Source organism: Hemicordylus capensis, chromosome 5 (assembly GCF_027244095.1).
Source record: "Hemicordylus capensis ecotype Gifberg chromosome 5, rHemCap1.1.pri, whole genome shotgun sequence".
NCBI classification, from domain to species: Eukaryota; Metazoa; Chordata; class Lepidosauria; order Squamata; family Cordylidae; genus Hemicordylus; species Hemicordylus capensis.
Genome location: NC_069661.1, coordinates 246,912,181 through 247,200,538, shown reverse-complemented (window position 1 = coordinate 247,200,538; position 288,358 = coordinate 246,912,181). Strand labels below are relative to the sequence as shown.

General features: G+C 45.6%; 4 protein-coding genes, 1 long non-coding RNA gene and 1 other non-coding gene across 16 annotated transcripts; 3 read left to right on the top strand and 3 right to left on the bottom strand.

Moving 5' to 3' along the window:
• The first annotated feature begins 16,148 nt into the window (after positions 1-16,148).
• LOC128327835 (uncharacterized) lies at positions 16,149-18,221 on the top strand. 2 transcript variants are annotated; one of them, XR_008308816.1, is made up of 3 exons: positions 16,149-16,239; positions 16,771-16,911; positions 17,282-18,221. It is a non-coding gene; the product is annotated as an uncharacterized LOC128327835 (long non-coding RNA). The 2 variants fall into 2 exon arrangements; XR_008308815.1 differs by having other exon boundaries at positions 16,171-16,545.
• Positions 18,222-64,987: 46,766 nt separating this feature from the next.
• On the bottom strand, positions 64,988-79,724 carry KCNJ8 (potassium inwardly rectifying channel subfamily J member 8). 2 transcript variants are annotated; one of them, XM_053251649.1, is made up of 3 exons: positions 79,351-79,724; positions 72,619-73,103; positions 64,988-68,362 (listed from the first exon to the last, which is right to left on the bottom strand). In XM_053251649.1, the coding sequence occupies exons 2-3, from the start codon at positions 73,005-73,007 to the stop codon at positions 67,462-67,464; spliced, it is 1,290 nt and encodes a 429-aa protein (XP_053107624.1). In that variant the 5' UTR covers positions 73,008-73,103; positions 79,351-79,724; the 3' UTR covers positions 64,988-67,461. The 2 variants fall into 2 exon arrangements, with proteins under 2 accessions (XP_053107624.1, XP_053107625.1); XM_053251650.1 differs by lacking the exon at positions 79,351-79,724 and adding an exon at positions 77,395-77,426.
• Positions 79,725-95,411: 15,687 nt separating this feature from the next.
• Positions 95,412-204,173, bottom strand: ABCC9 (ATP binding cassette subfamily C member 9). Of its 8 annotated transcripts, XM_053257770.1 has the most exons (44): positions 204,113-204,171; positions 202,431-202,606; positions 201,762-201,879; positions 198,426-198,655; positions 192,310-192,476; positions 190,435-190,576; positions 189,664-189,785; positions 188,584-188,750; positions 182,494-182,736; positions 172,241-172,444; positions 170,059-170,217; positions 168,584-168,739; positions 163,752-163,886; positions 161,143-161,305; positions 158,371-158,411; positions 155,625-155,767; positions 153,728-153,836; positions 151,091-151,201; positions 150,361-150,433; positions 149,242-149,347; positions 146,471-146,509; positions 141,365-141,403; positions 138,544-138,642; positions 137,310-137,394; positions 135,254-135,334; positions 134,628-134,765; positions 131,985-132,110; positions 130,705-130,801; positions 129,284-129,534; positions 127,165-127,313; positions 126,320-126,389; positions 124,166-124,323; positions 123,216-123,308; positions 118,042-118,144; positions 113,909-114,010; positions 111,711-111,831; positions 109,018-109,148; positions 108,228-108,306; positions 103,282-103,390; positions 102,262-102,365; positions 99,621-99,754; positions 97,829-97,891; positions 97,101-97,279; positions 96,007-96,144 (listed from the first exon to the last, which is right to left on the bottom strand). In XM_053257770.1, exons 5-43 carry the CDS (start codon positions 192,452-192,454, stop codon positions 97,142-97,144), a joined length of 4,728 nt encoding a protein of 1,575 aa, XP_053113745.1. In that variant the 5' UTR covers positions 192,455-192,476; positions 198,426-198,655; positions 201,762-201,879; positions 202,431-202,606; positions 204,113-204,171; the 3' UTR covers positions 96,007-96,144; positions 97,101-97,141. The 8 variants fall into 8 exon arrangements, with proteins under 8 accessions (XP_053113746.1, XP_053113753.1, XP_053113745.1 ...); XM_053257771.1 differs by lacking the exon at positions 97,101-97,279 and having other exon boundaries at positions 95,412-96,144; positions 204,113-204,173; XM_053257775.1 differs by lacking the exon at positions 146,471-146,509 and having other exon boundaries at positions 204,113-204,170.
• Positions 204,174-215,167: 10,994 nt separating this feature from the next.
• CMAS (cytidine monophosphate N-acetylneuraminic acid synthetase) lies at positions 215,168-236,794 on the top strand. Of its 2 annotated transcripts, XM_053257346.1 has the most exons (10): positions 215,168-215,442; positions 219,063-219,205; positions 221,200-221,355; positions 222,241-222,374; positions 225,177-225,271; positions 227,285-227,456; positions 228,109-228,262; positions 230,131-230,297; positions 235,394-235,462; positions 235,630-236,794. In XM_053257346.1, exons 1-10 carry the CDS (start codon positions 215,225-215,227, stop codon positions 235,645-235,647), a joined length of 1,326 nt encoding a protein of 441 aa, XP_053113321.1. In that variant the 5' UTR covers positions 215,168-215,224; the 3' UTR covers positions 235,648-236,794. The 2 variants fall into 2 exon arrangements, with proteins under 2 accessions (XP_053113321.1, XP_053113322.1); XM_053257347.1 differs by lacking the exon at positions 235,394-235,462 and having other exon boundaries at positions 215,169-215,442.
• An 8,689-nt stretch (positions 236,795-245,483) lies between these two features.
• Positions 245,484-263,477, bottom strand: LOC128327668 (sulfotransferase 1C2-like). The gene is made up of 6 exons (XM_053256725.1): positions 263,333-263,477; positions 258,832-259,016; positions 254,983-255,109; positions 251,565-251,659; positions 249,354-249,540; positions 245,484-245,602 (listed from the first exon to the last, which is right to left on the bottom strand). The coding sequence occupies exons 1-6, from the start codon at positions 263,475-263,477 to the stop codon at positions 245,484-245,486; spliced, it is 858 nt and encodes a 285-aa protein (XP_053112700.1).
• LOC128328616 (U6atac minor spliceosomal RNA) lies at positions 247,767-247,896 on the top strand. Its single transcript, XR_008309338.1, has one exon. It is a non-coding gene; the product is annotated as a U6atac minor spliceosomal RNA (small nuclear RNA).
• Positions 263,478-288,358: the final 24,881 nt, after the last annotated feature.

The following is a 288,358-nucleotide window of genomic DNA, read 5'->3' as shown; positions in this document are numbered from 1 at the left end:
GCTCCTTGGAGGGAGAGCGGGATATAAAATGTATAAAAGTAAGAATAATAAAAATACATAAATAATAAATAAACGCTATGAGGCTGTTCACACAACAGTAATTTTTGGTTGTGTGGGAGCAAACAACTAGGAAGGAGGAGGGAGGAGTAATTGTGTGGGAGACATTTACTGGGTAGCAGAAGGCATCTAGGTAATTTTGGAGCTGGAACCTAAAGGCCTTTGGAGCGCCCCCCCCACTGCAAGTTAAGCCCCCTACACACACACACACACACACACACACACACCGTGACACACACAGTATTTTTAACACGTGGGTTCTTGAGGGCACAAACAGCAACTGAACTCACAAGAATGTAAGACTATAAAAAAGGTAAAGGTAAAGTTGTGCCATCGAGTCAGTGTTGACTCCTGGTGACCTTAGAGCCCTGTGGTTGTCTTTTGGTAGAATACAGGAGGGGTTTACCATTGCCATCTCCCGCGCAGTATGAGATGATGCCTTTCAGCATCTTCCTATATCGCTGCTGCCCGATATAGGTGTTTCCCACAGTCAGGGAAACATACTATTTATGCAAATATATATTAGCAAAAATATTTAAACTCTCAACTTAACATATTCCCATCTCAAAAATTTCTTTCAAATGTATTTTCTGCCCTCTGTCTCTAAAGCTGAGGTCACAGTCATGGTTTGAGTGTGCAGTGCAGGCAGATGGCATGGCGTTGTGTGGCTTACCACACCACCTGAGATGGACTAAAGAGGATTTAGGGTCCCTCAGAGGGAGTGAAGGCCTTGGACTTCTGCCCAGAAGTCCAGGGGCTAAGAGGTCTGGGCTGGGTAGGACAGCTTTTCCTCCTACCTTGGTGAAATGTTTGGTATGAAAGTTGGGTAGGATGGCCCTGTCCTACCCAGCTCCTGTCTCCCACACGATCACTGCTCCCTCCTCCGACCTAGTTCTTTGCTCCCACACACCCCAAAACTGGGAGTGCGCATAGCTCCCAAACCTGGGTAGGACACTTCTCCTACTCAGTTTTTGGTTGTGTAAGAGCATCTATAATTTATTAAATTAGTACAAATAGAAGAGATTTATTAGGATTTCAGGTGCCTGTCTTTTCATTTGCAGCGCATCACCCATGTCCATTGCCTACAAAATTATTCTGACCTAGGTGATTTTTTTCTCCCCAGGAGAATCACCTGGGAGGAGCAGTGGCTGGCAGCTGCGGTTTGCAAGCCCCATTGCCCCCATCTGTTGCTCAAATGTCCTCTCCATTGCCCCTTCATATCTGTCATTGTTTACAGAACATGAGGTTTAAGAGATGCCGGATGAGTTTTCCTTTTTCATTTGACTGCAATTATGGCTCCCCCTGCCTGGCCATTTATGCAGCTCTAAGTTTCCCTTCTAGGGCCTCCAAGTGGTCTGCAAACATCCAATTACTTTGATCGTTCCCGGTGGCCCTTAAGCTGTAGCTCTGCTGCCACAACCCAGAGCGAGAGGTATGGAAAAGTAAACCTGGATGACTGGCAAGCAGGAGGGAGAAAGAGTCATTCAAATGTCGGCTGAGACTCGTTTCGTCATTGGGTTTTTGCATGGTATGGATGGCCATGGTTACGTATTCCTCTCCACTTCCCTAAGCAGTGAGAAGTCCCGTGCCCTTGCTTTATTTTTTATGTATTTGGAATATTTCTAGCCCACCCTTCCAGCACACTCCTACTCAGGGCAACTTACAACAAATCAAAACAAAACAACAACATAAAAAAGTCAGATGAGAGAACCAGGGGCGTAGCAAGCCCCCTGACAGAGTGCGTTCCACCCATTACCCCCTGCCACTTGTTTGTGGGGGCTGGAGCTAACCCCGCCACACCACCCCCTGCCTTGCCGCCTGCCTCCTTCTCCCCCTGAAGCCACTGCTACTGCACTCCCTGTTGTTTGGGGACAAGCGGGGGAAGCCATGCATCGTCCGCGCTGGCAACGTGTCCCATCCAATCACTTACCTCCAAGAGTGGTGGGTGAGGGGGTGGGATGCACCCCCCGCTTGCCCTGAAACAGAAGGGAGTGCAGTGGTGGTGGTGGCGGTGGTGGGGGAGGCAGGAGGAGGAGGAGGAGGCAATAGCAAGTGGAGAAAGGAAGTGGCAGCTGCAGCAAGAGGAGGAGGATGGTGGCATTGGAGGCATTGGAGGCAGTGGCAAATGGCATGGCCTCGGTGGCTCCTGGGGATGTGGCGGCCCATGTTCACAGAGCCCATGTGAGCACCGGTGGCTATGCCCCTGGAGAAGCGAAAAAGGAGACAAAGTCTCACAGTGTTATTGAAGCCCAATGCGTTTCAGACTCAGAGGCCTTCTTCAGGGGTAATACGAAAATACAATTTTGAAGAAATTACAACTAAAGCCCTTCCTAGAGATGCCCCTGGAGAGAGCACTGATATCATCTTGATAATCTTGGTTTTATATACAGATACCTGTATACCAGGAGAGCACAGTGGAAGCAAACAGGCATTCCTGCCGCTGCCGCTGCCCAGAGAGCCTGCACAACAGAGAGAGAGACACACACACAGAGAGTCTGCACAACAACCCTCCTTCACCCCAAGGCTGAATCCCACTTCCAGCGCACAAAATGCAGTTCGAAATTTTGTATTCTTGCTTGCCTTGCCTTTCAGGGTCAAATGGGATGTAGCCAAAAGCATGGCTGTGTTTCTGTCTTTATTATTTTTAAGTAGCCATAAAGGGGTGTGTGTGTGGGCATCTGGATTGGAATCACAGCATGGGGGGGTGAGAGGAGTTTAACCTTTGGCCCATCTGTGTGGTCCTGATGAAAATCCCTCAGCTGCTATTTGTATCAGGAGGGAAACTGCAGTTGGTGCCCTGTGAAAGGTTGCCCTGTTCCAGATTGGGGGACCCCTCACAAGGCCACACCTCCCCTTTTTTAAGGAAGGAAGGCAAAAAAACAACAGTGGTTTTAATGTCACGTGTAGCTTGATTTGTGCAGAGGTGGGCTCTCCTTTGCCAGAGATTTTCATACAGAGGCCAGACAACCATGGGGTTCTGTAGCAGCTTTTTGCACTGGACTAGGTGGGTCCCCAGATGTTATTGGTCTTCAACTCCCATAATCCCCAACCAAAGGCCACTGGAATTATGGGAGCTGAAGTCCAATAACATCTGGGCACCCAACACACAGAATCCTTGGCCTAGGAGACCTCCACGGTGCCTTCCAACTCCAACACTTTATGATTCTATGACCCTTAAGCCTGATTCAGACATTATCGAAAAGCCCCACTGTAGCCATGTACAGTGAGGCAAAGTGGGAGGAAGTCCCACCCCTGTAGGGTCACTCACCCATATGCCTTACTGCTAGGGTTGCCATATTCTGGCTTTCCACATCCGGGTGCCTAATTTGCACATTATGTAAATTGGCTTGAAAATAATTTTGCATATGCAAATTAGCAGCTGAACTTTCCATTTGACTTGTATTTGCTCTGGATATCTACGGACAATAGTTGGGGAAGAAATCTTTGCCTGACCATTTTCCTTGACATATCAACAGCAGCAATAGAACAAAACAAAACAAATGCACAGCTTTTTAAATTAAGGCTGCAATTCTGTACACACTTATCTGAGAGAAGATCTGATTGAAACAATGGTGCTTACTTCTAAGTAGGCATACATTGAATGTAAAGCCAAGAAAGTCCTTAAACAATACAATACACAGCCTGGTAAGCAGACAGCAAAAGCAAACTATCCTCCCCTGCTGATAAAAAAACAAAGGCAACATTCCTCAGGGGATTACTGTACTTGTGAAAGTGAAATCCTCCCAGCTAGCCTCCTGTGCTATCACTCTTAATCCAAGTCCAGTGGTTGAGCAGAATAGTGACTTCACGTTTTGCTCTATAACTCCGATTCTAAAAGGGCTAGAGGTTAGCTTTTTTGTTGTTGTTTATTTAAATGAAAACTGAAATCCGGGCGAATCTGGGTGAGCTAAACAATCTGGGTGTGATGTTTAAAATCCTGGTTAAACCCAGAACTCTAGGGCTCATGGCAACTCTACCTACTGCTCACTGTTTCGATTGGACTTGTCTGAAAAGGGAAAATCCCTGCCCATTATGGCAGGCACATCCATGACTGACTGTGACTGCAGGACTTTTTAATAACATCTGAAGGCGGTTTTAGTCTCTGTCAATTTAAACCTCTCCCTCCCCTCCCCGCTCTCTCTCTCTCTCTCTCTCTCTCTCTCTCTCACACACACACACACACACACCAGCTACATTGCCTATTGGGGGACCATCAACAGTAAAGAAGAATCATTAACATGCTTTATCAGATTCCGACCGTTCATTCACAGTGATCACGTCACCCAAATGGGCAACAATCTTAAATCTGGACATGGAAGACTTATAGAGTTGCCTTCCTCTTTTCTTTGCCTGGATACAATTAGGCCATTATCTGTAAAAGTGTTTAATGCCCTTTAACTTCCCAGCTTTTGGTAAGGCCTAGATGGTGAATGAAAATCTGCAAATAGCTCAGAGGCTGGTTCCTGATCCTGATGCCTTGCCCAGAGAGTGAATTGTGATGTGGAAATGATGAATTGTCATTTTGGGTAGTGTTCTGCAGCTGTCTTGGAGCATTTTATGGGTTTTCTTGCCGATTCAAGGTTTTTTGGGGGGTGGAAATCGGTAGTGTGGCTGAATCTGTGGCTAAAAGTATGAGGATTAATTCTTGTACTTTTGGGGTGTGTCCAGTGAGTGCACCATGCTGGACCATTCTAACACGTGTGCTGTGTTATACAAATACAACGAGTATTTATATACCGCTTCTCAACAAAAGTTCCCAAATTACATACAGAAATTAATTAATTAATTAATTAATTAAGTTTTATTAAGTTTTAAAAGATGAAAGTTTGGGCAATATATGATGAATAAATAAATAAAATAAATGGCTGCCTGTCCCCAAAGGGCTCACAGTCTAAGAAACATAAGAAAGAAAGACACCAACAACAGCCACTGGAGGGATGCTGTGCTGGGGTTGGACAGGGCCAATTGCTCTCCCCCTGCTGAATAAAGAGAATCACCACTTTTAAAAAGGCACCTCCTTGCCCAGTTAGCAGGGGTTAAACCCTGCTGTTGATCTAGATGCTGCAAGGAAGAGGGGCACAGAGATACAGAGTGGATGGAGTGCTTGTAAACACCAAGTGAAGCCCTCAAATAAACAATTGCACAGCCAATTCATCACCAAACAGAGAAGATTGGTGTGTTTTTCCTTTTCACTTCCCCGTCACCTCCGCCCACTGAATTTCTACATAATGGAACACTTCTTGTGCCTTTGCATGGACAGCCCTAATCAAGCGACTGCAGCAAAGGAAGTTCTAAAGAATGGCAAAAGGTCCCAGACAATTCTAGGTGAATCATCTCAAAGCCTTCCTTTGTGTGGGGGGAAAAACAGATGAAATCATGAGAGTGCTTGGGGTTTTTAAAGGGCAGAACCTCGACAAATTGTTGGCTTCTTATCTGGCACCTGTCATGGCTCTGAGACCTTTCAGGCCCTCCATGCATCCCCCTCTCCCTGCTCCCATTTACAGTTCTCTGTGCTGTGTACATTTTCCACCATGGTATCAAAATGGTGTGCTGCTCTCCACCACTGGTGGCATCTGTGGAGGATGGCTTCAAACTGCATGCAGTGAATGTGGAAGGGTGTCTGCTGTGCGACTGCCAATAGACAGTCGAAAGTGTGAAGGGGAGACCCACATTGTTGAACTAGTGCTGACCAAATATTCACAAATATTTGCTCTTTGGTAGATTTACTCATTCTGAATGAGGCATTTCAAATTCAGCATTCAGAATTGCATTTCGAGTGTGAAATTAGCCTCCTTTGTTGGAAGTGAAGGACTATGCGCTGTCTCTTGTCTCAATGACACAGGGGGACAGACAAGTGAGTCAGAAGGCTAGAGAGGTCAAGACATTAGTCATCTCTTCTCTACTGCTTTGACAATATCCCTTTGATATGTAGATTGCTACTCTTAGGGACTTCCTTCCTTCCAGCCACTTCCTACTTCCCTTCCCTCTCTTTCCTTTCTTCTTCCTTGCAACATGCAAGCTCCTCTCTCCCTGCACCATGTGTGCAGAGATGCAGAATCCATCTGCATCCAGCTAGATAGATAGATTAGAGATCCTATCTGTTCACTTTCCTATCTAGAATGGAGTTCTCTAATAAATACTCCTTATATTGATTTGAAACTATGAACTGGCTCCAAGTTATTTTACACTCAGCATACACGCATGCCTCATCAAATTCCGCTGTGTTGTGCCTCTGTTTACTCTGCTATAATGAAAAAGGGTTTCTCTTACCAGAGAGAATTCCCAACACTTCAGAAGTTATTAAAAAGCCCCACCATAGTCATGTACAGTGGGGAGAAGGGGGAGGAAGTCCCACCCCTGCCGTGTCAATCAGCCATGTGCCACACCACTCATGGTTTCAATGGGGCTTGTCTGAAGAAGGAAAAGCCCTCCTTGTGATAGTGGGCACATCCGCTGTTTATTTATTTAAAATGCTTTAACAATAATATGTCTTTGGACATCTCTTGATTTTAGCAGGCTTCAAATTTGAAATCTCCTAAGCTCAAATGCTCTTTCCATAACATGTTAACTATCAAATGCTGTCAGATCAGATATTCATCCAAATAGAGTTTATTTCAGTCCATAAACCATAAAACAATAACAAACGGTTAGGATATCACAAGTTTAAAAACTAAGAATCATAACTCCCATCAAAATGTACAGCAGAGTTAAATTTCAAAATATACATAATTAACACAATATAAAATGGAATTAAACTTGATACAATTTGACCTCTCTCAAAATCTCTGTCATTCTTCTAATAGTTGCTACAAGAAACAGTTATTGTGTTGGGATCAGCAACACACAATCCCTGGATATGGACGGAGCACAGGATAAATAAAACGGGCTATAATAATCTTATACAAATTGCAGTACAGAAGGCTATGGGTTAAAGTTTCTATAGTACCACTTCTGTATGGTCAAACTCAAATGCCAAGGTAAACCTTTCAGTCGATTTTCCATAACATCAAAACATTTAGCCTGGCCAAAGAAAAGGATTTTTTTTACATGGGAATATTTAATATTGAATGCTAACTTGCAGGCTGTAAATCAGCCTTAGGCTGTAAGGTGAAGTGTGCCGTCAAGTAGGTGTCGACTCTTGGCGCCCACAGAGCCCTGTGGTTGTCTTTGGTAGAATACAGGAGGGGTTTACCATTGCCATCTCCGGCGCAGTATGAGATGATGCCTTTCAGCATCTTCCTATGTCGCTGCTGCCTGATATAGGTGTTTCCCATAGTCTGGGAAACATACCAGCGGGGATTCGAACTGGCAACCTCTGGCTTGATAATCAAGTCATTTCCCCGCTGTGCTATTAGGTGGCTTAGGCCAACATATATTGATGAACAGACCCCTCTTGCAGAAGCAATAGAGTTTTTAATATGATACTGAATACCACGGCATGTGTCACAACCTGACACATGCCTGAGCTGGAAACCTCCCAGAGCTGGAATCAGATGAGAGTTCTGCTTAACCAGACCAACCTGATTATGATGGTTCTCTGTCCCCAAAGGGCTCAGATACTGAAAAAACAGAAATTGGACGGACACCAACAACAACCACTGGAGGGATGCTGTGCTCAGGCTGAATGGGGACAGTTGCTCTGCCTCTGCCAAATGTAAGATAACTACCACTTTAAAGGTGGTAATCCCTCTTTGCTCAGTTAGCAGGGGTAACAGTAGACCATGCAGTCTTCCTGGCTATGCTGAGTTAATAGTATTGAGATAGGAATACTGTCAGATCAAAGATAAATGTCGCCGTCCGAACGTCTTGATTTGTGGCTTGCAAAATTTGGCAATCATTCCACACAATTGCCATCGCCTGCCCTCGTGATCATCTGAGAGATCTGTGCTGCTTTAAGCTTGCTTGTAGGTACTTCCTGTAATTTGCGCTGATATGTCCAAATGACTGTAATTTATTTGCACTTGCTACTTGTGTCAACTTCCTCTGTTTGCGTTATGGATTTAAACTGTGCTTGCCTACAGTTAAGAACAATAAACTAGAATGGCTGATGCATGGTGACCATCAAAGAAGCTCAAGAGGTTTTCAAAACTGTGTTCCAAAGAGCTGTAAAGTTCCTTGGAAGCTTATCAGAGCAGCCAGGGGCGGGAGCAGGCTTCTGCAAAAGATTGCCTTCCCTGAAGGAATAAATAAATCTAGATTGGTACCATCTGCAGTAGGAGGGCCTTCTCTGTGGCTGCCCGTCTTCTTTGGAACACCCTCCCCACCGCACCCCAGATTCATTCAGCCCCTTCCTTAGTGGCTTTCAAGATCCTTCCCAAGACCTAACTTTTTCGCCAGGCTTTTGCCCTTTGGTTTTTATTTTGTTTTTGGTTTTTTGTTTTAATTATTGTTATTGTTCACTGCTTAGAGTCTTTGCAGGAGGTGGTGTACAAGAAATGTTTAATAACTAACTAAATTAATATACCACTTTTCAACAAAAGTGTCCAAAGCAGTTTACATAGACAGACAGACAAACAAACAAACAAATAAATAAGGTCCCCTGTCCCCAAAGGACTCACAATCTAAGAAGAAACACAAGGCAGACACCAGCAACAGCCATCAGAGGGATGCTGGAAGCCTACCGGCAGGAGTTGAGGGCATGTCCTCCCTCTTGCTGTTACTCCCCTGGGCTCCCACCTCATGCACTTTGCTTTGATCAGAGATGCATCAGACAGAAATCCATCAGGGGCATCTCTCGGATGTGATTAGGGAAACTGCACCTGTTCAATGTCTGCCTGGATGCACCACTCCCCAGCCCAGTGTCCAACTGAAGGACCAAGGCAAAGTGTAGGTTCATGGAGCCTCATTTCTAAAGCCAGACTCAAATACCAGACTGTACCAGGTCTTTACAGCTTATATGGCATGGACGTGAAGATGGGCACCTTGACTTGCAATTCCTGTTCTTTTTAGAGCACAAGTGAAAATGTAAATCATCTTAACTCTTATCTTAAACTGAAGGTGGCTGGATTACAGAATTGTCTGCACTGCTTGGCAGCAGCTCTCCAAGGTTTCAGGGAGCAGCAGTCGTAGACTGGGTGGACCTTATTTCCAAATTACCCTAGGGTCAGGGGGTCAGGCTTATGTCATAGGTTTAGGCCCCTAGATCACGTGTTTCATCCATGTCGCTGTGCGGACACACCAGGTTTGATGTTTAATTGGGTGATGAGTGGCACGTGAGAGCAGTGGTAGTGGTTATATAGGAGAAGGGGAAAATTTGGAGGGCTAGCACTGTGCGGGGGAAACATGGAACAACCTAGGGCGTCTAAAATACCACTGAAGCCTGAGGGGCTCTCACTACCGATGGCTCCATCAAAATGGAAGCCTAGGAGGCAGCGCATCAGACAACGACAGTCAAGAAAACTGGCCTTTACTCCAATGGCTGTGAATTTTCGCCCAGAAGAAAAGACATGGTGGTCTGCCTATAGAAATCCTAAAGGGCAGAACCGAACTGCTAAGAAAAAGAGAAGGCCTAGGTTATTTTACTGTCAGGAACTCTGTTGCAAAGATGATCCAATTGATGCCCAATTGGTATGTGATTGCGGGAGTCAGAAAAACCAAGCATAGGCAGATCCAGGGTCAGGCAGGCAGGGCACCTGCCCTAGGCGCTACTCCCTGGGGGGCGCAAAAATGCCACTGACTGCCCTGCACCTGACCCCCGCCAGCTGCCCCCACAAAATTCTAGCTGCTTCGGGGACCCCGCTGCACAGCATTTTGGCTCTGGGTGTCGGCCGGCCGAGGCGCTACCTGCTGCCATGGCCAGACGGACCTGCTCCTCCTGTCCCAGCACTCACTCCCCACCCCCCGTGGACTGCACATCCCCACGTCTCACGTGACGTGGTCAAGATGGAAGCCTCCCCGCCGCTGCGGGAGTGTCTGCTGCCGTGCTCCTCTGCTTGGCTGCATGTGTGCCGCATGTGGGGAGGCTCAACAAGGATGGATGGAGGATCGAGCCTTGCCTTCTGAACAATCTTGCAAACTTCTCCCACTCCCAGCATCATCATTGCTTTTCAGACAGACTCACAACAATAAAGTGCAGCATCCAAGCAAGGTGTGTGTATTAGGTTTTTAAAACAACAACAATAGTGTTTTCTTTTAAATGGGGGTGGAGGGTTGAGGGAAACGGTTGGTTTCTTGGGGCTCAGGGGTGGAGGGGGGGCAGCGGGTGACCTCCCCACCAAGGTGTGTGTGTGTTATTATTATTTTAAAAAACAACAATGTTTTCTGTTAGGTTCATTTTTTAAGTTGGCTGGCTTCTTCTTGTGGCTCAGCTCAGGGCTGTCTCGGGGGCGGTGGGGGCAGCCCAACAGTTGGAGAGGCGACTGCTGCTGCGGCAGAGACCCTGCCCTGGCGTTTTCCCCGGAGCGAAGCAGGTCGGCTGGCGCGCCCGAGAGATTCTTTGTCTCCGGCCTGGCTAGGATGGGACTCTCTGGGACGGGTCATGCGGGACTCGAGGGAGGGGCGAGTGTGACTCACATGCGAGGCAGCGGCAGCAGCAGAGGATGACAAGGATGAGAAACAGCGCTTGGGAAGGGAAGTGAATCCCAGGCGTGGGGTGGGTGGGTGGGTGGGTAAGTAAATGCATTGCCCAGCCCCAGGCAGCCCAGGCAGACGCAACCGAACCTTTAGGGCTCTCTCTCTCTCTCTCTCTTGCGGTGTCTCCGGCTTCCCAAGTGCTGCTTCCCTTCCGGTGTGAGAGAGCGAGAGCACCCTAAGGGTTCGGGACCGGGTCTGTCTGGGCAGGGCAATGTATATTCTGTTGGAAGTGAAGGACTATGCGCTGTCTCTTGTCTCAGTGACATAGGAAGACAGACTAGTGAGTCAGGCTAGAGGGTCAAAACACTGGTCATCCCTTCTCTAATGCTCTGACACTATCCCTTTGATATGTAAATTGCTAATCTCAGGGACTTCCTTCCTTCCTTCCTTCCTGTCACTTCCTCTCCCCTTCTCCTCCCTTCCTTCTCCCTTGCAACATGCAAGCTCCTCTCTCCCTGCACCATGTGTGCAGAGATGCAGAATCCATCTGCATCCAGCTAGATAGATAGATAGATTAGAGATCGTATCTGTCCACTTTACTATCTAGAATGGAGCTCTCTAATAAATACTACTTATATTGATTTGAAACTGTGAACTGGCTCCAAGTTATTTTACTCTCAGCATACACGCATGCCTCATCAAATTCCACTGTGTTGTGCCTCTGTTTACTCTGCTATAATGAAAAGGGGTTTCTCTTACCAGAGAGAATTCCCAACATATTCCCCCCCACCCTCCGCCTGGGATTCGCCCCCAAGTGTGCTGTGCTTCTTCAGTCTCATCCTCCTCCTTGTCTTCCTGCTGCTGCGGCTGCAGCTGCTTGCTTCTTCTCCTCCGTCCTCCTCCTCCACTCCTCCTCCTCGGCTGGGCCAGCCGGGGGCCCAGCTCAGTTGCTCTTGGTGTGAGTGCATGCCATGTGACTCTCTCCTCACTTGCACCCCCTCCACCACCCCCGATGGCAGCAGTGTCTGCTTGCTGAGGCAGGCAGAAAGAAGCGATCAGGCGGGCACCCAGGCAGGCCAGCTCTGCCCAGGAGGGGCCCATCTCATTCGCATTCCCCCCACTCCACTGGAACATTTGGCAGGGAGAAAGGGGAAGGGGATCTATCTGGATCTGCACTGAAGAGGGATTCCTCTTCTTCCCTCCCCAAATATTTTTGGTGGAAACCTGGAAAGTAAGTGCTGAGGATGGTGTCCAAATCCTATTTAGGGGAAATGTGGTTTCCCTCCACACACCCACTTCAAAATACTGCCAATAATTAAGAGGCTGCTGGAATGAAACAAGGACTGGGAGAGGGAGAGGGAGAGGGAGAGAAAGGCACTGAGATTGGGGGCAGGGGAAAAGAGAGAGCGAGAGAGCATGTAGAAGAGTTAAAGCCCAAATGGGAACATAATCTCAAATGCAGCTTCTTAACTTTTTCGGCTTTGGAAGATTCCCTAACGCAAGAAAGGGGCTGCTTCCTGGACCTTTGATTACACTGGATCAGAGGCATCTTTTTAATTCCACAAAAAAGGCACCCAGTTCAGATGAAGAGCTGCCTTAGGTAACATGAGCAGGCTGGTTAACTAACTCCTCTGCCCCTTTCTCCATCAGTTAATCTAACTCAGGACTCTTTAAGATTCAGCAATAATGTCCTGTTGGATTACCTTGGTTGTTATTATTTTATGTACTGCTTTTCAACAAAAAGTTATCAAGCCAGTTTACATAGCAGAAAGAATAAATTCTTCCCCAATCTTTTGAACTAGGTAAGATTGTCATTCATTGCAAACAATTAACTTAAGTGCAAATGTAAACAGTTTAAGAACATGTGAATTCATAAATATTTTTAAACTAAACAGAAGCTCATTTTTTTTTAAAAAAAGATTAAAGATAAAAGGAAGATATCCTAAGGATGAGCGACCCTTGTGAAGCTTATACATATATTACAGCTTATGTTTAAGTTCAGTATTAATGAACTCCTACACACCAGTTGTAAATAATTTACTTGTAATAAATCCAGTTTTCTACAGAGGGACTTACATTCAGGTAATATGTTTAGATGGATTGTAAGATTATAGCACCTGGATTTCTTCTTGTCTAAACAAAGAGGGCTTAATCCAGACAAAGTTAAGCAATTTTAAGAAGCATTTGTTTCAAAGGCAGAGAATTAAGAACATGCTTAGTCACCTCACCATCCTAAATTTAAATAACTCAAAACTGCTTCATTTCGCCTAGACATAGTTTGTCCCTAATGCTGCGATGGGCACTTTTTAAATGCTGCATCCAAACATGTAGGATTCAGCATTCCACTAAGCTGACACACACAGAGAAAAACCACAACTTCAGAACAACCCAATCCTGTGCCTGTCTACTCAGAAGTAAGTGCCACTGGGTTCAGAGGGCTTACTTCCAAGTCAGGGAGAATAGAATTCTCCTTACAGTAGACAGTCACAACCCTATCAATGGCCTTACAGTAGACAGTCACAACCCTATCAATGGCTACTAGTCTGAGGGCTTTAGGCCACCTTCAGCCTCAGAGGCAAGGAAGGTGCAGCTATAATTTTCATGTAGTGCCATAATTTGTTAATTAAAAAGTTAACGAGCTTGGCTTGTATTTTTGAGCTGATATTATGGTAAAGTTATCTGAAAGATGGGTGTCAGATGTGGACAGGGGTGCAATTTCAGTGCTTGCCCCAGGCGCTATTTTCCCTAGATACGCCTCTGAGACCAAGGCTAGGATACTGCCTCGATAAGTGCTGTGATTGGGGTGATGAGTGGTCATCAGATAATGACAGTACAGACGGCAGTGCCATTACAAAGGCCATGAAGAAATTAGAATTGCAAATGGACACCAAGGAAGAGGAGGACAAGGAGAATCAGAGGGTAAGAGAACCTATTATTTTTATTTTGTGTTACATGTTGTAACAGAGATTTGAAAATGTGCACTTATCAACTGTTACATTGATAAGGTTTTTATTATTAGATGTGATTGTAAATCAGGGTATTGATTGCAAATGAGAAAGTGACCCTAAAGGGTCTGAAAGTATAGATTTATTCATTTATTTCTGGTCTGTTTCTTCAGGGGGATGAAGAGCTCAAGCTGGCTATGAAGAACCTGAACACTGATGATGAGAAGTTCAGTGATATTCATGTCATATGTGCCCCATTCAGTTGTATGATTGCTGAGGACTAAAAACATTGTCAAAATGTAATGGCAAAGACCATATACCCCTCTTCTCTATTGATTTTTTGGTGCTGTTGATGCTATCTGTAAAAACATGCTATGTATTTCATTTTCCTGAGAAAATGATTGCCTATGTAAAAAAAAGTAATTTCAACTATAGATAGTTTTGTATTTTCAAATAAAAAAAGCTATATGAACTAGCTATATCATTTGCTATTGGGGGTGGGGAGGTGGGGAAAAAAGAATGTAGAGTCTGGTTCAGATCAGGAAAATGAGCTTTCTACATTGGCATGAAGGGGTCATCTTCCCAGGACCCCCGTGACATGATGCATATCTATTATGACCCCAAAGGGATGGGGGGGGGAAGGTTCATTAGCCGTTCATATAATCAATCATTTAGGGGCTGGGGGAAACAAGGGGGGCATTTGAACCTAGAAGGCAAGGCAGCTTTGAACAACAAGCTCATATATCCCCCCCCCTTTGTTTTTGCTTGTGGGTTCAATAGCAGGTCAGACAGGGATGCATTCTTCTGAACTGAAGGAAAAGATTTGATTTTACTAATAAAGTTGATAATAACAGCAGAATATTTTTAGAGATGGGTCTTCTCTAAGTGTTGTTCAAACAAGAAGCCATAAATGTGGGGGAAACCGAAGAATGCTCAGTCAAAACCTATTTTATCATTGCAGAATTCATATTTTCTGCTATGTTTTTATACTATTAATTTTAGCACAAGCCGTTTTCAATAGCAAAGTGCTTTGTGAAAATCACAGCTTTATGCATGTGCTAAATGCATTTTCACTACTACAAGTAGCATTAACCTGAAGAAAAAGAAAAAGATTTTGTCAAAGATGGTTTTCACTTGTAGAATTATGTCTATAAGAATTCTTCCACTCACCAATCCTACTCTCCTTCCAGTAGGGGTACATTTACTCATCATTCCTGTCTGCTTCCCCAGGCAAGCTTTTTATTATTATTTAGGCCTGTTTCCACATATAAAACATAGCCATCAGCAACATTTGTTGGTTTGATTTTTAATGGATTCAGTGGTTAGCAGCAGAGGTCTAATATCTCCAAACTTCAGAAAAAGATCTGAAGACTATTCAATACCAGTATTTGCACAGGGGAAATCTGTGGAGCCTTTTTTTGTTTTCGAAGCAAAGTGTTTTTGAATATCACCATCCTTCTACAGATGATCAGATTAATTTTATTTTGGGGGTGAAATGAAGTATGTAACCATTTCCTGAACACACACATCAGTGACCACAGGCAGGAAAATTCAAACTCTAATTCGTATTCAGAAGAATATGAAGTGATGGAATGAATGTAGGAAAAACATTTTGAGATAAATTCCTTAGGCTGTCATGCCCTTAGGGGATTTTTCTCAGGGGCCTCTGTAGGTTAATGGGGGTCAAAAAATAAATAAATTTGAGACTGTCCAAATTTAAGACCGCCATGCACCATTAGGGGTAATTCCTCAGGGGGCCTCTGCAGGTCAAACGTTTGAGAGTGTCCGAAATTTGAGACTGTCCAAACAGACATCCCGTGATGTCATTTAAAACTACAGCTCCAAAAGCTGTATCTTAATTACTTGCTAAAGATCATAGAAGCCAGCGTGATCCCCAAATCTTCATTCTATCCCAGTTGTTGGTAAGTACATACCAATTTTTTCTCTTCAAAGCAGGATTGTGTGTGTAGAATTTCTCATTACAAATTTTGTAATGGCTCCTCACCTCACACCCCTCTTATTTTTCTATTCACAGACTACAAAATATGGACCCCACTCTGAATAATGTATCAGGTCTGTGATTAATTTTAACAAACAGTTTTAGTGTGGGGTTGGGGGAAAGGGAGAAAAATCTGCAGCACTAAAGACGTTTATCTTATCTTATCTTATCTTATCTTATTTTCAGATTATATTAATTCAGAATTAGAGGTGTTGGAAAAAATGCATCAAGGTATTTTGCATTTTAATAAAGTTATGTATACCATGTGCATGTCCAGATATTAAAATACATATTCCCTGCACAGTTTTATTCAGAAAAAGTTTTTTAAGGATGTACTTTGATGCCATCTAGTGTCCTTTTATGTGATGTGAAATTGAACAAGTACTTTATGTGTGTGTGTTTAGTGCAACTCAGGTTTAACTTATTTGCTCTGGATGCTGCCTCCACTCCCCCCAGGGGAGTGTGTGTGTGAGAACTGGGCATTCCTCAAATAGAATATGGATAGATTCCAGCCCTTTGTCATAATGCAGTTCTATGATTGGTGTTTCTTCTGTGTGTGTAGTGGCTAAAAATTGATAGGTTCAATTCACTGCCCTTTAGTCTAATGCTTTCTCAAGGTTGTGTTTTTTGTGGTCTCTGTGTGCGTGTGCGTGTGCGTGGTTGTGTGTCTTCCCCTTTTTTGTCAGAATGCAGTTCTGCTTCTATGAGTGTAGTGGCTCAAAATTGGTAGGTTCAATTCATTGCTCTTTTAGTTTAACTCTTTCTCAAGGTTGTGTTTTTGTATGGTGTGTGTGTGTGCATGCGCGCACGGGGTTGGGTGTCCTCCCCATTTTTTGTCAGAATGCAGGTCTGCTTCTGTGAGTGTAGTGGCTAAAATTGATAGGTTCAATTCACTGCTCTTTTAGTCTAACACTTTCTCAAGGTTGTGTTTTTTGTAGTCTGTGCGTGTATGTGTGCGCGCGTGGTTGTGTGTCTTCCCCTTTTTTTGTCACAATGCAGTTCTGCTTCTATGAGTGTGGTGGCTAAAAATGGGTAGGTTCAATTTACTGCTCCTTTAGTCTAACTCTTTCTCAAGGTTGTGCTTTTTGTGGGGTGTGTGTGTCTGTGTGTGCGTGCGCAATTGGGTGCCCTCCCATTTTTTGTCAGAATGCAGTTCTGCTTCTGTGAGTGTAGTGGCTAAACATTTTCAAACATACATAGAGAAAATGATATTATGTAATGCTGTATAACAATGCTTTTATCTGTTTTTAATTGTAGTGTACACTGATGACAGCCCACCACATCCAAAGCAATTCAAGAGGGCAAATTCAAAACCAGAAATACATACACCGGTCCCACCTGTGATCCTGAAACTTGAAAAGACTGCTGCAAAACTACACCCTTTTGGTACTGATATAGGTAAATTCCAATCATACATAGAACGTGATATTCTGAAATGTTTTAAGATGTGTTTTTCTGCTATCTCGTGCATGTTCCTTAAAACTATGTGAAGCATATATGATTCATATAACTTTTCAATAATGTGTGTGTGGTTGTGTGTCTTTCCCTTTTTTTGTCAGAATGCAGTTCTGCTTCTATGTGATTAGTGGCTAAAAATTGGTAGGTTCAATTCACTGCTCCTTTAGTCTAACTCTTTCTCAAGGTTGTGTTTTTTTGTGGGGTGTGTGTGTGTGATTTGCAGTCTTCTAGTGTAGTTAAAAAAACCCTACATGTACCACGTTTGTTATATACACATTTAATTATTTTCACTGTCTGTTTTTACTTCTAGGTCAAGCCTCGCATAACAATGATGATGAAACAAAACTCCCACAACCAAACAAGGGGAACACCTCGGAGCTCAAGGCTTCTGAACGTGTTGCAGGTCTGCGCAACTGTGCAGCCCAGATCCAAGCAGCCATAGAATGCTATGAGATTTTGGAAAATAATCTCAAAATGCTTACTAAGCGTAAAGAAGCGTTGGACAATTATTGCGAGCGTTTACTAGGTAAGCTATCGGGTTTGGATGAACTGCTGAGTTTTATTAAAAATAAGTTCCAGTATCCACGTGGTATTAATGTTATACCACAGGGTAGAGGTATGAATATATGTCACAAAGGTGGGGGCAGGAAATCAATACGCCCCTGGTTAAGAAGCCGGTATCTATATAGACGCATTAAAATGATTAAAAAGTGGCAAAAAGCCATGTCTAAACACTCAAATAAAAGGGTGGGGGGTGGAGTGCAAATATTTCACAACCACCCCCTGTAGAACCAGAGGCCGTAGAAGCGCCTGGTCTCCAACAGATGCTGGTCTCCAACAGATTGTGGTGGAAAATTCAGGTATCGTTCGAGATAACAGGCGCTGGAACCCTTGAAATGACAACTCTCAGAAAATCCTTGAGGGTTGTGTATGACAAGAGGGTGATTACAGAAGGCTTTAAAACTCTATCTTACAGTTTTTGAATGGATACCCATCAGCAACACCCCTTCTCTGCTATTCTAGCAGGGCCTAGTAACTGTGGCAACAGTTTTTTCATTAAAAATATGCTGGATAATGCTCATACGGTTCTCTCTGTTGTACCTGAAAATGTTGTTTGGTGCTACAACTGTTGGCAGCCCTTGTATAGAGCGCTTCTCTGTAAATACCCGTTTATTAAATTTTTAGAAGGTTTGCCTGAGAAACCTAATGATGATGAATTGTTACCCCCAAATAAAATAAACCTTCTTATATCTAATGATCTGATGCGTGATTCATGTGGAAACCTGGAGCTAGAAAAAGCTTTCACACAATATATTCAACATAGAAATCTGAGTATTATATTTATTACACAGAATATTTTCTGCCATGGGAAAAGTAACCGGACCATTAGTCTTAACACCAAATATATGGTACTTTTTAAAAATCCAAGGGATAAATTACAGATCGGGATCCTGGCACATCAAATGTGTACATTTACATAACATAATGTAAATGTAATGTAAACATTATGTACATTACATTTACATAAAAATATGTTAAATAAATAAATAAATAAATAAATAAATAAATAAATAAATAAATGTTTGCTGGAAATGCATGGTATTTTATGGAGGCCTATCAAGATGCTACTCAGAATCTTTACGGCTATCTGATGGTGGATTTAAACCCTGACACACCAGAATCTTAGAGGCTAAGAATGGGTCTTTTCCCACCTGATTGGCCAGTGGTGTACATTCTGAAAAAATCACAAACCGGTTACAAAAGGCACGGTCACTAGCCTTCTACACAATATTGATGCTGGACTTCTCAGGAAGGGGACATGTCTGGATGTGTAAGGAGAAACCTACCTCTTTTAAAACTCCTTATTATTAAGGCAACGCCGCATCGAATGATCTGATTGCCGCTATAGCGGAGATTGCCCTCAATACTTTAAAGGGTAACATACCCTTATCCCCTAAGCAACTCCGCATATTAAGAAAAAAGAGGAACGTAATCAGAAATCTCAGCAGTAGGACCATCTCTCTTGGGAGAAAAAGACTGCTGATGAAACAATCCGGGGGGTTTCTTGCCCAACTATTAAGCATTGCCATTCCTCTGGGCTTCTGACCAGTCGATAATAGAGTATGCTGAATAAACATCAGATGGAACAATTAAAAGGGGCGCCTCCAAAGAGGCAGACAAATGAGCAACTGCTGTACGTTCTCGAGATGCCAAGGTGATGAGCATTCTTCAAAGACCAGGTGTTATCAGAATACAAGAAAGCTAAGCTTTATGTTGCACTGCTTCAAAAATATCTAACTCATGTGAGACAGGGTGCCGCCGAGAAAGAAAAACTAAACTTATTTTTACCGCCTCCTGAGCAGACACCCACTGAAATACCTCTAATTTCTGATAAATCTGATGCTGTCTACCATGAAGTTCTAGACAGTATGTCCAATCGAGATAAGAATCAGGCTAGGACATTGTTGAATAAATTGAAGCCGATATACCGAAAATCCGGTTCTTTTGCTGGGTGTTTCACGCCAATTGACACACGACGCCAATCGACACACACACAGAGGAAAAGTGTAAACTGTTTACTTCTGCAGAAATGTAGGCAACTCGGGGTGAACCCAAATCGAGAGCAAAGTTACAGAATTGCAGGCAGCTATTTATACATTCTAAGTTCTTTGTTCTACATATCTATGACATAGCAATATATTGAAAGAAGACACTTTAGCAATTACATGCGTAGCTCAATCTCCATCTGCATCAAACAACTAGCAGTTGTTAACATCACATTGACATATGATGGTCCTAAGCGTTGGCTAATTTCTAGGATTTCAGTCATCAACAAGTCGTGGTCCTGCTCCTTCTGCTTTGTTCCCTGGCATTTGTTATTGTAATCTAGGGTGCCAGATGGTTTGCTATCTGCAAGGTTGTGGTTTGTTCTTACTCAAGTAAGAACAAACCAATAAAAACTCGAGTAAGTTCTTACTCGAGTAAGAACAAAGCAAGAAAAGAATGCATTTACATTCCTAAAGGTCAGGAAATGGGTGCAAGGGGAAAGGCAAGTGAAGGGCCCCATGTACTGGTTTCTGGAAGCGACTAGAAGCTACTAGAGGGTTCCAAAATGGCTGAGCTTCCAAAGCAGAAAGAACATGTTTCTTTGTGGGCACCTTCATATACCGGGGTGAGGCCATCAGTGGCTCTAACATGCTTGACATAGTCAAGGGGTCACACAGAGCAATTTGCTGTCTGCTAAACACACACCTAGCGGTTGGGATATTTTTTATGAAGGCCTTAGCTGAAGTAAATGTTCTGTCTTCTATACTGGGCAACCCCGCCAACAGGACAGTTTTAGACACCCTGAAGAACCCTGACAGCCCCGTTGGAGTTACACCATCACCATCCGCTTCTAAAAACATTTAACTGGCTATATATATATATAAAATTAAAGGGCACACTAGATCAGGCACCCCCTAGAAAGCAGACATCTTCTGCCCTGGAGCCACCAGCCCCAAGCCCACAGAAGAAGAGGGGACGCCGTGCCAGAACTAAACTCTGGTCAAGAAGGCTCAGGTGGCTTTAGCAATGGTGGGTTTGCTAAATGGGTCTGTTATTGTAAGTGCCCCCCGTGGCCAAGGCTGGCTCTTCTTCACCCCCTGAATCCTCCTTCTCCAGGTAGAGGTCTAGACCATCCCTGATAGTATATCACTCTGGGCTGGATTGAACACCAACATTTTGACTAGCTTCATTCTTAAGAGGAGATGATGATTTGGGTCAGAAGAAGAAAAAGCATACATATATTAAAAAATGAGTTTGTTGAGGCTCCCTTTGCTCTTTAGGTAGAGTGCGGAGGGATCCTTTCCAAGGGTGCGATCCCATGAGGATGCACGCTACACGTGAATGACGCAGTCACAACATGGGCAGAGTTGACTGTGTAAATCTTTCCCACATGATCAGCACTGAGTGGGAGGGAAGGGTGCTTCTCATGAAAGCAAGACCCACACAATTGCTCTGTCCAGGTGGTTGCATGAAACCCTTTGGTGAAGTTAAGAGAAAAGGGCAATATGTTTTTTAAGATAATTTTGGTTTGAATTCTTATAGAGTGTGTGTGGTGGTTAATTTAATTAGTTAGTTTAACTAATTTAAGGATTCATAATATTTTGAAATAATGGTAGATGTGAATTTTTCAATTTGTTGCATCGACTGGTAAAAATATGACCACAAGATGGCAGTAGGTGACCATTTCATTTCTCCATTAGTAAAATATTGACCCTAATTGCAGAATTAAAAAAGGATTGTGTACACAGTCATATGAGAACAACTCCCAAGTCATACAGCAGTTAGGGTTTTGAAATATTCTATTTCTACCATCACACAAACTGTTAAGGGGAACAGCGTGCAAAGTGTAACACAATGGCAACACACGATTGTGAGGGTCATCGGGGACCCTCTGCAATCACCTACAAAGAAAGGAATCAAAGGGTGCTACAACAATATCAAGTAAACCACCATCTTTCAAGTGATGCAGACTTTCCCTCAAGGAACTGCTCTACCATCTTGTTATAAGTGTGTGCATCTGCTTAGCATGCAGAAGAAAAAAGAAGGGGGGAAATTGTCCCAGCATCTTGGATCTGGCCGCTGGCTTCTCCTCCAAGTAGGGCTGGGAAATAGCCACCTGAAGCCCTGGAGAACCGCTGTCAGTTGGTGTAGACAATACTGAGTAAGATGGATCAATGGTCTGACTTGGTAAAAGGCAACTTCCTATGTTTGTAACATTTGGGTGGTTGCCACCAGCTTGTTTGGTGGCTACTCAAGACCAGGCCTTCTCTGTAGCTCCCCCAGGGTTCTGGAATGCACTCCGTATCAAAATAAGAGCTTGGTGTTTTTTAAAAGACCTTTAAGACACACCTGTTTTCTCAGGCTTTTAGTTAATTGGTTTAGTTAGTTAATCAGTTTTTTGTTAAAAAATTAACCTATTTATATACCGCTCAAAACCTATGTCGCTGGGCGGTTTACAATAAAACAGTACAAATTAAAATTTAAAACATTAAGATAATTTAAAATTTAACACAATTTTAAAAGCCTATGTGAACAAATGTGTCTTAACTGCTTCCTTAAAAGTTGTCGGAGATGGGGAGGCTCTTATCTCAGCAGGGAGTGCGTTCCAAAGCCTCGGGGCAGCAACGGAGAAGTGAGTAGCCACCAGAAGAGCCAGTGGCAATTGCAGACGAACCTCTCCAGGTGATCTCAATGGGCGGTGGGGCTCCAGGAGTTCTGCCAGATGGCAATTTTACTTTGGAAGGGCAGGTGTGCATCCCCATATCATAAAAATGATAGATAAATAAAGAAAACTTTGGCTGCCACTTTAAAAAGAACCTTTCTGTGTATGGTGTATATGTCTTCAGCAGCTAGGAAGCTGCAACCCACATTGGTTTTAGACCAACCTGTGGCCCTGTGCAGAAGTTTCAGGTGCATTCCACAGCACATTGGTATGGTGCCTATTAACGTGCAACTGTGTGCATGTTTTATTACTACCACCACCACCACCACTACTGTGAAGGTTTATAAACCGCTTTTCAGCAGAAGTTCTCAACATGATTTACAGAGGGGGAAAAACAAGAAGTAGGGTATCGGCATCTCTTCATGCAGTTGGGAGCATTTTAGGGTTGCTGACTGAGTGGAGAAGTGCTTATGCACGTCCACATGGACAAGCACACACAGTCTGCAGACGTGCTAAGCAACATGTGGGGGCGGGGCCTGCTGCCATGACATCCCTCCATGCGTTCATGCAATCTGATACACAGAGGAGAACCCAAATGTGTCATGAGAGCGTCTATGCAAGGACAAGGGCCTTCCAGTATTAATCTTGCTCAACAACGTCGGAAATGTCTTGTCTGCTTCCCAGTGACATCTTGCACGCTCACTGTCCATTTCAAGGCTTCCTTTTTAGCTTCGACATTATAAACACTGGGACAACTTGTTTAGACAAAAGTGCTTTCCAACCACACTCTGCGTGCACGGATGATTTAGCCTGAGTATATTTCTTTTTAAAGGGTGGAGGGGTGGGGGGTGGGGGAAGGCATCACAAGATGAAATTAGCCTTCTCTTTTTCTGCAGTTTGGAGTTGGGTTGAACACAGCATGTAAAGGAACAGGACTGGCAGTGGGTTATGGGGCTGGTCAGATGGTCCCTGATAGTCTGTGGAGTACTAGGATAGCCATTCTCAGGGCTGGATTCAGGACAAACGAAACACAGACTTCTTTGCACAACCCACCATTGATGTAAGGAACTCATTGCCACAGGACGTGTGGATGGCCACCGAGTTAAATGGCTTCAAGTCGGGGCTTATCCTCCAAATGCATGGAAGAGAAGTCTATCGGTGGCTATAAAGGTCAAGCTGCATGTTGTGTTAAGGCCATCATTAACAGATGGGTAGAACTCTAGAAATAAGCCAGATGTGCTCCTTTGATATGACAAGAACCAACAGAGACTCAATCTGGCTGCTAATAGCTATTTTTAGCACTCAAGTGGATCAAAGGGGTAATCTCTTAACCCCACACCCTGTGTGCTGCGGTCCTAAGCTGTATCGGGTCCTGCATGGTGGCTTTTTACATCAAAGTTGCCCTTCAGGTGTCAAGCTGCTCAATTAAGATGGGTTTAATATAAAATGTCATGTGGTGCCTAGTCATTATGGCTATATGGAACTTCCAGATTCAGAGGCAGTATACCTCTAAATACCAGTTGCCGGGGAGCAGTGGTCGGAGAGGACTATTGTCCACATGCACTGTTTATGGGCTTCCCTGAGGCATCTGGTGGGCCACCGTGGGAAACCGAATGCTCAAGCAGATTGACCTGTCGCCCGACCCAGGAGGGCTCTTATGACAGTAGGTCAGGGATCACACCAGTCTAGGCCTCCCTGAAGGTCCTGGTTATGGCAGGAAGCCGTTCCTAAATGCCGTTCCTAGCTTCTCAGCCCTACATCCTGTACTTTGCTGTGTTCTAGATGTCAGATGACCCCCAGTAAGTGTCACTCAAAGAGCCAAGATTTCCACAAGTTTATAAAACTTCTATTTTACTTCCAAGCAGTGTTCCCTCTAACAGGGACTCCCAGATGTTGTTCACCACAACTCCCAGCATCCCCAGCTGCAATGGCTTTTGGCTGGGGATTCTGGGAGTTGTAGTCAAGAACATCTGGGGAGTCCTGTTAGAGGGAACACTGCTTCCAAAGTATGCAGATAACTTACTCTTGGCAGGAAGCTGCAGATCATAGACCAGGAGATGAAGGATGTGAAATGTGGAAAGATGATTGCCAAGTGAAAAGACCTGCTGTGATTTTTTTCAAACACAAAAGCCCAACGTTACTCTTCTCTAACTACATAGACCCATCTTAGACAGTTTCTGTCACATGGCAGGACCTCTGGGAATCTGAACTAACCAGGACCAAAACTCCTTTTATTATTATTATTATTACATTTATATCCCGCTCTTCCTCCAAGGAGCCCAGAGCGGTGTACTACATACTTGAGTTTCTCTTTCACAACAACCCTGTGAAGTAGGTTAGGCTGAGAGAGAAGTGACTGGCCCAGAGTCACCCAGCTAGCATCATGGCTGAATGGGGATTTGAACTCGGGTCTCCCTGGTCCTAGTCCAGAACTCTAACCACTACACCAAGCTGGCTCCTTTTACAGGATTGATTGGCCAAGGAGAAAAACCCTCCTCTTCACACAGTCAGGTGCTTCTTCTGGGTAATCCTTTGACACGTAGACTAAAAATGCAAGACAACTATTGTGGTTAAGACCTAACAGACTAAGACTGTAGAGTTTATACCTTGCAAGCATTCTACACCTGTGATGCTCCTGCGGTGATACACGCTACATCAACATAACCTGTTCTCACCACTGAAACTGGTGAGGCAGGAGAGGGACAGCATGGGCACACAGTATGCAAATTAAAATATTTGCATAAAGTCCTTTACACACTCTGCTTCTACTAGCCATGTTAAGGAATGAGGCTAGGCAAGTAACTGAAGCCCTGCCCTTTCCATAACTGAAGCTCTTGCTCCTGGAATGGGACATTTCAGCTTCTAAGGCAGCAAGAGTCTCATGCTTTTCTTGGACTAGAGTAAAGAAAAGTGTTCTGTCGAGTCGATTTCGACTCCGAGCACCCACAGAGCCCTGTGGTTGTCTTTTGGTAGAATACAGGAGGGGTTTACCATTGCCTCCTCCCACGCAGTCTGAGATGATGCCTTTCAGCATCTTCCTATATCGCTGCTGCCCAATACAGGTGTTTCCCATGGTCTGGGAAACATACCAGCAGGGATTTGAACTGGTAACTTTCTCCTTGTTAGTCAAACATACCCACGCTGTGCTACAACTCCCATAACCCCCAGTCATAATGGCCTGTAGCCAGGGATAATGCGAGTTGTAGGCCAAAAGCTGAAGGAGGACTGCAGTTTGAGACTCCCTTTCTAAAGTTTGGCCAAGTATTGCCCTCTCAGGCCCCTCTGAGCATCTTATGGACTAGGAACTTGCATGTTTCATCAAATGGATGAAATTTCCATTTTGATTTTACCTCTGATGTGATTTATGCTAGTCCATGTGATGTACCTGTGATGCACAGGAAAACCACAGAGTCAACATAGATGGTAGAGGCTGCGATGTGCTATGCAAAAACCTGCTGCAATATAGTAGTTGCCTAGCTAGGCATTGGCATGGACCTTCAAAGGTAGGCACTGGTTCCAAATTCTAATTGCTCTGATTCCACCTGCCCAGTACCTCTTCTGTAAAAACTGTCTGGCTGCTGCAGTCCAATATCACATATCTCTGATTTGTTGTAGTATTCAGTTCAGCAGTATTCAATTGCCCATCAGCAGTATTCAACTGCCAAATGCACTTCACTGTGTAAGGCTGCAAGTGCAGGACCACGGAAAACCTAGATTTGTCAGTTTTGCAACTAGCCCTTGCAACTGTACTTTTATTAGCAGTTTACTGTGCAGTCATTAGCAAGTGAGAATATCTACTTCCGTGCTGTAAACCTTCACCTCCATATTTCTGCATATCAATCATCGACTAAAAGCATTTGAAAAGACCAGATTCTCCACCCCGCACCCCGGTCAGTTGACAGCTCTAGCTGTAACAGTGCCACTTTGCTAGGCCTGCTGCCCTCACTAAGCCTCTGAGCAAACTCGGTGGCGGCCCAAGGTATTGTGAGGCTCTGAACTGCCTCCCCCCATGCCCCTGGTGGGGGCCAGCCCCCTTTCAAAACAGACCACTGCAGGCTTTGTAAGTACATGGGGGGCAGGGAGGAGGGGAGGTTGCCAGCAGCCTCCTTTACAAGGGTGAGTGAGGAGAGGCACTCCCTGTGAGGCGTCTGAGGGTCAGATTGTTCCCAAAGAGCAGCTCTGATGTTGGGGTTGAGGGGTGTTTTGCTGCCCAGCTGGTGCCTGGATTATTTGCCACCAGAGGTGACCGCCTTGCCTTGCCTCATGAAAGGGCCGCCCCTGAGCAAATGGATACCTGGCTTTTCAGCTTCCATTTTAAAAACCTGCTTAATTTTTGTTGTTGGGGGCCCAGAGCCAATAATATCCTAGCATGTCTCTGGATTTTAATCACTGCCATTTATATTTCATGATTCCCGAAACCCATTTTGTACCCCTGTCTCTGTTGCACCCAGGACAGAATGCCCCTGGGCCGATCTCTTCTATATTCTCTCTAGAGTAAATTGTGGTCTATTTTTGTTGAAATCTTGGCTTCAGGCAGGCAGCCTCTGAAGTCACACTCCCCTGAGATTAATGGCACACTGGATTGACTTAGTCAGCCTCTCCAGTGCATGGAAATAGAATCCCAGTGTGTAGCCATCCCCACAAATTGATAAGGTGTTGAGCTAAGAGGACTCTCTTGCTTCTTGGCAGGCTGGGCTGAAGTGCTCCATCAGACTGGCTCGAAGAGGCCATCGGCACAAAACTCCATCTCCAAGCATCACCTAATTACGTTAAAGCAGACTTACAGGAAAGCGTTTGTTCATGATTCCTCTGTGCTGGAGGGCAGGGAAAAGGAAATGTGCCCTGTTTTTATGGCCAGGTGACTCCATGCAATGTATCTTTGCCCCAGAACACTTGCGACACAGCCAACCAGGAAGGTGGGGTTTTCCAGGGTACAAAATGTACTGCTTGCGTGACAGATGAGACATAACCAACTAGAAAAGGGGTTTGTAAAACTTCCAGAAAGAAGGGTTCCTGGCCATGGGTTCTTCACTGATGTCGGACTACAATGTCCATCATCCCCAGCTACAGCCATTGTGTCATGGGAGTTGTAGTCCAACATCATCTGGGGAACCAAAGTTGGGCACCCCTGATTTGGGATACCATTGGGGGGCAGGGCAAATCTGGGTCATCAGGAGCAGGGGGCAGATTTTGCTCCCACCCCAGTGCGATAGGGGCAGGATTGTGTCTGTCAGATCAAGTGCCTGATCTTGCCCCCTTCACCACCCTTAACAAAGGCCTGAGTGAGGCAAGGGAGGGCATCTGCTCTGATGGTCTGTCTGATGCCTTCTGCTAGTTCGAAAAGGACAATCCATAAACTTCATGGCGACGTTTCATCTGTGACTGTACTGTGGTCTAGGGCAGTATTTAAATTCCTAAAGCAGCGCTCCAGCCCCCTGGCATGCACTTGGAAACCTTTAATGGACTCTGTATAGTATACACAGACTCGATGCAGAGACTGAGGCAGGTAATTGTTTATGTAACTTTAGCTGGTAATTTCCAGAGTGTTTAATGCCTGGGGTTTCTCCCTGCTCTCTGTGGACACATTAATGTAGGTCTTTGTTTGAATGGCACATAGCAATCTCCCCTCTTAATTTACTTCCCCCAGCCATGGCACAGCGGGGAAGTAACTTGCCTGGGGAGCAAGAGGTTGCTGGTTCAAATCCCCTCTGGTATGCTTCCCAGATTATGGGAAACACCTATATCAGGCAGCAGTGATAGAGGAAGATGCTAAACGGCATCATCTCACACTGTACGGGAGGAGGCAATGGTCAACCCCTCCTGTATTCAACCAAAGGGCTCTGTGGTCGCCAGGAGTCAACACCGACTCGATGGCACAACTTAACCCCTGGTTCAGGTATAACTGAATGTCTTGAACTGGAAGCAGATAAACACGTCCTCTTAATCTCCTTTCTGCCTCTGCAATTCTTCCAACAAAGAGAGGATGGGGGACTCTACTGGCCTAAGGACCTCTGGATCGAGGCCCATGTAGCAGTGGACAATGCAGAAGAATGAAAGCGTGAGCACCCCCCAAACAGATTATTGGTACTGTCCACTTTTGATGCAGGGTCACTAGGGGTCAGGGTTTAGTTCTTGCTCTCACCCACCCATTCCAGAATGATAATGGACCTTATCAGTACAGAGGGCACCACTGACCATTGGCTTGCATGGTTCTCCATACATAAACTAGAGCTTTGGAAAAACAGAGGTCCCAACGAGAGGGGGGGGGGGCTTGCACATGTACAGTTGCAAGTATGCATGCACTTTTCAGGAACACATGCAGGTTGTCCCCCTACGTGTGTGCTCTGTTTTCATTTTTAAAGAAAGCTGCTAGACCATATGGTTATGTAGTAATGATGGAAAGTAGCTTGGACTGCCTGGTGGAATCTCAGATGCCAGACAAAAAATATCTTTGCCTGCTCTTATTCTTTTAACAGCAGTGGGATTTGCAGGAATCAGTAAGTGAAGCTCTGCCCCCAGGGGTGGCCCTTTCATGAGGCAAGGTAAAACAGTCACCTTGGGCAGCAGGTTGCTGGGGTTCAGTGGTGGGTTAATGGAGAGGCAGAGTAGGCATTTGCCTACGGTGGCAAAATTTGAGGGGTGGCAAACTTTACGCTCCTCAGATTTTGCCACACCTCCCAGTGGCTGCAGCAAGGGTCGAGGCGGGGGGGGGGGGCAATGTGCAAGCAGCCAGAAAGGGTGTGGCCAAGGGGAAAGAGCCCCCTTTTGCCCTTTAAAAAATGCCGCTGCTGGTGGCAGGATGGGGCACGGTGGATGCAGGAAGGGGCCCGAGGAAGGGTGAACTCCCACTTTTACCTTTTTAAGATGCCTCTGCGCAGAGGGGTGAGGGCAGCAGGTGCGGAGGAAGACCCAAAACGGGCTGCAGAGAAGCCCGTGCAGTCACCTGGGAGGAGGGGAACTGGGAGTTGATCACTGGCCTTGCTACCCCATCCCGACACACAGTGCTGTTTTAAAAGGTAAAGAGGGGAACTCTCTCCTCCTCGCTGCAGTCGCCACAGCTGTGCCCCATCCTGCTGCACAGCAGTGGTGTTTTTGTTTTCTAAGAAGGTGAAAGGGTGGCAAAAGCCTTTTTGCCTATGGGCAGCAAAAAGCTTAATCCACCCCTGCTGGGGTCCCAGCTGGGTGGCAAGACGCTCTCTGCCATTGCCACTGGAGCAGCTCTTCTTCAGGACAGACCTGATTAGGGATGTGCGAAAAGTTTCGGATACAAAACGTTTTGTACCCAAAACAGCCTGTTTCGGGTGTTTTGTAGACAAAACAAAACACCCATTTTCCAGAGCCAAAAGTTTTGTATACAAAACAATGTCCCTGTTTCGGCTACAAAACGTTTTGTTGTTTTGGACCTCCATTTTGTGGTGATCTCTGAGTCAGTCTCCATTTTGTGTTTGACATCTCTTTGAATTTTCCACCCTTCCAGCCTTCTGATCAGTGACCTAAATCATGGGCTGACATTCTGACAATTCCCTCCTTGTTCCCCATTGGCTCTTTTGCTTCTTCCCACTCTTTGCTGACCCCACATTGGCCAGGGGAAGGGTTGCTAACCTATGGGGTGCTGGGTTCTGTTGTTTCTGTGGTGTTCTGAGTGGAGATTCTCTGGTAGCATATGAGAGTGGATTCTTGTTTTTCACTGAAAATCTCATATGCTACCAGAGAATCTACAATGAACACCTCAGAAACAACAAAACCCAGTACCCCACAGGCTTGTGGGTATGGGGATGGTTGGCACCCTATGTGCACTACACAACCCCTCGCTCTGGGAAACCCCAGTGTCCCCCAAGTGGAATTATGGGGCTGCTGAAACCTCCATTATTCCCTATGGGAGGAATCTTAAAGACACGTAAACTTCAACAAATCACAAAAGATCAGCCCTTTGCCCAATTCCTTTGAAATAATTCTGGAAGTTTCCTTGCCCCCATTGGGCACTACCACCCACCACACTCTGCTCTGGGTCATCCCTTTCCCCTTGATTTGAAGCGATACATTTGCTGGAATCCCCATTATTCCCTATGGGAAAATTCTTAAAGATGTGTAAACTTAAAAAACATGTCACCAAAAAAATCAGCCCTTTGCCTAATTCCTTTGAAATTTGGGTGGTAGCTTCCACCCATTGGACGCTACCACCACCCACTCTTTTTGCCCTGGGACCCTTTTAAAAAATCCAAATCAATTCAGATTCGTATTCGGTAAATTTGGCTACAAAACAAAACAGGGCTGATTTGGATTCAGAAAATTTGGGTACAAAACAAAACGGGGATGTTTCAATTCGGATACAAATCAAAACAAGAAAATTCCAAAATGCACACCCCTAGACCTGATTCTTGTGAACTTTGCAAGGAGCACCACAAAGCATGCAAGAAATGTGAGGAGAGAAGAGGAGGCTCGTGGGAGGAGAGCTAGTCTTGTGGTAGCATGCATCAATTGTCCCCTTTGCTAAGCAGGGTCTGCCCTGGTGGCATATGAATGGGAGACTTGATGTGTGAGCACTGTAAGATATTCCCCTTAGGGGATGGAGCCATCGCTCAGTGGAAAAGCACCTGCATGCATGCTGAGAGAGACTCCTGCCTGCAACCTTGCAGAAGCCGCTGCCAGTCTGTGTAGACAACACTGAGCAAGATGGACAAATGGCCTGACCTGGCATATGGCAGCTTCTTATGTTCCTATGAGGCTGCTGGCCATCTTCCCTTCCTCCTGCCTCCCATGTCCTTTTCAAAGCTCGCAAGGGTCAGTTTTGAAAGAGGGCTGGTCCCCACCAGGGGTATGAAGCAAGGCAGCATTTTGGCACGGAAATACTTTGAGCCACTCCTGCTTTCACTGCATGGGGAGAAATGTTATCACCTGGTATTGTCCGCACAACAAGTGGCTGCTGTTGTCATTGTTTTATGTAAAGGGCCACACTGTTAAAGCCGGAGCTACAGTGGTTGGCTGAAAGATGGCAATCCAGCTGTTGAATAGTCCTCAGTGGCAGGGACTGGGAGCTGCAGTGAGCTACTTCCCACAGTTAGCATGAGGGATAACAAAAGAGCCTGTCTTAGAAAACACCCATAACTATAAATGGCCAATAAATGTGTCCTTTGGCCCAAACAATAACTCTGCCATATTTAATCAACCATCACAAAATTGCAATATTCCCATTAAGTTCTTTATAATGGAAATATTGTTTATCAGCTGAGGTCATTACTAATGGGAACACGTCCATAAATGGTCACCTTGATTTGCTGCCTTAAGGCTGTTGGTTCAGATTTTTCTTCCAGCTGATGGCCTGCAGAGATATGTGGGAGGTTTCAAAAATGTTCAAGGCAAAGCGGATTGTGGAAGCACTTTTCCCACTGCCTATGTGTGGCCAGTGTTGCAATTCATGGAGGGAACAGCAATGAGCAAAGAGATCAACCCAAAGGAAAGCAAATTGCGGAAGTACAAAACAAGAGGTTGCCAGGTTACTATCCAGGTACCATCTCCTGCATTGACCCGTTCACCTATTCTTGTCTCCTGCCTGTTGGAGGAAGCAGCATTCTTGCTTTGCCCATTGCAGGCAAAAAGACTTGGACTTACAAAGAGGAAACCTCTCAAAAATGAGGGGACTGTTAAAAAGGAAGCTGAAAGGGGAAGTCAGGAGGGTCAAATCACATTGGAACGGATTCAGAAACACAATAATAGAAGCTCAGTTGGAATGTATACCAAGAAAAAGGAAAGGTACCACCAGGTTCAGGAGGACTCCGGCAAGGCTAACAAGTAGAGTCAGGGAAGCTATAAAAGGGAAGAAAACTTCCTTCCGAAAATGGAAGTCCTGCCCAAATGACGAGAACAGAAAGGAAAATAAACCCTGGCAAAAGAAATGCAAGGAGACAATAAGGGATGCAAAAAGAGAGTGTGAAGAGCATCTATCTAGAAGTGTCAGGGGGAATAACAAAAACCTGCCAGGGAGGCAGTTAGATGATTAGGGCATGAAAGGGATTATTAAGGAGAATAAGGAGATTGTAGAGAAGCTGAATGAGTTCTCTGTATCTGCCTTCATGGCGGAGGATACTGACCATATACCTGCTCCAGAACTGAGCTTCTCAGGCTTGGAGGCTGAAGAACTGGGCCAATTTGAGGTGACGAGAGAGGATGTTTAAAACTCTCTTAAAAAACTAAGAATTAACAAATCTCCAGGGCCAGGTGGCATCCACCCAAGAGTTCTGAGGAATCTCAAATGTGAAATTGCTGCTCCGCTAGCAAAAAATCAGTTGAGCTTGCTGCTATGTGGAAGTGAGGGAACCGTTGGCTGGTAGGAAGACACTTCCCTGAACTGGCCATTTTCTAGTAAAGTAAAGTTGCACCGCCGAGTTGGTGTTGACTCCTGTTGACCACAGAGCCCTGTGGTTTTCTTTGGTAGAATACAGGAGGGGTTTACCATTGCCATCTCCCGTGCAGTCTAAGATGATGCCTTTCAGCATCTTCCTATATTGCTGCTGCCCGATATAAGTGTTTCCCATTGTCTGGGAAACATCTCCGCTAGAATTCAAACCAGCAACCTCTTGCTCCCTAGGCAAGTTACTTCCCTGCTGCACCATTAGGTGGCTCATCTTCTAGAGAGAGGATATTTCAAACAAACCCCTGCTTACTTGGCAAAGAGACACCTTTTTAGTGTGGTGATTCTCTTTATTTAGCAGGGGGAGAGTAACTGGCTCTATCCACCCCCAGCATAGTACTTCCAGTGACTGTTGCTGGTGTCTATCTTGTGTTTCTCTTTAGATTGTGAGCCCTTTGGGGACAGGGATCCATCTTATTATTTGGACAGGGATCCAAAGATGGACAGGGATCCATTTTTATTATTTCTCTGTGTAAACTGCCCTGAGCCACTTTTGGAAGGGTGGTATAGAAATCAAATGAATGAATGAATGAATGAATAAAATTTACTGTGTTTGTGATGAAAATGAGAGCCACCCCTTCTACTATCTTCAAATCTCCCAGACTAGAGTGATGCACAGGGAGAGGTTGCTCCTCCCCAATGGCAGTTGTGCCCCAAGACATTTTGGCACCTGAAGAAGGATCCCAAATGCCATGGAAGAGGGACAGGAAGTGGTAGATGAGGCAGGAAGAGGGGGAGACATTTCTAATGGTAAAGTTGAGCTTGGGCGCCTCTGCCCATAGAGTTGGGCTGGCTAGAGTGGTACTGGTGGTTCAGTGATGCTGCCAGTTACCGCAGAGGCGAGTGAGCAAATAGTATGGCTTCAAATCTGCAACTCTTTCAAATCTGCTGCTGGATGGGGACTCTCTCTTCACTTTGCTACATGGTAAGGCTTGCTATGTACAGAGGTGCTTCTTGTGTCTGGTTTCTTCTCCTTGCCAGTTGGATGCGTGCAGGGTAGGGATGTTCATGGAACCACGGAGGCGTGGTCCGGCACTGGGGGTCATGTAGCTTTAAGGGTGGTGGTGGTAGTACTTATTCCCCCCCCCCCGCCGCTCTTCTCCCTCCGGCGCTGGTGCTGTTAAAAATCTTCTTGGGGTGGCAGAGTTCCTCCACGCCGCCCCTGCCCCTGTCATTGTTCTTCAAAGCCCTCAATGGAGTATAGCTAGCGGCGTGCATGTGCCCTGCGCAGCACGCACGCACGTATCCGCTGCTGGCATGCGCGCATCGTGTTATGTCATATGGCGTGCGCGCACCAGCGGCGAAGACATGCACGCGCTGCACAGGGCGCATGCACGCCGCTAGCTGTACTCCATTGAATCCTATCTGATGAGCCAAGGACTTGACAATGTTCTGGAGGACATACAGAGACCCAGTGAGCAACAAATAGATGCAAGAAAGTTTTGAGAGTCTCAAAACAAGAAAGCTCTTGGAATCCTTGGGATGCATCAAAGTCCAAAATTATGAGTGCTGGACTAGGACCGGGGAGACTCGAGTTCAAATCCCTATTCAGCCATGAAACTAGCTGGGTGACTCTGGGCCAGTCACTTCTCTCTTAGCCTAGCCTACTTCACAGGGTTGTTGTGAAAGAGAAACTCAAGCATGTAGTACACCGCTCTGGGCTCCTTGGAGGAAGAGCGGGATATAAATGTAAAAATAATAATAATAAAATAATAATATACTCATTTTATGGGCATGGAATTGGCCAGTGCAGTTTGGAAAAGACTGGATGAGTTTTTTAATCGCAAGAGCCCCAGTGATACAGTCTTTTTCATTCAGAAGCTCTGCAACTTAAGGCTGAATGAAAGACAAAATCCCACTGAGCACATAAGATAAATCCAAGATCTGGGGAAACAGCTTAAAGACCTGGGGACAGATCTCAGTGAGGCTGCAATGGTGGGATTCATTCTAAACTCATTGCCTGAAAGCTATCAAGCCCTTAAATTGACAACTGAAGTTTCATCTTTAAATTTAAAATATATCTCTGTGTGCCTGGCTGCACATTTTCGTAGAAAGCAAGAAATGGCTTCTCTTCCTGGAGATCAAGTTACAGAGTCTCACTCAGAGAACACAGAACAAAGGTGCGTTGCGTTCAGTATAAAAGACCATTATTTGCTAATCATCCTGATAAGCCTGCAAAGGCTGCTGCTGGCAGAGACAAAGGAAAGACAGAGAGGGTTAAGATTCCTGATGCTAAAAGCCATCAGAATTCCTTACCAGGAAGAGATTCTCATAAACTGGAGTACATAAAGGGCAAACATGAGCTTAAAAGTTATAATACCACGATTGAGACAAATAAAAATGTATTCTGCATCAATTCTGGAGCAACAGAGAATCTTTTGAAAGATATTATTCTGTTTACAGAATTGGACAAAGATTACAAAGTCCTGATTTATCTCACAAATGGCAGAAAATCCCTTTCTGCTGAGGGGAGAGGTATTCCAGTAAAGCTTCCAGACAGACAATGTGTGGCTGTTACTACCAAGGATGCATTATTTGTGCCATCATCAGAGAATAATTTGATTTCTGTGAAATATGGAGTTTAAAAAGGATGCAGAGTTGAGTTCAAAAACAAGCATTGTTATATTACAAATGGAAGTGATTTTATTATTTATTTATTTATTACATTTATAAACCGCCCCATCCAGGGTCTCTGGGCGGTGTACAACAACTTTTAAAAAAGACATAAAACCCACAATTCAAAAACAATGCTAAAAACAATATAAAAACAATTCAAAAATGATTAAAACTATTTCAAACCAATTAAAATACTTTTAAAAACAACAACACTTTACAAGCCTTGGAAGGCCAGGCCAAATAAATAGGTTTTTAGGGCTCTCTTAAAGGCTGACAGCGAGCCTAAACTGCGGATATCTGCCAGGAATGCATTCCATAGACCAGGAGCAGCTACAGAAAAGGCCCAGTTCTGAGTTGCCACCAGATGTACCGGTGATTATGGCTGCAATTCTGAAAGAGAGTGGATTTTTTGAACTGGACTCTATAAATGAAAGAGCAAATCTAGCAATAGAGGTGCAATCACAAGTCATGTGACTTAATTTGGCACCAGTGCCTTGTGCATCATGATGTAAAAGCAATTCATGAGCTTGAGAAGGGGGAATTAATTAAATACTTTAAAGTACAGCCAGGCAGAGAAGCTGCATCCAGATGTGATTGTTGCCTTTGTGCTAAAGCTGTGAAGCCTACTTTTCATAAGAGAGATGAGAAGTCATAGCTCCCCCTACAGTTGTTTCATAATGACCTTTGTGGTCCATTGGACGATAGCAAAGATGGCAATCACTACATAGTCACATTTATAGATGATTTTACAAGATTTGCCTATACTCTGAGTGAGAAGAGTCAAGTGTTTCAGAAGTTTAAAGAGTATGTTTGCACTGGTCAGTAAAAAATTTGGAAGAAAACCTAGGAGACTAAGGTTGGACAATGGAAACAAGTACATGCCAAATGACATGAAAACATTCCTGAAGGACCAGGGGATTGAACATGAGACCACACCCCCATACTCACCAGAACTGAATGGCGTGGCAGAGAGGAAAAACTGATCTTTACTAGAAATGGCCAGATGCATGCTACAAGATGCAGGTTTGGCAAATAAGTTTTGAGGAGAAGCAGTGATGACTGCCAGCTACTTACAGAACAGATTGCCAACCAAAGCAGTAGAAAAGACACCATTTGAACTGTGGTTTGGATATAAGCCTAGCCTCAAGCATATCAGAGTATTTGGATGTGAAGTATATGCATATGTACCAAAAGCAGAGGCATATCTAGGGAAAATAGCGCCTAGGGCAAGCACTGAAATTGCGCCCCCTGTCCAAACATCTGACACCCATCTTTTAGATAACTTTACTATAATATCAGCTGAAAAATATAAGTCAAGCTCGTTAATCTTCTAATATTTCAAAAACTATTTAGCAGTGGACGTAGCCAGACCAAAAAATGCTGGAAAACTACAAATTTCAGTATGCTGGGGCTCAAGAAATACCCAAATACTATTTGGAGGTGTACTTGGAAAACTAAACAGAAGTGCCTGTCTAATTCTCTACTGTGCATTGTAGCATCACTATTACATCAGTTTTAAAAATAAATGGAGAATTTGGCTTTTCCCAGATACTCTGAAAATAATTAAAGGATATGCAGAGTAAACTGTGTCACTGCTTGGAATATATTCTAGTCTTTCAGAAAGACAGTTAAAATGAGAGAAAGAGAGCAAGAAACTCCCAGTGGGCCTTAATACTAAGGATTTCACACTGATTCAAAGACAAACTCACCATTAATAGCCATATTGTTAAGACACCACATTTAACTCACTTATCATAAGAAGCAAAGTAAGAGCAAATGAATACAATCCTAGCTCATAAGCTTCAGCTCAGTATTCACAAGCCCTGATTCTCTGTACATAGTGTCAAACTGAATATGTGTATAGTGACATATTATATTAAATTAATTTTTTAAAAACCTGTAGCCCCTTCGGGGGGCTTCCTATAGGCTGTGGGAGGGGGGCATCTGCAAAGGTTACCCCTCCCACTGCTGGCCTCTAGGGCCTCACAGAGACCATTTGAGCATGTGCTGTGGCCATTTTTTAAAATATTTTTTTTTTAATGGCTGCTGAAAACAAAATGGCCACCGTGCATGCTCAAATGGCCTCTGTGAGGCCTGGCATGGCCTAGGGCCTCACAGAGGCCATTTGAGCATGTGCAGTGGCCATTTTGTTTTTGGTGGTCATTTTGTTTTTTAAAAAATTAATTTTAAGAATTTGCGCCCCCCTTCAAGTGGCGCCTAGGGCACGTGACCTGCCTGCCCTACCCTAGATACGCCCCTGACCAAAAGCAAAGAGAAACAAGCTGAATTGCAGAAGAAAGAAAGAAGTACTCTGTGGATATGTTCTAGGAGGAAAAGGGTACAGAATCCTTAATGCTGAAATTGGTGATATTGAAATTTGCAGTGCTTTGTATTTTGATGAGAGACAAAGGCCAACCAAAGGGGAAGTTCCAGAAGTTGGACCAAGGATCCAGATGAGTCAGAAACCAGGTGAGCAGACTCTCATACACCTTATGCCAGCTAGTGAACCCAAACCAGAACCAGAGGCAGGTTCAGATGGGGTTGCACAGTCTGAGCCAGGTGCACAAGAGAAGGGGCTAGTCAAGTTGAAGTACTGCCCAACTGAAGAGATGGTGGCAGATGGACTGACCAAGCCTCTACCAAGAGATCAGTTCCAGATGCTTCATGATAAGATGGGAGTCATGAATTAGTGTGACAGGTGATGAGAAGGTGTATTGGAGATCCAGCTCCAGATGGCATCAACCTTTTGCACCAGTAACCCTAATGACCACTAGGGGCATTGGGAGTAGAGATAGATAGAGTCTCCTCCTCTTTCCTGTATCTCTGCCTCTATGACTCCTCTATGGATAGAATGTATATTCAGCTTCTGCCTCCTCTGCCTCTGCGCTAATCTGCTTCTGGATGTGTGTGTGGGTGTCTTAGTATCATGGTGCAAGCATGAGCTAATTGTGTAGGGCTTAGTCCCAGTAAGATGGTTTGGCTGGAGGGTGACTGCCTTCTCTCCCTCTTGCTTTCTGTGCTTTGTCGAAGCTGAACCTCCTTGTATTGGTGGCATAATGTATGCACGTATGCATAAATAAATAGTGTATCCAAGTTTTCCAGGAGGGTGAGGTAACATCACTTTGCGATTTAACAAACATTTGTAGTTGTTTTTGTCCTGATGTTAGTTGCATTTGATGCACTGTTAATTCTATCTATCTATCTATCTATCTATCTATCTATCTATCTATCTATCTATCAATCAAGCTTCTATACCACCCAAACTTTTGTCTCTGGGCAGTTAACATAAAACGATTAAAACACACACAAGAAGTTAAAACAATTTAACAATTTAAAATCAACCATAAAATTAGAAAAGACAATTTAAAAAAGCTGGGAATGCTTGGGTGAAAAGATGAGTTTTCAGATGTTTTTTAAAAATTGCCAGAGACAGGGAGGATTGTATCTTAATAGGGAGCGCATTTCACAATCTCGGAGCAGTAACCAAGAAAGCCTGTTTCTGTGTAGCCAACAGATGATTTGGTGGTAACTGGAAACTCCTTAGATGACCTCAATGGGCGGTATGGCTCATAGTGAAGGAGACACTCTCTTAAATACCTGGGCCTAAGCCATTTAGGGCTTAGGGTAAATACTAGCACTTTGTATTTTGCCCAGAAACCAATTGGCAGCCAGTGAAGCTCCATCAGCAAAGGAGTAATGTGGTCTCTCCGAGATGACCCAGAGGCCAACTTGGCTGCCGCATTCTGAACCAACTGGAGTTTCCGGACTATGTACAAAGGCAGCCCCACATAGAGCGCATTACAAAAGTCAAGTCTGGAGGTTATCAACAAATATACCACTGTTTTGAGGTCATTGATCTCAAGAAATGGGTGCAGCTGGTGTATCAGCCAAAGCTGATAGAAAGCACCCCTGGCCACTGCCTCAACCTGAGAAGTTAAGGAGAGGTGTGGATCCAGATTATGAGCCACTTTGAGCAAAATTGTTTGTGCAAATGCAATGCCGTATATATTAAAACCTAGCCTAATGTGTTGTTTTCAAGGACAGTGAATTGACTGTGGACTATCCCCTTAAGTACAACTCAGCCCCTAGATTCCCTCTTCTTTCTAGCCCCTTAAGCCTAAGATAAACCCTGCTGCAGGCCTGTGTTTCGAGTCCCACCAGGGAGCTGCATATAACCCTGCTTAATAAAGCTGTTAGTTACCAAACCCAGTGTGGAGCCACACAATAGTTAAGGTTCAACAGCCAGCACAGTTCATGGCATTTGTCTTTCTTTTCCTTTGGTTCACCAGACATGATGAGCCTTTTGCTAGCAGCAAATAAGAGAAAATGGGATACCCAATTCCTTTCCAGATTTCCTAATTCCTTCCCATGATCTACTATTTCCATGTTCATTGCATAAATACACTCGCACAGTTTTTAGTTAACACTGTGATGTTGACAGATGTATCAGATTCCTGGGTAGGATGTTAAAACCACTTGAATTCCCAAAGGTCCCTCAAAACTTAACAAAGGATCTGGTTCATGCTAGTTTCTCTTCGGAAGCTGGGAAACAACAAGCATGAGAAATTAGAGGAACTGAAATGAAGGGGAAATGGGATTTAATCCCCAGAGAGAGACAGAGGAAGATGTGATTCTTCAAGGCTCTCTTCTGTGATAAGAAGGTCTCAGGTCATGGTGGAGGATGAGGCTGTCTCCGAGGGGCCTAAAGGATGCTGTTTAGATTAGTCTCTTGGGGGTACCAGTTCCGCAGACTAGACTACTTCTTCTGCCTGCGCGTAAACCTATTAGACTGTAGTTTTTAGAGCTCCTTGCTGCAGAGGATTCTGTGCTATAGGGTGATGGCAGCCCCACTCAGAAGGGTAGAAAGCCTGAGCCACCTACATCTGCCACCAGTGTTCTCTCTAATAGGGATTCTCAGATGTTGTTGACTTCAACTCCCATAATCACCAGCCAAAGGCCATTGCAGCTGGGGATGCTGGGAGTTGTAGTGAACCAGGCCACAGTGGAGGGGGTGCAGAGAGCAGCCTGCTGGTTGCCAGGGTGCAGGGCTGCTTCTGTCCATAGAGTCCCAGATGTCCTTCGAAATGCACAGTTGTCTCGGAGCGCATGCACAGCTGGCCACCCTTGGTCTAAGACCGGACCGAGGAGAAGCACTCTGTGCAGCATGGCTGTGGAGCAGAGAGCTGAATGCATGAAGGAGGAGGAAAGCTAAGGGTGACATTCAGTGCCGTTCCCCTCAACACCGAGGCCTTGGGGACATGGTGAGGAGCAACTACCAGTAGAAGAATAGCAGCACCAGAAAAAAATTTGAGGAGGATACAGCAGGCGCAAAGTGCATGTAGGAGTGAGTGAGCACGCTGTGTCCTACATATTAGATATCTGAAACAGGTGGGGGAAACTACTAGTCTGAGGGATCACTTGCCCCCCTCTGGAGCTGCCCTTGCTGTAGAAACAGAATGGGGCAGGAAACCCTCTTTACAGAAGTTAAACCCATTCCTTATTGGGTCCTGCCCTAATCACACACTCTTGAAGACCAAAGACTGCGCAAGCCTTTCTTGTTTTCCACTTTACTCTCCCAGAATATCCCCTTGGAAGGGTGAATCTGCTCATATCAACAAGTGGATGGTAGCAGCCTACCCAGGACTCCTCACGGCTAGAAGAGCCATTTTGTATTTCCCAGCCCCCACCATATCGGGCAGCAGCGATATAGGAAGATGCTGAAAGGCATAATCTCATGCTGCACGCAGTAGTAATTGCGTAACCGCAATTACTGTAACCGAGATGGCAATAGTAAATCCCTCCTGTATTCTACCAAGAAAACCACAGGGCTCTGTGGTCACCAGGCGTCAACACCAACTCGACAGCACAACTTTACCTTTACCCCCTGCTTTGATCATTACACAGTGGCTGAGGTGGGATTTTTGTTGGAAGGAAACAAGAATGCTAGGGCAACCCTGAGTGACTGAGTGGGAAGAAAGATTCCTCACCCTTCTCGCCTGGCCTTTCCCCTCAATTTTAAGGGAGGGAAAGAGGGAGTGAGATTTTGCAAACAGATCAAAGCAAGCACACAGTGAGGTTGTGCACATGTCCTCAGCCACACGCTCCCCAGGGCTAGGGGGAAGGCAGGCACAGGTGAGCGGTGGCTGCGTTCCCTATGCCGTGCCACGCGCCGCCGCCCACACAAGCAGCAGTGCAGCAAAGGCAAATGCTGGGAGGAGGAGCACTTCCCCCTCCTGCATCCAAGGTGCCCCAGGGCATGAGTGCAGCGGCTGTTCTCATTAGAGCATCCAATGTGCTCAGTGCAGCCCCAGATCTCCTCCGGAAATGGCAGTAGGCTGTGGGGGAAAGTCATTTAACCCAGTGGTGATCACTTGGACAATTTCCAGCTGAGGTTAAGTGAACCATAAGTTCGCTTAACTTCGGCTAAACTCCAGGTTAAAAACTCAGGCTTGGCACAGGGCAGCACCAGGATCGGGCTTGATCCTGGCACTTCACATGCACAGCCTAGCCCAGGCCTTTCCCGCTCTTGGGAAACGACAGACAGTCAGGGTAGTGCTAGGAATAAGAGTATGCTCCCTAGGGGAGGAAAGAGTGTAAAGAACACCAAACCTGCAATGGAGGACACTGAAACCAGAATGTTAGCTTCAGGAGGAGATGGGAAGGAAGTCCAGCTTCAGTCACACAATGACCTGGGAATCGGATCAAGGCCACATGAAAGAGCAGAGACAATCCCATCCCACAACCCAGAATATTGGAAGTTCCAAGTAGAACTCAAGAGAATGGACATGGAAATGGAAAGAGAAAGACTAGCAGTGGAGCAGAGGAAAGCTGAGTTAGCCCATGAGGCTGAGATGGCACAGATTAATAAAGGGATTATTCCACAACCAACTGCCTCAGCAGCACTTGTCGGGGAGGAGGAAGCAATTTCCTGAAGATAAGGAAGGGGAAGAGGTGGATGCATATCTGGCCAATTTTGAAAGAACATGCATCAGTTGCAAAATACCTGAGCCTCCAGTCTCTTCGGGGGTGGGGTGGGGTTTTCAAATGTCACCACTGTCACCCTGTAATGATTTTTTTAAAAGGCGGGGAGTACAAAATCCCTCCTCTAGCTGTAAGGAGTCCCAGGTAGGCTGCACCATCCACTTTTAAAATAGCAGATTCACCCTAGGGAATATTCTGGGAGAGTAAAGTAGGAAACCTCTCCCTACAAGAAAGGCTTGAGCAGTCTTAAGAGCATGTGACTAGGGCAGGACCCAATAAGGAGTGACACTTGCTTGACAATATCGAAGCCATTTTGTAAACCGCCCAGAGCCATACGTTTTGGGCGGTATAAAAATGTCTTAATAAATAAATAATAAATAAATAAATAAATTTTATTGGTTTGATGCTAGAGCCGTTTGAGCAGAAAGGCTTTGCAAGGACTTCTGCCTCTTCCCAAGTTATTCCCCCTCATGTTGGCATAACCCCTGCTAACTTGGCAAAGAGGCACCTTTTAAGGTGGAGATTCTCTTTATTTAGCAGGGTGAGAGTAACTGGCCCTCTCCATCCCCAGCACAGGACCTCCAGTGACTGTTGCTGGTGTCTGTCATGTTTCTTTTTAGATTGTGAGCCCTTTGGGGACAGGGATCCATCTTATTTATTTATATATTATTCTGTGTAAACCGCCCGGAGCCATTTTTGGAAGGGCGGTATAGAAATTGAATAGATAAATAAATAAATAAATAAATAATGTTCCTTGAATGCGGAGAGAGGAAACTGGAGCACATTGATTAGCCTTGCCCTGCATGCTGACAGGCTTCCTAGCCACATCCCAGAGCATCTTCACACTCTGTTTGTCTACAGAGGGCAGTGCTGCTGACTATGTGGAGGCTTTCTCCATGTGATGTGAGCATGTCCCACAGTATATAACACTAACAAAGACGAGGGATGTGCACGGAACCAGCGGGGGGGGGGGCTCAAAGGTGGAGGGGGGATACCTTTGAGAGTGGGGGAGGGTGCTCTTATCCCTCCGTCCGTGTTTCCCCCACCAGCGCTGCAGTTTAAAAAGGTCCTGTGGGGCGGCAGCGTACCTCCCTGCTGCCCCATTGTCTCGTCGGACCGGAAGTGACTGGAAGTGCACCCGCCGTGTGCCTGCATGAGAGTGTGGAGTGCGCACGCACCCAGCACTTCCGGTCACTTCCGGTCTGACAAAGAACGGTGCGGCAGGGAGGTACGCTGCCGCCCCTCCGGACCCTTTTAAACTACAGCGCCAGCAGGGGGGAAATGTGACAAGTGCAAGGGTGTAACTATAATAGGGTGAGGGGAGACAGTTTTTAGGGGCCCACTGCCTTGGAGGGGCCCCCAGAAGCAAGTCACATGACTGACTCCCCCAGCCGCACACTCTTCAGGATGATGTTCTATTGTGGCACAAAGGTGTTTATATATATATATATATATATATATATATATATATATATATATATATATGCTTTTTGTTACCACTATTCAGTCTCATTTAAGATTTCTTTACTTCATGAGCTGCACTTCAGTGAGGGGGGGGGGGCCATTTTAAAATCTTGTCTCTGGGCCCACTCCAACCTTGCTATGCTCCTGGACGGGAGGGGTAGGAGCACCCTTCCCCACCCTTAAAGTTATCTCTCCACCTTTGAACCGGCTCGAATGCAGGTCCACGGAACTGGTTCGGCACTCCTAGAATGAAACGCTGAACGGTTCCGTGCACATCCCTCACAAAGACCCAGCTCTTTTATCTCATTTGTTGTCTTAGATGTGGCCCTTGGCCTGTTATGGACCATGAACTGGCTTCTTGCCCAATTGAAGTCGTAGCCAGCTCCCTCATCCTCACAGTTTCAGATGGTAGCCACCTAGAGCCAGCCTCGTGAAGGCCCGACAGGATGTTAGCCTAGCCCCACCCACCCCCATTGCCCCGAAGCTTCTGGAACATTCCTCACCCATCCCTGGCTGCTACATACCCTCCCTTACAGGAGAATAAAGGAGAATTATAGTCCCAACTATGAGTCCATTTGAGCCTAAACCAGGGCTGCACAACTTTGGCCCTCCTGCAGATGTTGGCCTACAATTTCCATAATCCCAGGCTATTGGCCACTGTGGCTCTTGATTATGGGAGTTGTAGTTCAAAAACAGCTGGGGGGGCCTAAGTTGAGCAGGCCTGGTCTAAACAGTGGGGGCCCTTTGCAAATTTTGGTCTTATGTTTTCTAGCTCTCATTTTCCTCTGAGAAACAGGAAGGCAGAATCTCTTTCCTGGAGTTAAGGAATCAAAAACACTTTTTGAATTCCTTCAATATCAACACCCCTCAGACCACTACCACCCCTGCTCCATTATTTAGTATTGTGCTTATTTATTTTCAAGGGGAGATTTTTGTGGTTGTTGACATCAACGGACCAACATGGATAATATGAAACATCTGTGAACTGCCTCACAGAAGTCCCCTATAGGTCATGGGAAAGCTTTATCTTCTTAAATGTAGACTGTCTCTCTCTATACAGTCTCACCCAGATGACAGAGGCCAGCCATGCCTGTTGTCCAGCCATGAATGCTTTCCCCCACGTCTCTGAGGAGCTTGGCCTTCGGTCCTCAAGCTGTTTCCTCCAGAGCATTCCCACTGCAGCATGGCCATAGGAGTTGGAGGTTTGCCACAGACATATGCCGTTTGATTTACACACTAAGAAAATTTCCCATCATGACAGGCCGCTGACACTGAGAAAACAAAAATGCTTCAGAATACTTAGTAATTAAGGGAAAGTATTCACTGATTTTTCTTTAAAGATACATCCCTCATGGCCAAAGGAAAAAGATGGATATCTGTCTCTCGAGAGCAGGCCGTTCAGATGACTCTGATCCCAGAACAACGGTTCTCACACTTGGTCACAGCGGTCCTCTCCACATTCAAAATGTTAAGAAAATAACTTTCTAATCTCAACTCCTCCCCTCCTGTCGTACGATGTTTAGTGCGTTCTGCTAATAACATTCACTCCTAGGACATAAGGTCTGTTTTGCTGGATTACCAAAGAACATCTAGTAGGTGGCCAGATTTGGCTTTTAAAAAGACAAATTCTGGCTTACGGCCCATTTGACTCACGAGTATACCCCTTAGGTTCTGGCAACCTTGTAATTTTTCTGGCTGAGGTCAGCAAGGAGACCCACATACAGCTTTCCTTTTGTTTCTCTTCAGATACATAGTCTGTATTATAGTAAATTACCAATATTAAATGCACTGCATTAAACACATGTATACACGACAGGAAAGCAGTATACACCAAAATGATATGTAGAAATAACTATTTGTAGAAATAACAAACAAAACTTTAATCGTCAAAAGGCCAGGTAGCCCTCCCAGAGGTACAGCTAGATAATTTTGGAGCCTGGATCTAATGAACTTACACCCCACATCCTGCACAAAATAAGCATATATACACCTCCCCACAAACCTACAGGTCTGGGCTAGAGTGTATTTGTGGGGGAAAGGACTACACAACCCCCAAAGGATTCATATACCTTCTTGATCATTCACTACAAGCTTACAGATCTGGGCCAGAGTCCATTTGCCAACAAACAAGGAAACAAAGAAAGAAACAAAGAAAGAAACAAACCAACAGACTACACAAGCCCCAATGGATTTACATAGCTTCTTGACTATTCACAAACTAACCAAGACACGTGTTCCTTGCTCCACAGTAGAAATACAAAACCGTCTAGGACATATAGTACATCCATAAAGGGTGGGTGGGGATTAAAACCACAACACATGCCCCTTGCTTCACAGTTCTAATGCAGACCTTTTGGATCACAAGCCAACTAAAAAATGGTATTTATTTATTTAGATGTAAAAGTTATTTCCATTTTCACATGTGAAGTACTCTATGGATAGAGATAACTCTTTATGGCAGCTTTACTGCATTGGGGGAAATCATTAAAAATAACAAGATTGACTGATTTTCTTGAAATAAAAATAGACAGGATCCTGCCAAATTGGACTACATATGTGTCTAATTTCAGAACTCTAAGCCCAGCAATTCTGGAAATATAAAGGATTGGGCAAAAATGGGGGATTATGTTGCACTTTTTTATGAAGGCAAAGGGCAGAATCCTTCACATGAGGGTGGAATTCTGGTCTGGGCAGGGGCTTCTGTTCCAGAGAGGTTTTTGCTCTGAAACAAGCCATTTATAGGACTTTCACTTTAGATGAAGGTTTTTTTAAATTCAAAAAATCATTAAAAATCAAATAATTGACTGATCCACTTCAAAATCAATACACAGAGTCCTGCAAAACAGTCCTACAGCTAAGCCCAGTTTCAGAACTCTAGGCCAAGCCATTCTGGAAATATAAAAGGGGATGAAAAGGGGAGGGGTGATATTTACTCTTTTTAATGAACGCAATGGTCAGATTTCTCCACATGGGGATGAAATGATGGTCCGGGGGAGGGGGGAGCCTTCAGTTCCAGATGTTTTTGCCATTTTATGCCACAAAATAAGCCACTTATAGGACTTTTTGGAAGCTTCCCTCAATTTTTTAAAAAACTAATTAAAAATCAATGGATTGACTGATCTGCTTCAAAATAAAGTCAAGATAACCTGTCCTACATCTGTGCCAAATTTCAAAACTCTTGGCCAAGCCATTCCATAAATAAAAATTGAGTATATTTTTTCTCTTGAGGAAATTCATGGGCCCCTCTAGGAGAGTGGGCACATGGACCTGGGCCCCCAAGTCCATGCCTAATGGTGCCCCTGAGCCCTCCCAAAATGTATACCTTAGGGCTTTACTCATTATATGCCCTGAAAGTTGCCAGAGAGTTTGCTTGCTTACTTACTGTTGGCATATACTACAAGCAGCTGCACAAAAGCTAGCAATGTCATGAGAAAAAAAAAAGAGTTTTGATCAGAAAGGAGTAGCTGGATGTAAACAACTACTGAATTTTACCTAAAAAATTGTAAAATTCACTTAAATCTTGTGACCCAGTAAAAAGAACAATGGAAGAGTGTGTGACCCATTTCTTCAACCTCCGAATCCTCACATGGGCACATTCAATTTGAGTATGGGATCTTCTGAAAATGACCCTCAAAGCCAAGAGGAGGTATCTCCTCAGTGTCTGATATTCAGCAATATATTTTTATTTCTCCCCTACTTCAAGACACTCAGAGAAACATTCATTGATCCACACTTGTTATCCTCATAACAACCCTGTGAGATTGGGCCCGTGGATTCATGTTAGACGTAACATGGTGGCCACTCTTTATCAATAAATTGTGACTGTGAATGATGGGAGTTGTAGTACAGCAACAGCAGGAGAGCTTGAGTTTGTCCACCCCTTACTGAACTCAGTTTGCTAAATAATCCTGAGGTTGCGGCTAGAATTCTGAAAACACAACCAGTCTCTAAATTTTATCTTATATTCTGGTGGACTGAAAAAAATCCAATGAGAGATACTGAATAAAAGAACAGCCCTGCTGGATCAGCCTGAAGGCCCATCTAGTCCAGCATCCTGTTTCACACAGTGGTCCACCAGATGCCTCTGAGAAGCCCACAGGCAAGAGGTGAAGGCATGCCCTCTCTCCTGCCGTTGCTCCCCTGCAACTGGTATCTAGAGGAACCTCTGAGGCTAGAGGTGGCCTATAGCCACCAGACTAGTAGCCATCGATAGACCTGTTTTCTGTGAATTTTGTCTAAGACCCTATCCTCTCCATAGTCTGTCACCCCTACTTTTGCAGCCAGGTTGTGGGGAAAAGAAATTTGGGTATTGTTGCTTCATGTGAGCTAAGGTAGGGTAGCATTCTCCTCTCATTCACATACTTTCCTTGTTAGAATTAGAACCCCTCACTCACTGCTTTGCATTTGAATGGGGTAAGCACAGGAGCAACAAATATGGCTACCACTGTCCCATCTAGTTTGGTCCTAAGGAAAAGGGCAAAAAGATTGCCATGAGTGACAGACCTGGAAGGAATGGCTCAAGAATGGATCCGTATATACAGGTGGCCCTTGTTATTTGCAAGGGTTATGTTGTCACCTATGGTCGCAAGTATGGAAATCACAAATAATGAAACTTTACCCCTATGGGAATCTAGGAATTAGATTCCTAACAAAAACCAAAAACCAAAACAAAAGAACCAAAAAAAGCAACAGGGGCAGACGTAAGAGGAGAAAAGCACGGCACCTTATTCCCCAGCTCTCCAACAATGTCCCCCAAACCCTGAAAATGGTCAAATTTTGGGTAAATATTCACACACACACCCAAAAGCTTCAAGAGCCACAAAATGACTCTCCGCTATAAAATGGAGGCCAGAAATGACATTGGAAGTCATTTCCGGCCACTCAAAACCATGGATAGGCAAATTTTGCCTATTTTGCTACCCATGGATAAAGGAACTGAATCTTTTAGACCCAACCACAGATACACGAAACTGCAATCCTCAAGTCTGCGGATAATGAGGGTCACATGATCTGACGAGCAGTTCAGTAACCCCATATACAGTGACAGCATTTGGTTGGCACCTTCTTGTACAGTTTTAAAAATATAAAATATACTTCATGCTACAGTGCTTTAAGATGTTGGTTTCCTTCTGCTTTGTAGATTCTAAGTCAGGTTTCTTCTGGGAGATATTATACAATTTAATTATGCGCACTCAGTTTGGATTTACACAGTTCCTTTCCCTGGTGATTACTGTCTCTCTTTGTTGTTAATCACAGGAGCTTTTTAAATAACCCAGAACATCCAGAGATACATTTGTGGTCTATACTGATGGAATAGCACATCTGTTATGCTCGTATGAAATTTTAATAATTTATATTCTGCTTTGAAAAAAGAGCCTGGGAAAGAAAATCACATTCACAGGATCCCTGAAAGGATACGTTGGGGGATAATTTAGCCTGAGTAATTTTCTCTTTATATTATTTTAAAAGAAAATCACTATCTCTACAGAGGGGAAAGAAATCACATAGGAGTAGAAGCCTTTTGATTTTTTCAGAGTTGGTCTCACTTCTACACAGGAGAGGTTTTCCAACTATATAAAATTCTTGCTAGGCAGATCCTGGTATATCTCCGCCCATGACCTTCACTCATAGAATCATAGAATTTTAGAATTTGAGGGTACCTTAGAGGTCTTCTAGTCCAACCCCCCTGCTCAGTGCAGTAAACTGATAAAACAATCCGTCTTTGGGAGCCACCAGTTCATCTGGTGGTGACCTGCGATAGGACCTTCTTTAGGTTGTGGAACGTGCCCCCCCGCATGGCCAGAGGTGTATCGAGGGAAAATAGCGCCTAGTGCAAGCATTGAAATTGTGCCCCCTATCCAAACATCTGACACCCATCTTTCAGATAATTTTCATAATATCAGCTGAAAAATACAAGTCAAGCTCGTTAATCTTATAATATTTCGAAAACTATTTAGCAGTGGACATAACCAGACCATAAAATTTTCAGTATGCTGGGGCTCATGAAATACCCAGATACTATGTGGAGGTGTACTTGGAAAACTAAATGCAAGTGCCTGTCTAATTCTCTACTATGCATTGTAGCATCACTATTACATACGTTTTAAAAATAAATAGAGAATTTGACATTTCCCAGATATTCTGAAAATAATTTAAAGGATATGCAGAGTAAACTATGTTACTGGTTGTAATATAGTTAAAATGACAGCAAGAGAGCAAGAAACTCCCAGTGGGCCTTAATACTAAGGATTTCACACTGATTCAAAGACAAACTCACCATTACTAGCCATATTATTAAGACATCACATTTAACTCACTTATCACAAGAAGCAAAGTAAGAGCAAATGAATACAATCCTAGCTCATAAGCTTCAGCTCAGTATTCACAAGCCCTGATTCTCTGTACATAGTGCCAAACGAAATATGTGCACAATGACACACACACACACACACACACACACACACACACACACACACATATATATAACCTGTAGCCCCTTCAGGGGGCTTCCTAAAGGCTGTGGGTGGGGGAGGTCTGCAAGGGTTCCTCCTCCCCCTACTGGCCTCTAAGGCCTCTCAGGGACCATTTGAGCATGTGTGGTGGCCATCTTTAAAATATTTTTTTTAAAAAATGGCCACTGAAAACAAAATGGCCACTGTGCATGCTCAAATGGCCTCTGCAAGGCCTGGCATGGCCTAGGGCCTCACAGAGGCCATTTGAGCATGCACGGTGGCCATTTTGTTTTCAGTGGCCATTTTAAATTTTTTTATAATTTTTAAAAATGGCGCCCCCTTCAAGTGGCACCCAGGACACGTGCCCTGCCTGCCCTACCCTAGATACACCCCTGCCCATGGCTATAAGAGGATTGTCTTCCTTGGAGGATTTCAGGAAAGCCTTAAAGACCCTTCTTTTTAGCCTGGTTTTAACAATATCTAGTTTTAACTGTGCTTTTAATCTGCTTTTAATTGATTTTTATTTTAATTGTTATGTATTTTTGATTTTAATCTAAACTGCCCTGAGTCACCTTTGGAAAGGCGGTATATAAATCATATACATATATAAATAAATAAAAATAAAATAAAGCATCCCTGGGAGATGGCTGTCCAGCCTGTGCTTGAAAACTTGCCGTGAAGGAGAGCCCACCGCTGCACCAGGCAGTCTATTCCACTATCAACCTGCTCTTACAGTTAGGAATTCTTCCCAATGTCTAGTCCAAATTTATCCCCTGATCCCTCAGAAGGTTCTGCCCCCCATCCCCTTGTGGTTATGCCACAGGTAAGGAGAGCTGGTCTTGTGGTAGCAAGCTTGACTTGTCCCCTTAACTAAGCAGGGTCTGCCCTGGTTGCATATGAATAGGAGACTTGATGTGTGAGCACTGGAAAAGATTCCCCTTAGGGAATGGGGCCACTCTGGGAAGAGCAGAAGGTTCCAAGTTCCCTCCCTGGCAACATCTCCAAGATAGGGCTGAGAGAGATTCCTGGCTGCAACCCTGGAGAAGCTGCTGCCAGTCTGTGTAAACAATTCTGAGCTAGATGGACCTATGGTCTGACTCAGTATATGGCAACTTTCTATGTTCCTATGCCTGGAACTACCTCCCCAAACACCTTCATGCTTCCACCTCTCTCACTTTCTCCAAATCCTTTCTCAAAACTCACTGGGCAGCCCCACACAACCTGCCACAAGTCAGCAAGCAAGGGAAATCTCTGGGGAAATGTTTGTAGCCAGCAGCATGTCCTCCTAGTGGGTGTGACACCTGAACCTGCCCAAATCCGGTTCCTGGGCCAGATTCCTGAGATTCACATTCATGCTTCCGAGATCCAACATCCAGCTTTATACGTAGGTTGTATGTGGTCAGAGGATCTTGGGGCATGTCAGGTGAATCTCGGTAATCCATTACAGGAACCGGACTTGGGCAGGTTCAGACATCATACTCCTGCTAAGTGTGCAAAGAGGCACCTTTTTAAAGTGGTGGCTCTTTTTATTTAGCAGGGGGAGAGCAACTGGCCCTATCCAACCCCAGCACAGCATCCCTCCAGTGGCTGTTGCTGCTGGTGTCTATTTTATATTTCTTTTTTAGATTGTGAGCCCTTTGGGGACAGGGGGGTGTTTTATTTATTTATTTATATCTGTCTAAGCTGCTTTGGGAACTTCTGTTTTAAAGCGGTATATAAATATTTGATGTATTCGATGTATTTGTTGTTTTCGTATACTCGCTTTATAGACAGGGATTTTATTTCGAATCCACTCCGGATTGGAGCGTGCCGGTCCACATATTATCTGGATTTACTTCAAAATCCCTGTGGGCTATCAGGGACCAGGACAGACAGGACTTTGTTTTTCCCTGAATGGAGGCTGTGCATTCTGGCTTATCGCGAAGTATGACTGGCTTTAAAAAATCCTGTCATTTCAGAGGCCTTTGGTGTGTGTGTGTGTGTGTGTGTGTGTGTGTGTGTGTGTGTGTGTGTGGTGGGGGGACGGACAACAGGGTTTCTGTTATGTCCTGCAGTTTCTCTGCTATGTGTGGGGTAGTCATATCAGTGAATTGGGGTTTTGCAAAACTCAATGAAGCAGAGTTTGACCGCTGTTTTGGGTATGGTCTGCTCTAAGTGATTTGCAATCGCAAGTGGTGGTGGTGGTGGTGGTGGTGTGTGTGTGTGTGTGTGTGTGAGAGAGAGAGAGAGAGTGTGTGTGTTGCAGATTGGTGATACTCTGTTGAGGGAGTCCAGAAGGGGGGGGGAAGGAGTAATTCCTGATTTAAACACAAGCACAAACTGCAAAATGTGTGTCTTCCTATGTTTTACATAGGCTTTAGATAGGCAGAATGGATGTAACCTGGGCCCTTTTTTGTCTGAGCTGATTCCATTAGGTGTGTGGGGGGGAACATGAGGTGATGAAGGCAGTCACTCACAGAGGCAAGGGTTAAGCGTCCTGCTGTTTGATCCCGCTTGGCAACTCATCATGTGTTCCTTCCACTCTTAGCTGTTAAACAAAAACACAAAAACAAAAGAACTCAACTCTCTCACCTCCTCTTCTGTGGTGTGATTTGTGATTGGTTGGAGGAAACACCTGGAGCAAGTAGGTGGGAAGGCACAAGAAAAAGATCTGCCAGGGAGTGTGGGGAGGAGCCAACAGCTACGTAAACTATACATCAATTCGAGCTATATGTCAATTCAATCCGCCGAATTAAACATCTTGCGAATTTATTGCAAAGCAGAGGGCTCTTCAGATACCCTGCGGCATGAAGTTCTGTGTGAATAACTCCCAGGAGCATGCACTACCAGTTATTGACATTTCCCTGAAATTTCCCCGCCTTACTGACTTGCGGGGATTGTGTGAAGCCAACCCTAGTTTCCATAAAGCCTTTGGCACAACCCCCAAGTCCCCATACCTCACAGTGACTAGGCTTAAAACTGCATAATTGAAATAAAGTTTGAGGGTGGAGGAGAATTGGCATAGAAAAATGGCAACGAAGTGGGAACATGACGGAGGCTTATAAAACCATGCGTCGTGTGGAGAAAGTGGACAGAGAAAGGTGTTTTTCTCCTTCACAAAATGAGACCTAGGAGTCATCCAGTGGACACAAGAACAGCCCTGCTGGATCAGACCCAAGGCCCATCCAGTCTAGGATCCTGTTTCACACAGTGGCCCACCAGATGCCTCTGAGAAGCCCACAGACAAGAGGTGTGGGCCTGCCCTCTCTCCTGCTGTTGCTCCCCTGCAACTGTTATTGAGAGACCAAACTGAATGGCAGGAGATTTACGATAGGCAAAAGGAAGTATTTCTTCAGTCACTGCATAATTAGCCTGTTTGGTGTAGGGGCTTGTGTCTCAGACTTGGGAGAGCTGAGTTCAAATCCCCACTCAGCCATGAAACTCATTAGGCAATCCTGAGCCCGCCATTCTCCATCAGCTTCACCTAACCTTGCAGAGTTGTTGGGACTGGGAGGATGAAATGTGGGGGGCGGGGGCATGTATGTTGCCCTGAGTTTCTTGGAAGAAGGTGGGGTTAAAATATGTTAATCCATGGAGCTTCCTACCACAAGATGTGATGGCCTCTAGCTTAGATAGCTTTAAAGGGGAACTAAACAAATTCATGGAGGACACGTCTTCCAGTGACTACTAGGCATTGTAGGTGTATGTTACTTCCAGTGTATGCATTTGAATATCAGTTGCAGGGGAGCAATGGTGAGTGGGATGGCATGCCTCCATAGGAACATAGGAAGCTGCCCTATACTGAGTCAGACCATTGGTCTATCTAGCTCAGTATTGTCTTCACAGACTGTCAGCAGCTTCTCCAAGGTTGCAGGCAGGAATCTCTCTTAGCCCTGTCTTGGAGAAGCCAAGGAGGGGACTTGGAACCTTCTGTTCTTCCCAGAGCGGCTCCATCCCCTGAGTGGAATCTCTTACAGTGCTCACACTTTGAGTCTCCCTTTCATATGGAGCCAGGGCAGACCCTGCTTAGCTAAGGGGACAAGTCATTCTTGCCACCACAAGACGTATCTGGAACTATCTGGTTGGCCACTGTGCAAAAGAGGATGTTGGGTTAGAAAGGCCCCGGCATGATCCAGCAAGGCTCTTCTTAGGAATACCTATATTTCTCCTGTTTCTTCCCGTCACTATCTCAATCTCTTTTCTCTGCTGTCTCCCCATGTCAAATTTTAGATTATTACTCCTTGGAGTTCACCCCAGGGTAGCTTGAGCATCTGTATATGCCCTCTCTGCTAGGGTCCTGGGAAATAAGAACAGCCTTTGAGTTTTGGATGGACTTGGTTGGCCAGAAGCCCAGTCAAGACTGAAGAAACTTTGCCACCTAACTCCAGCCATGCAGAGAACGTTCTTCTCTGGTTTACACTAGCACCCAGAAAATCCATTTTTCTTGTTGATTTAAAAATACACATGTGGCTCAGTGAAGATTAAGGAATTTACTGGTGTATTAACATATCTGTGCTGAAAATGGAGTAGGAAAGAATTTCCTAATATATACAACCATAAACCATTGGAAAAATGAAAACTTCAGTGCTGTTATTTTACAAATTAGCATAATTTAGATTAAAATACTTTGTGTGCACCCTGAGGATGGGCATGGAAAAAAATTAGTCTACCATAAATTACTGAATTTGAGCTGCTGGGATTAATCTCTCTTTAGGTCCTTTTTAGGAACAATTGTCTACAATGGAGCAGGCAGCAAAGTGTTTAATGATATTTATGGAATCATCTTTCAGAAAATAAACTTAGAATGTAAAAATGACCACCCAAGAGCCGTAGAGTGAATCAGGTGATCTAAGCAAATTTTGGACTCCACTCATAAGTCTTCTAATTCTGGCAAAGCTCTTAAGCTTAATTTCTAACAAGAAGTAGAGTATGTGAGGATAGCACACTCTTGGATCCAGAAGCCTCTATTTCCAGATATGTCTGCAGTTACTCTTGTACTCTGTACATGCTCAGGGATGCTCCTGCTGTGATCACAGACAGGACAGATGTTGTTCTTGTCTTTCCTCCTCCACAGAGCTAATAGCAGCATCAAGGTGGATGGGTTTTACATCAGGAAAGGGGCATGGGACGGGAGGAAAGGACTGAATAACCTCTCCCAGGCTCCACTTCCCCAATTTTGAGAGTCATGTGGGGCTGCTAAAAAAACAATCATGGGAGAGCCTAATCATGAATCTTCTCAGTGTCATGTCTAGATTGACTCTCAAAAGGATGCCGAGTTATATAGGATGTTGAGTTATATAGACTGCAGACACAACCCTCAAGGTAAGGTGCAACCCACAAGGACACTTAACAAACCTGGTCCTGACACAGAAGGGAGTTAAACAAGGATGCATCCTAGCCTCGCTCCTTTTCAACTTTTTCATCAATGACATGGTGAGACTTCTTAGTAGCCCAGACTTTCACACACACTCCAGCTGGTGGAGAGAAGCATCCCCTACCAGCTCTATGCCAATGATGCCACAGTTCTATCTAGGACACCGATAGGCCTCAGAAGAGCATTGGAGGCCCCAGCTCAGTAATACATAAATGATCAGCTAGAAATCAATTACCAAATAATTTGTTCTAGTAAGAACTAATCAGCCTACTTTCTTTTCTACATCTGGACTAAATTTGGTTCAAATCGAGGTCCACAAGTTAGACCTCTTGCACCTCAAATGTGCATATGTTCACCATCTTGGATTAGGTGGAGGTCATCATTACAAACTGCACCGTTGAGATGTCCCTGTGTGTCATGCACTACAGCTGTTCCAAATTTGGTTCAAATCAGTTAGACAGTCCTCAAGTTAGTGCACTTGCACCTCAAAGGTTTAGGTGTCTGCCATCTTGAATTGGGGTGGATGACATCGTCACAATCTTCGCTGTTTAGATGTCCCTGTGTCCCTACAGCTGTAGCAAATTTGATTCAAATCAGTTGAGTGGTTCACAAGTTACCTCATTTCCGCCTCAAAGGTTTATGGTTCCACCATCTTGAATAAGGGTGGATGACATCATCACAAACTACACCACGGAGGTGTCCCTGTGTGTCAATCACTACAACTATGCCTAAGGTAAAGGTAAAGTGTACTGTCAAGTTGATTTTGACTCCTGGCGCCCGCAGAGCCCTGTGGTTTTCTTGTGGTAGAATACAGGAGGGGTTTACCATTGCCTCCTCCCACACAGTATGAGATGATTTCTTTCAGCATCTTCCTATATCACTGCTGCCCGATATAGGTGTCCCCCATATTCTGGGAAACATACCAGCAGGGATTCGAACCAGCAACCTTCTGCTTGTTAATCAAGCATTTTCCTGCTGCGCCACTTAAGGTGACACAATTGTACCTAATTTGGTTCAAATCAGTTAGACAGTCTACAAGTTAGCCCACTTGCACCTCAAACGTTCATGTGTCCGCCATCTTGGATTGGGGTAGATGACATCATCACAAACTATGCCATTGAGGTGTCCCTATGTGTCCCTACAGCTGCAGCGAATTTGGTTCAAATCGGTTAAGTGGTTCACAAGTTAGCCCACTTGCACCTCAAAAGTTTACGCATCTGCCATCTTGACTCGGTGTGGATGACATCACCACAAACTATGCCATTGGGTGTCCCTGTGTGTCACTCACTGCAACTGTGCCTAATTTGGTTTAAATTGGTTAGACAGCCCACAAATTAGCCTGCTTGCACCTCAGATGTTCACGCATCTGCCATCTTGAATTGAAGTGGATGACATCACCACACATCACGCCATTTGGGCCTCCCTATGTGTCCCTACACCTGTAGCAAATTTGGTTCAAATCGGTTAGGTGATTCACAAGTTATCCTGCTTGCACCTCACGCATCCGCCTGCTTGCACAAGTTATCCTGCTTGCACCTTTACGCATCCGCCATCTTGGATTGGGGTAGATGACATCATCACAAACTACACCGTTGAGGTGTCCCTTTGTGTCCCTACAACTGTACCCGAGTTGGTTCATATTGGTCTAGGTGTCGCAAAGTTGATGGCAGCTGTGGGGGGGACATGGACATGCACACAGAATGCCAGGTGATCTCATAAGCCTACAGGAAAGTAGGTTAAAAAAACAAAGTTATGGCCTTCACCAGGAGACCCAAGACTCACCCCTGGCCACAAGATCAAGCAGGTCACCTGTTTCAAATATCTGGGAGTGGTCCTGCATGCCTCTGGCTCAAGAAAGGTCTACTGTGACCATGTCGCCCTCACTGCCCAGAGGACCTCCACCGCCATACTAAAATTCCTATGGACCAGAGGGGGACAATACATACCTGCCACCATCAAATTATTTGAGGCTAAGACACTGGCACAACTCCTCTAAGGGGCCCATTCTGCCCCCCCTCCAATCTTGTCCCTTTGGAGTGGGTGCAGTCCAAATTTCTGAGAGTGGCCTGCCCTTCAGGTCCCTTGCTATGTCTCAAATGCTGCCTTATGCTTGGAAACGGGCATGATTAAGCTTGAGGCTAGAGTGTGGCTGGTCAGTTCTGAACCTCTGGCTTAAGCTATCCCTCAGCCCTCGGGGTCTGGCCCCTCTGACCTTACAGGACAGTTTTCAATCTTCTTGGAAAAGGGTCATTTGGTCTAAATTGCTGCTCCTGGGCTTTTCTCCCCCTCTCCTACTTGCTATGGGCCATGATCAGGCGAAAACAGCCCGGCTGACCTAGGTAGGTTCCCAGTCTTCCTGTCCCTGGAAAGACTCAGGTACTCTGCCTCCCCCTACCCCCCACGTACCTGTCATAGCTAGAAACCCCAAGCCACAGAAGGATTTTTGTTCTTGTCTGCTGCCATGCCCTCTCCTCTTCTGTACTGGAAGGCAAATATAGAAAGATGGAAGAAGGGCTTTGCCCCTGTGGTCCTGAGGAGGTAGAAACCACAGAACATGTACTCCTCCTCTGCCCCTTTTACAGAGATGCTCGGGCTAAGCTTATCTCTCCGCTGCTTTGCAAGTATCCTGGCTGCCCAAACCATATCTATACCCAGTTGCTGTTTTCAGATGAAGTCCCGGCCCTCATGTTCAATACCACCAAGTTCTGCGTGGCAGCATGTAAGATCTGTCGGACTATGATGACCAGGCCTTTCCCTTCCATCAGCTCTGCAAAGATTTGAACTGCAATCTGTGCCACTGTTTTCTGGCGCTCCTATCTTAGATCCTTTGTTCTAAAGGTAAAGTGTGCCAGCGGGTCGGTGTAGACTCCTGGTGACCACAGAGCCCTGTGGTTGTCTTCGGTAGAATACAGGAGGGGTTTACCATTGCCATCTCCCACGCAGTATGAGATGATGCCTTTCAGCATTTTCCTATTTCGCTGCTGCCCGATATCAGTGTTTCCCATAGTCTGAGAAACATACCAATACCAGTAGGGATTCAAACCAGCAACCTCTGGCTTGCTAATCAAGCCAGACTTGTGTTTTGGGCAGTATACAAATGTGTTAAACAAACAAATAAATAAATAATCAAGTCATTTCCCTGCTGCGCCGTTAGGTGGCTAGAGATACTTTGTTCTAGTCACCATTTTTTCATTCTATATATTAGAATTTTAATAATCTCATAGCTCCCTGCAAGGGTAGCAGTTTTAAAGTATTATATAATAATATAATTGCTTTTAATATTAGAGTCATGTCATTTTATGGTTCCATATACTGATTTTATAATATTGTATTGGAGTTTTAGTAGTAGTTTTGTAGTTTTATTTATAACTTCAGAGTAGCATTTTTAAATTATTAATAGTTAATTATTAATTTTATAGAACAGTACATTGCAGTAATTATAGCTGATAGTAATTTTAATATAACATTTCATAATTTTTCTTATGACCATACCACTTCATAACTGCTTTTAATCATGCTCTGTTGTACTATCTTATGCTGGTCTTGGACCGTAATAAAGATGATTGATTGATTAGATTGATTGAGTTATACAGACCAAGAATTCCCAACCTTGGATCACCAAATGATGTTAAACTACTATGACTCATCTCCCTGAGCCACAATGGTCAAAGGCCCTTATGGCTGGGGATGATGGGAGTTGTAGTCCAATAACAATGGGGGACCCAAGGTTGAGAACCCCTGACATAGACTATCAGTCACACACACGACAATGATAATAGACTGCTTTGGGCGACATCTCCAACTGACACTGCTGAACCACTTGGGGAAGTATATGGGTGCATGTGTCTCCTTCTCACGGAGTGAGCTGTCCCTCTACCACATAATTGTTTGGAGCCAGACCTCCTGAAAGAGTGGTAGTATTGCACACTTTAAAGTAGTATTTAAATTGCGTAGTGAGGTGTGATTTGGACCATCCCCATGAGATTATGTGGCAATTTGGTGGTGCGCCAGGAGTGTGGTAGTATGCATGCATGTGTGTTTGTCATTGCATGTTAGGCATGCCCACCAAGCAGTAACATCTGAACCAGCTCCATGTCCTTTTAGATGCAGGAAAACCCTATTCATTCTCTGTTCTTAACTAATTACTCATCAGAGTGATTCATTTAGCCATCACAAAGAATTTGAAAATATTCACTGTACTCAAGAGGCCTATTTGGAACTAGTTAATTAATTACCAGTCATTGTAGTACGTCGTAGGAAGCTGCCTTATACCAAGTCAGACCTCTGGTCCATCTAGCTCAGGACTAGAGCTATGCTCGGAGAGGCACTCCAGCCCTCCTGCAGATGTTGGATGCAACTCCCATAATTTATTTATTTATCATAATCCCTGACCATTGGTTACTATGGCTGGGGATTATGGGAGTTGATGTTCAAAAAGAGCTGGAAGGCCAAAGTTGTGCAACCCTAGTCTGTGCTGATTGATGGTTGCTCTGTGGGGTTTAAGTGAGGGGTCCTTCCAAGCTAAACCTGGAGACTGCAGGGATTGAATCTGGGTCTTCCTACATACAAAGCAGGTGCTTTATCACTCGGCTATGGCCCATTCCATATTGCCATAGAGCATGCAAAGGTGGTATGACAGTGAAGAAGGTTCCGTTGACAATGAAGGAGGAAACTAACATTGACGATCTCATTATGAATACTTGATGTTTCCTTCCTAAATCCTCTTAGCTCTAGAAATACTGGCTGACATCCAGACTAATGCTGTGCGTGCACGATGAACAAAGTCATGCACGCTCAAGGAAATCACAGATGCGCACAGTTGCGCAATCCTTTGTATACTTGGTCGTCTTATGGAAGTGTTGTGTTTGGGCAGCAATCTTAGCAGAACATCATGCAGACAAAATAGCCCTTGTGGCTGGGAATGATGAGAGCTGTCGTCCAACAACATCTGGGAACCCCAGTTTGAGACCTCCTGTTGTGAGGGGTTGTCTATAAAGTATACCAGTTTTAAAGGCCTGTTTTTAACCTACCCACTGCATTGTGGGGACGATGGAACAAGGGGGGACGACCCTCTCTCGGCCTCCAGAGTCTGGGGGGGTGTCCTCCAAGAAACCCCCTCACCCTTGGTCAGGGCACCCCCTGCCCCATCCCACACCCAGTGGCGAACAAAGCACACACTGGCTGGGAGCATGAGGGGAGCCCCTCTCCTTCCTAGCCAGCGTTTCACTGAAATGCTGGCTGGCCTGTGGGGGGGGGGTTGCCCAGCCAGTCAGCGTTTCAATGGGAGGATGGGAGTGGGGCCGAACGGACACGCTGCCGAGCAGCGGCCATGACCCTGCATCTGACATCAGGGGGTGGGGCCAGTGAGCCCCTGCAGAAGTTTCCCCAGTCAGCCATTTGTTGAATTGCCTCTGCGTGGAGGCAGGGAAAGGAGCTCCCAATGAACCGTTTATTGGGGAACTCTGCAGGGGGGGACTGGCCCCGCCTCCGGTATTGACCACACCTGCAGCATCTGATGTCAGGTGCGGGGCGCATGGCTTGGGGCAAGTGGAGGTGAAATCAAAAGGGGGCAGGGGAGCTGCTGGCAGGACTTTGTCCTCAGGCCACACGCAAGCGACCCGACACCCTTGTACCCACTCCTGGCCCATTTTAAAGCAGTACCCAACCCCTTCTTTGTTACAACACCACTTTCACTCCACATTCTTGATGTAAGACATACTTTATTGAAAGTCCTCAGTGACTCAGTTCTGGGTGAAGAGAAAGACCTCAATGGGCCAACAAACGGTCAGCAGGTAAGCCTGTTTCTTCTTACTACATCCTCGCATCGCTGGTTAGAATCCCAAGTCCCACTGATTCCGCGCGAACATATGTCTACGTGACACAGACTGTACAGGTCAAGTTTCACACTCTCAACTTCAAACATAAATATGCATTTAACAAAGAAAGGAAGTGACAAAACTTTATTGAAGAAGATCATCTTTGTGAAACTGGGTGATTGGTAGCCCTGCATAAGATGCTGAGATTCTTAATATAATTCTCTAAGGGGCATTTTAATTTTTCATAATAGATGTATGGTTTTGAGTGGCTGCAGCTATGTGATCTCTGCTTGCAAACTTACCAGACTTCCACAAAATGAGGCTGTGAACTGCAGTATCTTGCTACAGAGCAAAGCTAGGTTTAGTTCATCCTGCCTACCCCACAGCTAATCATTACAGGAAGACGGTAAAATAACACACACATTCATAACAGCTTTGCTGGGACAGGCTAAAGGTCCTTCTGGCTCGGCATCCTACAGTGGCCATGCAGAGACTTCTGGGATGCCCACATCCCAAAACGTGACTAGATGCCGCAGGCTACTATCTCCTCACGTGGCTGTATGTACTCAGAGGCGCTCTTACCCCTAGACTTCAGGGCTGAAGTCCAAGGCCACTACACCCCTTGGGGCCCCCAAATCCATTTTAGTCTGTCCCAGGTGGTGTGGTTGCATTAAAATGTGTTCAGAATACTGTTTGTGTGGGTGGGTGAGGGCCTCCAAAAGCCTTCAGGTCCAGGCTCCAAAATTACCTAGGTGCACCTCTGTATGTACCATGTGGTTGGTTGACAAGTGGACATCTGGCACCCAGGGAAGGGGAAGGGATAGGTTACGTCTTCACACTTATTCAATCATTTATTTTAAATATTTCTACACTCTTTCGCCATCTGGCTTAGCAGTCATCAAGGTGTCTATCCGATTTTCCTAATACAATAAAATATAAAACAAGTTGAATCTAAATATTACTAAAAATAGGAAACAAAAAGAATTTGGTAAAGCCACAGTAGAATTAAATAGTAGGTACAGATAGCAGGAAAAACCGTTTTAAACAACTCACCGTCAAAAGCCCATGTAAACAAAACAGATTTAACTTGGTGCCCAAAGTAAAGAAAAGCAGATGCCAAGCAAGTTTCTTTAGGGAGGGCATTCCATAACCTGGGAGCCATTACATAAGAGGCCCTGCCAGGGCATTCAGAGCAGGGTCTGTTACAATGACCTCAGCAAATGGGCAGGTTCGTATGGGAGGAAGAGCCCACCCCCAGATATCCCAACTGACATCCAGACTAAGGCTACACTTAGTCTGGACAACAGACAAAGTTTTGCTAGTGCAAGAGAGCCACATAGCTGTGCAAAGTCACTGGGATATTTGAAATTGCACCTTTGAGCTCTTGCACAACCATTCCTTGCAAGACACACGAGGAATTGGTTTCACAGCAAGAGACATAAATCTGTTCAACACGGCCAGTTTCAGTTACACAAGAGAGTGCTAGTCGATCCTGTTGGAAGTGAAGGACTTTGCACTGTCTCATGTCTGACAGGGGGGGACAGATTAGTGAGTCAGAGGGCTAGAGGGGTCAAGACATTGGTCATCCCTTCTCTGCTGCTCTGACACTATCCCTTTGATATGTAGATTGCTACTCTCATGGACTTCCTTCCTGCCTGCCTCTTCCTCTTCCCTTTTTTCTTCTCCCTTGCAACACACACGCCCCTCTCTCCCTGCAACATGTGTGCAGAGATGCAGAAACCATCCCTCTGCATCCAGCTAGCTAGCTAGATTAGAGATCCTATCCCTCCACTTTCCTATCTAGAATGGAGTTCTCCAATAAAGACTCCTTATATTGCTTTGAAACTATGAACTGGCTCCAAGTTTCTTTTACTCTCAGCATACACGCATGCCTCGGCAGACTCCGCTGTGTTTTGCTTCTGGGCACTCTGCTGTAATAGAAGGGTATCTCTTACCAGAGAGAATTCCCAACAGATCCCAGCCTGCTGCCTGCCACATTCTGGACTAGTCAAAGTGCCCCAGCACTTTTCAGAGGCACCCTCATGTAGAGTGCACCACAGTAAAGCAATCCAGAGGCTACCAAGGCACAGATAACCATGGCAAGATCTTTGGTTCCTAGGAGGGATGTAGCTGGAGCACCAGCTGGAGTTGTTCAATGGTAGTGCTGGCAATTTGGGCTCCATATTCCGAAATCACTCTACTAGCACACCCAAGCTGTGAACGTGACAGAACTATGAAGCTGCCTTATCCTGGGCCCAGACCATCGGTTCTTCTAGCCCAGTATTCCCTACACAGATTGGCAGCAGTTCTTTAGAACTGCAGACAGGATTCTTTCTCAAACCTATCTAGACAAGCCAGGGAGTGGAGCCCCATTGATAACAGGCAAAACACTGTCAATCTACGTGTCTAACATCAGTACCTCCATCATGGTTGGACTGAGCTTCAGTGTATGGTCTTCTGTGTATTAATCTCAGATTCCCAGCCCTTGTGGCAGTGGGATGCCCCCTGCCCCAGGAGCTGTGAACACCTGTGCCAGGGCAGCGAATCCTGTTTTTTAGCTGTAGGCCACCTAGTTCCTGGGTTCCCTCTCTTTGCTGCATGAGGTCACTGTGACCAATACAAGGCAGACCAATACAGGGGAGGGGAGGGCTATGCATCTAGGAGCAAGCTCCATATTTAGTGGCTGCCACTTCCAGGTACAAAGCAAGAGGCACAGATCTGGGGCACTGCAGTCTCTCTCTCTGTGTGTGCCTGCAAGTGCTATAATCCGCTCGATTGCTTTCACTGCTGGAATCTAGGACGTTTTGTCCTACAATGGTAGCCTTCCACAGAACTCATGAGCAGCAGCCTGCTTACTTTCTCCGGTAAGTCAATGGCCTCCACTGAAGCATATGAGGGGGGATCACTAAATAAGGTGAATTTAGGTACAGCATCAAAACTGTTTATTCCAGAAACATAAACATGCAGTACAGTACTCAATTTTCAAATGTAACCACCTCCTATCTCTGTCTATCTCTATATTTCTCTAAGGCGTACCCATTGCTAATCCCACGTATGGCAGCTCTCGCGAGAGTTCATGAGAAGAAAACTGTGATGGTGTCAGGCGGGTGGTCGGGCAGGAGTGGGGGAGAAAATGGCAGTGGACAGGCAATGAAAACGGTGGCGGCAGCGGGAGAACTCGAGGTGCAGATGCTCTGCGCCCGGCCCAGCTAGTATAGTATATTTATCCAAGTGACTGACAAGCTTTTTGATTTCATCAGAGAAAGTATTTTTAGTAAAGAGCTTAGCAGCCAATTATGCACTGCATCACTGCATTTTGAACAGGCTGATAGTCTGGGTAGCTATTCCTCCTACCTTGCTTCCACACAATCACTTCTACCCAGGGTTTTCCTTCCTACCTTGCTTCCACACAACCAAAAACTGGGAGCACACAGAGCTCCCAAACCCAGGTAGAACACAGTTTTTGATTGTGTGAATGACCTCTGTATCTCTGCTGACGAGCAACTGAGATTTGTATGCATGTGGATGTTTTTGTATTTTGACCCCACTCGTTACCTACAAATCTACACTTGGCCAATTATTGCTAAGGCACCCGACTAGTCCTGGCTCCACCTCCACAGCTGCCCAGAATTGGCTCCACCTCTCGCTACCTGTGACCCCACCCAACACCTGCCCTGCCTAGCATCCCCACCCCACCCCTTAGTCCCAAGACCCACCAGCCGCCACTGAGTAGAAGGTAGCTTCATATGTTGTTATTTAGACAGTGGGAGAGCCGATGAGGGCACTGCCGCAGGGAGGGGGTGGTGAGAGGTACCTTTAAAATTAAATTAGAAGGAAGCATGTGCAGAGGCCAGGTGCACGCCAGAGCAGTGCCGTTGCTGCATGGGATGCTGAGCGGAGCCCTGCTGCATACAATTCTGGTCGCCACATCTAAAAAAAGGACATTGTAGAACTGGAAAAGGTGCAGAGGAGGGCAACCAAGATGATCAGGGGCCTAGAGCACCTTTCTTATGAGGCAAGGCTACAACATCTGGGGCTTTTTAGTTTAGAAAAAAGACGACTGTGGGGAAACATGATAGAGGTCTATAAAATCATGCATGGAGTGGAGAAAGTGGATAGAGAGAAATTCTTCTCCCTCTCGCATAACACTAGAACCAGGGGTCATCCCATGAAATTGATTGCCGGGAAATCTAGGACCAGCAAATGGAGGTACCTTTTTACACAATGCATAATCAGCTTGTGGAATTCTCTGCCACGAGATGTAGTGACACCCAACAACCTGGATGGCTTTAAGAGGGGTTTGGATAACTTCATGAAGGAGAGGTCTATCATCGGCTACTAGTCGGAGGGCTATAGGCCAGCTCCAGCCTCAGAGGCACGATGCCTCTCAATACCAGTTGCAGAGGAGCAACAACAGGAGAGGAGGAAGGCATGCACATGCCTGTGGGCTCTCCAGAGGCATCTGGTGGGCCACTGTGTAAAACAGGATGCTGGACTAGATGGGCCTCTTTGGGCCTGATCCAGCAGGGCTGTTTTTATGCTTGCGGCAGCTTGCAGTTGCCAGTGGTACCACTGGTAAGCACTTTCTGGTTTAATTTTAAAGGTACCTATTGCCATCCCACTCCAGTGCCACCGTCACAGGCTACTACTATGTTTAGAATATAGATACTGTTTTTCTTCAACAACAACAAGCTCAAAGTGGTTCACATGACAAAAGAAAGGAGAAGATGGTTCTTTTTCCAAAAAGGGCTCACAATCTAAGAAGAAATAGATCAGAGACCCCCAACCAAAGGAAGGGGTGTTATGTTATGCTGGCATGAATAGGGACAGTTGCTCTTGCTAAATTGTCTACTTGCTAAATCTGTTTCTTCACTTTGGATCACAGGTGAGGGCTTATGATTGAATGCTCGCTGATGGCAAGCAATTCTTACAATATGAGTGGTTCCACACGTACTGGCAAACGTTAGCTTTGCTGCTGAAGCTGGAGCCACAGATATGTGTGTGAGCCCGACTTCTGGCCGTGCAAGGGTGAAGCCAACATTGGTTGTGCCATGTGAACCTGCCAGCATCAGCCTCTTTCACCAGACTTACAGTCCAGAAGCCAACATCTGTCAGCAAGAGTTGGTTGGGTACAGATGTCAGCTCGGGAACCATAAGTAGGGCAAAAGAAACCAACATTGGTGAGACTTATCACTCCTTGCCACTGGATATTGGGCTTGCTGCTGAACTCAGGTTCAGCTTTTTTCATGTCATCTGAACCCACCCAAAGAAAACCACAATGTCAAGAAGCAAGTCTAATTCTCACTGAGGTGGTAAATCTGTTTCTGAGCTCTACCACTTCAGACAGTAGGTGGGAACTCCCAAAGCAGAATGCTCCCCATAAAAAAGAGATTCCTATACATAGAAATCAGAGAGAAGACTAGGCTACAACCCTTCTCCTTGACATCTAGTTTTCTATGTAGAAGAAATTTTGCGCATGGAGGAGGTGACATGTAAGCCCCACTGGCAGCATGTAGTACAGCCCAGAAAACAGATTTACCAGCTCTGAAAGAGCTAGACCTTAGTTACAGTGGCTGACATCCCGACTAACGTTGCACTTGCATGAGGATGTTGTGGTAGCACAAGACTGTTGCAGTTGTTAGTTGCAACTAGTGTTGTTTAACAAGGTGCACAACCTGTGGCATGCCTCATGTTTTGCAGGGAACTGTTGCACAATAGTACAATAGCACAAGAATGATAGAGTACAGTGCTTAAAAGCATTGTGATTTAGTTCAGCAATGCAACCTTCTTGTGCTAGTGCCACTTTATTGAACAAGTTGAGCAGCATTAGTCAGGATATCAGCCAGTGTGCTGGTTCACACAGACATTCAAATCTAGGTTTAATGTGGTTTACTGACATTAGCATGATTGTGTGAACTCACATCAAGGTGATTTATGGCCAAAGGTGACTCTGAGAGTCCTTCTTTGGTGTGGATTCACACAATCATGCTAATGTTGGTAACCCACATTAAGCCCAGATTTGAATGATTGTGTGAACAAGGCTATTGTGTGTCTATCTGCCTTGTCTTGGTTCTTTCATATAATAAATAGCCTCAGTTCCATTACTTTTACCACCAAGTTTACATGGGTTTTTTTAACGTGAATAAAAAACAACATTTTGATGTCTACAAAAGAGCTACAATTGAGACCTGTCATGTCTCCAGAGTGTTTTGGTTTCCTTCAGGCGTGACAAACTGGACTTTGGGCACTATGAAGGAAGAGTTGTTCCTCCTCATGGAGTTGCTCCTCCTCATGGAGTTGTTCCTCCTCATGGAATTCCGCTTCCGCAAGGAGTTCTGATGGGACAGCTCGCTTTTCTGGAGGGTCTGGATGAGGATGGAGGGCTTCTCATCCAGTTCCCTGGCGCTGCAGCGTGGAGCTGCTATTTTGCTAGTGTTGCCAAACTTTGAGTAGTCGACAGCATAGGCCCCTTCCTCTTCTGTTACAATGGGCACGAAGCGATGGCCCCAGAGGATCTCTTCGGATATGTAGGATGTTCTCGCTTGCGTGGTGATGCCAGTGGTTTCCACTACACCTTCAAGTATTACAATAATTTCTAGGTCTTGGTTGGCCAAGTCATTGGCAGAGATATCATAAAGAGGACTCCTTTTGTCGATGATGTGGCTTATGATTAGTGGAGCTACAAGGAAAACATTGTTGCTTTCAATGGGGTTGTCCACTGGAACGTCTAGCTGGTGGATAGGGATGACTTCTCCTTCAGGGGTTGTGGTCTTCCTTACCACCTGGATTCTCACTGAGGCACTGATGATCATGCTTTTTCTCAGGTCACCCACCCGGAACATGAAGCAAAGCCTGCCATTACGGACAGCAATTACTGCATTGCGGCTGAAGATCAGCGTCTCTGCTCTTCGGTGTGCCTGGGCAGTTTTCATAAAGATGCACCCAAGCATGACTGCATTGATAATCAAGCCCACAATGTTTTGGAGAATCAAGACAGTGATGGCAAAGGGACACTCTTCGGTCATCATTCTGCCTCCAAAACCAATGGTCACCTGGACCTCAATAGAGAAGAGGAAAGCAGAGGGAAAGGACCTGGGGAAGGGGGAAAAAGTTGCACACCATTGTAAGATTCCGAAGCATGATTGGCCAGTCAAGATATCCATTAGTGAAGCATGTGTGTGATAGGATGGAGGGTCAATGTACACAATCAGCATAATCAAGTGGTGAAGCTTTTCCTGAGACTATACCACCTTAGGGTGCAGAAGGTGTGAGGTGCTTGAATGCTCCTCTAAAAACCCCCACAAAAAAACAATCAAACCCACCCTCCCTCCTACCTTCCATGTAGAAATGTAACATGGCAGGAAGCAGACTAGGCAGAACCCCTTTCCCTGTCATCTTGATTGTCTAGGTGCATGGAGATTTTTTGGGCGGGGACTTCAAGCATTCAATCCTCCCCTTGCAGCCTGAAGTAATTTGTTCAGGAACAGCTTTAGCACTTGATCTGTTGACTGCATAAACTGGCCCCGATTCAGATATTAATAATCTAATGTGACCAGCAGCTCTGGGAATCACTACTCTCTACTAAAGTCCAGAACCTGCATCTGCAACTTTACTAATGCCCAAGATGTGTAGATCTTTCCCAAGAACTATCTGTGACCTGAAAAATATTCTGGAGCCCATGGATCTGAGCTGGGTGAGTACTGCAACCCCTACATTCCTGGGTCACATATCCACAGGTGCACCTCTATATTGTGGTGGACATCACCTCCAACTCTGATATTCAGGGCCAGTCCACACTGACAAGGATTCCCCATTCGCTCATCTGTGCTAATGTTGGGCATTTTGCTAGTACATGATTATCCACACAGATGTTTATTGGCCATACAAGTTGCATGTTGCCAAATTGTCTGGGGAGTTCACCTGTGAATTTATGCCCACAGAATTCCTGTGAAATCTGGTGTCTCATCCAGGAACCAAATTCTTTAGAATCTTAGTTTTCTTTAAAAAAGAGAAGAAAGAATCCCCCCCAGACCTCAATGTTGCGCGGGTATTTTTGAACTCATGTAGGTAAATCTATGAATGGCTCCATTGCTTAGAAGGCATGTATGTTCTTGAGCTGGCATACCTGCACACTGACCTCTTCACTGCGTTCTCCAATCAATACTTCCCCTATTGTGCCCTTTGTATAGAAATTCCACGTGTTGTATATGCACGTGCAAATAAATAAAAATGGTTTTTGGAATAAAGCTGGCAAAAAGTGGGAGGGGCATTGCAAAATAGCTGTCTACATCCATTTTATTTATATGTTCTGAGCACAGGAAAGAATTTAGGCTAAATTAGTCATGACTAAACACCACTGAAATACACAAGCCAAATTAATTATATCTGACTTGTCCCCCAATTTCAGTGGGGTTTAGTCGTAACTAACTTAGTCTGGATTTTGCCCACAGAGTTTGGGTCTTCATGGGACATAATTTGATCTACCCTTAAAATGAATCTCTTTGTCGATAAGAAATGTCTTGAAACTGTTTCAGGGATCAGTGGGAGCCACAGCACCAACCAGGCCTGCCAGGGCTTTCCCCCAAATGGTCTGCTCATTCCCTGATGGTCCACAGGCCATTCAGGGAATGAACAATGCTATTCTTGCCTTGTACACCACCCTCTGAGTCTGTGGATTGGGTGGCATATTCAATCTTTTAATAAATGAATGAATGAATGAATTCAACTGCCACTAGAGAAGGTTCCGGAAGCTGGGGAGAGGGAATGGTTCCTGCCTCCAGAGATTTCAGTATGGCCATTATGGCAGATTTGGTGGTACCACAAAAGGAGCAATCAACTTTGGTGGTCCCACAAGAGGAGTTATCTTAGAGAGTGCCTTCTTCTGCATGGTCCTCACTAGGGGTGTGCATTTTGGAATTTTCTTGTTGCGATTTGTATCCGAATCAAAACATCCCCGTTTTGTTTTGTACCCAAATTTTCTGAATCTGAATCAGCCCTGTTTTGTTTTTTAGCCAAATTTTCTGAATCCGAATCCGAATTGATTTGGATTTTTTTAAAGGGTCCCAGGGCAAAAAGAGTGGGTGGTGGTGGTAGTGTCCAATGGGTGGAAGCTACCACCCAAATTTCAAAGGAATTAGGCAAAGGGCTGATTTTTTTGGTGATATGTTTTTTAAGTTTACACATCTTTAAGAATTTTCCCATAGAGAATAATGGGGATTCCAGCAAATGTATCGCTTCAAATCAAGGGGAAAGGGATGACCCAGAGCAGAGTGTGGTGGGTGGTAGTGCCCAATGGGGGCAAGGAAACTTCCAGAATTATTTCAAAGGAATTGGGCAAAGGGCTGATCTTTTGTGATTTGTTGAAGTTTACGTGTCTTTAAGATTTCTCCCATAGGGAATAATGGAGGTTTCAGCAGCCCCATAATTCCACTTGGGGGGACACTGGGGTTGCCCAGAGCGAGGGGTTGTGTAGTGCACATAAGGTGCCAACCACCCCCATACCCACAAGCCTGTGGGGTACTGGGTTTTGTTGTTTCTGAGGTGTTCATTGTAGATTTTCTAGTAGCATATGAGATTTTCAGTGAAAAACAAGAATCCACTCTCATATGCTACCAGAGAATCTACACTCAGAACACCACAGAAACAACAGAACCCAGCACCCCATGGGTTAGTAACCCTTCCCCTGGCCAATGTGGGGTCAGTAAAGAGTGGGAAGAAGCAAAAGAGCCGATGGGGAACAAGGAGGGAATTGTCAGAATGTCAGCCCATGATTTAGGTCACTGATCAGAAGGCTGGAAGGGTGGGAAATTCAAAGAGATGTCAAACACAAAATGGAGACTGACTCAGACATCACCACAAAATGGAGGTCTGAAACAACAAAACGTTTTGTAGCCGAAACAGGGACGTTTTGTTTTGTATACAAAACTTTTGGATCTGGAAGTGGGTGTTTTGTTTTGTCTACAAAACACCCGAAACAGGCTGTTTTGGGTACAAAACATTTTGTATCCGAAACATTTCGCACATCCCTAGTCCTCACTGCACGTTAAGGTCATCTGAGAAGGTCTGTCTCCAGTTACCATCGGTTCATCTGGTGGCGACTCAGAGGTGGGCCTTCTCTGTAGCTGCTCCTGGGCTGTGGAATGCACTCCCGGCAGAAATCCGTAATTTGAGTTCATTACAGTCTTTCAGGAGAGCCCTTAAAAACTATCAGTTTGGCCTGGCCTTCCAGGGCTGTTTTAAATTGTTTTAAATGGTTTCCCTGGTTTCCCAGGGCTTTTAAAAGCTGTTTGAATGTTTAAATTGATTTTATTCTGTTTTTACAGTTTTGATTTTAATTGTTAACTGGTTTTAATTGTTTCTATCCTGTTGTAAACCGCCCTGAGCCTTTTTGGAAGGGCGGTATATAAATCAAATCAAATCAAATCAAATCAATATCAAAAGATGGGAGTTCTTCCCCTTAACAAGACTTTGCAGAGTGTCAGGCCCTATCTGAATGCCCTGGGGATGACAACGAGGAAGGATACTAGGAGAAAAGTGGAAATGCTGGGGAAAGGGTGAGTGCAATAATCCCTGCAGCTGTGCCGCCAGGAGATTACTGAGCTCACACAGAAAGGAGACGGAGCAAACAGGTGTGCTCACCTCTCCACTCTTAGCCCTCCACTCTGAGGACACAAGACGGCAAGAGCAGAGTCCTTACAGACTGTTTTTTCAAAATGGAAGTTGGGGTATGGAGGACAGAGAGGAAGTGATGCCAACACTACAAAAACTGGATGTTGGTGGCACTTGGCATTCTTTGTAGCCTCTAGAAACTCACAGTCTAAATCAGGAGTATCCATCTTCAGGCCTCCTACAAATGTTAGCCTATGACTCCCATCATCCCTGATAATTTACCAGTTATATTTCAACAACAGCTGGAGGGGCAAAAGTTGGACACTCCTGGTCTAGAGAGAGTGAGTGTCTCTCTCTCATCCTGGTAGTTCCAAGGAACTGAAAATGTGAACAAGGCTGATTTAGAAATCCCAACAGGTAGCAAGATTTTTGGGCTCTGTATTTTAGGGTCCGATTGTGTATGTTTTTTTTTAAAAAAAACCTTGTAATTAGATGTGTATTTTTATATTCCAATTTAATATTTTTATTGTGTAACTGTTTTATAGTCTTATGTTGTTTTACATGCTTTGTAAACTGCCTTAAGATTGTTTTAATGGAAGGCAGTATAAAAACACATCAATAAAATTAATTAATTAATTAATTAGGAATGAACACAGTAAATAAATAAATAAATAAATAAATAAGTGCTATAATTGGGTGCAACCAACATTTTTCCAAAGTGAAATTCAGCCACACTTTACCTGACACAGGTAATGCACGGCTTCCACTGATTGACATTTCCATCCACTGGGCACGCTTGGTCCGTGTCTCCAGGATACCTTTGGTCCATGTCTCCGTGAGCAAAAGCTACCAGCCACCACACCAAGGCGAAGAAGAGCCAGCTGCACAGGAAGGACGTGGTGAAGATCACCAGTGTGTGGCGCCACTTCAGGTCCACCAGGGTGGTGAAGATGTCTTGTAAGAAGCGCCCTTGCTCTCGGATGTTCTTGTGAGCCAAGTTGCAGGCCCCATTCTTGGCGATGAAGCGGGCTTTGCGCGGGCAGTCCCGTATGCGTGGCTTGCCCAGGTTCTCGGCAGCAATCCGTGCGAGAACATATTCTTCGGGGATAATGCTCTTCCTGGCCAACATCTTCCTCTCACCATAGTCCACAGTTCAACAGTAAAGGGGGAGTGGGGGAGAGCACAAAAGAAGAGCTCTCTCTTGTCTGTTTATGCTTTTCGAATCCTGAGGAAGGAAAGAAAAGGTTGAGTTTCCTCTTTTCTCATTCCCTTCCTGCCAAGAGTTATATGCCTAATTGGGGGGGGGGGCTAGAAAATATGATAAGTGTGTGACTGAAGCCTGCATGTGTATTTCTTTAAAATGTAAATAACAGCTGTGTGGGGTCCTGATCCAGATGGGGGCCGTGGTGGGGGCAAAGTCTTAAAGCTCCTCTTCTCCTGCCACATTCCTGATCGGATCAGAGCCCTCTGCTGCGGCTCTTCCCATTTAAAAACAACAAATATGCAGGCCTCTCAATTTGTGTAATTGTGTAATTTGGCCCAAGAGGAATCTTCGTAGAAGGATTGCCAGACGGGAGAATTGCCGCATGTGTGGGAATCAAGAACCTCTGTATTAGACCTTTTGCACTCTGGAGCTCAAATACATGAGAATTCAGGGTTGCTCATTATAGTACTAAATTCAAATGCATTTATTTTCATGAATGTGGTATACTCCTTGGGTTTTACCGTCAGTATTTCATTCTATTCTATTGCCCAGGTTTTTCTATACTGTTATATAGTCTATTGCCCAGGTTTTTCGATTCTATAATCTATTATATTCTATTGTCCAGGGTTTTAAAAAACAACTATTAATGTTTTTTTTAATTTTAACAATATGATAATGGTCCATAAGCAGCAAGAAATATTCCTCTACATCATCCTTCCTGCATACATGTCCCTCCTAACTGAGCAAGATGCACCCTTTAAAGTGGTGGTTCCCTTACATTTAGCAGGGGGAGAGCAACTGGCCCTATCTAACCCCAGCACAGCATCCTTCCAGTACTTCCTGGTGGTGTCTACTTTGTGTTTCTTTTTAAATTGTGAGCCCTCTGGGGACAGGGAGCCATTTTATTTATTTATTTTTCTTTGTAAACTACTTTGAGCACTTTTGTTGAAAAGCCTAGTGTGCAAATATTTGGAGAAGTAAATTTTCACTCTCTGATTCTCTTACTTCAAGAGTCTCTGATTGTCTTACTTCGTCCCCTGCTAACTGAGCAAAGAGGCACCTAATAATAATAATAATAATAATAATAATAATAATAATAATTCAATTTCTATAAACTTTTAATTAAAAGTTTTTAGAAGAAACTTTTTAGAAGAAAACTTTCTTTTAAACTTTGTTTATCAGGGGGAGAGCAACCAGCCCTATCCACCCTCAGCACAACATCCTCCAGTGGCTGCTAGTGGTGTCTATCTTATGTGTGTGTGTGTGTGTGTGTGTGTGTGTATATATATATATATATATATATATATATATATATATATATATATATTTACAATTGTGAGCCCTTTGGGGACAAGGAGCAATTTTATTTATGTATGTATTTATTTATTTATATGGAAACCGCTTTGAGAACTTTTGGTTGAAAAGCGGTATATAAATATTTGTCATATTCGTATTTAAGAAAGGTAACTTCCACCTTAACAATGATAGCAAGTAGTTTGAGATGACATTAAAACTGGGGTGTGTTAACACCCCCTTCTCTCCAATATATTTACATGCTAGCAATGGATGGTTCAGGTAATTGCTATACGACCTTGAAAACTCAGCATCCATGTCAGCTCAGGCATGGACTTAGGGCCTTGCAAAATATATGGGACATGTAGAGGATCTACACAGGTAAGTAAGAACATCTGAAGAATCCTACTGAGTCAAAGATATGTTGGCCGATACCCAGATGGACCTAATGGGTTGCTTGTGCAGTGACTCCGCACATGTACAATGGGAGAGAGTGAGTTTTGGTGATCTCCCTGTGGTGTTTTTGGTTAATCCATTCCTTGATCCAGGCCAGCTTTTGAATGGTGCTTTATAGTTACTTGCATTCCAGTCCTGGAGTAGAGGCGGGGCTAACAAACAGCCAGCAGCAAGAGCACTGAAGGCAGACTGCACTTGCCTTTCTGTAAATAATGTTTATTTCAGTAAACCACTAATATCCCTGATTCTACTCCACTGCCTTGTAGTTGCATACCACAACTCCTGCTCATACCACAACCCCTGCTAATTGAGCAAAGAGGCAACGTTTTAAGTGGTGATTCTCTTTATTTAGCAGGGGGAGAGCAAATGGCCCTATCCATCCCCAGCACAGCATCTCTCCAGTGGCTGTTGCTTCTCTCTCTCTTATGTTTCTTTTTTAGGTAGTGAGCCCTTTGGGGACAGGGAGCCATTTTATTTATTTACTGATGTCTATGTAAACCGGTTTGCGAACCTTTTGTTGAAAAGCGGTATATAAATATTTGTCGTATTCGTAACTCTTTCCTCTGGATTCTATACTCTCTTTCGCTCTGAAACTGACGGTGACTCTGCACAGCCTTCAGGGACATACTCACATGAGTCACTGTTGGCTTCAGAGGGAAGGGGAGGTCAACAGAAATTGCACTTCCTCTGTAGTGCATGCACAACATTAACAGCACAAGCACTTCATTAGTCTGGATGTTGGCCATCGTGTCCAGCATTCTGTTTCCCATAGAGACCAACCAGATGCATGTGGGCATGAACCCAGCTGCTGCTCCTCAGTGACTGGCATTCAATATCATATGATATTGATATCATATGATATCAATACATCAGCAGCATGGTGTAGTGGTTAGAGTGCTGGACTAGGACCGGGGAGACCCGAGTTCAAATCCCCATCCAGCCATGATACTTGCTAGGTGACTCTGGGCCAGTCACTTCTCTCTCAGCCTAATCTACTTCACAGGGTTGTTGTGAGGAGAAACTTAAGTTTGTAGTATCCCGCTCTGGGCTCCTTGGAGGAACAGTGGGATATAAAATGTATAATAATGTTGGCCTACAACTCCCATAATCCCTGGCTATTGGCCACTGTGTCTGGGGATTATGAGAGTTGTAGTCAAAGTTGAGCAGGCCTGTCATATGGCCTCTCTACATGGAGTTCCCATGAAGCCATCATGATTAATAGCAGTTGATTGACCTAGACCATAATTTTGTCTAATTTCTTTTTAAAACCATCTAAATCAGTGGGCATCTCCATACTTACAGCAAATGAATCCCACAAATTAATTATGCATTGTAAAGTGCTCCCCAGTAGCCTCTGTGTGGTTGCCATCACATTTCCATCAGCCTTAAGAAAGCCTAGCTCTCACTATGGTGAGAAACCTGTAGCTGGGCTGTACCGCTTTAGACCTGTGGGGGCTGCCTGATAAAATTGACATAGGGACATAGGAAGCTGCCATATACTGAGTCAGGCCATAGGTCCATCTAGCTCAGTATTGTCTACCCAGACTGGCAGTGGCTTCGCCAAGGTTGCAGGCAGGAGGAGTCTCTCTCAGCCTTATCTACAGATGCTGCCAAGGAGGGAACTTGGAACCTTCTACATGCAAGCAGTCAGGTGTGCTCCCATGAGCAGCCCCATCCCCTAAGGGGTATCTCTTACAGTGCTCACACATGGCGTCTCCCATTCAAATACAAACCAGGGTAGATCTTGCTTAGCAAAGGGGACAGCTCCTGCCTGTTACCACAAGACCAGCTCTCCTCCTCCATACAAAAGGTTATCTCACATTTAAAAAGTAGCCCATCACGGCAAAACATTCTAGCCTAGCCTTGGAATGCATTCAAACCACTCTAGAGCTGAAGATATTCCAAAGGTCATCTGCCCATATCATTCATTACAGTAGAATCTTCCATATAGAAAGATTTAAAATGGACCAGTTCACTTTAGAAATAAATTCAGAGGATCCTTCTTGAGCAAAACATGGCCATTTCTGTGGCTGCCGGATTGAGGGGAGTTGTAATCCCAACAGCTGTGGCCCCAGGTTTGAGAATTCTTGCTGTAAGGTATTTCAAGGGGAGCTAAAATGTGTCTCAACAGGGCTAGTGACATTCTCAGAAGGGTTGACACATTTCTTCATGGGACCCAGAAAACACATTTGTATGGGTTGGTATTCCAGTGGTCCTGGTCATAGCCTCTGTCTCTCACTATCAGCACTGGGTGTTCTAGTGGGAGTTTGGGACCAGTGATGAAACTCTTCTCCAAGCCATGAGAAAAGCTGACCAAACTAGGGATAGAATTGTGGCCGAATTTTCTCTAATATGAAATTCCCAGGCAAATGTGGAGGGAACAATTATGAAATTTCAAAGGAAATGAAACGAATATGATGACAAATATTTATATGCCGCTTTTCAACAAAAGTTCCCAAAGCAGAAACATTTGACAGATATCAGCAAACAACCACTAGACCTATGCTGTGCTGGGGATGGATAGGGCACAGGAAATGAAAAGCATTTAGACAAGACTACAGACATTTCTCTGGAGAACCTCTGCACATCCTCAGTTCACACCATCCAGATAAAAGCATCTCAGTACCAGAAGGCAGGATTGAGCATTTTGTGCCATGCAAGAATAAGGACGTGATCCATCAGGATGTTCTTCTGCAGAAGTCCTGTTGAAATGAATGGGAGTTTCTCAAAAGCACGGAAGTTTGGTAAAACCCCTAGACGTCTGCAGCAAGACTGCTAAACCCCAGAAGGGAGTAGAAAGCTAAATCATCCCAGTTTCTCCAACCAAACACTTTTGAACATCTTCCAAAGATTGTTTGGGTTCAATTAATCCTTTCTCATCTGATTTCCTTTTAAAAATAGAAGATTTCAAGAAACATATTTTAATCCAAAGGCGATGTGACAATATATGCAGTTGCTGAAATGTTTCTCAACTTTATATTTGTATATATATATTTCTGTACATAAACTATCCTTAATTCTCCCAGCATGGTTTAAGAAATGCTGTTGGATAAGGCCAGATCCGAGTGTTAGTACCCATGTTAGTGTCCCAAACAAGAAACATGGAGAAAGTGAGATGGAATATATCATTATTTGGAAAACTACTGTTTAAAATGCAGGATGTAAGCTTTTGCATCTCACAGGGCTCTTCTTCAGGTTGAAAATAGAAGCTGCTAATTCAAACATTCAGTAGTTAGAAAATGCTATCAGTGACAGACACTATCCCCACAAAGTAACATCTATTTTTTGTCAGAACAATGTCCAGTCTGATTAAACATCTCTGTGCGTGACTCAAAAAGCATGCTTTCAACATTTTAAACATTACATTTCCAAACAGTCTCATTTGCTCTAGGTCTCATGCTAATAAGGTGACAAATCATACAAATGCTCATCCTGACTGTTGAAGCATTAAATATTAATAAGAGTCAGAGTGGTGTAGCGGTTAGAGTGTTGGAGTACTGGACTAGGACTGGGAAGACCCGAGTTCAAATCGCCACTCAGCTATGATACTTGCTGGATGATTCTGGGCCAGTCACTTCTCTCTCAGCCTAACCTACTTCACAGGGTTGTTGTGAGGAGAAACCCAGGTATGTAGTACACTGCTCTGGGCTCCTTGGAGGAAGAGCGGGATATAAAAATGTAAAAATAAAATAAGATAATAAAATAATGAAGCATTAATTTCATTCTCAACTCAAACATCTGATGTAGAGAGGGCTATGGGGCTTGGAAAAAAGTGCTCTCTAGAAAAAGAAAGGAAGTCCACAGGCAGTTCTAGGGCTTAGTACAGGGTTTCATTTGAACAGTGGCACACAAGGGCTCAGTTCTGGAACCTCTTCAATACTACTACTACTACTACTACTACTACTATGGATATTTATATACCACCCTTCAACTAAAGTTCTTAAAGCGGTTTACATAGGAAAATAAATAATACATCAATAAGATACATAAATAAGATGATCCCCTGTCTCCAAAGGGCTAAAAAGAAACATAAGGTTGACACCAGCTACAGACACTGGAAGGATGCTGTGCTGGGGTTGGATAAGGCCAGTTGCTCTCCCCCTGCTCAATAAAGAGAATCAGCACTTTAAAAAGATGCCTCTTTGCTCTGTTAGCAGGGGTTTATTATTAGCTTGTGTTACTAAGAGTGCTCCGGAGCACGTGCAAAGTCCCTTTCTCTAGCCCTCAACTAAATATAGCCAACCCCACCTGAGACTAGCAGCAAATGCTTCCAGAGCTGAGGGTGTGACTTGCCAAGAGATCTGAGCCCTGGCTTCTCTCATTTCACAAACAAAGCACAGGCAACATTCCTTACAAGTTATTTTAGGGAGTGAGAACTTCTTGGTGGTGGGGAGGATCCCGAAAAGTTAAGGGCGAGCTACGACAGCTGCAAACACCTGGACTGGTTTGGTCAGGCTGCGGGAGGGCAGCCTTGGCCAAGAAAGTGCCGACAGACCCAAGAAGGAGAATGGAAACTTACAGCCTTTCCACGAGCACAGAAGCATGCTGCAGCCAGCATCAGCCCGGCCAAGTCCGTTGCGCTTCCATGACAGCTGAATTCCCGAGATGCAAAAAAGGCAACGGTGCAGCGGGACGGCTTAAGGCGCAGGTAGCTGATCTCTTGCTCCCCTCTGGGATCCCTGGACCACTCGGCCTCCGAGCTAGACGGGATGGTCAGAAACTGCTGGCAGAGCCATTATTCTGTATGCATTGGCCCAGGAGCCCGTGTTCGGCAAGGGGGAGGAGGGACCGAGGGTAGCAGAGGATAAAACAGCTCAGGGGAAGGCTGATTACGCTGTGTAGGGGAGTCGGGAGGAAAGAACCATCTCAAGAGCCACAGCTGCAGCAGCCAGAGATCCCTCCTCTTTCCTAGGCACAGAAATCTTTGCAAGGTTTTCCACATTTTCCTGAGTTTGGGGATGGGAGAGAGAAAGGAGGGGGAGGGACGCTGGCTAGAATCCAAGTCTCCTTTGACACAAAGGGAGGGAGCGAGCGAGATGCTCTTTCCCCTCCTTTTACTGTGAATGGAATCCCCTGATGCTTCACAGCAAAAGGGGACCTCCATTGTCAGGGTCCTGCAGGCAAGCTGGACCTACGATCGGCTGGTTTCCCTACGGAACAGAAGGCTGAGAGCCATGACCTTCGACCCTGCTTGGAGCACACCTCACCCTCGGAAGGGCTTGCCCCAAATTTGTTATTGCCTTCCCGTGTCTGCGCTGGGTGATGTGACGTGGGGCCTCTCAGAATTCCTTGCAGAGTCTCAGAAGATACTGGAATGCTACCCTTGCATCCTGGGTGGCTGAAAGTCATGTCCAAGTCTATTCCAGGACACCGATTCCCAGTCTTAAAAAAAAGAAAGAAAGCGTACCCCTTCTGTTGCAAATCTTAAGCTTAGGCACACAATCATAGAGATTGTGTGTGCGTGTACATGTGTGCACAAATTAAAAAGCTACAGTTAACAGACAGGCTACCACAGTCACTGGCTTACATCCAGATGAGGTTACTCATTAATAAACATGTTTTACTGAAGTTAATGGGGCAGATCTACTTGTCATATTCATTTCAATGGGAATGATTGATCAAGTGCTGTCAAGTTCGTGTCGACTCTTAGCGGCCACATAGATAGATAGATAGATAGATAGATAGATAGATAGATTCTCTCCCGGTCAATGGGAATACTCTGTGCTAATTTTCTGAAGCCTGTCGGTCAGGCTGAGGGGAGGGGGAGCTTCAGCACGTAGTCCGTCAATCAAGAGCAGAGGAGGTAAATCTTCACTTCAAGCCCTCGATCTGCAGATGGGCAACAAATAGCCAGGCTGCAGCATGGAGAGGCAGGAGAACTCGGAGTACTCCCTGGGAGCTCTTCAAGAACCCCTAGGAGTACTAGTACCCCCTGCTGGGAACCCCTTACCCAGGACATTGCAAAAGATTCTGGGATATGCCTCAAAGATTGCAAGATTGCCCGCAAATTATTCATACCAGTCAAAACCTTAATGTCAATGCAGTGGATCAGAGGTCATGTGAATGACATCATGGTCTGCTCAAATTCTGAGGCCAGAAGCAGATGTTACGATACACAAGCAGCTGCCACCCAAAATGGGAGCCACGTGTTTCACCCTCTTCCCATCTATGACATCCAGCTCAACATATCCATGCCCAGACAATACAACACGGTGCATTTTCTTGCTGATTCACGCCACAGGTTGCTGCTGACAGGGAGGCAGAGGACAGGGAAATGTGCCACATCATGGCCTTATTATGTTACAGAAAGTATAATCTGTGTACAACGTATGGGCATAACAATCGGTATGCACATTCGGGAAGTATGGAACTGGATCTATTGAACCTGGTTCGATTCGAACCGGCCCAGTTTTACTGGTTCAAACTCAACCCCACCCCCCCACAAAAGGGGTGCCAGTCCAAGTTCAAACCGAACTGACGCCAGTTAGAATGGAACTGGTTCAGCTGTTCAAGGGGTATGCTTGTAAAGGGGAGTCCGGTGAGGATTCCCCTTTACAAGCACAGGGGAACTCTGCCTTTAAAATACTTCTGAAGGTGGCTGGAGAGGCAGTGAGAGGCCACCTTACCACTAGTGGTAGCGGAGGCAGCAGCGGCGGCTCCTCTAAACTCCGGATTGGGTCCAGCACTCCCAGCAGCATGGCCTGGATCTAGACTCTGCATATGCACATGTGCAGAGGCTGGAACTGGGCTGTGCTACTGGGAGTGCCGGACCTGGTCCAGAGTTTAGAGGAGCTGCCGCCACCACTAGTGATAAGATGCCCTCTCACCACCCCCCTAGCTGCCTTTAGAAGTGTTTTAAAGGCAGGATCCCCCTTTGCTTGTAAAGGGGAATTCTCATCCGATACCCCTTTACAAGTATACCCCTCAAACCAAATGGAACCAGTTCCAAACTGATTCAACCTGGTTCAACCATCGAATTGAACTGGGGCCAGTTTGACTCAAACCGGCTCATGGACCTGCAGTTCGGTTCGAATTTGGTTCAAATCCAAACCGAACCGCTGGAATCGGTTCTGTACACACCCCTAATGCACATTCAGTTAATCATACATTATATTCAACACACTTACAGTTGTGTGCTATGTATCTGAACCCTACATTTGTGGGGACTTGTACCCAGGTTTACTTTTAAAGTGAACACGTGTACAGTCATTCACACAAAAGCATGTAAATGTGTATAGACATCTGTACGCATGCACAATGTAATGCCTGAATAGGACTTATGTTGTCTGCACACGAGTAAGTTGTACTCAACATTACAAAGGAGGTGTGGAGAGGAGGGTCCAAGTAGACTACAAGAGAAACAAGTGGGGCCAGTGGTTGGGGGGGGTATGGCTGGTATTGGGGGTCAGAATAGCTAAGCAGCTGCTGAGAGCCAAGATCCATCAGGAAGGTTCATCCTAATTCCTGATGACATCACTGCTCCCATAGTCTTTGTGTGATGGCATCAGAGCAACACCCTTGGGGTTTACCCAGATAGGAGGGAGCCCATGGAGAGTAATTTGTTGGGGCATCCTTGAAATCTGGAGCTGACTCTGCCATAGGGGTCCAATTCAGGCTGAAAGCCCATACCATGAAGAAAAGGTTGAAATCATAGTGTAGATCATGCTTGAGGATATTTATGCAAGCATCTCCCTGTATCCCGAGGGTCATGGATTTATTGGTTCCAGGTCATATGTGAGCCAATGTATTAGGTCTGTGTTCTCCACTGTGCATAGAAGAAGGAACATTAGATTCAAGGACAGGGGATATGTCTAAAGGGCTTTCGTCACTCAAACATAACTCCTATACATACAACCCATTTTGTCATATCTGGCTATAAAAGCAAATTAGACAACCAAAAACTCCTTACTTGTTGAATTAAGCAGCTTCAATAAAGGGAACTAAAAACAAGCAGAAAAGCTAAAGGATTCTAATCAATCCTTCCATTTTCCAAAACAGACAGGATATTGGGACAGGATGTGGCGGACGGGGGCATGGCAAAGTCTCAAGTTTATATTGTGCTCAGAAAAACAAGCTGCTTTGAATTTGATTTTAAGATTTGGCTCAGAGAACAGTTTACAGCAGCACCTATAGGTATACTGCAAGGCCCAGTTCAGGCCTCAATGGACAAATGTTATTTTCTTCTTTGTTCTTTTCTTCCTGAAGAATCTGCTAAGATGGTTGTTCCCTCTCTATCTAGGCTTTTTGTTGGTTTTGCTTTATCCCATAAAAATCATTACTCTGCATTCTGCGTTTTGTCTCCTATTTCTTGCCCATAAATATTACCATGTTTATCCTCCTATTTTTGCTTTTCATTGGCTCCCTTTCCCTTACCATGATCAATTTCAAATTTCACTACTTACTTTTAAATGCTTATATTCTGATGCTCTTTTAAATTTGTTCTTCTTTTTTCTCTTTATTGACCTCCAAGACGTCTACATTCTTCGAAACCAATCTCTTGGCTAGATCAAGGATTCTGCTTGCTGTCTCCTGCCTGCCTCCATTGTCTTTGGCAGTACCTTATCTTTGGAATTTACTACCTCCAGATGTTTGTTTGATTCTTCCACACTTTAACAGCACTTCAAGATACAGTTTTTCTCCCAGGCCTTCCCCAATAATGTCGGAATTTTACTTTTACTCCTCTCTTCCTCCACATTCTTTCCTTCCTTCATTTGTGATTTTCTATTTAGACTGCAAATTTGGGGGCAAGGATTTGTCACTGATAATTCTATTAATGTCCAGTGCTGCCGCCGCCTCCTCCTCCTCCTCGTCCTCCTCCTCTTCTTCTTCTTCTTCGAGTCCGCTCTGTAAAGGATTTCACTGGTGGATAAGACAACATCTACATAGTCCAGGAAGCTCACAAGCAGGGTATGGTGATGACTGACATCCTCTGTTATTAATTTCCAGAATCTGAAATTCAAAAATTCACTCATAGCCAGCAGCAGACAGGGGAACAAACACCTCTTCTCCACAGACACATGGTTCATCCCCACTCTCCATTGCTGGACCCTTGTGGTTACTTGAAAGAAAGTTCATTATTTTCATCAGTCAGTGGTTCACATCCTGACTAATGCTGCTGCTGAGAAGTTCCTGACTAATGCAGCACAGCAGCACCAGTAAATTTTGAGAACCTCCCCTTCAAATGGAAACCCTCTGTCCCACCCAAAAATATGTCCCCGAGGGCTGCACAATCCTCAGGGACATATTTTTGGGTGGCACAGAGGGCTTCTGGGAGAAGGTGAGTTTGTTGGAATTTGCCCCCTCTGCCCATGTGCGAGTGTTGGTGCTTCATTAGTTGAAAGCAGCAGCAGTACTAGTGTTCCTCCAAATACCAGCTGCAGGGGAGCAAAAGCAGGAGAGGGGGCATGCCTTCATCTCCTGGTTGGGTGGCTTCCCGGAGGCATCTGGTGGGCCACTGTGGGAAACAGGATGCTGGATTAGGTAGGCCTTGGGTCTGATCCATCAAGGCTCTTCTTATGTTCTTATCTCACATAGCACCAGTACTTCATTAGTCAGGGTGTCAGCAGAGAGCGAGCAAGCGAGCGAGAGCAATTCCCAATCAGCTCACGGCCAACTATCAGTGAGAGACTGGAGTGGGGGCAAACTGAAGCAGGATTATAGTTTATAAGCCCCCTTCCAAGCCACTTACCTTCAGTTCTCCCCTGTAGCCTCCTCCCTGCTCCTTTTGTGGGAGAGGATCCGTAGCACTCCCTCCCCACCAGATGCTTTTGACTCTTACCTGCTTTCCCAGGGGAAGAGCCTTTCTAGGCACACAAGTGACTTCCACCACAGTCTACCCTGCCCTGTTGCAGCAGCTACCCATCTAGCCTGTGCATAAGTGTCTGAGAAAGATAGGAGAATTCATGGTAGGGAAGAGGGGTGTAGTGACCAGCCTCCTCACCCTCTAGAGGGTTAACAGGAAGTGAACCCTTGTCTTGACTGACAGGCTGGTGGTTGAGGGCTCAATAAATCAGTCCACCAGGTGGGTGGGACTTGAGAGCCGCAGTGGGGAATTCTGGGAACAAGAAAGGAAGTCTTGAGAGTGTGGACTAGCCTGAAGTCTGTGCTGGGAGCATGGAGGAGGACATGCAGCAATGGAATTTGCTGCTGCTGCTGCAGGATGACTGTAGATCCTTGTAAGATAGGCTTGCAGGAGGCTTGATTCTCATCAGGAGTTCGGTGAGTTCAAGCACAGGAAGCCAGGGCTTTGGCTTCGGGAATTTAGTGTAAGGAAAAGCTTGTTTAGTCAGACTTCACGTCAGGAATTTATATTTCTTTGTGTGTGTTGCTTTGCATTTTCCTAAATATCTGTTCTTTGCAATGAAGTAACTAAGATTTCCAAGTGTGCCACCTTAGATCCAGCAAGATGTATTGAAGCATTCTTGTAACCAAGTTAAACATGTTTAAGTGTATCTATAAAGCTAAAAGCCTCAGGCGGAACTAGTCTGTTGTAATTATAATAAAAAGTATTTTCCCCACCCCCTGCTCTTTACTTTTTACAAGCCTCCAAGGGTTGGTTATTAACCCAGCAGGAGAAGGTGGAGCTAGAAGGGGGATTTCTCTGGTGCAAAACATGTCTCAATGAGAGCTTGGCCAAATTTACAATTAACTCCATGTGCAGGCAGACACCTGGGAGAACAATTGGATTTATACACTTGCTTGTTAGCAAGGAGGAAAAGGCGAATGGGGATCTTTGATCACTCCATTGCCCATTCAGAGTAGCCTGTAAAAGAGATCTGGTGGGAGCAGTAACCTACCAGAACCTCTGGGTTTGCCAGAATCTTTTTCTTAGCTTTCTGGGTTTTGAAAGGTAAGGATTTTTAATCATTTGTAGGTAGGTTCTTTGAGCACGCTGCAGAAATGACTCATTGATGATAGAAGTCGTTCCTGAGCTAGTTGACTGAGAAGGCTGCTAAGCTGGTTAAAACAGGTTCAGCTAGTTTATTCATTGACTGACCTGAGCCAGGAAAGGAAATTTCTACACGCTACGAGGTGGTACTTGGGAACAGAGGTGAGGGCATCTTTTTATAGGCTTGTTGGTTTTAGACTGGCTTATTTGAACATTATTATGGAAAAGAAAAAGTATTTACGCTTTTGAATTTTGGCGCTGGAGAAGACTTTTGAGGATACCATGGACAGCCAGGAAACCAAACAAATGGATCATAGAACAAATCAATCCAGAATCTTCACTCGAGGCACAAATGATCAGAATAAAACTATCATACTTTGGATATATTATGCGAACACTCAGCTCACTTGAGAAATCTATAATGCTGGGAAAAGTTGAAGGAAAGAGAAGAGGATGACCAGCAGCAAGGTGGATGGACTTGATGACGACAGCAATGAATGCACCACTGAGAGACCTTAAAGGCCAAGTTGGACAGATCATCCTGGAGAGAATCTATCTATGTGGTCACTAAGAGTCAACTCCTACTTGACAGCACTTAATCAAATTGAATGGCCTATTATATATTGAAATGTTGAATTTCTGCCTGCATGCAAGCATGGGCAGGGGAAATCCCACTTCTGGAGTGAAAGTGAAACAAGTCTTGCACAGGACAGCTCTAGGAAAAAAAATTGCCGGGGCGGGGGAACAGAAGGGGCAAAGTGCATTACTTGGCTGGCAAGCTTTGTCCTGCATGTTAAATTTCTGAAACAGAAAGGGAGGGGCGGGGGGGGCAGTGTTCCCTCTAAGGCATGCTCATGTGCACACACTCACACATTTTTTGATGTCCGCTCGGTTAATTTTAGATCCTGCTCAGGTGGGATCAGGAAGGCCTCACTCTGAATGCTTGTTTGCACACACTGCCTTGATACTGCTGCCCAGGACAGAACTCATTCCTCACACAGATGAAAAAAAAAAATAGAGATAACACTGGTGGGGGGATTATTTGTCTGAAGGGGCACTTGCCCCCATCCCCCTTGACACCCCCTGGAACTACCTTTGGTCTTGCCTGACTATTCACTAATTAGAAACATACACACATGCAAACTTAGGCACGCTGAATTGAAACTTAACTGCAGCAAAATCAATCGGACTTGCTTTAAAGAAAATATCTTTAGGCTGGGAGCATTAATGGGAAATCTACTGCTTTTTCTTCTTCAGAAATGTAACATGTGGGGCAAAGTTCATACCCCAGGAATAAGCTTTGCCTTTTCTGTGCTCAACACTTCCACATCCCCAGTATTTTTTCCTGTGACCCTTTCTGGATTCACTGTTCCTGAACATGGAGGCTCCATTCAGTTGCTGTTGCTAAAACAGCATTAATGCTAACCTGGTTTTCAGGGTTTTAATTGTTCTGATAGTTTGTTTTTTAAGATGTTTTTAAATTGGTGTTCATATGTATATTTCTGTTTTAATTGTTATTGGTTTTAATGGTTTCTGTTTTTAATTGTAAACCGCCCTGAGCCATTTCGGAAGGAGGTATAAAAATCAAATAAATAAATAAATAAATAAATAAATAAATAAATAAATAAAAGCTTCTAATGGATTCAGTCACAACTAAGTCTTATTTTGTGCCTTGCCATTAGTTGGGACTCACTCTTGCTGAATTGTGCCCAGCCTTCTTGTTTTATTCTGTGACAGTTGCTGGTGCAAAAAGGAAATAATAACAGGGATTGCTTTCATCTGAAGTGCATCACATTGCCTCCAGTTTGAAAGACTGCAGAACATTTACAGGAACCATTGGACTAATAAAAAAGTCCTTTACCTCATCAGCCTTTCTAGGAGCACCCCCTGAGAAATACGCAGTGGAAAAGGCAGAAATCATGCGCTCCAAACATCATTTCAAAACAAAACAAAGCTAATCAGTACGTAGCACTAAGCACGTGTTTGTGATGATTTCCCACACTGGTCTGAGTTGATGAAGTGCATAGTCCTGCCACTTGGCTTCTTCTGTTTAATGGAAACTTGCATTCTTGGAAATCTGATTTCGCTTCTCTCCTCCCTCCCTTCCCACACCAACGACCAGGGTTTTCTAAAAAGAAGGGCACACATTGCAGCTGCCGTATAGAACTATGTTTGGGAGAGCATAAAAATTGGCATAAAATAGATGAGATTCTCTGCTGACGTACTCATCTCATGTAAGAGCTACTAGTCACGACTGCTGTGTTGAACCTTCATGTACAGAGGCAGTGTACCTCTGAACACCAGATATTGGGGGACAAACAACAGAAGGAAGCTGTTTCAGGGGTGTAACTATAATAGGGCAAGGGGAGACAGTTGTCTGGGGGCCCACTGCCTTGGGGGGTCCCCAGAGGCAAGTCACATGACTGACTCCCCCAGCCACGCACCCGCCTAAAATCTTGTCTCTGGGCCCACTCCAACCTTGCTACGCCCCTGAGCTGTTTGCTTGTCTGTGAGTCCCCAAGGACATCTGGCTGATAGGTGGACTAGCTGATCCAAATCATTCTTGTGTTTTTAAAGAGTGTTAGTGCTAGCACACAGGGACAGAGTCTCTATATTATGAAAATGCTAGGGCTGGATCCTGTTGCTGTGATTTCCTGGAGCTTTCCCAGATGAGCAGCTTTACTGTGGCAGGAAGTACCTAAAATTCAGCCATTCTGAGCACTGCACCAAAGTGTTACTTTTTTACGACACGTTTAATGCACGAATCGGCAGGCGCACAGCTGAATAATGCCATTGGCTGTATGAATGGCGTCTTCTGTAAGTAGGTTCCCTGGCCTAAGTGTTCCCTGGCCAAACTCCCTCCCAGCCTAAGCCCCCTCTCCCCACACACGAGCAGGGCGGGAGCCCTGGGTGGCTGGATCAGTTGCCCACATGACTGCCGGCTCCATGACGGAGCCGGCGGGGGCTGGGGAGTTCGGGGGCCGCTAAGCCTCCGGAAGCTCCAGTATGCCCTGTGTGGGCATACTGGGGAGACCCCCGGAACCGGGAGGCTGCTTTTCAGCCTCCTTCCGGGGGTCTACCCGTGAGTAACCGTGCCGTGGAGCCGAGCTGTGGCTACTCACAATAATTTAAACAAACAAACAAACGGGTTTGCAGAGTGCTTGCTCCGCAAACCCGGTTTAAGGGGTGGGCTACTTGAGTGGGTTACCCACTCAAGAACCACCAGGCTTACAGCCGAGCCCAGTGGTTCTCACGACTGTAGAAAATCGGGCTAGCAAAGGCTAGCCCGATTTTCTACAATCGTGTGAATAGCCTCAATGACTACTATAGCAGGGGAGGGAAGGCTGCGGCATAGAGAGACTAGGTTGCCCAAGGCCAGCCAATGCATTCATGGAAGAGGCAAGATTTGAACCATGGACTCTTTGTAACTTAAGGCCTATTCAGACATTTTGTTGAACAGGTGTACGATCAAACTCTGTTCAGGCATTCAGAGAGAACACCATCAAACATGCTTACAGGGCTGGAAGTGGGACGGATGTCCCGCCCCCAGCCCATCAATCACTCTCCCGCCCCACCCTTCATGCTGAGAGCAGCGTTCATCTGAAGAGAGGAATGCTGTAAAGTGTGTCTGTCTCCGTCTCTGTGATCAGGGAGTCTGGGGCACCCCAGTCTCTGGATCGTGGAAATGGAGGCAGATATGCTTACAGGATCCTTTTCTTCTGATGAACGCTGCTCTCGGCATGAAGGGCAGGGCAGGGCAGGGCTTCTGACCTGCTTCCAGCTCTGCCCTGTGTGTTCGATGGCATTCTCTTTGAATGCCTGAACAGAGTTTGAGTGCACAGTATGCACAGGTACAGAACTGTACACAGGTACAGTTATTCACACATGATGTTGAACACAGGTACAGCACTGGCCTGGACCCAGGCTAACTGTTAACATGAATGCAGGCGCAAGCACTATTCGGAGGTTATTTAACAGTTGCTGTCTTTGTGCAGAGGCGCACCTAGGTACTTTTGGAGCCTGGACCTAAAGGCCTTTGAAACCCACCCCCACTGCAAATCAAGCATCATCATGCTCAGCCAGGTGACCACACCACCTGGGACAGACTACAGAGGATTCAGGGGCCCTCGGGGGCTGTGGAGGCCCTAGACCTCGGCCCCAAAGTCCAGAGGTAAGAGTGCCTCTGTTCTTGTGTACAGACCTTGGAAGCACACCGGAAATCCCACCCAGAGCATCACTCACTCATGGTTACAGGCATTCTTCTGAAGAGATGGATGCTGTAATTGTGACGGCAGGTATTTCGGTGATCTGCGGGCTATGCTTGTACCGGTGCAGTGATGTCATTAGATTTCAGCGTGGCTGGAAAAAGGAGCAGGATGGGTGACCGTGCAGCATGTGAGCAGCGTGAGTGGCAGGTGGCAGCCATGGGGACCATCCCAAATCTCACCCCCAGGTTGCCTGGCCTTGTGGTAGGAAGCAGAGGCAGAGCTACCGTTGTGCAAACAGGTTCAAAGAACCCGGGCCGCCAATGGGAAGGGCTGCTGAAGCCTGCGGGGTGGTGGTGGTGGCTCGGGCTCCGTAAGAGCCCCAAGCAAACTCCCACCGCCCAGGCTCTGGTGAACCCTGAGCCAGCTCTGCCCTGTCATTTCAGGCAGTGTTTGCTGCCTGAAAGCCTCTATTTCCCTTTCTCTCCCTCCATCAAAGATGTTGCTTGAGGGGCCGCCAGGCGGGGCCAGACCCAGTCTGCCATTTGGCTGGCTCTTTGCCTGGTAGCAAGCATGAATGGTCCCCTTTGCTAAGCAGGATCCACCCTGGTTTGTATTTGAATGGGAGACTACATTCAACTGTAAGATATTCCCCTTCTGGGATGGGGGCCGCTCTGGGAAGAGCATCTGCATGCTTGCATGCAGAAGGTACCAAGTTCCCTCCCTGGCATCTCCAAAATAGGGCTGAGAGAGGCTCCTGCCTGTAACCTTGGAGAAACCACTGCCAGTCTGTGTAGACCATACTGAGCTAGGTGGACCAATGGTCTGACTCAGTATAAGGCAGCTTTCTAAACGTCTATGTTCTAAGCGTCTATGTTCCTATGTAACATAGCAACTTCTGATTCCATTCTTAGTTAGCTTTGGGTACTGTAGTAGAAAGGCACTCTTAAAATACACAGATTTAAAAAGTAAGGTTAACTATCACTAGAACTGAATAGATTTTGCTATTGGTTAACTATATTTTGGAAAAAGTGTTTTAAACTACTTTTGTAATTCACTAACTTAAAAAAAAACAACTGCTCCCCCTCCCCATGGTTGAACTTTAAAGCACTTGGTTAAATAGGTCAAGCAAAACAGTCATTTGGAATGTAAGAGTGGACCTCTCTTCTACTCAGGCACTCTGCCCACACTATAGTGTCCGAGTTGAATTTTAAAGAAAAATGTTGTGAAGTAAAAGTGAAAAACAAGATGAAACGTGAGGCTATTTCAGGAAGAGGTTCGTTTTTACTTTTTATTATCGCTCACTATTTTTTACAGTATCACTCACAGATAGGATGTTCTAGGCACTGAGCGTATGGCACTGAGTTTAAAGCTAATGTGTAGAAATGCTAAAAGCAAAAAAATGTTCTCAAAGTAACCATCCCCCCCGCCCTCCCGCCAACAGCTTGTCCAGAACCTCACACCATCATGGTATGAGAATTAGGCCTGCAAAACTGAAAAGCCTTTCTACAACTGTTCTCTTTTTCGTGACTGATTTCGTATTTCTGTTGGTTTTATATGAAGCTTTAATGATTTAAACCATAGGTTTTAAATCATAGAGCTGGAGCTATGGGGAAAAGGTGGGTTTTATGTATTTATGTATTTTTACATTTATGTCCCGCTCTTTCTCCAAGGAGCCCAGAGCAGTGTACTACATACTTGGGTTTCTCCTCACAACAACCCTGTGAAGTAGGTTAGGCTGTGAGAGAAGTGACTGGCCCAGAGTCACCCAGCTAGTATCATGGCTGAATGGGGATTCGAACTCAGGTCCCCTCGGTCCTAGTCCAGCACTCTAACCACTGCACCACACTGGCTCATCCATCTCCTTTCCTTCTTAGCCTCTCAGAAATATGTCCTGGAGGGCATAAATGAAAGCAATTATTTTTGTTTGTAGTTAAAATACAGTAATTCCCAACAACAAAAGTAGTTAACTATGTTGTTGACTTTCTTTTTATAAAAGTAGTTGGCTGACATCTTGACTAAAGCTGCACACATGAAGCCAAAAGACTCATGTGTGCAGCAGATGTTGCTGCATCCTGAAGCACAGGTGGGGGAGTTTATGCCAATCTCTCCTTTGCATGGAAGTGTGATGTGCAACATGCAAATATATCCCCAAAGGGCTGCATGTTGCACAGAAGACTTCTGGGGGAGATTGGCAAAAATTGCCCACCCACACAGCAGCATCCATTCTTCAGAATTGGGACTGCCTTTGTAGCTGATGCAGAATGTGGCAACCAGACTGGTCACTGGGATAACCCCAAAACTCCATAGAACACTGATTTTAAAAGAATGGTACATAGGAACATAGGAAGCTGCCATATACTGAGTCAGACCATTGGTCCATCTAGCTCAGTATTGTCTTCACAGACTGGCAGCGGCTTCTCCAAGGTTGCAGGCAGGAATCCCTCTCAGCCCTATTTTGGAGGTGCCAGGGCTTCCGCTCTTCCCCTGAGGGGAATATCTTCCAGTGCTCACACTTCTAGTCTCCCATTCATATGCAACCAGGGTGGACCCTGCTTGGCTAATGGGACAAGTCATGCTTGCTACCACAAGGCCAGCTCTCCTCACCATTGGTACTGGCTGCCGATATGTTTCCAAGCAAAATACTAAGTGCTGGTTATTACCACTGCAGCTATTAGTGGCTTGGATCCAGGATATTTAAGAGAGTGCCTTTTTTGGTCATGAAGGCTGCCGCCTATAGAGATCTTCTGGTGAGGTACAGTTACAGTTGTAACTGGTTCGTTTGGTGGTGACTTGGGACTGGGCCTTCTATAGCTGCCCGAGGGTTTCGAAATGCACTCTTTGTCAAAATAAGAGCTTCTCCATCTCTGTCTGCCTTCTCCATCTTTTTACCCTGAAGAACACATCTGCTTTCTCAGGTTTCTCGTTAAAAACATGTTAAAACTTTAAAAATTGTTGTTTTCACTCTGTAAAACTGTTTTGTTTTTATGGTGGTTGCATTTAGTGTAGGAGCTCTCTAACACTCCAACCCACCCCTAAATGGTCATGTGAACAGGCGTTCTGTTTAACCATCCAACTGTCCTCCTTTCAACTTTACTCCTTGTATCCTTCACTGGCTTGGACTGAGCCATAGTTCTCATGCTGGCTTTTCATTTGTAAGAGTCAAGGTCCTCTTATCTGCTAGCAAATGCTAATCATAATTGACTCTGCTGCAGAGAATGACAGAGAGAGTGCAAAATCTTGGCAAAGGAGAGTCAGACTCATAAGAATGCTGCGGTTGAATTGCGGCAGTTGTTGGATGGGTTGTGGAAGACTGATTTCTCATTGTGCTTTTACACCATGTCTACTTTGGGGGCAGATCTCTGACTTGTGCTTTTCAAAAGGAAATTGGAGGATGGTGCTGCTTTCATTTTATGCCGAGGAGGCAATTTGTGACATGCACAACTTATGCCTATGGTTTTCAGTTGTGATTCTTGAGGTTATGAACTAGACGCCACTGTCAGGTGCTGTTGGGGCTAAAATCCGGAACCTAGATCTGTGCACAGATGCCCTGTGTGGTGAGTCATCTGGTCTATAGGTTGGAGCATCTAGAGAAGGGGTTCTCACACTCAGGTCACCTGCTGTTGTTGGGCTATAACTCCAAAAGGCTATTGTGGCTGGGGATTATGGGAGTTGTAGTCCAACAACATCTGGTAACCTAAGTTGGAGAACCTCTGCCTGAGGCAGTAAAGGGTTCTCAGGGACAAGAGCAGCTCCAGGTTGGCCATTGACCGTCCACACCAGGAAGGGCTATATAGACTTCCTGTTCAGGCTGGGATGTTTCTTTTTCTGACTAAAATGAAAAATATAAATGTTAATAAGTAATAAAAGCCCTTCTTCCCCGAAAGAAAGTTTTGTTTCTTTGAGGGAGAGGTGAACTGCCAAGGAAAGAAGGAAAGTCAAGATTCACAGATGGTTGAACAACCAGACCCAACTCATTAATGACTCCAAGTCATCCTGCAGGGAAGTATCAAGTAGAATGCCACAGGGCTCTGTCCTCAGCCCTGTGCTGTTCAACATTTTTGTAAATAACTTGGAGGAGGGAATAGTGGGGATGCTTATCACATTTGCAGATGACCTAACCCTGGGAAGTGGCAGGATTGCGAACAACTTAGAAGACAGAATCAAGATCCAGTCCAGTTGGGACAAACTTGAATAATGGGCCAAAACCAACACAATGAAGTTCAAAGGAAGCAAATGTAAGTCCTGCATTTGGAGGAGAAAAAAACCAGATGTATAGGTTTAGGCTGGGGGAGAGCTGGTCTTGTGGTAGCAAGCATGCCTTGTCCTCTTTGCTAAGCATGGGCTGCCCTGGTTGCATATCAATGAGAGACTAGAAGTGTGAACACTGTAAGATATTCCCCTTAGGGGATGGAGCCACTCTGGGGAAAGCAGAAGGTCCCAGGTTCCCTCCCTGGCATCTCCAAAATAGGGCTGAGAGAGCTTCCAGCCTGCAAAGTTGGAGAAGCCATTGCTAGTCTGCGTAGACAAAAGTTTGATGGACCAATGGTCTGAACATAAGAACAGCCCTGCTGGATCGGGCCCAAGGCCCTCTAGTCCAGTATCCTGTTTCACACAGTGATCCACCAGATGCCACTGGAAGCCTACAGCAGGAGTTGAGGGCATGCCCTCTCTCCTGCTATTATTCCCCTGCAACTCAGAGGCATCCTGCCTCTCACTCAGTATATGGCATCTTCCTATGTTCCTATGTCTTAATGGACAAGTTGACAATGAGCCAGCGGTGTGATGCAGCTGCTAAAAGAGCGAATGCAGTCTTAGGCTGCATCAGCACAAGCATAGTATCCAAATCATGAGAAGTAGTCATTCCACTCTGTTCTGTGCAGGTCAAACCTCAGTTGGGATACTATGTATAGTTCTGGGCCCTGCATTTTTAGAAGGACATTGAGAAACTGGAATGGATTCAGAGGAGGACAACAATGAGAGTGAGGGTCTGGAAACCAAGCCATAAGAGGAGCAGGTGCGGGAGCTGGGTATGTTCAGCCTGGAGAAGAGAAGACTAAACGAATATGTGATCTATCTTCAAATATCTGAAGAGCTATCTCAGAGAAGAAGGAGCAGACTTGTTCTCCATTGCTCCCAAGGGCAGGATTAGAACCGATGGGTTGAAATGACAAGGAAGCAAGTTCAGGCTAGACATTATGAAGAATTTCCTAACTGTAAGAGCTGTTTGACAGTGGAACAGTCTGCCTCATGGAGTAGTAGTTGGCTCTTCTTCAAGGGAGGTTTTCAAACAGAGGCTGGACAGCCACAAGTCAGGGATGCTGTAGCAGTTCCCTGTACTGAGCAGGGGGGTGGACTTGAAGACCTCCAAGGTCCCTTCCTACTCTGAACTTCGATGATTCTGGGTAGTGAGGCAGCTTGGAAAACAGGGGAGCTGAGCTGCTACAGAGTTCATGCCAAACACTCCAAAAAAAAACCTAAGCAAGATTCAAGAAGCTCAGTTTATTTGGGGACTAAAGAAGTGGGTGCTCGCCCCTCTCTCCTTAGGGGTACACGCCACTGAATATACAGAGACATACTTCTGATGAAACATGCCTAGGCTCAGGCTGCATGCCCTATTCTATTGCTTTCCACAGGAGGTAGTAGCAACCAACCTATCCTGAATTGCACCCATCCCTTTCCCCTTCCCCCAGATGGAAAGTCTTTATGGCCTTTATCCATCTGCGAATAACTCCATCCAGTATTTCCACTGCCATGCCAAATGCAGTAAATCCTTTTGCTCATCAGAATGGGAAATCTCAGCTCTTAATACGTCCAGAAAATGCCAACTCTCATTACGCCAAGGGACTGAATTGTTTAGGAAAACATACAGAGAGATTTTCTAAACTTTGGGGAAGAAGGATTTATTGCTTTGAAGCATACATAATAGGTTTTAATTTTTATAAAAGTTACAAATGCAAAAACTCCTTGGCAAAGTTTGCAGTGCCGCTACATTATATAGAAAAGCTTCTCTCTCTTTCTCTTTCTCTTTTAATATGTTGAAAAAACAGTTGTTAAAAAGTCAAGGAAAGAACATGCTCTTTCACATGTCAGCCCGAACAAAAGAGGCAAAGATGCCGTCTTCCTGAGCGAGGAGATTCTCGGGAGTATCGTATTCCAGAATGATCCCTCGTTTCATCACAATGACCAGGTCTGCAGTCAAGATGGTGTGGACCCGATGCTGCAATTAAAAAAGATGCTTACTTCTTCTGTTAATTATACCATGATCCTTCCTTCTAGAACCAAGTTTGGATGTTGTGTTCCAGGCTAAGGATTCAGTCCCTGAGACCAAGGGACATATTTTTAGGTGGGAACGGAAGGGGAGATCTTTTTCTTTAGTTTGGATCCTTAATCTGGAATGCAACCTGCTGCATCAGCACTTTCTTATGATGTCAGCCACTAAAAGCACATACAGTACAGTTAAATATGAATAAAACCAGTACAGGAGAGAAATTATCTCTCCAATCTCCATGGGAGAGGACTATCTTGGTCTGCTTGAAAAACATGGACAGAGAGGGAGACAAATGAGCATCCTGAGGAAGGCTCCAGGGCAATTGCGATACACAGGGGAAACTAAGCTGGCACCCAAAACATTGCTCCCTGTGCAGAGACTCATTAACTGATCTCAGATCTTGCAGGGAGGGCTATCTCCTTGAGACAACCACATCCTAAACCATTTAGGATTTTGTTCCAGGAGCTCTTTTTAAAAACACAACAACATACAACTTTCTGGATGAAATATGCCCCCCAATTTTAGTTCAGAAAAATCCCTGGCTGACATACTGCGCAACATTCCATCTGACATGTAGCAGAATGTGCACACAGCTGTGCAAGAACATTCATGCAAAATGCAAGAACTGCACAAATGCAGTTGTACACTGGATGAGCATTGGAACTCATCGCCACCCATTGCACAACGGTGTTGGCGCACAGCTTGCATTTTGTGAAAGTGTGCTCATGCAACTGTGCACATGTTCAGTTACAAGGCAGATGGAGTGTTGTGCAGCACATCAGCCACTAGCATTACCATCTGGAGTAATCAAGACTGCCAGTGTCCTAGGCAAAAAAAGATACCAAGACTGGCCACTCAGAGCTGGAACCAAGAAGAAAAGAAGATAGAGATAAAAGCAGAAATACCAGAAAGCTAGAATCTTGCAAGAGTCCTAGGGCAAGAGGATCTACTTGTTGGTCTTCACCAAAGTGGTGAAAAGGCCATCTGCCTTCAGGAGCAAATTGGCAGCAGTATCACATTCAACCAGGTCACCATCGGAAAGGACTAAGACAAGGTCTGCATCCAAGATTTGAGAGACCCGATGCTGGAAGGAAGGAAGGAAGGAAAGGAAGGAAGGACAAAAAGAAAAACAAGGAAGCTAAATATAAATGTATATTTTAGGTACATTTTTAGCTGAGAATTTGAGAGGAGGGAATCTCAGAGTCAGCATGAACATGATGCTCCATATAAGAATCTAGGAAAACTATATTTATTCTCCTCCAAGTTGGAAGTGTGCGAATCTCAAATCAGAAGTGTGTGAATCTCAGATGTTGAACCATCACATGTGATTATACTACCCACTTATAAATAGTTGGCTGCAGCTTTCCAGAGCATGTGCATGCATCAGTTCACATGGTATTAGGATAATCATAGGCAATGATCCACACACAGGATCTATTCTGCACAGCTTTCTGTGTGGTAGAGACTTCCTTGGATGGTTTCTGAGTCCTCTCAGAATTCTGGGAAATACCAGCCTATGATGTATGATTATTTCCTTTTATTCAGACTTGTTATCTATTTAAAACAAGGTGTGGGTTTTTTCCACCAACTAGGAAAATGTGGAAAGAGGTCCCCTGTAGAACCAGATACTTACCGCTATTATTACAACAGTGCGGTCTGCAAAGGCCGTCATCACAACCTTCTGCAAGATGTTTTCCTAGCAAAGAAGGCATGCAATGGTTATTCACTGGACAGCATACTGTGCCTTATGTCCTTTGAAGTATCTAAATGCCCAGGTCAGCAAATCTCAAATAACAGCTAGTTTCCAGAGCAACTTCCTGGTGGTAATTCAGGAAGATGCGTCCATGCCATAGAGAGCTTCCCTGCAACTGTTGTGCCCAGGTCAAGTGTGGGGAGAGTGAAATTCAGTGGTCTGCAGTGCACTGCCTCCAGAAGTCCCCTGTGTCACCTGAAAATATGTCCCTAAGGGCTGTGCAGCCCTCAGGGACAACATTTTGGGTGACACAGAGCATTTCTGGAGGCAGTGCAGACCACAGAAATTGGCTCCCCCTGTTGTGCGCCTGACACTGTACAGCTAGAGAAGCTTTCCATGGTGCAGACCCGTCCTCCTGGTGCACCACCAGTAGGCTGCTCTGGATGTCAGCCACTATGTTTAGGATCCACAAGGAAGGCTTAAGCCTCAAGCCAGGCACATAGCTATAGAGAGGGAAGGTAGTGCAGCAGTACATGGCCCTCTGTGCCCTCCTGCTCCAGCCCCCAATGGGCATGGGGTCTGCCTGCCTTTGCAGCCCTTACTAGCCATCTGCCTGCCCTCCCTGTCAGGCCACAATGCAGTCTAATAACATCCTATGTTCTTGTTGAGATGGGGCAGCATGCTTGTGCTAGTGCAATGAAATCATTAAATTGCATCACGGTCCAGCAAGTGGTGGCAGGATGAACGGCTGGGCAGCACAAATGGTGGGTGAGTGGCCAGGTGGTACGAGTGGCAGGTGGGTGGGGACTGCAAAGGCAGGCAATGGCGGGGGACACCTCAGATCTTGCTCCAGGGCTGTTCTCAGCATCCCTATGGCACTGCCCCAGGCTGATGGTAATGACTGCTAAAGAAGACAAACATTGGTTTCACTTTGAGATAGCAGTTTATTCCTACACATTGCAGCTCATATGCATGGCCATTTGTGAATGCAACCACGAGAGTAGAGTTCCATGCAATAAGTATTTTGGAAAATGCACATCCAAGCATTGTGGATGGATTCTGACCACACCAACACTACTTTCAGGGATTTGCATTGTCCTGGTGACAATTCAGCCTAGGAGCCATTCACACAAATTGATCACTCAGCTGCATCATGAGTGCCATCCTATGTAAGTCACTGTGTCTATGGATCAGGCATTCATTCATTCATTCATTCATTCATTCATTCATTCAAGAGATGGGCTGACAAAGACAAAATTCCATTAATGGCTTCCCTTAGCAAAATTATGGCGATGGGGAACCACAAGCCTGTTGAACCAGAGGACAGGAAGTGACTAGATAAGCCAAGGAGGTACTGTCTAAAGCAGGGATGGACAGCATTTCCAGTTCACAGATTAGCCCTCTTAGCTGCCATGGGGATGGACCCTCTCCTTTGGCCCTGAAGCCATCAGAGCAAAGAGCTGCTTCTACCCAGCAGACACCCTGTATGCAGTGACAGGGTGCCCCAGGGAGCAATAATGTGTTACCACTCCATGCTTGAGTGTTGGATATTAATGTAGAGTAATGGCCCACGCTTCCCTGCTTCCTGAACTGGGAGGGAAAATAAGTCCATTGAGTGTTTTGAAAGTCGCGGCTTGGAATAATATCTTAGGAAATGGGATCTTAGGAAATTTCTTGTTGCATAAGAAAAAGTTGAATGGGTGAGTCAGCAGGAAGTCAGTAGATTACTCACTGTGGCCATATCAATTGAGGCTGTGGCTTCATCCATGATGAGGATGCTGCTCTTCCGTACGAAGGCTCTGGCCAAGCAGAAGAGCTGTCTCTGGCCTACACTGAAGTTCTCTCCTCCTTCAGTTACCACAGCATCTGGACAAGAATTAGAGTCAGGAATTATAGTACGGAGAGGCTGGAAATGAGAGATAACAGGAGCAACTGGAGAACAATGAGAAAGATGAAGAACGCAAACAACCAGAATTATGGCTTGTTCCAGGGGTTGCCAGCCTTGGGCCCCCAGCTGTTGTTGGACTACAACTCCCATGATCTCTCAGCAACAATAGCCTATGGGAGTTGTAGTCCAGCAGCATCTAGGGACCCAAGGCTGGCAACCCCTGGCCTGGTCTATACACCATTGTACCCTGGCACCAAAGCAAAGGGGAGGGGCACTGGTCATGCAGTAGGGAGCCTGAATTTCCCCCTTTGCTAAGTAGAGTCTGCCCTGGTTTGTATTTGGATGGATGACTTCATGTGAGTGCTGTCAACTGTAAGAGAGTCCCCTCAGGGGATGGGCCTGTACTTCAGTGGTAGAGCAACTGCTTGCATGCAGAAGGTCCCAGGTTCAATCCCTGGCAGCATTTCCAGGTAGGGCTGGGAGAGACTCCTGCCTGAAACCTTGGAGAAGCCGCTGCCAGTCACTCTAGACAATACTGACCAAGATGGACCAATGGTCTAGCTCAGTCTAAGGCAGCTTCCTATGTTGAGATGTTTATTCTTCTATCAACTTGTATTGCACACTCTTTTGGCTTATCCACCCATTGAGGTTTTCCAAATGTGCACCTAAGACTTTTCAACTGTATATCTACAAATGGGATATGCAAATGAGACAAACAAGAAATCTGAAACACACGGATCATACACATACACTCGTCTGACTGCCAGGATCAACTACAGCTTGTCCGCCAACCAACAAGTAATTTCTATATGCTAGATCCTGCCATAAAATGTTTACTTTGTTGGTGTGCTGTATGATAGATCTCTTATCTGAATGCTGCATAATTGGTTGTGTCTATGTCTGACCTGTGATTGTAATAAAGTTATTCATTCAACTATGGCTTGTTAATGAGTATAAGTCACTAGGGATGTGCGAACTGGTTTGAATTCGAACCGGTTCGAATTCGAACCAGGGTGGTTTGAAGGTTCGAATTCGAACCGAACCAGCCATCAGGTTCGAGCTGCAGGTTCGGATTCGAACCGAACCGGGGGTGGTTTGATTCGAACCGGTTCAAACCGGTTCAGACATCCAAAAATTGGTAGGATGGTAGCTGGCACCCAGGGGTACCTGCCACCCAAACCCCAAAGCAATCGGACACTCGTACAATTTTTTTATGAATTTTTGAAAATTATTTTTTTCTCATAGGTATAATGGGATTCGAACCAGCCCATTATTCCCTATTTTGGAGCACCCATGGGTGCAAGCAACCACCCAAACCCTGAAGCAATTGGACAGTCACACGATTTTATATGAATATTTGAAATATTTTCAATTATTTTTCTCATAGAGTATAATGGGACCAGAACCAGCCCATATCCCCTATTTGGGAGCACCTAGGGGCACAAAAGCGGGGTAGGTGGTCTGAACCTGTCTGAACCGGTCCGAAACGGTTTGAATTCGAACCGAACCAGGGGCAGGTTCGAGCAAAACCAAAACCGAACCACCCCCTCCTGGTTCGAACCTGGTTCGAATTCGAACCAAACCAGGCTAACCGGTTTTGTGCACATTCCTATAAGTCACAGATCTGGAATTCCTGACACATCATAATGATGTTCTCACGACTGGCTCTACTCTGGCTAGAACAGCCCTATCTGGGTAGAGTCAGTCATGAGAAGCACTCGGAGATCGAGGCACTCCACAACCAAGTATCTTGGTATTTGTACCCAGCCTAATAGTAGGGTAGCAGGGTGCAAGCATTCCCTTCTACCCTCTCTCTGGTCATGAGAACACTCAGGCTGCCTGCAGCTCAAGTGTGCACAGAGCTGTTCTGCAAGTGTGCCTAGCACCAGGGGTATCCCTCAATGCACTGCGCTCCTGGCGCAGTGCACTGTGGGATGCTGGAGGACTTCCTCCCCTGGTTCCTGGCTCTGCTGCTCACTGCAGTGAGTAGCAGAGCTGTCTCACAAACCGTGGTTGTGTCTGGGGAGGAGCCTGCCTCCCTGGCTCCGAGAAGGAAGGTTGTGTGAACGACCATCATGTGTGGCAATGGTCATTGTGGTATCAAGCAGTCCAAGAATAGTTTTGCGTGCCAGCCCCATTTCAAAAGAGACCCCTGCAAACTTTGAAGTGGTGCTGAGGTGGGGAGGGAAGGTTGCCAGTAGGCTTCTTCTCTTCCCTCTTGTGCTTCTTGCAGGCTTAGTGAGCTGTGTGAGGAGAGGCACTCTTTGCTAAGCTCGCAAGGGTCAGATCTGTCCAAAGAACTGTTCTGATGGCGCTGGCAGGGACCATCTTGTTGCCTTCGGGCACCTCAATAATCCACTGCCTGAGGCAGCCACATTCCTTTGCCTCATGAAAGGATCACCTCTGCGAAGCAGACACACTTGCTTTTAACTGAACAGGGTGATGGAACTAAGTGAGTCTCCTCCAGTTGGTCTGATATACACACCTAAACCGCCTGGCAATGATTTGACCATGTTCTTCAGCTGGGCGATCTCCAGAGCTTCCCACAGCGTATCATCTGTACATTTGCACTCTGGATCCAGATTAAAGCTAAGAGAAGGAAGATTCACAAATGCTCAGTGATTGCTACTGAAGGTACTGTACATTCTTCTCTGGGGCAAATCCACTGTGAGTGTAGGAGCCCAGATAAATTCAGCCGAACTCCTTATTCAGAAAGAAAGGATCTGCTCAAGCAACAACAGGCACACAGACGTCCTTCTTGCTCCACCCACACTCCCCTGATCATTGGGAGATGCGAATGGATGAACCATGGAGAACACACGTTTCCTTGAATGTTGGGTCTTCCAGTTTCAGGTACCAATTCACTTGGTGTCAAAATGAGAGTTTTAGGGGTGCGGAAAGAAAGCGGAGGAGGGTGTGCTTGGTTAGTGAGCGTGTCTCTCTGCTTGGTAAGCACACGGGTGGTTTAGTGTGTCCGCTCTCAACTTTTGATTGCATGGGAGCAAATGACTAGGTAGGAGGAATGGGATGGGGGGAGGGAGTGATCATGAGAGAAGAGCTGCGTAGGATGGCCCTGTCCTTTCCAGCTCTTGTACCCGCATTTTAACAAGTGGGAGCCCAGGCCCTCCTCCTACCTAGTTGTTTGGTCACACACAATTGGAAATCAGCTTTAGGACACAGCTCCTAAAGCTGGGGAGGATGCTTGACCTACTCAGTCAACCGTGTGGACCACCCTACTGATTCCATGCACAGTGGTCAGGCCTGGAAGTAGGGGCATGTTGAATGTGTGCTTTATTTATTGTATTGATTGACTGATTGTTAAATTTGTATACCGCCTTTCATTAAAATAATCCCAAGGTGCTTAGCAGCACTCGAGGAGAATTGGATGGGTTTTGTTCATTATGTCAACAACATTTGAAAACACCTACTATATAACATTCTGGACTTACAGCCCTGCAGGTGAAATGCCCAGCCTGGTGAGCTCGGAAAGGAAACGGGCACCTACCGAATGGAGCCGCTGAACAATATGGGGTCCTGAAGAATTATGGAGAGCCTGGAGCGCAGCGTGTGGAGGGGCAGCTTTGAAATGTCGATCCCATCGATCACAATCCTTCCTGTTTGAAATGACGGAGAGCAAAGTGGGTGAGAGGCACCATGAGGCAGGCAGAGTGCACAAAACAATACGTGAGCATCAGGAAACATGGCAGAGGCCCAGTAACAAAACAACCCCAAAGAGGATATACTGTTGGCAATATCGTGGCCGAGTTAGATGAAACAGGGCGGCATTCACGTCTCTGTCTTGTTTGTGTATCATGTGTGGGCAGGATTTACCAGTTAAAGGAACACATGGGAGAGGGAAACTGGACCTTCCCGCCCTCCTTGTGCTGTACTTCTCTGCAGTCAGTTGCTCTTGCTGTATTTATATTATTATTATCGTATTTATATTATTTATTTATTTGTGACATTTTAATACCGCCTTTCTGCCTTGACAAAGGCACCCAAAGCGGTTTACGATATGAAAAGGAGCAAATTACAGAAGATTAAAAGGTCTGTGCAACTTCAGCCTTCTTGCAGGTGTTGAGCTACAACTCCCATAATACCTGACTATTGGCAATTGCAGCTTGGGATGATGGGAGTTGTAGTTCAAAACAGCTGGAGGGAAGAAGTTGTGCCATCCTGCTCTAGCTGCTTTTCTCTCTCCCTGTCTCATGCCTGGTAGTAGGAAACTACATTGGGGCCATGGGGACAGAGGGTGAGTTCTATTTAAATTCAGATTGGCTTGAAAAGAAGTCAAGCTATTTCCAATTTGGAGGGGGTGGGGTGGAGAAGTAGTTCAGTTTATTTTTGAGCCAATGCGATCTGATCTGGGGAGAGCTCACCCACCACTGGTTTGGCATATACAAATATTGTTCTTCAGAGTTCAAGGCCAACAACTTTCATGATCAACCAAAAATCTGTCGTCAGAGCTCAGCTCTGCAATGAATCAGCTAAAAACTTGCAGCCCTGGTGAGTGTATCAGAAACAAAAAACAAACAAGAAGGGAATGGAGCATTTAAAAAGGAAGAACTGATTTAAAAAGGAAGAGCACAAGGGCATGCGGCACCAGTCCCAATCCTTGCTCAGCCAAAAGAGAAGGCATCTCGGTAATGATTCAGCCCATGTCAAAATGGAATTATTGACTGATGAAACCCCATTTGGTTTTCTCTTCCACCCTCCTTTGTTCTTCCCATAAAGGAAATATTTTGATTCCATGGTGCATGATTAACGATGCCACTGAAGGGATAATTTATGACGTGTTGGACACGAGAGCAGAGAAAGAGCAGCGGCTAATGTAGCTGTCATTATCTGAGGCTGATCTAACTCAGCCATGCAGTAGGATCTGGCCCTTTTGTCTTCCCGTCTGTTTCACCTCTTCAGTTTGGATGGATGGCTGTGTAAGCCTGTAGCCCCGAGAAGAGACACATTGGCAATGAATACATGTTCAGCAGTAGTCGAGGAGATTAGGTTCTAAGATGGAAAACAGCTGCAAATGAGCCTGGATGGGGAAACAGGCAGAACTTCCTAAGTCAGGGCTGTAGGCAGCAAAAGTGGGAGGTTTAGCAGGGCCCTGGCGGCAGGGCTGGATGATCCATTGGGCACAATAGGCACAGTGTCCAGGGCCTACAAAGCTCCCGATGAAAAATCTCAGATGACTCAAAACATGAGAAAATAAAACTGCTAAATCAAGCTTAATTATTTGCTTTAATTGAATTACTCCAACAGCATAACAAAACAGTACAATATAGAGTGTTGGATAACTGCATTAAGTTTAAATGGTATTAGATCTGACTTTAGTCATAGCATTAGCTAAAACTGTAAGAGTGCAAACTTGAAATATGGAACATATTAGGTAGCAGTGTGTGAAATGGTCCGACTGGTTCAAGTCAAACCAGTCTGGTTTGACTAGTCTGAGTTCAAACCGGCCCGGCCCCGATTCGAACAGAACCGGTCCGAACCAGTCCGAGACAATGCTTGCAAAGGGGAATCCGCTGAGGATTCCCCTTTACAAGCAAAGAGGGATTCCCAAAGGGCAGTGGGGGGGTGGGGGGTGAGAGGGGAACTTACTTTCTTGGTGGTGGGAGCTCCTCTAAACCCTACCTGCCTCCCCAATAGCAGCCCAGGCTGACAGCTGTGGCTTGGTCCGGGCCTCTGTGACCTCAACCTTTGCCTGTGGGCCACTGTGTGAAACAGGATGCTGGACTACACAGGCCTTGGGCCTGACCCAGCAGGGCTGTTCTTATGTTCTTATCTTGGGAGCCGATGATTATGCGAGTGCCAAGGGCTTACAAAGGCTTTAATCTGGCCTCACCTTGTGGGCTACCATAGATGCCAGGGAGGTTGCAGTTGCCTTGTGGGGCTACAAATTGTGCAGCAATTTTCTCCATAACTGATGTGGTAATTATTTGTGCTGTTTATTTGTTAAAACTATTTGTTAGCTGTCTTTCCAGTGTAAGAGAACAAATAAATCCAGTGGCTGATATTTAGACTAACAGAGCACTGGTGCTACAGGGGAGGGTCAATTTTTGCCAATCTCCCCTTCCCCCTGAAGTGCATTCTGTTTCCCAAAAGTATGTTGTCGGGCTCTCAGTAACATATTTGCTGGAGGGAACAGTGTTGGTAGTGGGGGAGAATGGTAAAAACCAGCCCTCCCCTTTGGCACTAGTGCCATGTTAGTCTGGATGTCAGCCAATTAAAAATAATTCAATGATAAAAACAATTCAATAGACAATAAAAATCAAAAGAACAACTCTAGTAAAACAGCCAAAGCAGCAGCTGTACCAAGGCCAACGAGAAAGGAAGATTTGCAGTCCCTCCCGAAGCCTAATAGAGAGCAGGAACTGCAGACCACAGAGGGGAGCTCACTCCAGAGCTTATGGGCAATTGGTGGTCATGTGTTCGCAAAGATCAAGGTAGGAGGAGGGGAGAATGAACGTGTGGGAGCTGGGAGCTGGGTAGCACAGGCACACCCAGCCCACATTCTGTCTCCAGCATTTTATCGAGAGTGAACAAAAAGCTGTTCTACCCAGCTCCCGGGTCCTCCCCCCCCCAAAAAAATGCTCTCCCTACCCATACCTTGATCTTTGCAAACTCATGACCACTGATCAGGCACATGCCTGGTTTTCCTGCCCTGGCTGGGTACTTCTCTGATCCTGTTTAGGGTAGTGAGAAGAGCCCTACTATTTTGCAAGGAAATAGAACCCAAATCAAGGCATGGGAAGCTGATCAAAGCTGGAATGGGGGACTGTGTTAGGAGAGGCACTCTTTGGCCCCATTTGCAGGTAATGGAAAACCAGAGTTGGAGGGGCCTAAGGTTGAATTTGTTGTATGTTTGAACGCATGAAACCATGGTTTGGACACTAAAGCGAACCGAGGTTTCCTTCCCCAGCCTCGAATTTGAGCCTTAGTTTTGAAGTGAGTTTCACCACTCGTGCCTGAGGTTCCAGTCCTTTCCTGTTATGTTCAAACACTAGGTGCTGCATCAGCCGGAGTTGAGGGAGGAAGCTCCTCTCTTGCTCCAGCTCTGATTAGCTGCTGGGATTGTCCTTCATTCCAGAAGGAAGCCTGTGTAGCTAGTTCCCCCTCCTCTCTGCAGTCTCCCTGACTGCTGAGAGCGTCCTGCCAGTTAGGTCTGAATGCGGACAGGTGACTAGGGGTGTGCATGGAACTGCCAAACTGCGGTCCGGCACTGAGGTGGCGGTTACTTTAAGAGCGGGGGAGGGTTTTCTTACCCCTCCCGCCGCTTTCCCGCTCTGGCTCCCGTAATTGTAGTAGTAATCGGAGCGGCAGGATACCTCCCTGCCACCTCTTTCGCTCTTCAAACCAAGCAGGAGTCCTGTGCGTGCGCTCGCACTTCACAGAGACCTCCCTGCCACCCCTTCGCCCATCCGCTCTTCAAAGGCAAGCAGGAGTCCTGTGTGTGCGCGCACACTTCACAGAGACCTCCCTGCCGCCCCTTTGCCCTTTCGCTATTCAAAGCTCCCTAGCTTTGAATAGCGGAAGGGGCGGCAGGGAGGTCTCTGTGAAGTGCGCGCACACGCACAGGACTCCTGCTTGCCTTTGAAGAGCGGATGGGCGAAGGGGTGGCAGAGAGGTCTCTGTGAAGTGCGAGCGCACGCACAGGACTCCTGCTTGGTTTGAAGAGCGAAAGAGGCGGCAGGGAGGTATCCTGCCGCCCCGATTACTACTACAATTACGGGGGCCAGAGCGGGAAAGCGGCGGGAGGGGTAAGTAAACCGTCCCCCGCTCTTAAACCAACCCCCCCACCCGAACCGAACCGCCCAGGGCCGGACCAGACCGGACCGGTTCGGAGGCCTTTACTATGGCTTCCGGACCGGTCTGGGCACATCCCTACAGGTAACCACATGGGAGTGGAGGAAGGATGGCAGATCCATGGGTCCATTGGACTACGGTTTCATGTTATGTGCGAATGCAACCTTTGTGACATGTGAGACCCAGGTTATGAGAGACTTGAAAGATAAGCACCAATACTTTGAATTAAATCCAAATTAAATTCAAATAATTTGAATTAAATCCAAAGCATACCGGCAGCCACTACAAATTGAATAAAATATGATGGCTCCAGTCCTAATGGACTCCTCGCTTGTGCAAGGCTATTATGCTAGCTTCTTGTGCTAAGTCGGGAACTTGAAATCCAGACTAGTGTTGCACCAGTGCTAACAGGTTTGCACATCTGCAAGAAGATGTACAATCTGTAGCAGACCTCATATGTTCTGCAGGGAATTTAGGGCCAAATAGTTCAAAAATGCAGATCTGAAAATACTCATAATTTAACACAGCTATGTGAACTTCTTGCACTAGTACAACTTTATTGCACTAGTACAAGCACAGAATTAGGATATTATCCCATTTCATCACATATATCGACCAACAAAAACACTTCTAGCTCCTTACCATCAAATATGTCCACCATTCTGAAGAAAGCCAAAGACAACGATGATTTGCCACTGCCAGTGCGACCACAGATCCCTACCTGCAAAATAAGATCCATGGTGGGATTATTATTTTTAGCATTTGGTGCAGGGGAGAGCCCAATGGGGACATTCCAGAACTTGGAATTTTTAACTAGAGACAGAGAGAGCCATTTCACATAGACTGAGTCTGATGATGAGTTGGACCAATAAAGTGGCAGGAGAATCAGCTGTCAGACAGAGGTCAAAATTAATGGTAAGCTTTGTTGAAGATGGGCAGAGAGAAAGTGGGGGAGCAGGGATGCCCCCCCCATACCAAGTCACAACAGTTCATACTATGGGTGGGGCTATGTTTGTGTGCAAATGGCATTAGATGGGGGGGCGGGCAGCTTCTTTAGAGCCGGTGCTCTGTGCCGCCCAGCAGCCCCAATGGCGGGGAATCGCCTCCACCACTCACCTGGCTCCCACACGAGGATCACCGAGGGGCATGCTGCCCGAACAGGAAGCTGGGGGCGAGCAGCGGAGGAGCAGGTATGGACCTGCTCTCCTCCCTTATAAAGGTCCCAGGGATGTGTTACGAATCGCTCTTTGAATCGTGATTCATGCACATCCCTATTCAGTTTCCCAAATCCACCCACTATAGAAATGCTGGCCTGCTTAAAACAGATGTTGGTGTCTTTTTAATACCATGTCATCTGCTATAATTAATTATCCTTCATTTTCTTCAGGGTAAGAAAGCCTATATGAGAGTGAAATGGTTAAGCTTATGGAACCTTCTGCCCTGGTTTGATGTAAGCTTTGACATGCTTGAGAACTGGCTTCAGGTTGTTTTCATATCGGACACACAGATCCTCAATCTTGATTTCCCCTTCTTGTGGCCAGTCCTTGGGGACCTGAGAGACGTCTGGAATAAAGGAGATGAAAGTAAGTGTCTGTGGCCTTGTTCACACAAACAGTATGCAGTAGCAACCTTCTTTCATTCCCTGGTTTGTTTACATGACTGAAGCATTGGTCTGAATCCAAGATGAGGAATGGTGAGGCTATGAGTTCCCTGGTTACTTACAGGCTCTTGACTTGGTGACATTTCTTCCCATGAGAAAGTGACGGTATCACCATTTTCAAATCAATGTGTGGCTTCTCAGACCACCATGTGGTTGCAGGGAATTCTCATCTCCACATCATTGCTCCATTACAATGACATTGTTGGTTCACAAGGATTGTCCACACATTTCAATGAATGTGTGTACAGGAGGGAGAAAGTTTGCACCCACTGATCCTGCCCATGTTCCTGATATGCATTCCGCATAGCTTCTGAAAGGGTGGACACCTGTACAAACGATGTGCACGTAGGCTTTGAATTCACTGATGGGGACGCTGCCCTTTCCAGGGACCTCTATTATGTAGGCAGAGTGCATCTATGTGTTGTACGCACATACGCTTTCAGAAGGCATGCTGAATGTGCAACTTGGATGAGCCTGAGGCTTAACCTTCTTCCCTATCTACATACGTTGGTTATAATGCATGTTTTAGTCATTGTGAAGAATCACAAGACCATCATTATGGGAATACAGAGGAAGATGGAAAAATGAGATTTCCCTGCAGTCAACACAGTGAGCTGAAAATGATCTGGGGCACATAAGAAGTGGTATTGCAAAGCCCCTTTGAACAACCATATAAGCAATTGATGTCTGGTCCAAAGAATGGTCTGTACAGACATATGATGTTCTGAAGCTAAGCACATTTGGCCTTATAAGTACCTAGATGGGAGGCCCACTGAGCACTATGTGCAGTTTGCCCCGAGGTTTATGAAGAAGAGCAGCATATAACTAAATGAGCCCATCCACACAACTGGGTGGGCAGATGGAGGGGGGGAAGGCAGGGTTCAACCTACTTCCCCCAGACAAGCACTCCGGATCCTTCTACAACCTGTGATGCCAGCAGCAGCACAGATGACTATCTGCACTGCTCCTGGCAGCGTGGAGCAACAGAGGCCAGGACGTCTTCCCAGCATATCCGCATATCCCACAAGGCACCGCGCAATGAATGGTATGCCTTGGAGGATTCTCTCTAGGCACCTGTCTCTATGTATCCTCGGCTCCACGGAGCCGAGAAGACGCACAAGCCTGGCAGCTGGGTCAAGGTAGCACTTGCTCCTTTAACCGCGGCTAAGAGCTGGACTTGGAAGCGGGGTTAGGCTGAGCAGGAGTGACGGGAACCGCATGGATCCTGGTGCTCCACATGACCAGCCTAGCCGGACTAGGCTTCCATAGCCTGGGCTAGGCTGCTCATGAGTATAGCCTCAATAGATTTTAAAATAAAGTCAATCACTCACTCACTCACTCACTCACTCACTTAATCAATCAATCTTTATTACAGTCCCAGACCAGCACAAGAATAAAAGCATACAAGGGCATGAATTTGTGGCCTCTAAAGCAACTCCAGTTATGCTTGATTGTGAAAAGAGCCCTTAGTAATCTTATCTGCAGTTATCATCTTCATAACGTTAGTCATGTTAGAATTTCCCCTCCTCTGTTTTCAGGTTCCAGTGGAAGAAAAAGAGAAAGTCTCTGGAAAATTATATTAGTTTCAGCTACTGGGAGGATGGATGATGTTAACTGGCTGCACCAATACAGGCCCAGCTCATACTAACAGCTTGTTTGCTCTGTGCAGGACTCCCCCCACCCCCAGCAAGCAGTCTTGCAATCTCTGACCCACAGTCAAATGTGGTTCAGGCCAGGCACAGATTTATCATCTCATCTGCTGTCTGTGAGAACTAAGTCTTAACATGTGCAAGTTCAAATGAAGACAGGACAGCCAGGTTGGTAGGGAAGACTGTTGTTATCCCTTTCCAGGATGATCTGGGAGGTATGCAAATGTTGGACAGCTCCAAGGGAGAAGGGTTCAGGACCTCAGATAGCTCTAAGAGAGCTGGATACTACAGCTAATGATGCACCAGCAGACATTAGAGCTGACTGCTTCTTTTTATAGCTGTTATCCAGGTAGAATGGACTGGCCCTTCCCCTTCTCCGAAGAAGGCTCTGTAGTTTAAATGGGTCTTGCCCAGTTTTCAAAGCATTCGCTCCAGAGGCACTAGGGGATTCCTATTTGAGGTGGCAGATCCTTGAGGGACTCGTGAGAGAATGAAGGCAGGGCCAGGTCCTCAGGTCATAGCAGGTGCTGCCTCTGGTCCTTCTGGTTCTCCTGATGAGGGGTCTTGATGGTGCGGGGTTGCTCTCACTCATAAGGTCTTCCCACCCTGTCTCATCCCTTGTCCTTCTCATCCCCCCAGTTGGGAGGGCTGTAGCAGAGCACAGGACTGACCTCCAAGGTTCTTTCCAACTAACATTCTATGTTTGTTTCTATGCTCTTGTTAATAAAACGGAGAGACAGTAAGCACTAAAGATTATTTTTTTAAAACAAATAACACATGCACTGTGCTGTTAAAAAACTGATTCCTGTATCATACCCATGGTGCCGTCATAGTTCTCGGACTCCATGCTGAGAAAACTGTTCACTTTCTTCACTGCACCCATTTGTACCTCCAGGTCTGCTAGATTTCTCACCACCCAGTTCAAATAGTTTGTGATCTGCAATATAACATAAAAAGAATGAATGGCATCCTTTGTAGCTGCTCCTGGGGATGGAAATTGGTTGCTGATTGGGCAGTATCATTCATTCATTTGTCACGATTGTCACTTCCGAAAGATTGCCGTAAACCATGTATGTTATCTTGATTCAGGAGTTACTTTCCCCAAAAATAAACAAGATCTTTGTATCCTTGTGAACTGGGAAAAATAGTGGCTCTATTTAGCAAAGGGAAGAGCAACCACCCCTATTTGGGCCAGCATAGCATCTTTCCAGTGGTTGTTGCTGGTGTCTCCTTTGTGTATGTGTGCATGCATGTGTGCTCATTGTATCTGTGTGTCCTGTATATATTCATTTAATAAAATATTATTTTATTGATGATGATGATGATGATGATGATGATGAGTTCTTTTTTAAGGATGCTTCCAACATTCTCTGAAAATTTCATTTGAATTTCCCCCTGGATTTTGGAGTTGTTTATTATCTGGTCCTTTCCCCCCAAAATTACTTAGGGATTCCCTATTGCTCCATCTTTATATTGAACTGCACCCAGAGCATTGTGTATGTGATCAGCTGTGATTTTCAGTTCCTTCATTTAATTTGTGCCTTTTGCCCATTCTTCATTTACAAAGCGCATCTGTGCTTTGATGAAACACTGCAGACTGCTGCCCCCACCTCTTCAATTTGATTGCACATATGGTTATAACAAGTGTCTTCTTCAGTGTTTTAGCAATATGCAGGAGCATACGGGGAAGGACAACTGGTCTTGCAAGCATGAATTGTCCCCTTTGCTAAGTAGGGCTCATCCTTGTTTGCATTTGGATGGGTGACGCCATGCAAGCGCTGCCTGCTGTAAGATATTACCCCCTAGGAGATGGGGCTGTAGTTCAGTGGTAGAGCATCTGTTTTGCATGCATAAGATGCCAGGTTCACTCTCTGGCATCTCCAGGTAGCTTGGAAAGACTCCTGCATAAATCCATGGGGAGCCACTGCCAGTCAGTGTAGACAATGGTTGTATTAGCTTGAAACACGGAACCGTGTTTCCACTCCCCACTCCACCCCCGCGCTTCTGTCCGAATTCGGATGTAATGGAGAGCAGGATCTCTGCAGTCAGGGAGACTGCAGAGAGAAGGGGGACCTGGCTGTGCGGGCTTCCTTCTTGTATGAAGGACAGCCCACACAGCCAATCACAGCTAGAGTGAGGGAGGAGCTTCCTCCATCAACTCCCGTTACAGGGAATGTAGGCTGCAATTCTGCATTTGCACTTAACGCAGGCTGTGTTCAACTTCAGGTTGGGGTGGTGAAACTCACTACAATTCGACGGTACAAATTGGAGTTTGGAGAGCGAAACCTCGGGTTGCTCTGTGCAGGACTGGAGTTTGGATGGGGTGTCCTGCATTTGGGCGTTCAGGTTTGGCAACCTCTCCTCTTCCAACTCTGGTTTTGTGTTACGTGTGAATGTGGCCAATACTGAGCTAGATGGACCAAGAGTCTGACTCAGTACAGGGCAGCTGCCTATGTTTACATTTGCATGCCAGCAAAATGCCATCAGTACAGCAGTACAATGTGTAAGATATAAATTTAAAAATGTGCCCCATGGTGCAAACCAGGGCTGTGAATCTGAGAAGGGTAAATGCCCCTGATGTGCACAGCACCCTGACGACCTTGTATGCACTTTTGTCTTTCTCTCCCTGGGAGCACTCAGGGCCTGGGAATCTTTGGGACCTTTTTGTTTTGTTTGAATTTGGCTCATAAAAACCTGAAGCCACTCCAAGTTGTTCTGAACTCCCTCAGCCCTGGCATGAATCCATGACTTACAAGATTATTTCTCTCAATATCGTGAAAGTTGTGGAGGGAACCATGCATTCTGGGTCCTTAACAGTGGCCGTGAACCCAGCGCATTCAAAAGGCAGCATCTACTGGGAAATTCCCCTGTGCCAACCCTAGCAAAATGAATGGGAGAGGTCTAAGAGCACTGCTGGGCTCTTGGGTCGCTCCTAGTCATTCTGATGCAGTTTGTGCATGGGAACGTCTTGGCAGATTGTGCCCAGGGACCTTAAGCTTTGTCTCAGTACTTACCGTCAAGGCATAGAGGAGACCCAAGCCCACGAGGCCAGAAGTGGACCCTTGAGAAATGGAGGCCACAGCCGCCGTGAGAACAATGAAAGCGCCCAAATAATCCTGAAAAGAGGGGGAAAGGGGGAGGCGAAGTTTATGCATATGGAAAAACAAAACAGGTCAATACCAATAACACACAGCAGAGCCCATACATAAAGTGCACCGGGTGGCTTCATGTGACTGCTGGTAAGTCAGTAAGTAGGTAACATGCAGGTAAAATGTCAGGAACCTGGAGCATGTGCTCCCAATGGATGTGATATCGGAACCCACTCAAGTTGGGTGCTCCAGGCTCTGTCATCCACTGGTCACTGAGTTGAAGTTCAGTGTAGGAACTTGGGAAGATGTTGGTCAGGAAGCCAGTGCAGGAACTGGACTGGACTTGGCAGGGCGGGGGAGGGAGGACTTCACTGGCAATGGCATTCTTGACAGCCACCAGCTGCCATTCTCCTCGACACTTCCCCTCTGGTTTATTGATTATTCACTTATTTAAAATTTCTAGATCCCTCCCCTCCAGTGCAATATGGCTCAGAGCAGCTTACAAAAATCAGCTGATTGACACTACGTAGCACCAATGAGAAGGGGATTGTGGTGGGGAAATGGCATCTACCTGGGAGAAAATCGCAACCACCAGATAGGAGCATGGTGACGGCCAAAACAGTGAGCAGAAGGCACTTTAGTGAAATCTTTCACCCTCCCTGCTAGACGGGGTGAATTTCAACCAGTTTTAAACACAGAATGTTCAATACAGCCCTCTCTTGTATGGCAAGTGTGCTCTGCGTCTGCTTCTTCCATGCAGATCACCCTGGCCTGCTATCATTGGGCACCCATCTGCAAACATCTGGCTACCAGAGAACAGAGCCTTCGTGATTGCAGAGCCTCAAGTTTGTAATTCCCTGCTGCTTCCTGTGTACCTGCCAAAGATTCATGAACTTTTATGTGCCAGGTAAAGATGACCTTGCTTTCCCAGGCATTTAATTGCCTTAAAAGCGTGTTTAGTGCTCTGATGGATTTAATGGAGTTGCTGCTGATTTAAGTGTTAACTGCTGTTTCATTATTGTACCTTCAAATGTGATTTTAAATGGTGATTGTTGTAATTTAAGATGTGCATGCCACTTTGGTGGTCTTCTTCAGAAATTTAAAGGTGAGACAAACCTATTCCAAATAAGTACTTAAAACAGTGCCTGACATCCAGACTAATGCTGTGCTAGCATGAGGAGGTTGGGCTGACGAGTTCCACTAAGAACGTGCATGCATTTTCCCAACATATAATCTTTATTATGGTATTGACTAGTTTGAGGATTATCTTGAATGGTTTTTACTCATTTATTTAGTTGTAATAATTTTCTTCTAAATTATAGAGTTTTATAGAGAGGAGAGTTTATTATTATAGAGAGGAGAATATTAAAATTTTCTTTTAAAAAGAAGAGCTGGTCTTGTGGTAACAAGCATGACTTGTCCCCTTAGTGAAGCAGGGTCAGCCCTGGTTGCATATGAATGGGTGACTTGATGTGTGAGCATTGTAAGATATTCTCCTTAGGGGATGGAGCCGCTCTGCAGAAGGTTCCAAGTTCCCTCCCTGGCAGCATCTCCAAGATAGGGCTGAGAGAGATTCCTGCCTGCAACCTTGGAGGAGCCGCTGCCAATCTGTGAAGACATTACTAAGCTAGATAGACCAATGGTCTGACTCAGTATATGGCAGCTTCTTATGTTCCTAAAGGGAAAAAATAAGTAAGTGAAGTCACTGGCTGACATCCAGACTAATGCTGCACTAGTCTGTGCAGAATTGCATTAGAAAGCGAATGCAAAACTAATACAGGGATGTTTCAGTAGCTAAGGCTACTAAGGTGGAGGCTTGCATTCCCAGGCAGAAGCTCGCATTCCATTGCATCCTCTGGCATATAGGAAGTTTGCATGCAAAAGAAGTCTGCATGCAAAAGAAGTCTATGTGCATATCGTGTTAACCAGCCTTGTATATCCCAATGTTACGTTTTCAAGACTCTTCAGATATGGGAATGCCAGTACCTGCCACCGTGCCAGAGTGATGAGGCAGGGGGTGGGGTTGTGACCCCATCACATGAGGCAGGCATGGGTGCCACATTGCCCCCCCTTCCACGTGACAGGGGTCAACCAATGAGGGAAGGAGGCGGGCCGATTGGGCTCCGGCAGCCTCCATTCTGGGCAGTTGCTCTGCAGCTTGGCACCCTCCTACCCACGCTGTACTCAGTGAGGGATAGCCGGTCGCCTGCAGGGGCCAAGTCGGAATTTTTTGGGTTCCACCGGATGGGCACTAGGTGTGTCCTTTTTTTTTTTGGCCTACTTTTTACTGGGTACTTTGGGTTTGGGTCATTGGTAGGCACTGAAGGTAACTGGTCCCTTGGCGGGAGAGTGCGGGTGTTGGGTAGGTAGACTGATTAACGGTGTTCGGCTGGAGGGCCATTTGGGGTGAGGGGGGCCAAGGAACAGCCCTTCAGGGTCTTTGTGGCCTGTGGGGTTGGGAATGGCCCCCGCTCTGGGGGTGGGTGGGTTGGCTCGACTCTCCAGCTCAGAGCTTTGGCAGCTTGAGTTCAGGGTGGGACGGGTTGGAAGTCAGGATCTGGTGTCTGACCGGATCAGTACCTGGCCCAGCGCCCTGGTGTGGGATGGCCCTCCCTAGGAGGTGGTCCTACATGGGAGGAGTACCTGCACTCTGGTTAGTTAGGTATTTTGCTGCAGTTCTTATTCTGCTGTGCATTAATAAAGTGGCCCTATTTTACTCCAACTAAGCATGTCCTTTCTTCACTGGGGCGGGGGATGCAATCACTTGCGAATGTAATCATATGATGGGGAAGTATACCATGTGAATCAGCCTGCAAAGACAGGATGTTAGGTTGTGGACAGCCCTGAACAGCTCAGCTGAATATGACCATTGAAGTAAAAGTGCCTCTGTGTGTGTGTGTGTGTGTGTGTGTGTGTGTGTGTGTGTGTGTGCGCGCGCTTTTGAGAGAGAGGGGGAGGGAGGGAGGGAGGGAAGGAGAGAGAGAAAGAGAGAGCTTATCTCCTCTAATTTGGCAGCATGTTATCAGTTCACTATACAGGGTTTTTTAATTCCCAAGATAACGCAAAGACAAAACAATCTTGACATCCAGCATTGATAGAGCACCAATTATAACTTTATTTAGTAAGTTCAAGATGCAAAAAACTTCCTCTGGAATTATGAAGAGCATAGGTCTGGAATGCATAATGAAAGCTGAGGATACCATTGGCTTCTCCTCATGGTCTGAGCCTTTCTGTTAGGGCCAGACAGAAAGCCTCTTCTTTCTGTAGCACATATTCTTTTTTAAAGATTTAAATAGCTGCCACAAAGGTGATCAGGACTGGGACCATGGGAAGGGGCATTTCACCCTTTCCCCTTGTGCTACAATCCAAACAAAAATGGCCCCTCCAGAAGTTATTCGCTCCAAGAGGGAAGCCCCCATTGGGATTTTTAACTTTCTAGTTTCTGTGGCTTTATTATGGTATTTTATTGTTTATCAATGTTGTGAGCCTCCTAAAGGGCTCTAGGAGGCCCCATACACCAGAGGTTCTCAAATCCCCAGATGTTGTGGGACTACAACACCCATTATCCCCTTTTGGGAACAACATCTGGGGACCCAACTTTGAGATCCCTGCTTTAGGTTATATACTGTGGCATGTTTAGCCCTGTCCAGGAAAAGGAGAGAGCAGGCTTCACCCAGGATGTGACACTGAGTGGATGGGGAAGTGCTGGTGCCTGGGTGCTCAGGCTGTGGGGCCCCTCCCCATAGCCTAGGCCCCTTTCTATTTTGAAGTTCTCGCTACAGGCCTGCAACCCACACTTGGGCAATGTGTGCTGCTGGGATCATTCCTGAACAAGAGTGACGCTAGCAGCAGCAAGTGAAGACATTTCTGAGCTTCTCCAAGGAAACCTTATACAGGAACAGCACTGGGCTATTTTAAGGTACAATGTACATGAAACTCCTGTGTTTCATTGCCAGATGTGTCCCGGCTATAATTCTTCACCCGGCATCCTGCACTGAGCAAAGTAACTGTTTGGTTCTACAATTTCGAAACCACGGCGGAGACTAAGCCGTACGTACCGTTCTGACCTCCAGCCATCTGTTGGCAGCTGAGAGAAACAAGTATGCGATATTGTTTGTGTCCGTCAGTTCCAGCATACGCTGCTTAAATCTGGCTTCGTGCCTGCAGATGAGGAAACGATGCTTGCGTTAACAACGTATGTGACTCATAATTCAGTGTGAGAGGAGAGGGAGCCCTTGGATTGGAAAAGGTTAAAGCAGCGTTCTCAAACGTGGGCCCCCAGAGGCTGTTGGACTGCAAGTCTCATCATTTGGCCGTTGTGGCAGGGGATGATGGGAGTTGTGGTCCAACACCATCTGGGGAATCAAGCTGAGGACCCCTGAGTTAAAGGCTACTGCTCACCCTACTACTCACCCTACTCAATGCTCATGTCTATTTTTTTTAAAAAGACATTTATACCACCTCATCTAATAGCTCCGTGCAATTTACAATCAATCAATAGTGCTGGCTGTTGCTAACTGAGCAAAAAGGCACCTTTTAAAAGTGGTAGGTTTTTTTATTGAGCAGGGGGAGAGCAACTGGCCCTATCCATCCCCAGCACAGCATCCCTCCCGTGGCTGTTGCTGGTGTCTATCTTATGTTTCTTTCTTAGATGGTGAGCCCTTTGGCGACAGGGAGCCATTTTTATTTAATTATTTATATTTATGTATACCACTTTGGGAACTTTTGTTGAAAAGTGGTATATAAATATTTGTCATATTAGTATTTTTTTTGAAAAGCTGTATATAAAATATTTATCATATTTGTATTGATAAAACGAAATCCCAACGTTTCATGCTGATTATTCTTGCCTCGGGACAGGTGAATGGTTTGGAGAAGAATCCAGGATGGTCTCACCTTCCAGCCTGCAACCCAGCAGACCGGCTATATCCATATTCTTTGTCAAATATCTGGCGAGCTTCCCACTCCTGACCTAGAGCATGGCTGATCAACCTTGGCCCTCCTGTAGGTGTTTGACTCTGACTCCCATCATGCCTTGCTGTGATGGATGATAGGGTGATGGATGTCAGGGTACAGACACAGACCAAACCCAACTGATTTCGAATCCCCCATTCAGCCATGAAATTCACTGGGTGACTCTGGGCCAGTCATGTATCCCTCAGCCTAACCTACCTCCCAGGGTTGTTGTGAGGATAAAAATAACCATGCATACCACTCTGAGCTCCTCGGAGGAGGAGCGGGATATAAGTGTAAAAATAAAAAACCCAGAGCATGGGAGGAGTCAGCTTTCCTATTTCAGCCAAAACATCATACATGATCCTCGGACACCAACGGCCCCATTTTGATGTGTTTCTCTGCTCTGCATGCTGGACGACCATGGTTCAACCAGAGCCAGGCATTCCATAACGATCATGCCTCCTCCCTCCCAACACCAGCCCAGATGCACACATTTCTCCTTTAGGGGAAAGGGGGGTGGGGGGGAGATGACCCTGCTTCAGCTTGGACTGCTGCGTTGCGGCTGCTGTTGCTGCAGCAGCAGTGATGTTTAGAAGCCTGTAAATATTGGCAGGAGGACCAGTGCGTTGTTTAAACGTCAGGGTTGTGCTCCTGGGCTAGTGGAAACAGACGAACGCCTCTCTGCTGGTTTATTATACACTGCAAGAATACAGTACTTGTGGCTTGTTTTTGTTTAATTTATTTTGTTTTGCTTTTCGTGACTATTTGACACGTCAGAATGGTTTTTTCTAATAAGCAGGGATAAGGCCTGAACCCCTCTAGTTTGGGGGTTCACATAAAAGGCTCATCCTATGGGGAAGGGCCATATCTTAATGATAGGACCATGCAGAACGTCCTGGATGTTCAGTCTGCGGCAGTTCCAAGTAAGGCTGGGAAAGACCCTAGTCTGAAACCATGGAGAGGTGCCCCAAGTCAAAGACAAGAGCACTGACCTAGGCGGACCGATGGGGCAGCTCCATAGATTTCATATATGTTCTCATCCATCCCCACCATCTGCAGAATGGGAATGCCAATGACGTCCTACCTCATAGGGGTGTTTGAGGACAATCTTAACAATAACCCACTTCTCTTTGAGGGAGACCCACATCACATTCAGAGAACTATGGATCTTGCTCGGGCCGTCTCAGTTGCTGAACGGGCCCACCCACATTTGTGCATCTCCTTATTGCTAAAGCAGATATATTTACAGACGTCTCGACTTCACTGCACCCAAGTACAGCAACAAATGAATAGGGCTAATGGGAGACAATACATATGTATGTGTGCTAGTGACGGGGTGAACTTCTGCAGCCAGTTCATAACTGGGCTCAGGAAACTTGTTATAACCGCCCCCCCACACACACACACAAATTCAGGAGACAACTTGGCTTATTTTGAGCAAATTTCTGAGCCCCACCCCACCCCAAATCAAATCCTGATTGGAATGTACCAGTCCACATATTTGCTGGATTTAATCTAACCTCCCTGTGGGCTATCAGGGACTAAGACAGACAGGACTTTGATTTGCCCCGAAAAGGGGCTGCAAATTCTGGCTTAGCCTGAGTTATGTCCGGTGTTTAAAAATCCTCTATTTCCAGCAGCTTTTTAAAAACAACAACAACAACTCCGGGGCTTCTGCTTTCTCTGAAGGTGTTGATGGAGGTGCTGATAACTGTGCAAATGGTTGATCTAATCCCTCGAATTAAAATGCCTCAAATCTGCTGCGAAGCAGATTCGTTCTTAAGATACCCCGAGGCATAGAGCCATGTGTGAAAATCTTCCTGGAGAGGCTGCCAGGACTGAAGCTGTGATCTTCTGCATACAAAACAGATGCTCTTCCACTGAACTACAGCCCCATTATCCTCGGGCAGGTTCCAGAGGTCAAAGGAGGGAGAGAAAGTTCCCTCTACCAATGCTGGAGCAGCAAGGAATGGAAGTGGGCAGGTGAGAGAGGGGCAGGAAGGAATTAGATTGGATTAAAAACTAGCTTGGATTAAAATCCAAGCTGGAAAAGAACATCTTAATAATGTGTACCTCTAATTTGAGGCTAGCATTATGAGTGGAGGGTCATATCTCTAAGACAAGAAGTATGATATCTGCAACATTCCCCATGTACACAAAGGGCAACGAAGCCTCTGTTGTACAACTTTCAACTCAGTTTTAAATGATTGCCTGTCTCCAGCCTTGGACCGTTTCTCTTTGGCAGCTTCTCTTTTCTTCCCCCAACCTCCCCGCCCCACATCAATGGAAACTCTGACACACTCAATATGCCTCTTTTCATCCCCATCCAGCTCATCTTCCACACAGTCTTAGACTTTTATCCTGTCAGATGACGAACAAAAAGGTCACTGAAATCCCAGTCTAACTGGACTGTACTACTTTGAGGTTAACTCAGTTGAGGGAGTTCAATACCACTTGATGGGTACATAACGAACTCAGAACAAAGGGTACAACTAGCAGGCTAATCCAGTAAACTTTAAATTTTGAACAAAATCCTGATGGGGAAAAATGATGTTCACTGCTCAGGACACAGCTGTCGTATCAGGCAAAGCTGATAGAAAGCACCTCTGGCCAATGACTCAATCTGAGACACCAGAGAGACGTTTGGATCCAGAAGTACTCCTAGGCTGCGTACCTGTTCCTCCTGGGGGAGAACTGGCAGATCAAAATTGTCTCTCAGGTTCCTACCCTGCACAATAAGTACCTCTGCCTTGTTTTTTTTTTTTAAAATAACTTTTTATTTAATTTTTCACAACATAAGATACACACACGCACACACAAAAAGAAAAGGGGGGGAGAAAGAAAAACACACACACACACAAAAGATAAGAGGACTTCCATCTCATCATTAGAACAAGTATCAGTTACAATACCCAAGTCTTGCCTGTAATTTAATCATTCCCCCCCCCCTTTAAATTGTATGAACGTCAGCTCTAGGGTATTTTAAAAACATTTTTGTTACCATGCAAAAGCCTGATAGAAATCCATAAGTACCTCTGTCTTAACTGGATTCCATCTCAGTTTATCCAGCCCATCACCGCCTCCAGGGCGCTTTCCAGATTAGACCCTGCAACAAAGTCACGATGTATCTCCGAAGTGTACTTCCATACTTCCTGTGCTGTGACACTGCAGTCCCTACACTGACAGCAGGGTGCTGTTCAAATTTCGGATGCCTTTTTTTGGATTTAATCGCTGCTATTTATTACTATAACATTGTATGTCCGGCATAAAAAGGTTGCTGTATTTTCCAGTTGTTAGTTTTCACGAGATTGCTCCCCCTGTTGGGCGCTTTGCTATTTACGTTTTGAATGCAATTTTCCCAAACTGAAGCATTTTGCCACTGTTGAGCGGTTAATCTGGAAAGCGCCCAGGCAGACATTTAGGGAAGTTATGCCTTCTGCTGATGATGTGGACATAGAGAAATAGATTTGGGTGTCATCAGCATACTGATAATACCCTGCACCAAATCTCATGTCTCTCCCGGCGCTTTTATGTAAATGTTAAAGAGTACTGGAGACAGTACGGAGCCCTGCGGGGCACCATATAAAAGTTTGAGTTTTTAGGGAACAACAGTCTCTGAGCAACACCATCTGGAATCTGCCTGAGAGGTAGGAGCAGAACCACAGAAAAGCAGTGCCTCCCACTCCCAACAACCCTCTCAGACAGACCAGAAGGATACTACGATCCATAGTACCAAAAGGCTCTGAGGCATCCAAAAGGACCAACAGAGTTACACCCTCTATGTCAGTTCCCCATTGGAGATAATCCATCAGGCCGACCAAGGCAGTCTCCACCCATAGCCCACCCAAAAGCCAGTCTGAAATGGGTATAGATGACAAGTTTCCAGCAAGACTGTCTGGAGTTGGGAGGCCACAAAAACACTGTATACACAAACATATACAAATTTAAATGCTACAGTCATGAGAAAGGCTACTCAGGTTTCTGGCTTACGTCTATACTAAGTTACTCATGTACTCCCACTGAAATTAATGGGACAAGTAAATGTGTGGTATTATTAAAATTAATAAGTAGTAAGTGGTCTTATAAGTGGTCTAATAAGCAGTAAGTGGTCTTATGAAAATTAATGGGACAAGTAAACTTATCCCATTAATTGTAATAAGACCACTTATAAGCAGCTTAATCTGGATGTAAGCCAGTCACTGGAGTAGCCTGTCTCAGATTTAAGTGATGCAGTTAGGGAGACATTAATTTAAAAGGGAAGTCCATATTTACAAACCTGAACGCCCTGATGGTGGTGAGGCCTTCTGCGGTTTCAGAAAAGTGGCAGAGAAGCGGCAGCTGGGTGCTGTCATCAAGCTCCTGAAGGTCCCTGACCCCAAGGAAAGAAGGCAAGAGATAAATTGGCTTCTGAGGGCCGGACTAGAACCAAGGGGTTGAAATTACAAGTAAGCAGTTTAGGCTAGCCATTAGGAAGAATTTCTCCATGGTAAGAGTTGTTGGACAGGGGAACAGCCCGCCATATGCAATAGTAGGCTCTCTGGCACCAGAGGTTTTCAAGCAGAGGCTGGGCAGACATCCGTCGGGGATGCTGGAGCAGTTTTCTGCATGGAGCAGGAGGCTGAGCATTGGAGAAGACTTCACAGATCCCTTCCTGGATGGCTTTAAGAGGGGCTTGGATAACTTCATGGAGGAGGGGTCTATCAACAGCTACTAGTCGGAGGGCTATAGGCCACCTCCAGCCTCCGAGGCAGGATGCCTCTGAATACCAGTAGCAGGGGAGTATCAGCAGGAGAGAGGCCATGCCCTCAGCATTCAGCAGCATCTGCTGGGCCACTGTGTGAAACAGGATGCTGGACTAGATGGGCCTTGGGCCTGATCCAGCAGGTCTGTTCTTATGTTCTTACATTCTATTATCTGAAGTAGCAAAAACTGGACCATAAAAGAAAACAGCAGCAGAGGACAAAGAAAGTCAACTCAACACACATGTTAATGTCATGCATTTGCTTTCCTTAAACATAGAAACCGATGATAGCTATTAGCATTGCTAATAGCAATGGATTTATAATGGAATACACTGAGAGCCATGGGTTAGAAAGAAATTTGGCACACCAATATATATATATGCAGTATATATATATAGATATAGATATAGATATAGATATAGATATAGATATAGATATAGATATAGATATAGATTTATAGATTTATATATATTTAAATACCTACTTGGATGCAACTCGAAAGTATTTCTGGATGAAATAAAAGGCTATCCCAAGGGGCACTAGAGCGACAAGAAATGGCGGAGTGGCGTAGGAAATCATCCCAATGGCAGACAGACAGAGTAAGATAGATCGCGAGAGGGACTCCAAAGTCGGAGGGATATGCTGTGCCAAAGATAAAAAAAAATGTTGTATGAGGCCAATGTTCTAATCCAGGGGTTCTCAAACTTGGGCTCCCCAGATGTTGTTGGACTATAACTTGCTGATGATGATGAAGATGAAGATGATGGTGATGATAGTTGTAATCCAACATCTGAGAACTCAAGTTTGAGAATCCCTGTTCTAATCATTACAAGTGAGCATGTATTCATTATTTTATACTACTCATAGCCTGCATTCCTTTCATGAGGAAACCCAGATGTGTAACAGGATTCCTAGGCATTCTCCCATCCAGAGACAGGCCTGCAATCGCTTCAGCAAGGTTGCTGTGCTATGTCCCTGGAATCCCCAAAATTCTGGAAAATATAAACTGTCCCAAGCGTATGTGTGTGAATGTACTTTTTCACCATAGTTTCCTTACCTTGCATCCACTTTAAAAATGCTAACCACGATTATTATGATAACAATGTTATTAAAATAATAACGTTATTAAGATTATTATGATAACAATGTTATTAAGATAATAACGTTATTAAGACAATTATGCTGAGATATCCCACTCTTTAGGGATTCCACCTTTATGCTTGCAGCCAGTGGATGATTGTTTGTATAAAATATGCATATATCCTTTTGCAGGACCAAGGCAGATGACATAGTAATAAAGCAATTACTGTATGCTAGCTGGGCTGGGCGCAGAACATCTGCGCTTCCAGCTGGCACACCCACTGCCTTTTTCTCCCTGCACCCCGCCGGCTTGCCCAGCTTTCTGGCTGGCCAGCCAGCCTGCATCTTGCCCCCCCTCCACTTTTTGGCTGGCGGGCCGGCCAGCCCACTTCTCCTCCCCTCCCGGCACTTTCTGCTAATGGACCGGCTGGAGAGCCCACCAACTTCTCCCGCCCACCTGCCAACTCCCAGCAAACCGCCTCATCCCTGCGGCCAGGCTGGGCCGGGCCGGGCCAGCCCGCCACCGCCTCCTGCTCCCGCTGGCCGCCATCATTATTTTCTCTCCTGCTGCTGTTGCTATCCTATCCGGCAGCTGCTTGTGAACTCTTGCGAGAGCTGCCATGCATGGGATTAACAATGAGTACGTTGAAGAGAATTAAATATGTAGACAGAACTACAGTGAAAACAACAATCAATTTAAACACTGGCCGGCATCCAAATTGACATAGCTCTGGTGCTCAAATGCTGTGCATGTGCTATGGGGAGACATAATTTTTTGCTCCCCCCTTCCCTATGAGGCTGACTGTGACCCCTGAAAATATGTCCCTGAGGGTCATACAGCCCTCAGGGACATTGCGGGTGGGGATCACAATAGACTTCAGAGGGGAGGAGGAAGATAGATGAAAATCACTCCTCTTCCATAGTGCACATGCAGCACTGGCAGCATCAGTGCTTTGTTAGTCTGGATATCAGCACATTCAGTCCATTGAACTATCAGAAAATTGCAATTTAGAGCAGCCCTCCTTTAAACACTTGGTGGGAGAGGTATATTCCCTAAACAGGGTGCTACCATGGAAAATATTTTCTTCCTAGTTACCACCAGCATTCCCTCTAACAGGGATTCCCAGTTGTTGTTGACTATAACTCCCATAGTTCCCAGGTCTATTTTGAGATAATGCATGACAGATCTGATGCAAAATTAAACAGACTCCCCACCCCCACTCCCCAGTATTGAGGGGTATGTCACTTTGAAGGTGAACCAGCTCCACTCACATTTAAAACCTGGGCTGAACCATGGGGAATTAAAATGGATCTAGACACTTAGCGTGGACATGATCGGAGTGTTAGTCTTGCACAATCCTCCTCTACGGACCTCCATTCATAGAATGTTTAACGTTGCACGTCACTTCAGTACTGTTACATGCAGGCCCTCCCAAGAACCTGTGATGCCATTACAATTTCCATTCTGCATATGGGGAACATATCTGGAAATATGGTCCCAAAGGATACCATTTACTGGTTGAGGTTATTCTGAAAAAGATGAGACCAATTTGCTCACCTGATCAATAATGTTTGTATCAGCAGAAAAACGGTTGAGAATCAGTCCCACAGGTGTAGTATCAAAGAATCTGTTTGATGAAAGCAAACATAGAAAAGACTATAGTTATCCTTCTGCCTCCTGAACTATGTGTGTGAACCACGCCCTCCTTCCCTTATGCCCATGAAATCCCAGGCTTAGAACCAGGGAGGAGAGCTGGTAGTGAGTATGAAGTCTCCCTTTTGCTAAGCAGCATCTGCCCTCGTTTACATTTGGATGGGCGACTACATGTGAGCGTCCTCTGCTGCAAGATATTCCCTTAGGGGATGGGAACCATAGCCCAGTGGCCGGAGTGGAGGGAGGCTGGCGGCGGCCCAGGTTCTGCCGCCACCACAGCCCCCCTTGCCCCACCCCCTGCATCTGCCACACGCCCCATTCGGGAGCTAAACCACGCCTCCCGCATCTGATGTCTTTGAACCTGGTTGCCCAATGGTGGCTCCACCCCTGCTCAGAGGTAGAGCATCTGCTTTCATGTAGAAGGTTCCAGGTTCAATCCCTGACATCTCCAGATAGGGCTGGGGGGGACTCCTGCCTGAAACCTTTAAGAGTTGCTGCTAGTCAGTTTAGACAATACTGAGCTAGATGGACCAATGGTTTGACTCAGGATAAAGCAGCTTCCTAACGTTTGTCCAAGTGAGCAGAGAGTGCAAGAGATTGAACAATTTGGAGCATCTGCTCAGTTATCTCAGCTTCTTGGGTATGTGCAACTTTGTTTGTTAATTTGGATGTCAGCCAGTAATCATAATCATAGCAATAACCCCATTTGTCCTATGGGTACATTTGCAAAGTAACTCATGTCATGGTACCTAATTGGCCCGAGGATGATCTTGTTGAGGAGATTGTGGTGAAGGTTCTTAGCTGCTGTGAGTCCCATCCATTCAACAGTCAGGGATGTGACGAGGCAAAGGACAATCCCTGCGCCGCTAAGGATGCTGAACACTGCCACGTAACAAGTCTATTAAAACAAAGGAGAAAAAGCAATTTTCTAATCCTGGGAAGGAATACAATTTTCCTTTAATTATAAGTTGTTCTCAAAGACATCCTGACATCAACAATACAGACCAGCTGGTGGGTCATAGTTCCAAAAGACTTCTGTTTTAATACTCTATGCACTTCCTATTTGAATTAATTGGATGTTTTTATAGCCCTATTGGGAAAAATGAAGTTTGTGACCTCTGACTGTTTTGTTAGCTGCTATGTACATCTGAAGGAACACCACTGAACTTCAAAACCGGATTATAACTTTAGTACGGGAATCTCTCTGAGGAGGAGGGAAATTCACTCAAACGTTTGGATTTCAAATTTGCATGTTAAATTTCTACAATATTTATGGGGAGACCAGAAACCCAGAGCTTAAAATCTGAATTCTGAACATGAGATCTGAGTTTTGAGTGTATTTTATTCAGATTCCTGTCCCATGCTGTGTCTTTAGAAGAGGGGAAACTTTGTACAAATCTTCCCCACTCCTGTAAACTATGTCCTAGATTGCAGCCCACTCACTTATACCACTGGATTCAATGCTCCATAGGTTTCAAAACAATCACACTTGATCCAGTGTGGGAGACACTGAGAATGGAATCAACCCCTCTCTCAAGACAAGAAGCAAGTTTAAGCCACCCGTCCAGCAATCACACCCCAACTGTACCGTCACTTTCTCCTACATCAGTGAATGGCAGCTAGCCGCAGAATCTTTATGGTGATTGTTTTTAGACAGGGTAGCCGACCTGAGACACTCCAGATGTTGGACTACAGTTCCCATCAACCACTATGCAATGTGGCAGGGGATGATGGGAGTTGTAGTCCAACAGCAGCAGGAGAGACTCAGGTTGACCAAGCCAGCCGTTAGGCTTTGGAAACCTCTCTGGATAGTTTCAGAAATCTATGGCCTGGTTCACATAACCATCCAAACCCAGGTTTAAGGAGATCTACCAACATTAGCATGATTGTGTGAACCTACACCAACAGGGGAATCTCAGGCCGAAATGGGCTGAGAACGGGGGAAGAGCTGAGGGGGAGAGAAGGGGGGGTGCTCTGCACCTGGGTCAGCTAGTTATAAAATATTTTCTTTTGGAATTATGAATAAAATATTTAAGAAAAGGTGTTCAGATATATTCATATAAGTAAAGGTGTTCTAGCCTTTACTCTCCCAAGCTTCTTGCTTGCTTCAGATTCCTCTATCTTCTGCAGCATATGAAAGAAATTGGTCTCTGTTTGGAAATACACCAGATCAAGAAATAAACTAATGTGAAAAGGCATCTAGGCAATTCCATTTTCACAAGTCATTAAGATGATAAAAATGAAGGATCAGAAGAATCAGAAACTGCTGACAGTGATAGCTCAGAAAACGAGACTGATTAGACAGTTTCATGTGGCAAAATTGTATTCAATAAGTCTTTCTCCCGCTTTTTTGTCTTTTTCTGATTCTTGACACTGGAGAAAACTGTCTAGAATGCATAATGACAAACTATGTTTTACTATAGTGTAATGGAGTTCAGCAGAGTGTAGCCCATTGGTAACAAAAATTAAGCAGCATTTTAAAAGTAAATTACTACATTAGCACTAATTGTCTGAATAAACTATTCTTCTAAATGTTATATACCAAACATGATCAATGTTATGAGCAAAGCAGCTTATACATAATAAATGTTATACTGCTAAAGAAACAAAGTGACTTTAGATCTGTAAATGATGCAAAAAAAAGTATTGCATATATTTCAAGTTTCTCCAAATCTTCCATCCTGCCCCCCCCAAACTGTGTGTGTGCGTGTGCGCGTGTGTGTGCATGCGTGTAGGGAACAACAACAGAAAACCCTGAGTTTGTTTCATGATATCAAAATTTCTGGAAATTTTACATCTCTACTCTGGACGTCAGCTATTGTTTTGTTTGTTTACAGTTCATGCTTTAACCTTAAAACTCTGGCCTACCTTTCTGTCAAATGCATCTCCTATGGAACACATGGTCGCATTTTTGTCCATCGATGTCCACTGTGCCAGCCAATAATCAATGCCGACCATGACCGAATGCTTCAAGAGTTTAGAGAAGATCATAAGAAAGAGCAGGAGAAACCCCCCTGAGGTGAGATATCGCCAGCAGGTCTTCCATGGCATCTTTGTCCTGAATCGCATGACGGTCGACATGTTATCATCTTCATCTTCATCTTCCTCCTCTTCTTCCTCTGATAGGTCACAAATTTATCTTAGTTGGCTAATCTGCCTTCCATGTCTTAGCTGCAAGTAATTCCCACAACATGGGAAGGGTTTTGTCCTGCATATACTTGGATATTCCCCAAACCGATCCAATTATTATGATATTTAAAAGCTGGTTGTGCTGGTATACTCCTCACTTCATCCACTGTTAATTTGTATGTGTAAAAGGGCTGTCCCAGATATAACACCACAGAAAGAACTTTCCTATAACTTTCAACATAAGAGGCTTGTTCACACAACCTGAAATGGGGTTGGAGGAGCACCCAGACACAAGTTAAAGGAGCAGGCTGTGCTCCTGATCGGTGGTCATGTGAACTCAAAGATTAGAGGAGGAGGAGTGGGGAAGAGTGGTCATGTGGAAGGCGGGAGCTAGAGAGGATGGGCCAACCCACATTATATCCCCAGCATTTTACCAAGGGTGGATGAAAAGATGTTCTACCCAGCTCCTACCTCCTGTAAAATAACTCTCCTCTCCTTCTACCTTGATCTTTGAGTTCATATGACTGCTGATTGGGAGTGAGTCCAACTCTTCAACCTTGGCTGAGGGCTCCTCTGATCCTGCTTTGGGTTGTGTAGACAAGCTTACTGCTTTTATTTATTTAGTATGTATTTATTTATCATATTTTTATACCACCTGATATGTAGATCTCCAGACAGTGTACAAAATTTAACACACAATAGAAAATATTTTTTAAAAGATGAAAAACAATCTCATAAAATAAACAGGTTATTAAAATTAAATTTCCAGTTAAAAGCCTGTGAAAAGTGGTGCATCTTGAGAGTCTTCCTAAAAACAAACGGAGAATGAGGCTCTTATGTCAACAGGGAGCATAGTCCAAAGCCCCGGGGATGCCACAGAGAAGGCCCAGCTTTAATGGAGTCAGATCACACATTCAGCTGCCATCATCCCCTGCACTGTGCTCAAAGTTGTATCGAACTCAATACATGTACATGAGTGTGTAACTAGGCCTTACAGTGATGCCTAAGTAGGTACATGTATTCTCTCTGCATTATAATTTTCATTTCAGTATTGGCTGACTTGAGGTTCCTTTGAATGGTTCTAATTCATTTATATAATTGTAATAATTTCTCTTTTAAAAAATAAATTTTAAAATGAGTCATTTGTTTATTTTTATTACCTTCATCCTCATCCTCCAGCTGTAATTTGGATTCTCTTGGATACATTGCTCTTCGGAGAGTCTTTCTTTCCAGAGTGGTCTGGTCAGCTTCCATATCCTGCCATCAAGGTTTTAAATAGGTTATTTTTGGTGCAAGGAGCCAGATAATCCAGTTAATCAAGATAATCCAGTGGTCGAAAACAGAGTGCTGCACCATCTAGCTCAGTATTAACTACACTGACTGGCAGCAACTCTCCAAGGTTCAGTCTGTCCCAGTCCTACCTGGAGAAGCTACCAGGACTTGAACCTGGAACCTTCTGCATGCAAAGCAGGTGCTCTACCACTGAGCTACAATCCCATCCCCTAAGGGGGATATCATACTGGAGACAAAGCTCACATGCAGTCATCCATCCAAATGCAAACTAAGGTGGACCCTGCTTAGCAAAGGGGGCAATTCATGCTTGTTACTGCAAGACTGGCTGGCTGTCTACCCCAAAGGGGTTAAAAGAGAAGAAAATGGAGGGAACAGGGTTTGAGGGTAGCTGATTGCCCAGCAAGGGGAGCGAGTATATAATGGATTAGAGGAAGGAATGAAAATTAGTGGCTGATATCCTGACTAATGACGAGTGCATTCAGTCCCCGCAAAACCTGTACAAATGCTGTGGTCTTGCTTCAGCAGCCTGATCACTCACTATGGGGTGGGGGGTGAGTGATTTTCACAGATCTCCTCTTCCCCTGGAAGTGCTTTGTACTACTTGGAAATATGTCCCTGAGGGATGCATGGCCCTCAGGGACATATTTATGGAAGGCACAGAGTGCTTCTGAGGAAAGGGGGATTAGCTAAAATCCACCCCCACACTCGAGCGCCTGTGCTTGCTGAAGTGTGAATGCTGCTGCTTCTGCTCACATCCTTTTTTTGGTGGCAAGCATGCTAGTTACACATGATGTTGGGTAATAATAATAATAACCACAACACACACACACACAAAATCCTAGGGTGTCAAGACTGATGGGAGAGAAGGGCTGGAATGGAGAGGCTACATTTCCAGAATGGAGGGCCTAAAAATGAAAAGGCTTGAGTGTGATTAGCCAATAGGTTAACCTGCTGCTGCATAGAGGTGACCTCTGGCTAGCAATCTGGTTATGCGTGAAGCAGTCCTGAATCCCATAACTCTATGGCAAAAAGAAAAGTAACTCAACCGAGAGCTCCCCTTGAGGAGAGACCCATTCACCTCATGAAATGATGCACAAAATATCAACTGCTCAGGTGACTTGCCTGCACTGCTATTGTTTGCAGATACCTTTTCTAATTCCTGGTCTTGACGATTCATTAGGGTCTTCCAATGTTCATACAGCTCAACATCATTTGTCTGGATGTCCTTCAGGGTCCCTTCTCTAAGCACAGTTCCATCCTTCATGGCAATGATCTAGGAAGGAGGAGAAAGAAGGGAGCTATTTCATAATTGCACAAAGTTACTCACTCCTTGGCAATTAGGTGAAAACATGCTATCAGTGAGTTTCCCACGATCCAGAATCAAAGCTTTATTGCAAAACGAAAAATGAGTGAAGTGGTATCCAAATATGTATTGTGTATTGTGTGCCCTTTCCTTATCTGGACTGTGCTAGGAATGCTAAAAATCAGCATTATTTCCTATCAAAATAAAAGTGATCTTTAACTATTAATAGTAATAATAATCTGTGCATGGGCTATATATATATACGTATGTATATATGTATGTACGTACAGTATGTATGTATGTATATATGTATTGTTCAATTTATATACTGCCTTTCATAAAACCTATCCCAAGGGGGTTTACAAAAATCAATACAATAAAATTCCATAGAACTACATTAAAATCAACTGAGACCATAAAAACATACAAACATAAAATATGAAAATATATAAAAGCAGGGTGTGTTAAAGCACATCCTACCACTGAAGTGGTGGTGGTTGTGCCGTCAAGTCAGTGTTGACTCCTGGCACCCACAGAGCCCTGTGGTTGTCTTTGGTAGAATACAGGAAGGGTTTACCATTGCCATCTCCCGCGCAGAATGAGATAATGCCTTTCAGCATCTTTCTGGCATCGCTGCTGCTGGAAAAAGGAGTTCCCAATATTTTGGGAAACACACCAGCGGGGATTCAAACCAACAACCACCTGCTCTCTAGACAGGTTACTTCCCCACTGCACCATTCCACACCCTAAAACCAGCAGTTGACATCCTAACGCTGTGCTTGTGCAAGGATATTGTGCAAGTGCGAGGTGGTTTTGCTAGTTAGTTGCACTAAGTCTGGCGCTTGTGTTCCAGATTAGTGTTGTGCTAATACAAGCATGTCACGAGGTGTGCAACCCGTGGCAACCTCCGATGTGTTCCGATCATTTTAATAGCGCAAGACTGCAATTCCAAAAATCCGACGGTGTGGCACAGCTTGTGCTACTGTAATTAGTGGCCTTCAAAATGGTTCAAGGGCTGGGGGCAAATCAGGATATACGGGGCCTCCTTAACATTTCCAGCTGCCTGCTCACTGCGTGCCTCGGCCATGGCTCACTGCCTCTGCCCCCTCCCCCAACACGGGCCTGCTTCCAAGTACGCATTTTGAAGGCGGCAATCCCATATATACCTTTATTCCCTTTCTCCCCTCTCCCCTCAAGAAAAGGTGGGGGGAGAGGGGAAAGGCCAGGCGCCAACTGGCTGAGCAAGCTGCAAGCGAGCAAAGCTCTCTCTGTATCCTCTCCAGCCAGCCAGGGGCTGCTGTGCATTGCTGGGGGACCAGGTAGGGAAGGGATGCGGTGGGGCACATGCAGGGCCATTCATCACCCTGACTCTTAGCCAGGTGGCAGAAGGGAGAAGGGACTGGGTGCAGCCTGAGAGGCAAAAGAGGTGGGCTCTCTCCACCACGGACTAAGAGGCATCCCCCCGATTCAACATGTTGCTGACCCCCCTGCCTGCCATGCGTCTCTGAGGCACCGGACTCTTTCTCTTGTGCCAGGGAACAACAAGAGGGTGGAGATCGGAAGCGAGTCGCAGCTGGATGGGAGCGAGAAGCTTGAAATCTATTTCCGCAGGAGCGTGCAGAAGAAGGAAGCTCGCAGAAATGGGGCTCTCTTCTGGTAAGGGAGGCAAGGAGTGATGGGATGGGCTGGCTGCGAACTCTCGGCTATGGCGCACTGGCAGTCCTGTGGCTCCTGAGTGAAAGTGAAGCCCGAGAGCAGCAAATAAACATGAACAACCATTCCAAATCAAAACAAACTGCTCCGGCGGCTACATGTGCAACACTCCAGAGCAATGCGTGACTCTGAGGGGAGCCTCTGGGAAGCCCTGTGCAAAGCAAGCTCCCCACTGAGGGCTGGGGGAAAGTTTCAAAATTTCTCAAACGTTTCTTTGCAAAAGGCTCCCGGGAGGGTGAGTGAGGGGCGCTGGGAGGAAGGAAGAGGAGAAAGAGGAGGAGGAGGCAGGCGCAGAAGGCCTAGTTGTAGAGATGGATGCAGGGCAAGCGGGAGGGGTGAGCGGCTCCTCCCCCTGCCAACCAGCCCCAAGCACATATCCTGGCGGCTAAGTGTCAAGGCAGCTGAGCGAGCAGCTACTCAGAATCGGTGCTCACAGGACCACAGCAGCTACCACCATAGGGCCCCTCCAAATGCAGGGCCTGGGGTGATTGCACCAGTCGCCCTGCCCTAGGGACGGGCCTGTTTATAGGTAATAACCATCACTTTGTATTTCACTTGGAACATATCCGCAGCCAGTGCAGTTCTTTTAAAATCAGTGACACATGATGCAGCCATCTTGCTTAAACTACGCAGGTGTGGGTTTGGTCCTTGTGTGAATGGAAGATCACCTGGAAATCCCTGTGCCTTGAAGTCTATCATGGGAGCAAGGCAGGATATACACATGCAATAATAAATACATTTTTGTAATCAACCCAAGAGTGGGTATCTTCTTACCCAGTCAGCATGTGGCAGGTATTGCAACTTATGAGTCACTAATACGAGCGTTCTTTTATCATCCTTGAGAAATTTCAGGATACCTTCTTGCATGAGGTGATCACTCAGATGAATATCCAAAGCAGAAAATGGGTCATCCTGAAATGATGCAGAAGGGGAACAGATAAACTAGATTAGAGCTTCTCAAAATGGGGTCCCCAGATGTTGGACTACAGTTCCCATCATCCGCAGCCACAATGGCCAGAGCCCTATTGATATCAATGGGACAAGTTAATTATGACTAATGTGTCCTATTCATTTCAATTGAATTAGTCATGAGTAACTTAGCCTGGACATCAGCAAAAGAATCTTGTGGCACCTTAGCAACTAACACATTTATTACAGCATAAGCTTTCATGGACTAGTTCACTTCATTACATGGATGAAACCAAAAATGAAACCAATATTCAACTTCCAACAGAGAAACCCAATCCTAGATACTGAAATGCCAGTATCCAAGGCTGTAATCTCTTTCAGAGAATTCCAGGCTGGGTTTTGAATATGAAGTTCCTTTCAGCCCCAGTTCACAGCTGGCAACTTGAATACACAAGATTGCATGGTTTGTGTTTTTAAGATGCAGAGCTTACCAGGAAGACGATGTTGGTGTTTTGGTAGAGGGCTCGGGCGACGCAGATGCGTTGACGTTGGCCTCCGCTCAAGTTAATTCCCTAATGTGTATAATAGACCATAAATATAAGCCTCTTCAATAAACACAGTGATGTTTGCACTGGCAAGACTTTGAAAAATGGCTGCTTTTTAAAGACTACCCCAAAATAAAACATTTCAAAAATTTATAAAACAACGTGTTGCAATAAATGTTAGGATTGTTGGTAGCTGGGCCTGGAGAGAGCCCAGGGGTGGCCTGTTTGTGAGGCAAGGTGAAGAGGTCCCTTCAGCCAGTGGATTTCTGGGAAGCTGGCAGGACTATTGCCATTAGAACAGCTCTTCAAGATGAATCACCCTTGCAGGCTTTGCACTCCTTAAAAAGCACACAGGAAGCACAAGGAAAGAAGGGGAGGCCTCTGACAGCTTCCCCTCCTCCCAGCCTTCATGTCACTTTCAAAGTTTGCAAGAGTCAGTTTTGAAAGGGGCCTGGCTGGCCCCCCACCAAGGTCAGGGGGCAACATTTGGTACCTTCCCTTCAGGCACTGCAATAGCTTGAGCCACCCCTGAGAGTGCCTGAACCATCTCCGAAAGAAAATGTATCTCAGTCACCAAATCGGGAAGGAAATATGCCAGATAACTTGTATGCAATAAATACTACCCTTTTGCAAAACACATACTTTGCTGTCTTGGCAAGTTGCCTCAGCATCTGCCCTCAGCCCTGAAACGACAAATGAGGCATGACCCAAAACTGCCTGAGGAAGCCTCTAAGTGCCTGGGTCCAGCGGATCCTTTGGCCAGGACAACCAGAGCAGGGGAGGCCATGACAAAACGAGGGGACCGGTGGCAGTCACAGTTAGAAGCAATGGGAGTAAGACCTGTAAATTAGCCTGCCCTAGCAGGTGGACCACAAACAAGACAAAAAGGAGTTCTAGGGATTAAGGAGGCTCCTATAAAGGAAGCAGGCAACCTGGGCTGAGGTCAACACAGAAAAAAGCTGTATTCATGGGTCTACTGAGATCAGGTGTTGGGGTTCCCAATGCCCAAATATATTGCCTTATCCCTCCCCGACTGCCAACTCTGCTGACTCACTCATGGGGCTGCTTCTGACAACCACCACATCTTCAGCTGTGAATGGCAGCTATCCAGAATTGCCAGAAGAAGCACCGAAGCCACCAAGAACATTCGGACAAGCACACAGGATTGCTAGGGCAACCCAACAAAATACTGTGGAGGCAGAACCCAGGGAGCTTTGCGCGAGCAGAGGTAGCAGAAGCTCTTGTGTGGACACAAGGTGAAAGAAGGGTATATTAGAATGGGAGGCGGAAGAGGACAAGGAGGAGAAGCACCTGGGCAGCAGATGGCTGGGCTCAGAACCAGCCAGACAGCCAGATGAAGGGGCCCCACAGGGGGGACCGCAGGGCCATAGGTCAGTGGTAGAGCATCTGCTTTGCATGCATTTCCACTTAGGATTGGGAAAGATTCCTGCCTGAAACCTTGGCGAGCAGCTGCCAGTCAGTGTAGATAATAGTGAGCTATTACTTACTTACTTAATAAATTTGTATACCACCCACTACCGAAGTCTCTAGGCAGTTTACATCATAAAACAAACCAAGAATAAAACAAACCAAGAATCTAACAGTTAAAACATTAAAAAGATCAAATTAAAATACCCATAAAAACACACCAACTAACTAAAAAGCTTGGCTGAAGAGATGTGTCTTAAGTTGTTCTCTAAATGTTAACAGGGACAGAGCAGCTCTAATCTCTGCATCTATTCTATTACCTAATCTCTAATCATTCCACACTCCCGGAGCAACTACAGAGAAAGCATGAGCTGGTGGCACCTTCAGACAAACCTCCCCTGAGCTAGATGGACCAAGGGTATAAGGCAGCTTATTTTCCCATGAGGAAGAGGACAAGGGTCAACCTGTGAGGCCTCTGGAAGATGGACAGAAGGGGTCAAGGGAGGGAGATAAATAGGGCAAACCCAGGATCCTGACACCGGGTCATAATAATAATTTCTCATTCTTTCCTTACCCTTTCTCCAATTTCCGTCTGATCCCCAAACGGCAAGAGGTCAATATCAGGTTGCAGAGAACATGCATCTGTGACAGCTTTGTACCTGCCAAAAGAATATGGAAAATGACTTGATGCAAAATTGTATTGGGTCCTACTGAGTGGCTGGCCAACAAAAAAAGTCATTTCACTAAACACACATACACACAACCATAACTTGCTTCAAATTCTGATGCTTTTTTTTTGTTTTTACACAAAACATCCTGAAAACTAGCCCAAAGCTGCCCCCACCTCCCACAATAGCATCAGATTTCCTGAGATGTTCCTGAGATGTCACATTCACACTGGGTCACACTTGAGACCCAGGTCCAAGAGCACTCCCAAGCTCTGAACCTGTTCTTTCGGGAGGAGTGTAACCTCATCCAGAATGACCCCCAACAATAAGCATCTTCATTTTGCTTGGATTCAGCCACAGTTTATCACCCCTCATCCAGCCCATTACTGCCTGTAGGCAGACATTTAAGGGGCAAATGCAATTTCCCGATATCAATGACAACAGATATCAATGACAACAGAAATAGATTTGGGAGTCATCAACATATTGATAACAACCAGCACCAAATCCTGTCATGACCTCTCACCCAGCAGTTTCATGTAGATGTTAAAAAGCATTGGAGACAGAATGGAGCCCTGAGAGACTCCATATAGCAGTTCCGATTTTGAAGAGCAACGGTCACCAAGTGCCACCATCTGAAATCTACCTGAGACATGGGGTGGAACCACCGTAAAACAGTGCCTATTATCCCCAAATCCCTCAGGCAATCCAGAAGGATACCATGGTTGATGGTATTGAAAGCTGCTGAGAGATCCAAAAGAACCAGCAGAGTCACACTCCCTCTGTAAATTCCCTGGCAAAGGTAATCTATCAGGCCAACCCAAGCTGTCTCAACCTGATAGCCTGCCTAAAGCCAGTTTGATTTGGGTCTAGATAATCATATAACAAGGAACATGGGGCAGGATGCCACTTACAGGGGACAAGTGGACAATCAGGGGTGGGAGGGATTGTTGCTCTTCTCAATCAATCAGCTTTATTATGGTCAACCACCAGCATAGGATTGTTGCTGTTTTTGTGATAAAAATCCCCTTTGTAGAGTTCTGTGGATTTCCCCCTCTCATGTCTTGTAGCCTTGCCTGTGAGAGGCGTGAGAAGTCTGAGGGTTTTGGCTGTTTGAAGTATAAGGGAATTGATCATTACCTCTGTTTATTAAATGGACTCCCAAAGATTATGTTTTCCTCCACGGTAGCATTCAGAAGCCAGGGCTTCTGGGCTGCATACGCCACTGAGTATCGGTTCCTGATGGAAGATATAAATGTAAATACATCAGATGCAATGGGCAGGCAGCATATTTTGGACAGCGTTTAGCAACTGTGCATTGAAATTGGCAAAGAGGCACACAAAAGAACAGCAGCTGTTATTGTAATTAGAGGGAAGGTGGGAACCTTTAAAGGAAAAAGGTTGCATTAGAAGAGCACCCACTCTCTGCCGTGGTGTGTGTGGTGTCTGTGTATATATGATAAATTTCAGGTTGAAAGGTGTATTACTTCTGCCCTATTCCAACTTCTCTTCACATAAGTCAAGTTGATGTGTAGGTGTCTAACCATGCTAACTGCTGAGACAAAATAGGCTGGTTCACACTGTTATAATTAGGGAAGGACAGAGTGGTCCCCTATCCTAGTTCAGGAGCTGTGCATGTTCCCATTTTGTGATCATGTGGCAAGGGAAACAGCAAAGTCAGAAGGGGAACAACCACTCCTCTGGGAGAGAGGAACTGGATCATACAGTGGCAACTTACCCAACACATTACCAAGGTAAGAGGAAATGCTGTCCGACTTTGCTCCCCTCTCCCAGATGATCACTTTGTCCCCCTCCGGCCTTGCTTTTCCCCCACACATAAGACACTTGTCCTACCCTAATTGTTATCATGTGAACTGCCTTAAAGGATGCCTTCCCCAGCTGCCTATATATTGCTGCATGAGATCATATTTCTAAGAAAACTGACAAATACATTTTGATGGATTGCCATTAGAGCTTGAATGAATTTCCTGCCCCAAAGTCCTCAAAATTCCCCTTTGCAAATGATGCAAATTTGCAAATTTTTCCAGCTGTTTATTAGTCACCAGCACCAGACAGGTCACCAGCCAGACTTACTAGATATGCCAATATGTTTAAAGCATTTGAATTTTGACGTTTACGAGGTCACTTTCAAAATGCAATTTTGAATTCAAAATTTCAAAGCTTGCATGGTGAATGTGGAAAATTCATAGCATGTTTGAATATGTGCAGATATTCAGATCAGCTCTAATGACCATTTATGTTCTTGACAGTACTGCTTCAGCTGACTAGACTCTCTTGATAAAAAGAGATATGGGTGCTGGGTAACAGTGAGTGCTGGTTAGAAATGGTGGACATCAACCCACAAGTTTTCAGATTTTAGAAGTTTAGAAGACACAAAAATGTGTTGAACTATGTTAATAATTTCTTTTAAGTTATCTGTCTATTAACACAGTGGTTCCCAGTCATTACCATCTGTCCTATGCTATTAGAGAGGAAATGAAATTTCATCTGAGTTCAATCAATGTCTTCATTTTAATTGCTGGGATTTTGATTGAAATAAAATGAACCATGAATCTCCAGCTAAACTCAAAGTCCATCAAAGGAAGCTAGGTTTTGTTATTTTGAATACTGACATCCACAATTCAAACCGGGTTATTGAAATTTGAGACTTCTATCAAAATTTAAAAGCAAACATTCCAAAAATTAGTGTTGCAAAAAAGAAAATCTGAAGCATTAGAATTGATGGACTCAAATGGTTCATATTGAAATTTCATTTCAGCTCTCCTTCAGCCTTTTCCCCCCATTTCTTTACTTTCCCCAGTGATCAGTGCATGCAAGTCAAAAGCATTCAAGGGTTACCCTAGTTGCCAGAGTAAACTCATAATGAGTTTCAATGACAAGAAACTATGATGAGCTTTCATTTTCTTTCAGTCCCCTGATCACTAGATGATTTCTTTCATATTGGAACCTCCAGTCCATACCAGGCCTTGGGACAACCCAAGATAAAAGGCAGATAATAAGACCAAAGGTGGACCAATACTTACAAATCAATGGACCCTTAAGACACACCTGTTTTCCCAGGCTTTTAATTAAAACTAATTTTAAACTGTTTAATTGTTTTATTCTGTGAAATTGTTTTAATGGCTCTGTCTGTGAATTGTTCTTATTGTTTTTATGTGAAAGTGTTTTAATGGTTTTTATTTTCTTTTTATATTGTAATTTGGATTGTGTACACTGCCTAGAGAGTTATATATCAGGTGGTATGTTAATTAATTAATTAATTAATTAATTGTGAGGTGGTAGCAACACTGATAGCTGTAAACACACTAGGACCCAATTCAGACAGTTACAAGCTATTGAGTGTCTTAGGAAGGAACACCCCTTTCCTTCCCCACCCAGATCATTTATTATTATTAATTTAATGTATGCCACAGCTTTCTTTCATTATGGAATTCAAGGTGGGGTATTTAAGGCACCCAATTAGCCTATGGGAAGGTGCTACACCATATGCCTACAGGCCATGCCATGGGAGATATGATGTGTGTGTTTCACATGGAATTCTGATTTGCACAACTCTTCCTTCTCAAGAAAGAGAGAACAAAATGCCATGAAATGGGTCTTCACATCATATGGGCAATCATGTCAGATGTAACAAGAACTTCATGGTGTATGAAAAAGGGGTCCGTCTGATGCCCCACCCCATGAAGTTGCTGGTTGGCCTGGTAATGAACTGACTAGGCATTAAACACATTATGGGAAATGATCGGAAATGTACCTGATCAGGGGTTCAGAATTTAGATGTATAAGTCCACCTCCCAAAAGACTGGAAACCACTATGTTGAAGAAATCTACCAGTTAATAAAGTCTAGTACAATATTGTAACTGTGGAAAGGAAACAAGGCATTGATTGATTGTAGAGTATAAAAGGTAGAGATCAAAGAAAAAGATTTAAGAATAATACCTCCGACTTGCTTCAAAAGAAGACTCAGTTTCATTTACACTGCAAGTTATGGTAAACAATATTTAGTGTTCAGGAAATAAATAACAGCAAGTAGATGAGAAAACGTCACATACAAGGAGGGATATTCAAAAATTAAAAATAAAGCAAAATCCTGATATTGAATCGTAGGAGGAATTGCAGGTAACTGAAACTTAGTCAGTTGTAGCTGTACAGGACATTGATGGGCATTCTGACAATTTTGTGCAGCCTTACTTGTGGAACAGTTCCTAATTCCTAGTACAACTGCGACCAGCATGGTGCCTATAGGGTTGGCACCTGTCTTTTTGTAGCGTCCCATAAGATTTGGTTGTATGCAATAAACTTTGAGTCCCATCACCCCTATATTCCAGTTGCTGACATCTAGGCTAACACTATGCAGGTACAGCATGCTGAGTTCCAGATTACTGCTGTGTCACAAAAATATGTCCACAAAGGTCACGCAACCCTCAGGGACATATTTTTGTGATGTGTAGTGGGTTTCAGAGGGAAGGGCAATTGGTGAAAAACATTCCTTCCCCTGTTTGTGTGGCACTGCAGTGATAGTCTGGAACTCAGCACGCTGCACCCTCACAGTGCTAGTCTGGATGTTAGCCATTTCTTTTTGTGAGATTATAAGCTTGATCTTCAGCTCTAACAGGTTGCTTACGAACATGACTGCTACCATTTATGCCCAGCTGTGAATCTGGTTTTGTGACTGATGTCTTCAACTTATTTCAAGGCCTCTCGCCACATTCTTGAGCAGTTTGGGAAATTAACTCATCATAAACCTTCTGCAATAATTTCTCCTTTTCAGTCTTCACAACGTACCAAATCCCTTACAGGACATGTAAAAAGCATATACGTGCAAACAGCAATAATGATATGGGTGACTTCATAGCTTAATTTTAATGAAAGACAGAATGCATCACCACAACAAGCAATGGCTTGGGCAGCCAAAGAGATGAAACTCTGCCTGGTCAATAGAAGCACAGAGGAGGGGGACAAAGCTGCAGTATTAATTAATTCACTATTGCATGGATATGGACACTTTCCCTTAAATCTCAGACGCGTGAGACAAAATTGTAAAATGAAGGAAGAAGGATCGTCAGCTAAGCAAAACATGCAAGTCATGAAAATATAAACCATTAATAAATAATTGAGTCCTGTTAATACTGGAGTCAGGTTTTTAGTATCCACTAGATATATGATGGGATGCACTGTACTACAGGTTCATTATAGCTTTGGCCATTTCTCAGACACAGGAATTTGCTTCCCCAGTTTACTAGAAGATGTATGGAGAAAAGGATGTCCCCCCCGGAAAAGAAGAGATTCTTTCCTGCCCAACTTAGCCAGTTCCCCATTCAGCAGAGAATTCCAAAAGTCAGGACTAATCTGGTGCCAACAAATCCTTGCCTTCACAGAAGCACTGGAGCATGCACACAGCCATCCTCTCCGTTGAACTGAATGAAGGCCTCTTGTGCAAGAGCTCTCGTTTTAGAATGCAGGGTGCAACCTGGAGAACCACTGAAGGGAAAACCATAGACCAGCAGCAGCATTTGCACCGTGGTGGCCCCTTCTAATACAGGAGTCTTGTAGAGGCAGTCTTTACAGTGTCTTTTCTGCATTGCTGTGATGGGGAGTGTGCTGCCTCAATAGCATCATGGGTTTAGAAAGCATTCAGAGGAGAGAACCAAGTTATTAGTGCCTTAGTTTTGCTAGCAGTCTGTGTCCCCTCTATGAGCGTTTCTTAACCTGTGCTATCATGTTAGCCAAGAGCCAGTTCAGAGGACTTACGGAACCGTGGGTCCAGTGGAACAGCAGTTCCCTGCCTCCGCTCCCCCCGTTCTTCAGTCTGAGTTCAGACTGACTGCAGTCAGTGAGACTGCAGAGAGGTGGGGGAGCTGGGTGTGTGGGCTTCCTTATGTCCTGAAGGACAGCCCATGCAGCCAATAGGGATGTGCGAACCAGTTCGGATCCGAACCGGGGCGGTTCGGTGGTTCAGATCCGAACCGAACCAGCCCTCAGGTGTGGGCTGCAGGTTTGGATCTGAACTGAACCAATAGGGATGTGCGAACCAGTTCGGATCCGAACCAAGCCAGCCCTCAGGTTTGGGCTGCAGGTTTGGATCCGAACCGAACCGGGGGTTGTTCGGTTTGGACCAGTTCAGATGCCCAAAAATTGGTAGGATGGTAGCTGGCACCCAGGGATACCTGTCACCCAAACCCCAAAGCAATCGGACACTCATACGGTTTTTTTAATGAATTTTTGAAAATTATTTTTATTTTTTTATCATAGGATATAATGGGACTCGAACCAGGCCATTATTCCTTATTGTGGAGCACCCATGGGTGCCAAGAACCATGCAAACCCTGAAGCAATCAGACACCCCTATGATTTTTTATGAATATTTGAAATATTTTTAATTATTTTTCTCATTGAGTATAATGGGACCCAAACCAGTCCATATCCCCTATTGTGGAGCACCTAGGGGCACAAAAGCGGGGTGGGTGGTAGACATACAGGGCTGCCTACCACCCAAAAAATCCCAAGGCAATTGGACACTCCTCTGATTATTGGTGAATTGTTAAAGTATTTTTGAATTCCTCATAGAGAATAATTAGGATTGCAGCAAATGTATAGATTCACGTCAGGGGGAAAGGGGTGTCGTAGAGTGGAGTGTGGTGGCTGGTAGTTCCTAGGGTGGGCAAGGAAGCTATCAGAATTACTTGAAAGGAATTGGGCAAAGGTGTGATTTTTAAGTGATTTTTGAAGTTTACGCGTCTTTAAGGTTTTTCTCCATAAAGAAGCATGGAGGTGTCAGCAAATGTGTAGCTTCACGTCGGGGGCAAAGGGGTGGCCTAGAGCAGTGTGGGGTTGGTGGTAGTGCCAGGTAGGGGCAAGGAAGCTACCTGAATTTTTTCAAAGGATTTGGGCAGAGGGCTGATTTTTGGTTAATTGTTGAAGTTTAATTAATTGTTGAAGGTTAACTGTTGAGTGTGGATTCTATGATAGCAAATGAGATTTTCAATGAGACACCATGAATCCACTCTAATATGCTATCATAGAATCCACACTCAATGTCTCAGAAACAACAGAACCCTGTACCCCATGGGTTAGAAAGCCATGGTGGTGGTTGGCACCCTATGTGCACTACACCACCACTTGCTCTGGACCACCCCAGCAGCCCCCAAGTGCACTTATGGGGCTGCTAAAAGCTCCATTATAACTTATTATGAGGAAAAACCTTAAAGACGCGTAAACTTCAACAATTAACCAAAAATCAGCCCTCTGCCCAAATCCTTTGAAAAAATTCAGGTAGCTTCCTTGCCCCTACCTGGCACTACCACCAACCCCACACTGCTCTAGGCCACCCCTTTGCCCCCAACGTGAAGCTACACATTTGCTGACACCTCCATGCTTCTTTATGGAGAAAAACCTTAAAGACGCGTAAACTTCAAAAATCACTTAAAAATCACACCTTTGCCCAATTCCTTTCAAGTAATTCTGATAGCTTCCTTGCCCACCCTAGGAACTACCAGCCACCACACTCCACTCTACGACACCCCTTTCCCCCTGACGTGAAGCTATACATTTGCTGCAATCCTAATTATTCTCTATGAGGAATTCAAAAATATTTAACAATTCACCAATAATCAGAGGAGTGTCCAATTGCCTTGGGATTTTTTGGGTGGTAGGCAGCCCTGTATGTCTACCACCCACCCCACTTTTGTGCCCCTAGGTGCTCCACAATAGGGGATATGGACTGGTTTGGGTCCCATTATACTCAATGAGAAAAATAATTAAAAATATTTCAAATATTCATAAAAAATCATAGGGGTGTCTGATTGCTTCAGGTTTTGCATGGCTGTTGGCACCCATGGGTGCGCCACAATAAGGAATAATGGCCTGGTTCAAGTCCCATTATATCCTATGATAAAAAAATAAAAATAATTTTCAAAAATTCATTAAAAAAACCGTACGAGTGTCCGATTGCTTTGGGGTTTGGGTGACAGGTATCCCTGGGTACCTGCTACCATCCAACCAATTTTTGGTCATCCAAACCAGTCCGAACCGGTTCGGATCCGAACCGAACCTGGGGGTGGTTCGAACAAAACCAAAACCGAACCACCCCCTCCTGGTTCGGACCCGGTTCTGATCCGAACCGAATCGGGCGAACCGGTTTTGTGCACATCCCTAGCAGCCAATAGGAGCCAGAGTGAGGGAGGAGCTCCCTCCCTCAACTTCTGTTTGAGTCAAGGCAAATTGAAATCATTGGATCGGACGTAACAGAGGCACCCCTGAAATGCAGTTATTGGCAGCATAACTCAATATAAGCCAAAGGTAACAACTGAAGTTAGGGGAGGGAACCCGTGGGTCCATTTTTTTTAATTTGGAATTCCCAGTTCAAACATTCAGGTTTGGGAACCGGAGGTGAAGGGAACTCTTACTGTTATGTCTGAACCAGCCTCAAGGGTATCAGATTGTGTGGGCAGAAATCCACCAGTCAAGCCTGCCTAGCAATAGATGCACAGAGGACTGATTAGAAGGTCTTTCCCACAGTACAAAAGATCATATGAGAGAAGCCCATAACAAGGCTCCTTGCTATACCAGCATTTTTTAACCAAGAACTAGAGTAATGCTGGCATAGGACTGAGCCTCATTGGAGAGGCACCTCCCATGATTTTGGATGCATCTGCAATGCAAATGCAATGCCAGAAGTCACCCCTGGAGTAAGGGCTTGAAGATCTTACCTTAAATGAATATGGGTGGTAACATCCAGCTTTTGTGAAAAAGTAGTGTTTATATTTGAAACAAAATAATTGCACATATAATTATTATAATAAAATATCTAAGGAAGTAAAAAGGACTCCACGGTATTGTTCTGAAATGCTACAAAATATGCATTAATCTTTCTGATGTTGCTGGCCTGTTTTCTAAACTTCATCTCTCCCTTTGCTTGCCTCTAAAAGATCAGTGGGCATTCAACTCAAGCATGCAGAACGATGTAGTAAGGGAATGATGGGAAAAATTAGAACCTTGATTATTATGTCAGGAAACTAAAGCCAACAGGGTTGAATTGAGTAATACCTGAGGTATTCTCCTTCAATCGCCTCTCTGTCAGACAGTCTGAAATTATCAGCAAAACACAACCACATTCATTTGTGCTGGTTATAATACAACTAGTTTGGGAAAAACCGGGGTTCTGAGGAATAATTGTACAGGGCGGCATCACATGACATAGTAAAAGCTAAAGCACTGGAGTTCGGCAGTGAGCCAAACTTGCAGTTTGGAGTATGTGTGTGTGTGTCAATATCCCGACATAATGCAGATTCCCCTTTGCTGCATTAGTTCAGATGTTATGTTGTGTGAATCTGCCAATGTCAGCATATTCCATCTGACTTTCAGTTCCAGAACTGGCATGTGTAATGGACTTCAACTCATAGGCCTCATTCACACGTAACAGGAAACCAGAGTAGAAGGAGCCAGAGGTTGCCAAACCTGAATGTCCAAAATGCATGAAACTCCGGACCCATACAAAAAGCAACCTGAGGTTTTCAGCTTTCTGTTGCACTGATGCAAGAGGGCACACTTGCACAACCTGTGGCATGCCTCCTGCCATGAAACCACCTACCTCAGTCATGTTGCAGGGAATGATGCAAAGATATCTGCTATCCTTGTTGCACAAACACAACACTTGCACAAGCAAGTCAAGACCACAAGAAATTGATCAACTTTGAGCATCTGCTCAGCTCTGTGACCTTCTTGTGTGGGGGCAGCTTTGTTTTGCTGCATTAGTTCAGCGTCAGACTGGTAGGGGTATGCATGGTACTGATTCCAGTGGTTTGGTTCGAATTCAACTGAATTTGAATCCAGTCTGCAAGCCGGTTCAAATTGGTGTTCAAACTGGGCCGGACCAGTTTGGAAGTGGTTTAATCTGGTTCAAGGGGTATGCTTGCAAAGGGGAACCCAGTGAGGATTCCCCTTTACAAGCAAAGGGGGGAACCCTGTCTTTAAAATACTTCTAATGGCAGCTGGGGGGGGAGCAGTGAGAGGGCACCTTACCAACAGCATTGTTGGCTCCTCTAAACGCTGGACCAGGTCTGGCACCTAGTTCCTGCCTCCATGCATGCACTGAGGCCATTTGTGTGACCTCCACACATTCATGGAGGCCATTTGTGTGGAGGTCAGGACTGGGCTGCACTGCTGGGAGTGCTGGACCTGGTCTGGAGTTTAGAAGAGTTGCTGCCCGCACGCCAAGCTGCCATTAGAAGTATTTTAAAGGCAGGGTCCCCCCCTCTGCTTATAAAGGGGAATCCTCGAAGTATACTCCTCAAACTGTTGAACGGGTTTTGAACTGGTTAGATTCAAACCAGGGTTGGTTGAGTCTGAACTCGGATTGGCACCCCTTTAGGGAGGGCTGGTCTGGTTCGACTTCAAACCTTTCTAACCAGCACAGTTTGAATTGAACCAGGTTCAAATCAAACCAGTTCTGCACATCCAGTCTGGAGGCTGACCACTGAAAATACGAGAACATATTTAATCATGGGAGACCAGGAGTTCAGGGAAAGTAGGGCTGGACTGACGATATTTTTCAGCTCTTGTGATCTCCAAACTGCTGTTTACATGTTTCCAGGACTAACACATATTTTACACACATTATGTCATAACTTGTTCATTAACTGCAGACAAGCATTGTGGTCATGAAAATGAGATGCAGACTTGAACAGCTGCATGCAGCAATATCAAGAAGTTGAGCTGTGGCCATCTCACACAAAATACATGTCATATTTATCTCTTGATGCAAAGTCCCCCCCCCCCACTCTTGATACCAGCTGTGGGGAGTTTGTCTGAATCTACAAAGGCTGCACATTGCCTAGATGCTATCAACTGCCTAGTAATTACAGTAATTACACACACAAACCCATTTATAATTGTTCATATTTTGGATCTCTGTCCAAAGAAAACTTTGGCATAATCTATCCCCTCTTGCATGTGCAGCTTGTGTTTGTGTGGATGCTGAGCCCCCTTTCTCTGCCAATCCTCTGCTGGGTATGCATCAGGGGTGGAGCTATAATTGGGCGGATGTGTTCTAAGAACATGAACTACCCTCTCGCCTCCTCCCTGCCCTCTCGCACTGGCCAGCTGGCCATTCCTGCTGCTGCCTGCCCACTTCCCACTTATCTGCCACCTTCTTGCCAGCAGCACTGCCTCTCGCCGCCTGCTCTACCACTCTGCTTCACGCCAGCTCCCCACAAGACATGCCACAGAATAATTTGTCCTCTTCTCCCCTCCAAGAACCAATTCAACCAACGTGTGAAGTGCACCACAGAGGAATCTTCCTCCCCTCACCCATATGGACCCTTCTCTTCCTCTCTGTCTGGTGCTCCACCAGACCCCTCTGCTCATCCCTACCACCACACACGGCCCTTTCCCTCTGCCCCTTCTCTCCATCCAGACCTTTCTTCCCTGTGCCCCCTTAACCTCCTTTTTACTTTGTGGTGACGGTGCTACCGCTGTTCTTTGGTCACTGGCCTCCCCACTCTCCCTGCCTTTTGAAAAGGCAGGTGGTGGGGAACTGAGAGACAGAAACTGTGGACTCACAGAAGACAAGAAGAGCGGGGAAATTATTGGCATCAGGGCAGGCAGGGCAATTAGAGACGCAGTGAGGCGGTGGCGGCTGGGGGAGGGGCAGCTGAGGTGCCCCCTCATCTACTCTGCCCCTTGAGGTTACTGTCTCACCATGACTCATGTCTCACTAGTGGGTCAGCCTTTGTGACTGCTCTGTAAGTATACTGGACCTAAAACAGAGTTCCCATCCCACGTTTCAGGAAACTATTTTCAAACCACTCAGAACTTACCGGCTCCAACGAACTTTGCCTTCCAGGTTTTGCATCTCACCGAGGATAGCAAGAAGGAGAGAAGATTTACCACAGCCAACTTGACCCACAATCATGGTCATTTGGCCTACAAAAGAACAAGACTAAAGTTAGACCCAAACCCATTCCCTAGAATGGAAAGCTGATGGTTAATTTGATTGTCATCATATCTATGACGAATGAATTCTTGCATATATGAGTTATGGGAGGGAGGGCAAAGAAGCACCTTTTTAACATGGTGATTCTCTTTATTTAGCAGGGGGAGAATAACTGTCCCTGTCCACACACACCCCAGCACAGTACCTCCAGTGACTGTTGTGCGTGTCTATCTTATGTTTCTTTTTAGACAGTGAGCCCTTTGGGGACAGGGAGCCGTCTTATCTATGTATATATTTCTCTAAGGCATATCTGTCACTAATCCCATGCATGGCAGCTCCTGTGAGCGTTAGTGAGCAAGCTCCCGGCAGGGGGAGATGAAAGCGGCAGTGCCGGCGGACAGGATTGTGGGCGAGGCAGGAAACAAAATGGCGGTGGGGGAAAAGAAAATGGCGGCAGCAGGCAGGCAGAGGAAGAAAATGGCGGCAGCAGTGGGAAGGCAGGGAAGCAAATGGCAGCAGCAGGCAGGGAAAGAAAATGGCGGTGGTGGGCAGCGGGGAGAACTGTAGGCATAGATGCTCTGCGCCCGGCCCAGTTCGTTTATTTATTATTTCTCTATGTAAACCACTTTGGATACATTTGTTGAAAAGTAGTATATAAATTGTTGTTGGAGGGAGGGAGGGCTGAATACAATATGAGCGTGATCCCCCCCCCCCCACAAGCTTTAAGACGCATCCAGTTCTTTTTAGATTGTGAGACATTTGGGTCAGGGAGACATTTTAGTTATATAGTTATCTCTATGTAACCCACTTTGGTAACTTTTGTTGAAAAGCGGTATATAAATATTCATTGTATCCGTATTTCAGCACAAGAGATTTTAAAATGTGCTTATCTTTTATTGACATCAATGCAACATAAAAGTTCATAACTTTAGCCTTTTATTAAAATAATTGTTTTATAATCCACTTATATATTTTTGTTTCTTTTGATGGTTATTAATCGTACCTGTTGGGATTCGAATATCAATATTGGATAATGTAGCTAAACCACTTCCCCATGAAAAGTATCCATTGGTTACCTGAAATATGGAAAGGCATATGTTAGAACCGGAATCATCTCTGTGGACAGTGTTCCACAACTGGGGCACTGCCACAGAACAGACCCTCCTAGGCAGGTTGCTGCTTGCCCAAATTCCAAAGGTTGGAAGACCTGGCGCATTGCCTAACTGGCCCTTTTAATTTCAATAGGACTACTTGGAGCAAATTTCCTTATGTAGCCATTGTGTTCTGCACCACCTGAAGTTTCAGAGCAACCTTCAAAGATAGCCCCATGCAGAAATCTATAGTTGTTGAGAAGGCATGGATAACTCTGGCCAGGCTATCTGACTCAAGAAAGGGTCACAAAAGGTTACCAGTCTTAGCTGGTAAAAGATGCTTCCTGCCACAGACACCACTTGGACCTCCAAAGACAGCATTGGTTCCAACAGCACTTCCAACCTGTTAAACTGCTCTTAAAGGTGGAGTGCAGCTCTATCCAGAACAGGATAAACTCCACCCCCCTGTTTAAGTAAACCATACACCCACAGTAGTATTGAATTTCAGAATGTAATCAGTTCATGAAACCAATTAATAAATTAATAGCCAGGCTTAAAAATAGTCAATTATCCGTAATAAGTCTTTTTAAAAAATGCACTTAAACCTGATTGTGTGGCTAGTCTGATTAAAATATAACACACCCTAATGGCACAATCATCAAAGCCCATGTGGCGGGTTGGGACCCTCAGGGTCTGCTCACAGGTGTCCAGCTGATATCTCAAGGGCTGCTTCCGGTTTATGGCTTTGGAATGCTAAATACGTCAACAGCAAGGGAGAAGTAAGAACAGAAATGTTATTTCCTGAAAAATTGTGGAATAAAGTATGCATCAGTTTCAAAATCTATATATGCTTTCCTTAGGAATGAGCAGACACCCACTCTTCACTTCCATCTAATTTGTTATTAATCTGAGAAAACTGGATTAATTATCTAGATTTGCAGTAGCCATGAGAAAACAATTCTTGTTATCCTGGATTCATTATGAATTAATGCTTTGGGGACATTCCTGATGATATCACTGGATGCTCAAAATGATCCTGAGGTCTCCCTGCAACCCATGTCCTGCCTGATGTGGATCAGGTCCTCCTCCACCCTACTGCCAACCAGTGGTCCCTCTAACAGGGATTCCCAGACGTTGTTGACTACAACTCCCATAATCCCCAAGCAAAAGCCATTGCAGCTGGGGATTCTGGGAGTTGTAGTCAACAACAGCTGGGAGTCCCTGGAACACTGCTGCCAACCCCCATTTAATTCAGGGCACCAAGAAGTTGTGAATGCTTCTACATGTGGGTGATGTAGCTGAACATTGTGGGAGTTGTAGTTTGGAAGTAAGGCAGGGCAGGACAGCCCTTCTGCCAATGGTAAAAACTTCTACCCTTCCAGGAAAACAATCCTGTGCACAAACTCCACTCACTCCTCGCAAACCTCCTAAGATGCCCTGTTACTATGGCCACAGTAATCTCCTGGGAGCAGAAGCTAAAATACATATAAGGGCTATCTAGAAAGGGATGGGTACCGAAGATGGCAGGTAGCTAGTACAGGGAACCCATTACTTCTGAAGAAACGGGGATTTCTTGGATTCTATGGGGTTGCTTCAGCAACTACTGGGTCCCTCTGGGAGATACCAGTGCAACATTGCAAGATGGATGGGTGGAAGAAATGAACCCTACCTCAGCCATTTGCTGCAAATGGTCAGAGGTCCCCAACTGAATGTATTGCCCAACATCTTGACTATTGCACAGGTGAGTTCCACTACATCAAGAGCTTGCACTCCTGACCAGTGTTGTGCTACTAGCACAGGAGACGAGAGCTGGTCTTGTGGTAGCAAGCATGACTTGTCCCCATAGCTAAGCAGGGTCTGCTCTGGTTGCATATGAATGGGAGACTTGATGTGTGAGCACTGCAAGATATTCCCCTCAGAGGATGAAGCCGCTCTGGGAAGAGCAGAAGGTTTCAAGTTCCCTCCCTGGCTTCTCCAAGATAGGGCTGAGAGAGATTCCTGCCTGCAACCTTGGAGAAGTCGCTGCCAGTCTGTGAAGACAATACTGAGTTAGATAGACCAATAGTCTGACTCAGTATATGGCAGTTTCCTAAATTCCTATGTTCCTAGTGTTCTTCATTGTATGGTCCTGGGGCCAGTGGTGGCTCCCATCAACCCTACAATAAGTGCAACTTCTCAGCTAACTGTTTATTGGGCCTGTGTGACGCTTCAGCCAAAGCTGGATACTCAGCACAGTCCCCCCGGCACCCATTCCCTCTGGCGACCATTCTCACCAATGCTTTGCCCAGTGCCAGCCGAGTTCCTTTAAGGGAAATAGAGCCCTCTTGAGCCCCTGCACTGTCTTGGAAAGCATGCACAGAGTACTGGGAAGTGCTTTCCCCATAGAGCTCTTAAGTGAGGGAGCTATTTCTCTTAAAGGGCCCTCCCAGCACTGAGAAAAGCACAGTACTGTATGGAGGTCATCACAGTGAGAAACAGTACGAGCACTGAAGGTTTGTTGCTGAAGTGGTTCCCACTTGAAAAACAGCGAAGATCACTGAACTAACATATTGTTGGTATGCTAGTTTAGGGTCATAGCACAAGGATGTTGCACAAATTTGAGACTAGGCCTTGCAGGCAGAAGATGTTGACAAGTTGCGCAACAGCCATTGCTCAAGACTTTTCCACTACACTCATTATACAATCTTATAGCATAACTTTGTACATCTCCCAGAGAAGATCTTCCACTATCATATTTATATATACCTCTCTGTATAAAATCTCTGGGATGTTTACAATTAAAACCCAAGAACTAAAACCTAAAATCATTTAAAACCAATTAAAATAACTATCAATAAAACTAGAAAACCTTTAAAACACTTTCAACATCATAAACATTTTATACAGGTTTTCAAACTTTTAAATAGAGATATATTATTTTTATACTCAATAATAATTGTACTTTTAACTTGTATTTTAATTGTGCCTTGTTTTAATTATATTGTAGACTGCTCACTATTTAAATATTATTTTAAATTATTATTTAATAATAAATTATTAATTTATTTAATGATTATTCCTATGAAAAGCACTATAGAAATGGAACCATAAACAAACAAATTAAAAGCTTGATAAAATCAGTGCATTTTCAAATATTCAACTATGCAATCTTCTTGAGCCAGTGAAACCTTGCCCTTCACACAAGCACTTCCTTAGTATGTCGGCCAGTTACCTGACCGTCAGTGTGCTGAGAGCATAGTCTTATGTTTGATGGTTCTTTTTAAAAGAAGAGACTCTTACAAGTCCGGCGTGCTTCTTACAAGACTCATACGCTAAGGCACTGTCACCGTTCCTCCAGCTGTCATCTCCAATCTCATCACTTATGAGAAATTCATTTAATTTTTGAACACTAGAAATAAAGACAGAGACCAGGTGTCACCATACATAACCCACTGGGACAGTATTGCTGAATAGTCATTAAAACACTTCCATGGCATCATCATCATCGTCATCATCGTCACTATTATTACACTTCCATGGCATCTGTTAGAGCCCATAGTTCTGATCCTACAAACTTCAGTCTCTTGTGACCAAAGATCTCAAGACAAACAGCTTATGATGAAGTATAACTGTTCCTGGACCATCCCACTTCAGATTGCCGGTGGAAGGAGGAAATCACATCACTGAATGCTCCCAAATGAGAAAAAAAAAGATGGCCTTAGGCAAATCATTCCCTCCCAGCCTCAGCTTCAATATGGGAATGCATATTAATATGGGGATGCCATCATTCTTGTATTGGGAGTTGTAATCCAGCAGCCTGGGGACTCAAGGCTGAGAACCCTTGTGTTACAGCATTGTTATAAGTCTTGCCATGAGATAATTAATGTGAAATATTTTGAGCTCTCAAACATGTTGTACAAATGTTAATCATTATCAGACCAAAAGTCCATGGAGTCCAGTATCCTGCTTTCCGCAGCAGCCAACCAGACACCTCTGGGAAGCTGACAAGCAGGGGATGGAGGCAATAGCCCCCCCCCTTTGGTTGCTCCTAAAGGTAAAAGGCAAAGTGTGCCAGCGAGTCGGTGTCGACTCCTGGAGACTACAGAGCCCTGTGGTTGTCTTTGGTAGAATACAGGAGAGGTTTACCATTGACATCTCCTGCATAGTTTCAGCATCTTTCTATATCGCTGTTGCCGATAAAGGTGTTTTCCTGACTATATTTTCCAAATATACCAGCGGGGATTCAAACTGGCAGTCTCTGGCTTGCTAGTCAAGTCATTTCCCCACTGCACCATTAGGTGGCTTTGGTTGCTCCTAGCAAGTGGTATTCAGTGACAGACTCTGCCTAACCATGGAGTTTCCATCAGGCCATCATGGCTCATATTCAATGATAGACCTTCCCTTTTTAACTTTGTCTAATACTCTTTTAATAAGTATTTAATAAGATACTTAATAAGAGTATTTGTCTAATATTACTGGGAACAGCCTATATTCTGCAACAATATCTATAATAATAACAGCAACAATCTTGATAACAAAATTCTGGCATCCCAGGTCCTTGGGAAGGACTCAATGTCTGGATAAAACAAGCCAGTCAATAACACCTGACTGTGTAAACAAAAATTAATATTAGTATTTGTCTAATACTCTTTTAATAAGAGCCATAAAGACCCATCTTTTTAGCCTGACTTTTAATTATATTTAGTTTTAATGTTATCTAGTTTTAATTGTAATTTTAATTTTTAACTGGTTTTTTATTTTAATTGTTAATTGATTTTAATTGTTTTTATTCGAATGTAAACCGCCCTGAGCCACCTTGAGAAGGGTGGCATATAAATCAAATTAAATTTTCAAAAAATAAAACAAGAAAAGGGGTGCATGACAACCAGGGATTTTCAGCTCCGAGTTGTTGTTTCTACAGACCTGCAGGAATTCTTTAGTAGGCTGCAACTGTGCATTCAGGACTGGAATGAGAGTCATTGATAGCAAACCACAAAATGTTCCTCCCTCAGTGCAGCAAAGCTACTCCTCAGAATGATGGGATTTCACAGACAAAAAGGCAGGATGGTGATCATAGGTGGATGATCACCCACCCCGACCACCAATGATAATAGGTGGATGGTGACCATAGGCGGATTACCGCATAGGCAACAGAGGCCTGACAAATTCTTATTTTATTACACACGAAGGTACATACCTTATGAAGGCCTTGACAGCGAATCGAACCACAGTGGAGAGCAGGAAGAGTGGAGTGACCAGGATGTGGAACAGGGAGAGTGAAGCAAAGGCTTGGGCTGTTGTGAGTTGTTTAGATTCAATATATGTGTAGGTCAAAAAGGTCTGTCGAATCAGAAAAAGAGGAGGTTGTTAGAAGAAATGTTACTTTGGACAGGACAAGACGATCTTCCTGTCTGCAGGCAGCAAAATGCGGGGCACATTCAGGTAATTTTCAAGGGAAAGCAAGTAGAAGGAAAACGAAGACAAAACATGGGGTCCTTAGTGCCAGTGGTGGAATGGAAAACTACATAGGAAAACAGGAAGCTGCCCTATACCAAGTCTGACCACTGGTCTAACTAGCTTAGTATTGTTTTCACAGACTGGCAGCGACTTCTCCAAGGCTGCAGGCAGGAATCTCTCTCAGCCCTATCTTGGAGACGTTGCTAGGGAGGGAACTTGGAACCTTCTGCTCTTCTCAGAATGGCTCCATCCCCTGAGGGGAATCTCTTCCGGTGCTCACACTTCTAGTCTCCCAGTTCATATGCAACCAGGGCCGACCCTGCTTAGCTAAGGGGACAAGTCATGCTTGATAGCACAAGACCAGCTCTCCTCTCCAAAGCTAGCCGCTGCCATTTTGTTTCCCACAAGTCACCTGGAAATTTTTGTTTATTTATTTATATTTATATAGCACCCTTCTAAGACCCTAAGACCCGGGTGGTTAACAACAAGATGAAAATGCAATAAAAACTTTAAAAGAGCATACAACTAAAAGTTTATAAAGAGCTCACTGGCCAAAAACCTGGAGAAAATGGACAGTCTTTACATTCCTCCTAAAGGCTGGGAGAGATGAAGCCATGCAGGTCTCCACTGAGAGCAAGTTCCACAGTTTGGGGGCAACAAGTGAGAAAGCCCTGTCCCATCCTTGATGCCCATCCTTATTTTGTGTCGAATGTTCTCACAGGAGGACGTCTTTCGACACAACTCTAGTTTCCTCGTAAGTAAGTTGCACTGTGATCAGTGGTGCTCCCTTCTGGCTAAATGTGCATAACTGTGCAGCATTCAGTGGGGTCTGAGTGCTGGTCTCAGCACACACTATGGCCTATGCACACTGGCCTATGCACCCTGCAAGATTAAGTGACAGAATGCTGAGATGGCAGAAATGACTCAACCATTTCAGTCTTTGCCCATGTTAAAAGAAACCCCACCTCCCAGCCCAATTGCAATAGAAAACAGGCACATTAGGGTGAGAATTCCTGGTCCATCCCTCTACCAGCTATGTTATTTTTCTATTTGCAGGGAGCTTTTAATGTATTAGAGGAATGGCTAAAGGCCTTTGTGGCTGGGGATTATAGGAGTTGAAGTTCGACAACATCTGGGGACCTCAGTTTGAGAAACCCTGTAGCATTGAGACTCCCTGCAAACAGAAAGATAACATAGCTGGTAGAGGGATGGGCTAGAACAGGGGTTCCCAATCTGTGATCCTCCAGATGTTGCTGAACTACGTCCCATCATCCCCAGCTACAATTTATTGTGGTTCAGCAACATCTGGAGGACTGCCAGTTGGGAACCCCTGGGCTAGAATTTCTCACTCTAGTCTGCTAGGTTTCTATTTGCCAGGATGTATTTTTTTTTAATTTGGGGAATAATTCAATGATGTTTCCCCTGCCTGAAGTCTCTCTGTCCAACCCCAGCACAGCATACTTCTGGTTGTTGCTGCTGGTGTCTACCTTATGTTATGAGCCCTTTTGGGACAAGAAACCATTTTATTAACTATTATTTTTCTATGTAAACTGCTTTGGGCACTTTTGTTGAAAAGAGGTATATTAATATGGGTAGAGTAGAATGGGATGGCCCATTCTCTCACCTCCGCATTCTACCCTCTCATTCCCATCTGACTCTGTTGCATGTGTATACCCAGCTTAGGGCAATAGAATGATATGGAATGAGGTGACCAAGTCCTGAATTGTACCAGGACCTTCATTCAAACTTCATTCTGTCAGGTACATCACATTTTGAATGCTCCCCTATGTAAAGAAAGTAAACACAAGGCCAAAACCCTAATTCACTGCTTGCAGAAAACTTGTACGCAGGGAGCAGCCTGGATTTGAATTTTTCTCTATGGGCTTAGAAATAGTTTTTAAAAATCCAAGGAACGGTTTACATGGGGAAAACATTCAAAACAGCACACAATTCCTGCAGTCCCAAGCAGGGGTGCAGCTATAATTGAGCAGATGGATTCAAAGAACCCGGGCCCCCAGTGCCTGAGGGGCCCCCAACTCCACCCCTCCCTATTTCTTAATTATCTCCTTCACTCCAAGGGGCTGCCGAAGAGAGGGGTGAACATGGGCCTTCTCTCCCCTAGCTATGCCCAGGGGCGGATTACACCTTTCCCCACCCATAGGTGGCCAAGGATTTGTCGTCCCCATCCAGCAATGCAGTGGGGGCTTTTAGAAGAAAAAGGGGGGATTTTCCCCTCACCCTCAAAGAGAGGTAGAAAAATTTAAGGGGCAGCAAAATTCACCACTCCTCAGATTTTGCTCCCGCAGGCAAGTGCCTACTTTGCCTCTCCTTAAATCCACCACTGACTATGCCCCTGGTCCCAAGTGGTGTCCACTCCACCACTTCAGAAGTCCTCATTCTGTTGTAAGTACAGATCCAGTTGAAGATTTCATTTCATGCAAACAGGCAAAAATTTAAAAAGTCTCTGTGTTGGGTGGAATTCTTACCGCAAGCACAGCTGCAATTGGTATCGCTGCATTCATAAAAACTGTGGGAATAAGTACAGTCATTAACACACGTACGCATCAAAGTTCAGCCTATGGCATTCAAAGTTCAACCTATGGAATAAAAGAGGGGACTGCTATGAACTTTGCCCCTGACCGTACTGTATTTCCTGCCCATAATCAAAACACCAGACAACTCCTACAGGCAACAAATTTACTGTTTTTCATGTCAGACAAAAACATGCTTGGAAATATTATGGTTTGTGTATTTTATGAAGTTAGGAAATGTATTCCCCAAAGAACTCTAGGATTGTATTCTACAGTTAAATGTTCTTGTTTTTATGAGGAGGGATGATTATTGAAAATGCTGGGATTACATGAATAAAAGTTTATTGTTGTAACCACAGGTCATAATACACATATTAAAATATAATAAACCTGGGGTTTCATGTCACAGATCAGTGTAAGTTGTAGGGTTGGTTTGCTTTTTAAATCCCTTGTTCATATGACGTTTATTGACATTGTCTCTGTAATTGTTAGTGTAAACTAAACTATGCTACCAAATTTAATTCGGAAGCACAGATAATTAGGTGTACAGTTGTTGTCACACTTGTCCTGGAGTATGAGAAAAGCAAAAAGAAGGGTCAGAATATAATTTTTATTGGACCATATTTATAGAGAGATCACCCGGCATTCTGTGTGTGTGTCCGTGTGTCCTTGTGTTCATTCATGTGTCGTCCCCCCGCCCATCAACTTCGCAATGCCAGAACCAATATGAACCAAACCAGATACCGTTGTAGGGACATATAGGGACATCTCAATGGCATAGTTTGTGATGATGTCATCCACCCCGATCCAAGATGACAGTTGCATAAACTTTTGAGGCACAAGTGGGCTAACTTGTGAACCACCTAATCGATTTAAACCAAATTTGCTACAGCTTTATGGACAGATGGGGATGCCCAAATGGTGTAGTTTGTGATTATGTCATCCACCCCAATCCAAGATGGTAGACATGTGAACTTTTGAGGTGCAAGTACACGAAGTTGAAGACTGTCTAACTGATCTGAATCAAATTTGGTACAGTTGTACTGAGTGCCACACAGGGACACCTCAGTGGTGTTGTCTGTAATGATGTCATCCACCCCAATCCAAGATGGCAGAGACATGAACATTTGAGGTGCAAGAGATCTAACTTGTTGACCTCTATTTGAACCAAATTTAGTCCAGTTGTAGAGACAGTGAAAAGAAAGTAGGCTGATTAGTTCTTACTAGAACAACTTGTTCTTAATCAAGTTACATAACTTGCAAGTTAAACAGAGTTTTGTCCCATCTTAGGGGAAGGAGGAGGAGGAGGAGGAAGATTATATTCTTTTTATCATGTTATGTATTTTAACCTGTGATTTTTAATTTTAAAATTTGTACATCACCTAGAGATTTTCATATCAGGCAGTATAAAAATATGATTAATTGATTGATTGATTGATTGATTGATTGATAAATAAATAAATAAATAAATAAATAAATAAAATGATGATGATGATAGGAGATGTTGGAAACTCGTTATTTGGGGAATGTGATGTACTTTATATAATCCTTCTGCCAAAATTGTGAACAGATAGGGTGTTGCATCTGAGAAGAGCCAGGGACTGAGAACAATTTAAAAATGAAACTACCTTATGCTGAATCAGGTCATTATTCAGTCCAGCTTAGCATTGTTTATTCTGGTTAATAGCAGCTTTTTAGGGTTTCAGTTAAAGGTCCTTCCTAGACTTTTCTAGGGATGTCAGCCTTTGAACCTGGGTCCTACTTTGTGCAAAGCAGGTGCTTTACCACTGAGCTGAGAACACAGGAAGCTGCCTTAGACTGTGTAGGGACCATTGGTCCATCTAGCTCCCATAATCTGGGGGCCCTGGGTTGAGAACCCATTGTAGACTGTGACCAATAAATGGATGCCAGGGTGGGTTTATGCAGTTAAGAACGTAAGAAGACCTTTGCTGGATCAAGCCCAAGGCCTATCTAGTCTGGTTTCCCACAGTGACCCACCAAATGCCTCTTTGAAGCCCACAAGCAGGGGACAAAGGAATGCCTTCTCTCCTGCTGTTGCTCCCCTGCACCTGGTATTCAGAGGCATCCTGCCTCTAAACCTGGAGGCAGCCTATAGCCATCAAGACTAGTAACCATTGATAGACCTGTCCTCCAAGAATTTGCCCAAGCTTATATCAAAGCCATCCAAGCTGGTGGTTGTCACTGTGTCCTGTGGCAAAGAATTCCATAGATTAATTGTGAATTGTGTGAAAAAGTACCTCCTTTGTTCTAAATTTCAGTCAGTTTCATGGGATGACCCCTGATTCTAGTGCTGTGAGAGAGGGAGAAAAATGTCTCTTTCCACTTTCTTCATGCCAGGCATAATTTTATAAATCTCTTTCACATATCTTCTTAGATGAATAGGTCAGGGCTATGCATACAGGAACAGGCTGAGTTATCAATGGTTTCCCTTCTAGGCACAAAGCAACATGCCATAGTGGCTGGGGATGATGGGAGTTGTAGTCCAACAACATCTAGGGACCCAAGATTGGGACCCCCTAACTTAGATCTTCAGGCGTGGCCCTTTCTTGACCTGCACTTAAAAGGGGTAGGATCTTAGATTATATCCATAGATACGGCATAACTAAAATTGACAGCTGTGGTTCTAATAACACATTCTTGATCTTTGACTCTGATTGCAAGGCCTACCACCCAACTTCCCACATGATGGAGAGTACAATGACTTACTGGAAAGAGAAGTGTAAAGTGCAAAGGTTTTGAGGCTGATGAGCTCCTTCATTCTCGTTTCCTCCACATTTCTACAGAAGATGTGCTCCCAAGCATACAACTTCAACAGTTTGATGCCTTTTAGTATTTCATTGGTTTTCTTCAGCCTCTCTGTAGAATAATCCTTGCCATTACAGGAAAATGAACAAAGAAAGAGAAAATAAATTGCACTTTAAATTTTTTTGCAAAAAGTGTTTAAAAAAGAAGATGCTATTTCTCCATATATATTATTAATTTCTCTATATACTACTTTTGTAATAGCAGTTGCTTCTACGTGGTTATGAAATGAGTTTGGGTGCTGATGCAAACAGTCTTCTTATGATTTAAGATAGTGAGATTATTCTCACGGGCACCCTAACCCACGCTAAGGACGCCAGCCTGGGTTAGGCTGCGCATGGAAACCACTGGGATCGGGCCCGATCCCGACGGGGCAGCACTACCGAGCCCTGCTTTGTAGCCCAGCTTACAGCCAGGGTTAAGGGATCAACCAAGCCCTTAACAACAGGCTCTGTAATCATGTGTTCGCTGGGTCTATGTTTAGTCTCAGAGGACAGAGAGACAGGCACCCAATTCTACTTTCGAACACAACACTGCCGAATGCAAACCTCAGGTAGGGGCAGTCCAAGGGTTCAAATTGGAATTTGGGAAGGGAAACCTTGGGTCACTTTTCTGATGGAACCGCAGTTGCACACATTCGGACATACAAGAGATTCAACCTCGGGTTCCTTCACCTCCAGTTTCCCGTTACATGGGAATGTGGCCATAGAATCATCTCTCCAGTGTGCAAGACATGCTCAGCCATTGGGTAGCAGCATGTTTTAGGACCTTTCTGACTGTTTAATCACAAAATGAAATGTCTTCCCAAGTTCTTTTCTTTTGGTGCTTTTCCCCAAAATTATAATAGTTATGGATGAAAAATCATGTGGGTCAACTGAAAGAGCCTTTGCCCCATGTTTTGCTGCTCGATGAGTTAAATGGCGTGGACAGCCAACACTATAAATCTTTCCATCAGTTCATGTCTTCTGTAGAAGCCTCGGGACTCCATTGTACTTCCCAATCATTGTAGAGGCGTTGTCTGAGGCAAAAGCAACACAGTTCTCTAGGCTGAGTCCTGAATCAGAGATACATTTTTCAATGGCTGCTGCAATATTTCCAGCATCTGCATGGTTTACTGTGGGCATATCCAGAAAGTGAGTCCTAACTAATCCTTCTGAATCCTCAAAGGTGATAAGTATTGGAAAGAACTTGTTGTCCTTGTCAGAACTGCCATCTGTACTCAGGGAAAAGTATGTCTTTAACTAGTATGTGTAAGCCCGTTGTAATAACGGGCTCTAGTGGGGGGGCGGTTCCCGCTGCCGCCTCGGGCGCACTCCTTGGGCCGACACCTCCGCCGCCGCCTCGGGCGCCCTCTCCGCCCGCCGTTTCTTGTGGCGGCGGCCGCCGCCATCGGAGCCAGTCGCCCCGCCACGGCCACCGCCTCCTTGGCCCGCACTCCTTTGGCCGAGGCCGCGGCTCCGCCGCCGCCTCGGCCGCACTCTCCGCCCGCCGCTTCTGCTCCTTCTGGTCTCCCGTGGCGGCGGCCACCGCCATCGGGGCCAGTCGCCCACCGGCGGCCGGGTCCAACATGGCCGCCCATCTCCGCGCATGCCCAGAACGGGCGAAAAAGACACGGGCGGCACAGACGCACGCCCAAGGCTTTTATGGGTAAGGATTCACCTGAAGGTAATAATTGCTTTTGGATGGCACCTATGCTCTCTTTTCCAATACAGTGGATAAGCGGACTGGATTTTGTGCATCCACATGCATAGTTCTTAGCTATTTCATGGACTGGAAACATTCTGCCTACCAGTTTACTGAAAGTGTCATTCACAGCAAATGGCAAATTATGTTGCAGTAGAAACCCCTGGAAAAGTAGTTTTGCCTTCACTGTCTTGTCTTTCACTGGGTTGTGTAGATTGGACCGAGTGCTCATTAGTGCTTGGGAGGACTTTAAGCTCTTTTGACTTTCTCATTTGTCCTGTGCTTCACAGTTGCTATATGCAGTTTTACATCATGAATCACACCATGGGATACTGAGAAGTCACAGGCACAAAAAGCATAAGTGCTCCCTTTCCTAGGATGGCTTTATGAATCCCCTGCCATCTGAAGAATATGACAAACTGAATGTGGTTTCATGGTGGTTTTGCTTTGAATTCTCTGTAGGCATTCTGGTGTTTGGAGGGTCTTCAAAATAAACTGGAAGAGTATTTTTCCAATCAATGTGGATAAAGATTGGAAGATTGTCTGAATGTCAACATTTGGGTTTGTCAGCAATGCAAATGCCAGTGAAGCAGCCAATGTCAGCAGTAAGGTTTTTCTAATGTCATTGCCAATGTTTTTAATAAATGAAATTATTTAAATGCAAAATAATTGTATTTAAATTACTCTGGTTGATACCAATGACCATTGAATGAGCCTAAACAGGGAGGTAAGCAACACATGCAATAACAGACAACAGCTGGGAACAGAACTCCAGATTCCATTCCAGTTGTCTGCTCTAACTACAGGCGACATGTATGGGAACAACTTACAAGCGTGCTCTTCTGAGCTTCTGCCAACTTTGTTGCTATGAAATACTGTATTGGAGCCAGCAGGACAATAACAGCAGCTCCAACCAGGGCACTTCGGTCAAGTAAATAGTAGAGCAGGATCACTCCCATGATGATCTGCAAAAAGAGGGGAGGAATTCAGAAACTTAGGAGTGTTTGGTTCCATATTTCAGTGCATAAATCTGTATAGAAAGTGGTGATCAAAGGAGTAGGTTCATATTTTAGGGTTTGTACCCCAATGGAGATGCTAATTCAAAATATGCATGCAGTCCATTTAACTGCGAAGGGTATCACGTATTTTAAACAACAACAACAATAAATAAATCCCCTTATGTGCAACCATCGATGATGAAAATTATGATGATGATCATGATCATTATATTAGGGACACAATTTAGTCAAAGTTGTCTTTAAATCACCTTAATCACAAAGTTGTTTTAAAATCACATTAACCTCACAGAGTAGGACGCTGTGTGTTTTCAGAGAGAGAAATAAAGGTTGTTAAAGCTGAGGAATCCTCTATGGTGACGCCCTATGGAACTCATTACAGTATTGTTTTAATGTATTATATTGGTTCAACTTTGTGAAGGGAAGGGAAGGGAAGGGAAGCATTTGCTTAAATGTATCTGATTGGAATCAGTTGTTGACATAAGGAAGGAAATTACAGGTGGACCCCATTATCCATGGGGGTTCTGTTCCTGCAGATTTCCATGTGTAATCAAACTGTAGATAACGGAGCATTAAGACAATGTGAATGGGGGAGTTAGGTTTCCATAAAAATAAAAAAAGTACCCTACCACTCTCCCCAGGTCTCCAGCTCTACCCCCACCAAAGTCCCCAATCCCCCATTTTCCTGTGAAAAATCATGGCAATTTTTTTTTAAGTGCCACAAAATGGCTCCCTTTCCCAAAATTGTGGCTGGAAATTACCTCAGAGGTCACTGTCATCCAGTGAAACTCAGTTTCGTGTCATCCAGTAAAATCCAACAGCACTTAAGTTTGGTTGGATGGTATCCTAGATCTTTATGCTGGCCCAAATAAAAAGTTCAGCAGATATGTGGAACTTGACCCTTTCCCAAATATGCCGTGATTGGGTGTCAATTACCCGGCCATGAATACTTGGAACTGCAGATGTCAGATGTTCACAAATGGAGAGGTTCACTTGTGCTCAAAGTAGTGCCATTGAAATTAATGGCAATGCCTACTTGTCCTTTTAATTTCAGTGGAACTACTTTCTTCCTCATGTCATCCAGTGAAACTCAACAGTGCTTAACTTTGGCAGGATGGTGTCCTAGATCTTTATCTTGGACAAAATCAAAAGTTCAGTAACCAATGTAAAAACCAGTGCTAATAAATATTCACGAATACCCCTAACTACAAGGTCTTAAACATTTGAGGAGTTATGTCGCAAACATAAAACAGCCCTCTACTCCTGTCCTTTTGGAACAACAAAGAGAAAGAGGGATTAAATACAGACACCCATCTCCTGACTATACCAATCAATCCTACTGCTCCATGGCCTAGTTTTCTGTGCAGATATACCTTGTGGGCTATACTACTTCGTATTGCTGGTGGAGTCCCAAATGATTCATAACAACAACAACAAAATCCCTACTTTTAGAAATCTGCATATCAAGGAGAAGTCAGGTCTAAAACTGTTCTCCCAGACATTTAGATTTCTATACAAAAGTTTTTTTAAAAAGCACGAAGCAGCCTACAAACTGAAATGGTACAGCCCAGACACACATTTATCTCCCCAGTGAGAAATATATCTCCTTTTAACTGGGCAAAGGGGCACCTTTTGAAATGGTGGTTCTCTTGTATTTAGAAGGAGGAGAATAACTGGCCCTATCCAACCCCACATCTTTCCCAATGGCTGTTACTGGTGTCTACCTTGTGTTTATTTTTAGATTGTAAACCCTTTGGGGACAGGGAACCATCTTATTCTTTTTTTTTTTTTTAAGGATGTGCATGAAGTGTTTTGGTGGGGTGGGGAGCGGGACATTTAAGGACGAGTAAAGCAGGTCCTTACCAGCTCCTCTGCTGCCTCGCCACTTTTCCTGCTGCAGCAGCCTGCACGTAGCACCAGGACACATCATCATGACCACACACATGGCTGCTGCACATGTATGGTGGGCATGTGCACCCCGGTGCCATGTGCAGGCTACTGCATCAGCACAGCAGCCATGCGTGGACTTCTGAACGGTACAGCGCCACAGCAGGAAAAGCGGTGGAGCAGTGGAGGAGCAGGTAAGGACCTGCTCAGCATGGTGTAGTGGTTAGAGTGCTGGACTAGGACCGGGTAGACCCGGGTTCAAATCCCCTTTCAGCCATGATACTTGCTGGGTGACTCTGGGCCAGTCGCTTCTCTTACCCGCTCTTGGAGCAGCACCCCACACACACAACGAACCGACGGAACCAGCCGCCTTTTGAATTGTTTCAGACGGAGGCCCATAAAGGGCCTCTGAACTGGTTCCATGCACATCCCTAATCTAAAATGGCAGAGGGAGCATGATTTAACACATTAAAAAGTGGCAGGGCCTGCTCTGACCAGTATAACCCACCCTCCAAAGTCCTTCTCCCATCCCCAAGCTGAAAAAAAGCACCTGAGAAAGAGGCTAAAGAAAGAAAGACCAGTGATGGGGAGGGTTCAGCACCTCACCTCCAACCTTAAATCCCACCCAGTCTGCTATTCATCTGATTGGTGCAGAACTCTGAAGGCAGATTAGGCCAAAGGCTATGTCCTGTTAGGTAATGTTAGAATGCCCATCATCTCTATACCAGTGTACATTGTGACCCTTTTAAGTATGTCTTCTGGGTTGTAAACTGCCCAGAGACGTAGGTTTTGGGCGGTATAAACATATGTAAAATAAAATAAAATAAAAATAAAATAAAATAAAATAAAAATCTACTTCACAGGGTTGTTGTGAGGAGAAACTTAACTATGTACACCACTCTGGGCTCCTTGGAGGAAGAGTAGGATATAAATGTAAAATAAAAATAAATACATAAATAATAAAATTGAAGGTCCTATTCCTCTCCCCACCAAAATGATTCGGTGGGCTATGACAAAGCAATTTGGTGTGTCCCTACTGAACATGCTGAATTGTTTCATGCACATCCCTATTCCCCACCCTCATTTAAACTAATTGAGAACCTTTTTAAAAAAGCGGTATATAAATAACAACAACAACAGCTGACTTCCTAGGGAAGCATCCACACACTAGGAAGACTACCCAGTGCTATGGAGCACTTTCTTAGCTGTGCAGCATTGGTGGGGTGTGATTGCGTGGATCTTCTCTGCTCTCTCTGGAACTGCCCTGTGCCACGCCACATATCTCCCTGAGGGCCACACAGCCCTCAGGGAATATTTTTAGGTGGTGCAGGGTTATTTCCAAAGGAAGCAGAGATTTGAGGGGGGGGGGAACTCTCATCCTCTGCGCTCTGTGCTGCGGTACTTTGGAAACTCTCTGCTATGTGGGTGCATCTTCCTGGCACATAGACGTGTTCTCAGTCAGAAGGATGTCAGATGATGATGATGATGATAGTGGCTGACATCCTGAGTCAGGATTCCTGACAAAATTACTCAACACGTCCCACCGTGGGACCCCCGTTGAGTAATTTCATCAGGATGTTAGCCAGTAATAATAACTAGGCCTGCTGCTCATTCACAGGACATAAGAACATAAGAACAGCCCTGCTGGATCAGGCCCAAGGCCCATCTAGTCCAGCATCCTGTTTCGCACAGTGGCACACCAGATGCCGCTGGAAGCCACAGGCAGGAGTTGTGGGCATGCCCTCCCTCCTGCTGTTACTCCCCTGCAACTGGTACTCAGAGGCATCCTGCCTTTGAGGCTGGAGGTGGCCCACAGCCCTCCAACTAGTAGCCATTGATAGACCTCTCCTCCTACAGGACAGCCTTCCTATGTCCTGTAAGCCATATCCTCTTTCTCACCATGCCCAGGCCTGGCAAAGTGAGGAAGGATTGTGCTAGGCAAAGATGAAGATGAGTCACGGGGACCTGAAGCCCAAGCCAAGGCTGGAAGGCCAAGCAGGAGAGGCAGGCAGAATCAGGAACAGGGAACAAGGTGAATCAGGAGCAAAGCCTGGACCAACGGCCAAAGTGAAGGCTGGAGCAGGAACTTAGGAGCCGGCCTACAGAGGAACACCCAAAGCAGAACTGTTGACAGGGTGAAGAACAGGCTGCAGATTCTGAGTTTATACAGGGAACTGGAGCTCCACTTCTCCCTGAAGCTGAGATGAATACACAGCTGTGACAAACACCTGAGCTGGTCTTCCTCCCTTCTGAGTAGGCCCATTGGGAGAGAAGTCCCCTCCTAGGCTGTTAGATGGACATTTTGCCTCTAATGGTGGACCTCCGCCCTGGCTTGATATCACCTCTGCATCTGAGGTCACGCGGGCAATGGTGGGGGTTCTGAGGGTAGATCAGGGAGCCACCTGGGGGCACAGGGTCACCCATGTTCCCAGATTTTTTCAAAAGGGCTTTAGTGGCCAAGGTGAGCTCCAGCAGGGACTATGGTTCCTGGGGCCTCCTCTCAGTGTCAGGGCCTAGCTGGGGTTTCCTAAGTCAATCCATCCAGCCTACTTTTGTCTATCCTGACAAGCGGTTCTTCATGTCAAATTGTAGAATGGTGCCAGGGACTGAGCTTGTGAAGCAGGTGCTCTACCATGAACTAGTGGTTTTCCTTACAGGCCCATGGTGCTTTAGATTCAGTAATGTATGCTTTGTAACCCCCCCCCCGCCCCCAATCTATTTTGTCTTCCAAGAATTCGGCCCTTACTTCGATGCTCTACCTGAACGGGCATAGCCCATAGGTTGGGGCACAGGAACAAGAACCACATGAGTTGATTTGTTTCTATGGCAACCAGGTTATTGATCTGTCCCAAGGTCATTTCTCCCATGGATAAGTTGGAGGTGGAGAGCCTCAGCATTTTATTGTAGATCATTGCCTGGGAAAACACACAAAATGTCATGGAACAAAATATATTTCAGAGATATCTGGCATAGCAAAAGCCTAGTCCAACACAACAGAGCCTTTCTTTCTTTCTTTCTTTCTTTCTTTCTTTCTTTCTTTCTTTCTTTCTTTCTTTCTTTCACATATTTATACCCTGCACCTCCAGTACACTACTGCTCGGGTGCAGGGGAGGGGGGGGCTCACAACACTAATAAAATAGATACAATGTAAAATAAAAGATTAATAAAGTTAAACAAGCTAAAAGACCAGGTTAAAACCACATTTAAAACTACATTTTTTAAAGAAAAGTTTAAATGATTAATAAAAAGCTAAAAACTGAGGACTATAAAAACTAAATAACCTACCAGATAGCAGCAGCAGATAAATCATTAAAAAGCCTCTTTAAAAAGATGTGTTTCAATTGTATTTTAAAAACACTGAAGGAGGAATCATCTTGCTAACTACCATGGTACACTAACTCAAAGAATATATACACAAACACCAGCTAGCTACAATTTAGCAATCACTAGGAATACAAAACACAGACATCATTTGCTATGTGAAAGAACTTAATTCCATAACTCTATAGGGTCACTCTTTTCTGCAGCCCTGTAGAATCAACACAATTTCCAGTCATTCCAATTACCAGTAGGAAATTTGTCCCATGTCACTGTGGTCATTTTAAAGCTTGTTCTTTAGGGCTTATGGTTGTTGCTGAGTTCTGAAAGTGTTCTGGATTCGGTCTGCACAGTCTATTTGTGCCTGCAAAATGAAACTTAACACAAGGGTGGCTCCAGGGGTAGAGATGGCCAAACACACTCTCAGACAAATAGTTTGCCCCCCACCTGCCCACCATTTCTGTTTCAGAACTCTAATGTGTGGGACACAGGTTGCCCACCCATAAATGCACTTTGCTCCTTCTGTGCCCCCACTGACTGGTCATATGACAATGTCACTGCAGTTGTTTTCTGACCAGCTTAGTAGAGTTTGAGGCTCTTCACACAATCAGTGTGAAGAGCCGTAAGGGGGGTTGTGGGGAGAGCGAGCTTAGCCCGCTTTCCCCACAGATGATCCCCTGAGGGGAATATCTTATAGTGCTCACACACGTAGTCTCCCATTCAAACGCAAGCCAGAGTGGACCTTGCTTAGCAAAGGAGACAATCCATGCTTGCTACCACAAGACCGTCTCTCCTTCCATAAGTTACTCCTGTCATTTCTTTAAAGAAATAACTTAGCTGAAGTTTGAATGATATTAAGCCCTTATCAAGAGATTTCACACAGCATGTACGCCAATTAAGTAATTATTGTATTCACCAGTAAAGCTCCTCGTAGGTTGATGCCTGTTTCTATGGTAACATAATAGGAGGCCTGAAGAAATGTCCTCTGCAGGATGAGGGCCAAGAAGAGGAGAACTGCCAGGACGTAAGAAGTTTTGAGGAAGTCACTCGAGGTGAGGTATGGCTCTGTGGAATTCTTTTGAACAACAACAGCAAAATAATGTTAGGGAGCTTTTGTAGACAAAATGTGAATAAACCACTGCACCCTTTACTAAGAAAGCTGCACCCTTGTATGGTATAAATTTTATGTAAAATGTTAAAAAAATTAAATACTGTTAGAAAGGATACAAACATCATAGGAAGCTGTGTTGCTCCAACAGAAAAGAAATCCAAAAGCCACATCAGCCAGGGAACACTTTGATTAGGACTAGCTAAAATGTCACACAGGAGATTTTGAGCTCTTCAGAACTTGAAAATCTGCCTGCTATTTTGTGACATTTTAACTGGGTCCTAATAAGGGTATTTCCCTACTGTGGCTTTTGGATATATTTATTTAGGGTTAAAAATAAATAAATAGCCGAAGACGAATTGTGGACTCTCTGACCAATGTTTGACTTACTGTTTTTAAAATGAATATACCATTATCTGTTCGGACCATCAGAAGATCTTCACATCCTATACACAAGTATGCAATCAGCAAGAATCTACATTTTGAGCTCAGTAAGTACTTCAGTGTGAAGAGTTGTTTGTTCCAAGTCTCCTCAGTCTAATGGTCAGTCTTGAAGTAATCACAGCTGCTATGTTTGTTTAATTATGTGTCTGCTCAGTTTACATCTCAAGGAGGTAAAGGTATAATTTTAATAGCAGAAGGAACACAAAGACATTGCTCCAATTATGAGAAAAGGGTAGGGGGCCCTTAATGAAATCCATTCATTCCTGCCGCAAACTCCTTTCACTTTTTGCTAAACCACACTCTCTAGTTGCTTTCTAAAAACAATAGCTAAGTGGCCCAGTGCTAAAGGAGATTGAAAATCAGGCCATTTTATTTGCTCCAGTGGACTAAACTGAATGATGGAAAAATGTGTAGCTTGAAAACAAACACACATGGGGATGGACTCCCTGTAATTTGAGCCCTGCATATTGGTGAGGGGAGCTGAAACCTGTCCCTTCCTTGCTTTTCCCCTCAGTAGACCAGTTCCAACAACACTACTGTCCACTGACACCATTTAGAAAATGGAGCCAGCTGTTGGAGGATCTTGACAGCTGCTACACAAAATTTAGCAAGTACTGACTCCTGCAGTGCTGGGGGAACCTATTCTTGGGCTGGCAATTTCTCAAGAGTCCCCTTTGAGTCAGAGGATGAATGCAGGGCTCTGTTCTTGGGTCACAGTGGGGATCCTGGCTCTTGTTCTCCTGGTCTAGGGCATCCCAGCAGTGTGGGGTCATCTAGGGTCTGGGTCATAGAACTTTCCCATTCTATCTCATCCCCTGAGCTATCCACTTCATTTTTCAATGCGGGTGGGGGGCGGATCTAGGGTCATGACACTGCTCTATTCTCTTCAGGAAAGGACAGTGTTCTCATTGCAAAAAATGAGTGAGGCTTAGTTCACACACACCTTTACATGTTTCTTGGTGTCCTGAAAAGAATTTGATTTGTTCCCTCTGTTTATATTTTATGAACTCTAATACAGTTGATTACAGGCACAGTTTCAAACTACAGTAGTTTCTGTCTCCTATAAAGCTGGCAAAATCACAGAATACTCCCTCTCCCATAACACTAGAACCAGGGGTCATCCCATGAAATTGATTGCCGGGAAATCTAAGACCAACAAACGGAAGTACTTTTTCACACAACACATAATCCACTTGTGGAATTCTCTGCCACAAGACGTGGTGACAGCCAACAACCTGGATGGCTTTAAGAAGGGTTTGGATAACTTCATGGAGGAGAGGTCTATCAACGGCTACTAGTCAGAGGGCTGTGGGCCACCTCCAGCCCCAAAGGCAAGATGCCTCTGAGTACCAGTTGCAGGGGAGTAACAGCAGGAGAGAGGGGATACCCTGGAGTAGATGGGCCTTGGGCCTGATCCAGCAGACCTGTTCTTATGTTCTTATGTACTCCTAGATGCATCCACATAGAGAGAGAGACCAAGACAGAAAGAAATGCAAATACATCATCCATTGCCACCAAGTTAGAGCTGCTGTCATTGCTAACTTACCAGGTTATTGATGTTTGGGCTGTAGCCGGTATGGTTATCATTGGAGAAACTATGAACAATGCCAGAAATGCAGAGTGGTCCAGCAAACCCCAGAAGGTCGGCCAAGTAGCGGAAGGTGCTGCTGAGAAGGATAGGCCGCCCAAAAGCACTGTACATGGCTAGCCAAATGGAAGGGACACGATTTGGATGGTCAGCCACTTTTTTCTGGGGAAAGAAAGTAAAAAAGTAGTCATCGATATGGGTAAATGAGTTTTTAGTTTTTATAGTTCTCGGTTTTTAGCTTTTTATTAAGAACTTTTAATTTGAAACTTTTTTTAAAATGTAATTTTAAATGTGGTTTTAGCCTGGTCTTCAGAGGCGTATCTAGGGTAGGGCAGGCAGGGTACATGCCCCGGGCACCACTTGAAGGGGGCACCATTTTCTAAAATTAATTTTTTAAAAAAATTGCTGCTGAAAACAAAATGGCCACCACGGATGCTCACATGTTAGACAACAACTCCCATAATCCCTGGTTACTGGCCACTGTGAAGGGGATGATGGGATTTGTAGTTCAACAACAGCTGAAGGGCCGAAGTTGTGCAGCCCTGGCCTAATGTGTGAAGATTACGATAAATTTGAGAATCCTGCATAAGTGAAGCAGGGATGTGTGAATCGATTCGAATTCAAATGGATTCAGCTCAAATCTGGCCTACTTGAACTATTTAAATTTGAACTGAATCACCCCTAAAAAGTGCAATTTGATTCAAATTCAAATTGAATCAGCCAGATTTGAGTGTTAATCGGTTTGAATAATATTGATGACCATTTGGGGGCATTTTTGTCACTATATTTGGCCTAATGTGGAGCTGCACAACCTTGGCCCTCCTACACGTTAGACGCCAACTCCCATAATCCCTGGTTATTAGCCACTGTGAAGGCGACTTTTAAAAATCATTTGGCCTGGTTGGCCAAAAAGGTGCTAAAATAGGTTGAATCAATTCAAATTAGAATCAAATCGGCCTGTTTCAGGCCAATTCAAATTGAATCAGCCAGTTTCTATTTGAATTAGAATCGAATTGAAAATTCAATTCATGCACATCCCAAAAATGAAGTATGTAGGAATTTCAAAGGCGACAAAAATAATTTGTATGTAAGATGAGCAAAAAAAATAGATATGTGCATGCCTAACTGGGATTAAGACTAACACTGCAGTCAGGCGCTTAGCAAGGTTGAAGTAGGCCCTACTACTAAAAGTGAAGATGGTCCCCTGTCCCTTGCCTTTCAGAGAGGCATGAGGGGGAGAGCACCCAGCCAGTGAGTGCTCTCCCTCAAGGGCCCAGGGACATTTGTCCCCTCCTTGTTCAATTGTAGGTATGCCCCAGTGGCAATCTTAAACACACCTACAAAGGTGTAAACCCCTCTGAACACAGTGGGATTTACTGCTGTGTAAACATGTCCAGGATTGCAACATTAATTGATTAATGTACAGTTCATATCTATCCACTGGCCAAGAACTAATGTTATTTAGTGGTCTGGATGCTGGGTTTGGATGTGGGAAGTCAAGCTCAAATCTCCATTCAGGCTATCTTCTTGCAGGGTTACTGGGAGCATAAAATGAGAGAACTTCACATATGCAACCTTGAACTTTTTGGAGGGAGGATAGAATAATACATCTATCTAATAAGGAGGGATTATTCCACTGATCAAATTAGTTTTAACTGATGATCAATAAACTAATTAAATCTGCATAAATGTGAATGTAGCTGAAACAAGACCTTTGAAGGAACACTTCCTTTGGTTTTAGATGGTGCTGCTGATCTATGTTGCAGCAATGTAGAAGAGGCATGTACTCCAGGATGAGAATGAGGGGGAAATGTTTCTTTTTATATATACTTAAAAAGAGACATCCCCTCTCCGCTCATTCTCATCCTAGAGTACATGTATTGAAAGCTAGTTTTTATAAGTATTTATATTAAAAATAGTGGCTGACATCCTGACTAAATTTACACATTTACACTTAAATTTAGATAAAATCCTGTTGAAATTTAGTAGTTGTTTAGAGTAACCCGAGTAATACTTTTGAGAAAATTAGTTTGAATGCCAGCCAATTAACCTTTTTTAATGTAATGCCTGATTAATTGGAAATACACTTTAGTTAGCTATTAAAAGCTTTAAATGCATCTAACCAAATAATTGATTACAGGTAGCAATCCTACTAATAAATATCAATCAACAGCTACATATTCAAAAGGAAATCTGCACAAGCTGTTGGTGACTGTATTTTGTCTGAGAATAGTCTTAATTCAAATTTTGTCTCCTTTACGCATTCATTTAATAGTCATTTTATTAACTTCACAAAAATAAATGTATACCATTTATGTATTCAAGATTTCTCAGTTGAATATGTCTGTTTCTGTGCTTATTTATTTGTTTGTTTGCTTGTTGTCCAAGTATTTATTTGTTTATTTAAAATATACCTTGCCCCTCAAGTCCACTACTGTTCGGGCCGGCTCACAACATTAATACAATAGATACAGTGTAAAATTAAATACTAATACAATTAAACAAGTTAAAAGACCAGCAGAGGCGTATCTAGGGAAAATAGCGCCTAGGGCAAGCACTGAAATTGCACCCCCTGTCCAAACATCTGACACCCATCTTTCAAATAACTTTACCATAATAACAGCTCAAAAATACAAGTCAAGCTAGTTAATCTTTTAATATTTCAAAAACTATTTAGCAGTGGACGTAGCCAGACCAAAAAAATGCTGGAAAACTACAAATTTCAGGATGCTGGGGCTCATGAAATACCCCAAAACTATGTGGAGGTATACTTGCAAAACTAAACAGAAGTGTCTGTCTAATTCTCTACTATGCATCGTTGCATCACTATTACATAAATTTTAAAAATAAATGGAGAATTTGACTTTTCCTAGATACTCTGAAAATAATTAAAGGATATGCAGAGTAAACTGTGTCACTGCTTGGAATATATTCTAGTATTTCAGAAAGACAGTTAAAATGAGAGAAAGAGAGCAAGAAACTCCCAGTGGGCCTTAATACTAAGGATTTCACACTGATTCAAAGACAAACTCACCATTAATAGCCATATTATTAAGACATCACATTTAACTCACTTATCACAAGAAGCAAAGTAAGAGCAAATCCTAGCTCCTAGATACAATCCTAGCTCATATGTTTCAGCTCAGTATTCACAAGCCCTGATTCTCTATACATAGTGCCAAACTAAATATGTGTATACAGTGATATATTATATTAAATTAATTATTTTTAACCTGTAGCCCCTTTGAGGGGCTTCCTAAAGGCCGTGGGGGGTATGCAAAGGTTTCCCCTCCCCCTGCTGGCCTCTAGGGCCTCACAGGGACCATTTGAGCACGTGCAGTGGCCATTTTTTTTAAAAAAGTTTTTTTTAATGGCCACTGAAAACAAAATGGCCACTGTGCATGCTCAAATGGCCTCTGCATGTACTGGCATGGCCTAGGGCCTCACAGAGGCCATTTGAAGGGTGATTAATCACCTGGTGTTCCAGTCTGCCATGCTTTGTGTAATAGTTAACAAAGTTGTGGCCCTTTTCTTCCATACTAAGTCTATGTGTTTTCTTGAGCTGGGGTCTGGGGACAATGTTTAATTTTTGTTTTAAAATGTTTTTAAATTGTTAGTTGTTGTTTTATTGTTTTTAATTTGTTTGAGCTTTTTATTGTTTTATAAGTTGTTTTAATTGTAAACCGCCCTGAGCCATTTTGGAAGGGCGGTATATAAATCAAATAAATAAATAAATAAATAAATAAATAAATAAAGTGCAGGGGTTATGGGAGTTGCTGTTTAACATGTGCAGCCCTGCATTAGGCCAAATATAGTGACAATTTAGAAAAATGTACACCACTAATGACATACACACATTGGCTAACACCATAACAAAGCACACCTAAGTAAGCAGCAACTATGGGGACACAACAGGACCTCCCCCTCCCCCAGCCTTCCACATTCCTCCACAATGGAGCAAGTGGACACTTCTTTCAGAGGGTTCTCCTGAGTACCTAAAGCGCTCTTTCACCATGGAAACATGTCACTGATGCTTCTGTGAGAGAGGGCTTCAGGCCAGACCATTGGTCCATGTAGCTCAGTACTGCCCACACTGACTGGCAGCAGTTCTCCAGGGTTTCAGGCAGGAGTGGTTTCTAGCCCCACCCGTAGATGGCTGGGATTGAATCTGAGACCTCCTATTAAACTCAACCCCTCCTGCTGTACAGATGACTGTAAATCATCGAAACACAACAGGTTATTGTAACCTTTAAAATGATGCAAGATAATTAAAAAACACAAGAGAGGGAGTCAAGGCTTTGACAATATTCATCTTGATTTTTGAATAATAACCACCTCACTTCTCAAATATCTACAAAGTGGAGAGAAAGTCTATTTTTGGTCTCCCTTCTCTTCCCGATTTGCAAATGTTTGACTTGGCCATTATTGCTGTTTTCCATCATTTTTGTATTCATTTGTTTTTACTGGGAGTTAAAAGGGATTTTCAATATCTCCTCTAAACAACTTTGACAGTTATTTTAGGACCATTGCCATATAATGGTTTCCAAAGATACCTTTCATCACAAATACTATGCATTGAAATATTACAGACCTTTGCAATAGCAATAGCACTTACATTTATATACCGCTCTATAGCTGGAAGCTCTCTAAGTGGTTTACAATGATTTAGCATATTGCCCCCCAACATTCTGGGTACTCATTTTACCGACCTCAGAAGGATGGAAGGTTGAGTCAACCTTGAGCCCCTGGTCAGGATCGAACTTGTAACCACCTGGTTACAGGGCGGCAGTTTTACCACTGCACCACCAGTGGTAAACTTTTTCACCTCTGAGTCTTCACACACACCCCTTAAGAAACTATCTCCATTATTACACTATCTCCATTTTCTTTCTTTCTTTCTTTCTCTTTCTTTCTTTCTTTCTTGATGAGATCACCTGGCTGTGTGTGTCCATCCCTATCAACTTCACAATTCCTAAACCAATATGAACTGAATTGGGTACAGCTGTAGGAACACATAGGGACACCTCAACGGTGTAGTTTGTGATGATGTCATCCACCCTGATTCAAGAGGGCAGAAGTGTGAACGTCTGAGGCACAAGTGGGCTAACTTATGAACCACCTAACCTATTTGAACCAAATTTGCTACAGCTGTAGGGATAGTGAATGGAAAGTAGGAAGATTACTTCTTACCAGAACCTCTTGTTCATTTATAACCGAACAAAATCATAGTATCAGCAATTCAATACTATACAACAGTAAAAATAATTTCCTAACACCTGCCCCCCCCCCAAAAATCTCTAAAACAAAAGCCGAACAAAAGAACACCAAAAATCTTTAGTGAAATTAATATCAGACTGGACCTACAAAACATCGTCAGCATTCTAAACACAGGGCTTTCATAATAAATATCACTAAAAGGATTAACAACAGAAGCTGCCAGGGATTCCAAACTTTTTCTCCCCAGATGTCATTTTACTAGAACCCGCATCATTCCATTCAACAGAAACACTGTGGCTGAGGATGATGGGAGTTGTAGTCCAACAGCATCTGCCCACGTAGCCCAGTGCTGTCTAGTTTGACAGGTTTTCCAGGGTCCCAGACAGAAATCCATTTCCCAGCACCAAAGAAGAAGCCAAAGATCGAACCTGGGACTTTGAGCATGCAAAGCCTGTCCTCTGCCAGTGAGCTTATGACTCCTTCCCAGAACAGCCATGGGGAAATTATCTCAAGACATTGTGCACTGACAAATACTATCAGCTTCTGTCAGTGTATTTCACTAAAGTGTGATAAAAAGCTTTGGGAAAGAACAAAATCCTATAGTCTGCATTGGGACAGGAAGCACTCAAGGCCGCAGGAACAGTTCGGCTTCATCCTGCTCCTCTCAGGAACCTTACACATAATTCCTACAAATAGGTCTACAGTACCACCAGCATAAACAATGACATAAGCAGCAAGTCCTTCATGATACTCTTGATACTGGGTATCCTCATGATACCCAGAGGTGGAGTATCATGAGCTGCATTTTCTAAAATCAGCTGATGGTTCCTTTTTTGAGCTGGAAATGGCAGAGATTACATAAGAATATAGGAAGCTGCCATATATTGAGTCAGACCATTGGTCTATCTAGCTCAGTTTTGTCTTCACAGACTGGCAGCAGCTTCTCCAGGGTTGCAGGCAGGAATCCCTCTCAGCTCTATCTTGGAGAAGCCAGGGAGGGAACTTGGAACCTTCTGCTCTTCCCAGAGCGTCTTCATCCCCTAAGGGAATCTCTTCCAGTGCTCACATATCAAGTCTCCCATTCAAATGCAACCAGGTCAGTCCCTGCTTAGCTAAGGGGACAAGTCATGCTTGCAACAACAAGACCAGCTCTCCTCTTGTGTTTGGGACTTTCCCCACCCAGGGTGTGTGTTCTGCCTCTGAGTGTGTTCTGCCTCCTCCTCTGAAGTGAAGTTGGAAGCAGCCATGTTCTCTCCCCACAGTCACTTCATAACATATATTTTGTCATTACTTTAGACAAGGGTGTCAGATATAATGCTCTTTCAATATAACACCCTTTACAGGTCCTTGATGCTGTCCATGGCAACCCTACCACACTTCACATGAATGACGGAATAAGCTTCATGGCTTGGAAGCAGCTGCCCTTACAAATGGAAAGTGACCCACTCACAAATGGGCGGAAATGCAAATGACTGGGAGGTGCTAGCAAGAGATGTTTGGGCAGCTAGGAGGATTTTGCAAAGCAAACAGTGGCCCAGAAGCAGGAGACGTGGGCCTAATTCTCACAGAGGTAGTAAACCTTTGCCTGGGCTGTACCTCTTCAGCCTTCCTCAGTGGGGGGAATCTCAAGATGGAATGCTCCTCCATCTGTTTGTGAAGACAGCATCCATCTGTATATTTAATTCTCTTAGCTGGCATGCGTGTCCTGGATTTGGCAGCGGAATTCTAGCAACACGTTGTGAGAGTTCTGCCGCTGAAGGGTGAGAGCAGGGGCGTAACTAAGGTAGGGCAGGTAGGGCACGTGCCCTGGGCGCCACTTGGTGGAGGGCACCAAAAAGTGCTGTCACCAAAATCTATTTTTAGCAATAGCTATGATAGGCAGGCCGCTGCAGCACTAGCAGCAGCAGCCGTGACCGCACGGCGCCAGCGGCGCCTCTCTCCCCCAGCGGCGAGTGCCAGCCTGGGCGCCGCCGCCTGCATAGAGACCTGCTCGGACAAAAATTTAATTGTTCTGTTTGGAGTGGCGCGGCGCTCCTCCCCCAGCGTGGGCTCCAGCGGCACCCTCACTGCTTGCCACGGACCTCCTTGTGGCACTCCTCCCCAGTCCCCAACCACCTCCACTCGCGCATGCACGAGTTTACCTCCTGCTCTCGTCGCCTCTCGCACACACATGCATTTATGAGGCGGCGGCGAGAGCGAGAGCATCTTGCTGCTTGGCTGCTGGGGCTCCCGCAGACTTCAGGGCCCAAGAGAACCAGAAACCAGAGAGACTGAGTCTGAGAGACATCATCAGGAAGGACCACTTCAATAAAGTGTGCAACGGAGGACAACAAGGTGTGTGTGTGTGGTTTTTTGTTTTAAATTATTATAATAATTTTAAATTTTCATTTAACTGAACTGGCTGGGTGGGTGGTGGTGCAGCCGGGGAGTGGGGGGCGGGCGGCAGCAGCGGGTGGCCACGGCAGCAGCGGCACGTGGCCCACGATGCTGGGCAGGTTGTTGGGCCGGGCCGGCTGCGGCAGCTCAATCCACGCCATCGTGCTGGCTGCGGGTCCAGGACTGGAGGCAGAGAGCCCTCCCCCCTCTGGCTGCCCTTTCCCTGGGTGTGTGGCACCGCCGCAGGTGCCGCACGCTCAAGCTTGCCGCCGCTACCTGGCCAGCCCAGCGGCCCGCCACCAGACGGAGTCGTGTCTGGCTGCTGCTGGTGGGAGCGACCACCAAGGTCGCACGCGCAGTTAATAGATTGAACTGTGCAGGTGTGCCTCGCAGTTGGGAAGCGACGCCGGGCCGGACGGCAGGCTTCGGCGTCGCTCTGTTCTCGGCCATTCCGCCGCCACAGCTGCCGCGGTCGGCGGCTAAACGGGGGGCTAAAGTTGGGGGCTAAAGGCCTCGGCGTCGCTCTGACTGTTCTCGGCCATTCCGCCGCCGCCACTGCCGTGGTCCAGTGGGCGGCTAAACGGGGGGCTAAAGTTGTGTCCAGTGTGAGTCTGCATAACTGGGATCCTCCTGTCCTTGATTGCAACTTGCAGAGTCTGAATAGGTTAAAGGCAACAACCACCCCACATGCTTTTTAGCATTTCTTTGCTGGGGGGGCGGAGGGCGTAATTTCAGTGCTTGCCCTGGGTGCCGTTTTCCCTAGTTACGCCTCTGGGTGAGAGTTGCGGCCTTGCAGGCAAGAAAAAATGACAGCGTGCGGTATCGGTGGCGGGCTGCAAAACAGCCTGAGGAGGTGGGCTCGGCTGGCCGCTGGGAGGCGGCGGGATGGCCTGGCCAAGTCAGGCCATCCTGGGAAAGGACAAGCCGGCGGCACAGCCTGGCCTGGCTGCCGGGAGTGGGAGCGGGAGGCGGCGGCGGCAGGAAGGCCGGAGAAGGTGCTGGCGAGAGGGGTGAGTGGGAAACAGGTGACAGCATGAAGCCTTGGGCTTCCGTTGGAGGCCGGGGTGGAAGGGAAATGGGCGGTTGGACTTTGCTGCCCAGGAGGAGGTTCCCTGTTTGCCACCCACTGAGGTAGATGCACAGTGTGGTGGGGGGGGAGGAGAGGAACAGAAGGGGAGGGAGGACAAGAGAAAGGGGAGCAGGAGGGAGGGGGCATGGGGAGGGAGGACAAGAGAGTGTGGGGCGGGAGGGGGGCAAGAGGGAGGGAGAGAGGGGCAGGAGGGAGGGGGAGAAAGGTAGGAGGGGGCAGGGGCAAGAGAGAGGGGAGCGGGAGGGAGGGGCAGGGGGAGGGACAACAAGAGAGTGTGGGGCAGGAGGGGGAGGGAGGCAAGAGAGAGTGGAGGGGAGGGAGGGCAAGAAAGTTTGGGGCAAGAGGGAGGGGGAGGAGGGAGGGCAAGAGAGTGTGGAGCAGAGAGAGTGAGGCAGAAGGGAGGGGAAGGGAGGGCAAGAGAGAGTGGGGCAGGAGGGAACAGCCGTCCCCCAAAAGCGCACAGATGTTCTGTGCGGGTAGGCTAGTATAAAGTTAAATCAACATCTTTCATGTCTATAGGTTTCAAACTTTCTGCCTTCAGGGAACAATTTCCACATCGACCTACTTCCACATCTACCAACTCACTACTGAGCATTGCAGGGGATTCTGGGGCATATTCTAAGCAACTATTCAGTTCATTCCCTGAAGCCTCTGGGCATCAACTTTGCCAGCCTCTCTTGGCCTCAACTTGGCTCTACAATATTGGCCCTCCACCTGTTGTTGGACTACAACTCTCATCATCTCTGGCCACAGTAGCCAATAGACAGAGATGATGGGAGTTGTAATCCAACTAGCTGAAGTTGTGCAGCCCTGCACTATATAAACTGAGCTTGAAGAGGAGGATGTGAGAAAACTATTTTATTATTCATATCAGTGTCTCTAAAGGTCTTCTGTATGAATAATAAAATCATTTTCTGGCATTCTTTGGCCTTTTCTTTCTCCTACATGAACTGGGAAAGCATTCTAGCACATGACCATATCCCCTGGAGATGTGCATTGCAGGAGAAGATTGAAAGTGGCGCACAAACAATGTTTCAGGAATGTTTGTCAACCTGTACTGGCCTTTTCACTGAGGAATCTCTGATATGCTTCCAAGGAAGTCTAAACTGATAACCAAAACATTTCGGTGAATGGTGAAGACCTGGTTCACACAGTTGTTTGAATCTAGGCTTGATGGGGTTACTGCCATTAGCATGATTGTGTGAACCCATGCCAAAGTGGTTTATAGCCCGAGATGAATCTGAGATTCCTGCTTTGGCATGGGATCACACAATCACACTAATGGTGGTAATTCACATTAAACCTAGGTTTAAATGAATGGGTGAATGAGGCCATAACAAACTAAATAATTATCCATTTGTTACTTTGCAAGTGCCCCCTCCCCCCACCCCCATGATCCAACTGAGGCAGAGTTGCTTACTCTACCTAATGGTAGGGCTGGCTTTAAAGGAAGAATACTGTTCCCTGGAGTACACTGAGAAAATCATAGCTGTGTGTTACCAGAAAGAGCACCAACATAGGCAAGTACCTTTTGCTCCTCGTAGGCATCTTTCAAGCAGACGTAGTTTGTAAGGGCTCGCATTGCTATCGGTAGCTTTCCAATCACTTTCAGGTCAATTGGTTTCTTGTGAGCAGTGATGATAAGCGTGTTCATCCACCAGTACGTTGCCTTGGAGAGCAAATTGACGAAGGGCTGAAGAAACCGTACGCCCAGATCTTGAAGGTCCTCAGGAGGTTTTACTTTTTGAGGGTTTGTAAAAAATACATATCTCTGGGAACAAAATAGCATGGGACAATTTCAATAGCATGTGATGGGGTTCCTGGGCCCCCTTGAAACACATGACCTTCTGTTAAACAACTACTCCTTTTATACCTTAGTTACTTGTCCAATTAATTCTTTTTTGGCTCTTGGCTCTTGTTTGGAGGAGAACTTAAGAACTGCATTGCTGGATCAGACCAAAGTTCCATCTGTCTTAGCAATGGCATCACATTACATAGGGACATGGGGAGCTGCCTTATACTGAGTCAGAACATTGGTCCATCTAGCTCAGGATTGTCTACACAGACTGGCAGAAGCTCTCCAACATTACAGGCAGGAGTCTTTACCAGCCTTTCTCGGAGATGTCAGGGATTAAACCTGGGACCTTCTGCATCAAAGCATGCAGATGCTCCTCCACTGGCCTATGGCCCCATCCCCTAAGGGGAATATCGTACAATGCTCACACCTGTACTCTCCCATCCAAATGCAAACCAAGGCAGACCCTGCTTTGCAAGGGGGACAATCCAAGCTCGTTGTCGCAAGACCAGCTCTCCTTCTCTGTCCTTCTCAACAGTGACCAGACAGATGCCTCCAAGAAACCCTCAGGACAGGTATAGCGTGATAAGTCCCACTGCCTGTGATGTGACCCTATCTGATCATGAGAGGTATAGTGCGAGTGGAATTTCTAACTACCAGGTTTTGTATTTCTACTCTCCATTTACATCTAGCATGCACACTGTTGCACCAGAACCTGAATATTTCTGAGTGCTGCCCATGCTCCAGAAGCACTCATTGAGAATGGTGACTGCTCACCCTCAGCAATCTTCCTGAGAGGACTTTCCAGTCTTCCTGGGCACTCCCAGAGTGTGGAGAGAGAGCACTTCGAACTCTTAGCCCTCTTCCTCAACTGCGCATGTGCTAGAGGAGTGGGGGAGTTGCCCAGTGGTTCCCTCTATCTGCTCACGGGAGCTTGGAGCACATAGGCTTTCTTAGCCAGGATGTCAGTCACTTGAACAAATAGTCATCAAAAACATCTATTGTGTATATGATTGGTAATGGCGGGGGTGGGGGCTTTTGTTTATCCTGAGCCTAGCACCAAAAAGTTTCATTGGATGTGCCTGAGCTCTAGTGTTTTTTTGAGAGGCATTTGGTCCCAAGACATGGGCTGAGGATATATGAGGCAGTCGCTTTGCTGAAGCTAAGCCGGTCTAGGTCTGCTCAGTGCCTGGATGGGAAACCACCTGGGAATTCCATGGAAGCCGCCTTGAGTTCCATGATGGAAGAAAGGAGGGATATAAATATAATAAATGAATACTCAAGTCCTATTCTCATCTTCATATCCATGCTGGCTAAATACATGGGGAGGGAGAGCAGGATAGCGCCCATTGGCACCGCTCCCAAACTCCTCGCAGTCAGTAGAAGGTGTGCTGAGGGCTCTGTGTGCAGACAGCTATGCAGGTTCCCATTTTGTGGCTGTGGGCTTGTAAAAAGCAAGGCAGGAAGCAGGGAAAGTGATTGTCTGCAAAGCTCCCGCTGGTTCGGAAGAGGGCTCCGTCCTACCAGCGGATGTACCCAACTGTTTAATGACAGTGCTCTAGAACAGCATTGTTTCCCTTCAGGATAACCCAAAGACAACATATAACGCTGATTTTAAAAGAACTGCACTGGATGCCGATATATCTCTGAGTGAAATAGTGCTGGTTATTATCTATAAAGCCCTTAATGGCTTGGATCCAGGGTATTTAAGAGAGCGCCTCATAGGAATATAGGAACATAGGAAGCTGCAATATACAGAGTCAGACCATTGGTCCATCTCACTCAGTGTTGTCTACACAGACTGGCTGCAGTTTCTCCAAGGTTGCAGGCAGGAATCTCTCTCAGCCCTATCTTGGAGATGCCTGGGAGGGAACTTGGAACCTTCTGCTCTTCCCACAGCGGCTGCTCCATCCCCTAAGGGGAATATCTTCCAGTGCTCACACTTCTAGTCTCCCTTTCATATGCAACCAGGGCAGACCCTGCTTAGCTAAGGGGACAAGTCATGCTTGCTTCCACAAGACCAGTCTCCTTTGTCATGAACCCTGCTGCCCATTAAAATCATCTTGGGAGGTCTGGTTATGGTGACCACTGGCTCATTTGATGGCTACTTGGACCTTCTCTGTGGCTACCCCAGAGCTCTGGAATACATCAGGGTTTCATCTATCTATCTATCTATCTATCTATCTTTCAGATTTGTAAACTGCCACAAACCTCCATCTCTGGGTGGTTTACAACATAAAATAAATTAAAAATGAAGCCTGTAAAACAATTTAAAACCACAGTCAATTTTAAAAGCTTGGGTGAAAAAAAGATGGGGAGGCTCTTATTTCAGCAGGGAGAGCATTCCAGAGTCTCAGAGCAGCAACAGAGATGGCCCATCCCTGTGTAGCCACCAAACGAGACGGTTTAATTTAAAATTAAATTAACTTAAAGTGGTCTGTTTAATATCAACATTGTTTTAGTCATGTTATCCTGTTTTATACTTCTTGTATTTTAACATATACACTAGGGATGTGCGAGTCGATTCAGATACAAATCTAGCTGATTCGGGTGATTCGGAGACAAAACGAATCACCCCTGTGGTCCATTGGCTAGATTCGGGTACAAACCGAATTGCAGCTGATTCAATTCGGCTGATTCAAATCCTCATAAGGATTCATTGAGTGAAAGTTATTATAAACCAAAGAATCCGAACACTTAAAAAATAGTGACCACACATTTTGCTCCATAACTCCACTTCTATAAGGGCTAGAGCTTAGCTTTTTAAAAAAATGAAAGCTGGGTATCTGGGGAAATTAATAGGACAGATCCAAAACCCGAATCAATTCGATTCAGATCAGTCACGATTCGGATAGGAATCGAATTTGGGGTGATTCGGACAGAGGCGTATCTAGGGAAAATAGCGCCTAGGGCAAACACTGAAATTGTGCCCCCTGTCCAAGCATCTGACACCCATCTTTCAGATAACTTTACCATAATATCAGCTGAAAAATACAAATCAGGCTCGTTAATCTTTTAATATTTCAAAAAATATTTTAGCAGTGGACTTAGCCAGACCAAAAAATGCTGGAAAACTACAAATTTCAGTATGCTGGGGCTCATGAAATACCCAAATACTATGTGGAGGTGTACTTGGAAAACTAAACAGAAGTGCCTGTCTAATTCTCTACTATGTATTGTAGCATCACCATTACATAAGTTTTAAAAATAAATGGAGAATTTGACTTTTCCCAGATACTCTGTAAATAATTAAAGGATATGCAGAGTAAACTGTGTCACTGCTTGGAATATATTCTAGTCTTTCAGAAAGACCGTTAAAATGAGAGAAAGAGAGCAAGAAACTCCCAGTGGGCCTTAATATTAAGGATTTCACACTGATTCAAAGACAAATTCACCATTAATATCCATATTAGCAAGACATCACATTTAACTCACTTATCACAAGAAGCAAAGTAAGAGCAAATGAATACAATCCTAGATCATATGTTTCAGCTCAGTATTCACAAGCCCTGATTCTCTGTACATAGTGCCAATCTGAATATGTGTACAGTGACTTATGTTATATATTATTATTATTTTACCTGTAGCCCCTTCGGGGGGCTTCCTAAAGGCTGGGGGGTTGCAAAGGTTCCTCCTCCCCCCACTGGCCTCTAGGGCCTCGCAGGGACCATTTGAGCATGTGCAGTGGACATTTTTAAAAATCTTTTTTTAAAAAATGGCCACTGAAAACAAAATGGCCACCGTGCATGCTCAAATGGCCTCTGCAAGGCCTGGCATGACCTAGGGCCTCACAGAGGCCATTTGAGCATGCACGGTGGCCATTTTGTTTTTGGCAGCCATTTTTTTAAAAAAAATAATTTTTCAAAATGGCGCCCCCCTTCAAGTGGCGCCCAGGGCACGTGCCCTGCCTGCCCTACCCCTAGATACGCCCCTGGATTCGGATGGGTCAGATTCGGATCCAATTTGAATCAGGGTTGTTTCGATTCGGTTACAAATCGAAACACAGAAAATCCGAATTGCACACCCTTAATATACACCGCCTAGGGACACACATGTCAGGTGGTATATAAATATGATAAATACATAAGTAAATACACAAATAAACAATGAAGTAGGAGGCAGGGGTGTGTGAATTGGATCTAATTTGAGCCAGCTCGACCCTGAACTGGCTTAGCTCGAAGACTCAACCTCTAGCCAATCCAGGCTGGTTTGGGCCCAGCTTGAGGGTGGTGGGAGGGATTGTTTTTAAAAAACAAATGACTTACTGCCTCTGAGCACTGCAGCGGCTTTGGGGGTGCTGTGGCAGCTGTGGGGTGGTCTCTGGCAGGTCCCTTTCCCCCGCCAGCCTCTCCCTGGGCCGGTTCAGCCCATTTTTGGGCTACCACACATGTGCACTGACTATTTGCATGACCTTAGTCATGCAAATGGTCTGTGTGCATGTGCAGTAGCCCCCAAAATGGCCACTCTGTGCACACAGAGGGTTGAAGCAGCCCCGGGAAACTTGAGGGGTGGCCGGTTGGGGGCGCGGGAGCCACCATAAACCCTCAGGCGGCTGCTGCAACACTCTGCCAAGACTACTACAGCCCTCAGCAGTGGTAAGTCATTTAGATTTTTAAGCAATTCTACCATCCCCCACTCCCTTGAGCCAGCCTGAACCAGTTTGAATTGGAGCCAAACTGGGCCCTGCTTGAGCATGCATTAAACCAAACCAGACCTAGTTCAGCTCAAGCTCGATTCGAACTGAACTGGGTTTTCCAGTTTTGAGCTTTTTGTAGGAGGAAAAGCATTCCCACCCAGTGGGAGCCTCACAGAGAATCACTTCAGCTGCCTCCTACCTTGCTTTTTATGAGCACATGGCCACAAAGTGGGAGTGCACACAGCTCCCAAACTTGGGTGGGACACTTGTCCTACCCTATTGCTGCCTGATAAAAAAGATGGCTTTCTGTCCCCAAAGCACTCACAGTCTAAAAAGAAATTCAAAGTAGACACCAGCAACAACCACTGGAGGCATGTAGTTGTGTTGGGGTAGGATAGGGACAGTTGCCTCTCTCCCTGCTAAATACAAAAGCCTCACATTTGAAAGGTGCCTCTTTGCTCAGTTAGCAGGGGAATTTCCATGAGGCTAGTAGGAATGAGGTTAGTTTTCCCTCTAGTACTGTTTCCCTTGGTTTCCTTGGCCGGCAGAATTCAGAAGACCATAAAACAAAGTTGGGTTTTCATTCCAATAGGTAAAGAGGAGAGCTGGTCTTGTGGTAGCAAGCATGACTTGTTCCCTTAGCTAAGCAGAGTCCACCCTGGTTGCATATGAACTGGAGACTTGATGTGTGAGCACTGCAAAATATTCCCCTCAGGGGATGGAGCCGCTCTGGGAAGAGCATCTAGGTTCCAAGTTATTTCCCTGGCAGCATCTCCAAGATAGGGCTGAGAGAGATTCCTGCCTGCAGCCTTGGAGATGCCACTGTCAGTCTGTGTAGACAATACTGAGCGAGATGGACCTATGGTCTGACTCAGTATATGGCAGCTTCCTATGTTCCTAAAGGGGTTTCTATGGCCTAAAAGAGGCGGGGAATGGCAGAGGAACCTCAGGAAATGGTGGAGTTATGTTCATTGGATAGAAATCCTGCCTTTCCAAACCACTACATGATATATCTATAGTTATGGAGACCCAAATCTATAAAACAGGTTTGTTTTTGTTTTTAAACTCAACTGAAAAAGAGACAAAGGGCAATCAGTTTCAGAAAGGAATAAATTTCCCGACATTGTGCCAGGGGCTTGCGGATAACACTGTCAAGCTGTCAGCCACATATCTCAAGGAACACCTACCCTAACGCGTATGACGTTGATCTCCACCGCCATTAGCAGCCCATAGAGCACAACCATGATCCCGGTGATGCAGAACCGCAGCTGTAGAAACAATATCCCATCTTGGCAATATCTGACCAACTTGATGGTTTTGGTGACAAAGGCCATAACCCAATAGAGAAAGAGAGCTGTGGGGTGCATAAGCAGGGAAGTGAATAAATAACACTTACGCTGCTACAACGACTACAAATATGTATACGCCAATTTTTAACAAAGGTGCTCAAAGAGGTTTACATCGAAAAGTAAATAAACCGAAAAATAAAATAATAATAATAATAATAATAATAATAATAATAATATATTTTTTAAAAAACTTCATCTGTTAGGTGCCCCATAACAAATTATTCTCTGGGCAGCTTACAACACAACATTAAAACAGATAAAAACACACAACACATTGAGCCGGCTCTCACAATCAGTGAGATCTGGTTTGGGAAGCTCAGTGGGGAGAGCGGACTAAGCCCGCTCTCCCCGCAGACGATCAGGGCGGGAGCCCTGGGAGGCCGGACTGGCCACCCACATGATTGCCGGCTCCGTGATGGAGCCGGTGGGGGCTGGGGAGTTTGGGGGCCGCGCAGCCCCCGGAAGCACCAGTATGCCCTGCGCGAGCGCACAGGGCATACTGCGGAGACCCCCGAGCCGGGAGGCTGTTTTTCAGCCTCCTGCCCGGGGTCTACTAGTGAGTAACTGCGGCTACTCATGATTTTAAAAAACGGGTTTAAGAGGCAAGCTACTTGAGCAGGTTACCCACTCAAGAACCACTGGGCTTGCAGCCGAGCCCGGTGGTTCTCACGATTGTAGAAAATTGGGCTAGTGGAGGCTAGCCTGATTTCTACAATCGTGTGAATAGCCCCATAAAATCATAACAGACCAAGAAAGGGGGAAGGAGGAGAAAATACAAAATACAATACAAAACCATTTGGAAGACATTTTAAAAAGATCAGTTAAAATCAGATCAGAATTGAATGAATGAATGAATGAATGAATGAATGAATGAATGAATAATATTTTAAAACAAAAAACAAAAAAACAGCTACATACCTAGAAGCAATTTTGGAAAATTGGATGTCTCAATATTGTGATAATAAACTATAGATGTTGTAGCAGCAACAAATCCCATTATAGCAGGAAGGAAAAGATGCAGATGGCGAGATTTTAAGTGTCTGCAAGGGAAGAAAAAGGAAAATCTCAGGGAAGTGACGGCATGGTGCTGTGGCTAAGAGTGTGAACTATAAGCTGGGAAATCTTGGGTTCAGATTTCAGTTTAGCCACTATGCCTCAGCCCCTCCACGAATATAATAAATTTAACCTGCCTTACAACAGGTTATTAAGGCAGGCTATTTCCTGCCTTGGAAATAGCCACATATCCCTGGAAAGGAAAAAGTGAGCAGGCAGAGAGGTTGGGGAGTTTTCTTTTTCTCCGTTAGGAGAAGTTTGGTTCTCCTTCTTTTAAGGAAATTGATATGGCAAGAACAACTGACCCCAGCCTGTGTGGCCAGTCATTTTAGCAGTTTCCATGGAATGGAATGGATTTTTTTTTGAGGAGGAGGAGGAGGAGGAAGAGGGGGGGAAGGGAAGAGGAGTGGGGGAGGACTGTTAATCAGGCATATGAGATGTTTCAGACTGTTCTTGGCATTTCTACCAAGTGGTCCATTGCATCTTGGAAAAGGAAGCAAAATGAACCTGCCCTGGCTTTTCCCTTTGAAGCAGAGATGCTTCTGCAAGAAGACGAATGTTAGCCCCCACTTGGGAAATACTTTCAGGTTTGGTGCACAGTTTTGCAAAGTTCCCATCCCCATCGCGAGCACTTACATGTCTGAAACGATGCCCTCCCCGATTTCACACACGTGCACGAAGAGGAGGGTGAATGTCAGGATCCAGCGTAGATTGTGCCCAGGGAAGTGGAGCCATGTGTTGTGATGGATCTGGACTTTGGAGCTCTGGCTTCCCCATCCTGAAACCAAGAAGGGTCCAGAACCACATTAAAAGGCAATGCTGGCAGCACATGGATAACTAATTCTTTGATTACTAATTGGACTTAGCACCCAATTCAGGAAACTCACACAGGACTTGCCATAAGACTTGCTGAAATGCACCAGGATTTCTAAGGTTTGGCCACTTTATAATACTGGCCATCATTTAAAAAGGGCAGAGCTCCATTTTCGGAGTCAGCAGTGCTTATAAAGCAATTAGCTGAGATCCTGACCAATGAAACAGGCACAAAGCATGAGCTTTTTTCCTGTTACACAGGAAAGGGAAGGGTACATGATAACTTCCTTGGAGGGGATATGTATATGAGGGAGGGCAAAGGTTCCTGAGGTCTGGCCCGCAGTGACCAAGGATGCTCTTGCAAGGGCTCACCCCAGCAAAGCAGCCCATGGAGACCAAACCACACTCCTGCCCCCGTGGTAGCTTGCCACCAGGAGACTAGCACTCTCATGAGAAGGCAGGCCTATTGGGGAAGACCTTAGGCTTGCCAAAACCTTTGGACTTCCATCGGACTGAACAATCAAGAGTTGAGCCAACCCAAAAGGGGGCTCCTACTTGTGTGAGGCCCCCGCTCTCTCTGGTTAACTTGACAGAACTTTTGTACAACTACCCCCCTCCTCTCCAGATAAGCCTTTCACGCACCCAAAGGAGATTTTGATGCTCCATGTGTCCAGGCGTAGCCGGGTGTGCAGACTGGGGAAACACTGGGATCGGGGATAGATCTTTACTCTCATTCAAAATTCCCGGGTTCCGACTGGCGTTGTGCCATATGCAGATCTGACACCGTGGGGAATCACGGGAGAGGGGAGACCTGGTTTCCAGCAACCCCAGGGAGAGTGGGGTTGCCGTTCTGGGCAAAACCAAAGATGGACATGTTCAAATGGGCAGATGGGCTGCTCTTGGGAAGCTTCTTTGAGGCAGTTGCCAAGAGAGGGAGAGCTGTTGGCGGAGTACCTGTCCCTCATGGCTTGCTTGGTATGGAGCAAGCTGGCTGGGTGGCATCTGCCATCTGGCCCCCATGGCCTGACACTCTCATGAGAGAGTGGTCTGTGAGAAAAGGGGATTGTCCTCACACATTATTAGAGATTCTGGCCCTGTCCCCACAGACGGTTCTTCTCATGAGTTGTGAAGGGGTATTCCCATGGCCTTACACTCTCACGGGTGAGCAGTCCGCTTAGGAATAGCATCCATCCTCATCACACATTGCTCCTTTCACTGAAGCAATGCTGAACCTGCTGCCTGGCCCTTCTCATGAGTAAGCCTAAGGACCACACAGGTACCCCCACGGGGAAGGGGCTTGGACCCACAGTTTCCCTCCCCGAACTCCAATCTGAACCTTTGGTTCAGAGTGGAGTTTTGCCACCTTTAACTCCAATTATTTGGTGCCAGCATTACATATAGTTTTGCCCTCATGTTGAGGGAGGAAGCTCCTCCCTTGCCCCGGTTGCCATTGGCTGGTGGGGCTATCCTTCATTATTGAAGGAAACCCCGACACCCAGTTCCCCTTCCTCTCTACAATCTGCATGATGCAGTTCAATAGCTCTCCATTTCATCTCCATGAGGACAGGAGAACGGGGGGGAGGGGTGCGGAACCATGGTTACCATTGAACCACGTTACGTCCCAAGGCGACCCATGAGTCAGGCTGCTCATTCTTTGTAAAAGAAACAAGACTGCAAAGTGGCAGTTGGATTACTTACCAATGAACAAAATAGGAAAGGTGATAAATAAGAGGAAAACATGAGGTACCAAGTTGAGGGCATCCAGGAAGCAGACATTTCTTAAGACGTCATCAGTGACGTCGTAGGCAGAAGGGTTGTCGGCACCACAAAATGCAACTTTCATTGCTTCCTCTCGCTCAGTTGCACTGTTAAAAGCAAGACAGACCAAAAACTTGGGATAAACCAAGGGAGTTTCTTCTCCTTCCTCCTTTCCTTAGTCAAAACATAAAAGCCTATACTTCAGCTAGCAAGCCCAAGAGTCCTTTGGGAATTGCAGGGATTTTTATGGACAGCAGCATGAGGCCTACCAAGCAGCATTGGGCGCAATGACTGAGGACATATATTCCCTTCAGATTTAAAGATACAAGGGCTAACTTGTGAACTGCCTAACTGATTTGGACCAAAGCAAGTCCAATTGTAGGGATAGTGAAAAGAAAGTCGGCAGATTAGTTCTTACTAGAACAAGCTATTTTAACATGGAGGAACTTTCAAAACTAGAATGCCCACATCAGCAGACTGCGGTGGTACTGTCCATTAGGAACACAGGATCCTAGGAAGATGCTTTCTACAGAGTCTGACCCATTTGGTCCATCTCGCTCAGTATTGTCCACACTGACTGGCAGTGGCTCTCCACGGTTTCAGACAGGAGCCTCCCCCAGCCTTACCTGGAGATGCCGGAGAGTGAGCCGGGACCTTCTCTATGCAGCAGATGCTTTTCCACTGATCCACAGCCCCATCTGCCAAGGGGAATATCTTACAGCAGAAAGTGCTCACATGCACTAACTAGTGTTCCCTCTGACAGGGATTCCCAGATGTTGTTGACTACCAATCCCAGAATCCCCAAGCAAAAGCGATTCCAGCTGGGAATTCTGGGAGATGTAGTCAATAACATCTGGGAATCCCTGTTAGAGGGAACACTGGTAGTAACCCATCCAAAGGCAAACCAGGGCTGACCCCAGCTTAACAAAGGGGACAATTCATGCCCACTACCACAAGACCAGCTCCCCTGCAACCCATCCACTGCATTCTAACATATCACCATCATCTACCTCCATAGACTATGCCTAAGAACTGCATGCCTGCAGAATGATCTACTTCCTGTATATCTTCATGAGTCACAGTTCTGAGCATGACCCCTGAAGGAAACACATCCAAAGCAGCAAATCAAGCAGAGATTCAACATGCAGCTTCCTCTGATGACCAGTAATTCTGCTGCCTCTCCATATCAGGATCGATTGGGTGATCAAATCACACCCAAGGTAGAAAGGCAGCCTTAATACCTATGCCCACCTGAGTTCGATTGGAAGGCCAGACCAGAGAGACACTGGGGAACATCCTCTATGAGAGGGTACTTTGGGCTCACAGGATGCTTTAATTATTTTGTTGGTTTCTTTGTTATGGCATATTAGCATGCCCCACTACACTACCTAGGAATTATTGATATGCAACACAATCCTATATATTGTTAATTCAAAAGTAACTTTTGTTATGGTTGGGGCTTGCTCCCAGAAAAAGTGTGTATGTGTCTGCAGCCCTCAGGCCAAACCACACTTATATTAAATGCACTCTTTGACCCTGTGTGCTTCCCTCCCCACCCCACCCCCGAACTTAGATAGCAGTTGCAGGGTATCCATGTGCATGTGTGGTGGGAGAGATCCAGTTTGCAACTATGGCATGAGAAGAGGGGCTACCCTTCCCTCCCATCACAGTCCCCAACCTTCCCCACCCTCCGCAGATGCTATTCCCTCCAGGAAGGAAGACTCCTATTGACTCTAATGAGAGCTTTTCTCCAGCTGAAATACCAGCCTCGGGGGACCCAGTCAGGGCGGCCCTTCCATGAGGCAAGGCAAGGCAGTTGCTTCAGGTGGCAGGCAATGTTCCCTATAACAGGGATTCCCAGACATTGTTGGCTACAATTCCCATAATCCTCAGCCAAAGACCACTGCAGTTGGAGGTGATGGTTGTAGTCAACAAACTCTGGGGATCCCTATTAGAGGAACCCTGGCAGCAGGTTCCAGGGCACGTGATGCCCCCTGCTCCTGCAGGGAGCAGCTCTTCAGGACCAACCTGACCCTCACATGCTCTGCAAGGAGTACCTTAACCTGCACTCCTTTCAAAGCTTGTAGGAAGCATGAGGAGAGAAGAGGCGGATGCTGGCAACCCTCCCTGCTCTCCTCCCCCTGCACCACTTTCAAAACTGGCAAAGGTCTGTTTTAAAGGGGGCTGGTTATTGCATAGGAATGTCACAGTTGCCTGTTCCCATAGCCGAGTAGGGCTTTCCTCTTTGGGACCACAGAAGCCCAACTGTTATTTTGAAGGACTCCCTTGACTAAGCTGAAACATTTCCATCTTCCTCTCGTCTGCAGAGCAAGGAGGCATAGCAAGGCACCTCCTGTGGTTCTCTGGCCACACCCGCATCTCCCATTGCAGGAGGGATCGTGCTGGGACATTCCTCATGTTTCCTGACTCCTCATGTTTCTCTAGCAGTGAGGCTAAAACAGAATCTCACAGAAGTTCTGCTTCCCAGCTCTTTTTAAAGTGTGAAACGCTTGCTCGGAAGCAATCAACAACTCACTGCAGGAGGTGGGGAAACCTTAAAAACTATTAACAGCAGGGCTAGATTCCCCAGCTAATTGTGGCTCCCTGCTCACTGGGCAAAGAAGAAGTGCCTTTGAAAGTAGCAGTTCTCTTGTATTTAGCAGGGAAAGAGCAACTGGCCCTATTCAGCCCAGCGCAGGGTCTCTCCAGTGGCGGCTGCTGGAGCACTTCTTTCTAGACCGTGAGTCTAGAGGCCATTTTTGTGAGTCTAGAGGCCACACAAATTTGTGTGTTGACTCAAATGACCTTCGCAAAAGCACAGAGGTCATGCAAATGGCCTTTGAGCATGTGCAGAGGCCAGAACCGGGTCCCCGCTGACCAGCACTGCTGGGGGGGAGCATCAGGAGGGCCTGGGGGAGCCAGGCCACTGTGCCACTGGTGGTAAGATGCCCTCTCATCCACACCTGCCCTTTCAACCCTTTTAGCCTTAGGATCCCCTTTGCTTGTAAAGGGGAATCCTTACCAAATTCCCCTTTACAAGCATAGCCACCTGAACCAGTCAAACTGGTCCGAACCAGTTCAATCCGAACTAGGCCCAGTTCAGTTCGTACTCGGACCGGCCCCCTTTCTTGGGGGCTGGTCCTGTTAGAACTAGAACCTGTCAAACCGGTCCGGTTCAAATCTAATCAGGTTCCATTTGAACTGGTTCTGCACACCCCTAACAGGGGGAGAACAACTGCATCTATCCAACACAACACAACATCTCTCCAGTGGCTGTTGTTGGTATTTGTCTTATGATTCTTTTTAGATTGTGAGCCCTTTTGGGACAGGGAATCTTCTTTCTCTCTCTCTCTCTCTCTCTCTCTCTCTCTCTCTCTCTCTTTCACTTTGGAAACTTTTGTTGAAAAGCAGAATAGTGGCAGCATTTATTTCCCTTCCTCTCCCTTGCTAGTGGCCCAAGAGTGGCCTGTGTTCCACCCCGCCTGGTGGCCCCGCCAGTGATACTTCATGTGCATGACGTCATGCACATGGGGCGTGGCTCGGGCTCTGGAGAGACCGGAGCAAGCTTTCCCCTTCTCATTTACAGGCAGTGCTTGCTGCCTGACAGTATTTATTCCCCTTCCTCTCCCTCTAGCAAGGGAGAGGAAGGGAAATAAATGCTGTTAGGCAGCAAACACTACCTGAAATGAGATGGAGAGAGCCTGCTTGTGCTATCTCGAACCTGAGCTATGCCCAGTGTATGTGACATCACGCACAACAGAGGCTCCAGTGGCCCTTTCCATTGGTGGCCCGGGTTCTTTGAACCCGTTTGTTCAATGGTGGCTCTGCTCCTGGTGGTAGTCATAGTAGTAGTAGTAGGGCTAAGATTGTACCCTGACTTTGTGTGATGTCCTCCATCCTCAGATACACATGCTCCCCATTCCCTTTCACACATGAAGAGAGAGGTATTCTACTTCCAGTTCCAGCTTAGAACAAGCCAGGATCTCTCATTTGTATCCCAAATGGGTGGTCCTGGATTCTTTATGTAGAGTTTCAAAATTAATTCCCAGCTCCAGTTCCTGATTTAGTTGCCTCTGCCTACAAGAAGCCAGGATCACCCAGTGTGGACATAACGAGAGATCCTGTCTTATTCTAAACCAGGATCAGAATTTGCATCTGTCATCCCTTTACATGCAAAGGAAACATACACATTCAGATGAGATAAACAATATTCATTTGCAGCCTATTCAATAGCAAGCAGTACCTTCCCAATAGTGCTTTAAAGTTGTTCACAGAATAGTGGCGGTTTGGCTCAGACACCTTATAATATACAATTCTATGTCCCTCCCTCCAAGCACTGTGAATGGAAGGGGGGTGAACCAATTGCAACATGTTTGGAGGACCAGCAAACCTGATGCATTGAACCAGAGATGTCAATCACATCACTGCTCTCTCCCTCCGCCCCCGCATTTTCCATACATAGCACATCACCAGATTTGATGACAAGCAAGTTTTGTGACATAATCGGCAACAGAGGAGAGCATGTAAACAGCCACCTGATCATTGGAATTCGAAACAGCCCAATACAATACTGAAAATATCAGGTGGTGCCAATACTACTATTTAATGCTATTTAATTGGTGTTTTATGATGTTTTAATTGTTATTATTTTATGCATTTTTATAACTTCTGTTTTAATTGTTAATTGATTTTAATGGTTTTTTTAATGTAAACCACCCTAAGTTTTTTGGAAGAGTGGTATAAATTTTTTAATAATAATAATAATAATAATAATAATAACTAGCTATTTTGCATGGAAAACGATTCAATGCAAAATGTTGTCAATACAGGCTGTATCAACTTCGATCTGATTATTTTCCAGTTTTGATGCACAACCGTACTAATTAAATCATTCATTATCAAAAGAAGATGAATAACAGAGAAAATTACTTTGGTATTTCTGAATAATGTAGTGGCATAAGGACTGACATAAAACCAAACAAAAAAGGGAGGAAGCTGTAAAGTGAACTTGGCCTGTAATCTTTTTAACTTGCTAATGCAAACTTTTTCTTAATAAAGTCTAACTTTTTTGAGCCCAACTCTCACTTTCTGTGAGTAGTCCTGATTACATCATATTTCACATTTGATATTTTGCATTACCCACACACATAATTCTGCATGTGTAATATACAGCTTGTCCTTTTGTTCTATTTTTTAAATCTTATGTGGATTATTTAGATTTGGCCGTTCTAGATAATATCACAGGCACAACCATCATAAGCTATACTTAGCTGCTCCCCCCATTCCTAGCATTAACATTTTATCCTTAATGCACATGTCCAGAATCTATTGCGATGAATGCAAAGAACATTTTTCTGTCCTACTGATTCATCTGGAGCTTGAATCATGCTCCTCGGACGATCTAAATAACCAGGACATGATCCTGCCAAAGTTAAGCAGCCAAAGTTCTACATGATTTCATTGAGAGTTGTTAAACATGTGCTGAAAACAGTCCTGTATCAAATATGCTGGATTTCCTTGGCTGGATCATGCCCTAAATACTTTATGTATATCTAGTGGAACTGCTAAGAAAATGGCAGAATTATGATCACAGTTGCATCTTTGCTCAACATAAAAATGGCACTGAAAAGTAACATTTGCAAATCTATCTATCTATCTATCTATCTATCTATCTATCTATCTATCTATCTATCTATCTATCTATCTCTTAAAAGCTCCTTAATATTGCTACTTCTACGGGACACCCTTCATCTGCCTTGCCTGCCTGCCTGCCAATTATACACCAGACTTTGCGTCCTAGGAGTGAAAAGTTATTGTGATCATTTTCTCAGGAAGAAATATCACCCCCAGTCTAATAAGTAATGCAGAATGGGAACATTATCTCTATAGAGAGTCTACAGAAAATGTTAAAACAGTTCTCAGTTTGTGAACCTCAGAAAAGTACAAAGAGAGTGAGGGGGGAGATACTTTGTCCCAGAAGTTATGAGGAAAAGAAGGGGGAAAGTTAGTAGGGGTTGCTTTTTCAAGCCCAGATCAAACTCTGGAGAGCATCTTACCTTCGCAAACACACACACACCCTCACTGAAAATGTCAAACACCACTCTTGCTGGGGTGACCAATCTCATTCAGACGACAGGGATCTGTTCTGCGGGAAGAAGCCGACACAAGCCAGAGTGGATTATTTTTAGGCTGATGATGAGAAGATCAGCTGCTGCCTCCTATCGGGTTTCCAAAGTGCACAGATTCCTCTTGTCTTTCCCACACACACACTCAAGAGGGCAGGAAACTGGGGAGAGAGAAGCAAAACTGAAATCTTCTTGCGTGAACAAAAAGGTGACTCCTCCACAACTTAATTTCTAGGTCAGAGGTGCCCTTTTGTTTTGTGTTATCCTTTGGCGGGGCTCCTTGCACCTTTATGAATGTCAAGACAGGCAGAAATTCAACAGGCAAAGTGCGGAAAGAAGTTGCAACTGTTGACTATCTGTCAACTCGAAAACAGGACTTCTACCAGGGGGAAAGGGAGTAACTATATTTTAGGCCTCCCAGCATTTCACAAAGTCAATTAGGAAGCTGCCATATACTGGGTCAGACCATGGCCCATCTAGCTCAGTATTGTCTTCACAGACTAGCAGCGGCTTCTCCAAGGTTGCAGGCAGGAATCTCTCTCAGCCCTACCTGGAGATGCCAGGGAGGGAACTTGGAACCTAGATGCTCTTCCCAGAGCAGCTCCATCCCCTGAGGGGAATATCTTACTGTGCCCATATGTGGTCTCCCATTCAAATGCAACCAGGGAGGACCCTGCTTAGCTAAGGGGACAAGTCATGCTTGCTATCACAAGACTAGCTCTCCTCTCCTTCAACTGATGTAAATGGCCATGTGTGGATGGTGCTACTGAAATAAATAATAACAATAATGTGTCTTACAGCCCAATCCCATTCATGATTACTCAGAAATAAGTCTCACTTTTTCAATGCATCTTTCTTCCTAAATGTGCATAGAAATTGTAGTCTTAGAGATGCACCCAAAGACTGCCTCTTAGCCTTATATTTTATTTATTTATTTAGATTTTTACATTTATTTCCTGTTCTTCCTCCAAGGAGCCCAGAATGGTATATATGGTTATGTTTATCCTCACAACAACCCTGTGAGGTAGGTTAGGCTGAGAGATACATGACTGACCCAGAGTCACCCAGTGAGCTTCATGGCTGAATGGGAATTTGAACTCAGGTCTCCCCGGTCCTAGTGCAACACTCAACTCCACCCCTTCCTCAGAGATACTATATTAGTTTTATCCAAACCTTATTCAAACCTCTTGGGTGATATACCCATGGAGGAACCTCCACATTTGACTAAATTTATTATCATTGAATGCTCAGCTTGCAAAATGAAAGATGGGTGGTTTCACATCTGACTTGGGAGCCTTTTGCTCTAATCCAAAAGTGCTCTTATAGTTAGTCACTTGTGAAGAAAATGTACTCCATCATGAATTTCATGTTCAGAAGCCCTCCTCTCCAGCCAGCTTGCAGGTGTAAGAAAGACAAGAGTCTCAGCTAACGCACAGTATAGGAACATCGGAAGCTGCTTTATACTGAGTCAGACCCTTGGTCCATCTACACAGACTGGCAGCGGCTTCTCCAAGGTTGCAGGCAGCAGGAGTCTCTCTCAGCCCTGTCTTGGAGATGCTGCTAGGGAGAGAACTTGGAACCTTCTGCATGCAAGCAGGCAGGTGCTCTTCCCAGAGCGGCCCCATCCCCTGAGAGGAATATCTTACTGTGCTCACACACATATAGTCTCCCATTCAAATGCAAACCAGGGCAGACCCTGCTTAGCAAAGGAGACAATGCATGCTTGCTACCACAAGACCAGCTCTCATTCATATATATATATATATATATATATATATATATATATATATATATATATACACCTGTCCCCCTGGGACGCCTCAGGCTCAATACCTCTTTGAGCCTGAGGCAGAGTGTCAAATGTCTCCTTCTCTTTGTTGTTTTTTAAACTTGGTCTTCTTACATCCCAGAGCGCAGAAACTCAACTTTAGACACAAGGGTTCTGTGCTTAAGACTCTGAGAGTTTGGGGATTTTATTTATTTGTTTGTTTGTTTGTTTGTTTGTTTGTTGGCAATGCTTGTGGGGTGGATAGTATGGGTTCAGGACATGGCATGGGGAAAGAGGTTAGGGTTGCCGCCGGGTGCCTAATTTGCATATGATATAAATTGGCTTGAAAATAATTTTTGAGTAGAATAGTGACTCCATGTTTGGCTCCATAACTTCGCTTCTACAAGGGCTAGAGCTTAGCTTTTTAAAAATAAATAAATAATAAATAATAAAAGCTTAAATCCAGGTCGAATCTGAGTGGTCTAAGCAATCTGGGTGAGATGCTTAAAATCTGGGTGAAACTCAGAATTTCGGGGGACATGGCCACTCTAGAGCCATTTTTGGAAGGGCGGTATAGAAATCTAATAAATAAATAATGAAATAAGTAAGAATAGAGGAGGTTAACCCTTTGCCGCTTCCCTGTAAGCCTGACCCAGATTGCCTCCTCTCAAAGCTGCTATTTGTAGCCGTCCACAAGTTTTCTCAAACAGGGCAAAATAGTAGTTTCAAGTGAGGGTGGGGAGGGGGGAATCAAATTGGGGGATCAGCACAGGTGCAAAGGGCTGACCCGTTTCCCCCGCATCAAGGTCCCAATATGGATCATACATGAGGAGGCTGTGAGGGGTCTCTGAGACCCTCTCCATAGGAATGAAGACTGGGAATCCTTCCAGATCACTGTATAACATACTACCCCTTTACGATAAACAATATCAAATAATATTTTAAAATATATACAGTATATGAAACTGGAGTCATTGCCAGCTGTAACACATGTTTAAAATGATAACTCTACGTGTATGAATCCGCAACAAATTGTTGCAGTATAGCTCTGCTGTGCATGTGCTATCTAATATCTGAGCCTGTGCTTGAGCATGGTGAGAGTTTTAGGTACCCCCCCTCGCCCCCAAAGTAGCACAGGAAGCAGCCAAGGGCTCTGACTGTCCTGGGGTTGCTGAGAAATTTCCCGTTCTTTTTGCTGAAGCCCTCTTGCCCCCCGTTCTTGCCCCTGAGTTCCATTAGCTCCGCCCACCTGGTTGTCTGTTAACTGCACTCTGAATGCACAGACATTTCACTCCATTGACTTACATTGGGGCAGGTTGAGGGGGTGGAGTTAGCCCCCTTAATGCCCCCCCCCTAATTTTTGTGAAACCAATGTATCTGCAGATTACCCCAGATCTGCCAGAACCTTTCTTTCATCTTCAGGTGCTTGCTTCATGTATGCCTCCATTATAACATTTACAGCTCTTTTGGAAAGAGAGATAAGATCAAGTCATATATACCTTCTTGCTTTGTGAAAAGGATGTATCTGTGGGGTATCCCAAGTCTGCTAGTACCTCTCTCACACCCACAAGTGCTCTGGTTATACACCAATAAGGATAATAACATTTCCAACTCTTTCTGAAATAGATATAAAATCAAGTTATATATACCTTCCTGCTCTCCATTTGTCCCCAATATCGGATTGTCAGTTGTTCTTTACAAGTGCCAGAGATTTTAGCAAAGGGGAAGAGATTCACTGCAACTTGCTTCTAATTGCAGTTGCCATATTAAGTTCTGGAGTGGAGTGCATTACTAGCATCCTGTGAAAGAATGCTCCCGAAGTCTGCTGTGCATATCTTAATGGGCAAACTCTCCCACTTTTTGAAAGTGCCTTACTTTCTTCTCCGCAGTGCCTCTGGAGCACCTGTGTAGTGGTTCTTGATCAAACCAGCTGAAGTCTTTTTTTTTCTTTTTTTTTTGGAGGGCCTCAAGCACATGAAAACTGTTTACAATGTTGATCAGAGAGTCTGCTAGCCAAATAATAACCATGTGCTCTTAGGGGCAGGCTGCATTGCTTGAAAGATATTACATAATGCCTGTGCAACGAGAACGCTTCCCAGAGATAATCCTCAGCTTGTAACCTCTCTCCCCCACCTCCCCCACGCATTCGCCCATTGAAAAGGACTTACCAGGATCTTTTGCAGCAACACAAAAACGTGAGATGGATGCAGAGACGGCTCTTTAGGGTGCCATGCTAAAGAGATTGCAGTCTGCAGATTACCGAGCAAAGCCCACTCTCCCCTGCTTCTGGCTCAAAGCAGGCTGAGAGGAATGCTGAAGCCATCCAAAGCCGTAATATATGTGTCTGCAAAGAAAATACCCGGTCCATTAGCGCACAGATTTTATGCCTCAGCCATCTGACATCCTCCAGGGTTGAGACGAGGGCACTCTCTTTCTCTCTCTCTCTGGTTAAAATAATGTCCTTTCCAGGAGTTGAAGCGGATGAGGACACACATGCCTGACACTGCACCGGGGTGTAAGGATGTAATATATAATCCTGCACCCTGCTCTCCTAAAAGGCCTGCACATTTGGCACCCCAAAACACACAGTCGTCTCTGCTCATTGAGCCTCCACTCCCAATAAAGAGCTAGGGTCATAAGCTTCACCACCTCTTGAAGACAAATTGCCTGCCCCAGCATTCCTTTCCAAAAAGAAACGGAGGACATTCACACAGTCAAAAACTGTGTTCTGCCCAGGTTTGGGAGCTGTGTGTGCTCCCAATTTTTGGTTGTGTGGAAACAAGGTAGGAGGAAAACCTGGGTAGAAGTGAGTGTGTGGAAGCAACGTAGGAGGAAAAGCTGCCCAGGTTGTGTGCCTTGCTCCCACACAATGAAGCTACTATCACGAGCGAGCAAAACTCGGTTAAGGAAGCCAGGCCCAGTTTTCCTCACTCACGAGAACCTCCGGGCTCGAGGCTGAGCCCAGTGGCTCTATGGTGGCAAGCAAGCCCACCTAAACAGCCACCCCCTTAAATGAGGTTAACAGATCGTGTGTCTGCCACAGCTGCTAGCAGCCACAGTGGACCCACTTGGGGGGAAAGGGAGTCCCAGAAATGCACCACACACTTGCGTGGTCCATTGCTGGGGCTCTGGTGGCGGGGAGGTGCATAGCGGTGCTTCCCTGCGCCCAACCCCCAGAGCAGCCGGGCCAGCTGTGGCGAGGCACCAGCAGCCCGCAGGAGAGTCACCGCTCATCTGAGTGGGCGATCTGCTCACCCAGCACAGGGTAAGGGATTGTCTGTGGGGAGGGCCAGGCAAACCCACTCTCCCCACAGACCTCGAGGAAGCTCTTCTCACTGATCGTGAGAAGAGCTTCGATCACTGCTACCCAGGTTTTCCTCCTACTTTGCTTCCGCACAATCACTGCTACCCAGGTTTTCCTCTTGCCTTGCTTCCGCACAACCAAAAATTGGGAGCACTCAGCTCCCAAACCTGGGTAGAACACAGTTTTTGATTGTGTGGATGACCTCAGTTTTTGATTGTGTGAATGACCTCATGGTCTCAGATTGGATCTCCAAATTAACAGCAGCACCTTTTCATCTCTGAAGTGTTAGAGTTTTGCCATCATAATAGACAGGGGACTCTTTCCCACTGCATCCTCAAACCAGAGCAGGCTGATCATTCCCTGGCCATCTACCTGGGCTGGCCATTCAACTGGGCACAGTTCAAGTTAAATCTGGGGCTCTGCCCTTCTTGATGGTGTGTGTGTGCAAAATCCAACTCCACTTATGGCCCCAGAGACTCTAGAGCCAGCCCTGACTGCATTTCTTTCCCCCTAGATGCTCTGCACTGGGCTACCATGCTTACTCACTTGGATTTTTATGCAGGCATACGTGTTTTTGATATATAATGCTACTCCCCCGCCTTTTCTGTTGCATCTGTTCCATTTGAACAAGTCTTCCTCTTCAACACCTACACTCCAATCCTTGGAATTTTCCCTCCAGGTCTCTGTTATTTGTATGGAGTTGTATTTTACCTTCCTGTAATCAAAGTTCAAGCTCATCTTGATTATTTCCCATACTCTGTGCATTCTTGTAGAGACATCGACAGCCATGGACACTGTGTTCCAGTGTTTCTGCTGCTATTTTATTGCAGGTTTTGCTAGGCAGCCCCACAACTCCCCATTTTCTCCCATGACACCGAAGTCTCTGTCTTTAGTAATTTGCAATTTACCTTCAAGCTTTTGCCTTCATCCCCTCCAGGACTTAAAACCCCTTTGATCAGGCTTCTCCACATACATTTCCCTCAGTCTCTGGGAGGTGCACCCATCTCCTAGTCTTTTATGAAAGAAACTTAGATTGCAGTCCCCAAAACCAAATCACTCTCAGCATCACCATCTACTTAAATGGGACGAGGCCTTCTCTGTGACTGCCCCCAGGACTTTGGAATGCACTCTCTGTCAGTATAAGAGTTTCTCTATCTCTGGCTACCTTCAAAAGATTGCTTAAGACACACCTATTTTCTCAGGCCTTTTGTTAAATCTATTTTTAAAATATTGTTTTAATCATTTCTATTGTGTTTAGAAAAGATCGATCCAGAATTTTCACTCAAGACACAAATGATCAGGGTCAGCTATCATACTTGGGACATATTATGCGAAGATCCAGCTCTCTTGAGAAGTCTATAATGCTGAGAAAAGTTGAAGGAAATAGAAGAAGAGGACAACCAGCAGCAAGGTGTATGGACTCAATTATGACAGCAATGAATGCACCATGGAGAGACCTGAAAGGCCAAGTTGAAGACAGATCATCCTGGAGAGAGTCTATCTATGTGGTCTCTAAGAGTCGACACCGACTTAACGGCACTTAATCAATCAATTGTTATTATTAAGAATATTTATATGCTGCTTTTCAACAAAAATGTTCTCAAACGGGCTATGCACATGATCGATCTAACGTTGACTCCATGAGAATCTGGATATTCCCACGGTGCACTGTCTCATGTAAATTCAGAAATTTTTCCTGGTTTCTGGTTGACAACATGTCAACCCAACTTGAAGATGGTGACATCAAGCTGAGTTCAAATCTATGCTTAGGGATCTCAGTTACTGTCAGGTTGGCACATTGTCAATCAGAGATCAGGGAAAGTTTTTGGGTTTACACGATTATTCTGCATGGGTTTTATAGCTGCTTCCCTTGTAAACACAAAAGAATCTTATGTGAATTTAACTAAGACTTTATTCCAGAAGCAACTCCATTTCCCCCTTCTCTTTCCCCTCCCTTTTCTTTTTGATTCCACCCCACTCTCTCTCTACAGGGCCCCCACTGGAACAAATATCTAAATAACAAAATACAAAAGATTACTAGATAGAATACAACAGGAAGTCTACATGCCGAGAGAATCTCTAGATTCGCACTGAGCCAACATTAGATTGATCATGTCCTCAAAGCAGTTTACATAGAAAAACGTATGATGGTTTCCTGTCTCAAAAGGGCTCTCAATGTATGTATGTATGTATGTATGTATGTATGTATGTATGTTTGTATTGCATTTATATACTGCCCCATATAAAATATCTGGGCCGTTTACAAATTAAAATACAACAATTAAAACCTTAAATCATATAGACAAATTAAACTATCAATAAAACTTAAAAACGTTATAAACTAGAAGCCTGATTAAATAGGTGCATTTTCAAGAATCACTTTAAAACAGCCAGAGATGGAGAGGTTCTGGTTTCATTTGGGAGCATGTTCCAGAGCCCTGGGCAATGCTAGAGACGGGCCGGTTTTGGTACCACCGCCAAATGAGCTGGTGGTAACCACAACCAGACCTCCCCCCTCCCCAATGGTCTTAATAGGGGACACTGGCTGAAGACAGAGGTGTTTTTTCCAGACAGGGGACAGGGTTCCTGAAGAAGGCGGCACTCTCTTAAAATCTAGCTCTGCAGACTTAAGAGATTTGAAATTCTGAATGTGTGATGGATGTGTCCCCTCCCTCACTGAAAGGCCCAATTATGATGCTCTGATTTGGGTCCATTTCTGTCACTGTGGATCCAGACCTTCTCATCTTCCCCACTACCCTGAGAGTAAATCAAGCCAGGACACATGATGTGTGAATCCCACAGATCTCCTGCATCCATCATGGCATGAGAACATGATAAGATGTTCTCTTATCATGATTTCAATAAGATTCCCTTGTTTCAACATCGGAAATCTATAACAGCAGACCTGAGCAGCCAACATTCAGCTGCTGCCTTGAAGCAAGCAGCTGTGTGAGAAATGGATGCAATGCGTCATCGGGATGAAGCAAAAAAAAATTAAGGGGAAAGTCCTGGAAATAATAATGGTCCTTTCCCAAGAGCTCATGGGTGGGAACAATTTCCCCAGTTCTGATCACTGCTCTAGGAATGTCCAATTAAGAAAGAATTCTTTTGTTCACTGCATTTTGTTAGTATTGTGAATTAGTACCATTATTAAAGCCACCTAATGATGCAGTGGGGAAGTAACTTGCCCAGGGAGCAAGAGGTTGCCAGTTCGAATCCCCAGACTATGGGAAAGACCTATATTGGGCAGCAGCAATATAGGAAGATGCTGAAAAGGTATCATCTCATGCTACTCAGGAGATGGCCATGGGAAACCCCTCCTGTATTCTTCCAAAGACAACCACAGGGCTCTGTGGTCTCCAGGGGTCGACACCGACTTGATGGCACAACTTTGCTTTACCATTATTAAGGTTGTGCAGTATGCAGTACACCATCTAGACAATGGGAGTTGCTGTGGTCCCCCGACTGTCACTTCAACTGAGTTGCCCAAGGGCCAATTCACGCATGGTGACATTCATTTGAATTGAGTTTTACAGTGGATTTGGGCAAGTCGGAAAAGAAGGTGGAAAGATTACAGGCAAGACCAGCCCCAAAGCACAAAGAATCCAAGCAGTTGTCGGAGGCACCAGTGTTCTTAGGGATGCCAGTGGAACAAGGTGGGATCAGAGAGGTGGGCTCCAGGGTCCTGCAATGTCCTGCATGGCCACAATTGGCCACGCGTAGGACAATTGTGTAGGCTCAGTGGCCTCCAAAATGGCCACCGTGCCGGAGGGGGAAGGCCCCAATGGGCCGAAGAGCTGGCCAGCTGGTATGGGCATCAAGGGAGGCCAGTGGGGGAGGGGGGATTCCGCAGACATACACACCCCGCCGACTCCAACAGTTCCCCCAGGGGGGTAAGTAAAAAAAATTTAAAAAAATGTTCACGAACCCCCCTCCACGACCAAACCGGGGGGGGGCGTTGAGGGGGTGCTGGACCAAACTGGCCCAGTCCAGTTCAGGTCCAGACCAGACTCGAACCGGTCCAGACTAGCCGGTTCCGTACACACTCCGATTGCCAGCTATTGTTGGACTACAACTCCCAAAATCCCCAACCAAAAGCCATAGCAGCTGGGGATGATGGGAGTTGTAGTCAATAATATCTGGGAACCCCTGCTACCCCAGGTTGGGAACTCCTGCTCTGCATGAGACCTTGGCCCTCACCTCTCCACTTGTGATGTGCAGCCACATGGCTAAACATTGCCATGTCTCTAGAGCGGGGGTGACCCACCTGAGCTTGCCAGCTGTTGTTGGACCACAACCCCAATTATCCCTGTCTATTGGCCATTGGGGCTGGGGATGATGGGAGTTGTAGTCCAGCCGTGGCTGGTGAGCCTCAAGCTGACCAGATCCTGAGATTCAAAGGGAGACCCCGAGAGACATGGGGAGGTGTCTGCCTAGCAGATCTGGGGACCTGGTGGAGTCTAACAGCATCTAGTGGAGGCAGGGGAAGATGACAGCTTATGGGTCAGCAGGGGGCAGAGCCTGGTCATGCCTGGTGGCACAGGGTGGAAACTTAAGGACACAGAAGTAGAGCTAATAGTGAAAGTTCCCCTCCAGCTAAGCAGAACAGAAGATGCCCCCTTGTTTAGCCCCTCACCTTTTAACCTGGGGACCCTGAGAAAAAGACTAAATCCAAGAAACTTCAGGCCACACTTTGAGAACTTCCCATTCTACACTCAGGCAGCAAAAGGTTCTCAAACTTGGGTCCCCAGATGTTGTTGGACTACAACACCCATCATCCCCAGCCACAATGGCTATTGTGCCTGGGGAGGATGGGAGTTGCAGTCCAACAGCTGCTGGCAAGCCTTAAGTTGGCTGTGGATGATGGGAGTTGTAGTCCAACACCTAGGGACCTGACTTTGGCCATTGTAGCTGGGGATGTTGGGAGCTGTAGTCTACCCACATCCAGGGACCCAGATCTGAGAAGCCCTCTCTTCGGTTTTCCTTAATCCAGGCATGCTGTGTGTACAGATTAAGCATCTAAATGTGTCTCCCCTGTTGTCTTATTTCTGCACTGGCCAGCCCACAAGCCCATACATCTCCTCGCATATGTCATTTCCATTTTGCACCTGGTGAACTGTGCCTTTGAGATAACAGGAGCTTGGCAATAAGAATCACACCATTTACTGGCATGCTGCAGACCAATGCTCCTATCTCAAGTCGCCACATCCTGAATTCTGCTCAAGGCTGATGAGGTCTCAGCTCCACCTATTGGATATGAGGCTGTCTTTCTTCCTTCGAGTGTCAGGCGTGGGGGTAACAATGGAGCTCACTCGTTGAGGAGACAAAGCAGAGGAGAGGAGAGCTGGTCTTGTGGTAGCAAGCATGACTTGTCCCCTTAGCTAAGCAGGGTCTGCCCTGGTTGCATATGAATGGGAGACTTGATGTGTGAGCACTTCAAGATATTCCCCTCAGGGGATGGAGCAGCCGCTCTGGGAAGAGCAGAAGGTTTCAAGTTCCCTCCCTGGCAGCATCCCCAAGATAGGACAAGATTTATTTTATTTTATTTTTTATAGGACAAGATTTTTTTATTGAACCAAAGAACTACCAAAGCATACAGTACGTTGCCAAAGCACAATTATATACGAAGTGGTTGTTTGTACATCATATATCTACAAAGATTTACACACAAGGATTTGGAAACCCACAGGGTTATAAAGTATATGCAGGCAGTACTGTAACTCAGGGGTGGGGGGATTTCAAGGCACATCAGGTAATGGGGGGGGTTACGTCCAACGTCCATTCCCACAATTTGTCCCATTGCGGTTTAGAAGAGATACTCTTGTCTTTTTGCACATAACCATACAAACTTTTCCAGAAGAAATTTACTGTCTCATCTGCATGAACGTCTTGGTTGCGTCTTCCCTCCCTATTCCTATGCAGGAGCATTGCATAAATGACATACAGGTTTACCAACCTGATTACGAGAAGGGGAACGTTCCAATTCCCTAGTATGAGGGCACCCGTCCCATCCCGTTTCCTTGAAGGTTTCTTTCTGGGACCTCGAAAGGAGGTTCTATCGCTCAAACCCGAGGTTAGTTCTTCCCAAGTCTGTTTTTCCAAATCAGGCCACTCTTAACAGCTTGCTTACTCCCTGCCACACTCTTTTGGCTACCACACACTCTTTTAAGAAATGTGAGTGGGTTTCCCTGAATGTTTTGCCTTGCTCACTAGCTTTCTGTTTGCAGGTGATTTTAGGGCACTCTTGCTGGTCCTCTGGGAGCCATGGCTTAGCCGCATTAAGTGGTAGTACTTGATGGTATAAACGCCACCTTGTTTCTCATAAATGGAAAGGGACTTTTTTCTCTTTAAAGAGAACGATCGGGTGATCGGGTTGCAACAAGTACTGTGAAGTGTGGTGTTTGTAGCGTTTACATTCTAAATCAGGTTTTTAAAAACCCACTTCTAGAATCTCTCCATAAATTGTTTTCCTTAGCTGCTTAACTGAGGAGGATCCTTTAAATAGATCTAGTTCAACCTTCCATTTTTAAAGTGTGAATAACAAATCTCTCAAGTAGCCCAAGATAAGGCTGAGAGAGATTCTTGCCTGCAACCTTGGAGAAGCCGCTGCCAGTCTGTGAAGACAATACTGAGCTAGATAGACCAATGGTCTGACTCAGTATATGGCAGCTTCCTAAGTTCCACTCTGGACATGCTCACAGTCACCCCCAACTTTCTGATTACTCCAGACTTCCCAGGGTTTCCCAGAAGAACAGCTCCTGAGACGAAGGAGCCCTCGTGAACCCTGGCTCGGATTAAGCTCTGGCAGCCTGCCAGGATGCTCATGTGTGCCTTTTGGAAAGCCAAATTACAAGCTGGCCTTCACATTTATCAGAGCTGACAAAACCAGAGATAATTTGCACATATGCTATTCTAGGAGTTGCGAAGTGGGCTGCTGTCCAAGGATGCAAACAGAAATAGGAGCGACTTCAGACAGCAGGTCCTCCTTTAACCATATTCTTCCCCATCTATCCATCCATCCATCCATCCATTCCATTAATTCATCTTGAGAACCTAGAAAAACCAGGGAGAGGAATAGCATTGATTTTTACACTTCTATCCTGTCCCAGAGCAGAAGACTACAGGGAGCTCTCATTTTAATTTTAATTTCTCACTTTAATTTTAATTTTTGCATATTAAATTTCCAACATATTAGAATACAGCTAAAAATATGCAACCAAAATATTAGCTATTCCAACTCTCCCAGTTGACCAGGGCAGTTTTTATTTTCTGGTGCTTGTTTCTAGTAAATCAAAGGCCCTATTTTTGCTTTTGGGAGAGCTGTGATAACTTATTTTAAAATACGTCATGTTCACAACCATGCGCATGTTGGAAGATGCAAGTTTCAGAAGGTAACAATGCTTTGCTATGCAGGGTCTGCCCTGGTTTGCATTTGAATGGGACACTGCATCTGGGAGCACTGTAAGATATCCCCTTTGGGGGATGGGGCCACTCTGGGAAGAGCATCTGCAGGCTTGGATGCAGAAGGTTCCAAGTTCCCTCCCTGGCATCTCCTGATAGGCTGAGAGAAACTCCTGTCCACAACCTTGGAGATGCTGCTGCCAGTCTGTGTAGACTAGGGCTGCTCAACTTTGGCCCTCCTGCAGATGTTGGCCCACAGCTCCCATAATCCATGGCTATTGGCCACTGTGGCTCGGGATTAAGGGAGTTGTAGTCCAAAAACAGCTGGGGGGGTCAAAGTTGAGAAGGCCTGGTCTAAGGTTTCATTCTCTCACCTGAGAGACAGACTTCCCTCCTCCCTCACCTCCAAATCTGCAGAGGTGTAGGCTCTCTCTATCAGACATGTATTTCCTAAAGCCAGCGTGGTGTAGTGGTTAGAGCGCTGGACTAGGACCAGGGAGACCCGAGTTCAAATCCCCATTCAGCCATGAAACTAGCTGGGAGACTCTGGGCCAGTCACTTCTCTCTCAGCCTCACCTACTTCACAGGGTTGTTGTGAGGAGAAACTTAAGTTTGTAGTACACCACTATGGGCTTCTTTGGAGAAAAAGTGGGATATAAAATGTAAATAAATACATACATGCATACATACATACAATACATCCCTTTACTTTGAACTTTAATTACATGTCTCCAGATACTCTTAATCAGAGGAAGAGCCACCATTGTTCGGACGGGTTCGGAGAACCTTGGCCGCTGTCCCTCAGGGGCCGTGCCTTGTGGCCCAGCCCCACCCCCTGCGTCTGATGTCAGATGCAGGGGGCGTGGCTTTGCTCGCAAGCGGGGCTGTGCACCCCCTGAGGGACGCGGTGCTGGCCGGGGATTTTGCTTGCAAATGGGGCCGTGCCACCCCATTTGCAAGCAAAGCTACACCTCCTGCATCCGACGCCAGACACAGGGGTTGGGGGTTAGCGTCTGACATCAGATGCAGGGGCGGGGCTAAGGGCCACGGTGGTGGGCTGGACCCGGGCTGCCGCTGGCCTCCCTCCGCCCCAGTCTGAATGAGCTCTGCTCCTCTCGGCTGCGCTCAATCGGCAGCAGTCAGGAACAGTGAAATAAACTCTTTCTCCAGCAGCCCCAAGGTCCTTTAGATGTCTTTCTCCCTGCTCTCCAGAAGTGAAGGCTTCAGTCCTAAGAGCACACATACATACCGAGAAGCAAGACTCACAAAGTTAGGAACTTGCTTAGGATCATGCTATACCAATGGGCAACTCCAGAGCACATCTGTGTATATCTATGCATGGGGGCGGGGTGGAGAGAGAGAAAGAGAGAGAGAGAGAGATCTCATAGCTGGCTATCCAGAGGATAAATATAGCAGTTATTTCTGATTGCAACCAAATCCACCTAGAGATTAAACATTCTATTTCCATTGTTTTGATATTTTTAATTGGGAAAGTGCCACTCTCAGTGGCTGATGGCCAGGGTGGGGTGGGGCGAGGTTGCACAGGTACATAGGAAGTACATGGTGCAACTCCTTATGTGCCGTCACAGCACTGGTCCATCCAGCTCAGTATTGTCTACAGAGAACCTCTGGATTCAAAGCTGGGGTTCTCCTACTGAGCAACAGCCCTGATGCCCCTGGTGCGGTAGTAGTGTGTCTTCAGCTGACTTGTGCTACTGCACAGGGTTCCGCTGGGTGTGTGGCCCTTTGTGGGAATAGATCCTTGGGTCTCTGAGCAGCCTGCCCCATCTGCCATGCCGGCCGTGGCTAGCTGGACGAATGAGCTGACTCCACAGAAAGCAGCTTCCTATGAACAGGAGGCAGACACATCCAGACCCAGCCTAACAGATCCAGCAGATCCACAGATCCAGTAGATCCAGCCTAACTGGTGTGCTATGAAGACAGGTCCCTGTGGATGTGCTGCAGGCCCTCCATTAGCAGTCATGGGTAGCCTGAGAGATTCTCACTGACCCCCTCAAGGCAAGCCCCTCAATCATCAGGACATGGTTTAGGATCGAGCCCCTCTGGACTTTGCTGGACATGGGGAGTGGGCTCATGTGGGCTCATAAGACTATGAGAATTGCCCTGTTGGATGTCACCAAAGGCCCATCCAGACTAGCATTGTATCTCCTACAATGGCCAACCAGAAGCCCCTGGGAACCTCAGAACGCTATATAAATAATAATAGTAATTAAGTAAGCAAGAAATTCCCACACTGGAGTTTCCATCTCTCTGAGAAACACAAAGAACATGTTTCCCATGTAGCCAGGCTGCTCTCTGCTGGAATTCAACAGACGCTGCGGGAGTAGAGAGAAAAGGTTTGCTTCTCACTTTCTTCACTCATAAGAATATAACAAATATTTATATACTGTAGTGCTTCTCAACAAAGGGTTCCCAGAGCGGTTTACATAGAAATAAACAGAGTAAGTAAATAAAATGGCTAAATAGCTCTCTGTCCCCAAAGGGCTTACAATCTGAGAAAGAAACACAAGATAACCAGGAACAGCCATGGGAGGGATGCTGTGCTGGGGATGGATAGGGCCAGCTGCTCTCCCCCTGCTCAGTAAAGAGAATCGCCACTTTTAAAAGGTGCCTCTTTGCTCAGTTAGCAACAGCCAGCACTATTGATTGATTGTAAATTGCACTGAGCTATTAGATGAGGTGGTATAAATGTCTTTTAAAAAAAAATAGATATGAGCATTAGGTAGGGTGAGTAGATGGAACACAGCAGTAGCCTTTAACTCAGGGGTCCTCAACTTGATTCCCCAGATGGTGTTGGACCACAACTCCCATCATCCCCTGCCACAACGGCCAGATGATGAGACTTGCAGTCCAACAGCCTCTGGGGGCCCACGTTTGAGAACGCCGCTTTTCCAATCCGAGGGCTCCCTCTCTTCTCACACTGAATTATGAGTCACATACGTTGTTAACGCAAGCATCGTTTCCTCATCTGCAGGCACGAAGCCAGATTTAAGCAGCGTATGCTGGAACTGACGGACACAAACAATATCGCATACTTGTTTCTCTCAGCTGCCAACAGATGGCTGGAGGTCAGAACAGTATGTACGGCTTCGTCTCCACCGTGGTTTCGAAATCTTAGAACCAAACAGTTACTTTGCTCAATGCAGGATGCCGGGTGAAGTATTATAGCCAGAGTGGCTCCATCCCCTAAGGGGAATATTTTACAGTGCTCACACATGTAGTTTCCCATTTAAACGCAAACCAGTGCAGACACTGCTTAGCAAAGGGGACAATTCAGGCTTGCTACCAAATTACCTAATGGCGCAGTGGGGAGCAAGAGGTTGCCGGTTCGAAGCCCCACTGGTATGTTTCTCAGACTATGGGAAACACCTATATCGGGCAGGAGTGATATAGGAAGATGCTGAAAGGCATCATCTTATACTGTGCAGGAGATGGCAATGGTAAACCCCTCCTGTATTCTACCAAAGAAAACCACAGAGCTCTGTGGGTGCCAGGAGTCAACACTGACTCGATGGCACAACCAACCAACCAACCATAAGACCAGCTCAGCTCTCCTCCGAATGTTGGCAGGTATGATATTCTTAATCATCATATTATCATTATTTTTATTATGTATATTATTAATAATAATTATTATTGACTTATGGAATTCACTCCCATGGGATAAAGCAATTGCCACTAGATTAGACGGTCTTTAATAACATGGGGACATTTTCCATTAATGGGAAAATAGGGACATGTTGGCAGGTATGCTGTTAGCCATGACTACTAAGAAGAAGAACCTCCATGTTCAGACGTAGTATATCTCTGAATATTAATTGATGGGAAGCAGTAAGAGAGAACTGTGGACATTACGCCCAGTTTGTGGGCTCCCTGGAGTAATCCAGCTGGTTGATGCTAGAAACAAGGAGGAAGGTGAACTGCAAACACTATCTTTGGTCTGATCCCGCAGTGCTCACTTTACGTCCCTCCCCTCCCTATAAGAGCTAAGCCGCCTTTCGAACTACGCTTCCCACAATCCTCTTCGCTGGCTGTCTCCCGGCCATCATTCCTGGGAAGCGCCATTCCGCGACGCCAGAACTACCACTCCCAGAAATCCTAACAAGGGCATCCCTCTCACCCCGCCCATCTAAAACTACACCTCCCAGCATGCTTCCCTAAGGCACGCCTTAGCTTTTGTGGCGTGAGGGGCGGGGCCTGAACCTCAGCGAATTTTCGCGCGCGGCCCAGAAAAAAATGGCTACGGCGGCTGCTAACTCGGCGGCAGCGGCGGCACTAGCCGCGCCGTGCCGTCCGTCAGGAGATGCCGAGCCGTCCGCTCAGCATATGGCTGCGCTGATCTTGGCCCGCGGAGGCAGCAAAGGCATCCCTCTGAAGAATATTAAGCTGCTGGCTGGAGTCCCGCTGATTGGCTGGGTGCTGAGGGCAGCCCTCGATTCCGGCGTCTTCCAGAGGTGTGCGCATGCGCGGGTGACTCTTCCACCTTCTTGCTCCCCCTCCCTCTCTTTCTCCAAGGGAATCAGTTCTTTTGTTTCCAGATCGCAGTTCCGGTTTGCTCTTGAAACTCTGGCTTAATGGTGCAAGTGACAGTAGAAATGCAGGAATTTGTCATTGCACTAAATTCGCAACGTCGTTGCGGCGTGGGGTGGGGAGAGCAACCCCAGAAAAAGAGGAGTAAGGGTGAACATACACGCAGTGTCAAAATCGAGGCCTCTTGAAGGTGTGTGTGGAAATGCTTGGATTCTTTTAAAAATTGCTTTGCAAATGGTTCCTCTGCTAGGACAGGAGAAATTAAATGTCTTGTCTAGTATCATGATTTGTATGATGCAGATTAGGGAGGAGCTGAGAGAAAGTGCTTTACAACAACCCTGTAATGTAGTCCAGGGTTGTTAGCCCTGGCTGAACAATAACTTGCAGATATAAAATACATTTTTGGAAATATGCCTGTGAGTCACTGGATAAACTTAGAATCATGGCAGGAAAATCTAAAATGGAATTTCAAAGTGTATAAGCATGACTTGAACTGGGAATAGCCGCTATGAGGACTGCGAACATAGTTCTGGAAATAAGTGTGATTGTTCTCCTCTAAGTAATGGTCACTAGCTACTTAACAGTTTGTTCATGAGTTTTGTATCCTGCCTTTTCTCAGGGCAGTGCACATGATTCTTCCTTTTATTCTCACAACACCCCTGTAAGGTATGTTGGACTAAGAGAGTGACTGACTCACAGTCCTCTAATGAGTTCAGTGGGTGAGCAGGAATTTAAACCTGGGTGTGTAGTGCAATGCTCTAACCACTAGACCACGCTAGCTGTTTCTCTTGCTCGCAAGTCTCACTGCAGTGCCATTTAAGGCTGTGATCCTGAGCCCATTTAGAAGTAAGTACCGTTACTTCTTGGCTTTTAGCACCGGGGTCAGAACTAACAGAATAAATAAATATTTACCTATCCCCTTTGCCAAGTAGTTAAGAGCGGTGTACATGATTCTTTCCCTTCCCTGTTTTATCCTTGTGATGTAGGCTAAGCTAAGAGATATTGACTTCAATCCCCACTCAGCCATGAACTTGGGTCTCCCTCAGTTCTGACACTCTTACCACTACACCACATTACCTTTCAGATGGGTAGTCTATTGATTACTATTCTGATCCTCAAAGAGATAAGATCCTCATTCAAAAAACAGACCACACAACAGATTAAAAAATCTCTAATCAAACCCAGACCAGATGCCTGAATATATTTGCAGCTGCCCTTCCTATAGGGTTTGGAGCTCCCAGTGCCAGGTGTACCACGGTTGAAGCTTCATGGAGACAGGTAGGGAGCCTACGTGCATACCTACAGGGTTGGTGGAAACAAAGGGCTTTATAGTAGAAACTGGTGCCTTCGGAGAAAGAATGAAAGGATACGAAATCTGTGTGATTACTTTAATATTCTGCTGCTTGGCTTTCGCGGGATCTATATTTCTCTGAGCAGCATGTGTTAGGGATATGCATGAACCAGTTTGGCGCTCGTTTTGTGGCGTGCTGAAACTGGTTTGGATGTCCAGCGTTTGAGCCGGTTCGGGGGGGGGGGGCTCTTTAAGGGGCTGGGAGGGAGCCGACACGTACGGTATGACAATGAATGGGGCTGCAAGGAGGTACGCTGCAGCCCCACGGCAACGGTTTTGTGGAGAGCGTTGGCAGGGCAGGTAAGGGCACCCTCCCAGCCCCTTAAAGGACCCCACTGCCTCCTGGGAGTGCACAAACCAGTTTGTGCACATCCCTAGCATGTGTACACTAGAGATATGACTTTATGAGTGTCTCTTTTTGTACAGCAAGGCCTAGTCCCCTCTTTAGGGGATCAGTGTTAGAGACTCATCCAAGAGATTAATTTATATCTCTGTATGCTCATAATGACGCAGCATTAATGGAAAAACCGCCGCCTCTGCAAAACCTCAAGAGCAGTTTTTCTAGAACAGCCGGTCTAGCTGAATCATCAAGGCCCATTTTTCTGAGCCCTTTCAGTGAGGTCCACCTTTTCAGTTGTGGCATTTGTGTATTAATCCCTATCCGCATACCACACCCACACAATACACAGCAGAAAATAGTAAAATCAGCTCTGGAGCCAACTTTTGCATAGCTTCCCTGCCTGGTTGCTTGGAGATCATCCTAACTCACTATTAGTTATGTAGCATTATCTGTATAGATAATGCTTTACAACAGGGGAGAAGTCAAGTCTTTGCCCAGAGGGGAAGCAGTCTAAAAATAGTTACAAGGGAGACAACGGAGGAAGGGAAAAGAAATGGAGGCGGGGTAAATGAGAAGAAAACTATGTGATTATTTTATGTACAAGGACTTAGACTTAGTAGCAGTAGGGCAGGCCTGCTCAACGTGGGGCCCCCAGCTGTTTTTGGGACTACAACTCCCATAATCCCCAGCCACAGTGGCCAATAACCAGGGATTATGGGAGTTGTAGACTAGCATCTGCAAGAGGGCCGAATTGAGCAGCCCTGCAGTAGGGTTATTCCAAAGGCTTCATGGAAAAGAGGGTTTTCTCAGCTCATGACATCTGACCAAATGATTGGCTGTTTACAAGCTATATGAGGTAAGCCAAACTGCCCTCTCCGTTCTAGGGACTGGAAAACTGAGGCTGAGCCATACGGCACCTTGGCTGAGCAGATCACTCCTACCTCTTCCTGTGCAGGCCAACAAAGCAGGACCGTACAAGCTGGAAGTTTTGGAAGCCTGTGTCGGAATTCCCACCCGGCACCACAAGGAGGCAGCCAGTCGCAGGGCAGTTGGCGGGTGGGGTGGGATTCTTGTAAATGCCAGCCCAGCACTGGCATGGGGACAGCTGGGCGGCTGCGGAGATTCTCAGGAGTGTCTGTGGGGGAGAGGCGGCGGGGAATGCCACAGGGGAGGCTGGGATCGAGGATGGAGTAGTTGGGAAGAAGCACTGGGATACCCAGGAGCGCAGGAACCATCATGTGGGAGGAACTACAGCCCCTAGGAATCCTTGTGCTTCTTCCCAGCTGCTCCACCCTTGTTCCCAGCTCCCTGCCCACCCATAGATCCTCCCGAGAACATCTGCCCAGCTTTCCCTGTGCTAAACAACCCCACCCCACCCACCAGCATGGTTCTACTTGGAGCAGTTGCCCCATGATCGGCTGCCACCTTGTGGTGCGGGCAGGGTTTCCAACGAGGGCTTCCAAACCTTCTGATTTGCACTAATAAAGACATTGGTTGCATTGGGTTGTAAAGCAGGACTACAGCTAGGCTAAACCTTGGTTGGCAAACGAGTTTCAAGCCCACGGTACAAATCTTAGCTAGATGGACATAAATGAACCATGGTTACTTTAGCTTGGTTACTTCAGTTACTGCCTGATTTTGGACACTAAATTACTTGAAATAAACCGAGGCGCTATGTGATGACTGAGCTGACCCATTGCATAACTGCTTTTAATTTGGGGGGTTACAAGGTCCTGTTTTGTAACAGCAGCTCCCTGGTGACCAATAAGCGACGATTCAACAAGGAAACAAGCTCTAATCCACCTTGTCTGCCCTGGCAATAACATGCAATGCTGTGTTTTGTCTGCCAACAGTGTGTGGATTTCCACAGACCATGACGAGATTGAGAAGGTGGCCAAGCAGTATGGGGCACAGGTCCATCGGAGGAGTTCGGAGGTGTCTAAAGACTCTTCTACCTCTATGGATGCCATTGTGGAGTTCCTTCAGTATCATGATGGTACGGTGATACAGGACTGTTAAAAGTGGGAAGTGGGTGGTTGTTTTTTGTAGGACCGGGCCCTTAGCAAATTTAAAAGGAGACCAGATTAAGCTCAATAGTTTCAAGATCAACACACCCATCAGAGAAAACAGGAATTACATTTCTCTCATATTGAGGGCCGTTTCACACGTTCCGTAGCAACAAAACTGGGTTTGTCACCTACCGTACACTCAATAGGGAGCCTTGGCTCATCCCATCTCCCTGAGTCAACGTATGGGACACGCATTTCAAAATGCCTGCTTCTCTCATTCACACTTTCATTTGTAGACATGCGCTTAAAGGGCCTAATTTGTGAAGAAGCCTTTAGAATGTCTGTGAATCATGGAATCCTAGAATTTTAGAGTTGGAAGGTTCCGTGGAGGTCTTAGTAACATAGGAAGCTGCCATATACTGAGTCGGACCATTGGTCCCTCTAGCTCAGTATTGTCTGCACAGGCTGGCAGCGGCTTCTCCAAGGTTGCAGGCAGGAGTCTCTCTCAGCCCTATCTTAGAGATACCAGGGAGGAACTTATTTTACTTATTTATTTTATTTTTTACATTTTATATCCTGTTCTTCCTCCAAGGAGCCCAGAGCAGTGTTCTAGATACTTAAGTTGCTCCTCACAACAACCCTGTGAAGTAGGTTAGGCTGAGAGAGAAGTGACTGGCCCAGAGTCACCCAGCTAGTATCATGGCTGAATGGGGATTTGAACTCAGGTCTCCCCGGTCCTAGTGCAACACTCTAGCCACTACACCACACTGGCTCCAGATGCTGTTCCCAGAGCAACCTCATCCCCTAAGGGGAATATCTTACAGTGCACAGAAGTAATCTCCCATTCAAATGTAACCAGGGTGGAGCCTGCTTAGCAAGGGGACAAGTCATCCTTGCTACCACAAGACCAGCTCTCTTCTAGTCCAACCCCTTCCTCAGTGCAGGCAACAGCTACAGTATCCCTGGCAGATCTCTGTTTGAAAGCATCCAGCGAAGGAGAGCCCGCCACTTCATGAGACGGACTGTTCTACTGTCAAACATCTCTTCAAGTGAGGAACTTCCTCCACGTGTCTAGCCTGAATCTGCTTCCTTGTAACTTCAACCTCTTGGTTCTAGTCCTGCCCTCAGCAGCACCAGAGAGCAAGTCCCTTATGGTTCTCAATTTGACCCGTTCCTCTTTGTCCTGGTTTTAATCATTATCTGCACTGTACACAGGGCCTCCTTGCATTCAAGAGTATGGGTTGTAGTAGAGAGTCTTGTGGTAGCAAGCATGACTTGTCCCCTTTGCTAAGCAGGGTCCATGATGGTTTCATATGAATGGGAGACTAGAAGTGTGAGCACTGTAAGATATTCTCCTTAAGGGATAGAGCAGCCGCTCTGGGAAGAGCAGAAGGTTTCAGAGTTCCCTCCCTGGCATCTCCAAGATAGGGCTGAGAGAGAGATTCCTGCCTGCAACCTTGGAGAAGCCGCTGCCAGTCTGTGTAGACAATACTGAGCTAGATGGACCTATGGTCTTGACTTGGTATATGACAGCTTCCTATGTTTACTGTGGGACTTTTAACACAAGATTCTCTAAGTTCTGTCCTGGTAAGAGGCATCTTGGTAATGTTCGGACTGGTAAGTTTGTGCCCAGTGAAAAGAACTCAAAAGTCAGCCCAGCAGACTATGACAAGGAAGCAATCGCTCTCCCATTGGAGGCATAAAACAGGGCAGATACTTTGATCAGTTTGTAGCAGTATTTGCGATGTCTCCTCTGTTTTTTCTACTTGGTGATGTTTCCTTGGTCCTAATAAAGGTATGATCTCACTGCTGCTGTCAGGATTTCTTTCCTAACGTGTCTGCCTGCAGTTTTTAAAATTTAATCTTGTAAACTGCTGCGAACAGTAATGGTGTGCCCCAAATAACATTAGAAGTGTTACCTAAGCGTCTGCTGTTTTGTATGGTATTCAGCTCCTCATGTTGTTGCCTTTCCCCCCCTCAGAGGTTGACATTGTTGGAAATATTCAAGCAACCTCACCTTGCTTGCATCCCACGGATCTCACCAGAGTGGCCCAAATGATCCAAGAAGACGGTTTCGACTCGGTCTTCTCCGTGGTGAGACGGCATCAGTTTAGATGGAGTGAAATCAAGAAAGGAGGTAGGGTATTCTTAAGCTTCCAATTGATGTAGGAACACTATCTAACAAATTTTTAAATGAAGATGTTGGAGATTGACGCATCAAGATTGATGCATCTTGCCTGCATCAGATCAAGATGACGGCAGGGCCGTAACTCAGTGGCAGAACATCTGCTTTGTGTGCAGAAGGTCCCAGGTTCAATCCCTGGCAGCATCTCCAGGTAGGGCTGGGAGAGACTCCTGCCTGTAACCTTGGAGAGCTGCTGCCAGTGAGTGTAGATGAGTGGTTTCCAACCTGGGTTCCTCCAGGTGTTGCTGAACTACTACTCCCAGCATCCCCACCCACAATAAATTGTAGCTGGGGATGATGGGAGTTGTAGTTCAGCGACATCTGGAGGAACCCAGGTTGGAAACCACTGGTGTAGACAATACTGAGCTATATGGACCTGGTGTTGTGGTAGCAAGTATGACTTGTCCCCTCTGCTAAGCAGAGTCCACCCTGGTTTTCATTTGAATAGGAGACTGCATGTGAGCACTGTAAGATATTCCCCTTAGGGGATGGGTTGCTCTGGGAACAGCACCTGGATGCTTGCATGCAGAAGGTTCCAAGTTCCCTCCCTGGCATCTCCCAGATAGGGCTGAGAGAGACTCCTGCCTGCAACCTTGGAGAAACTGCAGCCAGTCTGGGTAGACAATACTGAGCTAGATGGATCAATCGTCTGACTCAGTATATGGCAGCTTCCTTTGTTCTAAAAAGCAAGTGCTCTACCACTAAGCTATGGCCTCTCTGCTGAAAAGATCAAGGCGCCACCACCCCCAATTTCAGTGACCCATAATCCCTGCTTAAACCAGGGAGTGTTTCAGAAGGAAGCAGTAACATTGCTTTTGTCTCTTTTTTTCTTTACAGTGTGTGAAGTGACAGTACCTCAGAACCTGAATCCGGCCAAACGTCCCCGGAGGCAAGATTGGGACGGGGAGCTTTATGAAAATGGATCCTTTTACTTTGCCAAGCGGGCTCTGATTGAAAAGGGGTATCTACAGGTTTGTGCTGACATGGAGCTGGGCTTTTTCCAGTCCCATCTTGCCTGCTTTCGTCGTGAGGCTCCAAGCTGGGCTTGAGAGCTCACTTGCCGCAGATCAGTGACCCCCTTCGCAAACCCATAACCACCCTGTCATACTTGTGCAACTTGCCCAAAGGGTGGATTTTCTCCATGCTTGGAGACTGGGAGTTCTGGACTGCTTTAGTAATTGCTGGGACTGTGCCTGCAGCTGATGTCGGGTAGTGGGGAGGAGAGCTGGTCTTGTGGGAGCAAGCGTGACTTGTCTCCTTCGCTCAGCAGGGACCGCCCTGGTTGCATATGAATGGGAGACCACATGTGGGAGCACTGGAAGATATTCCCCGTTGGGGATGGAGCCGCTCTGGGAAGAGCATCTGCACGCATGCAGGAAGAAGGTCCCAGGTTCCCTCTTGGCGTTTCCAGGGTAGGGCTGAGAGAGACTCCTGCCTGCAGCCTTGGAGAGGCCGCTGCCAGTCTGTATAGACAATACTGGGCTATATAGACCAATGGTCTGACTTGGTATATGGCAGCTCCCTATGTTTCTATGTTCCTAGTGGTTAAAACTGTGAGCTGTGAGGCTGACTCACAACTCAGAGAGGAGAGCTGGTCTTGTGGTATCAAGCATGACTTGTCCCATTAGCTAAGCAGGGAGTGCCTTGGTTGCATTTGAATGGGAGACCATATGTGGGCTCTGTAAGACATTCCCCTCAGGGGATGGAGCCTCTCTGAGAAGAACAGAAGGTTTCAAGTTGCCTCCCTGGCAGCATCTCCAAAATAGGGTTGAGAAAGATTCCTGCCTGCAACCTTGGAAAAGCCATGCCAGTCTGGGTAGACAGTACTGAGCTAGGTTGACCAATGGTCTGACTCAGTATACAGCAGCTTCCTATGTTCCTAGCTCAGTGCAAGCATGAGCACACTGGGTGGCCTCAGACAAGTCATGCATGCACTTTCTCTCAGCCACGGTGCCCCCATCTGAAATATGGGAATGATAACCGGCTTACCTTACAGGGCTGTTGGTTCATTTTAGAGAGTTATATTGCGCACTTTCAGCATCGCTACTCCCAGGATGTAGAGTAGCATTTGAATTTTATTTGTTTATATCATTAATGCCCGGCCACTGATATTTGTGAAGCAGTTTGAAGAAGTGGAGGAGCTACTGCTCAGTCAGTGGCAGGGTCTTGGGTTCAGTCCTCGGCATTCTCCAGCTGAAAAGCCCTCGCAAGCAAGCAGAGGTAGGAAAGATCTCTCCATGCACGTGTGGGATGGGCGAAGTGATTTTTTGCTGATCTCCCCTGCCTCTGTAAGTGCTTTTTGCCTTTCAGGAATATGTCCCTGAGACCTGTGCAACCCTCGGGGACATATTTCTGGAAGGTAAATTGCACTTACGGAGAGAACAATGAAAATCACTTCGTGCCTCCCATCTGCATGTTCTGTTGCTTGAGAATTCTGTGGCTTCAGGAATTCAGCCTGTTGCTATGTTCTCAGAACACTGCTCTGTGTGTTAGCTAGTTCATTATGATAGATTTGTTATTTCTACATATACAGTGCATGGGTGCCATTGTATAAGGAAACAAAGGCTTTTTTCAAAACTGGGAAAGTACCAAGTATAATGAGTCGTCTTCTCATGGTGACAAGAAGTGCAGTTAATTTTTTTTTAACTACAATCCCTGAGCCCCTATGGAGCACCACATGAAAACGTGGAATTTCCAGGCAATCCTAGTCAAACCACTGAAGTTAAACAGCATGTAACCAGGATCAATAACCAAGATCTGATCCGGGTTATCAATCCCAGTTAAATGCTGTTTAACAGCAACCATTTGACTGGGACCATCTGGAAATTCTTCATTCTCATATCGCCCTTGGCAGGAGTTGCAGGGATCGTGGTTAAAGAGTTAGCCGCATTCCTCCTCCTCATGAGAACACAGCCTGGGTAAACTACCTGACAAAGGGCATCTGTTCTGGGAGAAACGCAGAGGCAGAAGCTGTAGCAGTTAAGAGTATACCAGATAGGTGCACAGTGGAAAGAGGCCGAGAGAAAACAGAGTTGGTGCAAAGAACAGGAGGAAAGGCAAGATGCAAATGTGGAAAATAACCATCAGCCCATCCTATAGAGCAGAAGGAGGAGGAGGTCGCGTTCCTCCACAGGAGCATAGAAAGCTGCCTTCTACCAAATCAGACCATTGGTCCATCTAGCTCAGTATTGTCTACACCATGGATTCTCAATGCTGGGTCCCCAGATGTTGTTGGACTTCAGCTCCCATAATCCCCAACCAAAGGCCACTGGGGCTGGGGATTATGGGAGTTGAAGTCCAAAAACATCTAGAGACTCAACATTGAGAATCCCTGGTCTAGCTCAGGATTATCTACATAGACAGGCAGCAGCTTCTCCAAGGTTGCAGGCAGGAATCTCTCTCAGCCCTGTCTTGGAGATGCCAGAGAGGGAACTTGGAACCTTCACTTCCCAGAGTGGCTTCATCCCCTAAGGGGAATATCTTTCAGAGCTCACATGTAATATCCCATTCAAATGCAAACCAGGGCTGACCCTGCTTAACAGAGGGGACAAATCATGCTTGCTGCCACAAGACCACTTCTCCTTCCAAGCGAGTAAATCCGTTTATTGGAGGACAAAGAATCAAATCGGTCTTCCTGCTGCTCTCCGCACATTTGCACACACACACCTCCCAGGAAGCTTAGCTCCAGCGTTCACATCTGCACTTCCCCCGCCCTCCACCACATCATTTGTTTGAATGAAATCAACTGCTGACATGTCTCTGATGTTGCTCAGGGTGGGAAAATGGCCTACTACGAAATGCGTGCTGAGCACAGTGTGGATATTGATGTCGACATTGATTGGCCAATCGCAGAGCAAAGAGTCCTGAGGTAAGAAAAGGAGAAGCTTTTGCTTGGCCATTTGATTTCTTGTAGGGGTATTCCCCCCCCCCCACCGCTCTTCAGCTTCTAAACTCCAGGTTGCCCAGTCAGCAGGATTAAGTGGTCAGTTCTGGACTGTACCACTGCAGGTGGAGGTATTCTCCTCCCCACCTCTGGCAGGCAAAACTCCCAGTGCCGATAAAATGAGTAATCTTGGCCTTCATTGACAAATGCATAGAGTTCCCCAGATCACAAGAAGTAATTGCTCCACGATAGTCTGCACTGGTCTGGCCTCGCTTGGAATACTGTATCCAGTTCTGCATCCCACATTTTAAGAAGGATGTGGATAAACTGGAAGGGGTTCAGAGGAGGGCAGCAAAGGAAGGGAAGGGTCTGGAAAGCATGTCCTATGAGGAATGGTTGAAGGAGCTGGGGATTTTTAACCTGGAGAAGAGAAGGCGGAAGGGGCAATAGGAACGCTGCCTTCAAATCCTTGAAAGGCTGCCACATAGAAGGAAGAGCAGGTTTATTCTTTGTTGCTCTAGAGGGCAGGACTGGAGCCAAATGGATTGAAATGACAAGGAAGCCGATTTAAGGTAGACATTAGGAAGAATCTGTTATATATTTTGCAGAGTTTGTGAGTGACTTTGTGTGAAATAGTCATATTTCCCAATTATTTACTATTTATTCATTACATTTTTATACCACCCCTTCCAAAAGGCTCTGAGCCAACAGACACCAAATTTTGCATGCACCATCCTGCCACAGAAATTTTCTGAATGCACTCCTTTTTTACACTGGAGTATGTTGGTGAAAGGTTTAATTTTGTATATAGATATTCATTCAAAATTTCTTCCAAGGAAGAAGTAATCAGATTTCAACTTTTTGTTCTCATGTTTAACACTCAGTAACCAGATGAATAATTCAGAAACCACATCATGCCTAAGAGAAGCAGAAGATGTTTCTCAGACACAAATTCATGAATCAAATTTTTCACATATGGTAACAATTCAATAAAATGAGTAATGTTTGAAGTTGAAATTTGAAGCCTTCTTAAAAAAGGAACATTAATAAAACATTCTATGGCATGTAATTAATCTCTTGAAGTTTCCTATAACTGTAATCTATGCAAAGTGATGTTGCCTGGTCAATGACAGGCCACATCCACTAGATTCCTATAACTGCAAATGCTGTTCAGCCGTGGTGTTGAGCCTGGAGAAGAGAAGGCTTATGGGGCAATAGGAACGCTGCCTTCAAATCCCTGAAGGGCTGCCATGTAGGAGGAGGAGCAGATTTATTCTTTGTACCATAACCCTTGCCTCATGCAGTGGGGCTTTCCTTCCCTGGCAGTTTCCAAATAGAGGCTGGACAGCTGACTATCAGGGATTCTGTAGCAGATTCCTGCGTTCAGTGGAGACTGGACTAGAAGCCCTTCAAGGGTTCTTTCTAACTCTAACATCCTATGTTTCTAAGTATGCCAGGGAGACGGGTTTAGCCTTGCCTTGCTAAGGGAGGGAGGGGAGTTCCCTTTAAGGAGCAGGGAGGGTGCTCATTCCCTGCCACCACGTCACACATGCACACCGGCCACTTCCGGTCCAATGCTGACCAGGGTGGCAAGGAAGTATGCTGCCGCCCCACTCCAGTGGCTTTGGAGACAGCGCCAGCAGGAGAAACACAAGGGCGGAGAGAGAGATCACCCTCCCTGCTCCTTAAAGGTAACCCAACCCCCCCCCCCCCACACCCCCCCCCCCCGCTGAACCAGCCCAAACTTCGGAGCTCCGAATCGGGTCAGCCCTCCGAACCGGTATGTGGAAGGAATTTCTTTGGAAGAGGATGCAATCATATGAGCCCCACCTGCAGCCTGAAGTGCTGCGGCCCAGATATCCCCTTGGAGAGACCTCGGCTTTTATCTTCTCCTTTGCTTGATCCCTCCCCTGATGGTTGTTGCCCTCCTTAAAGGGCACAGCTCTTCACAAACCTCTTTTTCTCTCCTGAACACTGTGGCTGAATCCGTGTTTCCAGATATGGCTACTTTGGGAAAGAAGCCTTGAAGGAGGTGAAGCTGCTGGTTTGCACCATAGATGGATGCCTCACCACCGGCCACATCTACGTCTCAGAGAATGCAAAAGAGACTGTTTCTTATGACGTCAGGGATGCCATTGGGATTAATTTGCTTCGGAAAAGAGGTGTGGAGGTATGTTTTCTTCTGTGTTTTCTGACAGGTGTTGTTTTTTTTTAAATGTCGGGGGGTGTATTGACTGTCAGCTCACCTTTCATTTTAGAGAAGGCATGCTACATAAGAACAGCCCTGCTGGATCAGGCCCAAGGCCCATCTAGTCCAGCATCCTGTTTCGCACAGTGGCCCACCAGATGCTACTGGAAGCCTACAGGCTGGAGTTGAGGGCATGCCCTCTCCTGCTGCTACTCCCCTGCAACTGGTACTCAGAGGCATCCTGCCTTTGAGGCTGGAGGTGGACGCTTCCCGATCTCACGGCTGCATAGATAAGCTTCAAAGCATATGGCCAAGGTGTGGTGAGAGCCTGAAAATCGGGGTAGGGGCTAAGCATAATCAAAGGTCACCCTGAGCTGCTGCTCTGGTTTTGTGGCTCAGCATTAGATCCCTGATCTCCCGGGTCCCATCCCAACACACTCGGGTATGTCACCCAGCTCCCCAGTCGGCAGGTTGGCCAGTCCTTCATAAGGCAGCTGTGTTGTGTGGTAGGCACAGGCAGTGTCCACATGGACTGTCTGCGGCAGGTTGGCATTTCCTTGACTGTAGCACTTGCTAGGGCTCTGGCTCAGACTTGACAGTATGCACACCTCCCAGCTGTGTTTGATTTGAGCAGGTGCGGCTGATCTCCGAGAGGAACTGCTCGTCTGAGACACTTTCCGCCATGAAGCTGGGCTGTGCCATGGAAGTGGGCGTGATGGACAAGCTGCACGTGGTTGAGAAGTGGAGGAAGGAAATGGGGCTGTGCTGGAAAGAAGTGGCATACTTAGGTTAGCTCCCCTCTCCAGTTAACAATCTGAACAGACAGTAAAATGAACAACAGATCTTCCAAAATCGAGCAAACGCATTTCAATGTCCAAACACCACTATCAATGCTCTATTTCAAGCAGCTGGAAACACTTCCGATTAAATACAGTAACTGCAGCTGAAGTAACCAATACAAGGACAGGAGAAAAGGAAGAAGGGGGAAATGAGTGGCTTTCCAAAATTAACTCTTTTATTTGTTCTTTTACTGGCGAATACATTCCATTGCCTCTCTCATTTCCTTAACATTATTGGATGGATGTAATTGTTCAGTCCATAGCCTCTTTAATCTTAGGTTTCACGGTATTTCCTTCAATAGCCAGAATAAGCACCTTGCTTTGTGCAACTCTTCCTTCATGTTTTTCTTTCATATGTTTCACAGTCAATCTTTATTATATTGCGTATCAGCTAAATGCTCTTTATACCTTTTTTAACAGTGGTCTCCCTGTCTCCCCAGTATGAAACTCCTCGCATTCCATACATACAGTCTTGTACACTATTCCCTTGACCTGTCACCAGCCCTCATCCTTCTCACAAATCACACAATCCATGTCACACTTATTATCCTAAATTCTGGACTTAACCAGATGCTGTTTCATGATAGCAAATTTATTTATTTATGCTAGTCAGTGTGAAATGAAGGAAGGATGTGTTTGAGTTGTATGCATAGTAATGGTTGCCTCATGTGGAGACTGGCACATACTGATGCTTCAATTAGAACCTTTATCTCCTTTTGCTCTTTTAAAAATTATTATTTTATTTAGACAGGCATTGATATTAGCGTTCTTTGTTCTTGATGTGAGCATTAATTCGATATATTATTATTTGAGTGAATACTTGTAATAAGCTGGGAGGGTAACAATATTTCATTTTAATACATTGTCATAAGAACAGCCCTGCTGGATCAGGCCCATGGCCTAGCTAGTCCAGCATCCTGTTTTGCACAGTGTCCCCCCAGATGCCTCTGAGAAGCCCACAGGCAAGAGCTGAGGGCATGCCCTCTCTCCTGCTGTTGCTCTCCTGCAACTGGTATTGAGATGCATCTTGCCTTTGAGCTGGCTTATAGCCACCTTCCTAATATCCACTGCTAGACATGTTCTCCATGAATTTGCCTAAGCCTCTTTTAAAGCCATCCAAGCTACTGGCCCTCACAGTGTCCCGTGGCAGAGAATTCCAGAGATTAATTATGTGCTTTGTGAAAAAAAATGGTTGGTCCTAAATTTCCTGGCAGTCAGTTTTATGGGATGATGATCCCTGGCCGTGGTGTTTTGAGAGAGAGAGAGAAAAATTTTCTTTCTCTCTCTCTCCTCCATGCATAATTTTCTATCTATCAATTTCCTCTATCATGTCTCCCCATGGTCACCTCTTTTCCAAACTAAAAAGCCCCAGGTGCATTAGCCTTGTCTCATAAGGAAAACTGCAGCTTCTTTATTTGTCACCAGTGTTCCCTGTAGCAGGGATTCCCAGATGATGTTGACTACAACTCCCATCATCCACAGCCCAAGGCGATTGGAGCTGGGGGTGATGGGAATTGTAGTCAACAAAATACGGTTAATGTTTGAAATTATGACATTGTTACTAATGCTATTATGTAATTACAGAATAAGAAAGTGTACAAGAACAGCAGTAATGTATTATCATCATCATCATCATCATCTTATTATTATTTTATTATTTATTCCTATTTTTGTGTACACTGTATTATTTTGAATGCCAAATTATGGACATGTATGTTTAATACATTGTTCGTAACACCAACAAAACAAAGCCCTGATCTAATATGTGATATGTATCAATGTCTGTCTAATATGTATCGATGTCCGTCTCCCTGCAGGAAATGAAGAATCTGATGTGGAGTGCCTGAAGAAAGCTGGCATGAGTGCGGTCCCTGCTGACGGCTGTCCAGCTGCACAAAAAGCCACAAGCTACATTTGCAAATGTAACGGTGGCCGCGGCGCAATCCGGGAGTTTGCAGAGCATATCTTTCTCCTAATGGAAAAGGTGACTGGAAAGAAACTGTGATGACAATGCCCTGACGTGGCTACCACTCTGGGGGGAAGCAGTCTCCCAGTCCATTCCGCTGGTTTCTCTGTTCTGACTCACTTCTTGGTCTTGACATTTCGGGAATCCAAAGGGCATTGTTTAGACGTCTAAAAACCTGCATTTTCAGGCACTTAAACCAAATTGTTGATTTCCACTTACAGCCCCTGCCAACATAAGAGCTAGCAGAATCCAGCCGGCTTCAGTCAATTTTGCTTGACTGATCTTATTAAAAGGTGAAGGAGTTTGCAGCATCCATGCCTGCCTGTTGGGGACCTGGTTTTTCAAAACCCATTTCGATGTACAAAAGTAGCACTAGTGGAAGAGAATCCTGGTTTCCTTCCATTCATCTTTTAATGGCAGTTGTTGAATCTGTTTCTTGCTGGCACTCAAACAACACAGCACTGTTGTGTCAGCAGCAGACACAGGGAAAGTAAATGGACGATATTTAGGATAGGGGCTTGCAGAGAATGGCCTTCCAGGCATAAAATGCTGCCCTCCCCATTGCTTAGAAGTATGGAGTGTCTGCTCTGGGCTCCTGGCCGCTTTCGAGAATTCTGTATCCACAGCAGGCTTTCTCTGAGGACTCCCAAGGTGGAAAGAGGCTGAATCTGGCTGTTGCTCTGGATTGGACATGTGAAGGCAATTACAAACTGGCCCGGTTCCATCAGCTGCTGCTCCAGATAACCACCAATTGGCTGCTATTCCATACATTATTTCCAAGGTCAACCTTTATCTTTGGGCTTGGTGCCCAAATTTGCACCAATTCCCCCCCCCCCCTTTTCGCCACCACTGGTCCACAGGTCCCAGTTCCTTTTGAGCCTGATGTTGAGCTCAAAAGGCACTGTCTTACTGAGGGGGTGCGGAGTTTATACAGTCAGCAGAATTGTGGGAAAGGTATAGGGGGAGTGCAAGTTCTCAAGCAGTGTGTGATTTCTGGGCACATTAGAGTGTCCCCATCATTCAGAAGGTTAGGCTGAACACATCCCTCTGACACACTACTTTTGAATGCCTGGGGAGGGGTTTTTTGGGTTTGGCATGAGGGAGCATTCAGAGCATGCAACCTGCATCCTGAAGTGATGCCGTCTGAGCAAGTTGTGTAACTTGATGCTGCTGATTCATCGACACTGGCCCTGCCTTCACTGCTTGAGTAATGGGATGTGGGGAAGCCCAGGAGGGTCTTTAGTAAATGCCACATCAGTGTCCCCTCTAACCCTGTTCATCTACCGTATTTACCAGAAAAGAAAACTAGGCTTTTTCCAAATTTTTTCATATTAGAAAGTGGGAGGTCACCTTAAATTCAGATACCTGTTCCTTTTGAGTAAATGAAGGTATAGTCTGTATTTAACCTCTCTTTTATGGGGGAGGGGAGTCATCTTAAATTCAGAGTCATCTTCCATTTGGGTAAATACGATATGTGTGGAATGAATTTTGTTCTGGGAGGCAGTATCATGGTAGCATCTGCACACATGCATTCAGAGTAGGGCCTTCCTGAGTCAACCTGAGTAGGATCCAAAATTAATTGTGTGCACACACACATGCCTTAGGAACATAGGAAGTTGCCATATACCGAGTCAGACTGTTGGTCCATCTAGCTCAGTATTGTTTACACTGGCTGGCAGCAGCTCTCCTAGGTTTCGGGCAGGAGTCTCTCTCAGCCCTCTCTTGGAGATGCTGCCATGGAGGGAACTTGGAGATGCTCTTCCCAGAGTGGCCCCATCCCCCAAGGGGAATGCAGGGCTCACATCTAGTCTCCCATTCATTTGCAACCAGGGTGAGCCCTGCTTAGCTAAGGGGACAATTCATGCTTGCTACCACAAGACCAGCTCTCCTTGCCTTAAGAGGAAACACTGCTCCACACCTCATCCCATGACTTCCCCAGTTAGCCAAATCATGTTACTTGGCAGTAGCGAAGGACGTCCTTGCAATCCAAGCCCCTTTAATCCTGCCCTTGGGGCTGATTCAAGTTGACAAACTTGTACACACACCCCTTATTGTTCAGGCTGCCACATGAGCCCGTGTCTGCTTGAAAGGCATCTTCATCTGTGTGCTGACTGCCTGCCTGAGAAGCTGTGCCAGCATGCCAATTCTGCAGACACAGGAACGGGTATGCGGACAAAGAACAGGACATCCGGCCACGTGGAGCTCTGCATGGATAAGTGATGGTCGCGTGTCCAGTGTATTGTTTATATTGGCCTGAACGTTGGGCTCATTCTCCTGATCCTAATCAGGGTTGGAGGAGTACTCCCCCAGCATAGGAGAGCCATGTATGCTTCTGATCAGCAGTTGTGTGAATCAAAAGATCAAGGTAGGAGGAGGGGAGAGTGCCTATGTGGGGGCCATGAGCAACTGGGTAGGTCAGCTTTTCACCCACCCACCCCCTTGGCAAAATGCTGGGGACACAATGTGGGTTGGTTGTGCCTGTCGTACCCAGCTCCACACGATCACTCTCCCACTCTTCTATTTATCATGGTTTTCACACAACCGCCAATCAGGAGCACTCACGCGTTTCTTCTCCAGCTGACTGTTCCTGTTACCTTGATTAGGGATGTGCATGAAGCGGTCCGGAGGCCACGTTATTGGCCTCCAAACCGGTTCGCATGTGGCCCGGTCCAGTGCCGGCGGGGGGTGGTTCTTTAAGGGCGTGGGGGTTGCACTTACCCCTCCCGCCACTTTCCCCCCACTGACGCTCCCTTTTTTAAACGATTTTGTGGCGGCAACATTCTTCCCTGCTCCCGTTGTTAGCCAGAAATACCGGAAGTCACAAGCACGTGTGCACACGTTGCGTGCGTGATGTGCGCAGCGCACGCAACGTGCAGTGGGCGCGCACAGCGGCACATGCTTGTAACTTGCGATATTTCCGGCTAATAACGGACAGCAGGGAGAAATGCCACCACCCCAAAATCGTTGCAAAAAAAAGGCAGCGCCGGCGGGGCGGGGGGAGCGGTGGGAGGGGTAAGTGCAAACACACACACCCCGCCCTTAAAGGGAGACACACACACACCCGTTGGCACCGGACTGTGCCTCCACGGTTCCGTGTGCATCCCTAACCTTGATTAGGATCATGAGAGCAAGCCCATAATGCTGTGCAAAGGCTGGAACCCTGTCTGACATTATTTTGTTTTGCCCTGGACTAAGCATCTGCTCTGCGTTGCCCTCTCCCTCCTCCCAGTCACTGTTTGGCATGGCTGGCTACTAACCCAGGGGTTAATGGGAAGGCACTGCGTAGAAACCCTGGAGTTCTGAAGTCCTGCTTGCTTCGAAAGTGTTGCTGCTGCTTGGCATAATGTCTCAGCTTGTTGGAAAGAAACGTTCTCTCTTTTCGCAATATGGCAGCTTTCTCAATAAATAGCGGCGCTTTATTGCCTTTTAATTTCACAAATGCAGTTGTGCCGCTTTTACCTACTAGGACTATAAATCTTGGTTTCTCTGGTTTACAATGTGAGTTAGGACTTTGATTTTTCCCCCTTTTTCTCTGTTTTGAGAATGATCACACACCTAGCTGAATACTCAATGAATGTACCAGTGTGCTTTTTGAAGCAGTGGAATATTTCTAGCAACCTGGAGTGTGATTTCAAAAAAACCAAATTTGTTTGGGTTCCCCGCCTTTTCCATCCTATTCACAGAGCTCTATCTAGGATCTAGCAACCTTCAGACTTGTGTTTAGGCTGTAGTACTTCAGACTGCAAGTGGAGGCTTACACAGCCAAATGTTTCCCCAAGACCAAACATTTCTTGACATAGGGAAGAAGCTAGGCTGGAACTCTTCTAGTTTTCCATCTGCAGGGGGTGGGAGGGGTGCATGCATTCAGTTATTTTGGTGGTTCTCCAACTTGGATCCCCAGGTGTTGGATTACAACTCCCATGAGCCCCACCACCTGTTAAGATCATCTGGAGAGGTTCATCTGCGGTTGCCACCAACTCGTTTGGTGGCTACTTGGGAACGGGCCTTCTCTGTTGCTGCCCCTGGACTTTGGAATGTGTTCCCTGTTGAAAGAAGAGCCTCCCCATCTCTGGCAACATTTAAAAAGGCACTGAAGACACATCTATTCACCTAGGCTTTTGATTAGATTTCTGGTTTAAATTTTTAATGCTGGTTTTAAATGATTTTAATATGTGTTTAAATGATTTTAATTGTTTAATTGATCTGGTTTTGATTTTAATTATGTTTTTATTTTGATGTAAACCACCCTGAGCCATTTTTGGAAGGGCGGTATATCAATCAATCAAATAAATAAAAATAACCCATGGCCATTGTGGCCATGGATGATGGGATTTGTGGTCCACCAGTATCTGGGGACCCACTTTGGACAACTCCTGACTTGCGTGATTTCCTCCACCAGGAGTGTGATGTGGCACAGCCCAGACACAACTGCTTTCTGAGCTGTTTGTGAGAATTAGGCCAATGATCCTTGACCCTGTTAAGACCTCTTTGCAAACCCAAATGCACAGTATATATGTGGCAAGGTCATCTGGCCAAAAAAATGTACCCTTTGCAGTGGCATATAAGAACAGCCCTATTTTGGATATTGCCCAAACCCCACTATTCTGTTGTGGGAAGCCCAGAAGGAAGGCAGCAAGGTAGTCAACAGCCAGTGATCATATTGAAACTATATAATTGGGCCCCAGAGCATGGAGTGCGGCCACATGATGCCGCCAGCTTGCTGGAGCTCAGGTCTTGGTGTAATCAGTGCCTGGATGGGAGATCCTTTGCATGCAGGAGGTGCCAGGTTCAGTCCCTGGCAGCATCTCCAGGCACAGCTGGGCAAAACTCTTGCCTGAAAGCACGGAGAGCTGCTGCCAGTCAGTGCAGGCTGAGCTAGATGGACCAGTGGTCTGACTCAGCTGTCAGGCAGCTTCTTCTGTTCCTATGGTGATGGTCCTCCCTGAATTGGCACCCTCTGTGTCAGACGAAGGCCTGTTGGCAACATTGGCAAAGGGGAATCCAATCTCCAGGCATTGATTTGGATGACAGCAGCAAGAAAGGGACCCCTGGCCCTTGAAGGAAAGCAGAATGAACTGCTTCAAAACTATGCAGCGTTCTCCTCTTTTTCCTAGAATGTCCCACTTGAAACTGCAGGTGGAAGATCACATGATTCATGTCCCCCTGCGCCTCCTAGAAAACAGGTACATTGAAGGTCTAATGTGCTAATTTTCTGCATGCATGGAGATGGTGTTTTTTTGTTTTTTTTAAGAATGTGGGAAAGTATTCAGACAAGTGACACTTCTGCAGTCTGAAATGGCACTGCTCTACATATGTGTCAACCTCCGTATCTGCCTTTACCGCTCCACAGGTGACTGCATTCAGTTGATGGAGCCCTGAAGTCCCAACAATTGGTGGTGATCGTTGTCCTAACTTCTGTGGCTTAGCCTAGCTTGTCGGGTTGTTGTGATAAAATGAGGTAACCCCTGTGTATGTCATTTGGCGTTCCCCGAAGGAAGGTCAGAGTTCACTCTCTTGTTCTGTTTTGCTATTTCTGTATTTAAGTTCCTGTGCCTTTGACAATGGCCGCTTTCCGTGCTCCAAAGTTCAGTGCTCTAGACCAGATATTCTCAATGTTGGGTCCCCAGATGTTATTGGACCTCAACTCCCATAATCCCCAGCCCCAGTGGCCTTTGGTTGGGGATTATGGGAGTTGAAGTCCAGTAACATCTGGGGACCCAACGTTAATCCCTGCTTTAGACCACCACTTAAAAGGCACCACTTTAGACCACCACTTTCTGACCTGGTAATACTACATTTTTGCTGCTGTTACGTCTTTAGAAATGCAATAATTACTTGTTTTCATTTTCTTTACCAAAGCTGGGAAATTTATGCTGTAGTGGCGTTCATGATTTTGTGTGCTGTGGGTATTTATAAGCTAGACAACACTGGAACTTCTCTCTTTTGCAAATATATATAATCACCATCTGCCAGGTGCTTCAAGTCTTTCCTGTTTTTGCAGCCCAAGAAGGCAGCAAAAATAGGTCTGGTGAGCCACAATAGAATGCTGGTGGATTGCGTTCAGCTTGGTAGGTGATGGGTTTTGAAAACTTATTATGCACCCACTTTCTTATGGGTAGGGCTGTAGTACATCTGTTTTGCATGCAGAAGGTTCCAGCTTCAATTTCTGGCATCTCCAGGTAGGTCTGGGAAGGACTCCTGCCTGGAACCTCAAGAATTGCTGCTGGCCAGTGCTGACAGCAGCATTTTGTCATGGGTTATATTCAGAAATCATAGGATACCTCTTCTTCCAGCTATCCAGATTCTGTTGTCTCCATAGATTCCTGGGAGCTAAAAATGAAGGATGTCCCCAGTTTAGATACTCCTGTTTGTGGACAAAAGTGGTATCAAAGACTTTCTACTTGTTTGTCTTGTTGATTATTTGTAATTGCAGATAATAAATTACCAATGTTAAAAGAAATCGTGGTCAAAATAAGGTTCATTTTTCTATTTAGGAATAAAAGTGCAGAAACCTATTCTGTGCTTGTTTTTTCTCCTCTGGTAATGTCCCTGATTACAGGGCTGGGAAAGACCCCTGTCTAAAACTCTGAAGAGCTGCTGCCAGTCTGTGCAGACAATACTGAAGTCCAAGGGTCCGACTCAGTGGGAGGCATCTTCGTGTGTTCTGTGTTCATAAAAATATCCTTTGGAGCAGGAGAGGCTAAGCTGAGGCTCTCCAGCTGTTAAACTTCAACTTCCATCATCCTCAGCCACGATTTCATTATGGTGGGGGGTGATAGGAGTTGTAGTCCAACAGCAGCTGAGGGCCTTGAGTTGACCACCCCTGCTTTAGAGAGACTGTTGGAAATAGCTACCCTGCTAAGTAATCTTCACTCTGTTGCTATGTCCTTGGCATAGGACGTGCCCTTATTAAGTCTTTCCTCAGAGTGCTCGTGGCTGCTTGGGCATGTAGAGTCATATGGGAGTCATGTGCTGGCTGTCAGGGATGCATTGATTTCAGCCAGGAACTTCAGGAAGGCTGAAGGGCATAGCCTACTGAGGTTGGGCCATAGCCTGTTGAGCTACCTTGGACTCTCTGCCCCAAGATGTGGTGACAGCCAACAACCTGGGTGGCTTGAAGAGGGGTTTGGATCACTTCATGGAGGAGAGGACTATCAAGGGCTACTGGTTGGAGGGCTATAGGACACCTGCAGCCTCAGAGGCAGGATCCCTCTGAGTACCAGTTGCAGGGGAGTAACAGCAGGAGAGAGGGCATGCCCTCAACTCCTGCCTGTAGGCTTCAAGCAGCATCTGGTGGGCCACTGTGCGAAACAGGATGCTGGACTAGATGGGCCTTGGGCCTGATCCAGCAGGGCTGTTCTTATATTCTTCTGTTCTGATGACTATGCATGGATTTGGTTTGGCACTGCAGAGATGAGCCCTGTGCTCATACACTCCCCTCCTTTGCAGTCTACTGGGGCTATAGCTCAGCGGTAGAACACCTGCTTCGCATGCAGAAGGTCCCAGGTCCAATCCCTGCTATCTCCAGTTAGGGCTGAGAGAGATTCCTGCCAGAAACCTTGGAGAGCCTCCGCTAGTCTGTTCAATACTGAGCTAGATGGACTATTGACCTCTCTTGTTTTAAGGCAACGTTCTGTTTCCCCATGCGCTTCCATTCGCTGCTTCCTGCTTTGAGCAAACCATAAAGTTTGTCACTCTAGCCAAAGCTGCAAACTGTGGTTGAACCAAGGTTACGAACCCATTTCAGATGGTTTACAATCCTGGTTTAGAGAGGTTGCAAACCGTAGTTTCCCCGTTCAGGTGGAAAGAGTGTCAGTAATTGAAATGGAGCCTTCATGGGAAGTGCTCAGTCCAACAGCACTAACTGGTGTTTGGTGCTCAGATCCATATGTGTATCTAAGAGATAAGTAGTGTTCAGGGTTGTAGCTATAATTGAGGAGATGGGTTCAAAGAACTGGGGGGGGGGTTCTGAGGGCCCCCCAGCTCCACCCCCTCCCTATTTTCTTCATTATCTCCCTCACTCCAAGGGGCCACCAGGGAGAGGGGCAAACACAGGCCCCCTTCTTCTCTAGCTACACCCCTGCTAGTGGGCCACCCACATTGGAATGTAGCCTCTAGATCAGGGATGCTCAACTACAACTCCCATCATACCCAGCCACATTGACGGAAAGCCGTAGTGGCTGAAGGTGATGAGAGTTGTTGTCTAACCACATCTGGAGATCCAAGGCTGAGCACCTCTGCTCTGGATTGTTCAAGTGTAGGACTTCTTCAAGGAGCCTGGCCTTCCTTCCTCGCCAGGTCAATTCCTATTACTGCTACTTAGATACTACTTTTCAAGAAAAGTTCTCAAAGCGGTTTTCATAGAAAAATTAAAAAATAAGGAAAGGTGGTCCCTTGTCCCAGGGGTGTAGCTAGGGGAGAGGGGGCCAGTGTTCATCCCTCTCTCTGGTGGCCCCCCCCAGAGTGAGGGAGACAATGAAGAAAATAGGGAGGGGTGGAGCTGGAGGGCCCTCAGGAGCTGGGGGCCCATGTTCTTTGAACCCTTTCGCTCAATTATAGCTACACTCCTGCCTTGTCCCCAAAGGGCACCCAGTCTAAAAAGAAACATATGGCAGACCCCGGCAACAGCCGCTGAAAGGTGTTGTGCTGGGATTGGATAGGGACAGTTGTTCTCCCCCTGCTTAATATAAGAGATCCACCACTTTAAAAGGTGTCTCTTTTGCTCCATTATCGGGACGTTTCTTCCTGATCCAGGTCTGGTTCTACATCTAGCCGCTGATTGCAAGGCCCGTGAGCACTCGGAAGTCTGGGTTTGGGTGCTGCCTGCTTGGTCTTCGCGAAAGATCCAATGCTGCCCAAAGGAAGTGTGTGTCAGGTTGGCAGAAAAGGAGGTGATTGATAGCCTGTCGTTTAGATAAATTAATGTAATGAAGGATAGATCTAGCCACAGCTGTTAGGCATTAAACCGCTCGAACAAACGGCTCGAACGCTGGGACCAAAAGCATGCTTTGGGGAAATGGCTGGTGGGAAATGTTGCTCCATCTCCCGTCTTGCCCAGTAGGGGCCGCTTTCCTTCTTTGAACTCCGTCTACGGCAGGAACGTGAAACTCATGCAAATAAGCCAGACCGCCAAGTTTGATAGTATCACGTCGTCTGCCCCCTCCATTTAGCCATTTGGATACAATTTGTGACATAATTAATGGTTACTGGCTGCAGGTATATCGGGAAAGAGCACTGCACATCACCAGGATGGACTGAATAGCTCTGCAGGACAATAGATCTCCTTCAGTGGTACCTCTTTGGCTGAAGAATAAATTCCGTTGATCTAATTGGGGCTAAACCACTGGTAGGAGCTTAGGAAGCTGCCATATACTGAGTCAGACCACTGGTCTCTCTATCTCAGTATTGTCCACACAGACTGGCAGCGGCTCCTCCAAGGTTGCAGGGAGGAATGTCTCTCAGCTCTGTCTTGGAGATGCTGCCAGGGAGGGAACTTGGAACCTAGATGCTCTTCCCATAGTGGTTCCATCCTCTGAGAGGAGTATCTTACAGTGCTCACACTGCTAGTCTTCCATTCAAATGCAACCAGGGCAGACCCTGCTTAGCTAAGGAGACAAGTCATGTTTGCTACCACAAGACTAGCTCTCCTCCCGTGGTGTCTGTCAAAGTAGCCACCGCACATTACAAATCAAGGGTAGGCACCTGGCGACACTAAAGGCTCAATCTGACCTACCCCATAGGCCAGTGTGCTTCATTGTACGGCCCTGGGGCCAGTAGTAGTCCCCACCAACCCTAAGTGTGGCTTCCTGACAAATTGTTTATTGGGCCTGCATGAATCTTTGGCCAAAGCGGACTACTCTGCACAGTCCCCCCGGCACCACGCGGAGAAGCCCACCATTCCTACTTTAGGGACATAGGAAGCTGCCATATACTGAGTCAGACCATAGGTCCATCTAGCTCGGTATTGTCTTCACAGACTGGCAGCGGCTTTTCCAAGGCTGCAGGCAGGTATCTCTCTCAGCCTTATCTTGGAGATGCTGCCTGGGAGGGAACCTGAATCTTCTGCTCTTCCCAGACCGGCTCCATTCCCTGAGGGGAATATCTTGCAGTGCTCACACTTCTAGTCTCCCATTCAAATGCAACCAGGGAGGACCCTGCTTAGCTAAGGGAACAAGTCATGCTTGCTACCACAAGACCAGCTCTCCTCTCCCTACTTTGCAGGGTTGTGCTTTGTCCAGCAGCCGTAGGGCTCTTTTAAGGGAAGCGGAGCCCTCCAGCGCCTGCACCACTGTGGAAAGTGTGCGCAGAGTGCTGGGACGTGTTGCCTTTCCCAGGGCTTTCCCAAAAACGCTCTGAAGAGAGGGCTCCTCCGTCTCGCTTCAAGGGCCCTCCCAGCTCTGAGAAAAGCATGGCACTGCGCAGAGTTCCGCACAGTGGGAAATGGCTCTCGCATTGAAGGTGTTTTGCCAGAGTGGCTCCCGCTCACTGGCGTAAGCTCGGATCATATAGACTCTGTTATGAGGGACTCTGTGGCTGCTGGCCCAGCACATCTGGTGGGCCACCCATTGTGTGGAACAGGGATGCTGGGCTGGATGGGCCTTGGACCTGATCCAGCAGGGCTGTTCTTATGGCTTTGTGCAAAGCAGCCCTGATTCAATTTGGGTGCTGTCGTGGTACTTGGCGCCCCACCCTCCCCGATTCAGTTTGGTACTTCAGGAGTCTGCTCACTGCACTTTGACCCCTTGCCTCTCCACTCCCTCCACCCCGTAGGTATTTGAGAGGTAGCAACAGGCTCTCCTGGGTCTCACCATCTGCTGCTTGGCAAGGGTCCCTTACTGCTGTGAGAGTCTACAGCAGGCCTGCTCAACTTTGCCCCCCCCCAGCTGTTTTTGGACTACAGCTCCCATAATCCCCAACCACAGGGGCCAATAGCCAGGGATTATGGGAGTTGTAGGCCAACATCTGCAGGAGGGCCAGAGTTGAGCAGCCCTGGTCTATAGCAAGGATTCTCAATGTTGGGTCCCCAGATGTTATTGGACTTCAACTCCCATGATCCCCAGCCCCATTGGTCTTTGGTTGGGGATTATGGGAGCTGAAGTCCAATAACATCTGGGGACCCAACATTGAGAATCCATGGTCTATAGTTCTGCACTCAGCCATTACTCCCCCCCCCCTCCAGGCACACATACACCCACAAACAGTGTGAGAGGCATCCCAGTCCTGTGTGTATGTCTGCAGAAGGGTAAATCACTAATTTCAGTGGGTTACTCCATGTACTGCATAAAGTTTCAGACTTGCCCTCTTGTGCTGTCCCTTCTGGCTCTGGAGCCTGGTACTGCAGGTTGTCCTGTACAAACCCACCTCCTCCCACCGCTGACTGAGTACTTATCAACACTTGTTAGAACTCCACTTTCAAAATTAAATTTGGAAGATATTTCCCCTGCAATCCTGGGAAACAAACATGGTTTTCTAGGAACTGTAGTCTTTTTCTAGGGCTACAGCCATTACAGCAGCCCTGGGAAATACTACAGTTCCCAGAAAACCATGGCCTTTTCCGGGACTGCAAGGGGAAAGGGGAGGAAAGTCTTATAGCTTTCATTTCAAAAGGAGTTGCAGAAGATGCTACTCCGGGGGGGGGGGGAGTAGAGCCAACCTGTTACCTGCTTGTGATGGTAAGTACCTTCAGAGTCTGCAGAGGATGGTGAGCTACTGGAAAGGAGCTGAAGTGGTCACATTGCTTTGGGAAACGATTTGCTGCTTCTGTTTGGCTCAAACTCATGGCTTGCTGGTCAGATTCAAATCTAAGCTTCATGGTCAAATCTAGGATTGCCATATTCTGGCTTTCCAAATCTGGGTGCCTAATTTGCATATTATATACATTGGCTGGGAAATAATTTCTGAGCAGACTAATGACTTCACGTTTTGCTCCATAACTCCCCTTCTACAAGGGCTAGAGCTTAGTTTTTATTATTATTTATTTACACAGTCAGACACTGTGTATTATTATTATTACTACTTGTTTACACAGTCAGACAGCTGTTATTGATTGGTTTGTTTTATCCAGACATTGAGTCCTTCCCAAGGACCTGGGATGGCTGAATTTTATTGTCAGTTGTTATAGATATCATCACAGAATATAGGCTGTTCCCAGTAAAGCTGCTTTTTGTAATTGGCTGATGGTGATTTCGGTGGCCCCTATGGTGTTGAGGTGCTCTTCAAGGTCTTTTGGAACTGCACCCAGGGCACCAATTACCACTGGGATTATTTTGATCTTTTTCTGCCACAGCCTTTCAATTTCAATTTGTAGATCTTTGTATTTGGTGATTTTTTTCTATTTCTTTTTCTTCTATTCTGCTATCCTCTGGTATTGCTATGTCGATTATTTTGACTTGTTTTTCTTTCTTCTCGGCTACAGTTATATCTGGTGTATTGTGTGGCAAATTATTATTATTATTATTATTATTATTATTATTATTATTTATTAATGAAAGCTGAAATCTGGGAGAATCTGGGTGGGCTAAGCAAGATGGGTGAGATGCTTAAAATCCAGGTGAAACCCGGAATTTCAGGGGACATAGCATCTCTAGTCAAATCAAACCGAATCGCTTCTGGATTGAATTGGCTTCTGAAGTTTCACACAGCCCTGTTTATTATGCAGCTCGTCTGCTCTCTCCCAAACAAGCAGGAGAAATAGGCACAGAGCCAGCATCACAGGCCCTGCTAGGGTGTAGTTTGCACCAGTTCTAATCAGGGCTATGGATGTTCATACAGTGAGGCTTTTCTCACAATCAAGTGAGAAGAGCCAAATTGGGTTTGTGGGGAGAGTGGACGATCTCTCCCCACAGATGATTGGTAAGCCCTCCCTGGGTGGCCGCAGCAGCCGTCCACATGACTGCCGGCTCCGTCACGAAGCCGGCGGGGGCTTGGGAGTTCGGCAGCTGCGCGGCCCCCGGAAGTTCCACATGCCCTGCATGAGCACACAGGGCATGCTGGAGAGACCCCCTTTTAGGCTCCTGGCCGGGGGTCTACTCATGAGTTGCTGCGCTGCAGCAACACACGATTTTAAAAACCGGGTTTGCGGAGCACTTGCGAGCCTGCAAGCCTGGGGGTTTACATGATTTTCGCTGGTTGTGAGAATAGCCTGAGTGTCAGAAAAGACCAAGAAATACCCAGCTCAACACTACCTCTTTCCAAAGGGCAAGTTAATAATTCAGCCACCAAGCCTGCCGGATATCACTTCATGGGCCTCTGGCATGTCTGTCTCAGAAAATCACCACATCAAGCTACTATCAATTTTAATACCATCAAAGAAGCATATGGGAGACTCTGTTGAATGAGATAGTTAATGAAATTATACAATGAACAGGTAGTAAGATTGAAAATCCCAACATCTGCACCCTATTGACCCTGATTTTGGCTGCAACTTAGAAAAATGATACAATTCATCACACAAAAGACAGATTTTATATACATTAGGCCAGTGGTTTTTCTTTTTTAAAAGTTTGTAACCACAGAGATCAAGTTTTATATTGCTTGTGTGGCCCCGGATAGGGGTGTGCTTGGAACCGGTGCGCAGAACTGCACGTGTGGAGGCCAAAACCAAGCCACCACTGAGCCGGAAAGTAGGCCAGTTTGTTAAAGAAGGGAGGAGCACATATGGCAAGCTGAGCCAGGCTAGGAGGGCGAGTGGTGGTGAGCGGCTGGGGTCAGCAGCATTTCCCCCCTCTCGCTGCTGCGGCCGCCACCTCAGGAATGCCAAGGTACAGCCCAAACTGGTTTGACCAAACCAGGCCTGGTTCAGCAATCACGGACTGAATCGCCCCAGGTTCGGTCCATGATTGAACCTTCGGAGGAAGAAGCCACTGACCAGAGAAAGAGGCTTATTGCTCAACTTCGGCCCTCCTGCAGATGAAATTCCCATGATCCCTGGCTATTGGCCACTGTGGCTGGGGATTATGGAAGTCGTAATCCAAAAATAGATGGGGGTGGGCCTCAGTTGAGCAGGCCCAGTATAGACAATACTGAGCTAGACAGACCAATGGTCTGACTCAGTATATGGCAGCTGCCTATGTTCCTGCTTATTGTGAAGGGGTGAAAGGGACCTCCTTCCCTGCCCAGGGAGTGTCTAGCCACGCCCAACTTATGTGTGAAGCTGGCTCTCAGCCTGCTTCACACCAGCAGCTGCCTTCGACATGGTCCTTGTGGAGTCTCATGGAAGCCAGGATAATGCCAACATAAAGAGGCAAGTTTCACAATCAGCGAGACTCGCCTCTAGGGGTTTGCAGGGAGAGTGGGCTTAGCCCGCTCTCCCCGCTGACGATTGTTCAGGCGGCCCTGGGCGGCCAGATCGGCCGCCCACATGACTGCTGGCTCCGTCATGTCACAGAGCCATCGGGGGCTGTGGGGATTAGGGGCTGCGCAGCTCCTGGAAGTTCCAGGATGCCCTGTGCGAATGTGCAGAACATCCTGGAGAGACCCCCCCAGGCTGGGAGGCTTGTTTCAGCCTCCTGGCAGGGGGTCTCCTCGTGTGTTGCTGTGGTGCGGAGCCACACCACGGCAATACACGACCCAAAAATCTGGGTTAGCAGAGCGCTCGCTCCGCTAACCTGGGCTAAGGGGAGGGGGAGTTAAGCGGCTGGCCCGCTTTGGGGAAACTGGGCTCACCGGCAAGCCAGGCCACACGCTCCTGAAGCCAGCCCCAATGTGCCCCGCAGTCGTTTGTTGCTGTGCATTCCATAAGGACATCAGTCATGTTGTGCAGTGGCAGTATCGTAGCCAGTCATAGAAACACATTACCCATCTTGGAAACATGCCACCCCACCGAGTGTTGTGTAGTCAACTGATTGGTAAGCTCTTGGGGAATCCTGAGGCTCACCATTGGACTCACCAATGACTGCAACAGTTTGGAAAAGTACTGCCATGTGGAAAAAGCTACTGTTATTAACTAGGCATCAAGCTCTTCCGGAATAGCTGGCGTTCAATTTAGACCTTCCATTTCCACGCAGGAAACAATGGGGTGAATCCGCACTGCCTCATCACCATCACAGATTCACAGCCTATTTGCTAATGAACGATACACATTATGTTTTCCTTCTTAGAAGAAACCTAGCACATAAATCTGGAAAGTATAAGCCTTGTTAATCTATTGACCCACGGCTGATGCATCTCTGTACAGTCACCAGCTGCCTGATGTTTGTCTTCAAATCAGAATTCATAAACAAGGTGCTTTGCCACTTCGCTGCATTTCATCTTCTTGTTAAATGTCTCTTCAAACATCCGGCTCTGTCTGGGAGTGAAATAATTTTTCCAGTCGCCAACGGTGCCTAGAGAATTAATGACAGGAAATGAAAAGCTACTGTGAGAAAGCTGATAGGGCTAACACAACTCAGAGGGAACAGGCTATAACCATTGTTCCCTGTAACAGGGATGCCCGGAGGTTGTTGACTACAACTTCCATAATCCACAGCTGCAACTGAGTTTGGCCCTCTCTGGGCCAGCTCGGGGGTTCTACAAAAAAAGGAAACTTACCGCCTGATCTGGCGGCCTCTGGGGAATGCTATCACGGGGGTCTCCACTGGTTCCCGCTCCCCCTGCTGGCCTCCTTCTGGTCTTTTTAGGACTGTTATGGCCCATTATCAGGCCTTTTCGCCCCTCTCCCTGCTCCCAGTGGCCTGCACGTGTGCACTGGCCATTTGCGTGCCCGGGTCCCACAAGGGGACAATTCATGCTTGCTACCACAATAATGATGGTGCTCCTGCCCTGGTGCATTCAATGGTGAGAAGATGGAGGGAAATGTGGCAATTTGAATTGCTAACACGGTGGCATCCTTCATTCATCCAGCATTCTTCAGGGAATGCTGGATCTTCAGAAAAGGTAAGCCCCTCATCCCTCAGCCAATACCAATGTATTGGCTTGATGTCATCCATGGTGGCCCTAATGTCTCATGTATGATTACTGGGACCAGGTGCATACCAATCCCAATAATGAGCACCATACACAACCCTACTGAAAACCCCTGGTTGAAGGGACTCCAGGAATTTTCCACATGAAAGGTGTGCATACTAGCCATGAGCAGTTTCTCATTTCATCACTGCTGCCAGATAATCAGCCTGTTTGCCTGTTTCTGATGTAACAGCATTATGTTGTCTTCTTCATTTAAAAAAAAGAAATACAACAGATAAGACAAGCAGTTATTGCAGCCTCTTTTAGAAAGACATGTGTCCGGTCTGGTCTGTGTTTGTTTTGAGATAAACCCAGCAACCTCCTCCTGTAGTGCTGGGTGGATAGAGTGGAGTTGGCAGGTGAGACAGAACTGCCGATCAATAAAGATAAAGTCCAGTCAGATAAAGAGGTAGGTGTGCTCCTAGCGCGGAGAACTCGGAGAACTAACACGGAGAACTCAGAGAACTAACGTGGAGACAAGGACCTTGTCTGGGGATCAGCGTCCCACGCACTGAGCATTATTGTGTTCAACTGGGAGTGGTGAAAGGGTGGTATGCTTGGGATTGTAGGCAGAGTTCTGTGAATTCCATATTGTGCAGGAGTGGAGGTCACAAAATCCAGCTTTCTCTGACTTTCAATCTTCATTTAAAACAAAACAAAACCCTACGTTCTAGTCCACGTGGTGGATAAGGCATGGGCAAGACAAAAATGTCCATTTTAAAAGCCTAAGCAAACCTACACTGAGAATCCAGGGACATAGGAAGTTATTCTCAAGGCCAATTCAGACATTCAAGAAGTGTATGTACAGCTAACCCTTGGAGACTTTGTGGTTGCTTGTCTGAAAGCCTTCCCACCTGGAAGCTTCCAGGCCAAATTTTAACATTTGGTTCAAATGCAGAACTAGGAATCTGGGCAAGGGTGATTCGGGGACAACTAGTTGGAGGGAGCAAAGAGGTGGGAAATAACATTATTAGGGCTATACATTAAATACGTATAGAAATAAGGTAATCAATGTCAATCGCTTATTGACTTTATTATGAAGCTTGCTTGACCCTTTCAAACTAATATGGAAAATAGGGAAGCCCAGCCTGGGTTAGGTTGCATGTGAGAACCGCTGGGATCGGGCCTGATCCCAGTTGGGCAGCGCCACCTCTCCTGGCTTTTCAGACCAGCTGTTAGCTGAGGTTAAGGGAGCGAGTGCTCCCTTAAACCCGGCTATCTGCTTGTGTGCGAGCACAGACTGCTTCCAGCCTGGCTGCACACAGAGACAGGTGCCTAGAGTACGCATCTCTTGGGGGAATCCATCAATGCATCACATTTGTTGCATGATGCATTGTGGGATCTTGGGAGGCTGGGATGTATTGTCCCGGCCTCCAGAGCTCCATGCTGCGCCCATTCAGCACGGATCATCTGGGAGTGTGGTCCTCACTCCCAGCAAGGTCAAGTGCCCATCTGGGGGGAAGATGAGTTATTTAAATTAAACAAATAAATGAGTTAAACAAACTTTCCCCCCTGCCCACCTGCCTGGTCGTGTGAACGACCTCACTGTTGTATGAAAGGAGAGAAGAAGTTCAGCACTCTCCTTGATAAGGATGGAAGAGGTCTTAGTGGCCTTTACAACATGCATATGGTGAAGGCATTGCCACTTACTTCATGGCATCTAACCAAGTTTTGAGGAGCCAGCGTGGTGTAGTGGTTAGAGTGCTGGACTAGGACCGGGGAGACCTGAGTTCAAATCCCCATTCAGCCATGATACTTGCTGGGTGACTCTGGGCCAGTCACTTCTCTCTCAGCCTAACCTACTTCACAGGGTTATTGTGAGGAGAAACTCAAGTATGTAGTACACCGCTCTGGGCTCCTTGGAGGAAGAGCGGGTTATAAATTTAAAAATAAATAAATAAAATAAAACGGTCTTTTTGGATTAGAACAAACCTTCTGGTCTGCTTTCCAGGCTAATTTTCTCTTCCTGTCCGAAACCATGTGGCAGGAAAGAGTGGAGTGGGGACAGAGGCCAGCTGAAATCTGCAAGAGAGATGAGCCTGTACCTCCCTGCACATGTGGTTTCACCCAGCCCAGTTTCTGGCCAGGAAGGAAGGGGTGGAGTTGGCCTGGCTCCTGGGAGGCTGGAGGAGTCTCCTCCCTACCTGGCTGCACTGGCTCCTGCTTCCTGTTCCGGGGTAGAGGAGAGAGTGAATGAGTCTCCTTTGAACTATGGAGGCCTTTTAAGAGAATTAATTGAAGCGATAGGGCCATAATGTACCAAGACGGTAATTGTTTGACACCCTGCTGTAAAATTCCAGTCTGGTGGATAGGGGAGTGAAAGTGGGAGTGGAAAATATTTTTTGGGGGGGAGCGCTCGCTACCCCTTGGTTGACACCCCTTGGTGTCATCCCTGAACCTGGGTCACCAGTGAGCATCTACAAAGCAATAAGGGAGGGTGCGATTTGGAGGGGAGAGTTGAAGGAGGGGTGGCTCATCTTCTCTTCCACTTCTCTCCTGCACTCTCCCTTCATCAGCTAATCTCCCAGCCACGGCAAACATGACTATGGCAGCAGCGGAGAGGAAATTCAGAGAAATGGTGGGTGGTGGAAAACCTCTGTATCCTTCCCACCCACCTCTTTTCCTCCTCTCCAAATCACACCCTCTCTTTACAGCAAGCTGCGTTCCAAATACATTGCTCCTCTCATTCTTAGATACCCTGACAATTCAGATGAAATATATATAAACTTATTTCTTTCTGATAAACACACTTAGGTCTCGCATTCAGTAGCCAAATTCTGTACAGCTGCGATTAAAATTCGCTCATGGTGTGTCAGAAACGGTCAATTTTAATCGGCCCTCCTTTTTCTTTTAATTTTGTTTTATCCTTGGGGTAGATTTATTTGATCTGTATTTGATCAAAGATCACAATAGACTGGACTGAACTAAATACCCTCTCTTCCCCTCTTTTTAGATCTTGGCTGGATACCTGGCCCTGTTTAGTATGGCCCTGAGACAGTACAGGCCCCTGAGGGTTTTACCATCTGCCTTCAGAAATGCCATCAGAGCTCAGTGGCATCATTCTTTCTGTAGCCCAGAAGTGTATGACCAACACCTGTGAAGGTTTCCCCTTAGTTCCACTTCCCAATTTACCTTTTCGGAATATCAGCTTCCGACTAGAGGTGAGTGCACAAACTGTATGGTTGGGATCATTGTTTTCTTTCTCGGTGTTACTCTTCATCTCGCTGAATGATGATTTCTTACAGATGTCATGAATGGCGTTCTCACTGGCATTGACCCCAAGGAAGGTGCTTACTTTCTTCACAGCTTTGGAAAGGTCCTGCAAGGTCAACAAGAGCATGTCTAAGGGAACAGAATAAAGCCACTTTGCTGATGCTAAGCAGGAGTTGGTGTGGCCAGAGCCTTGATGGGAGACCCTTGTATGCCCCCTTTGGGGAAGGGGCTGTAGCTCAGTGGAAGAACATCTGTTTTGTATGCAGACAATCCCAGCTTCCTTCCCTGGCATCTCAAGGCAGGGCTGGGAACGACGCCTGCCTGAAACCCTGGAGAAGCTGCTGCCAGTTTGTGTAGATCAGGGATTCTCAACGCTGGATCTCCAGGTGTTATTGGACTTCAGCTCCCATAATCCCCAACCCCTTTGGTTGCGGATTATGGGAGTTGAAGTCCAATAACATCTGGGGACCCAACGTTGAGAATCCCTGGTGTAGACAATACTGAGCTAGATGGACCAATGGTCTGACTCGGTATAAGGCAGCTTCCTATGTTCCTATAAGATAGCATGATCTGCCATGTGCCTGCTCAGCTGCTCAGACTCCATTGAAAGAAGTGTGAGAGCACAATACCCCGGTAGGTTTTACACTTTTCACGAGGACAGGGAGTGCCGAACTTGGGTGCCCAAATGTTGTTGGACTACAACTCCCATCATCTAGCCACAATGGCTGAACAACTGTGGATGTGGGTGGTGGCCATTATAGTCCATCAAAATCTGGCGGTTCAAGTTTGAGATGCCCTGCACTAAGTATTGTGATTTTTCCATAGAAGGTTTGGATTTACACTTTAAAATGGCAAAATAGGGTTTGCTGGTGGACGGCGGGTGGGGGTTGATTTTTGTTTTTGCGGGAAGACAGCACGGGAGAAAGAGTCAACCACCACTCTGCTCTGCAGTCCTCATCAAGAATACCTTCATGGCTGTTCGGAGTAAAAGCAGAGGCACTTCTAACGGGATGAGGCCTTTTTAGCAGACATTTGCAGTCTACAAATTTGAATAAATAAATGATTTAGTTTAATCAAGTAAGCAAGGACAGTACAATTCATTCCACAAAGCTAATGGAATTATATATGTTAAAACATTATGAAAGGGTTGGCTGAACCCTTCATATTCTAAATTGATTTAGTTTTGTGGTGTACCAGATAGAGTGTTGGACTTAGACCAGCCTGGGGGTCAAATCTCTATTCACCCACAGAGCTCATGGGCTGACCTTGGTCCAGTCACTAGCTCTCAGCCTAACCCACCTCACAGGGTTGTTGTGAGAACAGAATGCAGGCTGCTCCTTCTCTTTAGAAGAAAGATGAGATGGACATGAAATCAATATATATGTTTCAAGTGGAATATCTCTCCTCTTCCCCGCTGAGTCTGCTGCTCAAGTCTGCTGCTCAAAGGAGCCTTCAGCACAGCGTGGGTTATGATCTGGCCATGCAGGGGCTCATTGCGCATGTGCGGCAGCCTCCACAATGGCCGCTGCGAGGGGGGAAAGGCCCAGAACAGGCTGAAGAACCGGGCGATTTTTGACATAAGGAAGGCTGGCGGGGGAGGGGCAACCTCCACGGACAGCCCCCCCCCCACACACAATGGCCTCGGAGAAGCCCCCCAGAGGGATAAGTACTAAAAAAACACACAAAAAACAAGCTGGCGGGGGGTGGAGGTGTTCAGCTTGAACACCAGCCGGGTGTGGTTCGGCTTGACCCCAAACCTTCAAACAGAACCAGTTCAATGTCGACCTGTTTCGACATCGAACTGGTTTGCACATCCCTGCTGTAGATCATGTCCACCAATAGGTCTGCTGATTTTAAACCAAGGCTCATAAAAGAGATAAACTGATCCTCTGTCTTTCCTGCCATGCTTATGGGGTTGGTTTTTAAAAAAAATATTTGGTGGTGTTCATTTCTTTCTTTTTTAAATATATATATATAAATTGTACACACACACACCTATTGTTGTTGCCCCCCCCCCTAAAAAAATCCTTTTCACAGAAACTTTAAGGTTTTGTTGTTGTTGTTTTTGCTGGAGGTGGTTGGAGGAGGTGTCCTTGGACTCTTTGAGAAAAGTCAGGATGGTGTATTTACCTTTGTCATGTCTTCGTAAAACAAGAACAGGACGTTTTTGCCGCTGGTGTACTCCTCCCAGCTTAAAATGTGATCAAACCAGGACCCACAGACAACTGTAAAGACAGCAGAGTGAGATCTGAGTAAGCTCTGCACAACCAGGAAGATTCCTGGCCCCAAGCAGGAGCGCCCTACCTCGGGACTACAACTTCCCATCACCCACAATGTGGCTTTTGATAAAACATCTCAATAATATTTCATCGCTTTAAAATAAAGGGATTGCAGAATTATGGCAATTAAAACAGCAGAGAGAGAACAAAAATGAATGACATACTAGCACTGCATAGGAAGAAGGAGGCTTGGTGCAGGCAAAGGGTTTTTTCACTTATCCCTGCTTCCCTCTGCTGCCCCATTCCCCCCTCCCAAACATGTCCCTGAAGGTCTCTGCATCCTCCAAGGAAAATATATCCCTGTGCCTAATAAATTTTTTTTAAAAGCTTAAAAATGAAGGCATTGCAAAACAACAATAATTTAATAAGTATATAAAACAGCACCGAGAGATCAACAAATGCCCAAATGCCTGATAATTTCAAAATGCCTTTACTTGATTCTAAAAGCCAAAGGAGAGCGAGTTCTGTGGGTCACCAAAGAGAAGTCATTCTGGGAGGTGCTGTTCCTTGATAAACCTGACCCCGAGGGGACCTGGTGAAGGTCCTCATCCAAAGGGCCACCCTATGGGAGAAGGAGCTACCAGAGATGCCCTTGACCCAATCTTAGACCCAAACCCTGTTTCACGCAATTTCTGGGAATTTCTGTAAGCTAACACAAACCTTCATGACAGGACAACATAATTTGGTGTATAGAAACCTACAAACAGATAGCATCAGGGGCAGCCCAAGGAATTTTGTTGTTGTAAACCGCCTAGAGACTTGCGTTTTGGGCAGTATACAAATGTGTTTAAATCAATCAATCAATTGCTGCACCTAACGTGAGGCATCAAATGATGCCTTGCCCCACATCCCCTTTCAATAGCAACCTTTGCAAACTTTGAAAGTGGCAGGGGTGGGGGGAGGCAGGGAGGAGGGACGGTGGCCGGCGGCCGGCAGCCTCCTCTCCTCGTGCTCCTTGCAGATATTGTGATGGTGAGGAGAGCCCGTCTAGCAAGCACGAATCGTCCCCTTTGTTAATCAGGGTCCATCCTGGTTTGCATTCGAATGGAGATGTGTGAGCACTGTAAGATATTCCCCTAGGGCATCTGCTTCTGCAGGCTTACATACAGAAGGTTCCAAGTTCCCTCCCTGGCAGCATCTCCATGAGAGGGCTGAGAGAGACTCCTGCCTGTAACCTTGGAGAAGCCGCTGCCAGGCTGTGTAGACAATACTGAGCTAGGTGGACCAAGGGTCTGACTCAGTTTAAGCCAGTTTGCGATGTTCCTAAGACAAAGGACAGATGAATGAATATAATGGACCAATGGAATGACCAGGGGGTGTAGGGAGCTTGGTGAGGCCAGGGGGACAAAGTCTGACTGGTGGGGGTGTTTCTTCGCACGCACGAAGCAGACACCCTCCAAGCCACGCCCCCTGCATCTGCTGTCAAACACAAGGGGGCGGGGCCAGTGCCGAGAACGGGGCTGTCACAGCCCTGGCAGAGTTCCATTTCCCTTGTCGGAGGTTGGTGGAATCGAGCTCCCTTTCAGCAATTCCACCAACCGCTGACAGGAGAAATGGAACTCTGCCGGGGCTGTGACAGTCCCATTCTCGGCACGGGCCCCGCCCCACTTGCGTATGATGTCAGATGCAGGGGAGGGGCCAGTGCCCGGTGTGTGTGTGGGGTAGAGTTCCATCCCTCCCCAGACAGCATTTCATTGAAACGCTGACTGCAGAGGAGAGGGGCACGTCTCATGCTCCTAGTTGCTGAGCACTTTGCTCGCTGGCTGGGTGCGGGAGGGGACAAGGAGGCGCCCTGTCTGAGGGGAAGCCTAGGAGGCCCCCCAGATGCTTGGGGCCTGGCAACTGATTCAGTATATGGCAGCTTCCTAGGTTCTGATGGTCCCAAAGAGCTGCTCCGATGGTGATGGGGGGGGCACCCTCATGGTGTAGTGGTTAGAGTGCTGGACTAGGACCGGGGAGACCCGAGTTCAAATCCCCATTCAGCCACAATACTTGCTGGATGACTCTGGGCCAGTCACTTCTCTCTCAACCTAACCTACTTCACAAGGTTGTTGTGAGGAGAAACTTAAGTATGTAGTACACCGCTCTGGGCTCTTTGGAGGAAGTGCGGGATATAAAAATGTAAATCATCATCATCATCATCATCATCTGCCACCTGAGGTACTGCTTCTCCTTTCCTCATGAAAGGGCCACTCCTGGATAACATAATGTGTTTTGAAATTCTTTGTAAGCCACCTCCACGGCATGGAGAGGCCAGGAAGAAATATTTTGAAAGGGAAAAAAGGGCAGGTAATCTCAGGGAACATCTTAAGTGACTATTGTTTCATTTTTAATAGGACAAATTGCAAGAGCACTTGATGTTCCTTTGCTAATGACTCCAATGTTTGTTGCTGGGCTGATCTTTGGATCTCCAGCTCTGTGGGAACAAATGTTTACAGCCAAGCAATAAAGCGGGCTGAGAAGTGTTTCGATAACAGGAATGAAGCCCTCATGCTCTTGACCCCAGCAGCGGGTTTAACTCTGCTGTAATAAACGTGTGCCTTTCGGTCCTTGGAATCGACAGCTCAAAATAGCTTGTGAGGGCTCCGGGCACAGAGTGTTAAGACCTGATATCTGCACACAGAATTCTACATCTTCTCGGGGTGCAGAGCTAGCCAGAGGCTTGGGCACTTGAAGGATTTTTAAAGTTTTTAAAGTATACAGCAAGTAATATGACATGTAACCATGACTATCTATGCCCTGCGTGGGTTCTTGGTCATCTGCAAATGGCAGCCATAGGGGATGGGGAAGTGGATCTAGGCTGAGATCACAGTGAAAGCAAAGGGTTAAATCCTCCCTCCCTCATACCGTAGACCCAATCTGGATTAGGGGCTGCACAGCTGCTATTTACAAACACAAAACAACCATGCAGGGTCAAGCAACATGTTCAAAATTGCATCAAGTTTGACTCTATAAAAACCAGGAACCAGGCCTCTATTCTGCAGCAGACACAGAGCTCCCCTGCTGGTTGGATGTCGCCCAGAGATGGAGAATTGTCTGTTTAGCAGTTTAAGGTCTCCCTCTTTAAGAAAGCGGACATTTGCTGTAAATTGATTCCGAGTTCTAAATTCTGCTCAGTGTTGAATATGTTCATCGTTTCATTTCAGCGGCCGATTGCATCAGTACATTTAATACATTGTGGAGGAAATTCACATTAGTGAAACTTCAAAGATGCCATTACGTTCTAGAATTTACAAGGCAAGAGAGAGAAGAGGTAACATCAGTCCTACCATTTCCTTTTAGGAACATCTCTAGGAAATTAGGCCAAGTATCTATCGTGGGGAGGTTTGGATTCTCTCGGTAATAATGGTACATGGAAACGGCAATGTCTTTTGGATTTCTGATAATGTAGATAGCCTGCAAACAAAGATAGCATATTACTAAGAAAAGGATAGGCTCTTCTTACAGGGTGCTTCTCTTTATTATTTTCTCTCTCTTGAGGACTATTGTACCTCCTTACCACTCCCACCCCCAAAGTCTTTGAGATCAGGCTTTATGTCTTGCTGCATAACCAGAGTTGACTACATGTTTGAGGAAGTGGCAGAGCCAGAGATAGGGGGCCCAGGTTCTCCTCCATCCTGGCAGCCCTGCGGGGTATGCTGTGCACGCACAAGTGGCATGGCCCAAGCTCCAGAGGATGCATGTGAGCCCTCCGGAGCTGATTCCCAGCTAACATTTGCTGGCTGGGTGCATTTATTTTCTTTTCTCTCCCTCGTTGGAAAGAAAGGGAAATAAATGCACCCAACCAGCATTTGCTGGCGGGAAATCCACTCATGTGGGCCCTCCAGAACTTGGGCTGTGCCCACTTTTTGTGTGACGTCATGCACAAGAGGCATGGCTAGAGCCCCTGGAAGGGTCATGTGAGCCCTCCAGGGCTTATTCCCAGCCTCCATTTAGGGGTGTGCATGAACCAAAAATGGTGGTTGGTTCAAATTCGAATCGAATTTGAGCTGAACCACATGCTGCCGAACTGGTTCGGTCATTTGACCAGGTTTGATTCAGCTCAATCTTGGACTCAACCTCCCATGGTTTGATCCATGATCAAACTGCCAAACCAGCCCAGTTCAAAGCAAACCAGTTCAACACCAAACTGTTCATTTGACCCAACTGGTTGGGTGGTTCTGCGGCTAATACTTGTAAAGGAGGATTTGGTGAGGATTCCCCTTTACAAGTAAAGGGATGAGAGTTCTGGCTTCTGTGAAGGGGCAGTGGGTGTGTGTGAGATAAGTAGTTAAAGGGTCTTCTTATCACCAAGCACACTACTGGCACCATTGCTCACCCACCCATAGCAAAAGCACATGCGATCCTCCCTCCTTTGCCAAGCCGCCTGTTTAGGAAACTCCCAGGAACTGGGTGGCCAGGTTCCTTTGAACCCATCCATTCTATTATAACTCCACCCATGGTTTGAGAAGGGGCTATAGCTTAGAGATAGAGCACCTTTTTTAAATTGCAAAAGATCCTAGGTTCCATCTCCACTTAAAGGATCAGGAAGCAGGTGATGAGAAAGACCTCTGCCTCAGAGCTTGGAGAACTTCTGCCAGTCAGAATAGACAGTCCTGGGCTCGAGTGAAAACTCAGGATTTCCCTACCTTGGATCCCCTGATATGGTTGGACTACAACTCCCATCATCCCTAGCCACAATGGCCTTCCCACTAAGAACACAGGAAGCTCTCTCATACCAAGTCATATCATTGGTCCATCTAGCTCAGTATTTTCAGCACTGACTGGCAGTGACTTTCCTAGGCTTCAGGTGACGGTCCTTCCCAGCCATGCCAGGGATTGAGCCTTCTGCATGTAAAGGCACCTTCTGCAGGTAAAGCAGATGCTCCACCACTGAACTACAGCCCCATCCCCATTGTGACTGAGAATGATGGGAGATGTAGTCCAACAACATCTGGGGACCCATGGTTGGGAGCCCCTAGTCTAACTCAGTGCTAGGTAGCTTCATATTTGTTCAGCTTGGTGAGACCCAAATTGTGCAGACTGGTGTAGAACATAGAAACATAGGAAGCTAACATATACCGAATCAGACTATTGGTCCATCTAGCGCAGTATTGTCTAGAGACTTTATGCAGACTGGCAGCAGCTTCTCCAAGGCTTCAGGCAGGAGCCTCTCTCAGACCTATCTTGGATATGCCAGGGAGGGAACTTGGAACCTTCTATATGCAAGCATGAAAGTGCTCTTCCCAGAGCGGCTCCATCCCCAAAGAGCATATCTTACAGTGCTCACACATGTCGTCTCCCATTCATATGTAACCAGGGCAAATCCTGTTTAGCAAAGGGGACAATTCATGGTTGCTACTAGAAGACCAACTCTCCCCCCAGAAGTACTTATTCCAGATGGTTTACAGCTTACATTCAATGGGGAATCCGTATGGACAGGGTAAGTGGCTAAGAGTGGACCAGCACAAGGCAGGAGTCAATGAAAGAGCATACCCCTTATATAACTCCTTTGGAATGGTGAAAAGAACCTGACCCAAGGGAGTGGGGGAGCATCCCATGCAGTAGAAAGAGGGAAGGGAAGTTCAGAGGCAGTTGAGGGAGAGAGGGAGAAAGAAGCAGACAGTTGAGTGGTTTAAAATAACTTGAACAGCTTGGGCCCAGGGCATTTAAGAGAGCCCTTTCTTCTTCATGAACTCTACCACCTATTAAGTACATCGAGGGAGGTCCGGTTGCAGTTACCACAAGCTTGTTTGGTGGCGACCCAAAACTGGGCCTTCTCTAGGGTTGCCCCAGGGATCTGGGACACATTCCCAAATAAAATCAGAACCTCTCCATCTCCAGCTGTTTTTAAGCACCATCTGAAAATGCACCTATTTTATTAGGCTTTTAGTTCATAATTTGTAAAGTGTTATTGATAGTAATTTTAAATTGTTTACAATGATCTAATGTTTGAATTGCTTATCATTTTAATCTGTAAACCACCCAGAGATTTAAATACTGGGCAGTATATAAATGTGAAAAATGAATGAATGAATGAATGAATGAATGAATGAATGAATAGATCACTCTTGGAACTGACTATGAGTTCTCATTAGCCTGGAACATGACCTATTGACTCATAATATTCTGTCCATGGTCAGTTTTCAATAATTATTCACCACCGTTTTTTTGTTAAGAGCCTGTCTCTGGAGTTTAATTCCTACCATTACCTTCTCTGGATTTGGCAAAGGCGAGAGGAAATTAACACTCCAGGAAGCTGTCACACACCAGAAAGTGACAGCTAGTAAGGGTTCCTAGAAAATGATTACACACACACACCACACAACACACACACAGTGGGAAGCATCCAGACTGTTAGTTATTACTAAGCACCACTGAAATCAACGTCACAAGTTAGTCAGGACTAACTTAAGTCCCATTGGCTTGGTCTGGATGCTCTCCAATGTCTACCAGAACCTTTTAAAACCCTGCTGGTTCAGGCCAAAGGCCAATCCAATCCAGTCCAGCATCCTGCTTCACACAGTGACCAATCAGGTGTATCTGGGAAGCCCGTAAGCTGGGCGGGGGGTAGGGCAACATCTCTCTCTCTCTCTCCCCCTCTCTCTCTCTCTCTCTCTCTCTCTCTCTCTCTATCTATCTATCTATCTATCTATCGTTTGTGTACCTTCAGGACTGCCTCTCCCATCCAACTTCGCCCTGCCCTGTGAGGCCGTCTCAGGTGGGCCTTCTCAGAGTTCCGGGCCCAGGGGAGGTAAGTGAGGCCCAGGCACATGGGAGGGCCTTCTCTGTTGCAGACGCCTTCTTATGGAACACCTTGCCTCCTGAGATTCGTAATGCCCCCTCCCTTCTGTCCTTTCAGAAGCTTCTGAAAAGATCTATTTTACCAGGTTTTTAGTTTTGGGGGCGGGGAGGAGGTTGTTTTTTGTTTTGGTCTTCGCTGTTGTTTTAATTTATGTAAACCGCCTTGTGTCTAAGGAAGTCAGGCGCTCAATAAATTTGCTAAATAAATAAGCATGCATATAGGAAGCTGAACATAAAACTTGGGTTATCACAGTGCAAGTATCAGAGAACATACACCAATTTTCAAGAACAGAGTGTGTTTAACTAGAGATAAAATAATATATTGTCTAGGTTACCTTGCATTGTTTGTTCTTGAAAGTGGGTGGCAACATGTTGCTATCCAAGTGGGTTGGAATGATCCTCTTGCATGAAAGACGGTCCAGTTGGTCCAGTTTGGAAAGATCTCCAAATTCAATTGGAGAAGTTAAAGCAACGCTGGGTGCATAAAGATGCATAATAATTTCAGCAAGCCAATGGGTGCCTATGGGGAAGGGAAGAGAAAGAAGCATCATATCAGCAAACATTGTTTCATAACTTGGGATACCAAGGTTATGTGCAGAGGAGGAACGTCAACAGCCATTTGCCTGATCACAAGTGATAAGAATAATTCCCAGGTAACTAGGCAGGAGGATCTGAGATAACTTGGGTGGGGAGATTTGCAAGCCTGACACAGGGGGTCCTTTCTGAAGAACAATTAGAGTTACTTCCTCCTAATGCTACTATGGCAAGAGCTCTAAACCTGCCTTGTTATGGGGGTGTAGGGAGCATCACTATGGTGATGGTGGCAGTCGTGGGAACTTCTTTCATAGTCACTTTGCCCATACAAGTCAAAGGGGTGTTGAGATTGACCAGACCAGATCACCAACTGCTTTGGGTCTAGGGCTGTGCAATGTTTATTTATTTATTTATTATTTATTTATTTAGTTAGTGCATTTTTATACCACCCTAACCCAAGGTCTCAGGGTGGTTCACAACAAATAAAAACAAAACATTAAAATCAATTAAATATTTAAAACAGCGTAAAACAAATCAATAAATAATCCAAAATTTAAAAAAGTTACAAAGTTAAAAAGCTAAAAGGCCTGGGTAAAAAGACAAGTCTTTAGAGACTTTTAAAAAGCTGCTAGAGATGGAGAGATCCTTATTCCCACGGGAAACGTGTTCCAAAGTTTTGGGGGGACAAAAGAGAAGTCCCGTCCCTGGGTGGCCACCAGACGACATGAAGGTAGCCACAGACAAACCTCCCCTGATGTACACAGTGGATAATGGGGATCATGCAGAAGAAGACACTCTCTGAAGTACCGTGGGCCTAAACTGTTTAAGGCTTTATAGGTTATAACCAGCACTTTGTATTTTGCCTAGAAACTTATTGGCAGCTAGTGCAACTCCTGTAATATAGGAGTAATATGGTCTCTTCGAGATGACCCGGAGACCAACCTGGCTGCTGCATTTTGTACTAATTGCAGTTTCCGGACTACGTACAAAGTCAGCCCCATATAGAGAACATTGCAGTAATCACGTCTGGAGGTTACCAACAAGTGTACTACTGTTTTGAGATCATGAACCTCAAGAAACGGACGCAGCTGGCGTATCAACCGAAGCTGATAGAAAGCGTTTCTGGCCACTGCCTCATCCTGGGGAACCAGGGAAAGGTGTGGATCCAGAAGCACTCCCAAACTGCGTACCTGTTCCTTCTGAGGAAGTGTGACCCCATCTAGAACAGGTAGATCAATATCGCTTCCCGAGTGACGACCCCACCTTGTTTTGTCAAGTACCTCTGTCTTGTCTGGATTCAGTCTCAGATTGTTATCCCTCATCCAGCCCATTACTGCTTCCAAGCAGGCATTCAGGGAGGATATGCCTTCTCCTGATGATGTTGACATGGAGAAATAGATTTGGGTGTCATCAGCATACTGATAACACCCAGCACCAAATCTCCGGATGATGTTGGATCTGGAATCCCGGAAATGGTCCAATAAAGGCCATTTTGGAGGTTATTAGAGATAATTCCAGTCCCAAATAGGGAGGCCTATTTCAGATTGGAATTATCCAATAAGGCTTCAGGGATTTCTGGAGCATTTCCAGAAAATTATCAGCATTCCGGAGCTCCAAATAAATAATAAGCAGAAATACAAAACGGAGCCCACATTTTCCCCCTGATCATGGTTGGGGGTGGGGAAGAAGCAAGTCATTTTCTTCCATCTTTCTGCCCACCTGCCTGCCTCTTCGTGCTTTTATTTCTTTATTTAACTGATTATTTACACACAAATTTAATTTTGTTCTTAAAAGCTTTCAATTCCCGAATGTCACATCACCTCCCCTGTGATTCAGATATGACATCACTTTTCTTCAGCAATTCTCATATGTGAGTATAATTTCTGAGTTACATTTTAAAAAAATAACTTTGATACAATGGCTTTTCGGATTCACTTATAATTAAATACACAGTATCCTGCCATCCTTACCTACCTGTGGCCCAACTTTCAAAGCTCCCTGTATAGCCATCCCCACCCATAGCAATTCTTTTTTACTTTCCCCATAACTTCAATGGGGATTTTTGCCGAAAATGATCAAATTTCTGGAAGGAAATACAATACTGAATCTTAGACCAGAATTTTAAAGGGTCCAAAGAACCCAAAACCGATATCTATGGTTCCATATCAGATCGGATTTGAATCAGATCCAGAACTTGTGGTTGTGCACAGGCCTTTTCAGGTGTAGTCAATTTCATTCCCAAGGAAAAGAGAAGAAAAATGAAAATTTCTTGATCTGTGGGCATTGCTGCACAAATGCCTTGCATTTGTTAAATTCCTCCCTTCTCAAGAGTCACATTGAAAATATGCTCATCATTTCATGTGCTTAAATAAATACTTGGGTGGGGAAATTTTTAAGAAAAGACATCCAAAACTGTTCTGCACATTGGTGGGGATGAGACTGTTTCTCATCATGGACATGGCTTATTTATTCATTTTGATCATTCTAGTCTGCCTTTCCACCCCAAGATAGACCACCAAAAGGACTTACAAACATTGGATGGGACAGAAGCACGGGCATAAGGTAAACTTCCCTCTCCCCCCCCACCATGGTCCATATCCTGATTTATGCAATAAAGGAACAAGCAAATCAGAGCTAACAATGCAATTAACACTGATTGACTGGCTGACTGATTGATTGTTCAGTTTTTATACTGCTTTTCATAAGGCATCCCAAGGCAGTTTACAAAAATTAAAATACACTAAAACTCCACAAAATCACATTTAAAACCTTAAAATCAGTTAAAGGGCAAAACCCATAAAACAAACACACACACACACACACTCCATAAAAAAGACAAACAGAAGCAGGATTTCTGAGAGATCCGGCAGCCCCTAAGGGGTAAAAGCCTGAACAATATAAAAGGCCTTTAGCTGTTTTTTTAAAGCAGTCACAGATGTCAAAGAGCGGACGTGCACTGGGAGAGCAGTGAATAACATAGTTCCACCCTCAGTTCCTGCACATCAAGGCAGGAGTTCCCAACCTTAGGTCTCCATATATTGTTGGACTACAAATCCCATCATCCCCTGCCACAATGGCCAATGGTCATAGTAGCAGGGGACAATGGGAGCTATAGTCCAACAACATCTGGGACCCAAGACTGGGAATCCCAGCATCAGGGATTAAAGGGAAAGCTTTCTAGATCAGAGAGCAGTTTTCTACAGACAGATTCACACCCCATCATTGCTTTTCCAGAAATCAATTAGGCTGTATTTGATTTGTCAGTTTTTAATTTTACAATAAACCCTCCAAAGACTGGTTTGATCAGAGACCATAGCAGGACAGAAAAAAAGTGTCTGTGTGGCGGGGGGGGGACACACATAAATATCATAGGTGATGGTTTGACATGGGCTTTAAAATACATCCACCAAATTTGTGAAACGTTGTTACAAAGCATAGTCACAGAGCTTTCCCTGTGTTAGAGCCCAATTCCATCACTCAGCAAGCTAAAACATGAAAGGAGGAGTCAATTTCACAAGCTAGTGACTTGTGAGATTAACCTAGATGCTTTCAAGTCAGTACTTACAGTTTTAGTTGATTAACCATGCTGATCAATCAAGGAAAACTGTATAGTCCGAATAACTAAATCAAATCAGTGGCAGGGAAAAGAGGGAAAGGAACAAGGAGATATTGTATATTAATGGTTCCATCCTGTATGCTATAGGATGGATCTCCTAGGCTGAACAAGAGACAAAGTCCCAGTTTTCACTAGGATGCTAAACATGCCTGGACTCATGAGAATGCTCCTCCATGCAAAATCATTCCCCGCACATAGAAATTTAGTATCCCTCTAGATGTCAGAATCCCTGACAACTAATTTTCTCTGTGGAGTGGATTTTTTTTTTTTCTATGGAGAAGCATTCCATCATGGGATCCCCCACCTGTAGTCTGAAGTAGAACATCCCAGAACCAGACTGATACCTCACTGATGACTTGTCCAATGATCTGTCCAGATCAGTACTAGAACTGTCTCTTGAACTTCAGTCAGGCTTCCTAGAGGTAACTTCAGAGCAAGCCATTTGTGGGATGCCCTTGTGCCAAACAATCCTAAGCATGCTTACTCAGAAGCAAGTCCCCACTGAGTTCACTGGGGCTTACTCCCCAGGAAGTATACACAGGATTGCCGCCCTAAGCAATAGATGTCAATTCTACCCTGCTGCTTTCCCCAATCTTGCATGCAACATTTTCCATTCCAGTTAACTCAGCCTGGAATTGCAAAGCATAGGTTAGAATTCTCGCTGCAAGTTTCAAGCAAGACTTTACCAGACTTTGGATAGGAAGCCAAAAGGATATCATCTTCTCTAGCCTCAAAAGTAGCCAGGGACTTTAAAAGCTCTGGTGATGATCTTGTGGTAAAAGTAATGCCATTGAAAGTATGGATGAGATTGTCTTCACTCTGCAGCGACATTTGGAATATCGTCCAGGGACTCTTGCTTGATCAGATACTGCCTCTACAGTGAGAAGACAACTGAGAGAGGGGTGGAACTGAACAGGACATATTTATACACCTTGTAACATCTTGAAGTGGTATTGCAGGGCTTATCTTTATGGATTCCAATAACGATAAAGCAATAGAAAGGTTATTAAGATAAACTGCAATTACAAAAAATATCTGGTTCACTGAAATGGGGCTTTGCAGGGAAAGAAACAGAAAACACCAGGAGTGGAAAATAACCAGGACTGCAATTAAACCCATGACTGCAGCATGCTGATTCACAAATGGGGCTCTTAGTGTGAGTGGCATGTTGTCTCTGTGGGTTAATGAGTTCCTAATGAGCTCTCTCTGTCTCTCTCTCTCTCTCTCTCTCTGTGTGTGTGTGTGTGTGTGTGTGTGTACATGTACATGCTCAACAACTCTGTAGAAACACTGCATTGTTATGGCTATAGCAAAACTTCCAACATTTGTCAGAGGAAAATTAAGTTAGAAAAGAACTCCTTCGGGTCCAACTGGCTCATTCTGTTACAGAACATTGTGAGCCTTCACTTCAAGACATACTTTTTTGTGCATCTCTGTTAACCAATACTCCTAGCTCCAGTTTACGGTTCAGGTGGACCTCATTATCCACATGGGTTCTGTTCCCATCAATTTCCACGAATAATGAAAATGCAGATGAGAACTTAAGTCAATGTCAATTGGGAGAGTTAGGTTCTTGGAGGGCAAAAAACCCAATAAAAAGACAGAAATTGGAGAAATAATGTACCGTTCCATGCCCTTCAGGTTTCCATCTGTCCAGTAATGTCCCCTGCAAACCCCCCAATGTGCTGATTTCCCATAAAAACAAGTTGCTCTAGTAAGAACTAATCAGCCTACTTTCCTTTCACTATCTCTACATCTGGACTAAATTTGGTGCAAATCAAGGTCTACAAGTTAGATATATTGCGCCTCAAATGTTCATGTATCCGTCATCTTGGATTAGGTGGATGTCATCATTACAAACTGCACCACTGAGGTGTCCCTGTGTGTCACTTACTAAAGCTGTTCCAAATTTGGTTCAAATCAGTTAGACACTCCTCAGATTAGTGCACTTGCGCCTCAAAAGTTTATGCATCCCCCATCTTGGATTGGGGTGAGTAACATCATCACAAACTACACCATTGGGGTATCCCTATGTGTCAATTCAGCTGTAGCAAATCTGGTTCAAATCGGTTAGACTGTCCATAAGTTAGTGCACTTGTGCCTCAAAAGTTTACGTATCCAACATCTTGAACTGGGGCAGATGACATCGTCACAAACTTTGCCATTGAGATGTCCCCATGTGTCCCTACAGCTGGGTTCAAATTGGTTAAGCAGTTCACAAGTTAGCTCACTTGCGCCTCATAGGTTTATGATTCCGCCATCTTGGATTAGGGTGGATGACACCATCACAAACTATGCCATTGAGGTGTCCCTGTGTGTCACTCACTGCGATTGTACCCAATAAGTAGGTTAGGCAGTCCAGAAATTAGCCCGCTGGCACCTCAGAAGTTCACATGACCACCATTTTGAATTGGAGTGGATTACATCATCACACACCACACCATTTGGGCATCTCTATGTGCCCCTACAGCTGTAGCAAATTTGATTCAAATCGGTTAGGTGGTTCACAAGTTAGCCCACTTGCACCTCAAAAGTTTACACAGCCAGCATCTTGGATCGGGGTGGATGGCATCATCACAAACTATGCTGCTGAGGTGTCCCTATGTGCCCCTACAACTGTACCCAATATGGTTCATATTGGTCCAGGCATTGTGAAGCTGATAGAGGGGATGCACGGACACACAGACACACACACACAGAATGCCGGGTGATCTCATAAGCCTACTGGAAAGTAGGCTAAAAATTGCAGCAGTGTCGGGAGAAATATTTTTTAGGAAAAGCCACAAAGTGGCTCCAAGCAGCAAAGTGGTGGCCAGAAATGACCTCAGAGGTCATTTCTGGCCACCTAGGAACTGTGGATAGGTGAATTTTAACTCCTTTTTGTATCTATGAATAACGAGGCCAGGTGCACCATGGGTGCCAGGGCTGCAGATAACAAGGCCCACCGTAAACCTCCAGTTCTAAACTTATCTAACAATGATGAACTTAATATAAAATTTAGTTTAGCAACACCCTTGAAGCTCTAATCCAGGCGTTCTCAAACTTGGATTCTTAGATGTTGTTGGACTTCAACTCCCATCATTCCCAGGCAAAATCACCAGGATGGGAGTGGTGGTTCAACAATATCATGTGACCCAAGTTTGAGAACTACTCCACTTCTATGATTTGGGACAAGCATGCCTGGAGAATTGCCTTCTCCCACTTTAACTTAACTGGTAACTGAGATTTTCTTCAGAGGCCCTTCTCTTGGTCCCTCAGCCCTTGAAAGAGAGGCAGGTGGTGAGCCATGACTGGGCCTTCTCTGTTGTGTTGCCCCAACTCTGAGATGCTTTCCCCAAGGAGTGTTGCCTGGTAGGGATGTGCATAGAACCGGTTTGCCTGGTTCGGTTTGAATTCGAACCGGTTTTGAACTGGTTTGGACCTCCAAAAGTGGGTGGGGTGGTAGCTGGCACCCATGGCTACCTGCCATCCAAACCCCAAAGCAATCGGACACTCGTACGATTTTTTAATGAATTTTTGAAAATTATTTTAAATTTTTTTCTCATAGGGTATAATGGGGCTCGAACCAGCCCATTATTCCATATTGTGGAGCACCCATGGATGCCAACAACCACCCAAACCCTGAAGCAATCGGACACTCCTATGATTTTTTATGAATATTTGAAATATTTTCAATTATTTTTATCATAGAGTATAATGGGACACAAACCAGCCCATATACCCTATTTTGGAGCACCTAGGGGCACAAAAGTGGGGTGGGTGGTAGACAGACAGGGGTGCCTACCACCCACAAAACCCCAAGGCAATTGGACACTCTTCCGATTATTGGTGAAATTTTAAATTATTTTTGAATTCCTCATAGGGAATAATTAGGATTGCAGCAAATGTATAGCTTCACGCTGGGGGGAAAGGGGTGTCCTAGAGCGGAGTGTGGTGGGTGATAGTTCCCAGTGTGGGCAAGGAAGCTACCAGAATTATTTGAAAGGAATTTGGCAAAGGGCTGATTTTTAAGTGATTTTTGAAGTTTATGCGTCTAAGGTTTTTCTCCATAAAGAAGCATGAAGTTGTCAGCAAATGTATAGCTTCACATCGGGGTCAAAGGAGTGGCCTAGAGCAGAGTGTGTTGGGTGGTAGTGCCCAAGTGGGGCAAGGAAGCTATCAGAATTATTTGAAAGGAATTAAGCAAAGGGCTGATTTTTAAGTGATTTTTGAAGTTTATGTGTCTTTAAGATTAGCAATGAGAGTGGATTCATGGTTTGTCAAATCTCATATGCTACCAAAGAATCTACACTCAGAACACTTCCAAAACAACAATACCCAGTGCCCCATGGGTTAGCAACCCATGGGGGTGGTTGGCACCCTCGCTCTGGGCCACCCCAGCACCCCCAAGTGCAGTTAGAGGGGTACTGAAACCTCAATTCTTCCCTATGGAGAAAAACCTTAAAGCCACTTGTGGGGTGCTGGGGTGGCCCAGAGTGAGTGGTGGTCTAGTGCACAGAGGGTGCCAACCACCCCCATGGGTTTCTAACCCATGGGGTACTGGGTTTTGTTGTGTTCTGAGTGTAGATTCTTTGGTAGCGTATTAGATTTTCAATGACAAACCATAAATCCAAACTGGTTCAAACTGGTTCAACTCAAACCACCCCCTGTTTGGTTCGAATTCGAACCTGCAGCTCGAACCTGATGGCTGGTTTGGTTCAAATTTGAACATTCGAACCACCCTGGTTCAAATTCGAACTGGTTCAAATTCGAACCGGTTCATACATCCCTATTGCCTGGTACCGAGTCCGATGTTCTTTTGACACTAGGAGGCTTTACTGACAGGGCTGTTACCCTGAATCTCCTCTGGAAGAGAGTGTGTGCATTCACATACCAGTGAAACGTACCCCGAAGTCCATTCGAGATCCTTGGAAGCACTCCACAGACAAATCAGGCTTTGTCTTCCAATTTCTAGCTTTTCTTGAACAGGAGTGGAGGGAGGCTGGTGGCAGCCCACGTTTCGCTGCCACGACCCCCTGGTCCCGCCCCCTGCATCTGATGTCAGACACAGGGGGCCGGCTAGCCATGACGCGGGGGCATGGTCTCCCTCCCAAACTGGGCCACACACACGTGCTGCCAATGCATAGAGGACCAATTTCAGTCCCAAACAGGGCTGTGTGGCCCCATTTGGGAGCAAAATAATGTCCCCCACGTCTGACGTCAGATGCGGGGTGTGTGCCTGGGGCTGCGAGGTGTGGCTCCTGGGTGTGGGGCTGCCCGGGTTCTTTGAACCCGCTCCACCCCTGAACTTGACGTATTTCCCGGTTATTAAAATGCTGGTTTTAAGAGAGTGTTTCTGAAAATGCCGGAGCAAATAGGGAGAGGCACTGATGTAGAGTCATTGTGTTCCTATCCAAGGAGCCCTCTCTCACTCGCGCTTCCCGCATTGGCTAGAAGGAGGCATGCAATGCGAACTGTTTCCAAAAGAAAACCCGAGAGCAGAGGGGAGGGGCTGCTTCCTTCAGATGCCTCGAGTGTATTTCGAAGTGGCTTCACTCAACATTTACCCAGCAGCATGAAGCCATGTGCGAATAACTCCCAGGTGAAGACTCTTCATTTCGGAGTCTGCGCATGTGCTTTTAATCCGATATAATCTAGTCTTTGATTATATAATTATAATCTAATGGTCCCGTTTTATTTCTGTGTGACCACTGATTGGTTTATTTGTAGTATCCCTGCGTAAGTACTTCTGCTAACTGAGCAAAGAGGCACCTTTCCAAGTAGTTGCCGTCTTTTACTTAGCAGGTGACTAAATAAAATTTCCCCTCTGCCATCCTTATCTAACCCCAGAACAGTGTCCCTCCATTGGTCGTGGCTGCTATCTACCTCATATTTATTTTTAGACTGTAAACTCTTTGGGGACAGGGAACCATATTCTTTTAACTTTGCTATGTAAACCACTTTGATAACCTTTTTGTTGACCTTTTGTTTTGTATGAATATTCTTAATAATAACAATAATTTGCTGTTTTTATCATTTAAAAATTGCAAACGTTTCGATGTTCTTTTTAATGCAGATAAAATAAAACCGATAAAATAAAATAAAATAAATAAAATAGCAAACATTTCGATGTTACACATCAGTTTCAGTGCTATGTAGCAGCGGCTGAAACATGCTCTTAAAAACCAATAACTCAACATCATCATGACTCAGCAAAGCTGACAGTAATTAGCCAGTCCTTTTGCAACATCATCAGTCCTATTACATAACCCCCAATGTCTCATAAGCAAAGGGAGAGAGGAAAAATCTCAGCTTCACATAATAGGGAAGGACAGTGGAGCACCTAGGAAATTTTGGAGCCCCGCCCCCCGCTGCAAGTTAAGCATCCTTTTTCTAACATGTAGAGGGCACAAAACACATCACCCAGGACAGACTAAAGAGGATTTAGGGGGCCCTAGACTTCTGGGAAGGAAGTAATAATTATTACTCCCTTCCTATTAATTATTAATAATTATTACTCCCTTCCTATTATCTGAGGGTGAGAATTCTTACTCTCTCCCTTTGCTATGTAATGGGACTGATTGACACTGTAACAGGATTGGCTCATTACTGCCAGCTTTGCTGAATCATGATGATGTTGAAGGCAATTAAGTTTCCGGCCATGATCCCTCCATCCTATATTGGTTATCATGACAAAAGAAGCTGCCTTCTTCCGAGTTATGCCATTGTTTCATCTTGCTCAGTATTGTGTATTCTGACTGGAAGCATCTCTCCGGGATTTCAGACAAGAGTCTTTCCCATGCCTATTAGGGGTGTGCACAGAACCAGCTGGTCTGGTATGGTTTCAGGCTGAACCGGACCTGAACCAGACCAGTATAAAATATTATTATTTTCAAACTTACTCCCTCTGGGGGAGTTATCCAAGGTGGTGGTGGTGGGTCCGTGGGGGTTCCCCCTCCCCCTGCCAGCCTCTTTTAGTTGCAAAACTAAGGGTCAGGACAGGCCATGCAGAGGTCCATTGTGCAGGGATGGTGACCTCCAAAGTGGCCACCACGCTGGGGGGAAAGGCCCAAAAAAGGGCTGAAGAATTGCCAATTTTGCAACTAAGGGAGGCCAGTGTGGGAGGAGGAACCACTGCGGACACCCACCCCTGCCGCCACCTTGGATAACTCCCCCAGAAGGGGTAAGTTTGAAATTTAATTTTTTTAAAAAAAATCGCTAACCCCCCGAACTGGCTGGGGGTGGGTGGGTTCTGAGGTAGGACTGAACAGGTGGTGGTTCAGTTCGACCCCAAACAGCTGAACCAAACTGGTTCAACATCAAACACGACGCCGAACCTGTTTGCACATCCCTAGTGCCTACTTGGGCGTTTTTCACACAGCAGGCATTACCATGGGTTTACTGGGAGGCTTCACCGCGAGTTCGAAGTTGCCCCCCAATACCAACGCAAAAAGTGGATTTTTAAACTCTGGATATAAATCGGGCAACACTCTAGCACACAATGAAAAACCTAAATCGTGTGTGAAGCGCTCCTCGATAGCTCGCAAGGACTTTGGGGTAAATCTGGCCAATAGATGAACTCACACTATCCATCCTGGAGGAGTCTTGAGTTAAAAGCCCTGTGCCAAAAATGTCCTGGAGATACCAGGGAATGAACTTCCTGCATAAAAAGCAGATGCTATATCACTGAACTATACCCCCATCCCCAACTCTCAAGCAATGGCATGCATCACTCGAATTGTACATCACCTAGCACAGGGGTTCCCAACCTGTGGAACTCCCTTTGTTGCTTAACTACAATTCCCATCATCCCCAGCTACAATTTATTGTGATTGGGGATGATGGAAGTTGTGGTTCAGCAACATATGGGGTACCACAAGTTGGGAACACCAGACTAACACAAACACTCGCCAACTGTGCACAACTTCCCACCAGTGTGCTGAAAGAAAACTGCTAGGGTATCATGGGAAACAACTTAATTTATTGATTCAAGGCTGTCAGAAGTTTAGGAAATGCTGTCTGAGTGCAATTTTAGGCACTGATGCATAATTCAGCATCCACGCTATTGCCAGTATCATCATCATCTTGAAAGAGAAGGTGCTGGCATTTACCCAGATCCCCATATGAAATGACAAAGTCCTGCTATCAAAAGCCCTACTTGTCGTTATCTTGGACTTCATACGTATTTTTTTCCTCTTGGTAAATTGTGCCAACTAATGAGAACAGTCTGGCATGATTACAACAGCAGATTAGCCAGGCTCCAATTATTAATACATCTACTTGAATGAAACACCCTTCCATCAGTCTTCCTCCAACTTTTTGACCTCAGTCTCACCTTCTAAATTTACAGTACCTTCTGCAGACATCTAACTTGGCACTAGTAATCTGTTCCACAGGTGAATGTCCATCAGTTTTTGTTCTCGGTCATGTTTATTGCTCCTGCAGCGGTGCCACAAGATCTGTGGAGTGGAGTACTAATCCTGTAGTGTTATATTAGAAGATGATAGCTCTGACCCCATCCCAAGTGGGTTCTCTTAAACAGATATCCTAAATAGCTTGTCTCCTATACCAAAATATCTCTGACCTCCTCCTTGCAAAGGGACTCATTGTAATCACTCCAGATCCAGGATTCGCCTAACTGCAGGACTAGGTGGACAGTTCAGGGGATGAGACAGAATGGGAAGACCTTACAACCCAGATCCGAGGTGACCCAGCACCACCAAGACCCCCAGGAGAAACAGGAGAACCAGAGATGGCACCCTCACCATGACCTGCTCTGCCTTCATCCTCTGACTCAGGCAAATCCCTCAAGGACTTGCCAGGACAAGTAGGGGTCCCCCAGCACCACCAGAGTCACCACTTGGAAAATGGGGCCACTTTAATTACAACATAAGAACAGCCTTGCTGGATCAGGCCCAAGGTCCATCTAGTCCAGCATCCTGTTTCACACAGTGGCCCACCAGATGCCTCTGAGAAGCCCACAGGCAGGAGTTGAGGGCATGCCCTCTCTCCTGATGTTACTCCCCTGCAACTGGTACTCAGAAGCATCCTGCCACTGGTTGGAGGTAGCCTATAGCCCTCCAACTAGTAGCCGTTGATAGACCTTTCTTCCATGAAGTTATCCAAACCCATCTTAAAGCCACCAGGTTGCTGGTTGTCACCACATCTTGTGGAAGAGAATTCCACAAGTTGATTATGTGTTGTGTGAAAAAGTACTTCCGTTTACTGGTCCTAAATTTTGTGGCAATCAATTTCATGGGATGAACCCTGGTTCTAGCATTATGTGAGAGGGAGAAAAAATTCTCTCTATCCACTTTCTTCACACCATGCATGATTTTATAGACCTCTATCATGCCTCCCCACGGTCGTATTTTGTCTAAACTAAATAGCCCCATGTGTTGTAGTCTTGCCTCATAAGGAAGGTGCTCTAGGCCCCTGATCATCTTGGTTGCTCTCTTCTGTACATTTTCCAGTTCTACAATGTCCTTCTTTAGACGTGGTGACCAGAATTGTATGTAGTACTCCAAGTGTGGCTGCACCATAGTTTTGTACAAAGGTATTATAGTATTAGCAGTTTTATTTTCAATCCCCTTCCTAATGATCCCTAGTATGGAATTGGCCTTTTTCACAGCTACTGCACATTGAGTCAATGAGCTGTCCACCACGACCCCAAGATCCCTCTCCTGGTCAGTCACCGACAGCTCAGATCCCATCAACATATACTTGAACTTGGAGTTTTTCATTCCCATGTGCATCACTTTACACTTGCCAACATTGAACCACATTTGCCACTTTGTCGCCCACTCCCCTAGTTTGGAGAGATCCTTTTGGAGCTGCTCACAATCTGTTTTGGATTTCACTACCCTAAAGAGTTTTGTATCATCTGCAAATTTGGCCACCTCATTGCTTACCCCTACTTCTAAATCATTTATGAATAAATTAAAAAGCACCGGTCTCAATACAGATCCCTGGGGGACCCCACTTCTTACTTCCCTCCATTATGAAAACTCTCCATTTATCCCTACCCTCTGTTTCCTGCTCTTCAACCAGTTAGCAATCCACACCTGTCCTTGTCCCCTTATCCCATGACTGCTAAGTTTCCTCAAGAATCTTTGATGAGGAACTTTATTGAAAGCTTTTTAGAAGTCTAGGTATACTACGTCAACTGGATCACCTTGATCCACACACTTGTTGATACTCTCTAAGTACTCCAAAAGGTTTGTGAGGCAAGACTTACCCTTGCAGAAGCCATGCTGGTTCTCCCCCAGCAGGGCCTGTTCTTCTATGTGCTTTACAACTTTATCCTTGAAAATGCTTGAGAACAACAACAACAACAAATATTTATATACTGATTTTCAATAGAGCCTTGCCCAGGTAAGGAGTAAGGCCAATTCTGAGCCCTTTTGGGACAGGGGATCACATTATTTCTTTTTTTCTATGTAAACTACTAATGGTGGCTTGTTTGGTGGCTACACAGAGATGGGCCTTCTCAGTCGCTGCCCCGGGATTGTGGAATGCGCTCCCTGCTGAGATACGATCCTCCCCATCTCTGGCAATTTTCAAAAAACACCTGAAAGCCCTTCTTTTCACCCAAGCTTTCTCAGCTTCCTAAATTGTGGGGTTTTTAATTTCTGGTTTATTTTAAAATTCAAAACCCGATTTCAGGGTTTTAAATCACTGCAGTTGTTTAATTGTTGTTTTAAAATATTTTTAAATTGTTAATTGTTATATTGTTTTTTAATTTGTTTTAGCACTTTACTGTTTTAGTGGTGTGTTTTAATTGTAAACCACCCTGAGCCATTTTGGAAGGGCGGTATACAAATCAAATCAAATCAAATCAATCAATCAATAATGAAGCCAGGTGTGATTTTTCACACCTGGCTTTCAGTTTGCATCTCCTCTGGAATAGAGGTATGCATCCACATACTGGCCAAATTTACGCCAAAGGCCCTGCGAGTTATCAGGGAGCACTTAACACACAATTCAGGTTTTTCATCCTGCATTAGCAGTTTCGAATTCCCTCCCCGCTAAGAAACCTCCCTGTAAAAAATAACATTTGAACAGTACAGTATCTTGCCTGCCATTCTGGTTTTCTATTTGCAGGGAGTTGTTAACATAGCAGACTGCTTCAAATTGTGTCTCCTAAAGTGGTTCGGTCCATTCCACCACTTCAGCACTCTACCACCTCTTGTTGCTGCATTTGTAGGGCAGGCCTAAGGAACTACCAGTCACAGAGCCAGCCAAGCCAGCTCTTTCCCAAAATGCAACATTTCCTTGAAGGAAGGCAAGTAATTATTTGGCAGCTATCAGATGGTGAACATTGGAGGTCAAGCTTTACAATTGATGCAGGCTGTCTCCTTTAATTATATTGACACAAATGCTAACAAACTGAAACTGAATCCGGATAAGACGGAGGTACTGTTGGTCAGTAGGAGAGCCAATCGGGATGAGGAGATTTTACCGGTTCTGGATGGGGTTGCACTCCCCTTGAAGGAGCAAGTACGCAGCTTGGGGGTACTACTGGACCCAGCTCTACTTTTGGAGGCTCAGGTGGAGGCGGTGGCCAGGGGTGCCTTTGCACGACTTCGGCTGGTGCGCCAGCTGCGTCCCTTTCTCGAGAAGGCAGATCTGGCCACGGTTACCCACGCCTTAGTCACGTCGCGGCTGGATTACTGTAACGCGCTCTACGTGGGGCTGCCCTTGAAGAATATGCGGAAACTGCAGCTAGTGCAAAACGCGGCAGCGAGGGTTTTATCCAGAGCTGCCCGTTGGGATCATGTCACTCCCATTTTGAAAGAGCTGCACTGGCTGCCGGTTCGTTTCCGGGTCCAATTCAAGGTGCTGGTTTTGACCTTTAAAGCCCTAAACGGTTTGGGCCCAGGGTATTTGAGGGACCGCCAGCTCCCAAGGGTTGCTGCCCGCTGGACGAGGACATCTGAGGGGGCCCTGCTCCGGGTGCCGACAATGAGGGAGGCCCGGTTGTCGTGCACTCGGGACAGGGCCTTCTCTGTTGCTGCCCCCAGACTCTGGAATGCTCTCCCAGTGGCCATTCGTTCCTCGGACTCCATCACGGCTTTTAGAAAGCTTTTAAAGACTTGGCTTTTTACCCAGGCTTTTACATGATTGTTTTCTACTGCGGCTTCTCTGTGTTTCTATTTGTTGTATTTGTTGTGTTGTTTTTATGCCTGTTTTTATATGTTTTTGTACTTTTAATATGATGTTTTTATTGTGTTTTTATTGTATGTTTTTAACTTTTGTAAACTGCCTTGGGGTTATCTTTTTAATGAAAGGCGGTATATAAATGCAAAAATAAAATAAAATATAAATAAATAAAATTATTTCTCCTCCTGATCTTCCATGACTTTAATTATGCTGCAAATTACGTGGACTGTGTAATTTCCCAAAGGGATTATCACTAACTCTAGAGAATATCTATGTAGTAAACTGTCTTGAGAACAGAGACGGTGGGGCTGAATTATTGGTTTCTGCTATTATTATTTTTTTAACTTTACAACACTTGCATAAAACAAACCAAGTGTGTTTTCTTAGGCTGTCAGCAGAGCCCTTGGCAACTGAATGGAGCCATACAAAGGTCCATGGGAAGCAGTAGGCAGTGGTAGTTCAAAGTATGGATTAGAACAGTGGAGACTCAAGAGGCAGAGAATCAGCTGGATCTTCAGGACTCTGGACAGCTATCAAGCAGATAGGTTGCTCCAACAACCTCCAGAGCAGAGCTGGGACCTGAATGGTACAGGCCCTTAGCTATGCCTCAGGCTCCACCCCTTAGTAAGGAGTGGACCTCTTAAGGAGGTCATGTTAGCTTTTGTCTAATACATCCACACTTGCTTCATAGCATTGTTGCCAGTTCACCTGCAATTTTCAGCTACAGTCTGTGAATATTCCCCATACCCTTGTAGCAGCAATGTTGTGGTGTCGTGTCAAGTAAGGAATGAATTTTTCTCTAAGCTCGCTTAATTGGGAGTTAAATAAGTTTATTTCATGTATTGCTGTAATCATTGAATTTGTGTATTCACTGTTTGCTTTGCATGGCTGATGATGGTTCCTGCTAACTAGATAATGAGGCACCTTTTAAAGTGGTAAGGTAAAGTGTGCCGTCGAGTCGGTGTCGACTCCTGGTGACCACAGAGCCCTGTGGTTGCTTTTGGTACAATACAGGAGTGGTTTACCATTGCCATCTCCCACACAGTATGAGATGATGCCTTTCAGCATTTTCCTATATCACTGCTGCCCAATATAGGTGTGGTAGCTCTCTTATATTTGGTAGGAAGAGAGCAACTGTCCCTATTCTATCCAGTATAGTATCCCCCAATGTCTGTTACTGTGGTCTCCCTTGTGTTTCATTTTAGATTGTGTGTCCAGCGGTGACTGGCATGGGTGCTGCTGGGGGGCCACGACGGGAGGCACCTTTATGTCTAAATTAGTAGGTGCTTACCTCCCATAACGCCACACCTGAAAGCTTTTACCAGCAGCAGTGTGCCACCCACCAAGTGCCCACTGCAGTGGAGGACAGACTCCACCACTCCGTTGGCCTCCACACATGTGTGGAAGCTATTTGCCAGCCATGCAAACTGCCTCCGCCAGCTGAGTGGCAGAGCCGATCTTTCACCGCAGTGGGTGTCAGGCAATGCACCGCTGCTGGGAAGAGCTTTCAGGTGCAGTGGTAGGGGAGGTAAGCACCTACTAATTTAGACTTAAAGGAGAAGCTGCTGCCAGTCTGTGTAGACAATACTGAGCTAGATAGACCAATGGTCTGACTCAGTATATGGCAGTTTCCTATGTTCTATGTTCCTATGTGCCTGCTGCTGCCCCCTCCCCAGCGGCCCCTGCACCAGGTGCAACTGTATGTGTCCCTTCAGCACTGGGAACCATTATCTTGTTTCTTTTGTTTTCTAAACCGCTTTGAGAAGGTTGTTGGATTTTTTGTCGAAAAGCAGTGAGTAAAGTGAGTAAATAAGTGGCTGACATAGAGAGAAAGGAAGCACCAGGAGCAAGAGGAGAGCTGGTCTTGTGGTAGCAAGCATGACTTGTCCCCTTAGCTAAGCAGGGTCCACCCTGGTTGCATTTGAATGGGAGACTCCATGTGAGCACTATGAGATCTTCCCCTTAGGGGATGGAGCCACTCTAGGAAGAGCAGAAGTTTCCAAATTCCCTCCCTGGCTTCTCCAAGATAGGGCTGAGAGAATTTCCTGCCTGCAACCTTGGAGAAGCTGCTGCCAGTCTGTGAAAACAAAAGTGAGCTAGATAGACCAATGGTCTGACTCAATATATGGCAGCTTCCTATGTCCCATGAGCAGCCTAACACAACTTCTCAACTAACTATACCAGTGCAGTGGGGAAGCAGCAATCACTGATGCCCTCCCCTTCCCCAGGAAGTCCTCTGTGCCACACACAAATATGTCCCAAAGAGTTGTGCAGCCCTCAGGGACATATTTTTGGGTGGCACAGAGGGCTTCCTGAATAGAGGGCATCAAATATTGTTGTTTCTCCACAACACTGGTGCAGTTAGTTGAGCATTTCTGTTAGGCTGCTCTCTCACTGCACTGGTGCATCCTTGGTCTGCATCTCAGCCTATAAGTAAATAAACAACATGGGGATACTGCTGGCCTGCTTGGGCACAAGCAGGAAATAAACAGTTTGGTAACTGAAATGCATCCAATCCGAAGAAGGAGAAAGAAAGAAACAAGTTTGAATTTTACAATTGGCTGAGGAAAAGGAGACTGGAGGGGTACTCTGAGGGCATGCAGTCCGCTTTTGGGGTAACTGCTGCTGCCTTAAAGAATAGTAGTGTGTATATCTGGGTGCTTGCCTGCTGCCCCATGTACAAATTAAAGATTGGCAAATTTCATTTTATCTATCCCTCAATCAATCTATCTAGCTATTTGACACATTTGTATACCGCCCACTACCAAAGTCTCTAGGTAGTTTACAGCAATAGAACCAAGAAATTTTTAACTATTAACAGATTTTTAAAAAATCAAATTAAAATATACATTAGAACTAAAGTAAATAAGTAAAGTGTGCCGTCAATTCGATTTCAACTCCTGGCACCCACAGAGCCCTGTGGTTTTCTTTTGGTAGAATACAGGAGGGCTTTACCATTGCCTCCTCCTGCGCAGTATGAGATGATGCCTTTCAGCATCTTCCTATATCGCTGTTGTCCAATATAGGAGTTTCCCATAGTCTGGGAAACATACCAGCGGGGATTCAAACCAGCAACCTTCTGCTTGCTAGTCAAACATTTCCTCACTGTGCCACTACGAAACAGCTAAATAGCTTGGCTGAAAAGAGGCATCTTTAGTAATTCCATAAAAGTCAACAGGGATGGAGCAGCTCTAATCTCAGCAGGAAGTGCGTTCCACGGCCCTGGGGCCACTACAGAGAAGGCTCACCTCTGAGCCGTCACCAGACGAGCCAGAAGCACCCTCAGACGAACCTCCCCCAAAGATCTTAATAGGCCACAGAGCTCATAATAAAGAAGGCGTTACTTTAAATACCCTGGGCCCAAGCTGTTAAAGGCTTTATAGGTAATAAACAGCACTTTGTATTTTGTGCGGAAACCTATTGGTAGCTAGTGTTGATCTTTCAGAACTGGAGTAATATAGTTTCTACAGGACATCCTGGGGACCAGTCTGGCAGCAGCATTCTGCTGTAGCTTCCGGACTATGTACAAAGGCAGCCCCATGTAGAGTGCATTGCAGTAGTCAAGCCTGGAGGTTACCAGCATGCGTACCAATGTCTTAAGGTCACTCACATCTAGGAAAGGGCACAGTTGGCGAACCAGCCAAAGCTGATAGAAAGCACACCTGGTGCAAATACATGACATTACCAAAAAAGCAGAAATCACCAATATATTCGTTTCACAAAGTAAATGACCCCGAAAGAGACCACTCCCGAAACGTTTTACCGTTAGGGCAATAGGGAGAACAAAATAGTATCAAATGCTATCAAATGGCATCGTATCAAATACATAGTATCAAAATAGTATCAAATGGTCCTGTAGGTTTCGCTCTTGCCGTTTTTGGCTTGGACTTGGTGCCGACTCTGCTTTCTTTTTGGCACCAAGTGAAGACCTTCTCATTTGCTTGGGCCTTTTCGATTTCATCTTGTTCTAACTGGCTATGTGGCTGATGCATCGTGATGCTGTTTTTAGGCATCGTTTTAAGTGTTGTAAGTCATCCTGAGGGGATTGAGCCTGAAAGGCAGGATGGGTGGATGGAGCAATGTATTTTATGCTCTGTCTTGGTGCAAATGGTGTTGCACCTAGCAATACTCTTAGGAACGTAGGAAGCGGCCTTTTACTGAGTCAGACCCTTGGTCCATCTAGCTCAGTATTGTCAGCACTGACTGGCAGGGGCTCTCTAAGGTGACAGGCAGGATTCTTTCCTAGTCTTGCTTGGAAATGCTGGGATTGAAACAGGGACTTTCTGCATGCAAAGCAGATGCTCTCCCACTGAGCTATGGTCCCTTGAATTCAACCTGCAATTTCCTTTAATTCATACATATTCTGTGCTGTCTTCTATTTAGCTATATTAAGCTAAGGAAGGGAGGAGGGACTGCTGCTAACTGAGTAAGAGGCACTTTTTAAAAGTGGTGATCTAGAAGAGCAGGGATTCTCAACGTTGCATCCCCAGAAGTTATTGGACTTCAGTTCCCATAATCCCCAGCCCCAGTGGTCTTTGATTGGGGATTATGGGAGTTGAAGTCCAATAACATCTGGGGACCCAATGTTGAGAACCCCTGTTCTAGAGTATCTTCCTTATGAGGCAAGGCTATAGCATCTGGAACTCCTTAGTTTGGAAAAGAGATAACTATGGGGAGACATGATGGAGGCCTATACAATTATGCATGGAGTGGAGAGAGAGCCAATTTTCTCCCTCTTTCACAACACTAGAACCAGGAGCCATCCCATGAAACTGAAGTGTGGAAAATTTAGGACCAACAAAAGGAAGTACTTTTTCACACAGCACATAATTAATCTATGGAATTCTCTGCCACAAGATGTAGTGATGGCCACTAGCTTGGCTGGCTTTAAAGGGGGCTTAGACAAATTCATGGAGGGCAGGTCTATCAATGGCTGCTAATCTGGCGGCTATAGGCCACCTCCAGGCATGATTCCTCTCAATACCTGTTGCAGAGAAGCAACAGCAGGACAGAGGGTGTGCCCTGACCATTTGTCTGTGGGCTTCTCGGAGGCATCTGGTGGGCCACTTTGGGAAACAGGATGCTGGACTAGATAGGAATTGGGCCTGACCCAGAAGCACTGGTCTTATGTATGTTCTTAAGTGATTCTCTTATATTTAGCAGGGGGAGAGCAACTGGCAATATCTAACCCCAGCACAGCACAGCATCCCTCCAGTGGTCATTGCTAGGATCGATCTACCTTGTGTTTCTTTTTAGATTGTGAACCCTTTGAGGATGGGGAACCATCATTTATTTTTCTATGTAAACTGCTTTGAGAACTCTGTTGGAAAATAGTACATAAATATTTGTAGCAGTAAGGGAAGGAGGGAGGAGGGAAGAAAGAAAAGGAGAGGGGAGGAGCATGATTCTCTAAGCAGCACTATTTCTGTGCATATGTCACCGACCATGCCATGAATTGCCATTTTCATGCAGAAGGCAGCATCTGTCCCCCTAGGCAGATCCATCTCTTGACTTTGATTACACTTGGCAGGTCTAAATGCTCTCAGGCATGGCATCTGGCAGGTATTTGCCAATGAAATATTGTAGAAAGAGCCAAAAGTGGAGGGCAGAATATTAGGCTGGGTTACCCAGTTATTGCTGACAAAAGCTTAGGCACACCTGGTCCTATTTCCAGCGTATTAAGGGAATTCTCCAGAATCACAGAGCTTCGGAGGCAGGCACCACTCACCTCATGACAAGAGGCCACTGCTCAGAACAAGGGATGCTGGAAGCCACAAGTGGCAGAACCTGTCCAAAGTAATTTAAGACTTTGGCTAGACCAGTAGTGCTCTACCCTGTTTGCAGGGGCAAACTAGCTTGCCATGCTTAGCAGATTAATTGAAGAATTACCATAAATGCTCTCTTGAGCCCAATGTACCCACCTATGGAGGAGGACACCACGCCCCCCGTGCTGAATGATTCACTTGGTTTCCTTGCCTTCTTCCAGCCAGCCTCCGCTGGGGGTGTATAATTCTGCTTCGTCATCTCTGTCTCAAGTGACTGAATCATTCAATCACTCTCCAAGCGGAGATGCCACCAAGGTACCCACACGCAAAGGAGGACATCCATCACATTCCTGTATGAGTCACTGCTGCAGAGCCACAAACACGTCATCTGGGTCAATATTATTATTCTGTGTTGAGAACAGAGAGGGACTCAGGTTGACAGAGGGTAGAAGATTCCCTCCTGGGGAAAGATTCCCAATGGAAGATTCCCTCCTGGGGCTAATAGATTTGGGGGTGCAATTTTAGTTGGAACCGTGGGGAAAGGGTTAACTTTAACAAGTCTTTAAATTGCTTTGCATTGTATTTTCTTTCTTCTTTTTGGTGTTTTGTGATTTGATGTGTTTTATGTGTTTTTATTGGACGTTTTGATGTTGGGTTGTGAGCCGCCCAGAGTACAATTTGTTATGGGGTGGTTAACAAATACAGTTTCATTTATTAATATTATTATTATTATCATCATCATCATCATCATCATCATCATCATCATCATCATTTATTATTATTTCATCAGACAGGTGTTATTGACTAGTTTTTTAAAATCCAGACATCGAGTCCTTCCCAAGGACCTGCGATCACTGAATTTTATTATCAGTATTGTTATTATTATAGAGATCGTCGCAGAATATAGGCTGTTCCCAGTAAAGTTGCTTTTTGTAATTAGCTGATGGTGATTTCTGTGGCCCCTATGGTGTTGAGGTGATCTTCAAATTGTTTTGGAATTGCACCTAGGGTGCCCATTACTATTGGGATTATTTTGGTCTTCTTCTGCCACAGCCTTTCATTTTCAATTGGTAGATCTTTGTATTTTGTTATTTTTTCTATTGCTTTTTCTTCTAGTCTGCTATCACCTGGTATTGCTATGTCGGTTATTTTTAACTTGTTTATTTTTATTTTATTTTATTTTTTATCCATGACCTCCCCACGTGTCATGGTCCAAATCCTGATTGCCTTCCACTTAAAATAAACTCTTTTTTGATCATTAAAATCTTATTGCAATAAATTTCATAACCAAGCAATACATGTATTAATCTACAAAACTCACGCAACTTCAAAACTGGCTGCAGACTGTAGCCGCTGGAGAGGCAGTCTCGTGGTAGCAAGCATGAATTGCCCCCTTTGTGAAGCAGGATTCACCTTGGTTTGCATTTGAATGGGTTACTACATGTGAGTGTTGTAAGATATTCCCTCTAGGGGATGGGATCATAGCTCAGTGGTAGAGCATCTGCATTGCGTGCCGATGCAGGCTCCAGGTTCAATCCCTGATATCTTCAGGTAGGGCTGGGGAAGACTCCTGCCTGCAACCTAGGAGAGCTGCTGCCAGACAGTGTAGACAATACTGAGCTAGATGGATCAATGGTATAAGGCAGCTTCCTATGTTGCTATTACCAAATGCTAGCCATTATCGCATTATGAGGGCAACTGTATGCACAGCCATAGAAATTGTGAGTCTCTGAAAGGGGGTCTTGCACAATGCAAGGCTGATAACCACTTAACATTAATATGGACACTTTACACTGCATCAGACCATTGGTCCTTCTCACTTGGCTTTGTTTCCACTGACCGGTAGCAGCTCTGCAGAGTTTCAGATGCTACAGGGGTCTTTTCCAAGCCCTACCTGGAGATTCCAGGTAGCCTTCTCCAAAGGCTTCCATTGAAGGGCATGCTACAGCTCTTCCACAGCTGTCATCTGGAGTAAGAAAATAGAATCTGCCACCCAAAGCAACTGGTCCATGATGCTTCCGGGTAAGGCTGGCCCCTCCATGAGAGGTCAGTCTGTGTCCCAGGCAGAGGTCTTTCCCTAGCCCATCCCATAGCCTGTGGCTGGCAAGGTGGCCACTTCCTAGCTAATGAGAAATTTCTCAAGAGAATAATATGTTGGTGGCCAACCTCTTCCACAAGAGCACCACACCTTGAGTCCCAAGCAGGAGATGGTCACTTTCATGCTCACTATAATGCGGGGATTCTCAATGTTGGGTCCCCATATATTATTGGACTTCAACTCCCATAATCCCCAGCCCCAGTGACCTTTGGCTGGAGATTATGGGAGTATTAGGAGGAGAGCTGGTCTTGTAGTAGCAAGCATGACTTGTCCCCTTAGCTAAGCAGGGTCCACCTGGTTGCATATGAATGGGAGACCTGATGTGTGAACCGTATTCACCGTAGGGGATGGAGCCGCTGCTCTGGGGTGAACAGAAGCTTCCAAGTTCCCTCCCTGGCAGCATCTCCAAGATAGGGCTGAAAGAGATTCCTGCCTGCAACCTTGGAGAAGCTGCTGCCAGTCTGTGAAGACAATACTGAGCTATATGGACCAAGGGTCTCACTCAGTATATGGCAGCTTCTGGGGACCCAACGTTGCTATAATGCACCCATCCACTCACCCATCATTTTATGTATGTATGTATGTATGTATGTATGTATGTATTTATGTATTTATTTATTTATTTTTCAGCAGGCCTTCCCCTAACTCTATGGCCACCTTCAGACGTTAACACAGAACCGCAGGTGCAAAGGACCAGTTCTGCGCCCCTCCCCCGCACCTCTCCTGTCCACATCCAGACGTTTTGGAGAGTTGCCTCTCCTACTGCAGCCAGAAAAACTGCAGAGAGGTGGGGGGAGCTGACTGTGCAGCCTTCCTTCTCGACAGAAGGACAGCTCGCACAGCCAATCGGGCCGGAGTGAGGGAGGAGCTTCCTTCAACAACTCCAGCTCCATGGGGCCGAACTGCAGTGCCTGTGTTCTAGTGTAATGCTCCCCCCGCAATAATTTTTTATTTGATTTTTCCACAACATAAGACACACACACACACACACACACACACACACACACACACGGACTTCCATCTCCTCATTAGAACAAGTATCAATTACAATACCAAAAACTTGCCTATCTAGGTGACCTGTGGTTTGCCTTGTCAGATTCCAATTTGAACCATTGGTTTGCACCACCTAGCAGGGGTGTAGAGGAGGAGGGACGCACAGAGATGGAGTGCCGGTACTTCTTGGCTTCTCTTGGCTTTTGGGGTGGGCATGGCCCACCCCAAGAGGGGGCTGTCATGGGGCTGTAATGGAGAGCGCCTGCACTTCTGAATTTGCAGCTACATCACTGCCACCGAGACTTCCGGTTTGGCTGCCAAAGCATTATGTCTGATTCCAGGCCGCCATAACCGCGGTTTCATTTTCAAACCGCAATCATAGAGATGGTAGCGCAGACCCGTCCAGGAACTCGACCACTCCATGATTGCAGTGCTTCCCGCAAGCAGCAGCCCCATCGCTCCTGTTACCTATCCAGCTATGGAGTTGCCCAGCAACAGGGACACCACCACGCCCCATCCCGAGCTTGTCAGCCTGTCAAGCGGCACAGTCACACAGGGGCATTCCCTCTTCCCACTCCGTCTCTTGCTCTCCCCCACCTGGCAAGCAGGAGGGAAAGGGGACGGAATGACAGGATGGGCACTTAAGTGCTTTGCTCCCCGAGAATAAAGCCACAATGATGTACATTCACAAGCACAAACACTCCAGGTGGCAGCTTAAGCAGGGTACCCCATCACAGTGCCAGGAAGGGAACAAATGACTGGGGGTGGGAGGTACCCGGGGTCAGGTTTAAAAGGCAGCCCCAACCAGGAATTCTCAAGAATCCTACTTTCCCCCCCCCCCACAGAAAGGCTGGGGAAACGGGGGGCTTATTCATGAGGTGGGCTGGGCAGCAGGATCAGCATTGCTCCAGTAAAAAGAGAGATTCCTCATATGCTATGAGGATGGATGTTGGCACAGGCCAGGCCACGTTCACTCAAGAGAGCACCGGGCCATAGTTATGAGAGTTATGAGAGTGCCCCCTCATAACTCATGAGAAGAACCATCAGAGGGGACGAGAGAGAATTGCCAAGCAAAATCTCTAATAATGTGTGGTGACAAAAGATCCCCTTCTCTCATGGATCACTCTCTCATGAGAGTGTCAGGCCATGGGGCTCTATATCGAGCCAGGTTGCTGTGTGGAGGGAGCCGCAGGGACAGGTGCCCTGGTGACTGCTCTCCCTGTCTTGGTGACTGCTGTCAACTAGCTGTCAAAGCGTGCCCCCTGTCAGCCCACCCACCCATGTGGGCATGTATACCTTTGCTTGTGCCCTGAAACTGCGCACCCACTCTCCTGGGATCCCTAGAAAATGGGGCTCCCAGCTCCATTCCCTGCACTGGCTGATCTGCATACAGTGAAACGCCGGACCAAACCCAGGAATTGTGAATGGGTGTGAAGATCCGTCCACGCACCCAGTGTTCCCCTCATCCACACGCGCAGCCAGGTTCTGACACCTGGAGTGTGTAAATCTCCTTTGGGTGTGTGTAAGGCTTCGGGGGGGGGGGTTCAGCACTTCTGTTCTATCTTTTACCATGGAGAATTGGGGACCCCACACAAGCAGGACCCCCATGGTTGGGTTAGCTCAATTTGTGAGTGTGCAGTCCGAAGGGAGAGCTAGAGCTCAAACCTCTTGGTCCTCCCCAGTAGACTGGCCCTCTCATGAGAGGGATAGCCCACTGGCAGCAAGCTGCCAGCGGAGCTGGAGTGTGGTTTGGTCTGCATGGACTGCACTGACAGGGTGATCCCTCACAGCATCGTCCTAGGTCACGGTGTGACAGATCCCCCACCCCCCACTGGATCCTTTGCCCTCCCTAGGAAGGAAGTCTTCATGTTCCCTTTCCTGAGTAACAGGGAAATATCTCCCCTCAGACCACCCACCCTTCTTGTATGGGACTATTTGGGTGCCGGGTTCTTTGGAGGGTGGCAGTTGCATCACTGTCTGAACAAGCAGTGGCATGGCATGACAGTTAAAGGGATTTAACTGCCTTTTCCATGCCAAGGGCAGGTGGACGGCTCTGAAAAAACACAATCACACTTTGCACCCCCCCTTCAAAATCGTGGCCAATCGTGGCCGGTCCACTGACATGCTGATGCTTTGCCCACTGTCTGGCCATGGAGCTTGCTGGGAACAGCCCTGGCAGCCGAGCATCAGAGACGGATCCCCCTCTCCTGGAACTGGAGGTTGGCTGACCTTGGTTGGACGAATGTCTGTGGTGCTATTTACAGTTTACCATTGAAACCGCGGGTTCACCGACCTCCAGTTTTGTGTTCCGTCTGAATTCAGCCCAAAAAGTCAAATGGAAGATGGTTTAAGTCATGGCTTCCCAACCTTGAGACTGCGATCAATCCAGTCTCACCATCACCTGCTAACTGGGCAAAGAGGCACTTTTTACCATGGTGATTCTCTTTATTTAGTAGGGGGAGAGTAACTGGCCCTATCCACCCCCAGCACCGTACCTCCAGTGACTGTTGCTGGTGTCTATCTTGTGTTTCTTTTTAGAATGTGAGGCCTTTGGGGACAGGTAGCCATCTTATTTATTTATTATTTCTTTTGTGTAAACCACCCTGAGCCATTTTTAGAAGGGTGGTATAGAAATCAAATTATTATTATTTATTTATTATTATTATTATTATTATTAATTACAGAAGTGCTTGCCATCACACACTGGGCTTTTCCCTTTCAGACAAGCCTCACTGTAAGCATGAGTGGCAGGTTGCACTGCTGATTGATGCACCAGGGGCAGAACTTCCTCCCCCTTTGTTCCATAGTATACAGCTACAGCAAGGCGATTTTCATAACATCTGACTGAGGCTTCAGTGTTCCCTGTAACAGGGATTCCCAGATGATGTTGACTACAATTCCCACCATCCTCAGCTGCAATGGCCGGATGGGAGTTGTAGTCAACAACATCTGGGAATCCCTGTTCAGGCCAGGCCAGGCCAGGCCAGGCCAGCCAAGTGAGATGGCTGTTATGGAGAAAGTCCATTGGGATGGAACCAATGGTGGCCAGTCTCTGATGGGCCAGTGGAGTGGGCCATGCTGCCTTATGTCTCCATTTGCTGCAGCCAAGTGGCATGGCTGTTGATGGAGAGGAACCAGGGAGAGAAGGAGCCAAACAACACAGTACCCAACCCTTTGTGCCTAGAGTAGTTTTGCTTACAGTCTGCTGTGCTGGGGAGCAGGCAGCAGTGCATTGTGGGAGAGGACAAGAGGCACACAGGCCTGGCTCTTGCCCTTTGCCCGGCCAGTGGGCCCTTCTGCTTTGGTGTTGACCACCCATGCTGTACACCACAAGCAGACTCGGAGCAGACTCTCTGACTGCATTGACTGAATTGCAAGTGCTCTCTTTAATTTGCCAGCTAATTAGCTTTATGACTGATGAAATGCAATTATCCCTGGCTGTGTCTGATAACGCTTCCCTCTTCTCTTCACAGACAAGTGTTTCCACAGCATTAAACTGGCGGTTCAAATTATGGATCGAATGTTTATAACTTGAGAATGAGTCCCAGGCTCTCCAAATGACTAAGAGGGTGGGGTCTGCCAACTAGTGGGTGCCTACTTATTACTGTGACCCGAGTCCCAAAGAGTAAGGACTGCACCCTTAATTGTGTGGTGGACACACACAGGGGCCCACAGCCAGGTGATTCCACTGCCCCCATCTGCCATATGGGGCTGATAATAATATTAGCTTAGAGGGTTAATCTGAAGGTTATAATTCTCTAAGAAAGGGGATTTTTTTCTAATGCTCTGATGTGTTATCAGAGGTTCCCAACCCTGGATCGGCAGGTGTTGGACTACAACTCCCATCATCTTCAGACACAAAAGCCATTGTGGCAGGGTATGATGGGAGTTGTTGCCCACAGAACCAAGAACATCTGCTGACCCAGGGTTGGGAACTCCTGTGCTGTATAAAAGCTACATATCTTTGCAATAGAGATGCACATTCCGTATAGTTATAGTGGTTTGCCTCTAAGGGTTTTTCCAGTAGACAACATCAGAAATTCCAGAAGCATTTCACACATTGTGCATAGACAGGCATTGACAGCTAAGCCAAACTTGCCACTCCTGCTTCTTGATTAGCATACCTGTATACAATGATGCTGTTAACGTTCATAGCTCCTTGATTTGGAATAGAAAACCTCAGCTAGACAGTCACTGGGTGCTTCTCTAGCATGCTTTTTAATTTCAGCCAGAAAGCAGTCCTCCTGTCCACTCCTACCTAGCCACTTATTCCAATCTCTCCCCCTCTATCCCTCCCTACTCCCCTCCAGCACCTTAAAAACTCCTATGTCAGGGACCCTGGGAAATGTAGTTTTCCTAGGGTGCTTCATATTAGTATACATGTCAGGTGGCCTATGAAAACTACATTTCCCAGGATCCATGCTGCCTGTATGCTGCCATAGCAGTTTTTGTTCCATGTGTAAGGGATGGGAGACCTTCCTCTGACCGCCGTTGGGAGCACCACCAGCTGCAAAAGCAGCTATTGAAACCACCAGGTAAGGGAGTTTAGGGGCTCATTGGAGGTGGCAATTGTGGGTGGATTTAGAATTCTCAAGAAGCAAAATAAATAAATAAATAAATCTGAGCATTCTATGTTGTTCATAATTGCCGGTCTCAGTTTGGACTAAGCCCTGGGAATTTTACTCATCCTTATGTTACTGACACTTGTAATTATC

What these genes read in the sequence shown, in the direction of transcription:
- KCNJ8 (XM_053251649.1), bottom strand. Translation starts at nt 73,007, where the DNA reads ATGTTGGCCAGGAAGAGCATTATCCCCGAAGAATATGTTCTCGCACGG. An exon ending in CCGTGCATTACCTGTGTCAG is followed by an intron (nt 68,363 to 72,618) that starts GTAAAGTGTGGC and finishes CCCCTTCCCCAG; the next exon opens with GTCCTTTCCCTCTGCTTTCC.
- CMAS (XM_053257346.1), top strand. Translation starts at nt 215,225, where the DNA reads ATGGCTACGGCGGCTGCTAACTCGGCGGCAGCGGCGGCACTAGCCGCG. An exon ending in GTTCCTTCAGTATCATGATG is followed by an intron (nt 219,206 to 221,199) that starts GTACGGTGATAC and finishes TCCCCCCCTCAG; the next exon opens with AGGTTGACATTGTTGGAAAT. An exon ending in GCAGAGCAAAGAGTCCTGAG is followed by an intron (nt 225,272 to 227,284) that starts GTAAGAAAAGGA and finishes CCGTGTTTCCAG; the next exon opens with ATATGGCTACTTTGGGAAAG.
- ABCC9 (XM_053257771.1), bottom strand. Translation starts at nt 192,454, where the DNA reads ATGAAAGTTGCATTTTGTGGTGCCGACAACCCTTCTGCCTACGACGTC. An exon ending in GAGATGCATTTGACAGAAAG is followed by an intron (nt 127,314 to 129,283) that starts GTAGGCCAGAGT and finishes TTGTTTTAATAG; the next exon opens with ACTTGTTACGTGGCAGTGTT. An exon ending in ACCACCATCAGGGCGTTCAG is followed by an intron (nt 118,145 to 123,215) that starts GTTTGTAAATAT and finishes CCTCATCTGCAG; the next exon opens with GCACGAAGCCAGATTTAAGC.
- LOC128327668 (XM_053256725.1), bottom strand. Translation starts at nt 263,477, where the DNA reads ATGTCGCTGCAGAGTGAAGACAATCTCATCCATACTTTCAATGGCATT. An exon ending in GGCTTCCTATCCAAAGTCTG is followed by an intron (nt 259,017 to 263,332) that starts GTAAAGTCTTGC and finishes CCTTCCCCATAG; the next exon opens with GCACCCATTGGCTTGCTGAA. An exon ending in GAAGCTGATATTCCGAAAAG is followed by an intron (nt 245,603 to 249,353) that starts GTAAATTGGGAA and finishes TTAATTCTCTAG; the next exon opens with GCACCGTTGGCGACTGGAAA.